This window comes from Lutra lutra, chromosome 2 (genome assembly GCF_902655055.1).
Source record: "Lutra lutra chromosome 2, mLutLut1.2, whole genome shotgun sequence".
NCBI classification, from domain to species: domain Eukaryota; kingdom Metazoa; phylum Chordata; class Mammalia; order Carnivora; family Mustelidae; genus Lutra; species Lutra lutra.
In genome coordinates this window covers 107,701,453-107,945,245 of record NC_062279.1, presented here as the reverse complement: position 1 = coordinate 107,945,245, position 243,793 = coordinate 107,701,453, and the positions used below count along the sequence as shown (strand labels likewise).

The 243,793-nt window shown below is 39.8% G+C and overlaps 1 protein-coding gene and 1 long non-coding RNA gene across 4 annotated transcripts; one reads left to right on the top strand and one right to left on the bottom strand.

Annotated features, from left to right (window-relative positions):
* Positions 1-5,349: 5,349 nt before the first annotated feature.
* On the bottom strand, positions 5,350-42,249 carry LOC125093260 (uncharacterized). The gene is made up of 3 exons (XR_007125188.1): positions 42,166-42,249; positions 37,136-37,265; positions 5,350-5,608 (listed from the first exon to the last, which is right to left on the bottom strand). It is a non-coding gene; the product is annotated as an uncharacterized LOC125093260 (long non-coding RNA).
* A 15-nt stretch (positions 42,250-42,264) lies between these two features.
* On the top strand, positions 42,265-147,582 carry PAPSS1 (3'-phosphoadenosine 5'-phosphosulfate synthase 1). Of its 3 annotated transcripts, XM_047718160.1 has the most exons (13): positions 47,203-47,321; positions 49,484-49,541; positions 56,009-56,123; positions 61,908-62,143; positions 68,529-68,667; positions 73,844-73,962; positions 90,357-90,470; positions 93,644-93,755; positions 101,756-101,961; positions 105,149-105,284; positions 118,740-119,008; positions 134,048-134,277; positions 146,853-147,582. In XM_047718160.1, exons 1-13 carry the CDS (start codon positions 47,218-47,220, stop codon positions 146,989-146,991), a joined length of 1,977 nt encoding a protein of 658 aa, XP_047574116.1. In that variant the 5' UTR covers positions 47,203-47,217; the 3' UTR covers positions 146,992-147,582. The 3 variants fall into 3 exon arrangements, with proteins under 3 accessions (XP_047574118.1, XP_047574119.1, XP_047574116.1); XM_047718162.1 differs by lacking the exons at positions 47,203-47,321; positions 49,484-49,541 and adding an exon at positions 42,265-42,417; XM_047718163.1 differs by lacking the exons at positions 47,203-47,321; positions 49,484-49,541 and adding an exon at positions 42,913-43,035.
* Positions 147,583-243,793: the final 96,211 nt, after the last annotated feature.

The following is a 243,793-nucleotide window of genomic DNA, read 5'->3' as shown; positions in this document are numbered from 1 at the left end:
ATCCCACACAAGAATATAAACAAGAAAATGTTTCTTTAGTGAATAAAAATACTCTATCAAGAGAGCACAAATTTTTAGAAAATATTTGAAAAATATCTTTAAAAGGTATTTGTTCTATAGGAAGTAACATTTTTGGAAAATCATGAAAAATAGGTCACTTCAAATTATAAACAAGTAACTTTGTACTAAGTTTATCAGCTAGAACGTGAAGAGAAAAATGGACTATTAAGGGAAAATTTAGGCCAAACTAGATCATTTAGATCCTCCAAATTCATTATAATTGCATTTACTTAAATTAGGATAATGACCAGTTTTTAACGTATTTTTACATTTCATCTTATTTTTCAAAGATTTTATTTATTTATTTGACATCGAGAGAGGGAGCATGAGCAGGGTGGGGAGGGGCAGAGTGAGAGAGAGAAGCAGGCTCCCTGCTGAGTAAGGAGCCCCATGGGACGTTTGATCCCAGGACCCCAAAATTATGACCTCAACTGAAGGCAGATGCTTAACTGACTATTTTTTGTTAAGATTATAAAACTTGTAAATGAACAAATCAAACTACCTAATCATTTGGTCAGTACCTACCCACCGAAATGCTCTGAGGTTAGCAAGTCTAAAAACTAAACTCTGAATTAGCCTGTGTACAAGAATTGATGCTTCATGCTATGTGTTCCCTCGTATTTTCCCATGCTTGTGTGTGAACTAAATGGGCTCCGTTTTAAAAGTTTTGGAAAGCTAACCAGAAAGCGTATCTATAAAGTAGTCAAACCATTGTGATTGTACATATATATCAAAAGTATTAAATAAGAAGATTTGGAAGAACAATCAAGTTACCTGTGAAATGAACAGGAGACTTCTACTCACAAACATGAAGTCACGGCATATTATGATCGGTTTTCTACTCCTTACTACATACGTTTTCAGCTTTACTCCCTTCGTTTCTCCTCTCTCCTCTCCTCTCATCAAGTCTTCCCTCCCCTCCCTTTCCCTCCCCTCTCCTCTTCTCTTTTCTCCATCCCTGCCCTCCTCTCACTTCTTCTCTTCTCTACTCCCTTCTCTTCATCTTACCTCCCTCCTTCCTCTCTCTTTTCTTTCCTTCCCACACTCTTTTCTTCTAAGAAAAATATAGTGAGTCCATGCTATGTGCCGAGTATTGTACTAGTGTCATGGACATATAATGGCAATTTTATATTCTAAGTTGGAAGACTTAGATGGACAATTGGGAAACTAAATGAGGAACTACAGTAGTGTCAAATAATTATAATAATCGGCAAGTATTTTCTGTGCCAATGCTGTTCTAATCACTTTACTTGTATTATCTAATTTATCCTGTAGTATATTGCCTGCCCTCTCCTACAGAAGGTGGAACTGAGGCCCTGAGGAAGTTAAATAACTTGGCCTGGGGTGCGGAGCTAGGAAGTGGTGGAAATGCCAGTCAAATGCGGGGAGTGTGACTGTAGAACCGTAGTCTTAATGGTTAAACTGTACCACACAGAAGAGAAATTCTTTAGTTGAAGAGAAGGGAGGGGCGCCTGGATGGCTCAGTTGGTTAAGCATCTGCCTTCGGTTCAGGTCATGATCCTGGAGTCCTGGATCCCCAACTGAGCCCTTTCATTGGGCTCCCTGATCAGCAGGGAGTCTGCTTCTCCTTCTCCCTCTGCCCCTCCCCCAGCTCTTTCTCTCTCTCTCTTAAATAAATAAGTAAATAAATAAATCTTTAAAAAAAATAAATAAAGGCAAGACCTATACTTTTAAAAAAAAGAGAAAAGGGAGAAAATTAAAGAGTTTGGTTGGTTTATTTTGACCATAAAAACAACAACAAAATATTTTTCTGTGTCTTTTACATAGATAGAATTTTAATCTGGCTTAGCAGTGAACCTTTCATCTTGATTATATGGTTACTATGGATTGTTTTACTAGGGTTTAGTTTGTAGTTATTTTTTTATGTATGGGATCCTGTTTGGCTTGAAATCATGCTCCAAATTTTGACTGCAGGACTAGGAGGTGTCTTGGCTGCAAACTAGAGTGATCAACTAAACCCTCCAAATGAATTGCTTTTCAAACAGGTTTGGCAAAGGATATGTGTTTAGTGAAGATAAATGTCATGTCTAAGCATTGGTAGAGTGTTCCCTTAGGAGAGATGGTTAATATTGCACAACTAGCATTTCCCATGGCAATTTCGAGATAAATAAGGGAATCTTTCAGTTTGGGAATTGATGTGCTATCTACAATTACAGCCCTATCCAAGAGCTCATATTTCAGATGCTAAAGATAGGTGCTTCAGTTATAGTGTGCATGTGTTTTAGGTGTATCAAATGGTTTCTAATTATTTTTCATATAGAAATGTGCCAAATAATTCTACAGGGGAAAAAAAGAGTTCTTTGTATAATTCGGATAACAGGTCTTTATCGGATATACCTTTTACAAATATTTTCTTCCACTATGTATGTGGCTGGTCTTGACATTGCCTTTCACAGAGCATAGGATTTTAATTCTAGTGAAGTCCGTTTATTGATTATTTCTCTCATAGATTGTTCTTTTGGTTTTGTATCTAAAAAGTCATCTCCAGGGGTACCTGGGAATTTTGGTCAGTTAAACGATGGGCTCTTGATTTCAGTTCAGGTCATGATCTCAGGGTCATGGGGCTGAGCTCCTCATCAAGCCCTGTGTCAAGCTCTGGAATGAGCCCCATATGGAGCCCTGCATGGGGCTCTGTGCTCAGTGGGAAGTCTGCTTCTCTCCCTCCCTCTCTCTCTCAGATAAATAAATAAATCTCAAAAAGAAAGTCTTCTCCATACTCAAAGTCAATTAGGTTTTCTCCTATATTACCCCTTAGGAGTTTTACTGTTTTGCATTTTAAATTCAGGTCTAGGATCTATTTTTGGTTAATTTTTGTGAAGGGTGTAAGGTCTGTATTAGATTCTTTTTTTTTTTTTTTCTTTTTTTACATGTGGATGACTAGTTGTACCATTTGTTGAAAAGACTACCTTGGCTCCATTGTCAAACATCAGTTGACTTTATTTATGTAGATCTATTTATAGGCTCTCTGTTCTGTTCCATTGAAATAGTTGTCTATTCTCTTCACCAATACCATGCTGTTTTGATTAATGTAGCTCTCTAGTAAGTGTTCAAGTCAAATAGTGCCAGTCTTCTGACTCTATTCTTCTCTTTCAAAATTGAGTTGGCTATTCTGGGTCCTTTGCTCTCCAGTACATTTTAGAATCAGTTAGTCGATACAACAAAATAACATGGGGCTTCTGATTGTGACTGCATTGACCCTATCGTTCAAATTGGGGAGAACTGACATCTTGACAATAGTGAGTCTTCTTACACATGAACATGGAATATCTCTCCATTTATTTAGTTCTTCTTTGGTATCTTTCATCAGAGTTTTGTATTTTCCTCACATAGATCTTGTACACATTTTGCTAGATTTATTTCACTTATTTTATTTTGGGGGGTGCTAATGTAAATGGTAATGTGTTTTAAATTCAAAATCCCACTTATTCATTGCTGGTATATAGGACAGCAGGTGACTTTTATATATAAACCTTATATCCTAAAATCTTGTTATAATCATTAACGGTTCCAGTAAGTTTTTTTTTGTTGTTGGTGGTGATTATTTCATATTTTTCCACAGACAATCATGTCATCCCAGTACTGGTTCCCATGGAGGTTTCTGCTCTGGTGAGTTGTAATTCTCTGTATCTAACTATCTGCCTCTCCAATTTTGGAGGGAGTGGCTTTGCTCTGTGACTTCATTTCTCTGAGGAATCTAAGAGGGGTTGTTAATTTTTCTGTTTGTTCAAGTTCTTATTGTTAGGACCAAGTGGCAACTTCTAAGTTCTTTATGTGCCAAACTAGAAATCTAGGTTTTCTCCTTACCATCTTTTCAACAGTTAATTCTTTCTCATATTTCACTGCAGTGGGTGTTTCTTTGTAAACCTTTGCAAATAGCTGCATTCCTGTCACTATTAAAACTACATGTTCTGGGGTGCCTGAGTGACTCAGTCAGTTGAGAATCTGACTCTTAATTTTGGCTCAGGTCATGATCTTGGGGTTGTGAGATCAAGCCCTGTGTCAGGCTTTGCACTCATCTCAGAGTCTGCTTGAGATTCCTTCCTTCTCCCTCTGCCAATGCCCTGCTTGATCTCTCAAGTAAATTAATTAATTAAAAAAAACCCTACATGTTCTAATAAATTGCTCCCTTTACTTATTAATTCACAATTCTAGTGCCTCTCCACTGTTAGAGTGACTTTTAGTATAGATATTTGTGCTGGTGAGACATACTTATATTCAAATATAAGTAAAAAATCACATTATAAAGCTACACAATATTTTGAACCATCTGCCACTTTGCCTTCCTATTTCTGTAAACATGGAACTTACTATAAAATGAGACATTTAATACGGCCAGATGAAATTGTTATTATTTTAAACTGGAAATGAATGAAGCCTCTCTATGTTTTTTTCTCCTACCCCAGGGTGGTGGGGGTGGGGGGTAGAGACAATTTTGATGTTAACTTGTTATTGCCAACAAGGAGATTTTGGTTATTTTAGCAGCAGAGATAAAATAGCTAGTTTCCCAGAAGTTTCAATCTATCTTTTTAAAAAATAAAAGGTAGGAGCTCAACATATGTTCATAAAACCTTTTCAAACTAAATTATCTTTTAAAAATGTTTGAATAAATAATAGTAGAAGAAATTTAAAATCCCCAAAGAGCATCCATTATAAATTATGTTTTTCCTAACCTCTTTGCCCAGAAGAAACCACTCTCACCAGTTTTCTTATAACTCTTTCCAGAGATAGTCTATCGATATTATATTTTCACAAATGATGCTGATGATAATGATCACAAATGACAACATTTATGCCAGACACTCTTCTAAGTATTTTACAGAAATTGATCTCTTTAATCCTCATACTAGTTGTATGAAACATGCTTAACCATATGATAGTATCTTTTAAAAATAAAGAAATGTTGGAACAGAGATGTTGGGTAACTTGTCCAAGGTCACACAGCTAGTTGAGAAGAGCTGGGATTCTACTCCAGGTAGCTGACTCCATACTATATTTTCTGCATCAGTATATTGTCTGCATACTCAGAACAGTTTTGGACCTTTCATCTTTCACTTAATATTTTACCTTGGAGATAATTTCTATCAATATATTTAGAATTAATCCATTCTTTCTAGTGGCTAAATACTATTGTATTATATCAGTTCCCAACCTGGAACACTCGGCAATGTCTAAAGATATTTTTTGGTTGTCACAACTGGAAGGGAAGCCCACTACTGACATCTAGTAGGTAGAGTTTAAGGACATCCCTGACAGCAAAGAATTACTTGGCTCAAAATGTCAACAGTAAAATGTTGGGAAACCCTGCAGTATACAAATTAAACAGTAATAAATCATACAGTAACAAATCAAAACACAAAGTTGATTTTCATTACCTAATGAATATACTGGTGATCCAAAATGAGTTCGACTCCAGAGAAGATTGAGATCTCCTCATTTTTAGGTAGAGAGGACTGACCAGGTTTAAAAGAGCAGTTAAAAAGAGCTGTTCCTTCTGGAGCAGTTAAAAAGAGCTGCTGGAGTGGACCATCTATGAAAATAAAGTAATAATTCCTCAATGAGTATTATTTAGATAATTTATATTTTATTTTTCAAAAATAAAAAAAGTAATAATATGTGTTTGTGGTAATTCAAATACTACTGAAGGATATAAAGAAAAAAGTAATTGTTACATAGTCTATATCAATTTCTTATGTATGTGCAAACATGTATGTACGTATTTATTATAGGCATACCCATATAGCATTTTCCCACAACAATGAGCTCCTCCTACTTATCTAAACTTCCTTTCCCACCCTCACACCGACATTCATCAGTTTATCAACCCAAGTCAACCCAAACAGATCTAACTCATTATTTTTAATCACCATTTAATGTTATATACAGGTATACCAAAATTTATTCAGCTATTATACTACTCTGGCTCATTTAGATCATCTCTAGTTTTTACCATTAGATAATGCAGCAAATAGCATATTTATGTTTGCAACTTCTATAATTATCTCTCAAGGATAGATTCAACAAGGTAGATCTATTAGGTTAGAGGATATGCACATTTTAAATTTGATAAGTACTGTCAGTGCATATGATTGCCTATTTGCTCACAGTCTGTTGAAAACAATTTTTTTACTGAATTACTGAAAAGAATTATAAATCACTAATGATAGAGACACAAATAATTATGGTACTGCAATAGATGAATTCTCATATGGATATTAAGAGATGGATTATTGTATAAATACTAACATGTGAAGTGCAGAGAAGGTCTTACAACATGAAAATGTTTACAATACCAAGGGTAAAAACTAGAATGCTTTCTATGTAAAATTACATATGCATAGGGTTGAGAAATGGAAGAGTACGTGAACAAGTGAAGACAGTTTGAGTGGTGGAAGTAGAGATAATTTTTTCTGTTTTTGTTCTTTGGTATTCTTATGTTGTTGTACAATAAATGCAATAAAAATGAGAACATTTAAATAATTAAGAGGCAAGATCAATATAAAAATTTTTAATCATATTTATTGGTTTTTCTCAATCTAGCCTTAATTTGCTATTTATCCCTTCCAACAGGCAATGACAAATTATATATGTGTTCATGTTGTTGGGACTAGGTGCTTTAAAAAGATGATCTTTCCTTCATAGAGAATGGCATCATGCTGAAAAAAATCACTGGCACATCACATTTTGAAAATTGATGGTAGGTGCCAACCCAATAGATTGAATATAGTCTCTTGAATTCGGACAAATGTTCATTTGTCTAAATTTCCTTTTTGCCCAAGTAGGTCATAAAAGGTGACTTTCATTCATTTTTTTTTCTTCTGTAAATTTTAATGATAAAAGCCAAAGTTTCAAAGATGATAAGATAGTAGAATTATGATAAGGAAAGTCTTTGTTCCTCTTGAAGCAGGTTTTGAAGGACAGGAAGACTTGGGTCAGGTCCAGAAGAGATGGACCCAAGTATTCAGGCAAGAGCTCGACCTAAAGGATGAAAGCAGGCATGGCCCAGGGTATGTATGCTTGGTTCTGAGAGAGCCATCCAACTTTACAGGAGTTGCCCGTTGTGATGTAATGGAAAATAAGGTTAGATAGGTAGAGGGCAGGGAAGGAGAAGAACAGGCATTGAAAGCCAGAGAGAAAAGAGTTTGTATTGGATGCATTAAATTGGATTGATTGAAATAAGGAGACACCGAGATCCTCAGCCAGGAAATGAGAAAAAGTGAACAGTTGTTATCTTTGCAAGGATAGAAAGGCATGTTCTTATTTAATTCTGGCGTAGGGGCAAGAGGGGCAAAACAGCATTTCGTCTCATTGCTTTAAATTGTTTTTAGTCACAAAGTTTGTTTTATTCTAATCTCCAAATAGCACTGAAAGAATATATGGATTTGGTGGTTGGTTTTGTTTGTTTTAGATTTTACTTATTTGTTTGACATAGAGAGAGAGATCACAAGTAGGCAGAGGGGCAGGCAGAGAGAGAGGGGGAAGCAGGCTCTCTGCTGAGCAGAGAGCCCAATGTGGGTCTCGATCCCAGGACCCCAAGATCATGACCTGAGCCAAAGGCAGAGGCTTAACCCACTGAGCCACCCAGGCGCCCCTGGTGGTTGTTTTTGTTTGTTTATCAGATGCAATCATGGGTTAAAATATGTTGAGAAACACAGAATGTAAGCCCATATATTACTACTTTTCACTAATTAATATAAGGGAATATAATACGAATAGTTTTCTTGATAGTTAAATTTCTCAAAAATGACCCACCTCTCCCTGTGCCCAGTCTCACCCATCAGTTTCTGATCCTTACCCTATGTCTTCTGGGATTTACCTTTCTACATAAGAGTTCTATATTTATGATGCTCTATCTTGATATAGTATTTTATATGTGACAACTGATCTTTTTACATTGGTAAATGAAGATAAAGCTTTTATACAACTACCCTGCTTCCCCTCCTTCCCAATATAATTGGACAGTAGGTACAGAAAGCTCCAGTTCAAATATACATAATATATAACATATTATATTATATATATATAATACAATCCTAATATAATTAAACCACAGACTTATCTGCATTTTATCCCATATTTACATTATTTTGGCTGTCTACATATTTTTCACTGCTGAATCTAGTAGTGTACCATGATTACTCTATCTTCTCTTTCCCTGGAGTTAATAACTGTCTCAATTATTCATTTTGAAGTCATCTAAATAAGTTTTCATATAACCCAATACTTGTAGGATAATCTGAATTCCATTTTTAATTTATTTCCAGAAACTTTTGCTCTCCTGCTTCAATCTTGGCTGATTGTTTTCTAGCCCCATTTTATGATTTGTCATCCTTCACTTTCGTTTGCTATTATACTGGGAAATTCCCTCACCCTCTTCTCTGTTGGATCCTTTGTTTTGGGAATTGTTTTCTTCTTTCAGGTTTTCTCTCTATTTGTTTGAGACTCTGAGTGCCTAAGAATGGCTTTGAGTCTGCACAGAATGGCCATTCAGTTTCTGCATAGAAAGAGACTGGAGTCTCGTACCTGGCTGCAGGTGTTTAGGGACCCGGATAGGGAATGAATGGTGATGGGTGAGGATGTGTTTCTTTGATAAATACATGGACTTCTATTTAATCTACCTATTTTTAGCCCCTCAGCTCCCCTGGAGCTTTTTGTACCTACTGTCCTTAACCTCAGAATCTTTTTGATTCATGCTCCGCGGGAATCACTCTTAAGTCTGAAATGGGAGGGGAAGTCACCAGGCTCTTTGAGATCTAAATGTCTCTTAGGCAGACTTTTGAACGATTCTCTTAATCCCAGATCTGCACCTCACATCCCCTTTATGCACATTCTCAAGTTTTGCAGGTTGGTTCTCTTTCTTCTTGCTGAAGATCTTCTAAGTCAACAGCTTTCCATCCTCCAAAGCATATTGATGTTTCCTATTCTCTGTGTCTTCTCTCCTGGTTTTTTTTTTATATATATATTTTAGGCCTATATATTTTAAATATGATTATTATCACTTTAATAGGCTTCCAGGAGAGAATGGAAGCGATGCATTCTATTCATCCTATTGCATCAGAAATCTCCATTTCTATTTAAAATCCTGTGATAGTACATTATTTTCTTTATCTTTCATTACAAAATTTGTCTTTCAAAGATAATTTTGGCAGAAATATTAAGTAATGAATTTTTTTAATCATGAGGATTGAAATAAGAATATTATCATTCTTTGTGGGGCGCCCGGGTTGGCTCAGTGGGTTAAAGCCTCTGCCTTTGGCTCAGGTCATGATCTCAGGGTCCTGGGATTGAGCCCTGAATTGGGCTCTCTGCTCAGCAGGGAGCCTGCTTTCCTCTCTCTCTCTCTGCCTATCTCTCTGCCTACTTGTGATCTCTGTCTGTCAAATAAATAAATAAAATCTTAAAAAAAAAAGAATATTATCATTCTTTGAGCTGCCTTTGAAAATGTGATTTTTAGTTGTTCATACATGACATTTTATCTTTCTCTTGAAAATCTTTTCCTTTCCCCAGTACCTCCCCATGATCACTTTATCAGTTGATTCAAATACAACATTCTTAAGTCTCTGCAAGGATCATCCCTCCCCATATTCTCCAATTCCTCTAAAACTGCATTTCTCAGTAAATTTACATTTGTTATTATAACTTCCCTCTTTAATTATATTTCCAGAGAATACAGTGGCTGATACAAAACTGTCAAAGTAAAAATAAGGCAATGGTTGGGTTACCAATTCTTGTACATATAACTCCAAGAATTTTATAATGAATTTCTTTTAAAATCCCCAACTTTAATAATATGTATGTCTGCCTTCATCTCTGGAATTATCTGTGTATTTATAGTATATGAAGAAAGAAAAGGAGAAGTCATGGATACAAGTGTGTTAACGAATATGTGTTGTATCAATATAAAAATAAGGTGATAATAGTTGATATATAATTTAAATAATTAACATTTAAGAAATTAAACACCAAAGCAAGTAACCAAAAGCACCTTCTAGGTACCAACAGCTAGAATAGTCATTCTTTGGCAATATTTCTAGTGACCTAGGATGACAGATTATCTCTGTATGCTATCTAAATGGAAAAATAGTTGAGGTTTGACATGGCCAACAATTGGTATTATTGATTTCTTCATTGAATTGACTGTTAGTAATGTATAAACATCATCAAATTTGCTATATTGTTTACACTTGATGAGTTTAGTTACATGTGTGAGGATCTTAAGCTAGCTGTGTGTATACACACACACACACACACACACACATTTTTATAAAGCCATTAATATTGAAAAATGAAATTTTAAATCCACTACAGACTTGCTTATACAAGCTCCTCTGTTATATCCCTTACAGCAGAGTCACCCTGAAATACAGTGGTTGCTCAATACATATCTGCTTGCCTTTTTGGTTGTTTTTTTGCAATCTGTTCAAGGCTTTTGGTATATAAAAAGTAGCTAAGCCATAAGGGAATTTGTCCAAACAGAGTGTACATATATCATGTAAGAATTATTTTTTATGCGCTGCAAAAAAAGTCAGGAGTGGATTCACTTATTCTGCACTGGGAAAAACATTTTTCTGCTAGGTATGCTCTCATACACAGCCTCTAATTAATCTACTAAATTATCTGCTCACTTTTTATCTTCCACCTCCTATAAATAGTCTCCTTTCTCAGAACTTCAAATAAAAGCAAGCTTACTGCTTAGGCAGGATGCCCTGACCAGTTAAACCAGCCTCACTCTTAGCAGACTTCTCTGCTTTGTTGACCTTCCTCTAGACCATCTAACATAAATATCTGTCTTTTTCCAAGTCTTACTTCCAGATAATGGAGCCTGGTTTGGAAAAAGGATACACAAATCTCCTTGGCTCTGTAATTATTTGGGGGATTTCCAATATGAACTCGATTTTGCTCCCTAGATACCCTCCTTCCCAACTGGCCATATAGACAATGCGAAACCTCTATCACTTTAACAAGCTTGTGACTTGACACACTTCCCTTATCTCTGCCCATCAGAGGAAACAAAAAAGCAGCTGCCACTTAATGAGCACTGACTTCCAAGTGCTTGCAACCCAACTGCACAGTGGGTCTCTTATTCCCCTTTTGTAGGTGAGAGAAGTGAACCTCAGGGTGGAAAAGCAGCATGCTCAAGGGCATGCAGGTCATACACCCACAGAGCTCATCAGATAGCTCTGATTCATGCCTTATTTTTTTTTTTAAGATTTTATTTATTTATTTGTCAGAGAGAGAGAGAGCGAGCGAGCACAGGCAGACAGAGTGGCAGGCAGAGGCAGAGGGAGAAGCAGGCTCCCCACAGAACAAGGAGCCCGATGTGGGACTCGATCCCAGGACGCTGGGATCATGACCTGAGCCGAAGGCAGCAGCTTAACCAACTGAGCCACCCAGGCGTCCCTGATTCATGCCTTATTATGTTTTGTTTTTGTTTTCCCTTTTATTTTCTTTTAAAAGATGCTATTTGGGGCGCCTGAGTGGCTCAGCGGGTTAAGCCTCTGCCATCGGCTCAGGTCATGGTCTCAGGGTCCTGGGATCCAGCCCCACGTCAGGCTCTCCACTCAGCAGGGAGCCTGCTTCCCCCCTCTCTCTCTCTGCGCCTGCCCCTCTGTCTACTTGTGATCTCTCTCTCTCTGTCAATAAATTAAAAAAATCTTAAAAAAATATGCTATTTGATCGGGACAAAGAAGATATACCATATATCATTGTTAAAACTAAATAATGAAATGAATGTCCACGATCTCATCGTTTAATTTAGGACCTGGAACATAATCCTGTTGCATCTACGTAGGTTCTTCTCTCCCCCACTCTCTGGCCTTTCCTCCCTCCCAGGGGTTTTGTATTTATCACCCCCTTGCTGTTCTTTAGCTTTTTAAAAAATTTTTTTATTATTTATTTTTTGTTCTTTAGCTTTTTATTTCAAGAAAATTCAAAGCACAGAAAAGTTTTAAAAAGCTTACAAAAATTCCTGTGTACCCTTCAACCGATTCAGCAATGATCTGATTCACTGTATTTGTTTTCTCATTCTCTTCTCTTATGCATATTGTTGTCTCTGAAGCATTTGAGAATAAATTGCAGATAGCATGCTCATTACCTCTAAGTACTTGAGTGTATGTTTTCTAAACATGAGGATTGAAAACAGTTATCAAAATCAGAAAATTTAACACTGCTTACATTACTCTATGATCTACAGTGTCCTTTCAAATTTCACGGTTACCCTGATAAAAATATGCTTTATAACCGTCCCGCTCCACCCCTCGCACAGCCCACACCCCCACCACGGGATCCAGTCCAGGGTCACATATTACGTTGTCTCCAATCTCACTTGATCTGGAACAGTTCCTCAGGGTTGGTGTTTTCTGACCTTCACATTTTTTAACAGTTAGGCAATTATTTTGTGACTGTCCCTCAGTGTGGCTTTCTTCATAGAATGTTTCTACATAATTAAATTTAGATTGTGTGTTTTTGGCAGGATCACTATGTCAGTGAGGTCATGTCCTTTTCAGTGCAACACTTAGGAAATCCATATGTCATTTTTCTCCATTTTTTGGTGATGGCAACTTGGATCAGTTGGTTAAGGTGATGTCTTCCAGGTTTATCTACTTTAAAAGCACTATTTTCCCCTTTGGAAGTAATATGTAAGTTGTGGAGACGTCTTTGAGACTATGTAACTATCCTGTTCATCATCAAATTTCAACCCAATAGTTTCGGTATCCATTGACAATTTTGTCTGAGTCAATGACTACGATGTTTGCCAAATGGAGATTTTCTACCTCCATAATTCCTGCATGAGATTCTGCTATAAGGGAAAACTTTTCCTTCTTCTTGGTTTATTTATTTATTATCAGTAGAAACTCATCTGTTTATTTAATCTAAGCTTGAACTTTCATCGTTGATCAGCATGGCCACATATGTCATAAATCAACTTTCCATGTGTTCTTGGATCTTTCTGGGCTCTCTTGTTCACCTGGTCATTGGTCTTCCCCTTTGCCAAAGCAACATTATCAATTATCATGACTTCACCATCAGTTTCAGTGTCTGGTTGGCCAAGTTCCCTCTTTTTATTAAGGAATGCCTTGGATATTTCCCTTGCCATATAAAAAATCAGTATCAGCTATCATGTTTCACAAAAACCTCTGTTGATATTTGGAATTATATTAGTTCTGCAGGCCAATCCAGAGAGAATTCATATTTATTGTATTATTTATATTTACATGAATATTAGTAATATTTATTATGATATATATAACCCAACCCAGTAAGTACATTTTTGTAACTTAAGTTTTGTTGTAAGCATCTTCTGTTGTCAACACTTATTTAATACATCTAATTTAATATGTTTAATCATGAAATAGAATATATTTATTTCTTTAACTGAATTAATTTAATATATTCCACCATATAAAATACACCACATTCCCCTCAATAAATCACCTTTTAGTGGACATTTCTGGCGGGGTTTTTGTTTTGTTGTTTCGTTTATTGCTGCTACTCTAAGCAATGTCTCAATGGTAATAACTGCTAAATTCTGTGGATCTCATTATGTCCAGGTGAAGACCCCGTAGCTCCTCAGATTTAAGTGACCTACAAACTGCTGGTGACTGGAAAAGCAGGAAGGAGCTGAATCAGGATCTATCCTGGGTCTGCGTTTGGCAGAGTAGGAGGCGCAGGGCCCCGGGGGCCTTCCACTCCCATCACCGCAGCTCAGTGATGTGGGGCTCAGGGAAAGTTACTTCACCTCGGGTTCCTCATCTTGCAGAACAGGGTAACCCCTATCTCAGAGGGATGTGCTGAAGACCATAGGAGCTAATGTTATAATGTATTTGGCCCTTACCCTAGCACATAATTAAAATATATATACATTTATTTATTTATTTGACAGAGATCACAAACGGACAGGGGGACAGGCAGAGAGAGAGGAGGGAAGCAGGCTCCCTGCTGAGTAGAGAGCCCGATGCGGGGCTTGATCCCTGGACCCTGGGATCATGACGTGAGCTGAAGGCAGAGGCTTAACCCACTGAACCACCCAGACGCCCCACATAATGTTTTTTTAATTTAAATTTTAGTTAGTGAACATACAGTGCAATATTGGTTTCTGGAGTAGCATTCAGTGATTCATCAGTGATTCATACAATACCCTATACCCATCACAAGTGCCCTCTTTAATACCCATCACCCATGAGCCCATCCCCAACCCACCTCCCTTCATCAACCCTTGGTTTATTCTCTATCATTAAAAGTCTCTTACAGTTTGTTTCCCTCTCTCCTTTTTTTCTTTTCCCCTTCCCATATGCTCATGTCTTCTTTATTAAATTCCACATATGAGTGATGTCATATGGTATTTGTCTTTCTCTGACTTCTTTCTTAGCATAATACATTCTAGCTCTATTCCTGTTGTTGCAAATGGCAAGATTTCCTTCTTTTGGATGGCTGAGTAATATTCCATTGTGTGTGTGTGTGTGTATACTGGACCTCTTTTTTTTTTTTAAGATTTTATTTATTTATTTGACAGACACAGCAAGAGAGGGAACAGAAGCAAAGGGGAATGGGAGAGGGAGAAGCAGACCCACCACTGAGCAGGAAGCCTGATCTAGGACTCAATCCTAGGACCCTGGGATCATGACCTGAGCTGAAGGCAGACACTTAACCGACTAAGCCACCCAGGTGCACCTACACCACCTCTTCTTTATCCATTCATCTGTTGATGGACATTTATACTCTTCTCCATAATTTGGTTATTGTTGATAATGCTAATGTAAACATTGTGGTGCATGTAAGCCTTCAAATCTGTAGCTTTGTATCCTTTGGGTAAATACCTAGCAGCGCAACTTCTGGGTCATAGTGTAGTTCTATTCTTAACTTTTTGAGGAACCTCCATACTGTTTTCCAGAGTGGCTGCACCAGCTTGCATTCCTACTAACAGTGTAAGAGTGTTCCCCTTTCTCCACATCCTCGCCAACATCTGTTGTTTCTTGCGTTTTTTTAATTTTAGTCATTCTGACAGGTGTGAGGTGGTATCTCATCATTGTTTTGATTTGTATTTCCCTGATGCTGAGTGATGTTGAGCATTTTTTCATGTGTCTGTTAGCCATCTGGATGTCTTCTTTGGAAAAGTATCTATTCATGTCTTCTGCCCATTTTTTAACTGGGTTATTTGTTTTTTTGGGTGTGGAGTTTGGAAGTTCTTCACAGACTTTAGATACTAACACTTCATCAGATATATCCTTTGCAAATATCTTCCCCATTCCACAGGCTGCCTTTTACTTTTGTTGACTGTTTCCTTCACTATGCGGAAGGTTTTCATCCCGATGAAATCCCAATAATTCATTTTTGCTTTTGTTTCCTTTGCCTTTGGAGATGTGTCTAGTAAGAAGTTGCTATGGCTGAGCTCAAAGAGGTTTCTGCTTGTGTTCGCCTCTAGGATTTTGATGGATTCCCGTCTCACATTTAGGTCTTTCATCCATTTTGAATTTATTTTTGTGTGTGGTGTTAGAAAGTGGCCTAATTTCATTCTTCTGCATGTTGCTGTCCAGTTTCCCCCACACCATTTGTTGAAGAGCTTGTCTTTTTTCCATTGGATACTCTTTCCTGCTTTGTTGAAGATTAGTTGGCCTTATAGTTGTGGGTCCATTCTGGGCTTTCTACTCTCTTCCATTGATCCATGTGTCTGTTTCTGTGGCAGTATTATACTGTCTTTGATGATTACAGCTTTGTAATAGAGCTCGAAGTCTGGAAATGTGATGCCTCCAACTTTGCTTTTGGTTTTCAGGACTGCTTTGGTTATTCAGAGTCTTTCATGGTTCCATAAAAATTTTAGGATTGTTTGTCTTAGCTCTGTGAAAAATTCTGTTGGTATTTTTTAAAGTTATTTATTTATTTTTATGATTTTATTTATTCATTTGTCAGAGAGAGAGAGCACGCACACAAGTAGGGGGAGTGGCAAGCAGAGGAAGCAGGTTTCCCAATGAACAAGGAGCCCCATGTGGACTCGATCCCAAGGCCCCAGTATCATGACCTGAGAGGAAGGGAGATGCTCAACCGACTGAGCCACCCAGGTGTCCCACTGTTGATAGGCATTGCATTAAATGTGTAGATTGATTTGGGTAGTATAGACATTTAAAAAATATTTGTTCTTCCAATCTGTGAGCATGGAATTTTCCCCCATTTCTTTGTGTCCTCTTTAATTGCTTTCATAGGTGTTCTATAGTTTTCAGAGTACAGATCTTTTACCTCTTGGTTAGGCTTACTTCTAGGTATCTTATTGCTTTTGGTGCAATTGCAAATGGAATGGATTCCTTGATTTCTTTTTCTGCTGCTGTTATTGGTGTATAGAAATGTAACAGATACTTGCTCATTGATGAGACCTTTAAAAAAAGTTGCACTTTCCTTTCCGCAAACACATTTCTCCATTTACTTAGGTCTTCCAAGCATTCTATTATAATATTTCATAGTTTTTTTTCTGTACAGGTCCTATATATCTCTTATTAGATTTAATTTTAAGCATCTTATATGTGAGCTATTTAAATAGGATATCTTTTAAAATTGTGTTTTTTCTGTGCTTGTTGTTATAGAATGTTTGCTGAGTACTTAACCAGGTTTTATAGAAATGCAACTGAGTTTTGCATATTGATCTCCTGCTAAACTTGTATTTTTGCTAATAGTTGTCCTTCAGATTTTTATGGAGACTGTCATATCATTTGTGAAGTAATGAAGTCCTTTGTCTTCTTTTCCAAACTTTTGTCTTTGATTTATTTTTTCCTGTCTTTCAGTATAAGATTAATAAAATGAGTAGGAGAACCTGCACAGTCCCTGGGCTTCTACTTCCCTACCCGCATCCATCCTGGTCCCCGCTGCAGTCTGGCACCATCTGGTGGTGATTATCCACTCCAGTGATTACACACTGATGGGAGTGACTTCAGGTCTGTAGCTGACTGAACTTCAGGAAAACATCGATGACTCCAGGAAATTGCTGGTTCCAACATGCCAGTTTTTGGGGTCCACTTTGGGAATAATGAGTTGGGAGATTACTGAGTAAGTAGGATTCAAACTCTGCCTCCCTCCTGGGTTTCAAGTTATTTTTCTGCTTGACTCCCCCCACTTTACCTGTCCCCTCTACTGTTTCCCAACCTCAGAAGATAAGAACTTTATCCTCCTTCCTCCCTTTGTTCTACCTGTGGGCTTGGGTGACAGACAAGAGCAAGTCTTCCATTTTATAATCTCAGAATTTATGAAATTTGGGGTATATTTTTACGAGGTTTTATCGTATTTATTTGTATATTTTGCTCTCCCCTTTCATTATAAAGTACGCTACAAAAGCTTGAGGATTATTTTGTTTTGTTTATAGCTATATCACAAATGAGTAGGACTTCTAGCATGTAGGCACTCGAACATATTTACTGAATAAAGTAAATGGGTGGATATTAAAATCTTGAATTTCACAGTAGATTTGTTAATCTCTTCCTCTAACTCTATTACCTATTGCTCTATATTTTAAAACCTATCTTATCAGATGCATACAAAATTAAAAGTATTATATCTTCTTGATCAGCTCAATCTTCCTTAAAATGCTTTGGGTTCTTTTATTTCCATTTGGTCGTAAAATCTATTTCAGCGCTAATGTGCCACCAAGCTTTCCTTTCGCTAGTACCTGCCAAGTGTGTCTTTCACTTACTTTTACTTTCAACTTTTATATGTCCTTATGTCTTATGTCCCTCTCTTCTAAACAGTTTTTGGCTGGATTTTTTAATATAATTGAACAACCCATCATTTAACTGGTGTGTTTAGTTCATCTATGTTTATGATGATTAGTGATACATCTGAATTTATTTCTATGTGTCTTAAACCTATTTAAATTGCTTATTGATTTTTTCTAATTTTAAGTTACATTTTTAGAAAACGCTTTACTTCTTTTTCAGATCAAATTATTCCTGTTAGTCTTGTTTTGCCTGCTTATCTTTAATTTCATTGTTTAGTTCCATTGTAATTTAAATAATTTCATTCTTTATTTCAGTATATGTATTTTTACTGAGAGAGAGAGCAGCAGACATAAAGAGAAGCAGGCTCCCTGAGCAGGGAGCCTGAGGCAGGGCTCCATCCCAGGATCATGACTCGGGCCAAAGGCAGAAGCTTAACCCACTGAGCCAACCAGTTGCCCTTAGTTCTGCTTTTTTAAATGCCTGTGATTTTCAGCTCTCTTCATGTGGTAGTTGACTTTTTGCATTTCTTCTTTAGTTTACTGCTCATGTCTTTTGTCCATTTTTTCCTGGAACCCTAAATGAACTTCATATTAAAAGCTCCTTGCCTTAACAACAATAAATATATTTTTATTTAATACATTTTACATTTTACAAGAGATGAAAGTCCAGTTAATGTTTTAATTTCCTAAAGAAAATTAGACAGAAGATTTATATAATAATTCTCTTTTCAAAGAAAATGCACCTCTGATCTCTCTCATCCTCACTATGAGGAAATTCACTGCTATTGTTTTCCTGTCCCTAAGCTCAAAGTTCCATAAGAAAAACATATTAAAAAAAAGGGAGAAAAATGTATTTATCCTTCTGTTATATTTATCATGTAAAATATCATTTCTGGATCCCTATGAGATTAAGTAAAAATTTATTAGTTATGTCAAATAACTAAATTTACCTAAAATTCCACAAACAGAATATGACATAATTTAAAAAATAGACACAACTTGTATTTCTGTTATTTTAAGGAAAAAGTAAGCAAGATTCAAATATTTTTTTAAAAGGTGGAAATTAGTGATCATAAAAGGTATAAATAGGAATAATTAATTTTCAAGAATGGCCACTAGAGTTCCTTTATGGAGATGTCCAAAGGCTTATTCTAGTTTTAAAACAGCCAAAATGTTCAACAAATTCAAGAATTGTACACTCCCAGTTTGAGGCTTCAGAAACCTAGCCTTAGGAAAACAGCACAATTTAAGAATGTTGCCATCTAGTGTTCAGTTTTTGAATTGGCCCCATAAAATTAGTGTAATCTGGACAGATTATTTGAAAATGTAGTATAATCTTGACTCTTTGACATTGGAACCAGAGATCAAGAGAGGGTTTCCTGGGGTAACTGAGCAGTTTTTAAAATTAAGAAAGGAGGAGGTTACTAAAGATGTGTGTGTGCATCCATGTGAGGACAGCAATGAATGAGGGTAGACAATAGGAGACAAGAGCGGCAATCACACAGGATAACCAGGGAGAATAAAAAAATGTGAGAAGATAATAATTATTTTATTTTATAAATTCTATAAATTCTAAATTTATACAAAGATTGAGGGTCCAATGTTTGAAGTGGTAGGAAAATAGTGCAATTGGCCATTGAAATATATTGGATGGGAAATTAAAAAAATAACATGTATTTTATTTCCTACAACTTTTAAGGGTTTTTTTTTTTTTAGATAATAAAAGCTCCTAATTCTTGAGTATTTAGTGAATGCCAGATATTCTAAGTGCTTTGCATATAATACATATTTGACTTCTATAATTACTGTTAGTAACCCCCACTTAAAGATGAAAAAATTAAGGTACAAATGGTGCTTTGTCTAAACCAAGGGGCTGGCTCCAGTGTCCATGTTCTTAATCCATGTGCTAGTCTTCCTTTTAAAATAGCTAAAGAACAGGCTGAAGTCACCATATAACATTAGATAGAAAGTTAAGTCAACTGCCTGAATAATTTTGACCAAATTTTATCATTTTTATTAGCTGGATCTGGTGTTAGCGCTGGTAAACTCATCCAACAGAAGTGCTTAGTTTTCCCTTTTACATCTGCTATACTCTCAACAAACTTTAGTGTATATATATATACATGCCTTTCATACAAAAACATTATAGTGGGGCGCCTGGATGGCTCAGTTGGTTGAGCATCTGCCTTCGGCTCAGGTTGTGATCCCAAGTCTGGGAATCCATTCCTGGGTTGGGCTCCTTGCTCAGCGGGGAGCCTGCTTTTCCCTCACCTTCTGCCTGCCGCTCCCCCTACTTGTGCTGTCTCTCTCCGACAAATAAATAAATAAAATCTTTAAAAAATAATGTTATAGGACTCTACTCTTATTGGTAAAGTATGTATATTGAATTCTTCTTTAGTAGTAGTGGTAAATTTCTTCTCTTCAACTCTTGATCCTCTTTCTGATCACCAGCCCAACTATGGTCACTATGATGAGTTGTGTCCCATCCCCAATTCACATATTGAAGTCCTAACCCTCAAGACCTCAGCATGTGATTATATTTGGAGATAAGGTCTTTAAAGAGACCTAATTAACCTAAAATGAGTTCATTTGGGTGGCCCTAATCCAGTATGACTCATGTCCTTTATTTATTTGTTTGTTTATTTGACAGAGAGAGATAGAGATCACAAGTAGGCAAAGAGCAGGCAGAGAGAGAGGGGGAAGCAGGCTCCCGCTGAGCAGAGGGCCCGATGCAGGGCTCAATTCCAGGACCCTGGGATCATGACCTGAGCTGAGGGTAGAGGCTTTAACCCACTGAGCCACCTAGGTGCCCTGACTCATGTCCTTTTAAGAGGAAACTTGGACACAGATGGTTACAAAGGGAAGACCGTGTGAAGGCACAGGGACAGCTATCTCTACTGCTATCTCTAAGAGGTCTCAGAAGGAACTGTCCCTGCCAACACCTGATCCCCAGATTTCTAGCTCCTAGAACTGTGAGAAAATAAACTTCTGTTGTTTAAAACTACCCAATCTGTGGATCTTTGGCGATTTATTACGGCAACCCTTGCCAACTAATACAGTCACTGTATTAATCAGGGTCTTAGTTAAAAAAAAAAAAAAATAGAAACACCCTTGCCAGTTTAAAAAGAAAAGAGACATTTTTTCAAGGAAAAGGAGATAGCTCACGAGAATCTTTAGAGGACTAGAGAGCCAGGTTTGGAGGCTAGGCACTTCTGAAAAATAATGCCTAAATCACATTCTGAGATTGTGCCAGTAACCACTCCAATGAAACCAGACGCTCTAATGCATGCCTCTCATTCTAGACATGAAATGGCAGAACACCTGTCTTCTGATCATGATGGAACCAGGGCCCAAGTGTGCAAGAGCACCTGGCTCCAGGTGTCCCAAACAGACCAGGTGAGACCAGTTGCAGCAGACAGAATAAAAAGGCATAGAGACCCAGTGGTGGTAAAGCAAGAAAGGGATTATTTCCAGGAGGCCAGCACCAGGAAGACAGGGGGCTAATGTCTCAAAGCCCATCTTCAAATACTTTAAATTTATATAAGGAAAATGTGGGTCAAATGTTGGAGGGTACCTGCAGGTGGCTGTGAAGTTCAAGTAGATCATTGTCTTGGGGGGAATTATGCAGAGTCTTACAGGCCAGTCATTATTGCTGGACAGCTAGTTTGGGGTAGTTTGGGTTCCCATCAGCGGATGCTTTGCCCATGAGGTCTTTAGACTGAGTTAAAACATAAGCTGGAAAGAACTTACTCGGTTAAAAAGGATAGCCTGAGGTCAAAATGAAAGGAGTTAAAGGTAGTTAAGGTCCTCTTTCTTTCTTCTTCTTCTTTTTTTTTAATGTTTTACAATTTTTTAATAGGGGCACCTAGGTGGCTCAGTCAGGTAAGTGTCCGCTTTCGGTTCAAGTCATGATCCCAGGGTCCTGGGATCAAGTCCTGCATCGGGCTCCCTGCTCAGTGAGGAACTTTCTTCTCCCTCTTCCTCTGTCTCCTGCTCCTCCTACTTGGGCTCTCTCTCCATCAAATAAACAAATAAAATCTCAAAAAAAAGATTTTAATTAATTAATTAATTTGACATGAGAGAGAGTGGGTGAGCGCACAAGCAGGAGTAGCTGCAGGCAGAGGCAAAGGGAAAAGCAGGCTCTCTGCTGAGCAAGGAGCCTGACGCAGGGCTCGAGCCCAGAACCCTGGGATCATGACCTGAGTCAAAGGCAGACCCTTAACTGACTGAGTCACCCAGGTGCCCCTGCATTCCTCTTTCAATGAAAGATGACATCTAAGCTGTCGCCTTGACAAAAACAAACAAACAAAAGGATTTTCTGCAGTGCTTGCCTTGCCACACAGCTCATTTCTGGTTTGATGTCCCACATGGGTGTGTGTGATTGGAGGAACCTAGGTTCCATGCCTGCAACCTCCCTGTGAGTTGAGTGTGGGAGAGTATTCTGGTTTCTGCCTTGGGGAAGTGGATCAAAAGACAAGAAATTGCCCAGACAGAGAAAGGGTTCTCAAAGGGTGGTGGTATGCCAGAAAAGGCATGCAAAGGAAATCAACTTCAAAACCTCGGTGGTATGATTCTTTGACCAGTTGCCCAGGTGGTAAATTTCTCTGAGACCTAGTTGTCATTTCCACAGTCCTTAACCTTTTCTTGAATTGATTTTTATTTTCACTGGATAAAACGCTCCCTGATCTAGAATTCAAATTACTATTAAGCACAAATAGCTGGGCCCCTCACCCTCCACCTGTTGTGTACCTTTGTAAGAAAAAAAAAATCAGGCAGGTTAATATGAAGATGTTGGTTGCCAAGTGTTCATTCATTCCTCCTTATGTTGGTAAAGGGACCCCCAACTTCCCTCAGGGGGTCACTCCTTCCCCCTGTCTTTCCCTGTGGTTTTTGTGGGGATAACATCCCTGCTCTGCCACTCCTGCCCAAGTTCCAGAAGACATATGACTGAGTTTGGCCACAGAATGTACCATATAGCATCCCTCCTCCCCAGCCCTGTGATTAATTTAGAATAGGTAGGCACATTGTCCAGGACAAGCAAATGCCAGTCCGTCCCAGGACACTTCTCTGGGTCTCTGGCATCTCTCTAGCTCTTCTCTTTCATCCGTGGTTGCTCAGCTAGGACAGAAATCTTGAGCTGCCGCTGACCAAACTGGTATTTCTTGATAGAAACTCTCCTGAGTGTAAAGCTGGCACACAGGCAAGTAGAGACAAGGGATAGAGAGAAACAGTCCACATATCCTTGAGCACCTAGAACCACCTGCACCAACAGTCATTTTCAGTTTAAATCCATTTAAATGATTTCAGTCGCTTTCAGCCAAAAGACTTGACCAGTTTGGTTGGTTAAAGAAAGTAGTTAATTGGTAAGCACAGATTTTTCCCGAAACATTCTGCTTTAACAAACATTTATAGTACCTCCAACTTGATGTCCAAATGAAAAAACTTGGCCTTGTTTTTATACGGTATGTATATATCAGCCCCTTCTTCCACCTCCACAACCCCCCTGGCTGCACACCGCCCCCCCCCCCCCACAGAGTAAGGGAAAATGTAAATATATCAAAGGTTTCATTCATCTTGGTTTCCTTCTCTTCAGATAAAATGACCTTTTTAGGATTTGATGTGAGATAAAACATACTTGCATATATTTCTCTGTATTTTTGGCTTTATCCAGGTTTACTCTTGAATGTAATGCAGAATTTTTTTTCCCTTTCCTGTAGCCAGTGTTTGGATGTCAGTATAGTGTTAACTGCACATATTTTGTTTCTTTTTAACATATGTGGCTTCATTCTCTTCAGGTTTGACCTTTCAGCCTCTTTCCTACATTTTACTATTCCAAGGTAAATGCTGGGGTATAAATACATATTTCATAGAGGAATATTACAATTTTCGGCAGACTTCATCTCTCTATCTCCTGTAAGAATTCGTCAGTTCTGTCAAGTAACGATTGTACCCTACTTTATTTCGCTTCATCTTTTAGCTTGCAGTACCTGGTTTTAACTGTCCTTTGTCTTCCTTCCTCTCTCCCTTCTTCCCTCCCTCCCTCCCTTCCTTCGTCTCCCTTTTTTTCTTTTCTTTTTCTTCTTTTCTCTTTTTTCTTTCTTTCTTCTTAATAGGCTCCACACCCAGCACGGAGTCCAATGTGGGGTTTGAACTCATGACCATGAGATGGAAATCTGAGCTGAGATCAAGAGTCGGATGTGTAACTGAGTGAGCCACCCAGGCACTCCATTGTCCTTGTCTTCTAATCATGAATCAGATCCTACTACACTAATATTAAGAGAAACTCTTAAAGGATTAAAGGAAACAGATCACTATCACCATTTATATCTTTGGAGGAAATATTTCATTAAAGGAACTATACCAGAATATTTATGGACTCTGGTTCTTGAGTTGTGTTTCTGCATAACTTACAAACTGAGACATAAATGTGCCCTGGAGAAACAATAGAAATCAGCACTGTCTCAGTCGGTTTGGGCTGCTATGACAAAATACCACATACTGGGTGACCTATAAACAACAGACATTTATTTCTCACAGTTCTGGAAGCCGCAAGTCTAAGATCAAGTCTCCAGCATGGTCGCCTTCTGGTGAGGGCCATTTGCCTGGCTCATAGCTGCTGCTTTCTTGCTGTGCACTTATGTGTTGGAAGGGGCTGGGGATCTCTGGGGGGTCTTTTTTATAAGGCAAAAATCCCATTCATGGGGGCTCTATCCTCATAACCTCAGCTCCAAGGGCCCCACCTCTTAACACCATCACCTTTGAGATTAGGATTCAATATATGAATTTTGGAAGGATGCATACATAGAAAACTATGATAAATTAGTTTGAAGATAACTGTCTCTGATGCTCCACAATGCCTTCCTTTCTTCCAGGTTTTACTTTAACAACATTAACTTTGCATTTTATTGAACATACTGTCATACTTAGTGTGTTTTTTCATATGATTTTGAAATGTGTTCCTATAATTCCAAAATAAAAACTTAACTCCTAAATATTTAAATTCTTATTCTACAACCCTGCTTTCACGAATTTCATATACTCACATTATCTATATGGAATAAGTTCCATGTGAATATCTGGGAGTTGTGTCCAATAAAGCTGGCTGAGAACACAACTTTTATGTAAGGAGTGAAGAGTTCTGATTTAGGATCCTATGCACTTTATGCTGCTACACTGCTCAACCCAGAAAGGGAAAAATCCTAAAGTGGGGGATGATTTCTTACTACAACATGGTAACACAAGGTCTGGCCTTCTGAGTAGCTTGTTTGAAATGAATGCCTGGGTTTCTCAGAATCTTACCTCACAAACACTCAGGCCAATGTGACCTACTCAGTATCCTGGATATAGGGAGAAAAGAATTAGGGATGAGGGGAAGGCAGAGCAGAAGGCAAGGGGAAAGGAGGAGGAGGAGAGAGGATGTGTTATCCTTTGTAAATAATTAGTAAGTAATTAGTATCCCCTAGTTTGTAAATAAAGGATAATGTTCCCTGACTGAAATTAGGATCTTGTTTCAATGTTGGGAATTTTTAATTTCCTAATTGCTATTGATATTTGCAGGCTAAACAGAGCAGATGTACTTTCAAATTAGGTTAGCCAATTATAAACAAATGGATGTCTTAAGTTCATCTCAATTTTTTCTTAGTTCCTTATTGTATGAAAGTATTTTAATTTTGTTTACTGCAAAAAGTATGCACAGTTAAATTGGCTTTTCTGTGATTAAATATTTCAAAACTTCCTTTATTTGATTTTTAATTTTTACTGTTAAAGTGGTTATTTCCAAAAAATAAAAGAAGGTAAGTGAGATAGGTCTCTATACAAATAAATAACTATATTTCCTCTAAAATGGGTCATTTCTGGAACAGACACATGTAATTATGAATATAACTCAGGTACAATATATTAAGTTTATGCAATGAGTTTTCAAATTATTTATATATATTTTTGTTTGCCCATTGCTGTCTAACAAACTACTTAAAAACAGTGGCACAAAACAGCCACCATTTACTATGCCTCACAATTCTGCAGACTGGGGTTTGGCCAAGACTTGCGTATTTCACTACTAGGACCAGAATGTCCAGGATGACTTCTTCATGCCCATGTCTGCCATTTTAGTTAGGATGGATTGAACGATGAGGTTTGGTTGGTATAGTTGTGCTGGAGTCAGATATCTGGGGCTTTGGTTCTACCTGTTGGTTGGATTCCTTGGTCTTTTCCATGTTGTATCAGAGCCTCTCTTTCTCCATGTGGCCTCTTCAGGTAGGACTTCGGGCGAGGTAGCCAGATTTCTTAAATTGTCAGGTTTAAGCCTGGAACTGGCACAGTCACTTCTGCTACGTTATGTTCGCTACAGAAAGTCATAGCAAACTGAGCCCAGGCTCAGTATGGGAGAGGACCACACAAGGGGATGAATACCAGGAGGGGTGGTTCATGGGGGAGAGGGGGTGCCTTGTGGAGACTAGCTGCTACAGCACATGTATCCCCTGACAATATCATTTCCCGGAACCCCAATCATAAAATCAAGAGTTTCTCAAGATGTATCTTTCATGTAGTCTGAGGCTTAAGAAATGCTTCTCAGAAAAAGAGAAACTGGTCTAAAAGATTTGGGAGATGGTGTAAACTATAGACCTTTTCTTGATATTATAATGACATGCTAACGACATGCCATTGTTTTATTTTGTTTAACCCATATTTCCCACACATTTAAGTGCACAGATTTTGTTTTTGTTTTGAAAATATTTCCTACACATGTCATTTTTTTAAAAAAGGATTTTATTTAGTTATTTGAGAGAGAGCACAAACAGAGGGAGAGGGAGAAGCAGACTCCCCACCTAGCAGGGAGCCCAATGTGGAGCTCTATCCCAGGACCCTGAGATCCTGACCTGAGCTGGAGGCAGTTGCTTAACCTACTGAGCCATCCAGGCACCCCTGTCATTGTTTTTCTTTTTTTGTTTTTTTTGTTTTTTTGTTTTTTGCTTAACCCATATTTCCCACACATTTAAGCACATAGAACTGTGCCTGGCACTTAGTAATCATTTATAAATATTTGTTGAGTCAGATTTTTCACAGGACCCTTTTCCACAAAACACACACTGACATTACAAAGAATTGGTATTTCCAACAGAAGGAACTTTGGGAAAATAGTTCTGTGAGAGGACAGTATAAGATTCTGAGTTTCTTCCAGACCGACAACCCCCATCTAGGTGCTTTCTAATAAATGAATTGCTGTACCTTAGACTACAGAACTCTATCTATTGGTTACAGGTGCTTATACTCCAGATGGACACTTGACCTGGAGGCACTGATTTGTAGGCTAGCCAGCAAGTTAAAAGATATGCTGGCATGAGAGCTTTTACTAAAAGGGGTAGCCTGAATTGTTTTATTTTTTATTTTATTTTTTTATTAACATATAATGTATTATTTGTTTCAGGGGTACATGTCTGTGATCCATCCGCCTTACACATTTCACAGCACTCACCATAGCACATACCCTCCCCAATGTCCATCACCCAGCTGCCCCATCCCTCACACCTTGCCAAGGGGTAGCCTAAATTGGATTGTGATAGATCAAATTAGATCCTGTCACTTGGGTAGTTTGTGAGAAAATCTGTCAGTTAGCAGAAGCAGAAGTGGAAAGTAAAGGAGTTTCCATTCTATGGAACAGTATGGTGCTATTTCTTTTTCTTTTTTTAAAGATTTTATTTCTTTGAGAGAGAGCGTGTATGCACAAGTGGGGTGGGGAGAGGCAGAGGGAGAGGGAGAAGCAGACTCCCTACTGAGCAGGGAGCCTGACACAGCACTGGATCCCAGGACCCTGAGATCATGACCTGAGCTGAAGGCAGACACTTAATTGACTGAGGCACCCAGGTGCCCTTAGTGCTATTTTTTTTATTACTGCATTTTGTGTGGCTGCAGAAAATCCTCCTTTCCCTTTCTTCTCCTATCTTGAGAATAAAACCCCATTAACTAAGGTGGCTGTCTATGTTTCTATTTCTTACTATCTGAAAGAGTCTAATTAGTACATGATGTCAGGGAGTGAGGCCTATGTTCTCTCACTCAGAATGAGAAAACACTTTATTCAACTGCACAGTCAGGGGAGTAGTGCACTATGACATGGCCCTTTGCCAGCATGCAGACACTGTAGGAGCTCCTCCTAGTGTGTCCTACAACAGGTAGGACAAGGTCAGCTGGCAATGAAAACTGCTCAGTGTTTTCAACCATCACAGGAAACTCTTTGATCAACAGCTGCAGAAGAAACTGGCTACAGGGGACGATGTTTCTTTAAAGGATCTGAGAAATATATGATGAAAATTCTAGTTCTGGACATGTTATTCCCTCCCCACCCACCAACTACCAGAAAGTAATATCAGAAAATTAATTACAGGAGGAAGGTATGGGTGAAAAGGAAAGGGCACATGGACACCAGGGAAGCTGAACTGTGCAAATTTCATGACTTACTAAGGCAGAGATCTCCTAGGGAACAGTGGGAAACCAGGAGAAAGGGTTTCTGACCTTTAGTCTAAGCCTATGGTGGAGTCAAAATGCAACCACTCTCTAGTGTATTGACTAGGGGAGAGTGGTGAGCGGTGGAGAACAGCACCAGAAAACTCAGGTTAGGTCCACAGCAATGCATGTCTAGGATGTCAGTGAGAAGAGACAGAATACTGACATTCGAACACCAAGTCAAACAGTAGGCACAGCTGCAATTTTTAGGAGGGAGAATTAAGTTGAGAAGCCAGAAGTGAACAAAACTTGCCTGCTGTTGTCCAGACAGGCTCAGTGAATTTGGGGATTTAGCATTTGGTGTCAGGATTCCTTTTTTAAAAATAGCCTTTATTTTTTTAAAAAACAGTTTTATATTTACAAATAAATTAAGCAGATGGTAGGGAGAGTTCCCATATACCTCTACATTGTTTTCCCTATTGTTAGCATTCACCTTTGTATGAGACATTGTTACACTTAATGAATCAATACTGATACATTGTTAACTAAAGTCCATGGTTTATTTGGATTTCCTCAGTTTTTGAATTTCTACTTAATTTCTTTTTCTGTCCTAGGACCCCATCCAGGACATCATATTACATTTAGTTGTCATGTCTTAGGCTCCTCTTGGCTGTGACAGTTTCTCAGACTTGCTTTGTTTTTGGTGACCTTGGCAGTTTTAAGGAATACTGGTGAGGTATTTTGTAGGTTGTCTGTCTAATGGAATTTGTCTGACATTTTCCTCATGATTCGACTGGGCTTATGGGTTTTTTAAGGAAGATCATGGGGTAAAGTGTCATTTTCATCACATTAGACCAAGACTACACATTATCAGCATGATTTATTACTGTTAATGTTGATCTTACTTACCTGGCTGAGGTAGTATTTGTCAGGTTTCTTCCCTGTGAAGTTCCTGTTTGCTTTCCATTTCCATAATGTAGAGGAAGTGAGCACAGTCCATATTTAAGGAGTAGAAATTTATGCTCCCTCTCCTTGAGATTTGACTATCTACATAAATTATTTGGAATCCTTCTGCATGGGATATTTGTCTCTTTTCTCCATTTATATATTATTCAGTCATTTATGTGTCAATATGGACTCAAAGATATTTATTTAATACTTGTGATAATCCTATACTACTTTATTTTTTTTTCCTCAAAATTTTTCCAGCTTAGGTTATTGGGAGCTCTTTCATTTGGCTGCTGTGCTCCTTTGACAGACCTACATGAATGCGGTGTTTTATTGTTTTCATTTTTTTATTTTTTGTACTTCAAAAACACCCTGTCAGTCCAAGATATTCCAGGCTCATCCTGTGTATTTCTTCACTAGTCCTAGAATCAGCTGTTTCTCCCAAAACCATGGTTCCTTTGATTGGAAATGGTATTAGAAAGCAAGATCTGGACTCACTCTACTGGGGTGTGGTTTCCTGTGAGCTCTCTCAGCGGACAGAGCCAAGAAACACATATATCACTTAGGCATATACACATATCTATAAATATTTCGTATATAATCATCCACATCTGTATTAAACTAAACATGAATTGTTCCTAATGTGTCCAATTCAAATCCAAAATCCATTACCTTCCATGCTTACCTCCTCCCACCTCTTCTCCCCTGAACTTGCTTATCTGACTCTCACTCCAATGGTGAAAAAATGGGCTCCTACTTTGTGATCCACTTACATAATTGTTTAATTCCATTACACATGCATAGTGGCACTGGAATTGGTAAGCTGTTCCCTTATGTGGAATGACTTTATCAACTAGCACAGTGCTTATCCTTTTGCCTTTAGGTTCAGATTCCACATACTTCCAAATTTACTTAGGTGTACCCTACTCCCCTTTAGAGGCACTATAAGGAAATGAAAAGGATGGAGGATTATGTTTAGAGATTAAGATCATTTTAAAGGGGCACTGGGGTGGCTCAGTTGGTTAAGTGCCTGCCTTTGGCTCAGGTCATGATCTCAGGGTCCTGGGATCAAGCTCCACATTGGGTTCCTGGTTCAGCAGGGAGTCTGCTTGTCTCTCTCCCTCTCCCTACTCTCTCCCTCCCTATTCATGCTCTCTCTCTTGCTCACTCTTTCTCAAATAAAATCTTTAAAAAAATAAAATCATTTTAAAGACATAGCACACCTTTTAAATTGTTGAGACCAAATTATACTGTCTAGGGATATATTTTAAATGGTGAAACTTAAAAAAAAAAGGCAAAGAAGTTATTACTATAAAAGTAGCCACATAAAAAAAGTAACTTCTACTTTTGGGAAGATAAAGTATCAGTGATTGGATATAATCTCCCACCAGAAACAATGAACAAAGCCCACTAAAATGATAAATGAAACAATGGCTTCCCAACATTGGTACCAGACAGTTCAGGCCAGTGACCCCTGAGAGATCAGCAAATAAATGAGGTAAGACTTATGACTGCCTCAACTTACTATCTGGAGACAGTTTCCTGGCCACGGTGCAGGGAGGGGAACCCAGGGAATCTGTGGTCCCACTGAGTTGAGAAGTTGAAGCTGGCACTCTGAGACAGAGGATGGAGTACTTGAGAGGACAGAGTTATCACAGAGAAAGCTCCAGAGATGGCAGAAAGTGCACTGGAGCAAAGGCAAGTGAGGAAACTAATGTAGGAAAGAGAAAAATACCATCCAAAAGGGGAAAATGCCCTGAGCTCACAACCAGCAGAGAATAGGTCACATTCCTTCTAGCCAAAGTGGAAAACCATGCCTTTGGGCAAAGGAGTCAAAATGGTATTTTGAGTGGTGGGGCACAATTAGTCATAGGCTAAGTAAGGCCTTGAAAGGGCCAAACCATTTCTGAGTAACTTAACTGTGACCAAGAATAAAGCTGAAAAATACTTACAGGATGACAAAAATACGCAGCATTCAACAAGGTAAAATTCACAATATCTGGGGTCTGGTAAAGAGAAGGAACGGGGCAGGGAAAGAGGAAGGTATGACCTAGACTGAGAAAAATGAATCAATACAAAGAGAAAAACACAGAAAATGATTCATAAGTAAGGACATTAAAATGGTTATTTTATATACACTCAAAAAAGTAGGAGAAAGACTGCTCATGTGAAATGGAAGCATGGAAGAGACATTTTTAAAAAGAGATCCACATTGGGGCATCTGAGAGGCTCAGCTTGTTAAGGGCCCGGCTCTTGATTTGTGCTCAGGTCATGATCTCCGGGTTGTGAGACTGAGCCCTGCGTGGGGCTTTTGTGCTGGACATGGGGCCTGCTTGGGATTCTTTCTCTCCTTCTGCCTCTCCCACTAGCCCCCCTCAAAAAAATAAATAAATAAAAATGAAATAAAAAGAGACCCATGTTGAACTTCTAGAGGTGAAAAATAAACTGTCTGACATGGAGTATTTATAGAATTTTCAAAACTCAGTAATAAGAAAGCAAACAATTCAATCAGAAAACGAACAGAAGATCCAATCAGACACTTAAAAAACCAAAGAAGGAGGGGGTTGGGAGAGGGCGTGGGGTTGTGGATATTGGGGAGGGTATGTGCTGTGGTTGTGGGGTGTGTAAACCTGGCGATTCGCATGCCTGTACCCCTGGGGATAAAAATATATGTTTATAAAGCTGTAAAAAAAAAAAAAAAAAAAGAAAGAAAGAAAGAAAGAAAGGATGAATCCCCAAGTTTTGTAGCAACATGGACGGGACTGGAAGAGATTATGCTGAGTGAAATAAGTCAAGCAGAGAGAGTCAATTATCATATGGTTTCACTTATTTGTGGAGCATAACAAATAGCATGGAGGACAAGGGGAGATGGAGAGGGGAGTTGAGGGAAATTGGAAGGGGAGGTGAACCATGAGAGACTATGGACTCTGAAAAACGATCTGGGAATTTTGAAGGGGTGGGGGGTGGGAGGTTGGGGCACCAAGTGGTGGGTATTGTGGAGGGCACAGACTGCATGGAGCACTGGGTGTGGTGCAAAAATAATGAATACTGTTATGCTGAAAAAATAAAAAAAAAAAAAAAAAATTAAAAAAAAAAAAAAAAAAAAAAAAAAAAAAAAAAAAAAAAAAAAAAACCAAAGAAGATACAGAGATAGCAAATAAGCACATGAAGAGATGTTTAACATCGTTAGTCATTAGGGAAGTGCAAATTAAAACTGTAATGAAATACCACCGCTAAATACACTATTACCACAACTAAAATTAAGAAGACCAAAATACCAACCTGCTGGCAAGAATGTGGAACAACTACAATTCTCATACACTGTCAGCAGCAATGTAAAATTGTACCCCCACTTTGGAAAATGGTTTGGGCTGTTTTTCAAAAAATTAAACAAATGCCTACCACATGGTCCAGTCATTCCCCTAATATTGATAAACCTAGGTTTATTCCCTGGGCGAGGGGTGGGGAAAGAAAACATTTGCTCACACAAAGACTTGCATATGAATGTTCACTGCAATTTTATCTGTAAGAGCCCCAAACTGAAATTACCCCAATATCCTTCAATAGATGAATAAACAAATCATGGCATGTGCACATGGTGTGAGTTTAACTAAGCCACTCACTGTATCGGTGCCTTGGCACCTATGTTGTTTGGCCAAGGGAACTGCAGGGACCTTACACAGACACTAGTCCCTCATGCAAGCACATACCCCAGATAACAGCCCACAGAGTCACATGCAAATGTTAAGTTCCTCATATGACTTCCCCAACTGCCCTTGTGATCAACAGTCTCCCCAGTCTTCCAGGACTTTCCCCTATGTGCCCCTTAGATGAGACCCCACAGGGGCGCCTGGGTGACTCAGTCAGTTAAGCGTCTGCCTTGGGCTCCTGTCCTGATCCCAGGGTCCCGGGATAGAGCCCCTCCTGGGGCTCCCTGATTAGGAAGGAGCCTGCTTCTCCCTCTCCCTCTGCCCCTCCCTGTTTGCACTCTTTCTCCCTCATGAATAAATAAAATCTTAAAAAAAAAAAAAAAAAAGATGAGACTTCTGCAGAGCTTACCAGAAACCCTGGTCTCTTTGATTTGAATTCATCAACCTGGCCTTAGTCTGGGAACCCCAGAGCATTCCACCATGGGATCCTAATAAAGGCATTTGCCGCAGGTCCTGCCTCTTTCTGACTCTTATCTCTGCCTGCACCCCTGCACCCCGCCTTGTGTGGTCCCTCAAGTGTGCTGTGTACTTCCTCAAGGACCTGGGAGTAATGAACTTTTTTAAAAAAAGATTTTATGTATATATTTGAGAGTGTGTGTGGGGAGGGTGGGGGGGGGAGACCAAAGGGGAGGGGCAGAGGGAGACACAGACTCCCCAGTGAGCAGGGAGCCAGACGTGGGGCTTGATCCTGGGACTCCAGGATTGATTGTGACCTGAGCTGAAGGCAGACACTTAACTGACTAAGCCACCCAGGTGCCCCTGAACTTCTTTATTTCTTTTGTGTTCTGTTGTTGAGCCACAATTTACCATCCAGCACTTGTGCTCAACTTAACAAATGTTAATTTAACAAAATCCTAACACCCTACAACAGAGTACAGGTCATCAGCAAAATGGAATAAACTACTGATACACACAACATGGATGAGTTTCACCATGATTATGCTGAAAGAATCTAGGAAAAAGAATATATGCTGTTTGGGGCGCCTGGGTGGCTCAGTGGGTTAAGCCTCTGCCTTAGGCTCAGGTCATGATCCCAGGGTCCTGGGATGGAGCTCCGGATCGGGCTCTCTGCTTGGCTGGGAGCCTGCTTCCCTTCCTCTCTCTCTGCCTCTCTCTCTGCCCACCTGTGATCTCTGTCTGTTAAATAAAAATTAAAAAAAAAAAAGAATATATGCTGTTTGGTGTTGCCTCCTATTACTTATTATTCAGCTACTTTAACATACAGAAATTACCAACACAATGTTTAACACAGTAAGGTGCTTAAAGATAATTTGTGGATCTGTTTTCAGGTACAAGTGACACCTAAATTAAGCACCTAGAATAATTTTAGAACTGGAAAAATTCCTTGAGTAAATTTATCCAACTGACCCCCACATAACCCAGAAGTTATATGATTTACCCTTTTAATTAGTAGAAATTAGTAGTCTTTTAATTAGTAGAAAACCTAGAATTCTAGCATGTTATTTCTACTCATTGTGAAAAAGAGCTCCTTTGAATTATCAACAAACCATAATTCTCAAATAGAATAATTTTTAGTAAGCTGTCTTACGAAAATCACTATTTGGGGACTTTTTTCTAAGATAAAAAATGGCAATAACCACCAGGGAAATGTTTCACATGAAATTGATAAGTGATGTTTTAAGGATTTTTTTTTTTAGTCCTATTTCTCTTGTTCAATCAAATCTCCCTGCTGGAGAAGATATGTCTTCATGTATTTTCTCCACATATGCAAAATGTGAAGAAATGGGACTGCCTTGACCAGGTGGGTGATTTTCCCTACAAACTGGCTTCTGGCAAGCCCAGAGACTTGATGTGAGTAGGAGGGAGGGAATGTTCCAGAATCTGCAGTAATTCCTTCCAGATGGAAATAAAATATCCTTGCTTGCCTCCAAATCATCTCACCAGTTTCTCAGTTGGTGGAGCTTTAACTAACAATACGGAGGGTGGAGGGCGAATGGGATCCTCAACGTGTATTACTTTGTGCAACAACTTTTAAATTCTGCCCATCCCAGACCATCTTCTCAGAGTGACATTTTGCTACTACTCAGGTGAGTGACTTAGGATATGATGTCACCAAGCTTTTAGGTAACTATTACTCTCTTCCTGAGAATACCTGTGTTCCTGAAAAGGTTAAGACACACTTCACTCTGGGTTTCCTAATTTTTATAGCTCCTTGGTTCAGCTTAAAATACGGAATTTTCTCTTTTCTGTTTTGATGACTGTTGGAATGTATATTACGTTATGAGGGTAAGTATCTCAGATAGCTAGGAATGCCCATTCATTATTTAGAGTGGTAGTTCTCAAAGTACGGTCTTCTCTCGCTAATAGCTTTGCCTCATACTCACACGAGAAAATAAAAACCCTCAGTGGAAAGTCCTTCATCTTCCCACCTCCCATATAAATGGGCTGGCATCTAGGCCTGTCTTCTCTTTTTACTTTATTTTGCAAGAATTACCTACTCCGTGTCAAAGGCCCACCTTCACTTTGTGCCCTGGACTCAAATCCTCAAGGATGTCCATCCATGAGTTAATTACCTTTGCTCTCTGTTGGGTCATTCTCATCAGCATATAATTTGCTCTAGTTTATCCTTTCTTTTTAAAACATCCTACCTTGATTCTGTATTGCTTCTCAGCTCTGTCTCATTTCTCTGCTCTTTTTTTAAAGCAAACGTCTTAGGGGTTGTTCCCACAGCTCACTTCATTTGACCTCTAATTCATCCTTTTAAAAAAGTTTTTTGTATGTCTGTGTCAAAATTATCTAAATAGTGTAGACTCAAATGACTATAAGGAATTTTAAGACAAAGAAGAAATCCCTGGTCATCTTCATCTCCTCCCCCAGTTTTCCTTCCCTAGAAGCAACCATTCTGAAGTCTTTCAGGTGAATCTCTTGGTCCATATCTCTGTATCTTGAAATAACAGTGTATTGCTACTCATGGTCTTTACGTTTTGAAATATCTCTACTGGTTTCTCACTTTGGAAAATGAAGATTTATCCCTCTTTCTTCTTCTGTCACCATCATACACACATGTGTACACATGCATTCATGTTTACGTTTCTATGACCAAGTATGTGTGATTTAGAGTTGAGCCATGTAGTAAAACTATTACCATCCTTCCTTTCCACCATGATAGTTTTACTCTGAAGACAGTTTCTTTTTTTTCTCTTTCTTTTCTTTCATTGTGTGTATGTGCGTGTGTGTGTGTGTGTGCGTTTTTCTTTGTAGGGTTCTTTATTGCTTTTTCTCTTCTTAAAAATAAGAAACCTCGCAGGCACCTGGGTGGCTCAGTCGGTTAAGCATCTGCCTTCCGCTCAGGTTATGGTCCTGGAATTCAGCCCTGCATCGGGCTCCCTGCTCAGCAGGGAGCCTGGTTCTTTCTCTCCCTCTCCCCCTGTTCATGCTTGCTCGTGCTCGCTCTTTCTCTCTCTCTCTCGCTGTCAAATAAAGTCTTTAAAAAAAAAAAAGAAACCTCTTATGTAAAAAAAGAGAGAGACATATGCCTTGCTTTTTTTTTTTTTTTTTTTTTTTTAAAGATTACTTCACTTGAGCTTAGCCAAAAGGCCAAATACTTCATAAGTGGTTACAGCAAACACTTCTGGAGCTGCATGCATATCCTCTCCGCCCTTACTACTGTGGAACATACCATTCTGACTTCCACTGGTGAATAAACCTCCATTCTTTGCATGAAGGCTCTCTGTGGGACCAGTGCTCTTTCTGCTTACGCGGATTGCATCCAAAATTACCAGGGAGAGAACACTCCACTTCCTATTAGTAGTCCTTGAATAATGACTGAAGGGAGTGGTATAAATATGCCAGCTCTCTCCTCTCAGGTAATCTATTTGGAAGCACATATTCAACAGTTTCTCAGAGTTACTTAATGGGGTTAAGCTCCAGTTACCTACAATGGCTGCTTTATTGACTTCTTTCATGTTCCTGTATCATGTTCCCACTCTACTAATGGTGTTTCCTAGGCTCACCTTCAAATAAATGACTTGTACTCAAATACTTCTTTCCATGCCCTGCTTCTTAAACAACACAGATTAAGACAATCAGTACTGAGTATTTCTTATTATATCATATTTTAATGTACCTGATATCTGGTGCCCCAGTTTCAGAAGATGCTAAAATTGGTAAGTAGGTGCAGGTGGTATCAGCCTGATCCCTCCATTATAAAATCACCTTTCCTACTTGTATTAGCCAGAGTTTTCCAGAGAAACAGAACCAATAGCATGGATAGACAGAGATTTAGTGTAAGGAATTGGCTCACGTGATCATGGAGGCTGAGATGTCTTATGATCTGTAGTCAGCAAGCTGAAGACCCAGGAGAGCAGTCGGTATGGTTCCACTCCAAGTTCCAAAGCCTGAGAATCAGAAGAGCTGATGGCCTAAGTTCCAGTCTGAAAGACAGGGGGCGTAAGCCCCAAGAGCCAATGTTTCTGTTTGAGTCCGAAGGCAGGAAAAGACCAACATCTTAGCTCAAAGAAGTGAGGGAGGAGTTCCCTCTAATGTGCAGAGGAGTCACCTTTTTGTTCCAATCACGCCTTCCACAGACTGGATGAGGCCCACCCACATTAGAGAGAGCAATCTACTTAGTCTACTGATTCAAATGTTAATCTCATTCAGCAACACTCTCACAAACTCACCCAGTATAATGTTTAACCAAATATCTTGCCCTCCCCGCCCCCCCCCCCCCCCCCCCCCCCCGTCACCCATTAAGGTTGATACATAAAATTAACCATCACACTATCTTTCATGGAATACTTTTAACAGACACTAAGGGTTATTGACTATATTAATTGCCTCATCAGGTGTTTCAAATGGCGATTTTTATTTCTCTTTTCTTTCTTTATTTAAATTTTAGGTAGTTAACATAATGCAACCAATATTGGTTTCTCGAGTAGAATTCAGTGATTCATCACTTATACATAACACCCAGTCCTCGTCCTAACAAGTGCCCTCGTCACTACCCATCAAAAATGGTGATTTTAAAATGTTAACATTCCAGGGGGCCTGGGTGGCTCAGTGGGTTAAGCCTCTGCCTTCGGCTCAGGTCATGGTTTCAGGGTTCTGGGATCAGAGCCCAGCATTGGGCTCTCTGCTCAGCAGGGAGCCTGCTTCCCCCTTTCTCTCTGCCTGCCACTCTGTCTACTTGTGATCTCTGTCAAATAAATAAATAAAATCTTAAAAAAAATGCTAACAATCCTTCTGCATTTATTAGTTAAAATTTTATCAGTATAAACTGTTCTTCATCAACTATTTGATTACCCTGAGATATAGCTTGTATGGAAAGGGTATGAGAGGGACATCTGGGTGGCTCAGTTGGTTGAACGTCTGCCTTCAGCTCAGGTCATGATCCCAGAGTCCCAGGATCAAGTCCCACATTGCATTGGGCTCCTCGCTCAGCGGGGAGCCTGCTTCTCCCTGTGCCTGCTATTCTCTTTGACAGATAAATAAATAAAATCTAAGGGGAAAAAAAGGAAGCATGCCATAAATGTGTACTTTTTGATGTCTTACTTTTCTAAATAGTTATCACTAATATAGCCCCAAACTCCTTTTCAGTTGTCTGAATCATTTTCAGTATGGTCATTTCCATCAGAAGCTCTATTAGTTTTGTCTTCTTAAACAAGGCTTTCCAAGGGCCTTCTGACTCCTTGGAGAGCCTTCTGACTGAGTATCCTCTAGACCCAGTACATGGCAGTCATCCCTGGATCTTCCTTTACCATCAACCTGGGAATTCTCTTTGGGCTGTCTCCTGTGTGGAAACTCCTGTTTTCTGAATGCCAAGTCTCCTTTTTTTCCCATTTAAGCAGAGCATATCTTCCATTATTTCCTTGACAAAGGATGTAAAACTCTAGGTTGGAAATTCTTTTCTTTTGGAACTCTGAAAGTATTGGTCTATTTGTCTTCTAGCTCTCAGTGTTTTTCTTGGTACCCTCAATTAATTTTTATTCCTGACTGTTTTTGAACTTTCCTTCTCCCTGGAAGCTTACAGGGTTTCCAAACAACAGTACTATGCTTTGTATGTTCAATTTTTATCCACTGAGCAGGCAGTAGGGAAAGACTCAAGTCCTTCACTTCTAGTATATTTTGTTGAATAATTTCCTTGGTTATTTCTTCTTGTGATTTTTCTCTTTCTGGAATTCCTAATATTTGGATGTTGGGTTTCCTGGACTGTTCTTTCTTTTAAAAATTCTATTTCTATTTTGGGGGATTTTTGCTCTGCATTCACGAGGTATCTTCACCTTCTCTTCCACTCCTGCTATCTTGTGTTTAATTTCCAAGGGCCCCATTTTGGTTTTGAATACTTACGGCATTTTCATTTCATTGATAAAGCCTTTAATATGTAGCTTTAAAATTACTCCTTAAAAAATGTAACAACAAAGCTATTATCACCAAAAATGTAAACCTTTAATATCAAGAATCCAGGGACTTCAAATTTTCTCTCTTGCTATATACATTAAAAATTCTTCTCTATATGAGCAGGTGGTCAAATATATTCCATACATTTAATTCGTTAATTAATTATTTTTTAAAGATTTTATTTATTTGAGAGAGAGAGTGTGAGTGACAGAGGTAGCAAGAGAGAGCACAAGCAAGGAGGAGAGGGAGAAGCAGAGTCCCCACTGAGCAGGGCCCAACACGGGGCTCAATCCCAGAACTCTGGGTTCATGATCTGAGCCAAAGGAAGATGCTTAACTGAGCCACCCAGGCACCCCAAATTCCATATACTTTAATTGCTTAATAGTTATCTTAAGTTTCCTTTTAATCTTTAGTTCTTCATTTATCCCCCTTTAATTGAATTATTTGAGAATCAGGTCATTATAATGTAGGGTTTTCCACAGTTTGGATTTGACTGCTTGCATTTATGGTGATTTTACATCTTCCTCTTTTCTCTGCATTAACTGTAAACTAGGTAATTAGGCCTGAAAGCTTGTTTAGAAGCAGGTTTGATTGTGAAGGGGCATTGATAATACAGGGGGCAAAAAATCATCAGGAGGCAAAAAAAAGTTCTAATGTTCTTTATTTTCATGATGTTAGCAGCCATGAGCATCATTGTCTTTATCCATTATTTCATTAGAAGGCAGAAATGGTGATATCATAATCCTCTCTTCCCTTCTTCATTTATTAGCTATATTTCTACAACGAGAACTTCCTCTCATCAATGTTTTAAAAAGGTTTATCTATTTTAGAGAGAGAGTGTGTGCATGATGGGCAGAGGGAGATGGGAGACAGACTTTCAAGTGAATCCATACTCAGCACAGAGCTTGACATGGGGCTTAATTTCAAGACCCTAAGATCATGACCCAAGCTGAAACCAAGAGTTAGGTGCTTAACCAACTGTGCCACCCAAGTGCCCCTCTCATCAATTTTTTCACTACCTGACTTACAGTTAATGCAGAGAAGGCAGGGTACATGTTTACTTCTTTCATTTATCAGTTTTCAAAATAATGAGTTGGTTCTCTAGCATCCTCCAAAGCTGACAATGAGTTTTCTTCTAATTATCATCATATCAACATCTACATTTAAACATATTTTATTTGAGTCAATACCTTATAGTTATTATCCCTTTATTGGTCTAATCTGATTTTGCCATCTTTGATGTGAAGGAAGCCAACTTCTTGAAGTTGGCTTCTGAGTTCTTTTGACATAATCCTGTGGTTTTTGTTGTTTGTTTAATTCTAGTGTTTCTTGATAATTTCCTTGTTTCCGGTTTGACAAAGTGTTACAGGCTCATTCGCACGACTGATGCCTGGACTCATGAATTTGAACTGAGACTATCAAAGTAAACACACAATATAATTTAACTCTAAAAATGTCTTTCACTGGAAAATCTCAGAATTACGGACTGAGAAGCAATAAGCACACCTAGAAGCCCAGATTGTGCTATCTTTATATCTTTTCCCTCTAAATATCATTTTGTAGAACTAGTTGGAAAAATGGCTGATTCCAAATGCGGTGCTGTGTTCTCATTTGAACTTCCAAGTTCATTACTGTTACTGGCAGAATTGAGAATTATATTAAAATTCAGTGCTATACGTAGACTTCAAATGGAACATCCCCTAGCAAAAGCTATAGGGAACCACTGATATTTTACATGGTTAAGTAAACAAAGTTAGATTTCCATTTTAGAAGTACTCTGACAGCAATTTAAGAACGGTGTGTGTGACGGGTGTGGGCAGCCGCTGCATAGGTGGGAGGATGCCTAGTAAAGGGTATTAGTTGTGATTCATCTTGGCAAGGCCTAATAAAACACAGCAACAGTGGGAGAAATAGAGAACTTATTTCCTAGCTTTTATAAAGTAACAGCTTCAGGTCTTTGTGATTGAAGATCGTGTGTGTGTGGAGGGGCATGAGAGGGTGGGAGGTGGAGAGTACGAGAAGCAGAGCTTCAAACAACTCTTTTCGTGCCGGGGAAAGCTGTGGAAAAGTCCTTAGAGTAATGAGATGGGGGCGAGAACCCGTGGAGGAAGCTCCCCCATATCCCAGCCCATTTTCCTATTAACTAGTCCTGTAATAATTAGGTGAACTTGAAGATGTCCTGTACAGGTGGGCATTCTACCCTGTGGTAACCAACAGACTTCCCTAAGCCTGGATTTCAGTCCTCTTAAGAATTTTGGGAAAAGCTAGTAAATAATAGCCCGTTGGCCCATCGGATGAGAATCACTGGACGGAAATCTCCCGCTATGAAGAGAGGTCTCCAAGTGGGAAGGAGGCAGCTTGCAGATAACCACGAATCCCAGTCAAGATATTAATTATTGATGACCAAGGATGGGGTATTGACTGTTTTTTGAAGTTGTGCGCCGCTGAGCAGAATTTTAAAGCCACTAGGCGGAACGTGTGACGAATGAGCTGTTCGGTGAATCATTTCTTCTCTTTGTGAGGCTGTAAAATCCCTTTTTAAATGTCACCAGGGTGACAAGGATACCGATTGGGCACACAGGAGACCGGCAGCCAAGCTAAAGGAGGAAAAGCTAGAGGGGCAAGAGACTACATCAGTGTCTTCTCCCAACCAGCATCAGCTGAAAGGGAGCCCAGCGCGCTAAAAGCTGAGAGCCAGGTATCTCCTTTGCCCTTCCGTGGGCGGCCCGCGCCTGCCACTCGCTTCCAGACTCAGCGCCTGCGCAGCACGAGGGGGGAAGCTGGGGAGAAGCCATGAAACTTCCACGACTACCTTACCAGGCCCCGCCCCTTCCTCAGAATCGAGAGGGAGGAGCGTCGCGCGTGCTCCGAGCTCTAAAGCCCCGCCCCCAACCCTGGCTAAGGTTCGCGCCCGCCGGTTCGCCCCTCCCTACATACCTCAGCTCCAGACCCATTTCGGAGGCGCGACGGACGCGCCACGCAGGAGGCACGAGCACGAGCGCGTGCGTACGTAAGCGCGCGCCGACCCCAGCGCGAAGAGGCCCCGCCTTCCCGTCCCGCCCCCTCCGGCCTCTCCTCCTGGTAAGCTCGGGGAGGTGAGGATCCCGGCACCCGCGCGCACTCGGCGGTATGGAGGTCCCTGGGAGCCTGTGCAAGAAAGTCAAGCTGAGCAATAATGCGCAGAACTGGGTGAGTCGGGGCAGTGGAGCGAAGAAGGCTCTGGGAGGCTGTGGCTGCAGCTCGTTCCGGAGCCGCTGCTTTCCTCCCGCCTCCTCTGCATCCTCTGTGGACTCGGGGATGGTACCCGAGGCCGCGGCGCTTCCCAGCTGGAGCGGTGGGGGTACCAGACGGGCTGGCGCGGCGGGGGTCTCCGGCTGGGCGCGGTGTGCGGTCCGACCCACCTTCTGGGGGCGAAGAATGCCCTCTTCCCCAGCACCTCGGCTCAGAAGAGACCTGGAAGATAATCTTTTGAGAGTGAGCTGTCGGCTGCTGAATCGTAAACCCCCGACGGGGGATGCTGCCCGCATCCCTTGAAGTGGCCTGAAGGTCTGCAGAGGAGGCGGAGGCGGGCGTGTTTGGTGCGTTCTGGTTTTTCTTGGCTCTGCCGGTGCACTTAGCTCAGGTTTGGATCTATCTCCACGTCTTTCCATTTCTGAGTTTCAGTGTGAAGGGAGAGTACCCAACAATGTGGCCATTCATGAGTTGAGACTGCTCTGAACTGAGGTTCTTTGTGGCTCGGTATTAAATTGGAATGTCTAACAAATAACATGATGGAGTTTTAAGGACTCGATTTCTGGAGACAGTAAGGTATGGGAAGACTAATGGTTTATAACGTTTAGCAAGAACTGCCGGTTGGATTTGATGGTCTAGTGCTGTGCCCTCAGAAGATTGCTTCCTTCCCTAATTCTCTGATGATCAACAGCCTTAAGATTTTGTAAGTATAGAGCAGATTGTAGTGGGGGAGGGGGAGGCAGTGTCCAACTTTGGAGTCAGGAAAGGAAATGGTTTTCAATTTAGATGGGTTTTTATTTCACAGTACAATACCATCACGAGGTTTAATTTTAAATGCAGCCTTGCAAATCATCATTACCCTTGATGAGTCAAAGAAAAAAAAAGCCATTTCAGGCAAATATTCGTTTGAAGTCGTGAATTTACCATATCTTTTCTTACCAAGGATTCTCATCGTATTCCTTTCTCCTTTTAACCTTAACATGATAAGCAGGGAAAGGAGATAAAGGTGAATTACAACACTGGAATGAGCATTGGGCTACTGGCGTGGTTTTTGGTCCCAGCTTTGTCATTTGATAGCTGAGTGCTCTAAGGGAAAACTGTCTATCTCTTTGAACCTCCGCTGACTTAACAAGGATGTAATAGTGTGCCTTTCACTGGGCTGTTTCGAGGAGTAAACAAAATAATGAATTTGAAGTTTCGATGAAATCACTACCATGTAATTTAGTATTGCTCCTGTCCCTTGAAGTATTTCCTAGTTAGGGAAATAAGGTTGGCTAAATTAAGGTATTTACAGATAATTTCAGTTACACCATCCATTATTTATCAACTTTTGCCGAATAGGTGTGTGTTCTTTGTAGAGTCCTGTGCTGCTCATGGAGAAGATGAAATATGAGGGACTCCATGCTTACCTTCCAGTTGCTCATGGCCTGGTTGGGCTTGTAAGTGGCATTTGCCAGGTGATGAATATATCAGACCACAGTGAGTGGTGAAAGACATGTTTTATCGAAATTTAGAGCAGAGATTAGTTTATCCTGGGTGTTTGGGGAAGGTTTATGGAGGTGAAATGTACTCAGATTTGTGAGTCAGAGGGGCACTGAATAAATAAGGGCTAGGAATAAGAATTAATATTATTTTTACTGCAGGAACAATGAAGAAACCTGTTTACTCTGGGGAATTTTTAAAAAAAATATTTTTATTTGGGGCGCCTGCGTGGCGTGGTGGGTTAAGGCCTCTGCCTTTGGCTCATGGTCCCAGGGTCCTGGAATTGAGCCCCGCATCAGACTCTCTGCTCAGCGGGGAGCCTGCTTCCCCCCTCTCTCTGCCTGCCTCTCTGCCTACTTGTGATCTCTATCAGATAATTAAATAAAATCCTTAAAAAAAATAAAAAATATATTTATTTATTTGAGAGAGGGGCAGAGGTCTAGGGAGAGTGAGTTGGGGGAGGGGCAGAGGGAGAGAATCTTTAAGCAGACTTCCTCCTGAGCATGCCACCCATCTTGGGGCTTCCTTTCCTGACCCTGAGATCATGACTTGGCCTAAACCAATAGTTGAACACTTAACTGACTGAGTCACCCAGTCGTCCCAACTCTGGAGAATTTTTGTTGAGGAGTGGAGTGACGTTTGAATGGGTAAGGTGGGGCTTTGCTGAGTTAAGACTTGATTCTGTGGGAAGTTTTTGAGGAGGCTAGAATTTTTAATTTTATGGGCCTTAGAAGTCTTTTTTTGCCCCAATAGAGAACATCCCTCATATTTCCCTTTCACATACTTAAGTCAGCTGATAGACACTAGTGTAAAGAACACATCCATACAGTTTTAAGTTTCCATCACATGATGAAATTGGATTTCTAGGAAGCCTGGGCTACTGAGGAAATTAAATACTGCTAGAGCCCAGATGTGGAAGTCCTGTAGAACAGACAGGGTTATAGTGAGGTTTTAATGAGTTAATAGATTTGAAGCATGCCTAGTGCATGAGCACTGTTTTAAGTTTTCCTTGGTATGAAATCGAGTGTGAGGGTACAAAGAGCTAGGCTAAGGTGGTGGTGGGAATAGTGGAATAGGTGCGTTAAAAACACTCAAAGAAGGTTAAGAAGGAGCTAACTAGAATTAGGGGATGAAAGAGGGAGGCTGGTTAAAAGTTGATCCTGAGGTTTTAGTCTGGGAAATGGGGAGAAGGGTGGTAACATGCTGGGAAATGGGGAAGTAAATTGGGGGCTGGGGTAATGGTGATAATAGTTAAACACTGAAGGAGAGTTTACTGTGTACCTGGTACTGCCTGAAATGTTTTACCTAAATTAACTTACTGAGTTTTTGCAGCATTTCTGAAGTGGGTGTCATGAGAGATAGTCCTTTAAAGCTGTCTGGGCTCAGATCTGGGCTCCACTATTTACTAATCATGTGATCTTTGGCTAGTCTCTTAATTTCTCTGTATCTGTATCTTTATCTCTATTACATGGAAATGCTAGTCTTACTGGGGTGTTATGAAGATTGAAAGGCGCTAATATAAGAAAAACGCTTAGAACAGTGTCTGGCATACAGTAGGTATTATGTCTGGTTCTTATTTATTTATTTATTTATTTACAGTTATCCTCTTCATTACAAGTAGTATTTCTACATTACAGATGAAGAAACTGAGGCACAGAGAGGTCATAGAGTTTGTTAGTGGTGGATCCAGTTTTCAGCTTGCTGAGTGTGAGGGACAGCTTTAGTAGATATGCTTTCCAGTAGAAATATAATGTGAGCCACATATATAGTTTAAAATTTTAGAGGGCCCATTACAGAAAGTAAAAAGAAACAGGTTGAAATAAATGTTAATAATGTATTTTATTTACCCCAACATATCTAAAACAGTCATTTCAATATAAATGTAACTTCAATACTACCATTATCAATATAAAATTACTAAGATATTTCACTTAAATGTATATTTTACATGTACACATCTCAGTTCTGACCAGCCTCTTTTCAGATACTCAGTAGCAACATGTGGACAACACAACGGTAGGGACTGAATTGGGTTAAGGTTGGAAATAAAGATTTAATGGTTAAATTTGAGTTAGAGAATACAGAGAAAAAAGAGAGTAAGTCCTAAGCTTTGCATAGTATCTCCTGTGAAAGAGCAGGTAAAAGAAGTGGATTCATGAGAGATAGGCAAAGACATGGGAAAATGTCATGTTACAGGATTGGGAATGTTTATTAGTATTACAGGAAGGTGTCTCCATACGTCTATAAGAATGGGAAAGAGAAATCAGGAGTGAACTTGCTCCATTACCTTCCTCTTAGCTCAGTCCAACAAAGCACTGGATGTAATGAATATCATTCTCCATCTGATAGAGCCTTTCTCCAATGGGATCAGCTTTTATCTGCCCTTGGGAGGAGTGTGTTAGCTGGCCTGAGGGAAATGTGGGGCACTCAGTTCAGGCCCAAGTTTATTTACCCATTTGGTAAAATCATGTTGGCTTGAATTACTTGCTTAAACCTGCCTCACAGTGGAGTTGGAGCCTACTGCTCACAGAGTGATCTGATATTCAGAAGCACATACAGTCTCACTGTGGTTTGGCTTTCCATTCCCCTCTCTCCCACCACTCCCAAATTTTCCATAGCTCCCTATCTCCAGCCTCAACATCCCTCCCATACCTTCCATCCTCATGGTTTTACACAAGCCCTTTCCTTCTGCCTGAGATGCCTGTTAGCCTTTATTACTTACTAAAATCTTCAGAGCTGTGGGCTGCTTTACCATATGTCATGGCTCTTCTGTGTGCACACACTCTTGCATGTTGCTGAATTGTTTGCACCCCTGTATTATGTTGCATGCTGCTATTACCATGGATTATGTAGTGAGATTTCATTACAGATGTGCTGTGTCTACACTTTGCTCATACAGCAGGATGGGGATAAGGAGTATTGTATAGAGTAAGCTTTGGTGCCTCAGATATGAAAAGCCTATACAACATTAATATCTCTGCATAGCTTAAGTTAGAGAATGAACTCCATAACATGGTAGGGCTCAAATTACAGTTCTGTCATTAACCACCTGTGTGATCATGGGCACGTTACCTAATGCCTCTGAGCCTCCTTCTCCTCAAAGGTAAAAATGTGGATAATAAAACAGAGCTTATAGTGGGGATAATAGTACATCCCTCCTAGCATTGCCATAAGGTTTAAATAAGTCAGTGTATTTGAAGCACGGTGGTGGTACCTGGCACATGAGCAGTATTTAAGGTGTTCTTGTTATTATTTATTTATCAAATATTTAATATCATGTTTGTGCAAGCCTTCGTTCTAGGTGCTGGGGACACAGTGGTAAAAAATCCTACCCACTCTCATGGATGTTGCATTTTCTGTAGCAGGGAGTTAATTAAAAGGTAAACAAATGAATAAGATAATTTTTCCTTTTACCGGTTCTACCTTTTCGAGCCATTTGTTCCTTATAGTGCTATATGCCTTTCCTAGAAGGGCAGTAGCCCGTTCTAGATTTTGGGGAAGACCGAGGTGGAACAAAAAGAAATGAGCCTGCAGATATGGAACACACAGCTGATGAAAAGCTGGGAAGAGGCCAGTATATTCATTCTTCAAAACATTGGTCTGACTGTGGTCAGGCATAGGTATTCATCTTCCTTCTGGAAGCCAGGGAGATGCTGCTGGAAAAATTGCATAAAGAAGAGGGAAACTCAACCTCTACTGAGAATGGACTCTTTATGTTGATTAACACCAATAACAAGAATGATAGCAAGGTCTGGATCTGTGTTGTCTGATCTGATAGTTGCTAGCCACATGTGGCAACTTAAATTTAGTTAAAATTAAGTGAAATAAAGAATTCTCCTCCTTCATTGCATTCGCCCCATTTCACATGCCACATTGCCATGTGGATCTAGTGACCAGTGTTTTGGGCAGTGCAGTGTAGGACATTTTCATGGTTTCAGAAGGTTGGACAGGGCAGGTCTAGATAATACCTTTGGGATGGCTGCCAACACTTTTTTCTACTCTCTATGTATTTATGTATTCATTTTTACTTTTAGGGGAAAGAAATATCAAGCTAGTGGCTTCTTTGGAATCCTGCTTCTGGGCGATTCTGCAGCCCTGACTTCTGGTAGGGTACCGCAGTGTTCGCCTTCCCTTAGCAGATCTGTGGCTCTCAGTGTGAATTATGAAATGAGCTTTGCCGGATAGAGGCCAGGGAAGCTGCTAGACATCCCATGGAACACAGAATAGTGCCCACAACAGATAATTACCTGGTTCTAAAAGTCATTAATGCTGAAATTGAGAAACACTATTTTATTCTTGGCTTTGAGTAAGAAGAAGAGAAAAAACTACCCAACTGAAATGCAAACTTAGTAATTTAAAGTAAAATCTAGTTGATAATACCATTTTCTCATCCACCAGCATTGAAGTGACCATCTTTTGTTCTGAGACAGATCAATTATTTATAGTATGCTAATGACACAATAGTCAAACTCCAACCCTGAATCGTTTTGAAAGCAAGTTCCTAAGTAATTTAAGTGAAGAGAATAACTTTTCCTTTTGGTATTTACCTGAGTGGTAGTTATTTCTGTGAAATATTGTTTAAAGATCCAGTTCTTTACCAAGTGAGTTTTAACTGAAAAAAAATGCCAGGAACTTCGTTTGATTCCAGAGGTCTAGGGTGGAGCCTGAGATTCACTTCCTGACCGGAAACATCCTTCCAGTGAATGTGAATATTAGACATTTATAGAAGTCCAGTTTTTAATTTTTAGGTGAATGTAGCCATTATTTTGTCTCTTCTCTCTAGTTTCTTTGATGCTTGCATCTCTTACCTCAGTCTCTCGTATGTTTGTACAGTTCATTGTTTTTTCACTATATTCATGGAGTTGTATCACCATCACCAATATCCAGTTTTAGAACATTTTCATTGCCCCCAGAAGAAATCCCGTACCCATGAGCATTCATTCCCCTTCCTACCCCTTCGTCCTCTGTAGCTCCTGACAACCAGTAATCTACTTTCTGTCTCTGGATTTCCCTATTCCAAACTTTCTTATAAATGGAATCATACAACCTATGGCCTACTGTGTCTGGCTTCTTTAACTTAGCATAATGTTTTCAAGGTTCATCCATGCTGTAGTGTGTTACCAAACTCCATTCCTTCCGATGTTTGGATAATATTCCATTTTATGGATATATACCATGTTGTTTAACTGTTCATCAGTTGATGGACATTTGAGTTGTTTCTCTTCTTTGGCTATTATGGGTAATGTTGCTGTGAACATTCATTTATACGTTTTTGTGTGTACTCTCCTATGGCTTTAGTAGTTAATTTCAACTTCTGAGGGAGATGTTCGTGTATTTTTGTCTGCCCAGCTTCTGAGCTCCTTCTTATGTGTAGTTACCCTGGTGGGAGGCTCAGGGGTCTGTCATGGTGTAATGATTTCTTTATGTGTTTATAGTTTGTCTCCTCCTCTGAAATGTTTTTATTTTATTTTATTTTATTTTATGCTCAGTATCTAGAAGGGATCAATCACCAAATAATCTTGGATGCATTTCTGTCTTGTAGGAATCTCTTACAGTTGGGCTTTCCACCTGGAGGTCATCCAGGGGCCCTTCCATTAAAGGTATTGACATTATAAAATCCCCATTAAATATTTAAATGTTACTTAATCTTTAAAACAGACCTGTTGGAGAGCTGTCATGTATATACAGAACACGTGCATGATAGTTGACGGCAATCAGGTAAGCCTACCAGGAACTTCGTTTGATTCCAAAGGTCTGGGGTGGAGCCTGAGATTCACTTCCTGACCGGAAACATTCTTCCAGTGTCTGCTGTGTGACCTGTTTTGCCATAGCAAGGTTTTAAGCGTAGCATTTTCAAATTTCCTCAGCCTCCAGTAATGTACAATCTTCTCTTTTGCTGTTTGTCTTTGGCTTGTTAATGTTCAGAAGATTAACTTCAGTTGTCAGTAACTGCACGATAAGATCGGTAACTCTGTGAAGTAAAGGCTTCTCCTGTGTGTACTCTACCATCTCTCCAGTTTATTCACGCCATACTCTGCCATCTCTCCATAGTACGTCTTGAGACATAAAAGAAACATGCCTGTTATAATTTCAGAGAATCTCTTTGGGGACCACACTGTTTAGCAGTCAGTTTAAGAGGGGTGGTGGGGTGGCTGATGGATGTGGAGTCCAGAATTACACTTGATATTTGGCATATGCTCTGTGCTTTTACAGATTTCACTTAAAAAGGCAGTTTTTCATCAGATCATAGTAAACTGACAAGGCATACAGTTCTTGAAATGACATCATAGGAGAAATTAATTTCTCCCATAGGGAAATGGATAAAATAATAAAACCGCCCATGTGGAAATTAAGGTGGGTCACAAAAGGTACCCAGGGCCACTTGTGTGCGTCATGGCAGACATTTGTAGAATGTGTAGAAAATGTGCTCCACAAATATCAGAGGCCTTGTGATGTTAGCCTAGAAACGGGACCAATGGTTGTTTAGCCCCAAGTGGAGAAAGTGAGTAAATTCTCTTGAAATGAATTATCCCACTTCTGCTAGACTAAAGATTTCTGAATGTCAGTCAGCATTTCATTTGTAAGTTATGCAGAGAAAACAAATCATGCTTTAAAATAAATGCCTCAGATCTAACTAGCACTGACTAGACACATGGAAATAGGTTGGGCACTGGGGAAAATAGAACTGTTAACTCATGTGCTTGACCTACCCTCCCAAGAAAGTCCAACTATATACACATAAAAAGGCAGCTGAAAGTATAAAACAGTCCCTAAAGAACAAATCATATGGGCAGTAAGTATTACAGGGACTGCTGAGTGTATGTACCAAGCCACATAAATGTTTCTACAAACCTCGCAGCCTCTTAAAGAAATTTGTAAGCCTGATTTCTCTGTCTTGTGGAGAGAAGCTAGGCCACTGAAGACAGAGAGTAGGAATATAGAATCACTCACTTGGCCTTAGTGACTTACTGATGTCTTTTCTTCTGGTGGAATTCTAGGAAGGATTTGGCTAGCCTGGGTGGAAAAGAAGGGAAGGGGGATTAAAAGAATTTTTCTGTTGGAAGTGGCCTTTAGATTCTCGGTAAAATTCAGGCATAATGCCACCACCTTGCCATTCCAGTAGTTTTTAAAAAAATGCACTTTGGTTTACTCAGAGAAACTGGGAGGTGGGAGATTGTGACAAATCTTTTTTACGAGTGTTTTTTAATATGAAAAATCTCAAGCACACATTAATATTAAGCCTCCTTAGACTGCCATATCTGCTGCCAGAAGTTTTTTAAAGGTTGGAGCAAGGAACCCTGAGGTAGCATTCTTTTCTCATGGTTAAAATAGACAGCGTCTGCTTATCTTGTATTTTCTCCAGATCACATCCTCCATTGTTTATAGCTTCTCAGGTAACTTTGACATTCTACTCAATTTAAAAAGAAAAACAAGAGATATTTTACAGGGCCAGAATGAATTAAAATTCATCCGGTACATGTTTCTTCTTGCCCTAAAGCAGAATAACTTGGAATAAACCCCAAAGCAAAATGACCTCAGTCAAACAGGTTCTGCCAGTGTAGGCAGCTAACTCACCAAGCACCCTCCTGAAACCACCCCCTCAACCCCCTCCCTCAGACTCTGCTCCCTTCTCCCCAGGCAACTGGGCTGGGAGCTGAACCTAGTGACTGATGGGAAGAGGTGTCACTGATTCCCAAGAGACGAAGACTTCGTGTGTGGAACCTTGTTTTTGTTTAAGATCTTGGAAATGTCGAGCTGGAAAATAATGTTTGCTTCATTAGTTCATTGAAAAGAAATAGGTAGGGAGATCCATATTATAATTTTTCAAAAGTGATTATTGAACATGTAGAGCATAATTTTATTGGAAATGTGTTTGTTCATGAGATGATTAGTGGGGGAGGGGTACAGTTTTTGTGGTGTGCCTGTTAAAAGAATTGTCAGATTGTCCCTTTGGCCATAAAAGGTTTTCTGCAATGAGTGATAGTAGGACTGAGAAAGGTAGAGATGCTTTGTCTTGTACACTGGAGGGTCGTGGAGGGGGAGGTGGGAAAAGAGATCTGGCACCTCAGGCAGAGACCATTTTTAGAAAGGACTACCATCCAAAAGTTGATCTGGACAGAAATATATTCCTTGACAAATTCATACTTTTAAAACAGCCCCTCCCTACCCCCCCCACCCACAAAAAACCACGGTTCCTGCTTCTATAGTTGCAAAGCTGTTTATTCCCCGTTTTGAAGACCCCCTCTCTCCCCTGCCTCCTGCCAAACTACAGCTCTGGTTGGATCTACCCGGGTTGTTTTTCCTTCCTTCTGTGTCCCTGAAGTTGCTGCGGAACACTGGACCTGGTGACTGGTGTTGCTTTGAATTGATGATTGTTGGCTTCACGTGAGTCATTCGGACTGCACGGCCACCATCCTAGACTTCCCTGGTCCCTTGTGCTCACTCTGTGCTCTGTCTGGAGGCGCTAACCCCAGAAGTCATCACAAGTCTTAAGTGTCCTCGTTTTGCTGAAGCCTTGGCTGGCCACCCTGTCTGAATGTCACTTCTCTGAAATTTCTTCACAATTTTGCTTTGTTTACTTTTTTCTTTTCAATATTTGTTCCTGCCTCACTTATATAATTTATTTATTTATCCTTGGCCCCTTCCATTAGTCCAAGGCTTTCAAACTCGAGCTTGCATCCTACTCGATTGGAGGTCTTTAAAATACAGATTGTTGGGCCCTACCCCAGAGTTTCGGCGGATTCCCTTGGCCTTGCGGCAGGACCTGACATTTTTTCTTTTTTTTTTTTTTAATTTTTTTTTTAAAATTTATTTGACAGAGATCACAAGTAGGCAGAGAGGCAGGCAGAGAGAGAGAGGAAGAAGCAGGCCCCCTGCTGAGCAGAGAGTCCGATGCCGGGCTCCATCCCAGGACCCTGGGATCATGACCTGAGCCAAAGGCAGAGGCTTTAACCCCCTGAGCCACCCAGGCATCCCAGGACCTGACATTTCTAATAGTTCACAGGAGAAGCTGCTCCCTCAGGGGCCGCATCTTGAGAATCACTGCACTAGAGACTAGATAAGTGAGGACTAGATAAGTCCCGTGAGGACAGTGATTTTTATTGGTACTGTTTACTTTTGTTTCATCAGCACCTAGAAGAATGTCAGGCATGTGGTATGCATTCAGTAAATAGCTGAATGAGTGTTGAATAAAACTGTCTGGAAAAGTAAGAGCTTTAAGCAGTATCAAATACAAACACCCTATCAAAAAATGCTGTCACATATCTATTTTATAAATACATGCTTCTAACTACTGGATATTTACCCTAAAGATACAAATGTAGTGATCAGAAGGGGCACATGTACCCGAATGTTTATAGCAGCAATGTCCACAATAGCCAAACTATGGAAAGAACCTAGATGTCCATCAACAGATGAATGGATGAAAAAGATGTGGCATATATATATGTATATATATATATATATACACACACACATATATATATGTATATATATATATATATACACACATATATATATATGTGTATATATATACACACATATATATATATATATATAAAATGGAATACTATGCAGCCATCAAAAGAAATGAAATCTTGCCATTTGCCATGATGTGGTTGGAACTAGAGGCTATTACACTGAGCAAAATAAGTCAATCAGAGAAAGAAAATTATCATATGATCTCCCTGATATGAGGAATTTGAGAGGAATTTGAGATTGTGGAGGGTAGGGAGGGTAAAAATGAAACAAGATGAGACCGGGAGGGAGACAAACAATAAGAGACTTTTAATCTCAGGAAACAAACTGAGGGTTGCTGGAGGGGAGATGGGTGGGAGGGATGGGGTAGCTGGGTGATGGACATTGGGGAGGGTATGTGCAATGGGGAGTGCTGTGACTTGTGTAAGACTGACGAATCACAGACCTGTACCTCTGAAACAAATAATGCATTTATGTTAATAATAATAAAATAAAAGACAAGCTGCTAAAAAGAACCTAAATTAGGGGCGCCTGGGTGTCTCAGTCAGGTGTTGGACTTGATTTCGGTTCAGGTCATAATCGGGGTTGTGGGATGGAGCCCTGCCTGGGGCTTGGTGCTCAGTTGGGAGTCTGCTTGAGATTCTCTCTCCCTCTGTCCCTCCCCGCCATGCGCATGTGCACACATTCTCTCAATAAATAAATAAATAAATAAATAAGAAAAATACAAAAGAAGAAGAAGAACCTAAATTATGTTTTTGCTCCATAGGAAGAGAAATAGAGACTCTGTAATTCTTTTTTTTTCTGTTTGTTTTGGGTAGAAGACAGCTTTATTGAGATATAATTTGCATATCATTCAATTCATCTGCTTAAAGTGTGCAGTTAAATGATTTTTAGTATATTTATAGAGTTGTGCAACTGTCATCACAGACGATTTTAGAGCATTTTTATCACCCCCAAAAAGATCCTGTACCCATTAGCAGCTACTCCCCTGGGCTTCCCCTCCCCGCACCCCCATCTCCCAGTCCCAGACAATCACTCAATCACTAATCTACTTTCTGTCTCTATAGATTTTCCTGTTTTGGACATTTCAGATAAATAGAATTATACCATATGTGATCTTTGTGACTGGCTCCTTTCAGTTAGCTTAATGTTTTTGAGGTTTACCCAAATTGTTACGTGTTTGAGTACTTTATTCCTTTTTACTGCCAGGTAACATTCCATTGAACGGATACATAAATTTTCAAATAGTTTATCTAATTTTCAGTCAGTGGACAATTGGGTTTTTCCACTTTCTGGCTTTTATGAATAATGCTACTATGAACTTAGGTATATATGTTTTGCATGGATATGTTTTCCTTTCTTGTGAGTATACATCTATGAGTTTAATTATTTGGTCATATAGGAACTATATTTTAACATTTTATAAAAGTGCTATTTTCCAAAGTGGCTATACTATTTTACATTTTCACCAGTAAATGTCTGAATATTCTAAATTCTCAGTAGAGTCTCACCAGCACTTGTTACTGTCTTTGATTATAGCCATTCTAGTGGGTTATAGAGGTGTCTGTCTCCTTGTGGTTTTGATTTGATGTGCATTTTTGTGATGGCTAATGATACTGATTTTTTTTTTTTTTGAGAAAGAGAGTGTGGGGCAGAGAATAGAGAATCTCAAGCAGGCTCCATGCCCAGTGTGGAGCCCGATAATGGAGCTCAGTCTCACAGCCCTGAGATCATGACCTGAGCTGAAATCAAGAGTCATATTCTCAACTGACTGAGCCACCCAAGCATCCCTGAACATCTTTTAAACTGCTTGTTTTGTCATTTGTATTTTTTCTTTGGAGAAATGGCTATTCAGATTCTTTGAGGCCTGTGTAAATTTATGCTGTTTTTGTTTAAGAAGAAAATATTGGAAGAAAAATTGCATTCCACTTTTTTTGTGGAATAATCACAAATAAGCAGTGTGTCTACTTTTTCCATCATGCATTTCATCTTACCCACAGACCTTCCACGCTTCGTTCAAGAGTCTCCTTAGATGCTTCCTTCTCAGCTGCGTTTGTTCGTCCTTCTGTGTAAAGAGGCACCCATCCCTGATCCCTCTTTCCAGGCTTACCCTGTTTTATTTTCTGAATGCACTTGTCACTCTGATATTACAATAAATTGCTCTGCTTTGTCTCCTGCAGTGGAATGCAAACTCAGTGAGGGTAGGGACCCTGTTGAGTTCACTTGGTATACTGATAGGGCCTCAGTAAATACTGGCTAAATGAATGACTGAGTGGAAGACTGGGCTCTGGAGTCCACACTCCCTTGTTCTGGGAACTTGGGCAACCCGTTTAACTTTTCTCAGGTTTAACATCTTCATTTGTAAAGCCACGGTAGTAAGAGTTTTTGTGTTCCTCCGTGGTTCTAGGGTTAATTTCACTGGTGTCTGTAACGTACCAAAGGCCATGCTAGGTACTATAAAGAAAAGAAAGCTGTTAGTTTTAATCTTTCTCCTTGCTTTTGGCATGTTATATAGAATAGTGACAGCAAGGAATATGTGTTTACTTTTTAAAGGACTCAGGTGAATCTGAATTTTGTTTCTTTTTTCCAGGGGATGCAGAGAGCAACTAATGTCACCTATCAAGCTCATCATGTCAGCAGGAACAAGAGAGGTCAGGTCGTGGGGACCAGAGGTGGTTTTCGTGGTTGCACAGTATGGCTAACAGGTACAGTCGAGAGACATAAACCAGCTAATTTCAAAAGCAGTGTTTATAGGGGCTCCCAGGTGGCATCAGTCAGTTAAGTGTCTGCTTTTGGCTTAGTTCAGGATCTCAGGGTCCTGGGATCGAGCCCCACATTGGGCTCCCTGCTCAGCAGGAGCTGCTTCTCCTTTACCCTGCTGCTCTCCCTGCTTGTACTCTCTTTCTTTGTCAAATAAATAAATAAATAAAATCTTTAAAAAAAAGTGGTGTTTATAGACAGCCTTGAACCGGGATGAAGCATATTTATTTTATTTTTTATTTTTTTTATTTAATTTTTTTAATTATTTTTATTTTTTTTATTTTATTATTTTTTTAAGATTTTTTATTTATTTATTTGACAGACAGAGATCACAAGTAAGCAGAGAGGCAGGCAGAGAGAGAGAGGAGGAAGCAGGCTCCCTGCTGAGCAGAGAGCCTGATTCGGGGCTCGATCCCAGGACCCTGGGACCATGACCTGAGCCGAAGGCAGAGGCCTCAACCCACTGAGCCACCCAGGCGCCCCTATTTAGATTTTGAGCTGTCCTTGTATCTGGAACATCAGCATATGTAACTAACAACATTGCTGGATTATAACATTTTAATAATTCCCTTTGTTCTTTATGGAATTGCTGTTGAAAAAAAGGGGAAAACCAGAATGCATTTTAAAATTACGTTCTAGGGGACACCTGGGTGGTGCAGTTGGTTAAGAGTCTAATTCTTGGTTTCTTCTCAGGTCATGATCGCAGTATCACAAGATTGAGCACTGCTTAGAGCTCCACGCTCAGTGTGGAGTCTGCTTCAGCCTCTCTTCCTCTCCCTCTGCACCTCCTCTTGCTTGTTTGCTCATGCATGTGCTCTCTCTCTCGCTCTAAAATAAATAAATATTTTTTTAATGCACACAGAATTACTTTCTAGTTGATAACTACATTACATTCTATAAGCTTTTTGTATGCAAACAAGACCTAGATTCTGCCTTCAAGAAGCTGATGATGTAAACCATATGAAGAGGAACAATGAGGGATAAAGAATTTCTCATCCGTTTCTGTCATTTACCTTTTGGTTTGCCTCTGATTGATTCTCGCATTGGTCTCAGATTGTTTCTCGCACTGGTTCTCCCAGAGTCTACCTTTAGGCCCACCTGCTGAGAGGGTTAATTGATCTAGATTTTGGCACTTCTAGAATCATATTTAAAATTTTGATGCATGTTGCCAAATAAACCACCAAAATTTTATATCTGTTTACTCTCCTACCAACAGTGTGGGAGGAGTTCCATTTCCTAGTGTCTTCATCAACGTGGATATTACCAATACTTAAAATATTTTCTGATTGGTGAAAAGCAACGTTCTTGTTTTGTGTGTGTGTGTGTGTTTAATTACATGCTTCAATTGTAGACAAGTCCGTTTCTATGTGAAGGAAGACACCATCCTCACATTCTTCTCATTCTGATATCTAGATTGTTGATAAATTGTTATTTTCCATTGTCCAGGTTCATAACACTTAGATTCTTACATTTTCCTAATTCTTCATCTTAAATTTTTGTAATTGTTTGTTTTTGAGTACTGTAAGTAAATTGATTCTGTATCCATCAACTTACCATCAGTTCTTTGATTATGGTATGTCCAGTCATGAGCTCTTTCTCTGGGTCCAGTTTTAAGTGTTCATATTTCATCATTAAGTGGTTTTTGAAAGATAGTGTTCACTGGATTCTGAATTTCCTGAGTTTTTATGTTTGAGAATGCCTTGTCTTTTACGACGATTTGACTGGGTCAAATAGATATTTGGTTCAACTTTTTTTTTTTTTTTTTTGTCTTGTAATTCTTAAAATATTATTCCATGTCTTCCAGTATTAAATGATGTCAAGAAGTGTGAGACTCATTTGATTTTTTTTTTGCTTTTTAGAAACTTTCCTATTTTCATCTGGATCCCTGAAAAATTATCTCTTTTCCTATATTTTAGTTTTGCCTTTCTCATTTAGGCCCCTTATCCATCTGTGGTTGATATTTGTGTGCAAGTGAGGGAGGGATCTATTTTCTTTTTTTTCCATGTGGATAATTGTTTGCCTCAAGGACATATATTGATAAGGGCATCCTTTTTTTCCTGCAATGCCAACTGTTATATGTCACATTTCCACTTATGTGTGGATTTGTTTCTGGGCTCTCTGATCTGTCCTGTTGGTCTGTTCCTCTATTATTACCACATTGCCTTTTTACTATATACTTAGAAGTCTTTAAATCCAGTAAAGTAAGTCCTCTTACCATATTCGTCGTCAGTAATATCTTGACTTTTTTTCTTTTTGCTCTTTGCTTTATTGTATAAATTTTGTAATTGGTTTAACCAGTTCCTCCAAAATCTGGTAGGGATTTAGTTTGAGATTACATTGTATCTAGAGGTCAGTTTGGGGGAACAATCAATCTTTAGAAAAATTGGGTAATCCTTTTCTTGAACATGGCTTTTTCCATTGATCTTATCATTTAGCAATGCTTATAAATACTGTTCATCAGATTTTTTTGGTGCTTGTTTTATGATCTCATAATCAGTTTTCATATATATTTGACAAGAACATCTATTCCCTGATGTGTATACTATTTTGTAATGTTCATTAGATCAAGCTTGTTAATTATGTTGTCAGATTTTCTTTAGCCTTTGTTTTTTTTGTTTTGTTTTTTGACAGTAGTGTTGGAAACGGAAGTAAAGATTTCTTTTTGTTGCAATTCAGTAGCTTAACCAGGACCTGTCAAGCTATTGAGTGGTTTGCCATTTTCCTGGAATGCAGTTTGTTTTTTCTCAGATTTTTATTTCAGATAAACTTTCTTTTATATTTTTAGATTGGTTGGTCTCCTAGTTTCCCAGGAGCACTGTAATAAGTTATTCCAAACAACGTGGTGGCTTCAAACAGCAGAGATTTATTCTCTTACAATTCTGGAGGCTGGGAGTCTGAAATGAAGGTTTTGGTGGGGTTAGTTCCTTCGATAAGCTCTGAGGGAGATTCTGCTCCAGGCCACTTTCTTGGCAATACTGAGTGCTCCTCGGTTTATAGTTGTAGTGCTCCAGTCTCTGCTTTCATCCTCATATGGCCTGGTAGTGACACCAGTCACTGGATTTAGTGCCTATCCTGGTACTGTATGACCTCATTTTAATTTAACTAATTACATCCACAAAGACTCTGTTTCCAAATAAGGCCACATTCTGAGGTTCCAGGTGTATATAAATTTGGGGGGAGGGGAATTAGTTATTCAGTCCAGTACATTTGGTTTCTTTTCTTCAGATACACTATTTTTCCTTATCTAGTTCTGGATTATCTCTCTTGTAATTTTGTGTTTTCTCTAATTGCTCTAAGTTCTTTGCCTTCTTGTCTGTGTTCGCTGTAATCATCTCAATAAAATTTTCTATGTCAGTAATTAAATTTTCAGCAGTCTTCTTACTGTGTTTCAAATACATACATAAGATGAATATATATACACATGTATGTATAAATAGGTACTTTTATTATCATTTAGGTTGTCTCATATAAAAAGTCTAAAAGTTCAGGTTTCAGGGATTTTTTCCCCCCTCATACTTAGTGCTCATTGCCAGTTAAAAACAATAGCAAACAGAACCCCCTGCCTCCATCTCTTTATTCAGTTACTGTTACTGTGTAACAAATTACCCCAAACCTAGTGGCATAAAACAACCATTTTAATTTGCTTACCATGTTGTGGGTAAGGAATTGAGGAGGGTTCAGTGGGACGGTTTTCCTGACGTCTGAAGGGTCACCTAACTCACTTGATGCTGCCTGTCAGCTGGGAGCTTAGCTGATGAAACCACTTGCTTGTGATCTTGCTAGCATGGTGGCCTCAGGGTGTTTAATAGCAGGCTTCTCTCAGATGCAGAGTCCAAAGAGAACTGTGTAATAGCTTTTTCTGACTCTGCTTTAGAAGTCACACATTGTCATTTTCACTACGTCCTTTTGGTGATAGGAGAATCCTAACACCAGCGCAGATTCAAGGAATTCAAGGAATTAGACTCTACGTTTTGTGACAGTGACGATGTCACATTGTTAAAGAGGTTTTAGGGTGGGAAATTCTGTCGCAGCCATCTTTGGAAAATACCATCTGCTATAACCTTTAGTACAAAGTGGTTTTTTTTGTTTTTTTTTTTTTTAAGATTTATTTGAGAGAGAGCACAAGCAGGAGGGGCAGAGGGAGGGAGAGAGAATCTCAAGCAGACTCCACACTGAGTGACCATGAGATCATGACCTGAGTGGAAACCGAGAGTCAGGTGCTTGACCTGCTGCACCCTCAAGGACCCCAATATACAAGTTTTTAATGTATAAAGCAAGTAATACTATTGATCCTCCTAACATATCATCCACTTTTTTTTTAGTCATCCTTCTAAACTATCATGACTTCTTTCAAGGGAATCAGTATGTGAGACTTCCTTTTTTTTTTTTTTTTTTTTTTTTTAAAGATTTTAGTTATTTATTTGAAAGAGAGAGATCACAAGTAAGCAGGCAGAGGGAGAAGGGGAAGTAGGTTCCCTGCTGAATAGAGAGCCTGATGCGGGGCTCAATCTGAGGACCCTGAGATCATGACCTGAGCTGAAGGTGGAGGCTTAACCCACTGGGCCATGTAGGTGCCCCTAGACTTCCATTTTTATGTCTTGCTTCATTAGTTGTGAATTCTGTACTTACATACTCATCAGGGTGGCAAGTGTTAGTGCATAAATATATGTTTTCCTTTTTCTTGTTATTTAGTGAGTAAACATTGGTAGAGGAAAGTGAGTTGAAGCAAGGATATTCTCTCAAGATTAATTATATTATAAATTGGACTCCCAGATACTTTTATCATGGTAGTCTATGGGATGTATTGATCCTGGGATATAAAGATAACTTTATAATATTATTTTCACTTTCTTTTGTCCTTTTTATTGCTTCCCCAGAAATAATTTGGGCATATCACTCTGTTTTTACTTTGGCACGTGGCATTGGAATAGTGGTAATGAGAACGAAGAGAATATCTACCCTTTGAAAATGAGTAATTTCTAGGATACCTTTGGGCATAGACAGGAGTTATTAAAAACATAAATACTTGAGTAGGAAACCCTGTAGTCTTGGATCAAAATGGCGAACGGCCTGCTATTGCAGCATTAAGCCGGGGGCTGGAGGGTGTTCAGAAATGGTATCACAGTGCTGCAGTTCAAGAAACTAGTGTTAGTGTGAGATGATACAGTATGTGAAAATGATGACGTGAAGGAGGCCATGAGGCTTCCTGAGAACCTATAACACCACAGAGTGTTTCACACTGAGAGGGCACGGGATCTGACCAGGAGGAAATAGATTTTGCCTAATGAGCAGTGGACGCAATACGAAGAGGGTAAATTCTACCTTGAACCCCATCCTAAAGAAGTTCTTTGGGAAACAGAACAGAGAGAAGAATGGGCAATGAGAAATCATGGAGTGGAAATCTGTGGTTGCAGCTGCCCTCAGATATTTTTAAGAAGTTAGTAAACCTGAAATGTGCTATTGAGAACTATTTGAGCTACAAATCTATTAATTTAAATAAACGTCTGTTGTAATTAAAAAAACCCCCAAAACATAAATGGTTATTTTATTAGAACTACAGATGCTTTTCTAGGTCAGATATATATCTTATGGAGAAATGCAGGAAAAGTGTTACTGAATGATGGCTATGAAAAATCAATGTAATTAAGCCTGTGATTTTAATTCCTTATAACTAAGTGGTTATCCTTCTAATGCTGCATTTGAACTGTGCTTGGACTGTTGGCTCCTAGGCTTATCTGGAGCAGGAAAGACCACAGTGAGCATGGCCTTAGAGGAGTACTTGGTGTGCCATGGCATCCCATGCTACACTTTGGATGGTGACAACATTCGTCAGGGTCTCAATAAGAATCTGGGCTTCAGTCCTGAAGACAGAGAGGAGAACGTTCGACGCATCGCAGAAGTTGCTAAGCTGTTTGCAGATGCTGGCTTAGTATGCATCACGAGTTTTATATCACCTTATACTCAGGTATGTGGTTTTTGTGCTGTTGCTGTTCTCATGTCGTTGATTGAGAATATGCTGTCACGGAGAACAAACTGTTTAAACATGGGCATGTGCTTTGAAGCTAAATTCAGATTAAAATAATTAACCTACAGCATTTCTGTGCTGTGACTTCTGAGTAAATTCAGTTTTGGTAAAACCTGCTATGAGCCCCCCCACTCCCCCAAGTGTAACCAAACTTGTTGACCTCAAGCCAGTGGCCAAATTATTTCAAGCTTGTCTTTTCAATTCAGTAAACATACAGTAAATACTCAGCATGTGTCAGATACCAGGGAGAGTTTTCAGGCTCTTCTTTCCTTATACTCTTCCTTTTATTTTAGCACCAATTCACTATTTTTTAATTTTTTTAAAATTTTTTGTATTTCTCTTAAAAAATTGTATTCTTACTGTGCGAGTTTTGTTTCCCTGCCTAGAAGGAGCTCTTCTGCTTCTGCCGATCTTTCTTTTCTCCATATCAGTCCACTCCTGTTTGTGCTTTGAGAGTCAAGTTAGGTGTCTCTTCCTCCTGAGTACCATCTCTTGGTCCTTTGGGCTTACCTGTCTTTGGTGCCCTTATTATTGTGTTGTAGTGCATTGTTCTGTTACAAATACCAGGTCACTGGTCGGTGGTGCTAATAGCAGCAGCTGTAATAGTAGTTGTAGTAATAAAAATCATAACAGTTAACATTTATTGAATACCAACTAGATACTATGAATTAATCGATTTAGTGCTCATCAGCCAATGGAGAAGGCAGATGTGGGGTGCTTGGGTGGCTCAATCAGTTAAGTATCTGACTCTTGGTTTTGTCTGAGGTCGGTCCTAAGATCGAGCCCCACGTCAGGCTCTGCACTCAGTGTGGAGTCTGCTTGAGAGTCTCTTCTCCCTCCGCATCTGCCCCTCCCCCTGTTCACTCACCCTGTCTCTCAAATAAATAAATAAATACAATCTTAAAAAAAAGAAAAAAGGCAGCAGTGAGGAGACAGGTGTAAATTACCCAGGGTCACATATTGTACATGGTAGAGCAAGGATTTGCACCCAGACAGTGTCGCTGGAATCCATGCTCTCTCCCACCATGCCTTGTTACCTCTAAAACCCACTGGCTGCTTGAAGTCTGAAACACATCTTATTTATCTTTGCAATCTTGATGTCAAGTCCGGCTCCTGGAACAGAGTAGATACTTAATGTTTATTAAATGACAGCATAGCTCAGATGTGAAAGAACAGGTGAATTCCTATGTGGCTAAAGGCTTTGGGGCCAGAAACAGTGGACTGGAATTCAGCTCTGCTGGTTACCGTTATGAACTTGGCCAGTTGACTTGACCTTCATAAGCTCAGATAATGCCTACTTCATAGGGTTGCTCTGAGGATTAGGTAAGTCATGCATCCAGAGCTCTCAGCACAGTGTGTGGTGCGTAGTAAGTATTCAGTAAATATAACAAATAATAGCACGGTTCTAGTGCTGTATTGTGAATTTGCATGGCTACTTGGACTTTTTTTTTTAAAAAGCAACACTAAAATATGAGCTATTAGAGTTATAGGGAAGTACCAGATGGAGTGTTAATTACAAGATTCACTTAATTGAACCATGGCAGGAATCCTAAAATGTCCTGTGAGGACTACTTTTCATTTTCCTGAAACATTGGAAACAATGTCAGTGTATCGTTTTTAAAGGATACCAGGTTATGAAGTATATAAAAGAATGATAATTGTTTGAGTTCTTGCTTCCTTGGATATGCACAGTTTTCAGAGTAATATAGTAACTGATACTCTTGTACTTTTGGGAATTTGTGCAGCTCTTGGAAGAGGAGAGGGTAACACAGGATTTGGAGAGCTGTCAGCTGGGTCTCTAAAAGTGTATGCTGATCTGCTTTTTGGTCTTCTTGTCTCCATAGTATGGAGCAGAATTTGTTGATCTCATCTCTAAAAGCACTAACAGTGAGGTTTGGACTCTGCTTAGGATGTGTCAAAATCTGTAGTATTTATTTCAGACCATATAATATAGCATATGTGTATTATTCCATGTCACCATTGAACTTGAGGATCTTGGTTCTAAAAATAAGCCTGGCGGTTCCTAACTAGTCTGGTGGGAGCCTAGAGATGGGAACAGTTGCAGTGTGTTGCAGCAGGAGATGAGGTCGATGTCTGTGGAAGGTCCTATGGAAGAATCACCGAGGAGGTGCCACTTGAAATGAATCCTGGAGGAATCAGAGCATACCAGTGAGATGGGAGGGAGAACGCTGCTCTGGCAGAAGAGACAGTGCAGTGTCTGCCGCAGGTTGGAAATGTCAGGGAGTTTGGTCTTTTGGGGAACTGTAGGTAGTTTGTTATGACTGCTGTGCAGGATGAATGTGAGGGGAGATGAAGCTAGAGTGGTTTGCAGAGGTCCAATGATGAACCTTCACTGCTCAGAACTTTGCCACCCAGGGGACTGAACAGTTTGAGATTGTTCTAGTGAATGCTGTCACTGGGCTTGCATTTTAGTAAAGTCCCCTTTGAAGCCTGGAATAAGCGTGGCCTGGAGATAGGAGACCAGTGAGGAGGCTTTTGGAGTGAATTCAAGCAGCAATAATGGGAATGGAAAAGATGGGGCATTTTGAGGGCTCTTGAGCCCATAGCATCAGGAGGACTTGGTGCCTGGCTGATTGCTGAGTTTGGGGTGAACATGAAGGCTGGTTCTTTCTGAATAGAAGGTGGAATAATTGTGGTGGAAAATACAGGATGGGGAGGGAGGAGACGATGATTTTATTCTAGGTGGGTTGGGTTTGAAATTCTAGTGGTGTATCTAAGTGGGCCATTGGAAAATTGGTCTTGGAGCTCAGGAAAGCTGTGTAGAATTGAGAAAGATTTAGGAATCAGTAACTTTGTTCATTGAAACCTAGTTGAAATTAAGTATAGTGTAGTTATATAGAATGAGAAGAGAGCCATGGCTAGAAACTTAGAAACACCTTCATTTAAAAGGACAGTTGGGGGGCACCTGGGTGGCTCAGTGGGTTAAAGCCTCTGCCTTCGGCTCGGGTCATGATTCCAGGGTCCTGGGATCGAGCCCCGCATCGGGCTCTCTGCTCGGCGGGGAGCCTGCTTCCTCCTCTCTCTCTGCCTGCCTCTCTGCCTGCTTGTGATCTCTGTCTGTCAAATAAATAAATAAAACCTTTAAAAAAAATAAAAGGACAGTTGGAATCAGTTAAGGTCACAACTTAATCATTCTGCTACATGCTGTGGTTGTAAATCTAATGAAGAGTTAACCAATATATCAGAATAAGATCTATGACGGGTATATAGTGGGTACTCCGAGAAGCCAGAGGAAGCAAGGGCCCTCGGTCATTCTGGGCATGTGGGGTGAGCTTCCTGGAGGAATTCACTACAGAGCGGCGCTGTGAGGAGCACATTGCTTTAGGCAGAAGAGAGCAGTGGAGGGTTTCTGGCAGGGCAGATGGCTAAGGCATAAGGCCCAAACAACCTGGTAGACCAGACAGGTATTAATTATTAATAGAACATTAAGTGCAAGACTGAGAATGGTGGGGCCACATATAGAAGGCCTGATGCCTGGGGTGCCTGTGTGACTCAGTTGTTAAGCATCTGCCTTTGGCTCAGGTTGTGATCCCAGGGTCCTGGGATCGAGCTCTGTGTTGGGTTCCCTGCTCCAGGGGAAGCCTGCTTCTCCCTCCTTTACTCCCCTTGCTTGTGTTCCTGCTTTTGCTCTCTCTCTCTCTCTGTGTCAAATGGATAAATAAAATCTTTAAAAAAAAAAAAAAAAAAGGCCTGATGCCTCCCACTAAGAAATTTGGGTTTTACCCTTATGGTCATGGGGAATCTCTGAAAAGTTAGTGACATGCTCGGGGACAGTGTTAAGAGTATGGCTTTGAGTAGAGCAAAGCTAGAAGCCAGCACGCTTTTTTTTTTTTTTAAAGTTTTTATTTATTTATTTGACAGAGAGAGAGTCATCACAAGTAGGCAGAGAGGCAGGCAGAGAGAGAGGGGGAGGCAGGCTCCCTGCTTAGCAGAGATCCCGATGTAGGGCTCGATCCCAGGACCCTGAGATCATGACCTGAGCTGAAGGCAGAGGCTTAACACACTGAGCCACCCACGTGCCCCAGCCGGCACGCTTTTAAAAGGGTGTAGCAGTTGACCAGTTGAGGAATGAGGTTGAGCTAGGGAGTAGGGAAGAAATGCAAACTGGGTTGGTCTAATAATTAGAGGCAAAATTTGAAGGACTTTGTGACAGAATGCACAGGGGGTGGGAGAGTGGGGGGCAAAGGAAGGAACCAGATCAACTCTTTTTTCTGGATGAATAGTGTTGCCTTCCTTGATTTGGGCAGTATAGACAGGATTCCAGCTTGGGGGAGAAAGAGAATGAGCTCTGTTATGGACATGCTAAGTTTGAGGTGGCTGTGGGATGTCCAGGTGGGTGTATTTAGGAGGAAGTTGGAAATGTGTGTTTAATTTCGGGAGAGAGGGCAGGGCTCAGACTTAAGAGTTGGTGTTTATGTTGTAGTTGACATTGTGAGGGCTGCTGAGAAAAGTGCTCAAGGACTTAATGTGAGCGGTGGGCTCCTGATGGACTGTGGGCAACAGCTGTGTTGAAGAGATGGGATAAGTAGGAAGAGCCCGGGGAGCCTGCATTAGGAATGATCAGGGGGTAGCATCATGGCCATACACAGGGTTAGTAATGTGGAATGCAGCAGAAAGTCCTGTCATTTAAAGGCTGAAGAGTACACATGATTAAGGGATTTTGTGTAATTTGTTAGTTCACTTGTTTTTCTTTCTTTTCTTTTTTTTAAGATTTTATTTATTTGAGTGTGTGTGCACACAAGAAGGGGGTGGGTCCGACGGGGAAGCAGGGTCCCTGCTGAGCAGGGAGCCCTATGCTGGGCTGGGTCCTGGGACACCTGGATCATGACCCGAGCCAAAGGCAGACGCTTAAGCAACTCACACAGGTGCCCAGTTCATTTGTTTTTTGTGGATGAGTGACATGTTTATTGCCACCAGGAAAAAGCTGGCAGAGAGGGCAGAGGCTGAAGATTTCAAATGGAGTAGGGATAACGGGTTGAGCAGGATCCGCTCGAGGGACGAGACTCTGGAATCTGAAGGGAGGAGTGGCAGGAGTGAGCGAGACAAAGGTAGCTGGGCAAATAGACACACTTATGTGGCGGAGAAGAGAGAGAGAGCATTTGTGCCTGTGGATTTTCTTGTTGAAATAAGGAAGAGAAGAGTGGAAGTAGGTACAGTTTGTCAGAGGGACCATAAGAACTAAATGCTAAAGTGAGCTGGGGGGCGTCAAATGATGGGAATGGTGGGAGCTGTCTTTGGAAACATTGGCCCTGCTTATGTACAGAGTATGAAGGTGAGAAAATCAGTGGATCTCTGGGGGGGGGGTACTTGGTTTTAGCTAAGACCAGAAAGAAGAGGTTGACTTAAAAAGGTCACTATACCAGAGGACAGGGCAGAACAATGAAGGTGATCACCAGAGAGTTAGGGGTTTAGGGGTAGGGCAGAAAAGTAAAGTTTTGGGAATGCTCAAGACAAGAAGTGGCCACAGGAGTTAACGTTTGGCAAGTGGATAAACCCCCCTCAGGGTTCTGAGTGGACTTCTTGGGAAGTGAAGTTGCTTTCAAGTCAGCTCAGGTTGAACTGAGGTTCAACTGAGGTTGAACGTGTTACGAGAGAGATGCCTGATGACCTCTGCATTTGAGCTGGGCTTTGGCTTTGGTTCCTCATAAAACTTGGTGAAGTTTTTTATGGGACATCTATTTTTTTCCCTTCTGAACTTCCCAATATCTTGGATTTTTAGGATAGTATACCCCTTAAAATTGTTATAAAGAAAGGGTATATTAACCTAAGAATTTCCTGGATTTTTATATATATATATATATATATAAAGATTTTATTTATTTACTTAGAGCACAGTGAGGGGGAAGGGCAGAAACAGAGAATGAGAAACAGACTCCACTGAGCAGGGAGCCTGATTCGGGGCTCCATCCCAGGACCCCAGGACCATGACCTGAGCGGAAGGCAGACACTTAACCGACTGAGCCACCTAGGTGCCCTACATATATATATATATATGTGTATATATATATATATATTTAGATTTTATTTATTTATTTGAGAGAGAGCACCTCTCTCTGTTTATTTGAGAGTGTGTGCCGAGTGGAGGAAGGGGCAGAGGGAGAGAGAGAATCCTTAAGCAGACTTCCTGCTGAGCATGGAGTGCGATGCGAGGCTAGATCCCAGGACCCTGAGATCATGACCAGAGTCAAAGTCGGAGGTTTAACTGACTGAACCCCCAGGGGCCCCTCAGTTTATACTTTAAAATATAAACTGTTCTGTTTAGTATTTGTTTTCCGCTGATTCAGCCATATGTCTTCTTTCTAAGGATCGCAACAATGCAAGGCAAATTCATGAGGGTGCAAGTTTACCTTTTTTTGAAGTATTTGTTGATGCCCCTCTGCACGTTTGTGAACAGAGGGATGTCAAAGGACTCTACAAAAAAGCACGGGCTGGAGAAATTAAAGGTAAGTACTATTTTTTTTTTCTAGCTTCTCTTTGCTTACTTTTTTTTTTTTTTAAGGTTTTATTTTTTAAGTAATCTCTGTACCCAGTGTGGGTCTTGAACTGATCCCAAAATCAAGGTGTGTGTGCTGTACTGACTGAGCCAGCCACGCGTCCCTTTGCTTGCATATTTTATCCCACCGTATCTGCGACTGATCATCTTTACTGAGAAAGAGACTGGGAGTATTCAAACAACTTGGAGCTCTTTGAGAAGAAAAAGTGGGTCTTGCTCCACTCTTGTGTCTCTGAGACCTACCAGTACTACCTGACACTGTGTGTACTCAGGGGTATTGTTGATTAGATTGGAATCTTGCTCACAAGACAGTTTTAGAAGGTTGGGACCTCAGGGACTTCTAGAAACCTGCTTGATATAATTTGGTGCCTAGCATTAGACTGGATATCAGTGGCTAGCTGCTGTCCATTCTGCTTTTTGTTCCAGTGAAAATGAAGGAAATTCCATAGCTAATGGGAAGGATGCTTGAATTATAAACATCTTGAGAGCAAAGACAGTGTCTTGTTCTTATTTATATCATGGTGCTTGGAATAGTCCCTTATTCATCCTGTGTACAATTGTTGAATTAGGGTGAATCAATATACTGCTGATTCCATCAAAATAGAGATACCTTGCTTTTTAGGTTTTATGATTTGCTTCTAGAGTTTCAACTGTGGTGAACATTTGTACATAAGAGACATTAAGAACCTATCTGCTCTGGCCTTTGATACCGATCATATTAATCTTCTAGACATTCTTGGACATTAGTTATGTTCTGCTGTTAACAGAAGACATGCCAGTATTAAAAAAAATCAAGCATCAATTCCTTAGTCAGCACTGTGCAGGGATCAGTGATTCATGCAGGTAACTTTGATGCCTTCCCAATCTGGGGTATGATAGCCTGGGGCAATCACAGGAGCTCCCTTGGGTTCTGTGAATTCAGTATTTTGTCACTCAGCTTCTGGCATTGCCTAGGAGAAGGTGGAACAGGAAGGACAATTCTTGTTATTCTGGGCTGTTCTGTATTTGGACCTGGGGACACGTTAGCAGCTGGTGCAAGTGCCACCTGTTGTGGTGAAATCTGGTTCCTTAGATGAGGCTGACATCTAATTGTGCCACCATGGAGACTCAGTTTCACCCACTAAGCCGCTCTTTCTTGGTTCAGCGGGTTGCCTAACCTGAATAATTGACATCATTGGGAGGGGAACCATTTCAGCTCTTTTTATCATCGGTACCAACCTCTTGTTTGTCAGTGGCCAGCTTTCACTTCAGTTTTTCCCCATAGAGATTTGGCAGAGAGAAGCAAAGTGGTGTGTCTGGGATCCTGAAGGCTAACTCCTATTTTAATTGGACTTGGTTTTGTTGTTTTGGCAAATGTGGATTGGTGAGGAGGGTAGATTTGTCTCTCTGACTCTGGAATAAGCTACTGGGAACAGGGTAACATCTTGAATATTTTTCTGTCATTAGAGTTTAGCACAGTGTGAGGCCCAAAGCTTAATACCTGACACACACCTAGTAAATGCTTGTTGGATACGTGAGAAGAGGAAGTGGAAATTGAATGTTCAACACACATTGATCAGTGCTTTCTATTTCTGAGGTATATATTTGGTGCTGGGATGTAAAGATGAATAAGGTCACATGCAAAATACCTTGAGTCATTTATAATTTGTGTTCTCTTTTTGGGAGTGTGTGTATTAGCTTAGTTTTCTCTGTGTTACTTGTTTATTTTCCTAAGTGTTTTTAAATTTTTCTGACTAGGGGCGCCTGGGTGGCTCGGTAGGCTAAGCATCCGGATTTTGGTTTTGTCTCCGGTCCTGATCTCAGGGTCCTGGGATCGAGCCAGCTGGCAGGCTCTACTCTCAGTGGGAGTCAGCTAGGGGAGTCTTTTCCTCTCCCACTGCCCCTACCTCTGCTTGTGTGCGTGCATGCACGAGTTCTCACTCTCAAATAAACGCTAAAAAAAAAAAAAAAAATCTGAGTAGACATTAGTAAAATGTTCTTTAGGTTAAAACATTATGTTTGCCATGGTGTTAGAGTTTCTGATTATAGAGTTGTTTGTTTTAGAAAATCGGTTACTCATTGTCGGATAGTGCTTGAAAGTTCCCTGTCAATGCTGTTTCAGAACTGTGGTAGTAAGTGTTTGAGGACAGGAGAGATGGCATACGTTCGCAGACCTCAGGCTTTTAAAAGTCTTTATGTGACATTTACTAAACTGTAAATGTATCCCTGGGTCAGCCATTCTTTTTTTTTTTTTTAAGATTTTATTTATTTAGTTGACAGAGAGAGATCACAAGTAGGCAGAGAGGCAGGCAGAGAGAGAGGGAAACAGGCTCCTCGCAGAGCAGAGAGCCCGATGCGGGGCTCGATCCCAGGACCCTGAGATCATGACCTGAGCCGAAGGCAGAGGCTTTAACCCACTGAGCCACCCAGGCGCCCCGGGTCAGCCATTCTAATGCTAGATTATTTTCATGATTACTACTTTAGTAGTTATTATCTACTTAAATATAAATGTTGTTCTTAAGTGTACATTTACTATAATCACTTACAGGATAAATTAGCTAGGCAGGGAATTCCTGGACTTTTAAAATGCTAAGCCAGGTCTTCTAACACAGTGGTTTTCAGGTTTTGCTGCACATTAGCATTACCTGGGGGAGCGTTTCAAAATCCATTCCCGGGGCTCCTGGGTGGCTCAGTAGTTAAGTGTCTGCCTTCAGGTCATGATCCCAGGGTCCTGGGATCCAGCCCCGCATCGGGCTCTCTTCTCAGTGGGAGGCTTGTTTCTCCCTCTCCCACTCCCCATGCTTGTGTCTCTCTCTCACTGTGTCTCTCTCTGTCGAATAAATAAAATCTTATTTATTTATTTATTATTAAAGATTTTATTTATTTATTTGATAGAGATCACAAGTAGGCAGAGAGGCAGGCAGAGAGAGAAAGGGGGAAGCAGGCACCCTGCTGAGCAGAGAGCCTGATGTGGGGCTTGATCCCAGGACCCTGGATCATGACCTGAACTGAAGGCAGAGGCTTTTTTTTTTTTTTTTTTAGATTTTATTTACTTATTTGACAGAGAGAAATCACAAGTAAGCAGAGAGGCAGGCAGAGAGAGAGGAGGAAGCAGGCTCCCTGCCGAGCAGAAAGCCCGATGCGGGGCTCGAACCCAGGACCTGGGATCATGACCTGAGCCGAAGGCAGCGGCTTAACCCACTGAGCCACCCAGGCGCCCCTGAAGGCAGAGGCTTTAACCCACTGAGCTATCCAGGCACCCCAATAAAATCTTAAAAAAAAGAAAAAATCTGTTGCCAAAGCTGTACAAGTGAAATCAGAATGTCACGAGGATGGGACCTGACAATTCCATTGTGTAGCTGCGTTTGAGAATTAGAGCTTAAGAGCTAGTGTTTTAGGTCTGCCTGGGTGGCTCATTCGATTAAGTGCCCAAGTCTTGATTTTGGCTCAGATCATGATCTCAGGGTGGTGAGATCAAGCCTTGCATTGAACTCCATGCTGGGCGCGGAGACTGCTTAAGACTCTATCTCTCCCTCTAACCCCCTCCCGCCGCAACACTCTTTCTACACAGAAAAAAAAAAAAACCACCCAAAAAACAAAATTAGTGTTTTGTTTTGACCAGAATTATTTTTCCCCAACTATTTTACTGTGACTCTCTTAGGAATATTGGTAATGCAGAAATCTCCTTCTTGGATTCAGGACTTCATGTGATACTTAGAAATATGAAATAGAAAAAAAATAATGTGGGCCATAGACTTGGAGTATATATTTTAGAACTCTCTTGGTGACTGTTTCTCTTAATAGTAATGATTTTAAATTCATGTTTACCATTGTGCTCCAGGGTTGACCTAAGCCCTCCAAGGCAGACGGGTCTTAAGTGACTTATGCATGAGGTGATATCAAGGGTGTAATATAGGAACAGCGTTATGTTCAGCTCAGCTGGCCCATTCCTGACAAGCATCATGCATTCTTTCTTGACAGTTCCTTGGTAACATGTATTTAAGGGGAAAACCTAAATAGGGGTTAGTATCTAAACTAATTATGCTTCATTATGGGATCTATTTTGTGATATATCAGGATTCCCGTGCTTATTTATGTTTTGCTAAAGCTGGTAGTAGTTCATTTGTCTTTCCTGAAAAGGTAATCCTGGTGGCAGAAGAAGCCTGTAGGGCTTCAGTTTGGCTGTAGGTAACCCCTGTGACTATAATGGGCAGATAGACTTTGGTGTGTCAGTTTTGTATTGAGAGGAAGAAAACCTTGTTGAGTTTGGCTTATGCTTAGGAGGTAAGTACTATATCCTGTATTTCCCTGGGGAAATTGAAAGGCTCTGGATCTCCTGGTACTCATTCCTATTTCTCCGTTGGCATTTCAGGCATTTATTTAGAAAATATGACAGAAGAAGCATAGTCCGTCCTCATCATTCGGAGAGTCCATATTTGCACGTTTTTCTACTCACTGAAGTTCTTTTTTTTTTCCCTTCTTCTTTTTCTTTTTTCTTTTCAAAGATTTTATTTATTTATTTGGCAGAGAGAGAGAGAGAGATCACAAGTAGAGAGAGAGGCAGGGGGGAGCAGAGAGCCCAATGCGGGGCTCAGTCCCAGGACCCTGAGATCATGACCTGAGCCAAAGGCAGAGGCTTAACCCACTGAGCCACCCAGTGCCCCTACTCGCTGAAGTTTTTTAGCCCCCACGTAGTACTCAACGGTACTTTGGCAGTCACTTGTGGACACATGCAGAGTGGGAAAAGTTGTAGCCACCCCAAGGATGGTGCCCAGCTGAGGCTGAGCAACGTGATGCTCGGCCTTCATGTTTCAGCTTTTGTACCACAAAGAAGGGTCAGCAAATTTTGTTATTACTGAGGCTTGCAGGAGCCTAACCCCATGTTTCCCCTAGGAGCCTGCGATTGCAGATTCACTAATTTAGTGTCTGTGCAACATTATTGAACTGCAAATGAGAATGGACTGTGTGTATTTAAAGGAGAAATGGAAGTTTAATCAGAAATCTTCCCAAGAAAGAAGTTTTAGTACCGTAACCCTAGGACTCCGAATGGATAGCATAAATACGAACTTTGACACAGCAAAGACTTGGACTGAAGAAATAAGCCTGTCTTAATTTCCACCTGCTTCTCTCATCTGGTCCTTTTGCAGGTTTCACTGGAATCGATTCTGAGTATGAGAAGCCAGAGGCTCCTGAATTGGTGTTGAAGACAGACTCCTGTGATGTGAACGACTGTGTCCAGCAAGTGGTGGAGCTTCTGCAGGAGCGGGTAGGAGAAGGTCAAAGAGGGAGTCCTCAGAAGAAGTGTATTTGTCTTGTGCTTTTCCCCTGCCGAAAGAACAGGTGGTGGTGATAAGGAGTACCATTTGTGTTTCAGGTTCTGGTGGTACTGACAGTTTTCTGAGTGTGTGTCCCTGTGTTAGGTGTCGTGGGGGCACCAGTGCATACAATGCATGAAATATCCTGGTCAGTGTGGAGCACAGGCGGCTTGAGAACCCAGAGGCTCTTTTATTTATTCTAGCAGTAACTGTACCACACAGATACCTGCACATTCAGCCGTGATATATTCAGCTCTACACCTTGACATTATTGTATTTAAGTTGAGGTACATAATGTAGCCAATTCTCCTCGTCTCTTAGAGAGTGCCTGGATTTTCCTGGTGCAACACGATGATAAGGATGGTTGAGTTTTAGGAAGGGAAATGTCCGAGAGCATAAAGATCTTTCTCTGGTTCCTGGACATATGGAAGCATAAAGATGCTGGCTGTTTTCCCAAGCACTTAGGCTCTCCAGGACGTCCATGATTCTCTCAGGGTTTAGTCCAGTTTCAGTTTTTAGAAACTCTTTCTTTTCTTTCCTGTTCGTATCTTCCCTGGTCCCAACAGAGGGTCACGCAGTTTACTTAGTTGGGGAGGGTCTGGCTTCTGTGTGTCTGTAGTGATCCCCTTCCGTGGTCAGGATGTCCTCACCTTTGCTGCCTAGTGTGGTGCAGGGGCTCCTGATGTAGTGGTACGCAGACAGTGATGCATCACTGTGCCCCATTTTGTCCTCTGTGGCCTACGGCATCTGAACCCCCTTGATTTTTACAGTCCCTTTACCATAAACCTCTTTTGTGTAGTATCTCTTACTGGGTATATCAGACATACAACTTAAAAAAATTACCTACGTCTGACTGTATTAAAATGTCTAGCCTTAGAATTTTTTTCATGTTGTAAAATTCTGCCAGATAATTAACCTGGGACTCACCTTCCTAATGTGAGTCCTCCCTTATCCAAACATTTTAGCTGAATAAGTGAAATGATGCGTCACAGCACTGCTTTGATGTGTTCCTTTGGATGTGCTGCTGTGCTGTCTGCAGGTTCATGAGGCCCCATCCTGGGAGGTTTTATGCTTGTCTTTTTGCCATCTGGGTTTCCTGTTACCCAGCTTCTGGGCTCTGGAGCTTCTCGATCTTGCTGCTGTGCCTGTGGCTTCCCTCTATTCATTATCCATTCTTACAGCATCAGCAGTCAGATGTCTGCTGTAGTTCGTCATAGTCCTAGGCACTGGTAGTACAAAGATTAACCAGGTGTGTCTCTGTTCTGTAGGGTTTACATTGTAGGTGATGGAAATAGGAATAAGAGCATACAGCTGCTAGAAGTTGTGTTAGAAACATGGTTTCAAGGGCTCCTGGGTGGCTCAGTCAGTTAAGTGTCTGCCTTTGGCTCAGGTCATGATCCTGGGATCGAGCCCCACATTGAGCTCTCTGCTCAGCGGGGAGCCTGCTTCTTCCTCTCCCTCTGCTGCTCCCCCTGCTTGTGCTCTCTCTCTCTCTCTGTGTCAAATAAATAAATAAAATCTTAAAAAAAGGAAACACGGTTTCAGCATGTACATAGCACTCTGGGATGCACAGAGGAGTGAATTAGAAAGGTTTTATATCCGATCTTTCTCATGTTTGCTCTTTTGTTTTTTTTAAAGATTTGATTTATTTGAGAGAGAGAGAGCGTGAGTTCAAGCACAGAGAGGAGCAGAGGGAGGGGCACAAGTAGACTCCAAACATGGAGCCCAATGCAAGGCCTGATCCCATGACCCTGAGATCATAACCTGAGCTTAAGTCAAGAGTTGGATTCCCAACTGACTGAGCCACCCAGGCACCCCTTGGTCATTTTAAAAAGATATTTTCACTGGCCATAGTATACTGGGTTGACAGGTTTTTTTTCTTTTGGTTCTTTAAAGATGGTGCTCCATGGTCCTCTGGTTTGCAATGTTTCTGATGAGAAGTCTGATGCAGTTCTTTTCTTGGCTCCTCTCCCTGTAATGTTTCTTTTTATTTGTGCCTCAATTCAAGATTTTTCTCTTATTCCTTAGTTTTTAGTGATTTTAGTACGTCGTGTCTAGGGTTTGCAGTATTTTTAGTTTATTTTCTTTCAGTTTAGGGTTCTTTGGCTTTTGGTTCTTTTATCAGTTTTTGAAAACTCTTGGCCATTACCTCTTCAGATATTATCTTTGCCCTATTCTTTCTCCTCCTGGGATTCCAGTTAGATGTTTGTTAGACAATCTAATATTATCCCATGCTTTTAAATGCTCTGTTCTTTCACTCTTTTTTTTCCTCCTAAAGATTTGTTTACCTTCGAGACATAAAGAGAGCGGGGTAGGGGGAAGATGGGGGCAGAAGGAGAGGGACAGAGAAACTCTGCACTGAGTCTGGAGCCCGGTGTGGGACTCGATCTCATGACCCTGAGATTAGACCTGAGCCAAAACCAAGAGTTGAATGCTCAACTAACTGTGCCACCCAGGTGCCCCTCTCACTCTTTTCATGTTAATTTTTTAGTTTTAATAATTTCTACTCATTTTCAAGCTTAGTCATTCCTCAGTTATATGTAATATATTGATTTGCACTTAAAATTGGTAAACTGATAATCATTATAAAAATTGCATTGTTTTTTTAAATAGAGTGTACATCTCTCTATTGAAATTTTCTATTCACACACTGTCTACTTTTGCACTAGATCCTTTAATATAGTAATTATAAAGTCCTACCTGGTAGTTCCAGCCACTGGGTCATTTCTGGATCCTGCTATATCTCTTATTGCTGGCTTTTCTTGTTCTTTTTGGCATATCGTAATTTTTTATTGAATGCTTGACATTGTGTGTGGAAGCATAGTAGAGATTGAGGGAAATAGTGTCTATGTTCTGGGCGTTTATGTTCTTTTTCTGTCACACTGCATAGTGTGTATATAGTATAGTATATTAAGTTAATTTAGTTAGTAGCTTAGATGGATTTGGGTTTCTTTATTCTGTAATTATTCATAATGCACTACCAGCTTTAAATTTCTCCAGCGGTAGACTATCCTACCTTGTGTCTAGTCTGGGATCTGGCCTCCTACAGGGTCTTTCTTAGTGTTTCTGCTCCACTTTGAGCTTTCAACATTCCCTGGATGCCTGCATCTCAGAAGGGGTCTCCCTACATGCTGTCACTCCTTTCTCAGTGGAAAGAGAGTTACGCTATTGCTCAGAACTCAGTGCTAGGCTCACGATGGGGGAGCAGTGGTGGTTCTCGAGTCTGCTGATCCAGCCCCACTCTTAAGCAGGATCTATACTCCGGGGTCTTAGATGGGTATTTGTCAGTGTCGTTTCCTCTTCCTGCATGGTAGCCAACCTCTGCTTTGAGCCTGGAAGGTCTTAGTCCCATGCATTAGCAGATTGCTGGTTTGTATCAACTCAGGATATTCTGGGCCAGGAGAGTTTCCTCCACATCCCTTTAGCTGGCCATTTTTACCTCTACTCCTCTTTCAGAAACAGTGGACCCTGAGAGGGTTTCCCTCCCTTCCCTATCAGCTACAGGCCTTTGTGTGGTATGAGACAGTGATCCATGGAGTGTGGGCAGAATTTTGTGCCTGCGTGACACCAAGGGGAGCTCTCTAGTTGGGAGACCTTCTAATCTTTCTTCCAGGCATGCTGGTAGACCTGCTTGTGAGTGTAGAACTCCTGGCGTCTGTGGTTCCCAGGTATGCAAACCTATCACTAGTCCTCACTCGGCCTTGAAGAATGCTAACAACAGTTAGCTGCTTTTTTCTTTCCTGCTGTTATTGCGGCCACCTCTTCCTCCCGTGTGCTCCTGAGGGGCATGTTTATGGGTCTTGTCTTTTTTTGCTGGGACTTGTCACTCTTTGGAGGCAGTTCTAGGCACTGTGTTAGGGCCTCAGCTCTGTGATGGGCTCAGGAATGTGTACAATTTCATATATTAGCTGGCCTTTCCTCTTGTTACGTGATGTTCTATTCTGGAATCTCTGTTTAATTTTCAGCAAACCGTCTGTTCTTGCTCTGCTTTTAGCCTTCTGGGGTTGTCTATGTTTCCAGTATTTTTCCTTTTTATTTGGATTGTAATTTGTTTGCATATTTTGTACCTTGAGCCTATCTTTTTTTTTTTTTTAAACTGGAGATTTATTAATGTTAGGAAGCTATACAGAGTTTTATTTTCTGTTAGTTTGAGTTATCTAGTTTTCATATCCAATTAGTGGTTTTTAAGTGTTCTATAAGAACCTCAGGAAAGTACACAGATACTCTTACAGTGTAGGGGCTCAGGAATCTCTGAAGCTAGATCATTTCAGGTAGCATAGGCACTTCTTTGGGATTATTAAACATAATGTGTGGTGGTTGCTACACTTATCTCCCTCCCTTATGTCTTCCCTTTCATTCCTAACCACTTTTTTTTAAAAAAGATTTTATTTATTTATTTATTTAATTTGAGAGAGAGTTCAAGCATCAGGGAGCAGCAATTAGAGGGAGAGGGAGAAGCGGGCTCCCCATGGAGCAGGTAGCCTGATGCAGGACTTGATCCCAGAACCCTGGGATCATGACCTGAGCTGAAGGCAGACACTTAACTGACTATGCCACCCAGGCACTCTGATTTCTAACCACTTCTTTGGGGTCTGGTGTAGAATAGCGTCCTTTGGCTTTGATATTTCACCTACATAGAGGGTTTTTTTTTTTTTTTTTTTTTGTAGTGAACAGACGATTCTGCTGTTTTTATTTTAAAAAAACTATATTTTGAGAAAATTTTGCAGTTGTCTGTAAGTCTAAAAATAGTACAGAGAGTTCCTGTCTATCCCTCAACTGGGTTCCCCATTCCTTAATATTATGACTGTAGAAGATTTCTCAAAACTAAGAAATGAATCCTGGTAAGATTCTATAAGCTAAAGTGCACATTTATGTGGCTTTCACAAGTTTTTCCACTAAGGTCCTGTCCTATACTGGGATTTAACCCAGGATCCCAGACTGTACTTAGTCAGAAATTGGGTTTTAACCATGATTCTGTGGAATGAAAATACAGACTTCATGTAGTGTCTGTCGTGCCTGGGACTTTGTAGTTTCCCCTACCCCCAGTGCTTAAAACTTGAGGGCAAACTGTCCCTGTACGATTTTAGGCTCATACTACCTGATATCCCTTTAACTGGTTACCCTGTTTCCAGTTCTTTATGCCTTTTATTCCATCCCGTATTGTTCAAAGAATCCCCTTTCTCGAGTTTGTCTAGTTGTTTTGTTTTGTTTTTTGTTTTTTTTTTTTTACTCTAAAGAATTTATTCATTTTTCTCATGGCTTATAGAATTAAGGTGATTTGTGTTCAAGGTTCTCCATAGTTTATTTTTACTTCATTTATTTTTTTTAAAGATTTTTATTTACTTCTTTGACAGAGATCATAAGTAGGCAGAGAGGCAGGCAGAGAGGAGGAAGCAGGCTCCCTGCTGAACAGAGAGCCTGATGCAGGGCTTGATCCCAGGACCCTGAGATCATGACCTGAGCCGAAGGCAGAGGCTTTAACCCGCTGAGCCACCCAGGCGCCCCCAGGCTTCTCCATAGTTTAGCTCCAAGCTGCATATTTTCATATTATTGTCCTTAATTTATTTTGCCACTTTTAAATGAAGGCTTCTAATGTTTGCTCCTAAGTAATGATTATACTAATTGCTCTTTTATATGGATGTTACTCTTTATTATGCCTGCTAGACAATTGGATAATTGGACAGTTTCCTTGAAGATTTGAAAAAGAGGGGTAGAATAAAAAACCAACATTTACTGAGGACTTACTATAATGGTCATATATATATGGGGCTTTGTGTGTTTTAACATATTTGGTTTTTTTTTTGGTTGTTTTGTTTTGTTTTTTGCTTTTGTTTTTTAAAGATTTTATTTTTTTGAGAGAGAGAGAGAGAGAGAGAGAGAGAGCATAAGCTAGGGGAGCAGCAGCAGGAGAGGGAGAAGCAGACTCCCTGCTGTGCAGGGAGCCTGATGTGGGGCTTGATCCCAGGACTGTGGAATCATGACCTGAGCTGAAGGCAGATGCTTAACCAGCTGAGCCACCCAGGTGCCCCAGCATATTTGTTTTGATTGTTAGAATCTGAGGGCAAGTGGCATTCCTCCTAGTTTAGCTTCTAACCACTTCTTGCTCTAATTACTGTGACAGCTTCCTAATGGTCTTTGTGCTGAGTACTTTATATATGTTTAATAATTTTATTCACAGAGTAAACCTCTGAAATATTTCAGAAATATTGAGTAACTTTCTCATGGACATACTGGATTCTATACCTAGGATTCCAGGCGTATGATTTCCTGGGATTCATTTCCATATGCCTCTGGCTTTTACTTTCAGCGGTGTTCTCATTATACCTAAAGTGCAGTGTAATTAAATCCACAACCAGAAAGGTGTTCTGGTTATATTAGTTTAAGATGGAGTTTAATTTTCTTGTAAGTTTAGTAAGTAAGTTTAATTTTCTTGTGAAAAGTTATTTTTGTCATAAATCTCGATGGTGACAGAAGAAATGCGAATGGCTTCTTAATGCAATTGCTTTTTTTTTTTTTTTTTTTTGAGAGAGAGACTGAGAAGAGGGGCAGAGGGAGAGGAAGAGAGAGAATCTCAAGCAGGCTGCATGCCCAGAGTGTAGCCTGACAAGGGGCTTGATCTCATGATCCTGAGATCATGACCTGATCTGAAATTAAGAGTCAGATGCTTAACTGACTGAGCTACCTAGGCACCCCTTTTTCTTTTCTTTTCTTTCTTTCTTTTTTTTTTTCTTTTTCTTTCAGACAGAGGAGGGGCATTTGCCTTCTCTTGGTACCACCCTCATTTGGGGAAAAGATATGACTTCATTTCCCATTGAAAGTATGTATTCCTGTGTTTTATTTGGTTGATTCTGTTAGTTAATTTAACAGATAGTGCTTTATGTGCTAGGTACTATTATAAAACACTGGGATGTGGCAGTGAATTAAAGAGTAAAAATTCCTGCCTCATGGACCTTAATTTTTGGTCCTTATCACCATTATCTATAGTTATAGACTAGAATGGCAGTATCAGTTCATTGAATTTTTTCAATATAGCATGATATTTATAGAATGATACGGAATTAAAGAACATAGTTGAAGGGAGGTATACATACACACATACACGACTACTTCTGTTCTGGCGTTTGTTCTCCTGTGACTGTTTTGCTCACAGAGTTGCAACTCCGTTGTGCATTACAGCATGCAGGTAAGCCGGCAAATACCTGACAGTCCGCTCGGAGTTGGTGGTGCAAGGAGTCTTTGCCTGCCGCACCCTGATGGCAGGGAGCTTAGTGCAGCACACACCTTCTGAAGCAGCCTGTCTTTGGTGACCCGGGGGTGGCACAAACCGTGCAACTTCATTGTCATCACAGAGGCATTTGTGAGGTTTTCCACAGGTGGGTTATTGGAGCTCACGGAGCGGAGCTGATTTTGAAAAGCTAGACGGGGAGGTGAGGGGACTGATGATGTTGGGTGCAGGGGTGACAGTGAGGAGCGAGGGTGTGAAGATGAGAGGTCCTGCACTAACCAGTATCACGTGTAAGACTGTCATTGTGTGCGCTAGAAGGCAGTGTTGTGGGCAGAGATGGAAACGACTAAGAAATCCCATGGAGGCAAGGCCTTCAGTAGCTGTTTCAGGAGCATTCCTACACTGAGTGTGTTAAAACTCTGAGAAGTGGGTTCAGTTATCCTCAATTTACAGATGGGAGGCGACTTAGAGCGGTGACGTTGTTTGTCCCTGGACAGCGCCACGGGGGGTAGCGTTGGATTTGAACACCGCATGAAGGATGCTGTAGCCCATTCTCTTCTACACTGCCTTTCCTTATACCTGGATTCCTTCCCTTTCCTGTTGGTTTCTGAAACCTCAGTTCTTTCTGTGGCTTTCTTGCGCATTCCTTGACCATCTTTTCCGAAGTGTAGTTGGGATTGAGAACTTGAGAGTATTGGGTCTTAGAAGGAGTTAATATTATTAGAATATTCTCCAAGGACTTCGGAGCCACTCAGAGGCAGCAGTGCCTGGAGAGGAAGGAATGTCGACCATGTAAAGAAGGAAACTGCCTGTGCCTGTCTCCGGTTCATGGGAAGTGTTTGTTCTCTGTAGTGTGAAGTAGGACGTAATTGTCGGTTACCTGAGTTCCTTTTGCAAAGCTGGGGCCCATCATGCCAGATGGATTAATGTACTTAGGTCCTGAAACCTAAATCTCAATGGTAAGTGAGCAGCTTGTGTTATTAAGCTGTATAAAACAAAATCTTATTTTAAGTACATTTTATTTCCTCTTCGGGCTCCATTTGTTAGACTTTTGAGGGTTTTTTTGTTTTTATTTTTTTCCCCTCTAACTAATTATCTGGTCCTCTGATACCAACTGGGTGTTCAGCAGTTGGATTCTGTGCTGACACCAAGTGTCCACAGTTAGCTTGGCTATTGCAGGCTGAGGGCTCAGTCCCACAGAGTGCTTCTACTTCAGATGCCAGCTGTAACTAGGGTGCCCGGATACCTACATTTCAGCTTGCTGACTGCCCATTTATGGGGGACCCAGACCCCCCACAGCCTGGGTCAGTCATTTGACTCACGGAACTCACGAAAGCACTTTACTTACCAATACCAGTTTATTGTAAAGGGTACAGCTCAGGAACAGGCAAATGGACAAGGCCTATAGGACAAGGTCTGGGGCAGAGAGAGCCGTGGTGCCTCTGTGCACTTTGGGCACTGTTACCAACTCAAAAGCTCTCTGAACTTGTCCTCTAGGGGTTTCTACAGAGGTTCTATCACAGAGGCATGATTGAGTCTTTGGCCATTGGTGACTGAACTCAGTTCCAGCTTCTACCCCAGCCCAGAGTTCCATGGATGGAGTTGAAAGTCCCAACCTTCTCATCTACATATGGCATGGTCTTTCTTGAGGAGCCTCTTGGCCTGGAGTCATCACATTATCATACCAAATACACCCTTAATCACTCAGGAGATCCCAAGGGTTTCAAGAGCTCTGTGCCAGGAACCAGGGACAGGGACTAAATATATACTTCCCATTGTAATATATGGGAAACTTTTTATTGGAGCAGAGAGGGTAGCCTGATTTGGGGCTTTCTGGAGAACGAAGTTCAGTATCCATGACAGTCAAGGCATTTTTCTTTCTGATGCTTGTGTTGCTTTGGAGAGATTCTCCTGAAATGAATTCTATCAGGTATTGCTTCTTTAATCTTCTTTCTATACAGTGAGTATTTTGGAATGGTAGGTGTTTTGGTTAGCATAATGTTAAGTATCCTCAGTCATCTCTGCATTGTCTTATTTCTCTTTCGATCTGGCCTGTGTAATATAATTGGGGTAAGGAAATGTGTTCGTTTATATTAATACTTAATTTCTCAATGTTTGGTCAGAGAGTCTTCAGTTTCTTAATACGCTTCAGTTGGCATATTTTCATATTTTTATTCAAGAAGATAGAAGACACTGAAAAATACAGAGGATTTTTGGATTTAAGTTTTTCCCTGAACCCTTGGATGGTCACTAGATGGCCTGCTGGTATCGCATTTTAACTTGGTGTGTTATGACATAAGGATGTAGGCTTCTTGCTGCTGGTTTTAATCTAAAGTGATATTTTAAATACTGTTTTTAAATCTACTAGGAACTTGAGATTTACTAGTGCTATAAATTATTTAAAGGTTTGTCTTTTTATGAAATGGTGGTTTAGTGCTCTAAATGGATTTTATACTGCACATAAAAACCTGACTTTGCAGCTCAGTTTTCAAGTCTTGCCAGAATGCTCTTTGGTGTTCATGCTTGGGATGCATGTAGTTTAGATAATAGAAATTTTATAGTTACATAAAATATGAATGAGTGCTAGCCTTCAAATCTGGTGAGCAGATTTGACTCAGGAAAAAAGTGCCGAAAATGCTTAAAGGCAAAACTTAGCATGTGGACTCATCATGTTCTTTAACATGTTCACAGTTATTTAGGAAAATTCGAAAGGGAAGACAAGGACATTACTATTTTCAGGTAGTGAGTGTTTGTTTTGTTTGCCGGTTTCCAGATAAAAACAAACAACTCTTCTTTTGAGCAAAGATTATAGATACAGTATATGTTAGCTCTTAGATTGTGTTTGGTCAGTCAAGCAAAAAAAAAGTTTTGAGTACCCACGTAACATTTTAGAATTAATATTTACACATTCATAATATTTAACTCTTTCTAGACCTACAAGATTAATGGTAGCATGTGAATTGTATACTGACTCCTGACTCAGGGGCCCCCCCTGTATTCCCTTCACCCATAAATGCTGGTGACTGTGGTGCTTTCAAGATTGGTTGTGAGGGGTTTAGGCATATAAACACTTGCTCTAGGCCTAGTTTGTGGTCTATTTTTATTTTAAAGGAAATTCTGTGAAATAAAAGATTTTATATATACAAGTTGAAGAAGAACACATTGTTTTCTAATAGCTAACTGTGTCTCTGGCAATCTTAATGAATCCCAAATAAAATGTACCGCTCATGTGGCCGGGACTTCACATTATGTTGTCCAAGATACCTTGTCTCACTTTGAGGTGGTTTTTGCTCCTTTTAGATGTTTAAGAGTAGTTTTGGGAACTGAAAAGATTTGTCAGTAGAATGTGCTAGAAACTGGCTGTGTGTACATTTAGAAGGTTCTTTTTGTATTCCTGATAGCGAGTTCTCTTCTCCCTACACATAGAATCTATATAGAACTCGCTTCCTTTGAGCAAATATTCCATGTGCCTCTTGATTCATGCTGTTATGTTTTTGCTAATTCAAAAAACATTCACTCGATGTATTTTTTTTTTAGAAGAGAAAAACAGCAGCCTCTTGAACTTTAGTTTTGACTTTTGTTAGGCATCGGAAGAATTTGTATTTAAGTTGTAAGGCTAAAATTCATTTGAAAATATTGCTTGATGTGAATTTTGAAAAGGGAATGATTGTAAATGCTTAGAATGAAAAAATTATCTTGACTCAAAATAAGAAAAAAATTCCTCCTTTCTTAAAAGGAAAGTGATTATAGCCTCTATGTTCATGCATATAAAGCAGCACATTAACTAAAAATGTATTCACCCCAAATGGGTTCATGGCTTATATGAATGCACAAAACATTAGAAAAATAGTTTGGTTGAGCTCCTAGTGTAGATACTATTCTTTCATGGTCAGACTGGTTCTCTTGGAGACACAGGTTTGCTCACAAATTATCTGTATATTTGTTTTCTTAATTTAGGATGTGGTCAGAAGAAAGAGATAATGTATAGAAACATTAGTTAGTTCTCCATTCTCACTTTGAACGCCCCTTCAGAGGGGGTAGATTGACATACCCGGGCGTACCCTGCAGTGTGGTTCTGGAGAAGGGTGGTTCCGGGATGGAGACAGCACAGCTCCAGCCTTGGCCTCGGGCCTGGGACATCACATGGGCCGTGGTTGCTGCTGCTGTTGGTCAGTATTTGTGTGCTGAATCTAGTGATTCCGGCTTAGGAAACCAGCTAAAAATGCCCTGTTGCATCCAACAGAGATTAAAATATTAGTCCCTTGGATGCTCTCCTTTGGCTCTCCAAAACTGTTGACGATCATTAGCGGTAACTGTAGTGGAAGAGGAGAGTGGTCAGCCTCTACAACGTAAAAAAGATCTTCTATCCTTACAATAATGGAGGCTCCAGGGGTGGCAAAGAAAACTTGATATAGAATTGTTCTTGTCAGTGAAATCCTTCCCGCTGTTATTTGTTGCCAGACTGTGGATTCTGGATTTTGAAGTTCTAAGCGGTCCAATGTGGTGGACATGGAGGTTTTCAACGTATTTACAATGAGGCAGTTTGGAAAAGTTGTTTGAAAATCGCTCACTTACCCTTCTTAGAAATGTTTAAAAAATCTTTAGGCCTAATTGAAGTATTCAGTATCTATTTTTTGTCTAGAATTTTATCAACACACGAAGATCACATACCAACAACCCTGGGAATTGTGAATGTTTAATAAAATCTTGAAGATAGACTAAGGACAATTTGTGTGACAAAATGTGTCATAGCTTGTTTCACGAGAGAAACAGTAATGGTTATTTTTATTTATTTATTTATTTTGGAGAATAGTAGTGGGACCTTAGTTGGAATCCCAGCTCTAACATTTGTCAATTAACTACATGACCTTCGAAAAAGTACCTAATTTCTCTGGCTTCAGTTGTCCTGAATAATGGTGCCTGTCCTAGAATTGTACTGAGGATTCTCTGAGTTAATGTGTGTAGGGTGCTTAGAACAGCTTCTGGAATGTGGCACGCTTGCTCGATTGAGTATTTATTGTGTGTTAAGTGTGTTGGAAGACAGAACAGTAGGGATTCAGGGCCAGTTATTAACCTCTTCTGAGCCTCAATTTCCAGATCTGTTCAAGGAAAATACTTCTATCTTCCTTGGTAGGATTGTATGAGGATTAAATGCATATGTTCCCAGGAAGCCCTTGGGACAATGTTGGTTTCGCAGGGAGCGTCCAGCTAATGTCATTCCCTGCAGTTCAGGTATTTTAATTTGCTGGATTTCACAGCAGACCTGTGACATATGTGTATATATATCTGTTTTAAACAGCTGGAAAGGAGACTGGTTCAGAGATGTGGTGGTGACCTGCTCAAGGTTGCACTGGTAGAGTTTGACTTCAGATCTCAGGTGTAAACATCAGGAATAACTAACCTATAGACCCCTTTTGCTTTCTCTTGCCTCTTTTCGGTTTTGAAGATATGTCCCTAATGTTTTGTGATTAATGTATTTAATTTTAAGTCTGTTTTATGGAACTTTATCACACTCTTCCTTGTGAAAGTCCTAATGAATGCTTTTTGTGTAAATTAATTTTAGCATTCATTTCAAGTGTGGAGGGTTTCAGTTCTTTATTTTGCAGCAGGAAAAGTGGGTATGTCTCAAGACATCTTTGAGAGCTTTACGTATCCAAGAAGCTAATTGAACAGAAAGAGTGCGTGCAGTTCTCCTAATGCATGTCATATTGTTCTTGTAGGAAAAGTGGATTCAGAATTTTTATTTTCTAGTTGATGAAATAATAGGTTTTGTACGGACTCCTGAAACCACCAATGCCCTGTAATGGGGAGGGAATATATAAAAATGACAATGATAACCATATGTGGGATGGTTTGTTTTTCTCAATTCCAAATTCTCTTAACTGCTATAATTTAAAATAAATGTATTAACAGTGATTTCTGAAATTATTCCTTGCTATTGCACAGAATAGACTACCTTAAGCTATTTCTTTTGCTAGATTATAGGGAGTCATTTTTTTTCTTTCCAGTTTTATTGAGATAAAATTGAAATTCAAAGAGAACAAGGGACTTTTCTATATGTGATTTCCTTTTCAGGTACACAGTGAAATCAAGTATTATATATAAATCGTGTATGTATTCTTAACTGCTTCTTTGACTATTGGCAAAATTAAGACATGCCTCTCTACCTTGGCATTACTAGAAACAATAGCCTTGGGGTGCCTGGGTGGTTTAGTTGGTTGAGAGTGCGACTCTTGGTTTCAGTTCAGTTCTTGATCTCAGGGTCCTGAGAGCAAGCCCTGCATTGGGCTCTGCATTCAGTGGGGAGTCGGCTTAAGGATTTTTCTCCCTCTCCCTCCACACCCCTTCCCATGCTCATGCTCTTGGAGGGGAAAAAAAAAAGAAAGGAAGAATTTGCCTCATTAATACAAAATTGTATAGTATTTTTATATATAGGAACCTGGTAGAAGGTGTCATTCTTCCTTCACCATTGTCTTGAATGCCCTCATGTAGTATTTGCCCCATAAACACAATGAATAGCCCTCAGTTCTGGGTGCCTGCTGGAAGCTTTACTGCAGAAGGCCTGGAAAGGTATATGAAGTGTCCTGTGTTGTGCCCGGCTTATGTTGTAGATATTCCCATTTCCACTTTCTTCCTCCTATGAACAGTGGGATGCTCGAGGGACAAAGGGATCCCCCAGAAAGTACCCATGTTTGCACACCACGAACAATTAGCTAAACTTGGTATTGTACCAAGCAGTGTTTCTTTCCTGTATTTAAATTGTATTCTTTTCTCTTTTCCTTCATGCTTATAGTCCTTATTCTTGGGTTTATCCTGAAACAATCAATTGAAAACAATTGAAAACAAACAATTGAAGAAAGATCAGAAGCCTTGAATTTGCCAGTGGGAGCAGACTGATTTTGACACTTGATTTAGCTAATGCTGAACTATGTCTATTTTGTTCCATTTTGGAGGAGAAATGTAGGAGCATCTGTCTTTCTAGATTTCAGAACCCATCGGGACTGCTTGAGTAGTGGCACCAGGCCTTTCATGAGATCATCCTACCTTTGATACACATATATGACTGCTTTTCTCCTCTGTTGAAGATATTAACATAAATCCATAAGTCCAAATACAGTTTGGAAGTTTCTTTCCACACTTAGTCAGGAAAATAGCAACCAGATTTTAAACTCTGGTTTGTCCGTTGATACTTGTTTTGAATTGCTTTTGTTGTTGTTTTGCATTTTTTTAATGGGCTATTTTTTAGAGCAGTTTTAGGTTTACAGCAAAAGTGAGAAAGTAGAGTGAGTTCCCGTATACCCCCTCCTCAACCAAGCACAACCTTTCGTATCAATACCCCTCACCAGAGTGGTACATTTGTTATAGTTGAAAGACCTACTATGACACATTGTCACCCAAAGTTCATAGTTTACAGTAGGGTTCTACTTCTGTGGGTTTTGACAGATGTATACTTACCCACTGTTATAGTATCATATCATTTCACTGCCCAAAAAGTCCCCTCTTGCCTTCATTTCCCCTCAGCCCACCCTCACCCATAACTCCTGGCAACACTGGTGTGTTTATCGTCTCCATAGTTTTTCCTTTTCCAGAACGTCATATAGTTGGAATCATGCAGTAAGTAGCATTTTCAGATTGGCTTCTTTTACTTCGTAATATGCATTTAAGTTTCTTCCATGTCTTTTCATGGCTTGGTGAGTTTATTCCGTTTTAGTGCATTCATTGTCTGGTTGTACCAATTTATCCATTCATCTACTGAAGGACATCTTAGTTGTTTCTGAGTCTTGGCAGTTAAGAATAAGGCTGCTTTAAATACCTGGGCGGGTTTTTGTTTGGACATAGGTTTCAGTTCGTTTGGGTAACTGCCAAGGAGCACAGTTCTGGATTGTGTGGTCAGTGTGTGTGTGGTTGTGCAAGAAGCTGCCAGACTGTCTTCCAGAATGTCTACACGTTTGCATTCCCATCAGCAGCAAACGAGAGTTCCTGTGTCTCCACATCCTCACCCGCAGCTGGCGGTGTCAGTGTTTTGGATTTTGGCCGTTTCCCTGATGACATGATGTGGAGTATCATTTTATGTGCTTGTTGTTCATTTGTATATCTTCTTTGGTGAGGTTTCTGTTCAGGTCTTTGACCCATTTTTTTTAAAAGATGGGGCTATTTGTTTTCTTACCGCTGAGTTTTAAGAGCTCTTCGTGTGTCTTAGATCTAATAGTCCTTTTTCAGATATGCCTTTTGCAAATATTTTCTTCTGGTCTGTGGCTTATCTGTTCATTCTCTTGAGAATTATTTTGTTTTGAATAACAAAGTATTGCTTGGATGAGATACATGTATAAAAGCCCTTAATCATTGCCACTTTTGTATGCTTATAAAGGTGACCTAATAGATTTGGCTTAAAAAAAAGTTGAAGCAATTAAACACATTTTGATAATTATTCCTTGGGGTCTGACAAGTGAGCAAGACTTGTAGAGATCCTCTAAGGACCTGTGTTGTGGTGATCACAGATACATTCTTCTATGTTCTTAGAGGCAAGCACTGTCCCAGTGTTGTGTAAATGTGTACTTGGAGTTCACATGAAACTTCTTGACTGCATTCCAGATGGGATCAAAAAACGCTGTTTCTCAAACCACAACAGTGGGAGTAAAGCTGATGTATTCAGGAGTACCTTGTGGCATGACTGAGAAGGTGGCATTGGTGACTCTAGGGATAAAGATGCATACGAAAGCTGAAATAAAAGGGTTTTTGACATGTTAAAGATGAGAGTGGTAGTATTTAGAGTGATTTTGTTTGTTCCCAAATTCTTCTTATTGTTACTTCTTAGTTGAGGTCACCTGTTTTTCGCAGTTGCTTGATTTTGACATCGGTGGCACATTCTCAGAATTTATTCTTTGTCACTAGGTAATGGGACGTGATGCTTAAAGACCTCTTGTACGTGGCATATTATGTGTTGAGAGTAGACCAGCAGACCTCAGGAAAGTTGACTGGGGAGGCACAGGATTCAGAGCCCACTTTTATACTTCATTTTGAAGTCTCCTTTTGGGGTGTTAAATTTTCTTCATTAAGATACCCTTTGGAGAACTTTAAATTGTTGAATCAAACATTTAATTGTACTTTTTTGTTGTATAGGATATTGTACCTGTGGATGCCTCTTACGAAGTAAAAGAATTATATGTGCCAGAAAATAAACTCCATCTGGCAAAATCAGATGCAGAGACATTACCAGCATTGAAAATTAATAAAGTAAGTGCTTTGTTGCTTTTCATGCCAAGTGATTTAGCCTTACATATAGTCATTATCTATAAATCTTGCTTAATAACTATGCTTAAGGGCATGGTGGTAGGGGGTATAGTTGTAATTTATATCACAATTTCCAGGGATGGGAAATGTATTTAATTTGTGAAGCCATATTCCCAAAATATCATGGCTTTGATTTGGTTTTAGTCATAATATGTACTTTTTTTTTTAAGTGGGGGGGGAGGGGCAGAGGGAGAGGGAGAGCAAAAATCCTTAGGCAGGCTCCATGTCCAGCACATAGCCTGATACTGGGCTCCATTTCATGACTCTGAGATCATGACCAGAGCCGAAATCAAGAGTAGGAGGCTTATCCGACTGAGCCACCCAGGTGCCCCACTATTTACCTATTTTGAAACAGCAGACCAAAGATTATATAAAAGTTTTCGGCTTAGGGGCACCTGGGTGGCTCAGTGGGTTAAGCCTCTGCCTTCGGCTCAGGTCATGATCTCAGGGTCCTGGGATCGAGCCCCGCATCGGGCTGTCTGCTTGGCGGGGAGCCTGCTTCCTCCTCTCTGTCTGCCTGCCTCTCTGCCTACTTGTGATCTCTGTCTGTCAAATTAATAAATAAAATCTTTAATAATAAAAGTTTTCAGTTTACCAGAAAGAATGCTTTCTTAATGCTTCAGAATAAGTACAATAATTAAATTTTTTAAATTAAATTTATTTATTTTAAATTATTTTTTAAATTTTAAAATAATTTATTTTACTATTTTTAAATTAAAATAAATAATAATTAAGAGTAATTCTGTATATGTCAGCTCTAATAACATTGAGTGTCCCCCTCCCCAACTCCTTCCCCCCACCAAAAAAACTACTCAGCTAAACTGGGTATGATGACAATGGAAACTATAATTTATCATTTTGAAATATTAGAGCATTTTAAACTGTATCATTTAGATGTACTTTAAAAATGGGGAGATTAGGGGCGCCTGGGTGGCTCAGTGGGTTAAAGCCTCTGTCTTCGGCTCAGGTCATGATCCGGGGGTCCTGGGATCGAGCCCCGCATCAGGCTCTCTGCTCAGCAGGGAGCCTGCTTCCCCACCCCCCTCTCTGCCTGCCTCTCTGCCTACTTGTGATCTTTATCTGTCAAATTAAAAAAAAAAATGGGGAGATTAAGGACTGAGAACCTGGTCAGAAGTTGACTTTCCTAGCCTTTCTTTTAGTTAGTAAAAATCAGGGAAGCCCCAAGTCTTAAATTAGGGGAGGAAAAGAAAACAAACAAACAAACAAACAAATAGAAAAAACACCTAGCAACAAACTTCTGGGCTTAGAGAAAGCCTCTTTAAGTAGTTATTCAAATCCCCGATTAGGAGTAGATTACTTGATGCACTCTGTGTGGTTGGGTCTGATCAGAAGCTAAGACATGCTGGGGGAGCAGAGGGGGAGAGTTGGAGACCAGAGGCCCTCAGAAAGGTGACTGTTGCAAGGGAACAGATGTTGTCACTGATACACTTTGCATCGAATGAACCCACACACACAGGGCTAGAGAGAGAATATGAGAATGAATGAATATGAATCCAGGTCAGTCAGACTCTACAACCCAGAAACACAGTAGCTTTTTTAATATTGTGGTTTGTTCTTTGCATGGCAGGATGAAAACTAATTAATTAAAAAAATTCATCTTAAGTCAGTAGTGTATTAGCGTGGGCTGCCATAATAAATACCGTAGACCAGAAGGCTTAAGCAAAAAAAATGACTCTGCTAACTGTTCTGGGGGTTGGAAAGTCTAAGATCAAGGTGCTGGCTGATGCGGTTGCTGGTGAGACTGTCTTTCTGGCTTGCTGACAGCCCTCACTCTCTGTGTCGTCATAAAGTGGAGAGAGGGAGCTCTGGTGGTGTCTTTCCTCTCCCTGTGAGGTCACCAGATCTGTTGGAGTAGGGCCCCACCCTTAATGACTTCATTTAACCATGTCTTGTCCTCATAGGCCAGGACTCCAAATAGAGTCACACTGGGGATTAGGCCTTCAATATAGGAATTCGAGGGGGGCACAGACATTCAGTTTCTAACATAATACCATCTAGAATTGGATTTCGGTGGGGACAGATAATGGCCATGTCTGAGGGTTAGGAATAATTGATGAGAGGAAAGCCTGAAAGTAGGTGACACTATTTGGTCTATGCAGATGATTGTTCCTGTGACTGGAAGGAAGGAGGGGGAATACCTGTTATTTGATTGTGAAATGAAACACATCAGCTGGCATACTTAGGGAATAAATAGTAAGCTACATTTTACTGCACACCCCTTGGCCAGTTGCTTTATCTTTTCTCGTTTGAGAAACACGTGCACAGTACGTGTGCACACACGCAGTTAAAAAATGAGCACATCTAGCTTGCCTTAATGATACATAGTCCACCAACTCCTTAACATTCTGGTGGGAGATGCTACAAGTCTTGAAGATCAAGAAGTCATACAGTCTTTGTAAAATGAGGGGTGCTCTGACATTGGCGAGGCACTTGTTCTGATAAATATATTTTTTTAAGATTTTATTTATTTATTTGACAGATCACAAGTAGGCAGAGAGTCAGGCAGAGAGAGAGAGGGGAAGCAGGCTCCCCACTGAGCAGAGAGCCCGATGTGGGACTCGATCCCAGGACCCTGAGATCATGACCTGAGCCGAAGGCAGAGGCTTAACCCACTGAGCCACCCAGGCACCCCATTGATAAATATTTTTATGTAAAGTTTGCTTTAGTTTGAGGCAGTAGTTATCAAAGTCTAATTTCCAGACCATCACTGTTAGGATTTTCTGGGAACCTATTAAAAATACAAATTCTTGGGCCCCACAGAAAAGTGATTGAAATAGAATCTCTGGAGGTGGAACAATCTTTATTTTAATAAAGGCCTTCCCGGGGTTTCTTATAACACATTAAAGCTCGAAAACCACTAGTGGAGGAGATGCTATTCCTATTAGAAATGATTTGAAGCCTAATGTTATTTACGTTCATTAGGAGAAATGCACATTTTCCTAGTGCCCTTAATCTTTATTAGATTTGTATAATCTATAATCATTCTTGAGGTGTTTGTTTCCATTGCTTTCAAAATTAAACTTCTAAAGGCTATTGCTGCTTTTGTTCCTAAGTGTATGAAGTAGAAAACTTTCCTTTCCTGTCTCATTTGCTAGGTGGATATGCAGTGGGTGCAGGTTTTGGCAGAAGGGTGGGCGACCCCACTGAACGGCTTTATGAGAGAGAGGGAGTATTTGCAGTGCCTTCACTTTGATTGTCTTCTGGACGGTAAGACCGTTTACTTCTCTAGTACATCGAGCCTGGAAGAGAAATGACGCAGATTCATCACCATTGATAAAAACAGTGGTGATGTCTTTAATGGAGGTAGCATTTTAAGACTAAGTTATATCAGTACTGAATAGCCTGAGCAAACCATGAAATCTTTTCTTTCCCCATTTTGTTTTCCTGCATGTCATTTATTGCAGAGAGGAGGAAAACCTGGGGATTGGGGCTGAGAGTGGATTAAAAAGTGAATATAGTTTCCCTGTGCTGTATCCACTGGAGCACCTTGCTAAGTCTGTCTCTGAAAAGTGTACATCTGTACTGAATTTTGCTCTACTGAAATCCATGCTTGAGTGTTCTAATAAGGGATCGGGGAGTCCAAGTTAAGGAGTCCTGAAACAGATGGTTAAAGGGATCATTCCTCTTTTAAAACACTGAAAAAGGAAAAGGTGCCAAAGAAATTGATGTTTAGTATATTGTAATGACAGTTCAGCTACCTGAACCTTTGTATACTATTGGTAAAATTAATTTATTACATTAAAGAAAATATTTTTAAATGTCACAGAGCCCTACTAAATTGCTACCATGTTCTTCTTTGTTATGATTTCTTTTAACTAAGGAGTGAAATTGATAATAGAAATTATAACTCCTAGTCATTTTTCTTAAATTTTATCATATAAAAGTGTTAAATACTGCTTTTTGGTTTTTTCTTCTTTAGAACCAATGATAAAGTCTTTGTGGACTGCCTTCTTAGTAGTCATTTAGTCTGGGTTTGGTACAAATCTACCTGTTAATTTTCCCTTTTAAACTGTACCTATTGGTAACTTTAAAGCAGCCAACCAGTTATCATTAATTTCATTGACATCTTTTGTCTAAAAAAGGCATGCCGTGATTTCCAAAAGAATATGCTTTTACTAGGTATGTAAATAAGATCCACATATGAATTTGAGAGTGCTTTTTTTTTTTTTTCCTAACCTGGGGACAACGATTAGAAAAAACATTTAGGAGAGAGGAGTCAAGATGGCGGAGAAGTAGCAGGCTGAGACTACTTCGAGTAGCGGGAGATCAGCTAAATAGCTTATCTAAAGATTGAAAACACCTACAAATCCAACGGGAGATTGAAGAGAAGAAGAACAGCAATTCTAGAAACAGAAAATCAACCACTATCTGAAAGGTAGGACTGGCGGAGAAGTGAATCCAAATCGACTGGAAGATAGACCGCGGGGGGAGGGGCCGGCTCCCGGCGAGCGGCGGAGCAAAGGAGCACAAAATCAGGACTTTTAAAAGCCTGTTCCGCTGAGGACATCGCTCCAGAGGCTTAACTGGGGTGAAGCCCAGGCGGGGTCAGCGCGGCCTCAGGTCCCGCAGGGTCGCAGAAGGATCGGGGGTGTCTGAGTGTCGCAGAGCTTACCGGTATTAGAATGGGGAAGCCGGCTGCAGAGACAGAGCCGAGGAGTGACTCTCAGCTCGGGGTTACCTTGAACGGGTCGCAGGCTCGGTCAGCTCAGAGCGCGGCCGGAGGCCAGGGTGACGGGAGTCATTGGGCGCTGTTCTCTGAGGGCGCACTGAGGAGTGGGGCCCCAGGCTCTCGGCTCCTCCGGGCCAGAGACCGGGAGGCCGCCATCTTCATTCCCGTCTTCCGGAACTCTATGGAAAGTGCTCAGGGAACAAAAGCTCCCGAAAGCAAACCCAGCAAACCCGAGCGGATTACTCAGCGCGGCCCCAGGTAAGGGCGGTGCAACTCCGCCTGGGGCAAAGACGCTTGAGAATCACTACAACAGGCCCCTCCCCCAGAAGATCAACGGGAAACCCAGCCAGGACCAAGTTCACCTACCAAGGAGTGCAGTTTCAATACCAAGGAGAGCGGCAGAATTCCAGAGGAGAAGAAAGCAAAGCACGGAACTCATGGCTTTCTCCCCATGATTTTTTAGCCTTGCAGTTAATTTAATTTTTTTTTTCTTTTTCAATTTTTTTTTCTTTTTCTCTTCTGCTAAATTTTTTTTAACTTTTACCGTTTTCTTTTTTAACGTTTTTTAAATAGTTTATCTAATATTATATCTTTTTTTCCTCTTTTTATATTTTTTCTTTATCGGCTTTCTTTTTTTAATAGTTTCTTTTTTTTTTTTCTTTTTTCTTTCTGAACCCCTTTTTATCCCCTTTCTCCCCCCTCACGATTTGGGATCTCTTCTGATTTGGCTAAAGCATATTTTCCTGGGGTTGTTGCCACCCTTTTAGTATTTTACTTGCTCCTTCATATACTCTTATCTGGACAAAATGACAAGGCGGAAAAATTCACAACAAAAAAAAAGAACAAGAAGCAGTACCAAAGGCTACGGACCTAATCAATACAGACATTGGTAATATGTCAGATATAGAGTTCAGAATGACGATTCTCAAGGTTCTAGTCGGGGTTGAAAAAGGCATGGAAGATATTAAAGCAACCCTCTCGGGAGATATAAAACCCCTTTCTGGAGAAATAAAAGAACTAAAATCTAACCAAGTTGAAATAAAAAAAGCTATTAATGAGGTGCAATCAAAAATGGAGGCTCTCACTGCTAGGATAAATGAGGCAGAAGAAAGAATTAGCGATATAGAAGACCAAATGACAGAGAATAAAGAAGCTGAGCAAAAGAGGGACAAACAGCTACTGGACCACGAGGGGAGAATTCGAGAGATAAGTGACACCATAAGACGAAACAACATTAGAATAATTGGGATTCCAGAAGAAGAGGAAACGGAGAGGGGAGCAGAAGGTATGTTGGAGAGAATTATTGGAGAGAATTTCCCCAATATGGCAAAGGGAACAAGCATCAAAATCCAGGAGGTTCAGAGAACCCCCCTCAAAATCAATAAGAATAGGTCCACACCCCGTCACCTAATAGTAAAATTTACAAGTCTTAGTGACAAAGAAAAGATCCTGAAAGCAGCCCGGGAAAAGAAGTCTGTAACGTACAATGGTAAAAATATTAGATTGGCAGCAGACTTATCCACAGAGACCTGGCAGGCCAGAAAGAGCTGGCATGATATATTCAGAGTACTAAATGAGAAAAACATGCAGCCAAGAATACTATATCCAGCTAGGCTATCATTGAAAATAGAAGGAGAGATTAAAAGCTTCCAGGACAAACAAAAACTGAAAGAATTTGCAAATAACAAACCAGCTCTACAGGAAATATTGAAAGGGGTCCTCTAAGCAAAGAGAGACCCTAAAAGTAGTAGATCAGAAAGAAACAGAGACAATATACAATAACAGTCACCTTCCAGGCAATACAATGGCACTAAATTCATATCTCTCAATACTTACCCTGAATGTTAATGGGCTAAATGCCCCAATCAAAAGACACAGGGTATCAGAATGGATCAAAAAACAAAACCCATCTATATGTTGCCTACAAGAAACTCATCTTAAACCCGAAGACACCTCCAGGTTTAAAATGAGGGGGTGGAAAAGAATTTACCATGCTAATGGACATCAGAAGAAAGCAGGAGTGGCAATCCTTATATCAGATCAATTAGATTTTAAGCCCAAGACTATAATAAGAGATGAGGAAGGACACTATATCATACTCAAAGGAACTGTCCAACAAGAAGATCTAACAATTTTAAATATCTATGCCCCTAACGTGGGAGCAGCCAACTATATAAACCAATTAATAACAAAATCAAAGAAACACATCGACAAGAATACAATAATAGTAGGGGATTTTAACACTCCCCTCACTGAAATGGACAGATCATCCAAGCAAAAGATCAACAAGGAAATCAAGGCCTTAAATGACACACTGGACCAGATGGACATCACAGATATATTCAGAACATTTCATCCCAAAGCAACAGAATACACATTCTTCTCTAGTGCACATGGAACATTCTCCAGAATAGATCACATTCTTGGTCCTAAATCAAGTCTCAACCGGTATCAAAAGATTGGGATCATTCCCTGCATATTTTCAGACCACAATGCTCTGAAGCTAGAACTCAATCACAAGAGGAAATTTGGAAAGAACCCAAATACATGGAGACTAAACAGCATCCTTCTAAAGAATGAATGGGTCAACCAGGAAATTAAAGAAGAATTGAAAAAATTCATGGAAACAAATGATAATGAAAACACAACGGTTCAGAATCTGTGGGACACAACAAAGGCAGTCCTGAGAGGAAAATATAGAGCGGTACAAGCCTTTCTCAAGAAACAAGAAAGGTCTCAGGTACACAAGCTAACCCTACACCTAAAGGAGCTGGAGAAAGAACAAGAAAGAAACCCTAAACCCAGCAGGAGAAGAGAAATCATAAAGATCAGAGCAGAAATCAATGAAATAGAAACCAAAAAAACAATAGAACAAATCAACGAAACTAGGAGCTGGTTCTTTGAAAGAATTAATAAGATTGATAAACCCCTGGCCAGACTTATCAAAAAGAAAAGAGAAAGGACCCAAATAAATAAAATCATGAATGAAAGAGGAGAGATCACAACGAACACCAAAGAAATACAGACAATTATAAGAACATACTATGAGCAACTCTACGCCAACAAATTTGACAATCTGGAAGAAATGGATGCATTCTTAGAGACCTATAAACTACCACAACTGAACCAGGAAGAAAGAGAAAGCCTGAACAGACCCATAACCAGTAAGGAGATTGAAACAGTCATCAAAAATCTCCAAACAAACAAAAGTCCAGGGCCAGACGGCTTCCCGGGGGAATTCTACCAAACATTTAAAGAAGAACTAATTCCTATTCTCCTGAAACTGTTCCAAAAAATAGAAATAGAAGGAAAACTTCCAAACTCATTTTATGAGGCCAGCATCACCTTGATCCCAAAACCAGACAAGGATCCCAGCAAAAAAGAGAACTACAGACCAATATCCTTGATGAACACAGATGCAAAAATTCTCGCCAAAATACTAGCCAATAGATTCAACAGTACATTAAAAAGATTATTAGCCACGACCATGTGGGATTTATTCCAGGGCTGCAAGGCTGGTTCAACATCCGCAAATCAATCAATGTGATACAACACATTAATAAAAGAAAGAACAAGAACCATATGATACTCTCCATAGATGCTGAAAAAGCATTTGACAAAGTACAGCATCCCTTCCTGATCAAAACTCTTCAAAGTGTAGGGATAGAGGGCACATACCTCAATATTATCAAAGCCATCTATGAAAAACCCACCGCAAATATCATTCTCAATGGAGAAAAACTGAAAGCTTTTCCGCTAATGTCAGGAACACGACAGGGATGTCTGTTATCACCACTGCTATTCAACATAGTACTAGAAGTCCTAGCCTCAGCAATCAGACAACAAAAGGAAATTAAAGGCATCCAAATCGGCAAAGAAGAAGTCAAACTCTCACTCTTCGCAGATGATATGATACTATATGTGGAAAACCCAAAAGACTCCACTCCAAAACTGCTAGAACTTGTACAGGAATTCAGTCAAGTGTCAGGATATAAAATCAATGCACAGAAATCAGTTGCATTTCTCTACACCAACAACAAGACAGAAGAAAGAGAAATTAAGGAGTCCATCCCATTTACAATTGCACCCAAAACTATAAGATACCTAGGAATAAACCTAACCAAAGAGACTAAGATCTATACACAGAAAACTATAAAGTACTCATGAAAGAAATTGAGGAAGACACAAAGAAATGGAAAAATGTTCCATGCTCCTGGATTGGAAGAATAAATATTGTGAACATGTCTATGCTACCTAAAGCAATCTATACATTTAATGCAATTGCTATCAAAGTACCATCCATTTTTTTTCAAAGAAATGGAACAAAGAATCCTAAAATTTATATGGAACCAGAAAAGACCTCGAATAGCCAGAGGAATATTGAAAAAGAAAGCCAAAGTTGGTGGTATCACAATTCCGGACTTCAAGCTCTATTACAAATCGTCATCATCAAGACAGCATGGTACTGGCACAAAAACAGACACATAGATCAATGGAACAGAATAGAGAGCCCAGAAATAGACCCTCGACTCTATGGTCAACTCATCTTCGACAAAGCAGGAAAGAATGTCCAATGGAAAAAAGACAGCCTCTTCAATAAATGGTGTTGGGAAAATTGGACAGCCACATGCAGAAAAATGAAATTGGATCATTTCCTTGCACCACACACGAAAATAGACTCATAATGGATGAAGGATCTCAATGTGAGAAAGGAATCCATCAAAATCCTTGAGGAGAACACAGGCAGCAACCTCTTCGACCTCAGCCGCAGCAACATCTTCCTAGGAACATCACCAAAGGCAAGGGAAGCAAGGGCAAAAATGAACTTTTGGGATTTTATCAAGATCAAAAGCTTTTGCACAGCAAAGGAAACAGTTAACAAAACCAAAAGACAACTGACAGAATGGGAGAAGATATTTGCAAATGACATATCAGATAAAGGGCTAGTGTCCAAAATCTATAAAGAACTTAGCAAACTCAACACCCAAAGAACAAATAATCCAATCAAGAAATGGGCAGAGGACATGAACAGACATTTCTGCAAAGAAGACATCCAGATGGCCAACAGACACATGAAAAAGTGCTTCATATCACTCGGCATCAGGGAAATACAAATGAAAACCACAATGAGATATCACCTCACACCAGTCAGAATGGCTAAAATTAACAAGTCAGGAAATGACAGATTCTGGCGAGGATGTGGAGAAAGGGGAACCCTCCTACACTGTTGGTGGGAATGCAAGCTGGTGCAACCACTCTGGAAAACAGCATGGAGGTTCCTCAAAATGTTGAAAATAGAACTACCCTATGACCCAGCAATTGCACTGCTGGGTATTTACCCTAAAGATACAAACGTAGTGATCCGAAGGGGCACGTGCACCCGAATGTTTATAGCAGCAATGTCTACAATAGCCAAACTATGGAAAGAACCTAGATGTCCATCAAGAGACGAATGGATAAAGAAGATGTGGTATATATGCACAATGGAATACTATGCAGCCATCAAAAGAAATGAAATCTTGCCATTTGCGACGACGTGGATGGAACTAGAGGGTATCATGCTTAGCGAAATAAGTCAATCGAAGAAAGACAACTATCATATGATATCCCTGATATGAGGGAGAGGAGATGCAACATGGGGGGTTGAGGGGGTAGGAGAAGAATAAATGAAACAAGATGGGATTGGGAGGGAGAGAAACCATAAGTGACTCTTAATCTCACAAAACAAACTGAGGGTTGATGGGGGGAGGGGGATTGGGAGAGGGGGGGTGGGGTTATGGATATTGGGGAGGGTATGTGCTATGGTGAGTGCTGTGAAGTGTGTAAACCTGGCGATTCGCAGACCTGTACCCCTGGGGATAAAAATATATGTTTATAAAAAAAAAAAACAAACATTTAGAGCTTGAAAGGTTAGAAACTGAGAATGTGCTTTTGTCTCACTGATCATACATTTTGGTTCAAATTGATTACTTCCTTTGTTTCTTAGCCAGTAATTGCTGACATTGGTTCAATTCTGATTAAAAACCAAGAAATAAAAATACCTTTTGGGTGTTTTTGTCTTCCTGTCTCAAGGAAACCCAAGTATACTCAAGTACACTTGCCTCTCACAATATATTTACTGGAAAGGTTTCCATGTTCCTGGAAAGGCCTGGAAACATACTTCTTTGTCTTTGATATATTGGAGGTACTCAGTATATTTTGGGTGACATTAGGTGTAATCAGCTGATTCTTCCTTGTTAAAGAGTTTCTTTTACTAATGTGGTTTTATGACCATTTTTTTCTTCCCAAAGACAGTTTCATGAATCGTTGTGAGAAGTATGTTGCTACACAGTGTTGCTGCTCTTAATGTTTGCTATTTTTTTATTTTTTATTTTTAACCTCTGTGGTTGTTTGTTCTCTCCTGATTTTCTTTGGCAGGTACTGTCACTGGACCCATAAATCTTGTATTATTTGAAGAGTGTCCTTTGGAATGAAAGGTGGCTGTGAGGCCTGTTGAGTAATGCAAACTGTGTGCTTTCTGTTCTTTTCTGCCCTGCAGGGGGTGTCATTAACTTGTCAGTGCCTATAGTTCTGCCAGCTACTCATGAAGATAAAGAGAGGCTGGACGGCTGTACGGCATTTGCTCTGATGTACGAGGGCCGCCGTGTGGCCATTCTTCGCAACCCAGAGTTTTTTGAGCACAGGAAGGAGGAACGCTGTGCCAGACAGTGGGGAACAACATGCAAGAACCACCCTTACATCAAGGTCCTTAGTACACCTTGCATTTTATCTCCATGTGCGGATACTGTGTGTGTTAAAGTGTGGGCATTACCTGTATATCTACGATTCCTTTAGGATTGTTGATATTTTGCAGAATGGACACTGGATCTTAGATTAGTGTGATGAACACATGATCTTGTCATTTTGGTCTCGATAATATTTGTTCAGTAAATCTTTTTTTTTCTTATGAGGTAAAAAGGGGATGACTGAGGGAGAGGGAAAAAATCCCAAGCAGGCTCCACGCCCAGCACAGAGCCCAATGTGGGGCTCGTTCTCACGACCCTGAGATCATGACCTGAGCTGAAATCAAGAGTCGGATGCTTAACTGACTGAGCCACCCAGGCGCCCCTAGTAAATCTTTTTTAAACATCTTCTATACATTAGCTCCTGAGTTAGGTACTGGTTCCGGGAATATAGGGCTGATGTAATGGTGGACACAGTCTCTGTATGGTTGGAGCTTACTGTCTGGTGGGGAGCAGACATCATGTTCTATAGGTAGGCTGTGAGGGCAGGGTGCTGTGGGAGCCTACGGCAGGGTGATTGGGGTTTTAATTGAACACTGTGTGTCTGGTGTGAAAGCAGTGAAATCCAGTTAGTCTTTCCAAAGGGCCTCATGTATTTTATGTGTTGTATATCAAATGTCATCACTGAAGTAAAATTTCTGTCATTTGTTTTAAAGTATACTTTGAGCTTTAAAAGAAATTAAGTGAAATTTTAGTAGGTTTGTCTAGACAATTTTTTTTTAAAGATTTTATTTATTTATTTGTCAGAGAGAGAGGAGCTAGAGCGAGCACAGGCAGACAGAGTGGCAGGCAGAGGCAGAGGGAGAGGGAGAAGCAGGCTCCCTGCCAAGCAAAGAGCCCGATGTGGGACTCGATCCCAGGACACCAGGATCATGACCTGAGCCGAAGGCAGCTGCTCAACCAACTAAGCCACCCAGGCGTCCCTGTCTAGACAATTTTTAAGACATCTGTTTAGGTCATATCAGTGTGCTAAATCTTGTCTCATGAAGAATAAAAAGTGATAAACTTTTTAAGATAGGGAGATATTGTTTTAGAAAATAAGGAGTTTGAATTAGTGATGGTATCAGACATTCCTTCGGTATTAAAATTCTAGTTATTAATAATAAATAGTAGTTTACAAAACATGCTTACTTACATAAATTCTTTGAACCACAAAGCAAACCTATAAGGACGGGTGGCATTTCTATCCTACATATAGAGAAATTAAGACTTACAGGGGATAAATATCATGACCAGAATTATACAGCTAACAGGTGGGATGAGGGTTTGATTTGAATTCAGGACTTTGGGCTTCAAAGCCCTCTTCCATAATCTGTAGCAGAGAGCAATTATTGGTGTTTTTTCCACTTTTACTTAGAGTAATCCATAAACTTCTTGGGATACTTAGTACTTGGTATGCAACCTTGAGGATCCAGCAGGGTTGTGATAGGAGGAACTGTGAAAAACAGAATTCCAGTTTTAGGAAGCAGGAGGAGCAGACTCCATGCATTTGAGAGATGACTGGTTGTTGAGCAGGAGAGAGGACCTTGGGAAGACAGAGGGGCTTAGCGTTCTACCCTGGGATGTTAAGATCTTATTGGGTCATGAGTGGTTTACATGTATTTATGCTTCGTGCTTTTCAAACCACATTTTTGTCATTTACACTGTCCTTCTAGTGATCCTTGCAGGTAGAATTCTGGAGAGTCTTAGGCTGGGTTCAAGTGGCCCAGAGAGACAGTGCTCTCTGTTTGTGCCTTGCTAGGAGTGGAGAGGTCACAGGCAGCCTTGGAGCATGAGTGAGGCCCAAGCAAAGTGGTGCTTTAAGAAGCTTACCTGGTGGTCTTGTGCAGGATGTTCCCAGCCCATCCCCCTTGCTCTGGTACTGGCCACGCTCTCCAGGTCTCCAGCCTAGAGTTGTGCCCTGCCTGCAGTCTGCTTCCTCATGTCCATCGCAGTCTGATCTCCTCGGAGCAGCCGGAGTGAGCCTTTAAACTATATCTGGGCCTGTCATTTCACCTTTTCAAACTCTCCAGGGGTTGCTTGATGCAATTAGAATAAAACCCAAGTGCCTGTGAGGCCCAGTGGGGCCTGGCCCTGGCCTTATTTGTGGTTTCTCTCACTCTACCTCTGCTCCTCCCCCTGGAAAGCTCTGACTTTCCTGGCCTTCGGCCACATTAGCCTTCTTTCCATTCCTCTAAAGCTCCAGGACTTTGTTTCTGCTTCAGGACTTTGTACTTGCTGCCCCTCTTCCTGAAATACTTGAACTCCATGGCTGGTTCCTTTTAGTCACCTTGGGTTCATTGCCACCCTCCTAAAGAGAGACCTTCACTGGCTCTTCACTGAAATGTCATTGAGTCTAATCCCCAGGAGCTCTGCTCCATTGCCCTGGTTGTTTTCTCTTCAACAGTTTTCACTAGCCGACACTTGCCTGGTTTCTGCTCAGTCTGTCCCACTAGAATGCAAGCTTTGTTAGAGTGAGGCCTTTCTCTGTCCTGTTTACTGCTGCATTCCCTAGTGCCTAGTGCAATCCCTAGCATGGGCCAGTTACTCGATAAATACTTACTGAGTGAATGGTTTGATGGGTGGGGAAGGACTTTTTGGCAAGCAAGACCAGGTAGGAAGGGACCGTAGCAATCTAGGTGCGTTATTGGCTAATACGCTGAAGCGAGGGTGGGCAGAGGGGTGAGGGAGGAATGGTGAGCTGGAGCTGTGCTGTGGAAATGGACAGGTACAGAGGTTATATCCCTCATTTCAGGGAAAGAGCAAGAGTAAAGCTGTGAGAAGTTTGAGGTGGTGTGGAGATGGGAAGGTATGAATTTGTGTCCAGCTCCATCATCACTTGAATTGCTCAAAAGTTTAGGATTGGAGAACACAGAGGCTGGGATGACCCAGGGTTACAAATGTTTCTGTTCATCAGCATACAACAACAGTGAAGAGAATGTTTTTACCTAACAAGTCATAATTACTCATTGTGTCCCAGAACCCTCTGAGAGGTTATAAAATACATTCTAATTTTAAAGCATCTCTAATCCCAATTCAGTTGATAAGCCAAACATTTACCGTTGGCCTTAAGATGAGGGTAGCTTACCAGCTACATGTAGCTCATGTGAGAAATGTTCTTGCTTATTTTGATCTTGGTTTCTGTTTAAAAATTTCCTTTCTTCCATTAGATGGTTATGGAACAAGGAGATTGGCTGATTGGAGGAGATCTTCAAGTCTTGGACCGAATTTACTGGAATGATGGTCTTGATCAGTATCGTTTCACTCCTACTGAGCTAAAGCAGAAGTTTAAAGATATGAATGCTGGTAAGACATGGATCTCATTATCTAACATGGGACTATATGGACTCTCTGCTTGATGGGAAAGTTCTAGAATTTTTCCATTGCTTACTAAAGTATAAAAGAACATCGAATAAAGATAAATGCAGGATGGAGTATGTTGAAGTGGTAGTTGATCTAAACCCACCTGGGTAGTTTGGTTATGTGGGTACAATTTGATCGAACACTTTGTATACTGTGTGGGGAGATGGTTGCCAATATAAATTGACCTCTTATTTGTGTATTATAAAACTCACATGCCAGAGCTGAGTAGAACTATGGAAGAGAAATTATTTGAGTAATTCACTCACATCAGTGTGCTTTATATTTCCGAATATCTTTTTTTTTTTTAAAGATTTATTTATTTATTTGACAGAGAGAGACAGAGAAAGAGGGAACACAAGCAGGGGGAGTGGGAGAGGGAGAAGCAGGCTTCCTGCTGAGCAGGGAGCCCAGTGTGGGCCTTGATCTCAGGACCCTGGGATCATGACCTGAGCCACCCAGGTGCTCTATTTCTGAATATCTTATGAGTCTAACATATCACTGCAGAAAATAATAGAACAACAATATCATGTTGGCTATTCATTCAACAAATGTTTGGTGTACATCTTTATACCAGAGTGCCAGGTGCTGGGGATCCATAAATAAATAAGACAGGAGCCTATTGTGTAGAAGACAAGGACAGTAAACAGATAACAGGGAAGGTTGTCAAAGAGTGGTTTAGTAGTGGTTTCAGATTTCTGGATTAACATGAAATGGAGTAGTATGAGTAGAGTCTGTAGATGCTGTTCTTTATACTGTAGGACAGGGATTTTTATGCCTGACAGCTTGCGATCTGCAGGTCTTCACACAGAGGTATGTGAGTAACGTGTTTATACTGGTACAACCACATACCCAAATCCAAGCTTCCATGTCAGGGACTGGCGTTCATTATAGAGCTTGGGATCTGAAGAATTTGAAAGATCCGTTACAGAAGTAGTTAAGCCCTAAGCCTTGGTGTCGCTTTTTAAAAACACTTTCTGTGTAGAAAGGGAGTGTGCAGGGCTGAGAAAAGTTAATGTGGTGGCTTTTTAAGGAGCTAGCTAACCCAGCCATATTGGTTAACTAGAAGCCTTCCGAGTGACTATGGAAGCTGGGCAAGAGCACTCATTTTAGGAGTTGTGTCTAGCTTCTGTGGACTCCAGAGTCTGGTGCACACACTGTCCCCTGCTTTAATACCAAGAAGTCATGTGGTTGTGGAGAAATTAATTTTTTCTCCAAGTCTCACTTCCTTCAGTTGTAGAAATAAGGGTAGTAATAGTACTTAATTCATAACATTTTATTTCAAAAAGCAAAATGAGGGGCTCCTGGGTGCTTCAGTCGGCTAAGCATCTGACTCTTGATTTTGGCTCAGGTCCCGATCTCAGGGTTGTGAGGTTGAGCCCCACGTAGGGCTTTGTGCTGAGCGCGGAGCCTGCTTAGGATTCTCTCTCTGCTCTCTCTCTGCTCCTCCCACAAAAAAAGGCAAAAAAGTGAAATGAGACCAGTTGCATAAGGCACTGTGGTCTCTGGCCCATAGTAAGAGGTTAATGTGTCATAATTTCTGAGTCCGAAGGGAGTCTCACCTGTATTTGTGTAAAGGTTAAAGAAAGAATATCTATTTATTCTTTAACTCTATTGTACTTTGCTGGTATTTGAAATAAGAGCTTAAAATAGATCAGGAACTGGAGACCACACACTGTTCAGAGTTGTGCAGCTCCCACCCAGCCCGCCTCATTGATTCACAGTTTCTGCTTGGCCCCTGTATGTCCTCTGAGCACAAGACCCCTACCCCACTCCTCTACACCTCCCCACCCCCTGGCCCTGGGGCCTCCTTAACTTCACTATCTCTGAATTTGAAGCTACTATGCAGGAGTTTCTCTGAATGGTACACTTGGTGCCCGCCTACACTATAGTGTTTTTTTCTTTTTTGCTAACGTGTTTTGGGCCCAGTCACAGGGGAATATATCGTGATTGCTTTAAGTCAGTGAGAGTACCTCATTCTCTTGTCAGTGATTTAAGGGTCCTTGTATAAGTTTGTTCTGGCCATTGAGATGTAAGAGAGAAGGGTTTCCAGAAAAGGGTTTTCTTCTTTTCTTTTTACGATTTGATGAGAGCGTGCGCATGTGCGTGAGTTGTGGGGAGGGGCAGAGGGAGAAGCTGGCTTCCCGCTGAGCCGGGAGCCGGATGCAGGGCTGGATCCCAGCACCCTGGGATCATGACCTAAGCCACCGAAGGCAGATGCTTAACCACTGAGCCACTCAGGTGCCCCAGGGGTTTTCTTTTTGACAAGAAAGTGGCTTAGGACAAAAAGTCGTCTTTTCCTAACCCTCTTCTTTCTGCTTCAGATGCTGTCGGGGAAGGGTACAGCGTTTGGAGCTTGGGTAACTATTTCCTGTCTGTGAGAATCCATGAGAATCTTAAACGGGTTGAGTTTCTGAGTCCTAGAGTCCTCTAGTTCCAGATTTCTTACTCAAATACTTAATGTATGTTTGAACTATTTAAGACACTTCTAGTTGGATCTTATTTCATTTGCAACCAGAATTATCTAATAGTTTATTACATACAGGCTTTTTCCTTTTTTTCTTTTTTTTCTGGTGAACAAGAACATGTTTAATGGAAGATGTGCTGAGACCACCTCATTTACTTTATTTTTTTGCCAAAATTTAAATTCATAACTAATTCATGTTCGTAAATTAATTGTTGGCACTGGTGAGGGGTCTTATCAAGGAGTTATTCATAATTGGAATCTTTAATATTACATCTGTTTTTCACTCTTCTTTGGGAGCCAAACATTTTAAGTCATTTAGAGAATTTGTTGCATAATGAGTGATTGCAACTTTGTTTAAAGTAGCTGAGAGCCAGTTATCCTTACATCAGACAACAAAGATTGTGCGGTATTATTTTGTTTACTTTTCCATTTAAGACTAAGGCAAATAAGCAACAGACCCAGGAGTTTCCTTTGTAGTTCTTGTTCTCTCTTTTAGGAAGGCCATTAACAAGTCCTCTCTTGGCGTGTGTCTCGTACATAGTGCAAGGAGAGAAAACAGAATCTTTATTTTCTCTTTTACCCAGGGTTTCTTTTCCTACCTCTTCCACTTTCTCCTCCTCTCATCTTTGAAGAAGAATTTTGATGATTGGACGTGGGCTGTTGTCTTGTGTTCATTACTGGTATGATGGCATTTGCTGTCCTGAGCCGGTTCTGTAGCTGGAAGGATGGAGTGGTCTTTAATAGCCCCATCAGTAATTGCAAGGTGACACTGTTCCAGAGAGCAGGTCTTTCAATCACTGGTGGTTTACCACTGTCTTAGAAAGAAGAATGGATTTCACTTAAGCCAAGTAAGAGCCAGTTAGTATTTATTACACACAGAATATTGCTTTCTTGCTGGACTACCAAGGTGAAGTTGACATAACTTCTTTCAGGCTAGTACCGGTATCATAGTGTTAAAGAAATCTGAGAAAGCTTTGTTCATCTTACAAACACATTTTTAAATTAAATTAAATTTATTTTTTAAAGATTTTATTTATTTGACAGAGCACAAACAAGGGGAATGGCAGGCAGAGGGAGAAGCAGGCTCCCTGCTGGGCAGGAAGCCCAACATGGGGCTTGATCCCAAGACCTTGGGTTCATGACCTGAGCCGAAGGCAGACACTTAACTGACTGAGCCACCCAGGCACCCCTAGACTGTTAGTCTTATTACCCAAGGTATCGCAGCAATAAATTGTTTTACATTCTTGAGCTTAGAAATGCTTTCAAATTGTAGTAAAAAAGTGTTGAATATAAAGCTTTTTGTCAGCTGGGCTCTGTCCTTGCTTATTCTTTCCCCTTCCTGTCTGTTCTGTCTTATGTCTGTGTGTTAGGGTTTAGGGGAGGTAATGGAGGGGAGCTGTATCCTGCTTCCACCATGTGGGAAACATTAGCAGGTAATCAAAGAATACAGAAAGTTGGGGGGAGCTCCTGCCCCATAGCATCCTGCTTCAGCACTGTGATCTGGCCATGCCTCCATCCCCTACAACCAGCTTCCAGTCACCGCCTCTCCTCACAGCTTTAGAAACACTGTCTCCTTCCAGTGCCCCTCAGGAGTGCTAACAGGATGCAGAGCTGCTAGTCTCTAGAGGTCTCATCAGTCCTTCCGGGTTCCCTTAACCTTGACCACCGTTCTTCAAATACTCGCTTTGTGGAATTATGTTGAGAGCCTCATCTGAATGTGCCTTGATCCGACTAATAGAGGCTCCCTACACTTTGGATTACAGTATCTCCAGCTCACTGCCATTATGGTCAAGAAAGTCTAATGCGGGGCACCTGGGTGGCTCAGTTGGTAGTGTCTGCCTTTGGCTCGGGTTATGATCCCAGGGTCCTGGGATTGAGCCCCATGTCGGGCTCCCGCCTCTGTGGGAAGTCTGCTTCTCCCTCTCTGACTCCCCCTGCTTGTGTTCCCTCTCCCGTTGTGTCTCTCTCTGTGAAATAAATAAAAATCCTTAAAAAAAAGAGTCTAATGCCTTCAGAGACTATCTGCTTCTGCCTTAGACTTCTCATGAATCATTCCCAGCTTTACCTAAAATATCCTTCTAATGTCTCCATCCATTCATTAAAGTGTAGTTTGTAGGGATGCTTGGGTGGCTCAGTTGGTTAAGTGTCTGACTCTTGATTTTGGCTCAGGTCATGATCTCAGGGTTGTGACAGTGAGCCCTGCGTTGGGCTCCATGCTCAGTGGGAAGTCTGCTTAAGAGCCTCTCTCCCTCTCCCTATGCCCTACCCCCTCTTTGCATGTGTGTATGTTCTCTCTCTCTAATAAATAAAATCTTGGGGAAAAAAAAGGAGTTCCAGTTCATGAAAAATGCTAATTAGTATTGTAAGTAGAAAGGCAAATATTTAAGTGACCTGTCTTATTTTTTCCTCCCCTCATAAGCAGTTTAAGTAAAAGAAAGCCAGTAATTTAGGACAGTCCAGAGGAAGGAGGGGAAATCAAGCTCTTTCTTACTTCCAGCTCTCTTCAAAAAAAAACTGCCACAAAAACAAACATTAAACACATAACCTTCCCTAACAACTCTAGAGCTGTTGTCAGTACCCTTGTTCAGCTACCACATTGACTGAGGGAAAATCAGAAATGCCTGTTACTAGAGCTTTGGGGTAGATAAAGTGGCAGATAATAAAGCTTGGGTGGGACTGGAAGAGGAGACTTATTAATTACTGCTGTGTGTAGGACAGTTTTACAGAAGAAGTTGAGAGCAGGGAAGCAGGAAGATGTTGTAATTCTGGGTTAGTGGTTGGGATGTTCTCAGGGCTCTGTGGGCGGGGCAGTGGAGCACAGTTCTGAGATATGTGGGGACAGCCCTCCTGTGAGAACTGAGGCTGTCTTTGGGCACTTGGCTACAAAGCTGCAGAGTAGGGTCACAGCCAGGTTCTTGGCATCTTGGGTCAGTAATGTTTGCTGGTGGTGATGCTGGCTTAGGCAGCCCATGTCCTCCACGAATCCAGGGGACTCCATGCTCATCCTCTCCCCACCAACAGGAAGAACTCATGGTTGCCATTTCCTTCCTCTGTCACAAATCAGCGCATGCTCAGGAGAACCATTTCCTGTTCTTCTTCCCCTCCCATTTTCTGGAAGGAAAGAGATCAGACAGTACTGGTTTCCTTAGTGTGTTGGCTGCTGGACTGGAGGGAAAGGGACAGAACCTGCATTACTGGACTATCCCTTTCTTTAAACATGAAATACTGAAGGACTAGGTTTTGGGGGTTAGACCTGTGTTTGGCTTGAGTAATAGAGAAGGTGGAAGGATCGAAGGAATGGGGATAGTAATGGGCAGTATATACTGAAATGCTTTCAGTCATAAATCACTCTAACTGATGAAGTGGACGGTCAGAATTAGAGATGCAGCTAACAGAAGCCATCTGTAGGTGATCAGTAATTGAATCCAGGGGAATGGGTAAGTTTCCAGAGTGAGAACATGAGGAACTTCATAGGACCCAGCAAATGAACCTGTTGCTCCAAGAGGGACCACAAGATGTCAGAGACAGGTGATCGACCCGAAAATGGCCAAGCAGAGTATAAAATGTCCTACATCTATGATTACAAGTGTGTAAAAATATATGTATAAGGAGAAAACTAGGAGATTGTGCAAAACAACCAAAACCAGCTCTATTAGGATAGTGCATTTGTGGGTGATCCCCACCCCCTCCCAAATGTCTTCAGTGTTTCATGGTTTTTACTTTAAAGGGTAGAGAAAGGGCTGGTGTCGTTGTTAGCAGGTTATGAGGACAGTGGGGGTGGGGCTTGATGTCAGAGGCAGTGGAAAGGACAGGATGGTGTCTTCTGGTTTTGGCAGGGGTCTCATACTCACAAAAGAACATTGGTTGAGTGAGTGGATCCAGCCCCGTTCTTCTATTGCTTGATCCTTCACACTGTCACCAGACTTATCTTCTGAAAACAAAGAGACAGTCATGGTCTGTTGGAGTTGAAGGACCTGTGTTCCTTTTATCACACATTTCTTCTCTAATTAGTGAATGCTTGCTTCTCCTCTCTGACCAGATTGTAAGCTCCTGGGCCCAGGACCAGTGCTGTTTTGGATCCCTACTGTAGGGTTCGCATAGCTGTAGCAGAAACCCCCATGGCCTGCAAAGTCTAAAATATTCATTCTGGCTCTTTATGGAAAAGGTTGGCTTTTATGGATGGCGTCAGCAGCTTCATAGTGTACCCTTCAGAACTCAAGATTATGGAATTCCTGGTCTTTCCCCAGGAACACGGTTACAGAGGGCTAAAAAGAGATGGAAATCGTAAATGTCAGTAGTAAATTCCAGTCATCCTTTAGATCATCTCCCATTTTCAAGCACAGTTGAAACCATGGACTTATTGTAAATAGAAAGGCAAATATTTGACACCAAGAGTGGTGTGACAGTGGGGAAATCACTGTTCTTTAGAAAAAGAGGATGAGGACGTGAGGCTATAAGTATTAGTGGCCCCAGGTCCATAGTGACTCATAATTTTTTTTCCATCCTCAATGGAAAATTGATGGAAGAAAATTTAATAGTGATGCATACTGGGTTGAGTTACTGGGACAGCACCCTGGGAATGTCAGCTTCCAGTGGATCAGGTGCTCTTATTACATCTTTCATCCACGTCAGTTCTCTAGTGGAGAAACCAGATGGGAGGGATGAAAATGCAGTCTGGATCTAACAGACAGTTAAAGCCATTTGTGCAGTATATTGATAATTAAAAGGGATTGGGTAGAAGGTTAGGAAAGACCTGGTAATACTGGCAAGAAAAAAATGGACAGACAGATCATTGGGTTTCTGAGTAGACTGATACGAAGGAAATAATTCTGCCTGGAAGAAATTTTGGCAGTCAGATCCTTTATATGCTGCTAATGTGAACTTTCACTAAGTCATCCATCTTCACTTTATCTGTTAAGTGACCAGTGTGAAGCTAGATTAATTCTTTTTGGAAAGAAAGCCTACATAGATAAATTATTAGGATCTGTGAAATATGTGTATTTGAGACCATTTATTTTATATGTTTCCTTTTGCACATCCTGTCATATAAATACTACTGCCAAATGGTGATTTTACAACATAAGATTTTACCTGATTGAAGTCTAAGCATGTAGTTATCATATACCTGAACTGTAACACCCAGGGGGGCCCTCTACAGAGACAGATGCCTGTTCCTGATTAAGGAGGACAAAAGCTAATGAGCACAGTGCTAACATGCCCTCGTCTTGGAGACATTAGCTGAGTATTACTTTGTACCCGAGTGGATCTTGAGCCACGGGTGGAACAGTGACTTCAGTTTCTTGCCAGGAATATTTAGATGTGTTTTTTCTCCTCCTCCTTCTCCCCCCTTTCCTCTCTCCTCTCCCTTCTCTCCTCTCTCATCTTGAATGAATTAAGGAATTTAGATGTACAAGGGACCGCAGTATGCATCTCACTGTGCTGGGTGCTTTATATTATTTTGTCTTCATAACAATAACCTTAGTATCATCCCTATTTCAAAAATGTACAAAGTGAAATTCAGTCCTTAAAGGCCACAGTCCATGGCTAGAAACTGGTGTACTTACAATATGAATCCATAATTAACCCTGTTCTAAAGTAATTCTTCTTTGGTACCCTGCATGTATCTTCTCTTTTAGATCTTGTTATTACAGAAAATTTCAAACTTAGACTACTTGTAAGTAGGTATCATAGTATACTGAATCCCTGTGTGCTTCTAGCCCAGCTTCAGTAGGTAATCAGCTCTTGACTAATCTTGTTTTATCTTTGCCCTCCTTCCTACCTCACCCCTGCATGTGATTCTGAAGCAGAGCTCATACCCCCTTTATTTCATGTTTCAGTACCTATCTCTTAAAGGCAAGGACTTAAAAAGGACAGCCATGATACCACTTTTGCAGCTTAATAATAATAATAATCACTTAATGTAATCAAATATCCACTCAGTGTTCAAATTTCTGAAAATTTCATAGTAATCACTTTTTAATTTAACTTGTTTATTTAAAATATTTTATTTAGGGGCGCCTGGGTGGCTCAGTGGGTTAAGCCGCTGCCTTCGGCTCAGGTCATGATCTCAGGGTCCTGGGATCGAGTCCCACATTGGGCTCTCTGCTCAGCGGGGAGCCTGCTTCCCTCTCTCTCTCTGCCTGCCTCTCTGTCTACCTGTGATCTCTGTCTGTCAAATAAATAAATAAAATCTTTAAAAAAATAAAATAAAATAAAATATTTTATTTATTTATTTGAGAGAGAGAGAGAGACAGAAATAGAACAGGAGCTGGGAGGAGAGGATTCAGAAGCAGGCTCCCTGATGAGGGGGGAGCCAGACGTGAGGCTTGAACCCAGGACCCTGGGATCATGACATGAGTTGAAGGCAGGCGTTTAACTGACTGAGCCACGCAGCCACCCCTGTAGTCACTTTTTAAAATAGTTTGTTTGAATCAGGATCTAAATAAGGATCCTGCATTGTATTTGCTTCATATGTCTCATGTCAAAAATTTTCACTTTGTTTTTTAACTTTTTATTTTGAAATAATTTTAAATTTACAGAAAAATTAGGATACAGAATAGGAACAAGAACTCCTGTATATTTATCTAGAGTCTATAGTTACTAACATTATACGTTATTGGCTTTCTCGTTCTCACTGTCTTTAAAAGTTGTAGACATGACGGGATGCCTCATTACCCCTTAGTAAGTCCGCACGCATTTCCTAAAAATAACGGTCTCTTACCTATCTATAGCATGCTCATCCACATCCAGAAAATAACATTGGTGTAGCACCGTCTAACCCTTATGCTCCATTCAAATCATGCCACTGTCCTAATAAGGTCCATTATTGCAAAACCAATAGCAATCAGGTTTTTTTCTTCCCTACCTTTCCTTTCTGGTTCAGGACTCAGTCATGTCTCTTTATAGTCTACTTCAATTTGGAAGGGTCATTTAGTCTTTATTTTGTCTTTTATGACCTTGACATTTTTTAAGAGTACATTTACTTTGTTGAATGTCGGTTAGTGTGGATTTATCTGCTGCTTCCTCATGTTTCGATTTGGGTTACACGTTTTTGTCAGAGATACTACGAAAGCAGTTGTGAGCTCTCAGTGCATTGTATCTGGTGGCTTACAATTTTGATTCATCTTGAACTTTTGGTTTAAGGTTAACTTCTTTAAAAAAATTTACTTTTGTCTCTTGTTTAAGATTGTGTTTGCCAGGATTTTCCGTTATAAAGTTAACAAGTTATTTTGTGCTTATTAACTAAAAAGTATTTTGGGCGAGAGATTTTGAAACTATAAAAATCCTGTTGTTATCAAACTTTTACCCACAGGTTTTTTTTTTTTTAGCACATTACAAATATGGCCAAATGGTGATTTTTCTAATTGTTATTCTTCCGATGTTTATTAGTTGACCTTCTACCCAGAGGTGGAGTTTCCCCTTCTCTCCATTAGTTTGTTGATTTATTTTATTCTTCATGGACTCAGATTCCTGTTTTACTCAAAAGGTTACAGTTAGTTACTATTATTGTTTATGTTGGTGTTTAACTTATCCTTGTTGGGATTAGTCATTGGGTCAAACTGGTTGCTCTGTCCTTTTGACATGCCCCACGCCCGGGGCGTCATTTTTCAAGCATTTCCTTTCTTTATGACACACAAGATGTTCCAGCTTATGTTGTGGGTTCCTTGCCCTAGCGCTAGAACCAGCCATTTTGCCAGCGGTATTTAGAATGTAAAATTGGTGCTTTTGTGTTACTCATCATCATTGGGTAGTGGTTGCTTATAGGACCTTTCAGTGGGTGAGCTGAGAAATGTGCATTATGTGTAGGCACACAGGCACTTAGATACCAGCACACACATGTTTATATTTGTTCCTGTCTCCTCTCTCTGGCTGAAAACCCTGAGCTCACACTGATACTTTCAGTCTTAATCCAGTAGCACATAGTCTATTCTAACCTTTCTCCTGTCTGTGTTTATGCCTTCCATCTCCTGCAGTTGAAAACCCTGGTTCCCCTTATCCTCACTATGTTTATGTGTTTGCTATATCTCACTGTGTGTAAGGAGTCTCCCAAACAGGCGGTCTGCTGGGGCCCTGGGGCTTGCAGGCTTGAGCTGGGCCAGAGTCCTCTCTCCCCAGTGGGAGTCTGGAGTCTGTCCCCCACCCACCATCCGTCCGTGCAGTGACTCACACTGGCCTAGGAGGAGGATGCACTGATGCTCAGTAAGTGGGTCTGTTGTGAGCAGGCTGTTTATTTCATGTATTTTTGTGAAAGAGAGAGAGGGAGAGCGAAAACGGGGGTGGGGGGGAGGATAAGGGGAGAAGCAGGCTCCCTGATGAGCAGGGAGCCTGACTTGGGGCTTGATCCCAGAACACTGGGATCACGACCTAAGCTGAAGGCAGCCGCTTAGCCAACTGAGCCACCGAGGTGCCTGTGAACAGGCTGTTTATAAAGAATGGGCAGCATTAAGTGAAGGGAAGAGAGGAGAGAGCTGAGTGAGTGACATGACTTAGGCCAGAATCAGAGTGGGTGAGTAAGGTCGGGCAGTAATCTCCTAAATGGTGAATTATACCCTCTTCATTTGTTCTTTCGTGAGGGACTGAAGTATATACAGTAGAGTCAGGAAGTAAAATTGCCTCTTGTTCCCAGGGATAGGGGAGCTCTGGAGCTTTACTTAAAGATCAAAAGGGATGTTTGGAGATTTTTTTTTTTTTTTTTTTTAAGTAGGAGCCCAGCATGGGGCTTGAACTCATGACCCTGAGATCAAGACCTGAGCTGAGATTAAGAGTGTGATGCCCAACCAGCTGAGCTACCCAGGCACCCCCTGTTTGGGGATCTTTTTATATCTATATATAAAACAAGATTTGAAGTGAATTCAGGGTAGAAAAACTTTCAGGTTTGTACTCCTCTTCCCATCTCCTTAAAGCAGAATAATTTTACTTTTTTATTTCATTTTTTTAAGTTTTTATTTATTTATTTGACAGAGAAAGAGACAGCAAGAAAGGGAACACAAGCAGGGGGAGTAGGAGAGGGAAAAGCAGGCTTCCTGCTGAGCATGGAGCCCAATGCTGGGCTTGATCCCAGGACCCCGGGATCATGACCTGAGCCGAAGACAGATGCTTAATGACTGAGCACCCAGGTGCCCTAAAGCAGAATAATTTTAAATGCTCATATATTTGTATCAGGACTTTCTTGTTCTTTGTACCTCATATCAGCTATTTCTTAGGTGAAAACTAGCCTTGTTCATGTATAAAAGGTAACTTGAGAACTTCAGAGCATAACAGTAATGCTGTAAATCTTGGAATATCACAGGATGTGTGTCGCGGCCGGCGCGACAAATCGACCAAGGTCGAGAGGGTAAGAGGATGCTGAAAAGAAATTAAGAGACAAAGAGATGGGGGCAGGAGGAGCACCAAGGAGGATGTCCAATAGTGCCAAGTTTATTCAAGGCAGCAAGGCATTATATAGCTAACAGAAACAATCATAAGAAAGTATCTATTTTTAGCTGATTACTAAAGAGCTTGCAACATGCACAGAAAATCCTTCAAGCTTTCCCATTATCTATTTCCTAGACATCAATAGCAGACCTTCTAGCGCCCGATGTACTGACTTCAAGGCCACTCAAGACATAGTTTGTGTAAGCACAGCACAGTCTTACAGTGGTGTAGTCTATAGCCCGTGCAAGGACAACAAGGACCAGCCAAGAATTTCTGACCGCGGCCAAATCGTCTCTGACTAGTGAACGTGTGGGATGTCACGTAGGCGAGCGCACAACACATAGCACAGACCCTTTCTCAGTGCTACTCGACTTTATCGACCTAAGCCTTTTGTTCGGCTGTTCAGCCTTTAAAGGAGGCACAAGTCAGGGCCTGGTTTGGTTCTCGTCTCAAGCCTTACCGTAGCCTCCCACAGATGTGGCTCTCCCCCAACCCCTCAACAAACACCCAAGCCCCTGGTCAAGTAAGGTACCACGGATTTCCTCCTGTGGCCTTCTGTCATCATGATAGAAGAGGGTCAGAATTGAGAACTTAAGGGGGAAGATGTTTGTACTCTTTGGTTTAAAATTGTTAGGAGAGGGGAGGATATTCTTCTCCCTGAGTCGGGCTGGGATCATCATGGCGTGATGCTATACCAGATGTTGGCAGGGCAATAAAATACAGAGCTCTTCTAACTGGGCTATCATTCTGTTCTGTGAAATTTCTCTATGACCCCAAAGAACCATGCTTACTGAGAATGTCTCTTGATGGCAGCCCCTTGCAGGAGTAGAGTCAGGGTTGTAAGCAGAAGATACAGAGTCAACCAGCTTAATTCATCTAGCAGTTTTCATTGTTTGGGTAATAGCAGTGACTCTTATAGGGCATAGTGTTGTTGCTAAACTGTAACCCATAATCTAGACCTGGCATCACAAAAAAAGTCGAGTTCCAGTCAGAGTAATCTGTGTAAATGAGCATATTTGGATAGTAAGTAAGTTTTTTAAACTGTAAATTTCTCTACCTTTCTGCCTTCCTTTAGTAAAGCAGCGTCTTAGGTCAATGGAGGGATTGACCTGGTGTGCAATTAAGGCACAGGCCAGGAAATTGCACCCACTGTAAGCACTTAAACCAGGAAGTTGGGACCAGAAAGTGTGGTGGTTATTCTTGCTTGCCAGGAAGGCAGAAAGCGCTTGTTGCAAATCCATGACCGTCCTCTTAACACATCCTCAGGCATTTGATTTGTAAAGTAAAAACCTGGTGGAAGGAGATAGGTCAAGTTGGCCTTGGAGTAAAAAGGTCAAAGCAGGACATGTTTGTTTGTTTGTTTGTTTGTTTGTTTTTTTTTTTTTTTTTTTTTTTTACCTGATCGGGGGCTCATATGTTTGCTTAATCCTAGGCATCAAACTTCAGGAAGAATTGCTTGTCCTTTGGAAGATAAGCCATGAGAAATGGACTCTTCCTGACTCTGGAAATTCTCTTTTCAGATGCTGTGTTTGCCTTTCAATTACGCAACCCAGTGCACAATGGACATGCTCTGTTAATGCAGGATACCCATAAGCAACTTCTAGAGAGAGGCTATCGGCGCCCTGTCCTTCTCCTTCACCCTCTTGGTGGCTGGACAAAGGATGATGACGTTCCTTTGATGTGGCGTATGAAGCAGCATGCCGCAGTGCTGGAGGAAGGAATCCTGAATCCTGAAACGACAGTGGTGGCCATCTTCCCATCTCCCATGATGTATGCTGGGCCAACTGAGGTAGACTGCTTTTAAGATTTTCAGTGCAGTGGAAAGCACTTACTAACACAGCTAGTGCTGGTTTCCCTCTAATCTGTCAGTCTGTTCCAGACATTCAGCATGCCCAGAGTACTCTCACGCTCCTGTTGGGAATGCTCTTTAGAGGTCACCCCCCAAAAGCTGTCTTCTTGGGAATGGGAAAACAGGGAGAGGCTTCTCTTGCTGTTATTGTTATTGTGGTTTTTGGTCACAGTTTTGTGAAGGAGAGAATGTTCCCTGCAGACAGAGGCCTGGGAGAACTTGGGAAGATGTGACAGGGGCTCCTCTTAAAACCGTTGCTCCAGTTACAGGCAGCGCCCTGATAATACCTATCTCAGCCCTTTAACAAAGTACTGTCATTCTTCCCCAGAGACAGATTTGGTCTGATTTTTGCTGCTTCTGAATTTTGGAAGGGCCAAAGGTATTTTAGTGGGAACGTAAACATGGTGCCCTTTAAAAATCATTCAGAAGCCACAGAAGTTCTTCTGTGAATGACTGGTACTTCGTAAAGTCAGGAAGTAAAATTACTTCTTGATACAGGGTGCGGAGAATGTTCTGGAGTTCTGTTTAGTGGTCAAAAAGAATGTTTTGAGATCTTTTTATGACCATACATACAGAAGAGGACTTAATCAGGTTTTTGCTTCAAGGCAGAATGGGCCTTCAAAAAATACTTGTTGTTGGGGCACCTGGGTGGCTCAGTGGGTTAAAGCCTCTGCTTTCAGCTCAGGTCATGGTCCCAGTGTCCTGGGATCAAGCCTCACATCGGGCTCTGTGCTCTGCAGGGAGCCTGCTTCCACCTCTCTCTCTATCTGTCTGCCTCTCTGCCTACTTGTGATCTCTTTCTGTCAAATAAATAAATAAAATCTTAAAAAAAAAAACTTGTTGAATGGATGAATAAGTCAATGAATGAACTAAAAAACAGTGTGTGGGAAATTCCTAGGCAACTTTTTGTTGAATTTTCAAGATGAAGAATAGAATGCACATTATTATTACATTCTTTTTCAGCCCTTGAAGGGAGATGGATATATTTAGATTTATTTGGGAGGCAAACCCTCTTAAAAAGAATCTGAATAATTCATATATATTCTGTGATGTCTTCCTCCAAAGAAGTTTAGGAAGTCTAGGCAAACTTAGGAAGTTTAGGAAGTTTAGGCTCAGGTGTAAAAATTTTTGTTAGAGCTTTGTTGTGGGTCTGTATGCTCTTAACGTCTCTTTTTCTATGAAAAACCAAGAAAAAATAATAAAAAAAAACAACCCTGAAAGATTAAAATGTATTCAACTCTTCTTTTAGAGCCAATCTAAATAATGCATTGGAACTTCAGTAGGTAGAACTCCTCATACGCTTTTTTCCCTCTTTGTGGTATCAGGGATTCATGAGAATTAGGCAGTGGGTCACCCTTTAAGTTTCCTAGAGATCAGCACAACTTCTGTCTCAAAGAGGAACTACACTATTTTGGAAATAAAGTGACAAATTTTGTTCCAGTAGTTTTTCATGCTTTCCTTTGGTGCTGTCTTCATCATCATCATTTTAAGGAATCCAGTTCTCCAGAATTCTAGAATTATAGGATGATTGATTTTTTTAAAATTTTTTTTAAACATTTTATTTATTTATTTGAGAGAGAGAGAGACAGTGAGAGAGAGCATGAGCGAGGAGAAGGTCAGAGGGGGAAGCAGACTCCCCGTGGAGCTGGGAGCCTGATGCGGGACTCGATTGGGGACTCCAGGATCATGACCTGAGCTGAAGGCAGTTGCTTAGCCAACTGAGCCACCCAGGCGCCCCTAGGATGATTGATTTTTAAAGTGGGAGTGACTCAAGCAAGTTTAGGGTCAGGAATAGGCCACCTAGGAAAGTAAAGGGATTTACCTTCCCAATTCAGGAGATATTTTGTCCTCTTTGTGTTTCATTTCTTATTCCTTGTCTAACAGGGGAAGACAAATGACATTTTAGCTAAACTAAAAATTGCTTTTAGAAAGGTGAGGATGAGAGGGTAGATAAATAATAAAAATAGCCAGCGATGCCAAAACAGATTATTCTTCCCGGAGAGAACACCACAAAGGATTAAAGCATGCTGTTTTGTCTACATTGGAAAGATTCTTAACGTCTTCTGATTTCAGAAGCAAGTGTGTTTCTTAAAGATTCAAAGGTGAAGGCACATAAAGGCACCTTTGGGGTGCTGCTAGCACTTTGGCTTCCTTGAGAGCTGTGTTTTTGCAAGCATAGCTGACTAGTCAGTGAGCTGGCTGCCGCAGGCCCTTCCTTGGCCTCAGAGCTGATGCCTGTTGCCTCCTACCAGGCATGGTCCGGTGAAGACCGTCCAGGCCTGCCATCGAGGAGTCCAGGCATGGTTCTGGTTGACCCCCAACTGGCTTGTAATCTCAGGCTAGGCTTCTGTAGGCTTCTGTGGGTAATGTTTAAATGCACAATAAATGGTTATTTAACTGGTACAAAAGGAGGTCGGACTAAATGTTCTTGAAACGTTTTTTCCAGGGCGTTCTCTAGTTTGTCTTACTCTTTTCACTTCATATTTAAGTATAGTATACACGGGAAGTAGTACACATTTCATAGATCTATGGTTAAGTGGATTTATTCCGTTTGAACATACAACCGGCATCCAGACTTTCAAAAAACACTCTTCTGTGCATCCTAGAAGCTGTCCTTCCTGTCCTTCTGTTCCCTCCCTGTTCTCCCCCAGGGGTCCCTGGTATCCTCACTTCTTACTTCAGGGATCCAATTTGCTTGTGCCAAAGCTTGGATACTCTGGGAAGCAGATTCTTAGGAGCAAGATTAGCATTCAGGAAATTTATTAGAGAGAGCCTTTGGGATCAACGCCTGTGGGAAGAGGAAAGAGAGGAAGGGAGTGGGATTGGGCAGAGGGAAGAGTGAAGCTGTGATTCAGTCTTAGTGGAAGCCTCAGTTGACCCTGTGTGGAGTTCTGGAAAGGCCCTCAGAGATGTTCCATGTTGCACAAGGGATAGGCATTTATGCCACCGTGTCGACCAGTGTTTGGCTGCCTAGGGAAGGGGTATGCCCTTGGGCACTACTGTTCTTTGCGGAGGCAATTTCTGAAGAGGGCTGACAGCTGCGGAGTCTGTCCTGGCTGCTCTCCCAGATGTTGGGGAATAGTCCTCTCTTCCTGGGGGTGACCTGAGTGTTGCATCAGTGTCCAGTCCAGCCTTTTTATAACCGAAATCCTACAGTATATGCTTTTTTGTGTCTGGCTTCTTTCACTTTACATTGTATTTCTGGAACTCAGCCTTCTTGTAGTGTAGAGTTGGTTGTAAGTCAGTCATTCTCAGTAGTCCTTGTGTGACTACACCCGATACTGTTGGTGGGTGTGTGGGCAGTTTCCAGTGCTTTGGTAGTAGGAATAGCGCTGGCGTGAAGATGTTAGTGCATGTCTTCCAGTGGACATTTGTGTTGTTGTATACTGAGGGGTGGCGATGCTTGGCTTAGTAAATACTGGCAATGAATTCTAATGTGGTTGTACCATTTTACTCTCCCAAATGAGAAAATAAGTATTTCCTCACTTATACTTGATTATCTTTTTTTTTTTTTAAGGGATTGATTTATTTATTTGAAAGAGGGAGAGAGTGGGCATTGCTCGTAAGTGGGGGAGGGGCCAGGAAGGAGAGTCACAAGCCAACTCCAAGCGTAGAGCCCAACCCAGGGCTATATCTCACCACCCTGAGATCACAACCTGAGCCGAAACCAAGAGTTTGACGTTGAAGCAGCTGCGTCACCCAGGCATCCCTTGATGATCTTTTTGATTTTACCCAGTTTGGTCCTTTAGCCTATTTAGCCACACATTTTCTAATAATTTACTATTTCTTAACCAACCTCAAAAATGTTTTCATTGAATTGTTTCACTAAAGAGGAAATGGAGGAGCAGTTAATGAGTCATATTTGTATATAGTGAGTGAGAAATAGAATATAAAAATAGCTCATTTTTAATGAGCTTTTACTATATCTGCCTGGCAATATGTCAAGGGTTTTACTTGTATTAGCTAACTTAATCCTCACAATAACACTAAGAGGGGTAGGTATGATTATTATTCTCAGCTTATAGATGAGGAAACTGAGGTAAGAGCTATAAAAAACTTGTTTGAGCCTGGGTGGCTCAGTTGGTTAGGCAACTGCCTTCAGCTCAGGTCATGATCCCAGAGTCCTAGGATCGAGTCCACATTGGGCTTCCTGCTCAGTGGGGAGCCTGCTTCTCCCTCTCCCTCTGCCTGCTGCTCCCCTTGCTTGTGTGCTCGCTTGCTCTCTCTCTCTGTGTCAGATAAGTAAGTAAATAAATAAAATCTAAAAAAAAACAAAAAACTTATTGCAGATCACAGGTCATCTACTGATAATCTGATTGCAGGACCGTGTACTGTAACTTCCACAGAATGTTTTTTTGTTTCTTGTGGTGTATTATTAAAATAGGTTTTAAAATAAGTGGCCACATAGGTTTTGAAAACAGACTGGAAACAAATTTTAAAATATCCTAGAGGAGTTCCACAGCGGTGAGGTAGGATGGCCCTGGCTGGCATTCGTTAGAGAAGGAACCTCGGTACAGTGGCTTTCAAGCGTGTGTTTTATGACAGCCTGGAATGGTGAGTTGTGATATTCTCGGTTCGTCTGTATTCCTGCTCTTTGTATTCTTGGGATACCTGCCTCATGGTCTTACTGACATCTGCCAGTGTTTTTGTTGTTGTTACGAGGGATGAGTAGGGTGATATAAATCATTTAATGGGTTGCCTAGTTGGTGACAGCACAAGGTGATGAATATCTACTGCTTTTACTAAAAAACTTTCCTTCAAGTTCTCAACACCCCTGGGGTTCTGTCCCTACTTCAGGGGAACTGCCCACACCTCAGGGCTCTTCTTGGTCTGTGTGAAGTCCCAGAATTCCAGCTTTGGAGAAGAGCCTGGGGTGGCCTCCTCTGGCACAGACTTCCCGCCCAAGCACGTGTCCTTTGATTTGGGATGTCCTTCCCTGTTTGAGAGAATATATAAAGAGCATGAAAATAAATAATAGAAAGACAATGAAAATAACCACAGACACATACATGGGTATGTGTCTGTCACACACTGAATAGATGTTCTGCCTTCATTGTATCACCTCATCCCTGCAACAGCCCTGTGAGACAGCTTTATTCCCATTTTGCAGAGGAGGTTGCTGAAGCTCCGAGAGGCCCAGTAGCAATGGTGGCCCATCAGAGAACATCAGAACTGGGCAGTAGTTACAGTAGTAAAAGCGGATTTTATTCAGGAACTATTGCAGTGAGGGAAAAAAGACCTCAGTGTAGAATTGGGCTCAATTCCAAATAAGATGTAGACGAGTGGGGATTGATAGCCAAGGGGCAGAGTGGGTGTTAGGGGGGCAGTATTCAGGGGATTGAAAAATCACCAAGAAAAAAACATCAGAAGTTACAGGCAAGAGCTGATTGTGCTTAAACAGACCTTGCAGGGTTCTTCTTGCTGAAAGCATGCCAGCTGATCGAGTATCACTTCCGGCGTGGTGGGTGGTGGGGAAGAAGGATTTGATCACATGTCAGGGATAGAGAGTTTCTGCTGACTTGACTCAACAAGAGTTTTGCTGAAATTGGGTAACACAGGCTCTACACGGATGGACACTAAAGGTGGAGGTTTGGAGGGCTTGGAGGGGTCTCATTAGAGTTAGGTCAAGCAGAGAGTCAGGCCCTCACTAGCAGGACTGCAGAGCTGGGACCGAAATTCAGGCCAGTCTGATTCCATGGCCTGCCATTCATTTCTCCAGAGCTGCTTGCCACCTGGAAGTCTCTGAGGGGCCTGTGGTCAGCAGTGGGTGGGAGGGCAAAGGAGTCAGGGGCCTGCACAGAGCTCTCAGGTTTTCTAGAAGGGTCTGAAAGCACCTTAAAGTTGCCTCTGCTTGTAGATCTCTATCTGGAGTATCCGTTAGGAGCGAAGAGGTATGGTTCTTGCCAGGAAGCTCTGGATCTGGTACCTGAGCAAAGGGCAGATTTTAACTCCTGAACTTCGAAAGAGCCAACTAGAAGTTCTAGTAAACCTCTCTGTATTTTAAACCCTTAAATGTTTTACTGATTTGTGGCCTGGCAGGATAGAAACGGTTATATGGAGTGGCTTGTGAAAACTATTCATTTCTCTTTCTCAAGTGCCCCCCTTGAGTGTTTCACTTATTTGGCTTATTCACAGCCTTAAGTGAAGAATTTTTTTGTAATTAAAAAAACATTCATTTTTGTAGCTTTTCCAGTGACATCAGGAAAACGTCTGCCAGTAATGCTTATTTGCCAACTAATAATAATAAAAACAGTGACTGTCCTTTAATCATTTTCTGTAGGTCATTTAGAAGGCATTGGTACCAGATTTGTTTCCCTAGCACAAATGCTTTTCAGAGCAGTGAGCAGCTGTGGAGCCTGTCTGGTTATCAACAGGATGTCCCTGATTTTCCAGTCTGTAAATTTAATAGCTTGATTCCTAAATTCCATTTTAGAAATTGGGTGGGTGGGGGACAGCATGTATAGGGAAAGTTATTTTTCTAATGCCAAAAATGTGTTCTCTGTGTACATTTTTGTTTTTGTGATGTATTCATTGATTGTGGGAGATTGTGGTGGTCCCGTCTCACAAAATAATAAGTCCATTTTTGTAGAGGATAAATAATGCGTGAGTGTGCTGAAAGTACAATGCATTCTGGAATGTGACTGTGTGCCACTAACAGCTATATCCTTTGGTTAAGACATTTGAGTAAGGATAACGAGTTGAACTTTGGAGGAAACACGGGGTTGGACGTAGGGATTCCTTTTTGCCATGAAAGTTATCCATGCTTTATTTCCTTAATAGAAACTGTTTCTGTGCAGATAAGCAGATGCCCAACACTGGGACAGTAGGAATATTCTGCCTTCTGGATGACAGTGTATTTATTTAATTAGTCTGTGCTTTATACCAGTGTCTGCGGCTTAAATAGGATGTGTGTTTGGATATAAATCTGTTCCTCCCCATAAGCACTTCTGAGTTCCAACAACCTAAAGAGACATTTCCTTCTGGAGATTTAAGCCTGATTATAAGAGCCATTAACTCCCTAGTTTTAATTGTAAACTTTGATTTCCTTTGGAGTGTTTGATAGTTTTGTCTTATTTATCGTATTCATGTTTCTAGAGTTGTGCAAAACAGGCTCTTACTAGGATCTCTGGGGTCACATATTACCTAGTTCTCCTAGGATATAAAGCACATTAATATTTCTGTCGCACAGTGAATGATTTTTCACACCAAATGGGATCAGTAAAGCCCACAGCTAACTTCATGTCAATTTTGATCAGTTTTGCTACGAAATTAGTTTTAAAAACTAGGTACATGGAGGTTTTTGAATTTTAGGTGCATGTGTTACCTAATCGTGGTAAGTTCACAAAATGTACATAGATCCTGCTGTATGCCTTAAACTTACACAATGTTATGTCAATTGTAGCTCAAGAAAGCTGGAAAAATAGGATTTCAGGTTTTTCAATAAACAGTTGTGGGTACGTGAGGATTTAGAGTCTGAGAAACATTTAGAGTCTGTTGGTGTATATTGAAAGTAACTTTGGGGATCTGTATAGTCTGATATTTTATATATTTTTAGCTTATATCCGGTTTCTTGATAACCGAAATTACTAATTTAATTCAGAGACATTAGATTTTACAGGTGTTTTAGAATGCTTTTCATGGGGGAGAATGCCCTTTTTTCCTCCTGATTTTCCTCTAGATTTTCTGCTCAGCATCTGTTCTTGTTTCTTAGTGAAGCAGCATCACATTCCAGTATCGTCTGTTAGTCTGTTTTTCTTGCAGTTAGGTAATCTGTACTGTTCCTTCCCTAAGGGTAGTGCTAACCAGGATTTGTCCTCCTGACGTCCTATCTGGCTCTAGGGCCTGGCACAGTGTAAGAGGCTCAGTAAGAATAGGTATGCCTGAGTTTGGGGGTTAGAGATACCCAGGAATAATACTCGTTCTCTCAGTTGTCATTTTGCACCTTAGACGTTACTGAAACGTGCCAAGTCTCACTTTTCCTATTTGCGAAATAGGAATAGGAACTTTTGATTAATTTGCTATAAACATTAAATGAGATGATATTTATAGAACACTTTGTACAGTGACTAGCATATTAGGAGCTCAGTAATTGGTACCTATGTTGATCTTCTCTCACCCTGGTAAAGAACTTCATGAAATGCTTTCCAATGCCTTACCACCTTTGGCTCCTTAAAATAGCAGTTGGTGAGACGGTGGAGAGGCAGAGCAAATCAAGCACTTCTGTGTTTTATCAAAAGCAAATTTTGGGGCCCCTGGGCTTGAGAGGCAGGAGTGAGATGGGGAGGCTGGACCATGGTGGATTTACTCTCCTTCCCCTCAATCCTCCCAATTTGCAAAGCTGGGCTCAGCCAGGGAAACATAATTTATGAGGAAAAAAAATCAGTTTGGTTGCTGATGGTTGTGGATAAATACATCTCTTACATTTGAGTGGTGTTATTTCAAAGACTCAGACAGTTGAGATTCCTTGCACATAAATGGAATCTTTGGGAGAACTTGTAATGAAGATCACATCTCAGTTTCTTGATTTGCAGAATGAAGGATTTGGATTCCAGTCTAAACTCCCTTTCAACTCCTAAGATTGTGTGATGAGGGTAATTGCAAATTGTAATTCTCTTCTGCAAGCTGGAGAATGAAATATCTAAGTAGAATTTGTAATTTTTGCATTGCATGTCATCTGTGTGACTCTCATGAGGGTTGAATACTGTTCAGTACCCGTACAGAGTAATAGAAATTGGTACTAGAACTAGTTGGCACAATTAAGATCGAAAGCCATAGGAACCCATAATCTAATGATGGGAAGGGTGAACCTCCTTTTTCATTTGCCTCTCTAGATTTTCCCAGTCACTTGAAGGGTTTAAAATGATTCCTACTGTGAGGAATCAGGAGACAGGCCATTATGATTTAGGAATTTCAGGAAAATAGATTAATATTAGAGAGATGTGATACTGTGCAAAGAAGAGAGAGGAGTATTTTAACATGGAATTTGTGAGGTGAATGAAGATATAGATTTTTTTTTTTAACCCAACAAAAATAGGTCATGGATTGACTTTGTAAAGAATTTTTGTACTATTGAAATAAGTACACTTTTGATAGTTTGGGAAGGAAAATTTGCACATTTATGTAAGAAAATAGTTTCTATGCCTAAATTCTTTTATAAACCAGCTGAGTATTTGATTTTTGCTGTATGGAATGTTGACTTTAATAAAATTTATTACATTTATATAAAAGTAAATTTCAGAGTGAATATATAAAGAAATAGGTCACCTAAGCTAGACTTAGAATTGTTCTATTTATTATCCTCAGTTCTTTCTTTCAGAGAGTGTGTAAAGGGTTAGGGGAGGAGGGAGAGGCAGAGGGAAAGAGAGAATCCCAAGCAGGCTCCATGCAGCCCAACATGGGATTTGATCTCTTGACCTTGAGATCATGAAAGAAAATGAGAGGTGCCAGTAAATTAGCTGCCAGCTAGAATGAAGCTATCGACACTCTAAAGGAAAATAATGCAATTCAGACTACTTAAAAGAAATCATGCACAGGTCCAGCATGTAGTAACGAATAATTACAAATATGAAGAAGCAGGAGGGTGCGATCTATAATCCAGAATAAAAACTGTCCCTAGACACATACCTCGAGATGATGCTGTTGTAGGAATTAGCAATTAATAGCATTAAAGCTTCTTAAAAGCAAATATGGTCTTATGGATGTAGAATCTCAAAAATATGGAAACTATATAAAAAAGAATCAAATGGAAAGTCAAGGACTAAAAAAAGTATATCTGAAATGAAAACATCTGTTGGATGGATGTAAATGCAGACTGGAGTTGGTAGAAGGAAAGGTCAGTGAAAGAGAAGTCAGATCAATCAAAGTTACTTGAAAAGAAAAGGAAAATAGATGGGAGAAATGAGCAGAGCCTCAGTGAGCTGTGGGCAGTATCAAGCTACCTAGCATATGTATAATTGGAGTAATGAAAGGAGGAGAGAGAAAAAGAAATGTGCCAAAAAAAGGTTTTTGAAACAATGATGGTTAAATTTTTCTTAAAATTGGTGGAAAATGTCAACCTACAAATTCAAGAAGCCTAATAAATCTTAGAATAAATCCAAAGATAACCACACTTAGGCACAAGCAGTCTGCTGAAATTTCATGATATAAAAAGGATCCTGAAAAGGAAGCTTCTGGGTGGCTCAGTGAGTTAAGTGGTTAAGCGTCCGACTCTTGGTTTCAGCTCTGGTCATGATCTCAGGGTCATGAGATTGAGCACCTTGTCTGGCTCCACGCTCATTGGGGAGTCTGCTACCCACCCCCTCTTGCACACTTTCTCTCTCTCTCTCAAATAAATAAACACAATCTTCCAAAAAAAAAAAAAAAAAAAGAAAAAGAAAAACCAAACGATGAGGGAGGGAGGAAGAGGGAACAGTAGGGAAATAGTAGGAACGATGGCTGACTTCTCAGGAGCAATATGAACAAGAAACTGTGGAGTGATATCGTTAACAAAAAGAATGCCTGTTAATCTAGAATTTATATTCAAGCAAAATAAAGGTGAAGTAAAGACATTTTCAGATAAATGAGAGTTGAGAATTCTATTAGGGAAAAGCTTTTCAGAAATCTTCTGGCAGATTTCCTCAGACGTCCTATTGTTTGCTCAGAGGCCCACAGTGTATGGCTGGCCGTATGGCTGTACAGCAGGGAAGGCTGCAAAAACAAGGACCTGGCACTTTCACCCTCTAGACTGAGGTTTCTGTCATCAAGAAAGAGATTGGGGCAAAGGAAAGTCAGTTGTATAGGCAACCAGCACTGTTCGCCACGTAGGAGTTAAATTACTTTTGTAATCAGAAAAAAAGCCAATCTGTTAATTGGCACACAGATGCAGGTAAAGGAGAAAATAAGTCACATGTTAGGTTGGCCATTTATGGTTCTTAGAAGACTTTACAGGAAAGCCGTAGACATCACTTGTATTCCTTCTTCCTGTGCATTCAGTATTCCAAACCTGCTTGCCACATAAAAAGATAATACATCTTGACGTCAGTTGTGCTAGAGGGATAAACAGGCAGCTCTCACAGGGTTTCAGTGACCACCTTCTAGGCAGGGTGTCATCTTTTTCATAGAGCAAGTGAATTTTCTTTGGAAACACTGGCTAGGAAGTAATTAAATGCAACTGAAATTGTCATGGACTATTTCACAGAGTAGTAGTAACAGTGGCAATGTTTGTGACTGTCCTTTGTTGAGGGCCAAAGAGTATCTTCAGTGTTTTCAAGCCTCCCACCAATCTGATATGTTAAACATTATCTTTTTCATTTTTATAATTTTGGAAACTGAGGGTTCAATTTCAAGTCCAAACTTTACTAAGGGCATTCTGTCATGAAGGGGCAAAAGCAGGCTTTAGGTCTGTCTTCCTGAACTAGATACAGGATGGCTATGGGCTAACTTGCATTCTTTCGATTAAAGCATATTACCTTTTCAGTGGGTTGTAAATTGATTCATACCAGGCATTCTTGGAAGAGTTACATGTGATTTGTTTATTCCTGGTTGTTAACAGTTTTAAAAGTATTCTCACAGGGAAATCAGTCCCTAAAATACAAATTGAAATTATCTGGTCACTTGCAAGAGAATGTTGACTCTGTCCGTGTTTGTTATGTTTACCTTTAATTCACTCATTTAACATCTAGGAGAAATTAAAGAGGCAATTAAATTTCTGGATATTTTATAAGCCAAAATCAGAACTGGCCACTGCCAGTTGCTTTGTGATCCTGTAAGGTACTAATTTTTCTGGCTTCGGTTTCCTCTTCTTGTAAAAGGGCAGAGAGGGTTGGATTAAATGTTCTGAGCTTCCTTACATGTTAAAATTAAGCCATACATCCTTGGTTCATTGACCATTTGGTACTTGAATGATTTACTTATCTAGATATAAATATTTAGTGAACAAAGTAAGTTTACCTGAAATCAGAGAACTTCAATTGCCTTTTTAATTTAATCTGTAAGCAGTGGCTAATTTGCATGAGGCTGAAATGATTTTCCACTTAAGTGAAATTGCCAAGTAGTTAATTGATTGATTTTGACCCTTTGATAAAAATTCTGAGTCGGAACTAGCAAAGGTCTTGTGTGTGTCTACAGTGAAGGGGCAGAGGGGAATGACCAGAATTTTCATGAAGTGCTGAATCTAAGAATGGTTGGAGGAAGATGGGTCATATATGAGGAACAAAAGTCTTTTATTATCGTGTTTTGCCATCTTGTTCATATAGGACTATTACAGCTCGTTGCAAACAGTAGTAATGCTGCATAGTGGAAAACACATAGTGATAGGACGTTGGGGTCCTCTTTATTTAGCTAGCATATGGGGGAAGAGAACTAGGATAGTGCTGAGGAGGTTTTTGAATGTTCCAAGTTTGGTACTGGCCACATACCATTTGGTCTCTCATTTTTTTCGGCCAAATCTCTGCCACATGACTACACTGCAAGGAATACTGGGATTATATTAAACTGTGTCCTCAGTAAGAAAGGTAGTATAAAGTCCTTAGAAATATGGGTATATGGAAAAATAGGTGAGTGAAAAAAAAAGTCAAGACAATTATTAACTCTAGGAAAAACAAACAGTTGTATAAGGAGGGGAATAAAATAAAGATGGTAATGGCTAACATTTATTGTGTACTTTATACCAAGTACTATTCTAAGTCTTTACGTTTCATATATTAATTTTCTTAAAAAGTTTATGAGATAAATACAATTGTACTTCCAATTTTACAGATGAACGTTGATTTCACCAACAGTGGTGATATCACTGTATTTATTGGATAAATAGGATAGGAAATGAGGAAGATGGAGTAAGAGTCAAGCATCATCATAGTAGGAAATATAAATAGTCAAATCAGCAGTATACAAATGCCATTTAGAAACACAGGCGTGCCTGACTGGCTCAGTCAGTGGAGCATAGAACCCTCGATCACAGCCCCATGCTGGGTGTAGAGACACTTCAAAATAAAATCTTAAAAAAAGAAAGAAACACAGGTAAAAATCAGTAGAAACAACTGAAAAAGCTGAAACTCCTCAGGGTGATCAGTTTGAGTGTTGGGTTTGGGATTGTCCTTATGTTATTGCACTTTCTAAACCACGTCAATAAAAATATATCTTGGTCTAAGATGAACTACCAAGAGAGAACAAATGACAACATTTGTGTGGGTGGTCATCCTTTATATCTTATTTTCACCTAGGCCAGAATGGTTGTGTAAGTCACTTGAGTGGCGGAGCTTACTGCTGAAAGGGAGCCGAGGCCAGACTTCTAGACCCGGGTTTCCTCTGCATTTTCTTGGCCAAGTCACTTAACCTTTGGGTGATCATTTTCTTCGTATGTTAAGGAGAATGATGCTCTCTTACAGCTACTTTAACTTCTAAAGTTCTACAGTTGCGGGTGTTAAATGAATTATTTTTTATTTTTCTACACTTGTGAGTGTGGCTGTCTCTGCTTCCGAGCTCGTTTTGGATGCTGTGTAGCCGTGGAGTCACAGCCAACACCTGGTTTTACTCTTACCTGGTATCAGGGGTATGAGTCACTTAGCTATCAGGTTTTCTCAGCGCCAGTGTGTGTATGTAAGGATTCATATAATTGAAATCCTTGTCATCCGGTAGCTTTTTTTTTTTTTTTTAAACCTGTTCTAATATAACAGAGAAGAGTGTATACCTTACAAGTTTTTGTATGGTTCAAGGACTTCTTACAGCGAAAGTACTCTAATGACCAGCAACCAGGATCCTGGGTCGTGAGACAGAACCTTACCAGGGACTCCGAGAGCTAACATCAAAATGGATTAGATATAAGCTCTTATTTCCAAAGTTGGTAATTTTTAATTACAAGATGAGTAAGTTCTGAGGATTGAAGGTTCTGCTTAGTGATTATAGTTAATAATACTATATTATGTACTTGAAATTTGCTGAGAGTAGATCTTAATTGTTCTCAGCTCACACATACACACAAAGGTAACTGTGAGGTGATAGATGTGTTAATTAACTTGATTGTGGTCAATATTTAACAATATGTATGACTATCACATCATGTATGCTTTAGATATATACTGTTTTATTGTCAGTTATTCTCAGTAAAGCTAGGGGGAAATAAAGAGCATTACCAGTAACCTAGAAGCCCCTTCCAGTTGCTTTCCTCAAAGGATAAACTGCTCGCCTGACTTCTAAGAGATTAGATTTTGAACTATATATAAAGGACATATTGTGGTTGTGTACAAGCATAAATATAGATACATGTACATTTACATATCTCTTAAGAGGCAAAAAATATGTATAAATACATATGCATAAACATCTATACACATTTATGATTTTAGATTTTAGTGGGAAGGGCTTGCCAGTTTTGTTCCTGGCTTTCCAAGATGACATATTTAAATTTGTTGAAATTTCCTACTGATATTCATTATATAAATACTCCAGGTCCTTCTCAATGTATGATGCTGTTATGTCGTGATAAACCCATCATAAGTTGAAAATACTGTTAAGTCAAAATGCAATTAATACACCTAACATACCACACATCACAGCTTAGCCTATCCTACCTTAAATGTGTTCAGAACACTCATGTTAGCACAGTTGGGAAAAATCACCTAACAAAGAGCCTGTTTTATAATGAAATGTCGAATACTTCATATAATTCATTGACTGCAATACTGAACATGAAAAACAGAATGGTCAGAAAGGTTGTCAGTGTGTGGGTTGTTTACCTTTGTGATCGTGTGGCTGATTGGGAGCTGTGGCTCACTGCCCCTGCCCAGCATCATGAGAGAGGATTCTACTGCATATTGCTAGCTAACTCCAGAATTCCAAGTTAGAGGTATGGTTTCTCCCGAATGTGTATATTACTTTCGCACCATCATAAAGCTGGGGACTATAAGTTTGGGGCCATCTGTATCCGTGTATTTATTATCCATTTACAACTTCTAAGTACTGGCCTAAAAGCAGAGTTACCAAATATGAAAACTTTTATTCCAGGTCCAGTGGCATTGCAGAGCACGGATGGTTGCAGGAGCCAATTTTTACATTGTTGGACGGGACCCTGCTGGCATGCCTCATCCAGAAACAGGGAAGGATCTGTATGAGCCAACTCATGGTGCCAAAGTGCTGACAATGGCCCCTGGCCTGATCACCTTGGAAATAGTTCCCTTTCGAGTCGCAGCTTACAACAAGAAAAAGAAGCGTATGGACTACTATGACTCTGAACAGTAAGTTTTATATTCACAGATCTAGGGAACGCCCTGTGTTCTAAGCTGCTCCTAGGGCATGTTGTCTCAGCTTTACAATAACTTGACTGATGGCAGACTTCGTTGTACGCATTTCAGAGAAAGCCCAAACCTAGGAAACTAACTTCTCAATATACTAGCAGTTAGAAGCAGAGAGAGAAGTGAGAGAGAATTTAATATTTGTACAATCCCTATGGGACAGGCACTGTCCTGATTGCTCTGTGAGTATTAAATTAATTATTCCCCACAATATCCTATGGTATTGTTATCCCTGCTTTATAGATCAGTAGTAAGCTGAGGAATACAGGGTTCATATAACTTGCCTACAGCCACAGAGTAGTAAATGGCACCCGGCAGTTGAACCGAAGCAGCGTGTCTCCCAAGCCTGTGCTCTTGACCGCCAAGAGTGCAACTTCTTTCTTCAAAAATCTTAGAGGAGGGGCAAAAAATGAACAAACTTTTAGTACAGATTATTGGTAGTGTTGAACATGTATTTATGGCCCTTCTGTATTGATCTTCATAGACAGTATCAGTCTAAATTTAGAGTGGTGGTAGAAGGCCCTAGAATAGGAAGTCGGGGGTTCTAGCCCTGTCCTTGCTTGGTGACTTGAGAGTCCTGGGCCTCTCTGGCCTGGGTTCTTCTCTAAAGTGATGGCAGTGGAGGAGCTGATTCCATCTTAGCCTAAAATCTTTACTTCTTTCCATGATCTGTAGCACCTAATTATTTTTACACTTTAGCAGATACATGTTTTATTGATTAATGCTTATTTCGTACACATTACATTTCCTTATATAGTATACATACTTTTTTAGCACAAATTACAATTCATGTTCAAGTAGAACGGGTATTTTTTATATATGTTTTCTTACATTTACTTCTACTGACAGGTGCGAACTGAAAGTTGGCTGTGGTCTAAAGCCCTTTAATCTGAGAACCCTCATCCTTTCTCTGTGATACTTCACAATTAATTCTGTATTCAGGGCTAATGCTGACCCTGACCTCGTGTCCTCATTTGGTGTGGCCCATTTTGTTGATGGGGACAAGAAAGAAAAAGAAACATTTCATAGATTAAAACATTTTCTTGTTTCTAAAAGCAATATAAAGTTCGGTGTCATTGAATTTCTTTGTGATATATGATAAATTGTCTGGGTAAAGAAATACTACCATTTACAGTGGCATTTAAGGGATTTATTGGCTTCCCATTTAATGGTCTAAATAATTCTGGAGAAAAACAAATGCACAATGCTAGATGATAGCAGGCTTTTCAGAGTGATGAACTATAGCTCAGATTAGGAGTCAGTGAACAGGAGAGGCTTATATAACTGATACAGGCAACTCCTAACTGTACCTGTGGCCTAGGTGGGGGCTTGAAGACAAACCTCTTATTTTCTGAAGATCAGCAATGTGGCCCACATTCCAGCATACTTCTGAACCACACCAAGAGAAGGCAATAATGCAGACCATTTTTACTTTTTTAAAAGACCAGCGTTCACCAACATGTAGAAATAGTTCTGAATCGTGGCATGTTGTGTTTTGTTTTGTTCTAAGAACATATATGTCTGGGTATGTCATTTGTGTATATGTATGTATGTGTGTGTATATACACTTAGTGCACACACATGGTGCAATTTCACTGTCTTAAAAACAATGCAACTATAAGAGGGGTGTACTGAGAGTTGCAAATGGGCCTTTTCTTCTAAAGGGATGCTTTGGAAGCTTTAACAAGAGAATTTTAAGAAAAATAAAAGCAATTTTAGTAAAACCTTGAACTATATTTCCACCATAGGTGATTGAAACTGAAACTATAAATTAAATATTAAGGAGAGTGAAAAAAAAATAAGTTTCTAAAACAGTCCTGCCCTTTTGTGATTAAAATTATGTAGGGCCACCATCAGGGATTCTAATTTACTGATTCTGAGGAGAGGCCTACACACCAGCAGTTCTTTAGAAAGCTCCCCAGCCGAGAACCCTTGATGGAGGGTAGCATTGCTTTCTACAAATTTGAAGATTTTTTAAAAAAATTAATTAATTAATTGGGTAGAGAGAGAGATAGAGAGCACAAGTAGGCAGAACAGCAGGTCGAGGCAGAGGGAGAAGCAGGCTCTCCGCTGAGCAGGGACCCTGATATGGGCTCAATCCCAGGACCCTGGGATCAGGACCTGAGCCCAAGGCACCTGCTTCACCAACTGAGCCACCCAGGTGCCCCGCTTTCTACGAATTTGTAACACATAGAGTGTCAGAGGTGGGCTGGGCTGGGAAACCTTTTACTTCTCATCCAGCTTGTAGCAGATTAGTTTGTGTACAAGATGTTAACATTCCCGAAAGTACTGATTAGTTACAGAGTGAGGAGAGAGAAATAGAATCATCCTGCCAGTGGCTAAGTAGTTAAAACTTAGGTGAGTTTCCATGCTGATGAGTTAAGGAAACAAAACTAACTAGAGCTGAGCTGTTCTTTTACCTTTCTCGTTCTGCCGTCTCATTACCGAGGTTTCTTCGCGCGCATGGTCAGGTGACTCTTGTCACCCAAGGGATCCACAACCCATCTGTGTGTAGTTGACTGATGGGGTGGGAAGCCCTTGATAACTTTCATGTTTTGTTAAATCTGTGTAGTATTGCTTTAAGTCTTTCTCTTAATCATTCAAAAGCTAAATAATTACATCAGTTCTCATAAGATTTTCCAGTGATGAATTAGTTGCATGAGTGGCTCATTTTCTTGGAATTTTTTTGAGTTACCAAATCTTAATAAATTGTAACTTGGGAAGCCTTAAAACTGCCTTAGTTTTCTAGTTTTTTATGTTTGTGTTCAAATATAATTAAGTTGATGGGACTATGTTGGAAAGTGATTAAAATTTTATGGAAAGGCGATAGTCTTTGATGTAGTGAGAAAACACAGTTATTAATTATGCACATATGAGGTTGTCTTATGTTTGATTAATGGACGTGTCTCAATGCCAGTTTTTATGTAATTAATGATTTTGTAGGTTTTGATTTAATTAAATACTAGTGTAAGACAAGGCTTAGGGAGGAAAAAAAAACAAACTTTATGAAGATTTCAAGCAAGATATTGATAGGAATTATGATAAAAATCATCTGTTTTTACTTAGGAAGTTAAGTAAGTTTATATTTGCTGTAATAGTGATTCAAGGAAATTTAGTTTTAGGACTACAAGATTCAACCCCATTCTTTCAGACATTACAAACAAACTTTTACAGAGAATTCAGTTATTTGTAAAGTTTTTCCTTTATGCAATAGATCTCTGTATTTGGGTAGAAAAATGCAAAATTATGGTTCAGATTATTGCAGTAGTGACTCAATAAAAAGCACTACATGAGTGAAAGTGGCCTTATGGAAGTGGGTGAATGAAGGGACAGGTGGATGAAAGTGTTTGTGATCTGGTTATTTTCACATTATCAATAGAGTATTTTCATAGTTTTAATGCTGGTGTAGATCTTAATTCATATATTATTGCTGTCATTTTAAGAAATACTCTAATTGTAGGCATCTCTCAAGGCTTTTTGATATAGCCTTCCCTTTTCTATACTTTCCACAGGAAAGCTCATCATCTGTAGTGGTTTCTATGTGATGACTCTTAAAGCTACACTTCGGTGTTTCCAAGTTGCTAATTGTGTTAGCTTTCTAATGCTGCATAGCACATGACCACAAAGTTACTGGCTTCCAACGGTACTACTTATTATCATACAGTTCTTTAGGTCAGAAGTCTGGGTGGACTACATTGGGTTTTCTAGCCGGGCTGGGCTCTTATCTGAAAGTTCTGGAAAGAATCCACTTCCAAGATGACCCTTGTTGGCAGAATTCAGTTCCTTGCAGCTATGGGGCTGAGATTCCCCATCGTCTTACTGGCTATTGGCTAAGGATTGCTCTCTGCTCCTAGAAGCCATTCTATGTTCTTTCCTGTGGATACCTCCATCCCAGCAATAGAACCTTCTTCATAGTGAATCCTTCTTATACTTCAGATCTCCCTGACTTTCCCTTCTGTTACCAGCTGAGAAAAGTCTTTGCTTTCAAAAGGTTCTAGTAATTAGGTTAGACCCACTCAGATAATTTCACGATTTTAGATCATTTGATTAGTGTAGCTCATTGCAAATGACTTATAGTGGTAGTAACATTATTTGTCTTCATTCTTTCATAGACCCCTCCTTGGAAAACATTCTAGAGAAGTAAGAAGCTTGTGTTTTCTAGAAGTAAAAGTAACTTTTTTCTCTCACAGTTAATATTAAAAATAATAGGTAGAATATCCTAAGGAAATGTGTGGTATTTTCATTATAAAACCCAGTAGTACTCATGTTCTGGCTTTTTAATCAGTTGTAACATCGGTAAGAAGAAGTGGGGACAAGGGAAGGGAGCTATGCATTGAAAGGTAACCAACAATATAAGGGTCCCAATTAGAACTCTTCTGTACTAGAATAAACTATATGTGAGGAAGATTTATTATTTTTAATGCTAGGGACACCAAAGTTACCTTGAACCAAAGGCCGAAGATCTGCTCCTTCTTTCTACCCCAAAGCCCTGACCAGCTTTGACTGCTCTTACGAGATAAAGGGACATAACTGTAAGTGCTAGAGAATAAGTAGAAAGAGCAAATGGGACAATTCTCAGGAAAATACTTCCCTTAGTGCTTAGGAAAGCAGCCTGGTGGAAGGAAAATGGGCCTCGGTCATGTGTGCTCACTCTTTCAAACCTTTGTTCCTGGAAGGTTGCTTCTTTCTGGGTGAGTGGGGTACTCTGCCTATGATGCATTTTTGGGTGTTAACAAATGAATAGGATGTGTCCCCTCAGTGGTCAGCCAACTAAGAAAACAAACACATGTTTAAAAAAAATTTTTAAAAGCATTTAAAAGGCAAAAAAAACAATATTAACAATTTAAAAATAACACTCATGCCTTTGTACTTTGATTTTTTTTTCTGTGCTTTGATTTTATTCTTTTTCTGTACATGCATTTAACATAGTTGAGTTTATAACACAGTTGAATTTTTTTATCCTGCTTTTAATTAGTTACTTTTCATGAGCATCTTTTCACACAATTCGAAGCTCTTTGCACACATTGCGGTGGCTCCTTGTTCATTCTGGTGCCAGACTGTGCCACGCATTGCAGTGGCTGTGTGCACAGGGCAGGGCTGAGTGGGGGGGCCTGGAGGCCACTTCATGCTGCAGAGCAAGACTGGCCCACAGGCTTCCTCACAGCTCACACGTGTCCTTAGGTAGAATCTGCCTGTCATACCTGGTCCCACCTCTTGTGCCTGTTGTCCAGCACACACGGGGTACAGTGTTTCTACAGCAGGATTTTCCAATGCTGCATGTTTGAGACCTGGCTGTGATCTCCCCTCAGAGTGTAGGGTGGTGCTGTGTCGTCCCTGAGCTCACTTACCTGCACACAGCTCCAGGAGGAGCCACCAGTGTTATGTTTGGTGTTGTGATTTTTTTTTTTCCCCAATCTGCTTTTCTTTTTCCTGTGACTTTGGGATCTTCTCACTTTTCTTATGTTTTCTGCCCCTTTCGAGGTAGGACTGGGATTTCCTTATTATAGCAATATCAAATCAGTTTCTTTCTTAACAACACACCCCCTAGCAAGCTTTCTTAATCTTGGCATTATTGACATTTGGGGCCAGATAATTTGTTGGTTGAGTGAGGGGTCCAGTGTGTTCTAGGATGCTTACCTTGGGGAGGGGGAGCTGAGGTTGCAGAATCACCTCTGTTGAGACTCAGATTTGTAACAATATTGGTGTATTTGGATACTTATGTTCTTTTTAATTATTTCATCATTAGTGACAAGTCCAAAATATGCTCTTTTTCCCCCCTTTTTTAAAAATCTCTCCAGACTTTGTACTTTCATATTTGGAGCTGATCTGCATGTTTTGAGAGTAATAGAAGTCCTGGCTTCTAAATAAATGGGGATAGTCACATGTGCTCAAAAGTAGAAAACAAATCACAAGACAAAGAGATCCTGGTGACAAATATGAAGGAAATTATTTGATATGGTCAAAGCAATGTCCTTGTTACCTAGCAGTGTCCTGGGTTTACCTAGTTTTCTGGTTAACTCATGCATGTATAAGATGTTTGGGTCATTAATTTTGAAAAACCCTTTGAAAATATATTCTCTGTCTATACCCTACAACTGAGTAGGCTGTATACTGGAAGGACCCAGGAACATCAGTGTGCTGTTCAGAAGAAGGGAGGGCATTGTGCTGAGAGGAAGTTTTCCTACTGCCAGAGTTCAGCCATGGACCTCACACCAGGCAGTTTGATGTGGATGATGGCCGTCTGAGGGTGTGTGAGTTTAGCTTTTTGAGAATTGGAATCCACTATTGAGTAATCAGAGACTTCTTTCAGAAGCAGTTGAAAATGGTGATGCTCTTATTCTTGGTTGAAAGCACAGAAGCCCCATTTTGTCCATTAAGGTATTTTTGGGTCCTTTTGAAACCTGTCCGTTGGCACTCAGTTAAAGACTTCCGTTCATCTACACTGTGGTAGATTAGAGGGTTCATGTCCCTCTTTGGTGACGAAAATTGAGTTGACTTCAATACGCTCTTTAGGACAGTCCTGGAAATTCGTTATTTGATTAAATGTCTAACAGGAGCTGTTCTCTAGCTTTTACTTATAAGATTGGGATGCTGGGAGGAAAGCATGATGAATTAAGGATTTTGGTAAGTAGGTTCCAGATAATTACATTTTTTGTGTGTATTTCAGTTGGTTTTTTGTTTGAAACTAAAAATTGTTAAATTTTTCATGTATTATGCTAGCTGGTGCTTTTCACTTCCTAGAAAGAAAGCCGTAAGTAACTTTTTATCTGGTTTTGAAGAGATGACTCTTGACCTCATGCCTAAGAATTCTTAGTGTTTTGATCTACACAGTATTATATATGAGCTGCTTTCAAGTTGGACGAAGAGTTAATTAGAACCAAAATAGTTCTTAGATTCACTTACAAGTTACTACTATAATTTTTCTATCAGAGAAGAAATTCACCTTTGTTTCTCTGATTGCTTATTGTCCAGTTAGCATTTTTTAATGAGCTGATCTAATTGAATATGAACCTTCAAAAGATACACTGATGGGCCATCTGCTGACCCCAGCTCTTGTCCATTTGAGCAGCTCGTGCTGGTGGCTCTGATGGCTGCAGATGTGGACTAAGAGACAGCAGATGCTTGTAAAGATTTAAGATCCTCAACAAGTGGCCAAGAGTCATTGTAGTTTGGAGTTAGTCAAGATGCTGGCCACATGTAGTCAGTACATCCCACATGGGACAAGATGCTGGTGCATCCCACAGGGTCCCTTGTAGCTTGCTCGATGGCGTGCTTTCCCCCCTCCCTGCCACTTGAGCCCCTTTCTTTCTTGAAGAGCTGTGGATTGTAAGAATCTGTGACCAAGTGGTTTTGAGAAGGAAAAAAAATCCAAAATATTTGTGTTTTCTTTTTTCAGGTGCCATGGGAGATTGGTTAACTAGTGTAATTAGATGGCTTATTAGAATTGCTTTGTAGTGAAAGCCCCGGGGTCATTTATTTAGTAGCCTTCTCTGCTTCTGGCAGATTGCTGATTACTCACAGGTAAAATGGAGAGCTAATTTTAGACTATTCCCCACATGTCTGAATTTTCACTTGTTTTAATTATTTCTGTAAGGTGATGCCCAATTAAAGATGAACTGTGCAAAATTCAATCATGGGTCATGTGACTCTTGCACCAGGCCCTGGCACCTGACTTCTGATAAAAAGTAAAACCCTTCTGTGACAGTACAAGTATGAGGCAGAGGAAAATAAATGTGTTTTCTGTAGCCAGGGTGGAGTGGAACCGCCACCATGTGGGAACAGAAACTCCCATTTCATGTGATGAAGAAATGTTTGTGGCATGCAGGGCAGATGGAGTGTGAAATAGCGACAGGAAAAGAGGTACCCAGGGACCTTGGTTTTAAAATGCAATTTCAGAAGGAATGCAAGCAAACTTCTGGATTCCAGACAGTTTGGCATCATGGGGAAGAGAAAGGGCTGTAATTGGTCTGGCTTTTTTCCTTTCATCAGATAGTCAGGACAGAGTCATCCCACAGCCGTGCTCTCACATCTTTCTCTTTGCCTTCAAGAACCAGCACTTGGTGCATGGGACTCAAGGTTTCCTTTCTTGAAATCAGACTTTAAAATTAATGTGGCCATAAAGCTCTAGGGTCCTAATTTTCCTGAGCGAAGATTATTTAGGGTGCCGATCAGTGAACCTCCGGAGTTAAATGAACTGATTTTACATTGGGTTGGAGTGAGGATGTTTAGATACAGTTGGATAGCTCTCTGGACCGCTCTACCTTCTTGGCTTCCCCTCTGGTTCTGCCCTCAGCAGTAACCTGGCTGGTTTGGAGACAAAATCAGCGGTGCTAATGGATTCTATTATGAATATCCATTCCCACATAGCTTCTTCTTACTCTCGAAGACAGGCTTCACATCTTTATTGAAAAGGTTGAGACCATCCTGCATTAACTTGCCTCGTCTTTTTCTAACCCCGTATCGTCACTGTTTCTTATTTCCCCGATGCTCCTCCTTGTCCAAGCCCCCCTTCCTATGTCCTTCATGCCAGACTTCCTTCTCCATCTTTCATTTCTCTCCTCCCTTTCATCCTCTCTTTCATCCTCCTCCCTTTTCTCAGTCTTGCCATTTATTTTTTTCCACCTATGGAGTTAGTGCTTGCTAAGACCTTCCTTTTCCTTTAAAAAAAATCTCATCTTTTTTCCACTCTGTCTCTCTGCCAGTTTACTACTCTGTCTCTTTTCTTCACCATCTACTAAAACTCCTCAGTTAAGAAAAAAATTCTGATTTGTTAATCCAGTGGGGTTTCTTTCCTCATGGTCATTTTTCTTAGCCTCTCTATGGCCTTAACACTTTAGAATTTCTCTTATTCTGTGACTTCCATATCGTCTTGGTTTTCCTTCTACTCCTTTGACAAATGCTTTTCCTTTTACTAAGTCGCCTTTCTTTGGAGAGCTTACCTGGTTTCTCCAACTCAGTTTTCATTTTAGTGTTGATAAATTTATAGATTGTTTCTAAGCCCATCCTTACTGAATGTTTTGAAATCTCCTCTCACAGTCTTGCTTCTTTTCTAGGCCCATCTCACATACAGTCAATTTCTTTTTCTTCCTTTAGGTTGTCATTTGTGTAAGAGAAAGATGTTGGCTTATTTCCTGTGTCAACTGTGGTAATCAGCCATCTGCATGGGCCCCTGTGTTCTAGAAGATCTGACTTGTCTTGCACCTTGAACAGATGAGAGAACAGATGAGAGATAGCCCCTAGATTGAAACTATTTGGATTCATCTTTTAAGGAATATCTGTTAACCTTTCACTTTTATTGATCATCACTGAGAATTTATAGACATTTAAAAGAGATGAGAGCAGATGAGAGCTGTTGAAATGTTGAGCTGAATACGTATGTATATCTTCCTGTCTTTTTGGTAGTTGAGGGAATAGGAAGCAGGCAGGGTGACGAGGGGAAGATGTTGCATGCCTGAATTTGAGTAGTACTTTTCTGCTTAACAGTAAGAAGTGATTGTCCTGTGACTGATGAAATGAGTCACACCATTTTGTATTGCTATCCTCCATTATCCTCCTTATTATTCCAGAATAAAATTTTTAGATATGTTTCAAAGTGGGTTGGGGCATTTACTAAAGTGTGGGTATCTCCCTGCGGAGTGGGGCCAACAGCTAATTGAAGAGGAAGAACTTGATTAAGGAAAGAGTCGTGTTGATCTTAGGAACTAACAGTTGAGGTCAGGCATAGGGCCAGACCGGGTGAAAGAGGTACACAGAGCCTGGTGGTCATACCACCAGTTGCAAGGTTTAGAAGCCACATGAGCAATGGGGTCATTAAGCACACAGACAAAATCAGAAAAGCAGAAAGAGAAACCAGAAACCGGTTCCTGGTTTGGATCATGAGGAGGTCACAAAACTTGATCTTTCTTGGTCTGGAGCCCACTGTCTGAGGGCTCCTAAATAGATTAAATGAACCAGGTTAGGAAGGTGGTATGTGGGTTCCCCTGCCTAAAGTAGAAGTAAGCAAGATCAGAAGACATCGGAAGATGATTATGGAAGAGATCGTTATGAAGGTCACGTAGAAATCTCTAGTGTGAGTAATCTATATTTAGATAAAAGGGAATGTACAAGTAGCTTGAATTCACCACAGCAATAAAAAACCCTGTATTCCCCCTTTATTGCCAGAAGATGAAGAGTAGTGACTCATTAAGACTATATGTGGTTCTACATTGAACTAGTAGAATTTGTACATACAAATACCTTTTCATTCTTTTATATTTTACCAAATATTTACTGAGTTCCTGATAGGAAAGTTAATAAAGTACCCGATCACTGGTTCATAAATATTTCTGTGTCTCTAGCACCATTCAGATATACTTTTTTTTTTTGAAGATTTTATTTATTTATTTGACAGAGATCACAAGTAGGCAGAGATGCAGGCAGAGAGAGAGGGGAGGAAGCAGGCTCCCTGCCAAGTAGAGAGCCCAATGTGGGGCTCGATCCCAGGACCTGAGATCATGACCTGAGCCAAAGGCAGAGGCTTTAACTCACTGAGCCACCCAGGTGCCCCCAGATATACTCTTGACTGTTAATTAATGCTGCTGTGTAAGTATGAATTAATAGCCATTATAACTACCTTGAGACCAGAATAGGAAGCGTAATACTGTAGCAGCATCTTATTTATTTGCTCCTCAGGGCAGTATGCCAAATAATTATTTGAGGTTTCAAGTTAAGGTTAAATTTCTTTTTTTTTTTTAAGATTTTATTCATCCACTTGACAGACAGAGATCACAAGTAGTCAGAGAGGCAGAGAGAGAGAGAGAGGAGGAAGCAGGCTCCCTGCTGAGCAGAGAGCCGGATGTGGGGCTCCATCCCAGGACCCTGGGATCATGACCTGAGCTGAAGGCAGAGGCTTTAACCCACTGAGCCACCCAGGTGCCCCTAAGGTTAAATTTCTGAAAATTATTTAAACTCACTTTGGGTAGATATTTTTTAAAATAAACTTTTACTTATAAAAATGATTGATATTTGATATTTTATTTGATTTTAATATTGATAATTGATAAAAATCATTGTAGAAAGGCACAGAAAACATGAGCAAAATTAAAAGCATTTGTGATAATTCTGTATAGAAATAACCATTATTAATATTTGGGTATATTTCTTTATAGTCTTCTTTCCACACACTCTGTATTTTAACAAAATCGCATTTGTATTACACATACAGCTTTGTGTCCTGATTATTTTACTCAGTGCTGTACCATAATTTATTTAGAACCTTCAGCCTTCAGGTCATTTATAATATTTTACCATCCCAAAACAATGTTCAGCTAGCTACCTTTATGCATAACATTTGTGTGCATGTGGTTAATTCCTTAGTGTAGATTCCTGGCAATGTGATTATTAGTTAAAAACACATACTTGGCGACCCACTAGAAGCATGGGGCAGTTTATGATCTATGATCCCCAGGTTAATGCCACAAATAATGAAGTGGCGAGGGAGCATACAGCTCCTAACTGGGAGTAAACACAGCCTGTGATCTGGTGCCCTAAGTGATCTGGTGCCCTAAGTGATCTAGAGCTCTTGATGGGTCCTGGTCTGCTATGTAGGTTGGTTCTCCTTGTTTGAGGGAAGAGGGTGAAATTCCTAGTAGACTACGTAGTAGACTGTAGCCATAGGTGCTCAGTTCTTAGGCCTTTGTGTGTTTTTGAATATAAGACGATGAAAAAACGAACATCATTTTTATGGTATCTTATCAGTGGAATAGTATCAATTACTCTGTTACTTAACTTGCTTTTGCTGTAAAATGATGACAGTTTTTCTCTTAATGCCTTGTTATGCATTTGACCTTTCAGATTCAGACTTCCTAAAAAGTTTTCAATCTGTGGTAGTTAAATTGGATTTAATACTTTCTTGTTTTTGTAAATTTCTACTTCTAAATTAGTAGTTGGCATGGGCTGGGGAGGAGGAAGTAAGGGGGACAGGTGGGTATGGCTGTAAAGGGGCAAGCCAAGGGATGGTCATGGTTTTGGAACTGTTAATGTGTCTTGACTATGTGGATACATGAACCTACATAGGTGATAAAATTGTATAGAACTAAATACACAGAGCACGGGTAGAACTAGGGAAATCTGAATCAGGTTGGTAGGTTGTGTCCATACTGATAATCTGATTGTGATACTAGGCTACAGTTTTGCAAGATGCTGCCATTGGGGAAATTGGGTAAAGGGTACATGAGCGCTCACTGTATTATTTCTTACGATTGCACATGAATATACAATGATCTTAGTAAAAATTTCAATTAAAATTTGTTTCCTAGTTCCAAAAATGGGTAATGTTTAATAGCATGGTGTTTTTTGTTCAATGGCAAATCTGAAATCAGATCAGTCATTCATTTTATAAGTACTATGTTTTATCCAGACTTTTTTCCCATTAAACTTACCTACCGTGAACAGAAGAACAAAAACTTTTTAAAGTTTCACTGTCACTAAGATTCTAAAAGTGGGAAATCATTTTCTTTTCTTTCTTTTTTTTCTTTCAGCCATGAAGACTATGAATTTATTTCAGGCACACGAATGCGCAAACTTGCTCGAGAAGGCCAGAAGCCTCCAGAAGGTTTCATGGCTCCCAAAGCCTGGACTGTGCTAATGGAATACTACAAATCCTTGGAGAAAGCTTAGGCTGTTGACCTAGTCACTCTACCTTTGACACTTCACTGAGTAACAAGAGGGGACCACATAATTACTGTTGGCATTTCTTTGTGGTGGTGTCTGTCTGGATACACTTCCTAAAAACAGACCACTTTCCTTAACTAGCATCAGTTTTGGTCTGCCTTATGAGTTTTGTTTTGAACTAGTGTAATACCCTGCTGGTTTTAATGTATCTCTTCCACTTATTATAGTTAATATTCCTACAGTACAATTTTAAAATCTTGTCTTTTTATATTATATTTATGCTTCTGTCTTATGATTTTTTCAAGCTGTTGTATTAGTTGTAACCAATAGTATACACATTGAATCTCATTTTTCATCCCTTGAAAAAAGAAAAAATCCACTAAACAATAAACTTGGCTAGACTTTGTTTTGGGAATTTTACAAAACATCTGTAGCAATTAGATTTTCTTTTTCTACATTGAAAAAATAAACTGCTTTCTCCTTTCCTTCTAATAAGCTATTGATCTCTCAGCTAGCTGTTATAATCTATTCTTATGATCTGTGTAAGCCCCGAATGAACTTTCGTTATTCAATAACATTAAACTTTTTGGCTTCTTATTTATGTGATGTTTTTTGTTTTGTTTACATGAAACCTTTCCTTCTTGAGAGACATTTCTGATGGAAGAGGGAAATTGCAGGCATCTTTCATTTCTGGAGTCTAATAATTAGTTCCTGCACTGTGTTTCATAGTGAATTTTTAAGTGGGAGAATAATGCATTCTCAGTCTATCCAAAAACTCCACCAGTTTCCCCAGATACCTCTCATATTCTTAAACACCTGAGGTGGTGGTACCAGTGATAGAGACCTGATAGAGGGAGTTGGGGGGATGACAGTTGGTCCATTCGGGGAGGGGGCAGTGTATCAAGTTTGCTTTTGTAGAATATCCTCAAGTCGACTATTCAAGTAGAGATGGTTAGTTAGAAGCTGAATATACAATTTTGGTTGGGATGCCAGCATTTTTTTTTTAAAGTAGTTTTGAGCCCAGTGCAGAGCTTGAACTCATGATCCTCAGATCAAGACCTGGGCTGAGATCAAGAGTTGGACATTTAACTGATTTGCCACGTAGGCACCTAACCACCTAGGCATCCTGGGGATGCCAGCATTTTTTATTTGTAATCATACTTTATATGAAATAATCACGATCTGGTTTTAAAAATTTAGCATTAAAAAGAGATGGCAGGGGCGCCTGGGTGTCTCAGTCATTAGGCAGCTACCTTGGGCTCAGGTCATGATCCCGGGGTCCTGGGATTGAGCCCCGCATAGGGCTCCCTGCTCAGCAGGGAGCTTGTTTCTCCCTTTCCCTGTGCCTACTGTTTCCCCTACTTGTGCTCTCTCTCGCTGTCAAATAAATAAATAAAATCTAAAAAGAAATGAAAAAGATGGCAGAGTATATGTGGAGATAGTATATTAAGGTGAATGAGAATAAAATGCCACTGGGCAGAGAAATAGAAGGAAAAATGCAAAAAAAAAAAAGTAAAAATGGATTACAGAAGGATTCAGTTAGTGAGAAAGTTGATAAATAGAATGGAGACTATGAGTAGATACTTTCTAGTGGCTAGGTTTATTCACTAGTGGATACTGAATAAAAATATTCACTAGTGGGTGATTTATAGTATATGGATAGATATGTTTATGGGAAAAATTAGAGGTGACAGTTGATGGGTTTTTGGTGCCACATTATCTAGGTCTCTTTATTTAGGGAGAACTCCTTTATGTAAGTCTACAAAGGTTGAAGGGCCCCATAGATATTCCCTCTCCAACCACAAACAGCTAAGGTATAATTTAGAAACTCGACCTAAAGTGTTGAATGTATAGGGAGTGATGACTAGATAATAAACACCATACGAGTCACAGTTTCATGGTGGCAGTGGTAGAGCTGAGATTCTGGGGGCTGCTAGTGTCAAGTGGAAGGGGAATCCCTAGGGATGGGGTCTCCTGTGCAGAAGTAGTATCCCATCTACAAATATTCTAGTGGTGTGACCTTGGATGAGTCCTCCATACCAGCCTCCTTTCAATTCCTGATCATTTCCTAAGCCTCATTCTTAGGCATTTTCCATCAATTCTATAGGATACCCAATAGCCTTCCTATAAATTCCTTTGCTACCAAAATTATCTGGAATTTCTATTTGCCACCCAAAACCCTGATTATAATATAAGCATGTGAGGAAAATGTGTATTTCATGTAAAAATCTTGATAGTTAAAATTTCAGCAGCATATTTTAAGAGTTAAAATATAGAAGAAAACATTTTAAAAAAATATTTGGCACTTGGGAAACTTGTCCTTTCAAAACTACGAAAATGTACTCGTAAAATCAAGATGAAAACATGAAGAGAAGTTAACAGCATTAGGGTGAAATGTGGTCTAAAGAAGAACTTTCTGTCCTATCATGTAATTGTCCTTTCTGAATCTCGTCCCCACTGTGCCCCCTGGCCTCCAGCCCACCAAAGAGGGATATGATGAAAATGTGATTCTAGGCCCCTGGGCTGTTGGGATTGGCCACACACTTGTGTGTTCCAGAGAGATGGGAAGAAAATAAGAGCACCCAGTGATGCTAGTCCACAGGTTGGTACGAGTGTCTTTACAACTCTGATACACACAGACATTTAATTTTTCCTCTTCCTGTTTCATAAAAAGTACAAACCAATTTTTAAAACATTCAACCCTTTTACCAAACTTCTCTTGCCAAGTGGTCTTGGAAATCTCAGTGCCATTTTTATCTATCTATCAGCTGGAAAAGGGAATGGAAAAAGATTCTTTTTTTAAAGAAAGGAGGAAAAGAAAGTGCAATCATCTTGGCAGAAATATAATGTTTTAAATCTGTCAATTCTCTGTTCTGCTCTGGTAATCAAGACCACATATTTGAGTTTCTTTTTCATCCAAGAGGAGAGCAATTATGTCTATCTCTTGGAAGTCAGCATTCAGATACTTTATCAAGAAAAATTCGGAAGTCATGCTCCCCACATATGGTCTATTTTTATTAGCACAGATGTAACCAGGGGTGAGTTGGCTCACAAAGTAAGGAAGTATTTGGCCACTGGGCCTCTTTTATGTGTGTGGTATATTTCTTAGAAATATACAAACCGCTTTGGTTATGTTTCGGCTGGATTCCATTCCCTGTTCCACACATTCTTGTCTTGAATATAATTATATTTAAATTGCACAAAGAACATCCTGCCCACTTAGCTCCCAGTCAGTCTTCTCTGGACTGAAGTAAAAGCCTCCCTAAAGATACATACCTGAGGGCTGATTAAGCAGGGTGTGTGGAGATCCAAGCCCCCTCCTTGTCCTGACTTCCTGCTTCCCCGGATTCCCAGGGAACTTAGGGCCTAGATTTGAGGAAGCAAAATAGGAAACATGAAAAATTTCACCAGGGATCTTCATGTCCCAGACTTGCACCAACACTGAAGCATCTAAAATGATCTGCCTTGGGACGCCTGGGTGGCTCAGTTGGTTAAGCAGCTGCCTTCGGCTCAGGTCATGATCCCAGCATCCTGGGATCGAGTCCATCAGGCTCCTTGCTTGGCAGGGAGCCTGCTTCTCCCTCTGCCTCTAGCCTGCCACTCTGTCTGCTTGTGCTTGCGCTCTGTCTCTCTCTCTAAGAAATAAATAAAAATTAAAAAAAAAATAAATAAAATGATCTGCCTTTGTCAAGAAAAGGAAGACATCTCCCTGAAAGGAGCTAGAACATGGGCTCCCTCTCTGCATTTCTCACAACAGCTCTGGCTTATCCTCTTTGAAAAGTGTTCTCCAAGAGCACAGCCACTCCAGTTGCCCGAAAGAACATAGGTATCTCTAAAAGTAAACACACTGGGGCCTTGCTGCCCTATCAGCTCCAAGGAAAAACAACTGAGTTCAGTAATTAAAAAAAAAAAAAAAGAAGAAGAAGAAGAGGTTTTGTCTGACATCTGGTTTCATGGCCTGGGTTCCCAAAACTTGTCCTAAAAGACTTTCAGCCTCAGAGTTGACTAGTGCTATTTTGTGTGATATTTATGTACTGCATCAACGCAGATGGAGGGATTTAACTGTTCATATGTTGTGAGCTAATTCCAATGGGCTACTCAAATGCACCCGTTAAAGAACTTTGAGAGAGAAAAAGTTAAAAGCTTAGATATCTAGATGTTTTGGCTGAAGCCAAAGAACAAGCTTAAGGGAGAGGACAGCATTGTGATTAAGAATTCAGGCTTGGCACTTGACCATTCTCTTACACTGTACACAAAGATAAACTCAAAATGGATAAAAGACCTCAACGTGAGACAGGAATCCATCAGAATCCTAGAGGAGAACATAGGCAGTAATCTCTTTGATATCAGCCACAGCAACTTCTTTCAAGATATGTCTCCAAAGGCAAAGGAAACAAAAGCCAAAATAAACTTTTGGGACTTCATCAAAATCAAAAGCTTCTGCACAGCAAAGGAAATAGTCAACAAAACAAAGAGGCAACCCACGGAATGGGAGAAGATATTTGCAAATGACAGTACAGACAAAAGGTTGATATCCAGGATCTATAAAGAACTCCTCAAACTCAACACACACAAAACAGACAATCATATTAAAAAATGGGCCGAAGATATGATCAGACACTTCTCCAATGAAGACATACAAATGGCTATCAGACACATGAAAAAATGTTCATCATCACTAGCCATCAGGGAGATTCAAATTAAAACCATTTTGAGATATCACCTTACACCAGTTAGAATGGCCAAAATTAGCAAGACAGGAAACAACATGTGTTGGAGAGGATGTGGAGAAAGGGGAACCCTCTTACACTGTTGGTGGGAATGTAAGTTGGTGCAGCCACTTTGGAGAACAGTGTGGAGATTCCTCAAGAAATTAAAAATAGAACTTCCCTATGACCCTGCAATTGCACTACTGGGTATTTACCCCAAAGATAGAGATGTAGTGAAAAGAAGGGCCATCTGTACCCCAATGTTTATAGCAGCAATGGCCACGGTCGCCAAACTGTGGAAAGAACCAAGATGCCCTTCAACAGATGAATGGTTAAGGAAGATGTGGTCCATATACACTATGGAGTATTATGCCTCCATCAGAAAGGATGAATACCCAACTTTTGTAGCAACATGGACGGGACTGGAAGAGATTATGCTGAGTGAAATAAGTCAAGCAGAGAGAGTCAATTATCATATGGTTTCACATATTTGTGGAGCCTAACAAATAGCATGGAGGACAAGGGGAGTTAGAGAGGAGAAGGGAGTTGAGGGAAATTGGAAGGGGAGGTGAACCATGAGAGACTGTGGACTCTGAAAAGCAATCTGAGGGTTTTGAAGGGGTGGGGGGTGGGAGGTTGGGGGAACCAGTTGGTGGGTATTGGAGAGGGCATGGATTGCATGGAGCACTGGGTGTGGTGCAAAAACAATGAATACTGTTAGGCTGAAAATAAAAAAAAATGTATAAAGGTGGGAGGTATAAAAAATAGTGTATATTTACTCTGCTGGGATTAAAGTTATATATATATATAAAAATTGATAATTAAAAAAAAAAAGAATTCAGGCTTGGGAATAAAGTTTGACCAATTGCTTGTTGGTTTTGTGACCTGCAGCTTCATAGGCCTCAATTTTCTTACGTATGGAGTGAAGGTTATAGTCAGGAATTCTATGAGGCAATGTGTGAAAAGCACTGCTCCTTTATTATTATTATTATCATATGTAAAGATGTAGTCTTTTGGCCAATAAACAGTGATACCAGTATCTGAGAGGAGACCTTGTAAACTTTGCTTCATAATACCATTCTCTAGCCTATTGAACAAAGTGACTACACATTAATGTCACAGACAAATCTAAGCCAGTCAGAACAGTGTACGTGGTTCAGTCATACTTTTTCCCCTTTCTCCTTGTGTCCAATTTCTCCTGTGTTTCCTAGATTAAGAAAACAAGTACATTTTTGCAAAGAGAAAAAAGAAAAATACACACATTTGTCTAAAACAAGCATCGACTAATTCAAATGCAAAAGAAAATCATTGAAAAAATAGCACTTTGGAAAACCATCAAAAGATGTCTTAATGAGAGGGAGATGCCTGGTGTCTCAGTTGGGTAAGCGTGGGCCTTCAGCTTAGGTCGTGATCCCAGGGTCCTGGAATCGAGCCCCTCATTAGGCTCCCTGCTCAGTCAGGAGCCTGCTTCTCCCTCTCCCTCTGCCTGCTGCTCTCCCTGCTTGTTCTCTGTCTCTCTCTGACAAATAAATAAATAAAATCTTGAAAAAAAATGTAATGAGTGGAAGTTGGGATTAGAAAGGAGTTTATTCTCAACATTAAGTTTAATGAGGAAGGTCTGCTTTAATTAATGTGCTCATTCGTTATATTAAAGCTGCATTTTATAAGCATTACACTTTTCATGTAAGAGCTGAGTTCAGTTTATTTGACACCTCAGATCAAACACAAAGTCTTAAATATATTTGACTTATAGAATTGCCATACAAATGGTGCATCATGGATTAGCTAATTATTTTCATCTTCTAGGGATATAATGTATTAGGAATATGAAGTTCAAAATTGTATACTGTTTCCCAGAGTTATGCATGTAGGGATTCTTTTCCAGTTCATATAGTCAAAAGATCTCAAGGGGCGCTTGGGTGGCTCAGTTAGTTAAGCAGCTGCCTTCAGCTTAGGTCATGATCTCATTCGGGGCCCTGGGATCAAGCCCCCAATCCAGGCTCTGCTCTTCTCAGTGGGCAGTCTGCTTCTCCCTGTCACTCTCCCCTCTGTGCTCTCTCTCTCAAATAAATAAATAAAATCTTTACAAAACAGATCTCATAGCTAAGAGTAAGATGATGAGTAAAGAATATAGCATAAAATTTAAATTTATCTTAAGAAACATCATCGAAATCTTAACAGCAAATGTTTCCTGAGTGCTTACTATTTTATTTGCTAGACACTGTGCTAAGTGCTTTACATGTATTATTTTGTTTAGGGCTTGTAACAATAAGTGGCATAGCAAGGAATATTAAGAAAGGAGAAGGGAAAAACCAAAGTTTAAAAAATGAGAATTGAAATGAAAATAGAGTATAACATCATTGTGCTAGAAGAGAGATGAAAAAATAACCTTAATAAAGAGGTTGGGTGTAGGATAAATGGTCTAAAACAAAAATCTCTGTGTTAATAATAATTGAGTACAAATGAAATTGTTGGAGGAGGTGGTAGGAAGACTGTGACTTCCTCACCCAGGAACTGACCCCGGGCACCTGGAGGCTCCTCACCTCTCCCCTCTGCTTTGAAAGGTACCTTTTGTGGCTTGCCCTTCCCAGAGTGGGAGCCAGTTTCAAGGATATGGACTTGAGAGAGGGTGTTTGGGGGACTATCTGGACAGTGTATATGAGTGAATCCTGTTTACGCCTCTGTATAATCTTTTAAGATTTCGGTGGGCTGAAGAGAGAGCTACTCTCCTTCAGTCTGCAAAGTCAAGCCTCCGAGGTTAAGTTCCCTGGCTCAGTAGACTTGCCGCTGCCCCTCTGGAGCAGGCTGCCTCTTTATTCCGTCTCTCCTTGCCCTCCCTTTATGGGGTCTGGGTTCTGAGTTCTCCGGAAGTTCCCATGTGCCTGAACCCAAATGTCCCGGTGATGATAGCCACACCACCTGTAAAGTACTTAGCAACAAATTAAGAAGAAAAGAACCGGGTCTAGTTGAATAAAACTGTAAAATGTTATGAAAAGATATAAAGCAAGATCTAAAAAACTGAAGCAGTTTGCTCTGGTACTAGGTGAAAAGGCTGAATACCACAGGAATGTCAATCTTCCTAAGATTAATAAGTGTTCGAGGCAATTAAAAACCTCAATGAATTTTTGAGTTTGATGAAATAATTTTATTAGTTCACTTGGAATAATAAATACCAAAAATAACAAGAAAATTAAAGTGAGGGGAGACTTAACTCATCAACAGACCCAAAGATTTATGAAAGATAGCAAGTGGTTGTTTTAAGCCACAGAGCTTTGGGGTGCTTTGTTATACAGCAATCACTAATTAATATGGGTATTATAGCTCATATAGGCTGACTCAGTTGTACTCCCCCATGGAACATGGCTGGGGAAATTGGGGTTGTGATTGAAGTTAAAGAGAAATAAAGGAATTTGAAGTAGGGACTAGAAGCTTACGATTAGAAGGATAAATTATAGAATCAGCTAGAATAGTGGTGACAAGGTAGAAAGTAGAATTAGGGGACAGTGTATATTGAAAAAAGAAAACAGTGTTGAGTTCCTGAGCTACAAAATGGATTATGTTCTCGATAAAATACAAAAAAGATAAATTGAGTTCCGCGGATCAGGGACTGGCCAAGGATGACCTGGCTCGCCTCCTGTCTTTGTAACCCAGTTGTGTCGGAACATGGCTCCGGGCATTTGTTTAAGTATTGTCTGTGGCTATGTCTGTGCCCCAAAGCAGAGCTGAGCAGTTGAGTCTGGGACTTTCAGCTTGAAAAGCTGAAAATATTTGCTGGCCCTTTAAGGAAGATTTGCCAATCCCTGCTCTAGACTGACCACTACTTCTCCAGCATGGGGTTCTGACAGCAGAGCTACTAGAGGAGGGGAAAGGCTCTGGGAATGGAGCAGTCCACACCATCCTTCATCTGTACCTCTCAGCCTCCCACTCCCTTCCCTTCTCTGACTTGGAGGGGAGTGGGATGGTAGGGGGACGTGGCTAAGGGAAGGAGACCCGAGACCCAGACCCTTCCCTTAGCCATGTCCCCCTACCATCCCACATCCCATATTTAACCCCACAAAGTCAAAGAAATCAGGGTGACGTATGCTCAGTTGCCTCCGATTATGGGAGTGAGATGGGTTGTTTACGACAACCCTTGTCCAAATAATTTAACTGTCAGACATTCAGTCAGATGCAATTCAGGGCTGGGTGGACTGAACCGTTCACTGAACAGACCTGATTTTTTAGTGTCATGTCGACTCAGCGACATTTCTTCTGGTCATAGCAACTAAAAATTTGCAAATACAAATATAAAGTAGATAAAATGCAGAGAATAAAAATAAATACAAATTAGAAAAGCAATAATTCCAATAGTAGTTTGTTTGCTTCTGCACGTAGAGTGACTATCCAGGCAATTACAGATTCACAAAGGTTGGTGGCCAGAGTGTCAGATTTATTGGCAGAAACACCAAGTGTGTCGTGCTAACCGATCACCATGCATGGGGTCAGTGTGATGAAGTTCTTGAACCTAGGTGAAGTTCGGTGGGATGAGGTTCGGAGCCGATGGCTAAGAAAGAATTCTTAAGATGTCTTTGGTGCAAAAATGTGGTTTATTAGAGCACGGGGACAGGACCCGTGGGCAGACGGAGATGCTGCGCCGGGCATGTGAGGAGTGGCTGGTTATATACACAGGAGTTGGGTAGGTGAGGACAAAGGGGTGTTCAGAAGGGCTATCAGGATAAAGAAGACTGTCAGGATATTGGAGGCCTGGTTACTATCAAACCAAGACCGCTTTCCTTCTAATGAGGCACTAACATAAAGACAATTGGGAGTCTCCTGGTGGAATGTTACATTCCTGCTATCAAGCGTCCTTGTTAGTGAGATTTAGGTTTAAAAGAAAGTTAACTTTATTTACCTTTCCTTCTACCTCAGCCTCCTTCAGTTTTTATGGAGGGGAGGGTGACATTAGGGCTTGAGGAACTGAGTTATGTGCCTCTGGAAATTGGGCTATTGATAAGGTAACTTCTTTGTTGTAAATCTCAAGGACGTTTGTAAACCAAGGGAGACTCTGTCTTGCGGGATTGTGATCTCTGCAAGTTAACTATTTGTTTCTCCTTTATGGCAGTCAGGGGTGCCTGAGGAATGTGACACATATTACTGAGGGGAGCGGGTGGAGAGGGGGTGCAAAGTGCCAGCTTTTGCTTTGTTTTCAGCCAGCCTCCTGCTCCCTCATCAAGTGTACCTGAGCTGAGTATCCTATGAGATCATTCACCTTTGCGTTTCCTGACTTCCATGTTTTAATTTGTAGCCTGCACATTGTATTAACATTTTTCTTTGCATTTAGTTTCCTTTTAAAAAATGAGAACAAAAGAAAAATTTTAATGCCGCATTCTCTCAAGGCAATCACCATATACTGAATAATAGCTGTGCTGGGAATCTTAAGTTCCTTATATATTTAAATCTTTAGAACAATAGGGAAAGGATTTGGTTCCTCTTATATCTCTAATGGATTAAAATTACTATGCTCAAGGTTTTCATAAAAAGTTTTCTGTTACTGCCAGAAATAAAAGAGAATGAAGAACCTCAATAAAGAAAAGACAATATAGCTTAGAGATGAACTTGTAAATTCAGTTTTGAGTGATTAAAATTACATTAAATGGAAACTTTCAAAAGGCAATCTTTTGGAAAAGGGGTCTAGAATAAGGACTTATCACTGTAATAACTCTGAAAGATGGCAGAGGTGATATGGTGAAAGTAAGTAGCTCTGTTTATAGGGGAGTTTGGGGTATGATGTTAAATGAAATTTCAAAAAATGTTTAAGTACTTGTTCCAGAACTTTCCATATAATAGGTATTCAACATATGTTTGCTTCCTTCCGTTTCGAGGTGGAACTAGGAGTTGTCCGGCCTTTATTCCACCTTCTTTACAGATGGGGTCCTGATTGTGTTGAGGGTGGCAATGGGCCAAGCCCCAGGGGACGGGTCATGAAGCACTTAGACTGATCATGACAGTCTTGTGGTCCGGTGTCCCAGCTTCCCCTGCAGCATTCACCAGCCATGAGGACCAATTTGGGCCAAGAAGACCTAAGAGGAGTTCTTTTGGGCTGGGGGCTTTGCTTTCCTCATGAGAGAGAAAGGACACAGCTAACCACACAAAATTTCCTTTCCTTCTGACCAGTAGGCAGACAAGAAGCTCTATAACAAGAAGGGATGGATGGCATTTAGCAATTTCTGTTCAGTTGTCTAAAGTCTAAAGAAATGTTTTTCAGCCTGGAGCCTTGACCCATCTGTATTAAAGTCACTTGGGTTGGTATCTCTGGGTTGAAGCCAGGGATATGCATTTTAAATATGTGCTTTGCGTCCTTCTTATGTACCCTCCAGTCTGATATCTGGTGCCATAAAAGTTGAGGTGGAAAGTTCTTTTGAATTGAATTTTTTTGAATTGAAAGGTTAAATGTTTTGATTTGGATATGCATTCCAATGAAAGACTTTAATAAGCTTTGGAATTGATTATAAGCTCCGGAAGTGTGGTTTATGGAGAAGTTATTGTTTAGCATCGCTGAATAAAGCCCTGATCCTTTAGACATTTTTGAGAAATATTTAAGTTGAAAGTAACTGCCGTATTTTCCATTACAGGCAGAGGTGGAGCAAGGATGATCCTCTCCTGAACCAGGGCTTTGATACGTTTCTCTCCTTTGCTAAAAGGTTCAAACATATTTGCTTTCCCATAAATAATTCTCAGGGATTCCTGAAATACTAAGGCCCATGTAATCTTTTTAAGGAACAGAACAAGACCACCACTAACAATAAGAATGTTTTTTTAAGCCCCCCCCCCCCTTTTTTTTCTTTTGGATCCTACATTGCCTCTTCAGGAGTTTGCAGTTTGCTTGGTGCAAGATTCCATCTGGGGAATTGACAAGACGCTCCAGGTGGCCTCGTCTGTCTTAGTTGAAAGCTTTGTAATCAATTAAATGAGATTAAAAAGGAAATGTTAACAGGCAGTATGAGGTATCTGTAGACATCTCCAGACGCCCCCAAAATTGGTCCTGCCATAGAGGACCCTGCAACGCTAGGGAAATAGGCCATGTGGCCCCACACAGTATCATGTTTCTGTTGCCCCTTCAGCTGAGGTGTCAGGGACACAACATAGGCATTTTTCTCCTCAGACCCAGGTCATTCTCCCATTCTCTCAGTATTTCTAGCTCTCTTTCTCCATGGCAGTTCTACTATAATGGAAATGTTATAAAATAAGAGAATAAGGAATACTTAAAGTCTCAAAAAATGCTCACACCAGAGGCAGGTAGGCCTCATTTTGTCTTTTGGGTTTCTTGTCGTTGCTGTTGTGTTGAGTTTTCCTCAGGCTCTGGGAAAATGCAAGGCAACTTTGCCATACTTCATGGAGTCTGGGCTCTCTTTACCATGAGAGACAGCTCACTGCCTCTTTGGCTGCCAGGAATCACTTGTGGAAGATTCCCACCCACCAATCCTGAAGTAAGACCTGGGATATGATTATGGAGAATCTCTCCCCAAGCAAGAGACTTTTGATGATAACCAAGGCTTCCGGTTTGGGGAACTTACTTAAGAAATGAAATCGATTTAAAAGTGTTAGAGAAAATCTTGTCACAAAAAGTCGCTGGTTACAAACTAGTGAAAAAAAAAAACCCCAAATAGTGGAAGATGATTGGCTACACCAGATTTATTATTAATGCATATTAAAACACCCTAAATATCTTGTTTTACTCTGGCTAGAATGCAGTGAGATTAGACATAAGATGTCGGGGTATGGGCACATTTTGCTGGACTCCAAACTGTCTAACTTGGGCTACCTGAATGCTCAGGAGAGTATCACCTTCGCCTGCCTCTGGCAGTTGGGGAATTGCTGCGGTTTTAAAATTTTTTAAAAGACTTTATTTACTTATTTGACAGAGAGAGACACATAGCAAGAGAGGGAACACAAACAGGAGGAGTGGGAGAGGGAGAAGCAGGCTTCCCGCGGAGCATGCAGCCTGATGCGGGGCTTGATCCCAGAACCCTGGGATCATGACCTGAGCTGAAGGCAGATTCTTAACCTACTGAGCCACCCAGGTGCCCCTGCTGACATTTAATACACACGGAGGGGCGAAGCCTACCGCAGTAAGAAGGAAACATTTACATCGGACCCAATAGGAGCAGCCAATATAGGTTTTTACCCACGAGTGTAAAAGGAGGCAAACAGGGTTTGGTAAATAACTCTGGCCATGAAGTGCTGAGTGGAGAGGAAGAACCGAAGAGCTAGGGATAGAAGGACCTGGTGAAGGGCTGTGCTTTTTCCCATAGCGGGCTTGGGGGTCCTGGCTTAGGTGTAGAGAGCAGTAATGGAAAAGGGAGGATGCCTTTACCATCGACCCAAACGACTCCCTGGGCCTTGCAGATGTGACCTGTTTTTGGTGGCCACACATGCTTTACCTTCATTGTTCTCACAGGTGAGCTTTGAACAATCAAAGTCCAGTAAGACCAAGTCTGTTCCTTTTGTTGTGGCTCCAAATACTAGATGTGTCTGCTTTTAGAGTTGGTGCCTCAGCAAAACCTCTGGGGGGGGGGTCCCTCTTTTTCCTCTTCCCTGGGGGGTCCTGCCTCTAGTTGGTCTACTAACACTGCCACATTCTAGGATACTCCCACCAGATTCTATGAACACCTGTGCTGCAGCCTTAGCGTTGAGTTTCTAGGAGAACTGCAGGTGTCCTTTCTTTCCATCCTTCTTTCCTCCCCCCTTCTTCCCTCCCTCCCTCCCTTCCTTCCTTTTTAGAAGATTTTATTTATTTATTTATTTGAGAGGAGAAAAAGAGCCCACGACAGGCGTTGAAAGGCAGAGGGAGAAGCATACTCCCCGCAGAGCAGGGAGCCCAATGTGGGATTTGATCCCAGGATCCTAGGATCCCAGGATCATGACCTGAGCTGAAGGCAAACAGTTAACTAACTGAACCACCCAAGTGCCCCAGCAGGTGTCTTTTCTTGATTGGAATTTCCGGGTGTATGAGGATGAGACCTGAGGAAATAACACTAACAGGCGGCATTTGCTGTGGGTTCCAATGTGCCCATTGTACAATGGGCATTGTACAATGTGTACATTAATTCTTCTAATCTTCACAGCCTGGTGGTTTGAGTTAACACCATTGTCCCTGTTTCGCAGATGCAAAAACTGACATTTGGGTTAACTCTTAAGGTCACATGCCAATAGGTGTGGGCTTTGGAACAGGAACCGGAGTGTGATTGATTCCAGAGCCTAGCTTTGTGTGAAACATGGTTTCTATTGAGGGGTTAGGAGGTGTCCAGAAACCCTTTGAGAGGTGTAGGTACTTAAAGGTAACAATATAAGACTGAGATAAGATTAATAAATAGTTGAACATCTATGGTGCACCAGGTTCTGTGTTGAGTGCTTATCTCATTGCATTCTTTTTTTTTTCTTAAAGATTTTATTTATTTATTTGATAGGCAGAGATTACAAGTATTTGGAGAGGGAGGCAGAGAGAGAGGAGGAAGCAGGCTTCCCGCTGAGCAGAGAGCCCAATGCAGGGCTTGATCCCAGGACCCTGAGACCATGACCTGAGCCAAAGGCAGAGGCTTTAACCCACTGAGCCACCCAGGTGCCCCTAGTTGCATTCTTGAAACAAACTGAAGAGCTAAATAAAATTCTCATTTTGTAAGTAGGAAAACTGAAGCTTAGAGAGGTTAGGGAAATTATTCAAGATCAGGGAGCTAGTAAAATGCAAAGTCAGTCCTAGATTCGAACTCAGGAATTTTGCAAAGATGGCACGCATTTGGGGCTATGAGAGAACGCTAGTTGATAGGTGTTTTCTGATTCTTATAGGATGCTTAGAGTTGAGGCTATTCCTTAATCTAGACTCCCAAGTTTTTCTGAAGCCCTCCCGATCAGAGTTGCTTCTGATGCTTGATAAAAGTGTGCATCCCTAGACCACTGAAGCAGAATCTCTAAGGAAGGGGCGGAGAGATTGGTGTTTCTGAGAAGCTGGCAGAGTTCCAGGAGCAAAAGCAGCAGCATTCCATGTCTAGGGGTCTAGACCGAAAACTTGCATGCTAGTGCTCCTGCCATGGTCTGTTGGCCGAAACAAGTCACGGGGCTGCCCAGATTCAAGGGGTGGGGAAGTAAAGTAGATCCTTGAATGACATGGTTTTAAACTGTGCAGGGCTTTTTGTTTTGTTTTGTTTTTGACAAATACAACACAGTACCATCAATGTATTTTCTCTTCCTTATGATTTTTAAATTAATTTTTATTTTTTTCTTATGATTTTTTAAAATAACGTTATCTTTTCTCTAGTTTACTTTGTTGTAAGAATACATTATATAATACATAGAACATAAAAATATGTTTTTTGAAAGGTTTATTTCTTTTGAGAAAAAGAGAAAGAGTGAGCATGCAAGTGGGGGGAGGGGCAAAGGAGAGGGAGAGAGAATCCTTAGGCAGACTCCCTGGGAACCCGGAGCCCGATGCGGGGGGGCTCGATCTCAGGACCCTGAGCTCATGACCTGAGCCGAAATCAACAGTTGGTTGTTTAACTAACTGAGCCACCCAGACTTTCCCCCAACATATGTTAACTATTTATGTTATTAGAAAGGCTTCCAGTCAACAGCAGTTCTGGGCAAGTCCAAAGTTGTAGGTGGATTTTTGGCTGTGCAGGGCTGGCCACCCCTAACCTCCAATGTTGTTCTAGGGTCCACTGTAGTCTCTATCTCTTGATGGAAGGAGCTGCAAAGTCAGATTGCGAGGTCACATTGCAAACACTAGTGGGGAGATATTCTGTGGTCATTTATTTTTTGCACTTTATTTTTTCAGGAATCCCACAAAGCAGTGGGCTTGACGTTGCCCACGCTCTCTTTCATTTCCTACAATCTTGTGCCAAAGTATTGCCTTTCCCATGATACAGAGAATACTGGGATGCTTAGTTTTACCGAAACAAAATAAAATGGTGGATTTTAAAATGAGATGGGAAGAGACTGCGGAAATCCTTTTGTTTTGTTTTTGTTTGTTTGCTTTTTTTTTTTTTAAAGATTTTACTTCTTTATTTGAAAGAGAGAAGTGAAAGAGAGCGTGAGAGAGGAGAAGGTCAGAGGGAGAAGCAGACTCCCTGTGGAGGTGGGAGCCCGATGCGGGACTCGATCCCAGGATGACCAGAGATGAAGGTAGTTGTGGGAGCCCGATGCGGGACTCGATCCCAGGATGACCAGAGATGAAGGTAGTTGCTTAACCAACTGAGCCATCCAGGAGCCCTGGAAATCCTTTTGTACCTTAACAATTACACTACATTTTTCATGGCAAAGTACTAAAGCATTGTTTAACTTCAAGATGTATTTTACATTTTTTTAAACACAAAGACAAGTGTTCTGAATTTGCTGACCTTTTCTGTGCAGACAAGGGGTTGTTAGTAGTATGCCACCCAACAGACATTTCTTGAAAACATAAACACACTTATTCTATCCTCCAAGTTTAAAGCGATGTTTTAACAACGAAAAAGAAAGTAATTGCTTTTCAAAAGAAACTCCTGCTATGAACAAAGCGTTTTTAAATTGGATGTTTGGAAATGTTCCAGCTGTTATGTGATTTTATTGTCAAAAACAATGTAAATGTGTCATGTACAAATTTCCCTCTCTCAAACTTAAAAAATTCGAATCTAAATTTTCTCTTTAAAAATACCCTTCAGATGGAGAGTGTAAATGAGTTTTGAAACAATTTGGTAATAGTAAGAAAATGCAATAGTTTCTGGTTCATTTACAAAGAAACAGACTGATATCAGAAAGATGAAAATTTACTAGTGGTATTTTAACAGAAAAACATTGAAAATTAAGCACCCAGAATTATAAGCAATTATATAGTTTCACCCTGTGGATCAAAATATCTACATAAGGAGCTTTTTTTTCAGATGATAGCAACATCATAAAATGTTCAGCTGCAGTTTAAAAACATAACAAGTTCCATTTAATCATGTGTGTTCACTAAAATAATTAATTTTGATTTTAAATTTTTTTAATTTTTATTTTTTATAAACATATAATATATTTTTATCCCCAGGGGTACAGGTCTGTGAATCGCCAGGTTTACACACTTCACAGCACTCACCTTAGCACATACACTCCCCAATGTCCATAACCCCACCCCCTTCACCCAAACCCCCTCCCCCTAGCAACCCTCAGTTTGTTTTGTGAGATTACGAGTCACTTATGATTTGTCTCCCTCCTGATCCCATCTTGTTTCATTTATTCTTCTCCTACCCCCTTAACCCCCAATGTTGCATCTCCAATTCCTCATATCAGGGAGATCATATGATAGTTGTCTTTCTCCAATTGACTTATTTCTCTAAGCATGATACCCTCTAGTTCCATCCACATCGTCACAAATGGCAAGATTTCATTTCTTTTGATGGCTGCATAGTATTCCATTGTGTATATATACCACTTCTTATTTATCCATTCATCTGTTGATGGACATCTAGGTTCTTTCCATAGTTTGGCTATTGTGGACATTGCTGCTATAAACATTCGGGTGTACGTGCCCCTTTGGATCACTACATTTGTATCTTTAGGGTAAATACCCAGCAGTGCAATTGCTGGGTCCTAGGGTAGCTCTATTTTCAACTTTTTGAGGAACCTCCATGCTGTTTTCCAGAGTGGTTGCACCAGCTTGCTTTCCCACCAACAGTGTAGGAGGGTTCCCCTCTCTCTGAATCCTCGCCAGCATCTGTCATTTCCTGACTTGTTAATTTTAGCCATTCTGACTGGTGTGAGGTGATATCTCATTGTGGTTTTGATTTGTATTTCCTGATGCCAAGAGATGGGGAGCACTTTTTCATGTGTCTGTTGGCTATCTGGATATCTTCCTTGCAGTAATGTCTGTTCATGTCCTCTGCCCATTTCTTGATTGGATTATTTGTTCTTTGGGTGTTGAGTTTGCTAAGTTCTTTATAGATTTTGGACACTAGCTCTTTATCTGATATGTCGTTTGCAAATATCTTCTCCCATTCTGTAATCTTTTGGTTTTGTTAACTGTTTCCTTTGCTGTGCAAAAGCTTTGGATCTTCATGAAATCCCAATAGTTCATTTTTGCCCTTGCTTCCCTTGCCTTTGGCAATGTTCCCAGGAAGATGTTGCTGCAGGTGAGGTCGAAGAGGTTGCTGCCTGTGTTCTCCTCAATGATTTTGATGGATTCCTTTCTCACATTGAGGTCCTTTATCCATTTGAGTCTATTTCCGAGTGTGGTGTAAGGAAATGGTCCAGTTTCATTTTTCTGCATGTGGCTGTCCAATTTTCCCAACACCATTTATTGAAGAGGCTTGAAGAGGCTGTCTTTTTTCCATTGGACATTCTTTCCTGCTTTGTCGAAGATTAGTTGACCATAGAGTCGAGGGTCTATTTCTGGGCTCTCTATTCTGTTCCATTGATCTATGTGTCTGTTTTTGTGCCAGTACCATGCTGTTTTGATGATGACAGCTTTGTAATAGACCTTGAAGTCCGGAATTGTGATGCCACCAGCTTTGGCTTTCTTTTTCAATATTCCTTTGGCTATTCGAGGTCTTTTCTGGTTCCATATAAGTTTTAGGGTTATTTGTTCCATTTCTTTGAAAAAAATGGATAGTATTTTGATAGGAATTGCATTAAATGTGTTGATTGCTTTAGGTAGCATAGACATTTTCACAATATTTATTCTTCCAATCCGTAAGCATGGAACATTTTTCCATTTCTTTGTGTCTTCCTCAATTTCTTTCATGAGTACTTTATAGTTTTCTGAGTATAGATTCTTAGCCTCTTTGGTTAGATTTATTCCTAGGTATCTTATAGTTTTGGGTGCAATTGTAAATGGGATTGACTCCTTAATTTCTCTTTCTTCTGTCTTGTTGTTGGTGTAGAGAAATGCAACTGATTTCTGTGCATTGATTTTATATCCTGACTCTTTACTGAATTCCTGTACAAGTTCTAGCAGATTTGGAGTGGAGTCTTTTGGGTTTTCCACATATAGTATCATATCATCTGCAAAGAGTGATAATTTGACTTCTTCTTTGCTGATTTGGATGCCTTTAATTTCCTTTTGTTGTCTGATTGCTGAAGCTGGGACTTCTAGTACTATGTTGAATAGCAGTGGTGATAATGGACATCCCTGCTGTGTTCCTGACCTTAGCAGAAAAGCTTTCAGTATTTCTCCATTGAGAATGATATTCGCTGTGGGTTTTTCACAGATGGCTTTGATAATATTGAGGTATGTGCCCTCTATCCCTACACTTTGAAGAGTTTTGATCAGGAAGGGATGCTGTACTTTGTCAAATGCTTTTCCAGCATCTATTGAGAGTATCATATGGTTCTTTTTCTTTCTTTTATTAATGTGTTGTATCACATTGATTGATTTGCGGATGTTGAACCAACCTTGCAGCCCTGGAATAAATTCCACTTGGTCGTGGTGAATAATCCTTTTAATGTACTATTGAATCCTATTGGCTAGTATTTTGGTGAGAATTTTTGCATCTGTGTTCATCAAGGATATTGGTCTGTAGTTCTCTTTTTTGCTGGGATCCTTGTCTGGTTTTGGGATCAAGGTGATGCTGGCCTCATAAAATGAGTTTGGAAGTTTTCCTTCCATTTCTATTTTTTGGAACAGTTTCAGGAGAATAGGAATTAGTTCTTCTTTAAATGTTTGGTAGAATTCCCCCAGGAAGCCATCTGGCCCTGGGCTTTTGTTTGTTTGGAGGTTCTTGATGACTGTTCCAATCTCCTTACTGGTTATGGGTCTGTTCAGGTTTTCTATTTCTTCCTGGTTCAGTTGTGGTAGTTTATATGTCTCTAGGAATGCATCTATTTCTTCCAGATTGTCAAATTTGTTGGTGTAGAGCTGCTCATAGTATGTTCTTATAATTGTCTGTATTTCTTTGGTGTTTGTTGTGATCTCTCCTCTTTCATTCATGATTTTATTTATTTGGGTCCTTTCTCTTTTCTTTTTGATAAGTCTGGCCAGGGGTTTATCAATCTTATTAATTCTTTCAAAGAACCAGCTCCTAGTTTCGTTGATTTGTTCTATTGTTTTTTTGGTTTCTATTTCATTGATTTCTGCTCTGATCTTTATGATTTCTCTTCTCCTACGGGGTTTAGGGTTTCTTTCTTGTTCTTTCTCCAGCTCCTTTAGGTGTAGGGTTAGGTTGTGTACTTGAGACCTTTCTTGTTTCTTGAGAAAGGCTTGTACCGCTATATATTTTCCTCTCAGGACTGCCTTTGCTGTGTCCCACAGATTTTGAACTGTTGTGTTTTCATTTTCATTTGTTTCCATTAATTTTTTCAATTCTTCTTTAATTTCCTGGTTGACCCATTCATTCTTTAGAAGGATGCTGTTTAGTCTCCATGTAGTTGGGTTCTTTCCCAATTTCCTGTTGTGATTGAGTTCTAGCTTCAGAGCACTGTGGTCTGAAAATATGCAGGGAATGATCCCAATCTTTTGATACCGGTTGAGACCTGATTTAGGACCGAGGATGTGATCTATTCTGGAGAATGTTCCATGTGCACTAGAGAAGAATGTGTATTCTATTGCTTTGGGATAAATGTTCTGAATAGATCTGTGATGTCCATCTGGTCCAGTGTGTCATTTAAGGCCTTGATTTCCTTGTTGATCTTTTGCTTGGATGATCTGTCCATTTCAGTGAGGGGAGTGTTAAAATCCCCTACTATTATTGTATTCTTGTCGATGTGTTTCTTTGATTTTGTTATTAATTGGTTTATATAGTTGGCTGCTCCCACGTTAGGGGCATAGATATTTAAAATTGTTAGATCTTCTTTTTGGACAGATCCTTTGAGTATGATATAGTGTCCTTCCTCATCTCTTATTATAGTCTTGGGCTAAATCTAATTGATCTGATATAAGGATTGCCACCCCTGCTTTCTTCTGATGTCCATTAACATGGTAAATTGTTTTCCACCCCCTCACTTTAAATCTGGAGGTGTCTTCAGGTCTGAAATGAGTTTCTTGTAGGCAACATATAGATGGGTTTTGTTTTTTTATCCATTCTGATACCCTGTGTCTTTTGATTGGGGCATTTAGCCCATTAACATTCAGGGTAACTATTGAGAGATATGAATTTAGTGCCATTGTATTGCCTGTAAGGTGACTGTTACTGTATATTGTCTCTGTTCCTTTCTGATCTACTACTTTTAGGCTCTCTCTTTGCTTAGAGGACCCCTTTCAATATTTCCTATAGAGTTGGTTTGGTGTTTGCAAATTCTTTCAGTTTTTGTTTGTCCTGGAAGCTTTTAATCTCTCCTTCTATTTTCTTTTTTCTTTTTTTTTTTTTTAAAGATTTTATTTATTTATTTGACAGAGAGATCACAAGCAGGCAGAGAGGCAGGCAGAGAGAGAGGAGGAAGCAGGCTCCCTGCCGAGCAGAGAGCCCGACACAGGGCTCGATCCCAGGACTCCGAGATCATGACCTGAGCCGAAGGCAGCGGCTTAACCCACTGAGCCACCCAGGCGCCCCTCTCCTTCTATTTTCAGTGATAGCCTAGCTGGATATAGTATTTTTGGCTGCAGTTTTTCTCATTTAGTGCTCTGAATATATCATGCCAGCTCTTTCTGGCCTGCCAGTTCTCTGTGGATAAGTCTGCTGCCAATCTAATACTTTTACCATTGTATGTTACAGACTTCTTTTCCCGGGCTGCTTTCAGGATTTTCTCTTTGTCACTAAGACTTGTAAATTTTACTATTAGGTGACAGGGTGTGGACCTATTCTTGTTGATTTTGAGGGGGGTTCTCTGTGCCTCCTGGATTTTGATGCTTGTTCCCTTTGTCATATTAGGGAAATTCTCTCAATAATTCTCTCCAATATACCTTCTGCTCCCCTCTCTCTTTCTTCTTCTTCTGGAATCCCAATTATTCTAATGTTGTTTCATCTTATGGTGTCACTTATCTCTCAAATTCTCCCCTCGTGGCCCATTAGCTATTTGTCCCTCTTTTGCTCAGCTTCTTTATTCTCTGTCATTTGGTCTTCTATATCACTAATTCTTTCTTCTGCCTCATTTATCCTAGCAGTGAGAGCCTCCATTTTTGATTGCAGCTCATTAATAGCTTTTTTGATTTCAACTTGTTTAGATTTTAGTTCTTTTATTTCTCCAGAAAGGGCTTTTATATCTCCGGAGAGGGTTTCTCTAATATCTTCCTTGCCTTTTTTGAGCCTGGCTAGAACCTTGAGAATCATCATTCTGAACTCAAAATCTGACATATTACCAATGTCTGTATTGATTAGGTCCCTAGCCTTCGGTGCTGCCTCTTGTTCTTTTTTTTGTGGTGAATTTTTCTGCCTTGTCATTTTGCCCAGACAAGAGTATATGAAGGAGCAAGTAAAATACTAAAAGGGTGGCAAAGACCCGAGGAAAATATACTTTAACCAAATCAGAAGAGATCCTTTTAGAAAGTCGTTGATTTTCTGTTTCTAGAATTGCTGTTCTTCTTCTCTTCGATCTCCTGTTGGATTTGTGGGTGTTTGCAATCTTTAGATAAGCTATCTAGCTTATCTCCTGCTACCTGAAGTAGTCTCAGCTTGCTACTTCTCTGCCATCTTGACTCCTCCCCCCTTGATGTTAAATTTTAAGTGTAAACATTCTGAAACATTCTGAGGATTAATAAATACAATTTAAATTTACTAAAAAATATAGATTGCATTTATCTTTTTCAAGTTTGAAGTTCAGATTTTCTATTTTTACATTGCATAATTAACAATAACTCACAGCACAGTGGATACATGTGTTAAAAATAAATGATCACACCTATTAAGTTGGCTCTTATCAAAAGACCACAAAGTGAGTGTGGGTAAGGATGAAGAGAAACTGCAAACCAAGAGTGTGGGGTGTGTTTGTGTTGCTGGTGGGAATGTAACATGGCACCAAAGCTGTAGAAAACAGCCTGGCACTTCCTCACAAAGTTACGTGTGGACTTACCATAGGACCTAGCCCTTAACTTCTCAGTATATCCCCCAAAGAACTGAAAATGCAGGTATCTGTGCCCCAATATTGATGGTAGCATCACAGTTAGACCAAGGCTGGAGACAGTCAAATGTCCATCAAGAAATGATGGACTTATTCTGCCTTAAAAAAGGAATGAAATTCTGATACAGGCTACACCATAGATGAACCTGGAAAACATGCTGAATGTAATAAATAAGACACCAAAGGACAAATATTGTATGACTCCACATTGATGGGGTACCTAGAGCAGACAAACGCAGAGGCAGAAGGTATCATGGAAATTACCAGAGGCTGGGTGGAATGGAGAATGGAGGTTACTGCTTAATGGTTATTGAATTTCTCTTTGGGCTGATGAAAAAGTTCTGGAAGTGTCTGCACCGTATTGTGAATGTACTTACTGCCACCCAGTTGTACACCTAAAGATAGTGAAAAGGGTAAAGTTTATGTTATGTATGTTTCATAAAAACAAAAATATAAAGAAATGAGCACATTTTGGGGGGAATGTGTGTTCAAAATACTACTGGTAAATACAAGCATATATAATAAGAAAAGTTTGGAGATCACTGAGGGAAGGGGTTGTTCGGTGAGCTTGACTCATAAATAAATGTAGAAAGTGGGGGTTCACCCAGGCTTCTGTGTGCCATCCAATCAGATGTCAGAGAGCACAGAGCTTTTTAAGGATTTCTTGTCATTTCTCCAAGTGTCTACTTTTGGTCGTCCCGGGCTTATTTCTAGTAGTAATCAACAGTAGAAACCATCAGGACAAAAAAAAAAAAAAAAAAAACAACCCATGAGATTTTCCTTAGAAAAAGGTCAGGGGCAACAGGGGATGCTGCAGGTCTGGTTACTCTGTGGGGAAGTTGAAATTTGTATTGGTCTTTTAAGGTTGCCATGACAAGTTACCACAAACTTGGTAGTTTAAAACAGCCAAATAGCAACCTTTCACAGTTTGGAGGCCAGATGTCTGAAATCAAGGTGTTGGCAGGACCATGCTCTCACTGAAGGTCTAGTGGAGAATCCTTCTCCAACTCCTCCAGCTTCTGGTGGCTCCCTGTGTTCCTTGGCTTACAGATGCCTGACTCCAATGTCTGCCTCCCTCTTCCCATGGGCTTCTCTGTACATCCGTGTCTTCTTTTACATCTCTTATAAGGATACTTGTCATCGGATTCAGTATCCACTTGGGTAATCCAGGAAGATCTTCTCTCAGGATCTTTAATTTAATGATATCCGCAAAGACCCCTTTTCCAAGTAAGGTCCCATTCACAGGTTCTGGGGATTGGGTTGTGAACATGCCTTTTTTGGGGGGTGCGGTGGGGAATAGGTACCATTCAACCAACTAAAACACTCAGGATATTAAAAGGATGTTGGCAGCTTCTCAAAAGAAAAAGCCAAATGTATGGAACCAGAAACGAGCAACAGAGAGTCTTATCAGGAATTCTGCCAGAACCTGAAATCTGCCCTGGCACTTCCCAAGCTATAAATTTGTATTAATTCTTTGTGATGGTTTCAAAATTGTTTTTTTCTACCTTTTGTTTTACCAGTATTAAAAGGCAGAACAATTAGAACTCTCTTAGCATGAAATCATGATAAGCGATACTAACTGCTCTAACAATCTCAAAATGTTGGTGGCTTAATACAAAAATGGTTTATTTCTTGCACTCATTACAGTCTGCATGCAGATCATTGTTTTTTAAAATTAACATAGAATGTATTTTTTGCTTCAGGGGTATAGGTCTGTGATTCATCAGTCTTACACAAGTCACAGCACTCACCCTCCCCAATGTCAATCTCCCAGCCACTGCAAACCAACCTCCCCTCCCCTCCAGCAACCCTCAGTTTGTTTCCTGAGATTAAGAGTCTCTTATGATTTGTCTTCCTCCATGTCCCATTCTGTTTCATTTTTCCCTCCCTTCACCTATGATCCTCCATCTTGTTTCTTATATTCCTCATATTAGTGAGATCATACGATAATTGTCTTTCTCTGATTGATTTATTTCACTTAGATAATGCCCTCTAGTTCCATCCATATCATTACAAATGGCAAGATTTCATTTTTTCATGGCTGCATAGTATTCCATTGTATATATATTTATACCACATCTTCTTTTTTTAATATAATTTTTAAAAATTTTTAATAAATATATAATGTATTATTAGCCCCAGGGGTACAGATCTGTGAATCGCCAGGTTTACACACTTCACAGCACTCACCGTAGCATGTACTCTCTCCAATGTCCATAATCCCATGACACTTTCCCTACCCTCCTTCCCCCCAGCCACCCCCAGTTTGTTTTGTGAGACTGAGAGTCTCTTATGGTTTGTCTCCCTCCTGATCCCATCTTGTTTCATTTATTCTTTTCCTACCCCCAAACCCCCCATGTTGCATCTCCACTTCCTCATATCAGGGAGATCATATGATAGTTGTCTTTCTCCGATTGATTTATTTCACTAAGCATAATACCCTCTAGTTCCATCCATGTCGTCACAAATGGCAAGATTTCATTTCTTTTGATGGCTGCATAGTATTCCATTGTATATATATACCACTTCTTATTTATCCATTCATCTGTTGATGGACATCTAGGTTCTTTCCATAGTTTGGCTATTGTGGACATTGCTGCTATAAACATTCGGGTGTACGTGCCCCTTCGGATCACTACATTTGTATCTTTAGGGTAAATACCCAGTAGTGCAATTGCTGGGTCCTAGGGTAGCTCTATTTTCAACTTTTTGAGGAATCTCCATGCTGTTTTCCAGAGTGGTTGCACCAGCTTGCATTCCCACCAACAGTGTGGGAGGGTCCCCCTTTCTCCACATCCTCGCCAGCATCTGTCATTTCCTGACTTGTTAATTTTAGCCATTCTGATTGGTGTGAGGTGGTATCTCATTGTGGTTTTGAATTGTATTTCCCTGATGCCAAGAGATGTGGAGCACTTTTTCATGTGTCTGTTGGCCATCTGGATATCTTCCTTGCAGTAATGTCTGTTCATGTCCTCTGCCCATTTCTTGATTGGATTATTTGTCCTTTGGGTGTTGAGTTTGATAAGCTTTTTATAGATTTTGGATACTAGCCCTTTATCTGATATGTCGTTTGCAAATATCTTCTCCCATTCTGTAAGTTGTCTTTTGGCTTTGTTAACTGTTTCCTTTGCTGTGCAAAAGTTTTGATCTTGATGAAGTCCCAATAGTTCATTTTTGCCCTTGCTTCCCTTGCCTTTGGTGATGTTCCTAGGAAGAAGTTGCTGCAACTGAGGTCAAAGAGGTTGCTGCCTGTGTTCTCCTCAAGGATTTTGATGGATTCCTGTCTCACATTGAGGTCCTTCATTCATTTTGAGTCTATTTTGGTGTGTGGTGTAAGGAAATGGTCCAGTTTCATTTTTTGCATGTGGCTGTCCAATTTTCCCAACACCACTTGTTGAAGAGGCTATCTTTTTTCCATTGGACATTCCTTCCTGCTTTGTTGAAGATTGGTTGACCATAGAGTTTAGGGTCTATTTCTGGGCTCTCTATTCTGATCCATTGATCTATGTGTCTGTTTTTGTGCCAGTAGCATACTGCCTTGATGATGACAGCTTTGTAATAGAGCTTGGAATTGTGATGCCACCAACTCTGGTTTTCTTTTTCAATACTCCTTTGGCTATTTGAGGTCTTTTCTGGTTCCATATAAATTTTAGGATTATTTGTTCCATTTCTTTGAAAAAAATGGATGGGATTTGATAGGGATTGCATTAAATGTGTCGATTGCTTTAGGTAGCATAGACATTGTCACAATATTTATTCTTCCAATCCATGAGCATGGAACATTTTTCTATTTCTTTGTGTCTTCCTCAATTTCTTTCATGAGTTCTTTATAGTTTTCTGGGTATAGATTCTTTGCCTCTTTGGTTAGGTTTATTCCTAAGTATCTTATGGTTTGGGTGCAATTGTAAATGGGATTGACTCCTTAATTTCTCTTTCTTCTGTCTTGTTATTGGTGTAGAGAAATGCAACTTATTTCTGTGCATTGATTTTATATCCGGACACTTTACTGAATTCCTGTACAAGTTCTAGCAGATTTGGAGTGGAGTCTTTTGGGTTTTCCACATATAGTATCATATCATCTGCAAAGACTGCTGTTTTGACTTCTTCTTTGCCAATTTGGATGCCTTTAATTTCTTTTTGTTGTCTGATTGCTGAGGCTAGGACTTCTAGTACTATGTTGAATAGCAGTGGGGACAGTGGACATCCCTTCCATGTTCCTGACCTTAGCGGAAAAGCTTTCAGTTTTTCTCCATTGAGAATGATATTTGCGGTGGGTTTTTCATAGATGGCTTTGATAATATTGAGGTATGTGCCCTCTATCCCTACACTTTGAAGAGTAACCTCATCTTCTTTATCCATTCATCTGTTCTGTTCCATTGATCTATGTGTCTGTTTTTGTCCCAATGTCACACTGGTTTTGATTACTACAGCTTTGTAGCATATCTTGAAATCTGGAATTGTGATACCTCTAGCTTTGTTCTTCTTTTTCAGGATTGCTTTGGCTATTTTGGGGTCTTTTGTGATCCCATACAAATTTTAGTATTATTTGTTCTAGTTCTGTGAAAAATGTTATTGGTATCTTGATAGGGATTGCACTGAATCTATAGGTTGCATTGGGTAGTATGGACTACCCAACTCTTGTTTTCCACTCAGATCATGATTTCAGAGTTTTGATATCAAGGCTCTGCACCCCCCTCCCCACCCAATTGGGCTCTGCACTCAGCAGAGAGCCTGTTTGGGATTCTCTCACCCTCTGCCAGTCCCTGAACTTCTGTGTTCTCTAAATAAATAAATAAATAAATAAATAAAAATATTTTAAAAATTTCTTGAAATTTTTTCTAAATGTAAGATATATCATGAGGATTTGTATGAGCAAACATGATAAAATAAAAACTGAATAATAACTGAAAGAGGAAATTAGGACAATGAGAACATGAAAGTGAGGGATATCTTATATAGGCATTTATGTTCTATGAGCTTGAATCCCTTTCCTTATTTTTCATATGACCAACGTTGCTGTTCCTTCCCTCATTGTACCTGCTCAGAGTTCGTACTTCAAATCTATGTCTCTGTGCCTGAATCAAATAATGCATCATAGTGGGAATTCTGTTTAATTAGTCTCACCCATAAAACTTACATTTGCTCTTGATATTTGCCTTGGAAGTAGGAGAGAGTCTATTGCATTTTATATAAAATGGAAGCATAGAAACCTTAGGTAAGGTTGTCATGCAAGCAATTGTCACAATGTTTAAGTTCCCAAGACAGATTGAAGGTAGCTCTGGGAGGGATCCCTTAGCAAAGTGTTGTTGAGGGATCTTGATTTTAAGCTCATAAACTGACAGTGTCCTTGATTTTCAGCCCATGGTTGGTTATGGTTAAATAGTTATTCAGTATGACTCTGAGCCAAATGTTCTATTTCTCTGACAAGAGTCAAAGCCAAGTATGTCTTTGGGGGAAGTGACTTCACTTCTCAGAGCCTTAGTTTTCTCACCTATAAAATGAGAATCTCACAGGGATTTGGGGGTTGGTAAGATCAAATACTTGAAAGGGGCTAATTCAAAGTTCCTGGGACATAGTAAGGGATTCATAAATTTTCATTTGGAATTTTATTTGGTCTACCAATATTTTCTAGTCAGAGCCTGGGTCCTGCTCCAATGTGGCACTTGGGTGGGCAGTGGGGGTACAGATCATAGCTGCAGAAGGAACAAAAGCCAGTGTAATACTACAGCCTGGTCTCCCAACTCTGCTATAGCGCATGCTAGTCAGCTTGTTCTAGAACATGTGGGATTCCAGATATGCATATTTATAACCTTAAACAGTATCAAGTTTTAAGTGAACTTTCAGTCTTAAAGGGAACAAACAGAGTGGTGGGTTAGAGGGCAGCATAAGTAGGCTTATTGTCTTAACCCAATGATATGTTTGGAGATAAGGAGCCAGGATGAGAGAATACGGCCACACATCAAGTGATGATCTGGCCCAGGGTGATGTGCTGGGGTCTTCTTGGCAAGCACAGCACTGAGCATGTCAGGGCTCTGAGGGTCTGCTTTGTTTTCTTTTTCTCCTTCAAGTATCTCAGATCCATTTGCCAGGGAAGATATGAGCAAGACAGGTTGGTCCTGTGCCTGGAGCTGTCTTATCGGCTTTGTTTTACTACATTTCTCTTTTCATCCATCTGGGTCCAGGACTATGCACAGGGAAGAAATAATTGCAAAGGAAGCCTTCAGCTTCTCTTCTATACAATATCGAGGGGAAATAGGGATTGGACATTGGTCTTGAAGAGTTCTTCATAAGACTACCATTTTTCTTGGTATGGGAAAGGCAGATTAAGAACTGCCATCTTTGAAAATGTCACAGAGGACAACAGATGTTACAATTTTCTCTGTCTTTGTTGTTGAGTTTTATTGAAGATTGAGGAGAAAAAACATCTGTTCTGGCTCCTTTCTGTATAATTAAGCTATCTCTTTCCCTGACCATTAGGTAGTCAATACAAGTCTATTTTCCTCTGAAATTCAGGTTCCTATAGGCAGGGGTCTAAAACCAGTTCACAGATTTCATAAACCCCCTAAAATTTACATGCATTGCTCCAGAGATGCCCTGACTACCCCCTTCCAGTTATTATTTCTCCTTTCTCCATGGAGGAAACCACACTCTTCTTTTGGGAGGTCACTTCCTTGCTTTTATTTATAGTTTTATCATTGAAGCATACATCCCTAAATACCAGAGTTTGGTCTTGCCTACTTTGACAATTTTATATATATGCTGTCATCCAGTATGCATTTTTAAAAAAGATTTTATTTATTTATTTATTTGACAGAGAGAAAGAGACAACAAGAGAGGCAACTCAAGCAGGGGGAGTAGGAGAGAGAGAAATAGGCTTCTTGCTGAGCAGGGACCCTGATGCAGGGCTCAATCCCAGGACCCTGGGGTCATGATCTGAGCAAAAGGCAGACACCCAGTGACTGAGCCACTCAGGTGCCTCTCAGTATGCATTTTTTTTTAAGATTTTATTTATTTATTTGACAGAGAGAGAGAGAGATCCCAAGTAGGCAGAGAGGCAGGTGGGGCTGGGGGGGGTTGTGGGTGGGGTGGGTGGTGGTGGGGTGGAGAAGTAGGCTCCCTGCTGAGCAGAGAGCCTGATGCAGCCAGATCCCAGGACCCTGAGATCTGAGCCGAAGGTAAAGTCTTAACCTACTGAGCCACCCAGGCGCCCCTCTCAGTATGCATTCTTTTGCCTGGATTGTAATTTTTGGTTTTATGTTTGTGAGGTTCATTTCTTGTTACCTGCGGCTGGTAAATTTGGGTAACAGTTATGAGCTGTGGTCTACCCTCATCATGTTTATGTTTTATTTTCATATTTCTTTATAAAGAAAGTAACAAAACAAAAATTTGAGTATCTCCTTTAGGTTAGACACTGTAAATCTGGATGTTTGTTGAAGAAGAAAGCGAATGTTATGTTGTGTGCTTTGGTTTTTATTTGTGGAGTGTTCAAGGAGGGAATTAACTAATACACCACATATAGAAGATAATCTTGGATCTAAATCCTTGCTTCTTGGTTTGAAAATACAAAGTCATACAGGTATGTATTTGTGCATTTTCTTGGATATCTATGAAAACCTCTATTTCACGCATGGAGAGAAAAAAAAAAGGTCTCTTTCACACAGTAGATGATCAGCCCCTTGTCTAAGAGTGATGAATTTTTCAGTATTTAGCTACTTTAACATGCTGATGCATTAAGAGGAATTTACTTTGGTTTGTTACAAACTTAGACCAACAGTTATATTCTTTCCTCCCCAAAAACAGAGATAATGGAAGATCAGAGTATTGATAAAATCCATCCAATTCTATATATTTGATTCAAAACCAAAGACACACAAAACTTTTACATTTATAAAGTACAGAGATTAGGAAGCACATACCTGCCTTATCTTCTACAGGCCTTCAGCAGATCCAACTTTATGTACTGATTCACCTAAAAATAGACCTTCAGCTCATGCTTTTGCAAATGAAGAAAGACCTGATGTATTTTCAGGAACAGCAGCACCTCTACTATCATTCTCTCTTTGCCTGTCAAGAATGATTTTTTTGTATGTTTGACAGCATCAGGGTCTAAATCAGAAGCATCATGAAATGGTGTGCCAGCAACTTGGAGCACATATCTATGCTCATAGTTCACCAAAGTGAACTTATTCACAGAGTGGTGCATATGCCTTTTTTGGTGAAACAAAGAAGGTCTTGCGGGCTCTGCACCACACACTTCATCCACTTGTGAAAAGCTGTCTTTGCGTGTCCATTTTGACTCCAAGAGAAGAGGAATCAGGACTTTCTGTGTATTACTGGTATTTAAACCATTAAACAAACAATGATTAATCTTAGTTTATGGCGAGCACTCAGTGGAAGTATTTGGAAGTTGTTACTCTAGGCTATGGCGTTCTGGCAGCTAGCATCTGTGCAAACAACATTTGCTCCAGCATCCACAACTTTTGATAGGTGTTTTGGCTACATTACAAAGGCCTTTCTGCCACCAAAAGGCCTCCTTGCCACCATGGTATTTGCTGACATGGAGGAAAAGCAAGAACTCTTCTGACCTTGTTTATCCAATGAACAAGGCCCTCAATGAGGCAGCAGTTTAAGCTTGCTCATTTCCAGAGTATAAGAATGGACATGGATACTTTATGTTCCCCTGAAGACAGAGGGATCAATAAATTCTCCTGGCCACCTAAGTTACTGAAAGAAATTACACAGAACTTTTTTTCCCCCTTTTTCTTTTAAATTAACATATAATGTATTATTTGCTTCAGGGGTACAGGTATGTGAATCATCAGTCTTACACAATTCACAACACTCACCATAGCACATACCCTCCCCAATGTCCATAACCCAGCCCCCCCATCTCTTCCTGCCCCCCTCCCCAGCAACACTCAGTTTGTTTCCTGAGATTAAGAGTCTCTTATGGTTTGTCTCCCTCCCGATCCCATCTTGTTTCATTTTCTCCCTCCCTACCTACCATGATCCCCCACCCTGCCTCCCAAATTCCTCATATCAAAGAGATCATATGATAATTGTCTTTCTCTGATTGACTTATTTTGCTTTGCATAATACCCTCTAGTTACATCCATGTCATTGCAAATGCAAGATTTTATTTTTTAATGGCCGCATAGTATTCCATTGTATATATATACCACTTCTTATTTATTCACTCATCTGTTGATGGACATCTAAGTTCTTTCCATAGTTTGGCTATTGCGGTCATTGCTGCTATAAACATTCGGGTGCATGTGCCCCTTTGGATCACTACATTTATACCTTTAGGGTAAATATCCAGTAGTGTGATTGCTGGGTCCTAGGGTAGCTCTATTTTCAACTTTTTGAGGAACCTCCATACTGTTTTCCAGAGTAGCTGCACCAGCTTGAATTCCCACCAACAGTGTGGGAGGGTTCTCCTTTCTCCACATCCTCACCAACACCTGTCCTTTCCTGATTGGTTAATTTTAGCCATTCTAACTGGTGTAAGGTGGTATCTCACTGTGGTTTTGATTTGTATTTCCCTGATGCCAAGTGATGTGGAGCACTTTTTCATGTGTCTGTTGGCCATGTGGATGTCTTTGCAGAAATGTCTCCTCATGTCTTCTGTCCATTTCTTTTTTTTTTTTTTAACTTCTGTCCATTTCTTGATTGGATTATTTGTCCTTTGGGTGTTGAGTTTGATAAGTTCTTTATAGATTTTGGTATCTAGCCCTTTATCCGATATGTCATTTGCAAATATCTTCTCCCATTCTGTCAGTTGTGTTTTGGTTTTGTTGACTGTTTCCTTTGCTGTGCAAAAGCTTTGGATCTTCATGAAGTCCCAATAGTTCATTTTTGCCCTTGCTTCCCTTGCCTTTGGCAATGTTCCCAGGAAGATGTTGCTGCAGCTGAGGTCGAAGAGGTTGCTGCCTGTGTTCTCCTCAAGGATTTTGATGGATTCCTGCCTCACTGAGGTCTTTCATTCATTTTGAGTCTATTTTTGTGTGTGGTGTAAGGAAATGGTCCATTTTCATTCTTCTGCATGTGGCTGTCCAGTTTTCCCAACACCATTTGTTGAAGAGATTGTCTTTTTTCCATTGGATGTTCTTTCCTGTTTTGTTGAAGATTAGTTGACCATAGAGTTGAGGGTCTATTTCTGGGCTCTTTATTCGGTTCCATTGATCTATGTGTCTGTTTTTGTGCCCATACCATACTATCTTGATGATTACAGCTTTGTTGTTTTTTAAAGATATTTTAAATTTATTATTTCACAGAGATAGAGCAGAAGTAGGCAGAGCAGCAGGCAGAAGGAGAGGGAGAAGCAGGCTCTCCACAGAGCAGGAAGCCCGATGTGGGGCTTGATCTCAGGACTCTGGGATCATGATCTGAGGCGAAGGCAGACACTTAACTGACTGAGCCATCCAGGCCTCCCAATGATAACAGCTTTGTAATAGAGCTTGAAGTCTGGAATTGTGATGCTGCCAGCTTTGGTTTTCTTTTCCAACATTCCTCTGGCCATTCGGGGTCTTTTGGTTCCATATAAATTTTAGGATTATTTGTTCCATTTCTTTGGGAAAAAATTGATAGTATTTTGATAGGGATTGCATTAAATGTGTAGATTGCTTTAGGTAGCATGGACATTTTCACAATATTTTTTCTTCCAATCCATGAGCATGGAATGTTTTTCCATTTCTTTGTGTCCTCTTCAATTTTTTTCATGAGTACCCTATAGTTTCCTGAGTACAGATTCTTTGCTCTTTAGTAAGGTTTATTCCTAGGTATCTTACGGTTTTGGGTGCAATTGTAAATGGAATAGACTTGTTAATTTCTTTTTCTTCTGTCTTGCTGTTGGTGTATAGAAATGCAACTGATTTCTGTGCATTGATTTTATATCCTGACACTTTGCTGTATGAGTTCTAACAGTTTTGGAGTGGAGTCTTTTGAGTTTTCCACATAAAGTATCATATCATCTGCAAAGAGTGAGAGTTTGACTTCTTTGCTGATTTGGATGCCTTTTATTTCTTTTTGTTGTCTGATTGCTGAGGCTAGGACTTCTAGTACTATGTTGAATAGCAGTGGTGATAGTGGACATTCCTGCCGTGTTCCTGACCTTAGGGGAAAAGTTCTCATTTTTTCCCCATCGAGAATGATATTTGGTACACAGAACTTTCTTAACATCAGAAATTCATTTTTTAAATTCTGATGTTCTGTACAACAAATTCTGACTTGGTGCTAATTCCTTACTATTTTAAATAGGAAATACATGTATGATACACCACTCCCTCCCCATCCCTCCAATTTCCTTGAATGGAATGAAACCAGTAATTATGTATATGACTTATGTATATAAATAACAGAGTGTAAAATGCTTATGATAGTGAGTTGCAATCAGTATAAACAATAAAAACAAACAATAAAAACAACCATTGATAAAGAGTTGCTTTACATGCAGTAGCAGGTTGAGTTTCCCCTGTGTTCGCACTCTTCAGCTTTCAAAAATTCTGTGTGTGTCTGACATTTTAACGATTGTACTTGGAATTGCAGAATTTTCTTATACATCATTTTGTTTAATATGTTGTAACAAATGTGATGGTTTATTTTATGTGTCAACTTGACTGGGCTAAGGACGCCAGAGAGCTAGTAAAACATTATTTCTGGGTGTGTCTGTGAGCTCATTTCTGGAAGAAATTAGCATTTGAGTTGGTTGCCTGAGTAAAAAAGTTGGTCTCACCACTGCAACTGGCATCTTCCACTCCCTTGAGGGCCTGAATAGAACAAAAAGGCAGAGGAAAGGCAAATTTGCTGTTTGAACTGAGACTTCCATTTTCTTTTGAGATCTGACTTCAGTGGTCTGTGTTCTCTGACCTTTGGACTTGACTAAGACTTAGCACCATGTGCTCTCTGATTCTTGAGTCTTTGGACTGGGACTTACCCATTGGTTCCCCCAGTACTTGGGCTGAACTCCACTAGCTTTCCTGGGTCTCCAGAAGGCACACAGCTGATTAGGGGATTTCTTGGCTGCCATGTGAGCCAATTCCTATAATAAATTTCCTCTTAAGTAATGTATCAGCATATATTCTATTAGTTTTCTTTCTATGGAGAACCCTGATAGAATGAATTTTAGAGATAGAACTCTAAATCTTTTTTTGTATAAACATCAGCCAAAATTAGTTGTGCTGAAAGTTATATATGAAGTTAGGTATTGAAAACCAAAAGACGTTCTGCCATAAAACATTAGCTAGGGAGATGTTCTGTGGTGTATGACTATACAAGACTCTTATTTTAAGTGCAGAGCCATTAACCTATTAAATTCTGGTACTTGAGGGTTTACTGTCATTGAGTGGTCTGTAGGAATAGCCATTTTACAGTGCAGATGTGCAGGTGGTGTTTCATAATGGTGTTAGGTCCATTTCTGTTTCTGTTTGCCCTAATCCCCAGAGGCCTCTAGCCTACCCCAGAAGAGGGGTAGTGCATCTTGAGATTTTGTTACTTTTACCCACCTATGGGCATATGGGGAGAACTGAGCATGTAACTCTAAGGAGGAGGGATGCAACGAGGAACTGGCCCTGACCAGCATTTCTTATGGGTTTACAGGAGCAATTCTCTATGTGACTGATGTTGGCATAGCAGACACCAACAAGGGACATTTACCAGTGTGAATAGATTAGAAAAAAGCATTGTCTTTGAGGGCAAAGAGGCCTGGTTTCAAATCCCGGTGTCCCCACTTACTAGTTGTGTGACCTTCAGCAAGTTTCTGAACCCCTAAGGTGTAATTTCTTCATCTACTAAAAGAGAATGGTTAGTATAACTACTTCAGAGGGTTATGTTAAGGACTAAATGACACAAAAATCTATAAAGACCCATCACATAATAGACTGTGATGGTTAACTTTGTAACAATTTGGAGGGAGTTTTGGATGAGATTAATGCTTAAATCAGTGAATTTGGGGGAAGCAGATTGTCCTCCATAATGTGGATGGGCCTTATCCAATCAGTTGAAGGACTGAAGAGAACAAAAAGACCAGCCTACCTATGCAAGAGAGAATTCTCCAAAAAAAAGCTTTGGACTTCATTTGTATGGTTAGCTTTCCTGGGTCTCTAGCCTGCTGGCTCATACTGAGGATTTAATTTGCCAGACTCCATAATTGGATGAGCCAATTCCTTACAATGAATTTCTTTCTTTCTTTTCTTTTTTTTTTTTAAAGATTTTATTTATTTATTTGACAGGGAGACAGAGACAGTGAGAGAGGGAACACAAGTACAGGGAGTGGGAGAGGGAGAAACAGGCTTCCTGCTAAACAGGGAGCCCCATGTGGGGTTTGATTCCAGGAGCCTGGGATCATGACCTGAATGGAAGGCAGATGCTTAATGACTGAGCCATCCAGGTGCCCCTGAATCTCTTTCTTTATATGCATCCTATTGATTCTGTTTTTCTAGGAAACCCTAACACAGAGATCCATAATAAACTAAGAACTTGAAGATGAGACTTATCTGAGCTTAGCATCTGCATGTCTAACATAAAACCACCAACCAAATCAACAAACATGCACTAGTTTGAGAGTATTCCTTAAACGGGAATAAATTCCAAAAATTCATACACCACTAAATTAACACCCAGGTGACTTAAAATACTTTCTCTCCTACTTATTGAAATTTTTCTTTAGGATACGATAGACAATGATGTTTTCTGCAAAGTCAGAAATCTGAGTGACTGCACTTTTTTAAAGAGTGGATACTTTTTTATGTTTAATGTCATTCTTTTATTTATTTTGTATATTATTTTTATTTTTTAAATTAACATATAATGTATTATTTGTTTCAGGGGTACGAGTCTGTAATTTGTTATAATATCCGGTGCTCATTACAACACATACCCTTCCCAGTGTCCATCACCCAATTACCTCATCCCTCCACCCCCCACCCCTCCAACAATCCTCAGTTTGTTTCCTAAGATTAAGAGTCTCTTATGGTTTGTCTCCCTCTCTGGTTACATCTTGTTTCATTTTTCCCTCTCTTCCCATACCATCCTCTGCCTTGTAAAGGTGAATAGTTCTGATGTATTGGGACTTAGCATTTCTTCTCCCTCCCCTCCCTCTCCTCCCCTCCTCTCCCTTCCCCTTCCCTTTTTCTTTCTTCCTACTCCTTCCTTCCTTCTTTCCTTTCTTCCTTCCTTCCTTTCCTCCTTTCTTCCTTTTCTTTTCTTCTTTCTTTTTCTTTCTACATTTCTTGATAAACTCTGCTGAACAACTTGGGGCTAAAGACTATCATATCATCTTTGCAACCTCAGAGGTTGATGACAATGTCTGATGCATAGAATCTATCTCCTAAATCTTTAAAATATTAAAATATTAAATTTAAAATATTAAAAATTAAAATATTAAAAAGAAGATCTAGGGAGTTCAGATTACTAGTCCAATGATATTTGATAGAGCTTGAAAATCATTTTGTCTACATTAGGTGGAATTACCTACCCAGTGAAAGTCTGGATCTCAGAGTAAAAAATGTGTTCTCTAGGAATAGGGTTGCTACAGTAAAATTATGCATATTTGGGAGCAGTGGGATGGGGGGTTCTGAGTTGCAAAAAGTTGGCAGTACAGAATTAAAAGAGAAATGACTTTCTTTACATTCATGAATAATCTGGGTTAGGAAACATTCCTAAACCTTGTTTATGTCTCATAGGAAGATTCCTTCTAATAAGTTGTGTTAGGAAGTATAACTCAGGAGATTTGATATAATTCTGTGGTGCCTTTGCTGCTGCTGGTCACCAGGGAAACTGCTTGGTAATTTGCACTGGGAAGGCAAAGCCCCTTTTCCCCCAACAGTGGTCCTTAATCTCCATCAGAGCCTTCCCAGAATGGCACCATTACCCTCCATTTCCCAATGGCATTCAACTTGCTAGTCTTCCCAATACTGAACAGCCAATGGACTATAAGGAAGACATAAAAATTGATTTTACTAAAGGGTTGGCTGTACCTCAAAAACAGGGGTTCAGTGAAGAGTGAACCATGTCTATAACTATTGAGCACACCTGTACCAAACAAGGCCTTACAAATTTAGACATTCAATAGAAGAGGAACCCTTTTGAGCACCCCTCCTCACCCAACTGCTCCCTCTTTTGCTCTCTCTGTCTCCCTGACTCCTGCTCTTTTTTTCTGCAGACTTCTAGTTTCAGCCCTCAAATCGTAACGTTTTCTTTGCTCTGGGAAACTTCTTGCATTTTTATAGAGTTTTAAAAACTCCAGTGGTTTTGGGTTTGGATTGTTGATACTCTCCCTTGCCAAACTTGGCTGATGTTGAAAGAGAAGAGGAAGATCTAGGGGATGGGAGCAGAAGGGACCCTGGACTAAGCTTTGTGCTCTGGAAGACCCTGTTTATCATAAATATATACACAAGAAGTAAATTGATTGATTGATTTAACATAAATATACACACACAAAACAGATTTATTTATTTATTTTTAAATTTATGAGTGGATGGGTACCTCTGCCCTTCGAGTTTTGGAGCTCAGTGCAATTATAGCACCACCCAGAGCCCAGGGCCCATGAAATGCTTTTTTCATCTCTTGCCCTCTATCCTTGAAAGAAAAGGTGACCATATCTCTATGCCACATGGATTGTGCTGCATGCAGGAAGGATTTGAATGGCAAAGATGCCTAGGTAAGAGAAAAGGCAAATGAGTTAACTCACCAAGCCCTTCCTTCTCAAAATTGGCTTTTCAACTAGCATAAATGCAATAGCTTCTTTGCATAGTGAAGTATCACTTCCCAGTAGTGCCTAGAGTTCATTTTCTTCTCTTTATGCTTCAATTTGTGGATCCAGAGATACTTATGAAATTAGCAATCTATTTTCAACAGTTCGTATGTGGTTGCTGTAGATCACTTTCCAACATCACAATTCCCTTCACTTACATTTTATACATGTAGGTGTAGATGTAATATTGGTGAAGAGTGATGGCAATTCTTTACACTGGCAATTGGATGGACATTGAGTGTTAGAATCACAAATGATTTGGTTTTTATAAATATATTTAATAAGATTTACTTGTATTTTTAAAGTGTTAAGATTTATATTGATTTATATAATTTTATTTGATATTTTAACATTCCACAATAATAATTTTTATTTTGCCTTTTGATTTCTGTATTAATTTTGAATATATTAGAACAAAATCATTGTTTTTGAAAAAATATGCAGGTAATTTTAATTTAAAATTTTAATTTTCTTATTTTTGATGATGGTATAGACAAATTTTTATATAGTTTAAATATCATTACTTTAAAAAATTTGTTAGATTTTTATTGCTGGTAGAACACATGTGAAAATCTTCATTATACCAACATAATTAATGATTTTCTGAAATGGAGGTAAGAACACTTAATGAAATACATAAAAATTTGTGAAAAATATGGATCTTTTATTAGTCATACAGACATCACTGCTTCATCAATGGAACATTCAGATATGTAGTATAGTGAGTAAATTTTGTCTTTCAAAATCTTTTGCCAACTTTAAGTCGTATGAAACCATAGCTTTACACTATCTTTTCAGTTTTGTTATGAATGTATTTGTCAAGGTAGGAGGATAAAACATACTTTACTCAACAGGTTGAGCTTTCACTTTTAAATACTTGGATAAATGATATATGGCCCATCTACATTTTCCTGAGAAAGAGAAAAGCAGCCCGGGACATCAGAGAGCTAGCTTCAGGTGTCTAGGAGCCTAACTTGTTAGGCTGTGGTGTTCTTAGTGGGAGAGACAATTTTTGAGAAAACCAACATCAGACCAGGTCTCTGCCTGTGATGGAGCAAGACAGAAACACGAATACTCTGGAATCATGTTCTGGGTACAAGAACATTTTCCAGTGTCAACTACACTTCAAATTAAAAAAAAATTTTTTTCCAAGCTGAAAAATGACCAAACATTCCCTTCTCCTAGTTATTAACGAGAGACTTCTACTTCTTTACCCATAGAACCCAGTTTCCACTCTCTTCTCATTTTCTAGATAAGAATAATAAGATCCTCAAACATTAAATTATACCCATTTCCTGCCAGCATCCAATCCTTAATAAAGTCTCACTGCCTTAAATCTCCTCAGAGTCACTTAATCCAATACCCTCCTCCTAAGAAGGCCCACATTTCCCCATGATGAACGTTCTCTCTTGTTGCAATGAGTCAGAATTCCCATCGTGCTGCAGAGGACTTCCTGGTGGTCTTTGGCTGGAGGGCTTTGACAATATTCTTGCTTCCAGACCTGAAAATATTTAAGGGAGGTCCTGCCTGGAATCTGGATTCCAATTCCTGTTCAGCTCCCACACCTGTTGGAGTTGTTGCTGCTTCCTCACCTAGTTATCAAGGACAAAACACACTTCAAAGGTCATGATTAATTCTACCCCAGACAGCACAGGAGGAATGGGAAGTCCTTCTCTTTGAAAGACCTTCAGCCTGTTTCTTGTGAAATGATAAAGCTGGTGTTGTTTAGTTATTCATGGAAGAATTCAATAAATATTTATCAAGCACCAGTTATGTTGTCACTATTATAGTTGATGAGGACACGGCAGTGAATAAATAGATAAAAGTCCCTATGTCCATGGCACTTACATACTGTGGAGCATTTTAACTTTTTCCTACATTTGGTTTATTTTACAAGGTCTCTATATCAGATGCAAATGGCTTTTTCTTAGTCATTCAGGATGGATAACACCATGGAACGGAGCATTTTGATGACCAGTCTTTCTCTTCTCTGTACCATCTTTCCTCCCTTCTGTGCCCCAACCCCTTACTGAATTGGGGGAGGAGGGTTTAAGTTTCAAATCACACAAAATTGAGGGCTAGATTCTCTGAAAATTGGTCTCTTTTGGTAGTTTAATGTTTTTCACTATCAGTAACATGTATTTGCACACATAACTTATTAAATTTAAACAACTGGTTTCAAATTAAATATGTCCACTTTCATCTCTAGCATCTGGCTGGCACTATTTAAGGAAATCAGAGCTTGACTTTGTAGTCACAAAAGATAACCTTAATTCTAGCACTGATGAAGTTATCATAAAATAAAAAATAATGAAATCCAAACTTAATTCAATGCCACAAATTTGTACTGAATACTTCTAATAAGGAAGGATAGTATCTTTCTTTTATGAAGGTCACAGTGCTTTGCAAACATTAGTGGACATTTCCAAGACAATGCCTAGATCTGATCTCAATAAATTTGTAGCATGCAGTATATATATATAACTTACTGTATATACAAAGCAACATTTTTAGTAATGACTCATATATAATAGTGTCTGCAATATGGTTTCCATTATAGCTTTAGTCCTCATCTGCTAGTAACTTTCTCCAAATTTAATCTTTTGGGTTGAAATTTTCCATGCCTGGTTTAAGCTCAAAGGTATTTAAAAAATCATTTTTTTTTAAAGCTGCAGGGCTATTCCTTTGGCTATCATATATACCTCTTCTAATTTCAATGTAGGCAAGAGGGGGAGAAAGGGAAAGATTTTAGCATATGAATATGGTATTTGTGTGTTCAGCTAGAACCATAAAATGGCCTTTATAGCCTAGACCTAAGATCATTTCTCTCAGCTCATTTCCTGAAGTAACTGGAGCAGGCTCCCTATTATCTGGTATGCTTTGCTGTTGCAGGAACTATTCCTCTCTATCAAAACGGGATAAAAAGACCCTTAGAGATACAGTTCCCATGGCATTTAAATATGTATGGTTAGCCAGTTACTGTGATGACTTGCACACTGTGCCTTGTCTCTGCGACTCTTGGGATGGGAGTTCTAGCCTCCAACATACCCTTTGCCCCCACTCCCTGCTCCATGTAGCAAATATGGAATGGAGGAAATAAAAAGTGCTTTCTCTTAGAAAATATGGGCAATTTGGTATTTGTATTGAAAAAGATGTCTCTAGTTTTAGTTTTGGTATTCACATTGGCAAACTTGGAACTCTTCTGCAGACATTATTTTTGTCCTAGAATATCTATAAATGAGCTATAAGTACACCCTTACTCTTCATCCTAAAATAAGAAATAAGCATGCGGCCCTCATGGAGAGGGTGGTGGGTTGACGCTTATTGGTGTATGCAGATAAACAGCGTTCTGGAGGACATAAAAAAGAGGAGCACAGGCAGGAATTCTTTCTGGGCCCACACAAGATAAAATGAAATACCCCATATCTTGCATTCTCATGTGTCTTGAATCTTCACCTCACACTGGATTTAAACTTTATTCTCATCTTAAATGTCATTAGAAAGTCATCACTTTTGAAACTGTGTAGCTTGATCTTTACCTAAAAAAAAAACCACATCAAATTGCCCTAAAGGCATTTAAAAAGATGACATCTTAAGTATCCTCTTTCTAGAGACTTAGCCATGCGCATATATATGCAGAACTGGTCTGCGTGCTTAACTGCCTATTCTCGCTGTAGCTCTCCCTTGTAGACATATACATACACATCCGTGTAGATTCAGAATTTTCCACAAGGAACAAAGGGAATCTCATAATGAAAAGCAACATTTTTTATGGATCCATGCCAAGGTACCGGATCCTTGTTCCTTTCCAGTTGATTTATCTTAATGATTCTCTGTCAGGCAAAAGCCTTTATGAATTCTGCATAATGTCCTATTCAATTATAGCAGCATGCTTGCCTCAGCTTTGCAAGGCTAAGCTTGAGATGATTTTTTCCTCTAAGAATCTCTCCCATATTCAGTGACAATATAGGACCAGTTACTGCTGGGAAACTGCCATCAATAAATAGTTTTTGTTTTGTTTTATTTTTTCAAAGCATGAACCATGCTTTTTAATTTTTTAAATTTTTAAATTTTCAAAAACTAAACCTGGTCAAGTTTTATCTACCTTACTCTATATTTGAATCTAGCTTTTCATTTATTTCCTCAAGTTAGTTAGATCTAGATCTTAGAACTATGCTTTGAATTAGTTTTATGTGTAAGTAGACAGAATATATTGTCAGAGTGTTCCTTCTCAGCCTCATCCTTCTACAGAGAAGCATGGGCATAGCTGGGGTTGTTCTGCAATAGTGCAGAAATGTTCTATAATCGAAATGTTCTATAATCAACTCTATGCAGTAAGATAACCACCAGTCACTTGCGACTATTGAATGTTGGCAACGTGGTAGTGTGACTGAGAAACTGAATTTTAACTGTTATCTAAATTTAATTAATTCAAATTTAAATAGCTTCCTATGCTAGAGGCTACTCTCACAACCTAAGTCTGTAGAATTTAACTCTGGAAAATTACACCAAGATTTTTAAGGTGGTTCCTGTAACGAACCCTGTCAAAATTAGTACCTTAAACAATGATTTAATGTTATTGCTCATGATTCAGTGGTTTGACAGCTCACCTCGGTAATTCTCATGTGGGGTTTCTCAGGTGCTTACTGTCAGAAGACACATGGGGCTGGAGTCCTCTGAAGGCTCAAATGCTAACGTCCAACATGGCTTCCCACTCTATGTCTGGGTGCCTGGACTGGTTTGTCTGGAATAGGTGGGGACTAGCCAGGCATCTGTCTCTCAGTGAAATCTCTCCAAATGACAAGCTTGGGTTTTCTCACAGCATGGCAGTCTCATGTAGTTAAATTTTTATATTGTATCTGGTTCTCCTGAGGTGAGCGTTTGAAGAGATAGAAATAGGAGCTGCCATGTTCTTCTGGCATGGAAACTGGCTCAACATCCCTTGTTCAATGATCTATTGGTCAGAGTAATCACAGAGATTGTTTAGATTTTAGTGAAGGTGTCTTAGATCCTACCTCTGGATGGGAAAGGGGTAAAAAAATTATGCCTATTTTTAGTTCTCTGTAGCTATTCTGTAGGGTGGCAAATTCTCTGAAGTTCAACTAGAAGAAATATGTGAAGGCAAATGCTTTCCCTTTCCTTCTTTACCTGATCAATAAAGTAATTTGGGGGGGGGCACCTGGGTGGTGCAGTCCTTAAGCATCTGCCTTCAGCTCAGGTCAAGATCTTGGGTCCTGGGATCAAGCCTCCCATCAGGCTCCTTGCTCAGCGGGAGTCTGCCTCTCTCTCCGCCCCTTCCCCTGCTCATGCCTGGTGTATGTGCACGCCCACGAGCGGGGTCTATCTAATAAGTAAATAAAATCTCTAAAAAAAAAAAAAAAAAATTCCAGTTGCTTATCCTAAGGCCCCCCAAATGACAAAAGCAAAGAATTTTGTACTTTTGTTGGGGTTTTTGGTGAGTCTACACTGAACTGGGGGCCTCAGATATGAGGAGAAACTTAGTGTTTTTATTTTAACTCAGGATTCAGCTTTATGCGAGGAGCAAACACCATTGGCTGGGGTCATTTTCATGGTGCTAAAATGATTGAGAACACCAGATTCTGGTTAAAAGTCCTCTCCACATTGCATGTGTAGAAGTGTGTGTGTGTGTGGTTTTTTTTTTTTTTTTAATTTGTGAATATGTAATGATTGTTTAAATTTTTTGTTTTGTTGATGCAGCTTCAGTGGTTGTATTGTCTTTTTATTAAAATTTTTTTTCTGCCACATTCAGCATCAAGTTGATTTTTTTTTTAATATTAATATTTGAGGTTAGCAAAACTCAGTTTCTGTAAGTACATAAGCTTAGTGTATCTTTAGATATCTCATGTTGCTTTACAGACACATTTGCTCATTTGATTTGTATTTCATTATACATTCAAGACATTTCTTCAGTTCAGCATCAGCTTCTTCCACTTTGAAACATCTGCCTGGATATCCTGTTGTCAGCCAGCTTCCACCTGTCTCGTCCAAGAAAATTATGTTCAGGTGAACATCGCTTCTCTCCTTGAAGGCTGACTGATTCCCAAGATTGGTGTTAATCATATCATCTTGCCAATAAGCATTAACCAGTAATGTTCACATGACACCATGAGATGGCCTGGATGTAGGTCTCTTAGTCATACCGGAGGGTAAGCCTTTCCACCAAATGGAAGGCCTTCAGTTCAGTCTTAGGATCTCACCCACATCCAGCTGCCACCGTGTGAAACGGCCTCCGAACACATCTGCTGATAATTGCTTTTATTTGGTTTTCTGCTCTTTGTTTCTTAGATCTTCATGGCAGAGAGTGTTTTTAGGTAATCAAATTCAGTGAAGCTTTAAGATCTGTCTTGCAAAAGGAAACCTGGTTGGGTAAGACTTCCTTGGTGCACACCCCACACTTCTTAAAGAGGTGCTTTTTTTTTTTTTTTAAAGATTTTATTTATTTATTTGACAGAGAAAGAGATCACAAGTAGGCAGAAAGGCAGGCAGAGAGAGAGAGAGGAGGAAGCAGGCTCCCTGCAGAGCAGGGAGCCTGATGTGGGGCTTGATCCCAGGACCCTGGGATCATGACCTGAGCTGAAGGCAGAGGCTTAACCCACTGAGCCACCCAGGTGTCCCAAGGGGTGCTTTTCTCATTACTGGAGGACAGATGAAGGAGTAACTGGTGATTCCTTTTTCCATCCACTCCTTTTTCTCTTTCCTGCTGTCACCCCCATTCTGATGCCACAGTCATTCTCACAACCCTGTCCCTGTAGGCCCTGCATTGGTGTGCTTTAGTTCCATTTGTCTGGAAGCTCTAGCTGATGTTTTGGTCCTATTTATTATCAACAGCTATGGCTTTTGATACCTGGCAGGGCCTTCTTTGCACAGAGAGTGGGTAAACAGCGTGTATGGTTTTGGGATTGGAGATGTTCGACAAAATGAGAAAACCAGTGCCTGGAGCCTGAAACAGAGTTTGTCCCTCCCATACCTCAGGGGTTTGCAGCTTCTTTCCATCCTTACAACTACCATCTAGTCCAGACCATCAACTCCTCCTCCAGTTCCTCCCCCTCCAACAACTGCCTGAGTGATCGCTTGAAAATGTGTGTCTGATCCTGTCTCTCCCCTGCTCTTATTACTTCCTGTGGCCCTTGGCATAAAGTCAAATATCCTTACCCTGATCAGAACAGTGTCCATGTGTCCTGATTTACCTCTCACCATGTCTCACGATCTCATTTAGCTTGGACCATACCAAACATTTACGAGTAACGCAAATATACATCCTCCTTGCTACTCAGGGCTTTTGCCCACATACCTGAGCCCTCTTCCAGTAAGATCCTTCTCTTGACTGTTTAGCTAACTCCAGCACTTCTGTGCCCAGTAAGTCTTAGTCAAAATATCACTTTCCCCAGGACACCATCTTCTCTGGTTCCACAGACTAGCCCTATCCCACCTGTTATATACACCCTCTTCTTGGCCTCGTCACACTCATTGTACTCACATCACTTGTGCTGCTTTTGTTTTCTCCTACAGAGTTTGTTTTGTGCAGGTAGGGCCCATGTCTAGTTTACTCACAATGTGTCCTCAGCCCATACAATGCCTGGACCAGAACAGGCACTTAGTTACTGGAAAGCTGAATAAGTTCCACATAATAGAAACATCTCCAATAAAACATTATTGTTGAGCATGACTCTCATATAAGAAATAATAATGCACGTAACGGTCAACCCAAAACAGCTCTGTGACAGGAGATTTCCTTACTATCAAAAGAGTGATCAGACCGCCTGCCTTTCAGTTTAATGCTTGCAGTAAGGAGTACTTTTTGGAACACAGTTGATACATTCACAGTGGTGACACTGCCTGAGATATTTTTAGACAATCTCAGTACCTGGGTACCAAGAGGGCCATAAGTCAAAAGCGATAAAGAGAAAAGAGCTCTTCTTCTGTAGGGAGCCGTGGTCCTTATTTCATTTTTTTGGATGTTGCTGTGTGCACATCGTGCCCGGCCAACCCCTGCTTTACATGAAAGGGCTTCATCGGCTTTGAAAAAACCATATGGTAAAAACATCGACACATATTTCTTCTGATACCTTCAGGCACTGCTAAGCAGCTGGTATTAATGAATAAGTGAAATCATGGTATGTTGTTGCTAGGAAGGACTAGTTTATAGCCAGGAGAATTATAGATTACTAGGCAAGAACACACAGGAATAGAAGGGATGTGTGATTTCTGCATTTCATCTAGATTTGGCCACCTGTCCTGCTGGAGGCAAAACAATGCTGGGCTGATTAGCAAGTATTAATTCTATTCCTACTGATGGTGGTCCTGGGAGATGGGAACAATAGTTTCAGTACTTACCAAAAGTATTTCGGAGCCAATGTCCCTAACTGAAGCCATGGTGTGGAACTATGAAAAGAGACCCTGGTTTTAAACAACAACATTTTGTAATGTTGTTTCTCTAGATTTTCCATCTTTCCATACAGAAAGCATATTTATATCCTCCCACTATATACATTAAAATTTTTATTACATTGAGACTTAATTCCTACTATAACTTTTTAAGAGACTCAATTCATACCATAACCCAGATGTAGGAATTTCCCCGTCTGTCTGCCTGGGATCCTTTCCAGCTTCATACAATCTTTGATGCAAAACTCGGCCTTTTTACCAGTTTCACAACAAAAAAATCCAAGCACACTTTTTGGTAGTTTTTGGAGGTTGCATGTTATTTTGCATTTCATGTTGCAACTACCTGATTAATATAGCTACATGTTTCCTTCAGAGCCCTGGGCTGTCAGCTTTGCCTTCTAGGTTGCCCTTTGCCTGGTCTGTGTTCAGTCCCTCTGAGTCCTTTTTCTCTTCTAAGATTATTCACAGGTATATTTTTAACAGAAAACCAGGCTGGATTTAACCCATATGCTTAAACAAGAATTTTTACAGAAAAGGTTGTTGACCAACAATAGATATGATAAAACATTCTCTAAGACTTACCCGAGAATGTGTTGGAGTTGGTGTCTCCTCTTCCTTTCCCTACTCTGTTTTCCCCCTCTTATCTCCTGTTTGCTGCCAATTAAAAAAAAAATTATTTGTCTTGGAGGCTTTGTTTTTAGGTTTTGGCAGTATAGAATAAATTCCCGAGGGAACTGGGCTGTGAAAGTTTTCCTTCTTAATACATTTGTTTTTGTATAGTTGGCAAAAATTATAGTGTAGAGCAAATATAAAAGTACTTGAGCTGTTTCTCTACAGATATGGGTGTGGGAGTGTTCTTCCATTCCTCTCATGCAGCTGTCAAGAGCTTTACCTTCTTCTTTGGAACATAAACTGTTCTAGCTCATTGCAACAAGATTAATCCAAAATGGAAGACAGGAACCAAGCACATTCTTAGCGTTTGGATAGGGTATAAATTCCAACAGGTGGCTTTCAATCTAAGTCCTCCACGTTGCAGGGAATTTTTTATCAGACGTGGATGGAAAGGAGAGTTCTTTTGGCTTTTGAATGGAAGCTATGAAGAGTCTATAAATGTTTTACTTTTTAAAAAAAATGTTATTATAAAATATAATAAGGGAACTTTGGACATAAAACCAAGCCAGAATCCAAAAGAAGTTTCAGAAAGTTAGAGTGGTGTGTAGAAGCTGAAATCATATTGGGTAATGGAGTTATGGATGGTAGATAAAGTAGATAAAGGTCTAAATAGCTGGTGCATGGAATTTTGATGTCTGCAGAAGAAGAGAAGTCTAGGTTGAAGGCCCTACTGGGAATGAGATCTAGTGTTCAGTATTCTTATTTTTTTAAATTATTTCTTTGAAATTTTATTTATTTGAAAATTTTATTTATTGACAGAGAAAGAGAGAGCAGGGTGAGGGGCAGAGGGAGAGAGAGAAGGGCAGAGGGAGCCCCCTGCTGAGTGTGGAGCTCCATCCCAGGACCTGGAGATCATGACCTGAGCGAAAGACAGACATTTAACCGACTGAACCACCCAGGTACCCCTTTACAGTTCAGCATTCTAAATATATAATAATAGCTGACATTTAATGTGTACCTACTATGTACTGGGAACTGTTGAAGCACTATGTATAACCTTTTTAGAACTCTTAATACTTCCACGCAAATGGAGAAAAAGGATTTAGCCTGAAGAAATAACAGAGAAGGGGAAAAAAGGAAGTAAGAGGGAAGAAATAAGAATCATCCAGATATGAAAAAAGAAAAGAAAAGAAAAGAAAAGAAAATGCATCCGTGCTTCCTTTTCACCCCTTACGAACTATGTCATCCTTTTAAAGAAGCTGCACTTCATTCTAATGACAAAAGAGGGTGCTCTTGAACTAGAAATCCTAATGCATAACAGGTAAAATCAGACTAAACTGGGAAGGTACTGGAAGAAAATAAAAATGAAAATAAAAATATTTTGACTGGTGAAAACTACCCCCAGAGAATCAAACAAAGAGTAGAAGAAAGGTATAACACAACAACCCACGCTGAACTGAATATCAGGCAAGTATTTGGAGCTATTAAAAATTCAACTTAGAATAAAAAGTCAAGCAGTAGTAACAGAAATAGTGAAAAGTGTGAGAAATGTACTGAAGGCTGATTGAAATTGGGAAAGAAATTGAAGGAAAAATTAATCTCAGAACGAAGATTAAGTTATAAGGTGCATAGTAGGGAATAGACTTATGTGACAATTTAATAAAGGCATTTTAATTTTATTTAAATTTATTTTTAGTTTAAAAAAAAAAGATTTTATTTATTAATTTGAGAGAGAGCGAGAGTGAGCACAAGCAGCGGGTAGGGACAGAGGCAGAGGGAGAGGCAGACTCCCTGAAGAGCAAGGAACCTGATGTGGGACTCGATCTCAGGACTCTGGGATTATGGACTGAGCTGAAGGCTGACATTTAAATGATTGAGCCACCCAGGTACTCTAAAAGGCATTTTTAAAAGAGAGGAGCCTAGCCAAGAGAAAATAATATAAAGAATGAAGTAGAAGGACAAGCAAAGATGGTAAAGAGACAATGAAAATCCAAATCAAGTATAATTGGAGTCACGGTGGGGGGGATAAAATAAAACATAACAATGAAACAGAACTAATATTTAAAACTATAGTCCAAGAAGACTTTATGGAAATGAGAGAAAACCTAAATCTAACTATTGAAAGAGCCCATGGTAAGTGTGGGAATATTGATTGGAAACAATGAACTCTGTGACTTATTCTAATAAAATTATAAAACTGTGAGGAAAATTAAAAATCTTTGGGTTTAAATTATTTATAAGCATAAGAAAATGAAATTAGCATTAGATTTATCAAGACAAATCAGGATATAATTGGGCAGCATTTTCACAAAACTCAAGAAAAGAAAACAAAAGACAAGTATTTTCTATCCATCCAAGTTTTATCTTAAGTGATATATTGGTTTCATATGGATGTGTTAATAAATCACTGCAACTTGTTGGTTGCACAGAAGTTTATTCTCACAGTTCTGGAGGACTGAAATTAATGTGTTGGGAGACCATGCTCTCTTTGAAGTTTCTAGAGAGGGGTCCTTCTTGCTTCTTCCTAGCTTCTGGTGGCTCTTGGTAATTCTTGGCATTCATTGATTTATAGCAGTGACATTTCAATCTCTGCCTCTGTCTTCACCTGGCCTTCTTCCTTCTGTCTCTGTTCATCTTTATCCAAATGTCCTTCTTCTTTCTCTTATAAAGACACTAGTTATTGGATTTAGAGCCCATCCTAAATCTAGGATGACTCACCTGGAAATTTTTGGCTAATTACATCTACAAAGACCCTGTTTCCAAATTGGGTTATACTGACAGGTATAGGACTTATCTTTTGGGGGGACACAGTTCAATCTGCTACAAGCCTTAAGGCAAAAAAATAATCAGACACTTCAACACATTACTCACAATACAAGACAGATCAAAATGGACAAAAATGGTAAGAATATAGGAGACCAAAGAACATAACCAATGAAGCAGATTTATTGGATGTTTATTAAACATTAAGCAGTGATAATATAGAATAATCAGATTTACTAAAATTGGTCCCAGTAGAAAAAAAAATCTTTTCTTAAGATTTTATATTTAAATTCAGTTAACATATAGTGTATTATTAGTTTCAGGGGTAGAACTTAGTGATTCATTAATTGCATATAACACCCAGCACTCATTACATCAAACACCTTCCTTAGTGCCCAGCACCCAATACACCACACACCTCCCCTCCAGCAACCCTTATTTTATTTCCTATAGTTAAGAGTCTCTTATGGTTTTTCTCTTTCCCTGTTTTAATTTTTTCTTCCCTTCCCCATGTCCATCTGTCTTGTTTCTTAAATTCCACATATGAGTGATATCATATGGTATTTGTCTTTCTCTGAGTGACTTATTTCACTAAGCATAATACCCTTTAGTTCCATCCACGTCATTGCAAATGGCAAGATATCATTTCTTTTGCTGGCTACATAGTATTCCATTGTATATAAACACCACATCTTCTTTCTCCATTCATCTGTTGATGGATATCTAGGTTCTTTCCATAGTTTGGCTATTGTGGACAATGCTGCTATAAACATTCAGATGCACATGCCCCTTTGGATCACTACATTCGTATCTTTAAGGTAAATACCCAGTGGTGTAATTGCTGGGTTGTAGGTAGCTCTATTTTCAACTTTTTGAGGAACCTCCATGCTGTTTTCCACAGTGGCTGCACCAGCTTGCATTCCCACCAACAGTGTGGGAGGGTTCCCCTTTCTCCACACCCTTGCCAACACCTGTCATTTCCTGACTGGTTAATTTTAGCCATTCTGATGGTGTGAGGTGGTATCTCACTCTGGTTTTGATTTGCATTTCCTTGATATTGAGTGTGTGGAGCACTTTTTCATGTGTCTGTTGGTCATCTGGATATTTTTGCAGAAATGTCTGTTCATGTCTTCTGTCCATTTCTTGATTGGATTATTTGCTCTTTGGGTGTTGAGTTTGATAAGTGCTTTATAGATTTTGGACACTAGCCCTTTATCTGATATGTCATTTGCAAATATCTTCTCCCATTCTGTCAGTTGTCTTTTGGTTTTGTTAACTGTTTCCTTTGGTGCAAAAGGTTTTGAACTTGACGCAGTCCCAATAGTTCATTTTTGCCCTTGCTTCCCTTGCCTTTGGTGATATTTCTAGGAAGAAGTTGCTGTGGCTGAGGTCAAGAGGTTGCTGCCTGTGTTCTCCTCAAGGATTTTGATAGATTCCTGTCTCACATTGAGGTCTTTCATCCATTTTGAGACTACTTTTGTGTGTGGTGTAAGGAAATGGTCCATTTTCATTTTTTGCATGTGGCTGTCCAATTTTCCCAACACCATTTGTTGAAGAGACTGTCTTTTTTCCATTGGACATTCTTTCCTGCTTTGTCCAAGATTAGTTGACCATAGAGTTGAGGGTCTATTTCTGGGCTCTCTATTCTGTTCCATTGATCTATGTGTCTGTTTTTGTGTGAGTAGCATACTGTCTTGATGATGACAACTTTGTAATAGAGCTTGAAGTCTGGAATTGTGATGCCAACTTTGGCTTTCTTTTTCAACATTCTTCTGGCTATTTGAGTCTTTTCTGGTTCCATATAAATTGTAGGATTATTTGTTCCATTTCTTTGAAAAAAATGGATGGGATTTTGATAGGGATTGCATTAGATGTGTAGATTGCTTTAGGTAGCATAGACATTTTTACAATATTTGTTCAATCCATGAGCATGGAACATTTTTCCATTTCATGTGTCTTCCTCAATTTCTTTCATGAGTACAAATTCTTTGCCTCTTTGGTTAGGTTTATTCCTAAGTATCTTATGGTTTGGGTGCAATTGTAAATGGGATTGACTCCTTAATTTCTCTTTCTTCTGTCTTGCTGTTGGTGTATAGAAATGCAACTGATTTCTGTGCATTGATTTTATATCCCGACACTTTACTGAATTCCTATACAAGTTCTAGCAGATTTGGAGTGAGGTCTTTGGGTTTTCCACATAAAGTATATCATCTGCAAAGAGTGATAGTTTCACTTCTTCTTTGCCAATTTGGATGCCTTTAATTTCTTTTTGTTGTCTGATTGCTGAGGCTAGGACTTCTAGAACTACGTTGAATAGCAGTGGTGATAGTGGCCATCCCTGCCATGTTCCTGACTTTAAGGGGAAAGCTCTCGGCTTCTCCCCTTTGAGAATGATATTCGCTGTGGGTTTTTCATAGATGGCTTTGATGATATTGAGGTATGTGCCCTCTATCCCTACACTGTGAAGAGGTTTGATCAAGAAAGGATGCTGCACTTTGTCAAATGCTTTTTCAGTATCGAGAGTATCATATGGTTCTTGTTCTTTCTTTTATTAATGTATTGCATCACATTGATTGATTTGCGAATGTTGAACCAAACTTGCAGCCCAGGAATAAATCCCACTTGGTTGTGGTGAATAATCCTTTTAATGTACTCTTGGATCCTATTGGCTAGTATTTGGTGAGAATTTTTGCATCTGTGTTCATCAAGGATATTGGTTTGTAATTCTCTTTTTTGATGTGATCTTTGTCTGGTTTTGGGATCAAGGTAATGCTGGCCTCATAAAAAATGAGTTTGGAAGTTTTCCTTCTATTACTGTTTTTGGAACAGTTTCAGTTGAATAGGAATTAATTCTTCTTTAAATGCTTGGTAGAGGGGCACCTGGGTGGCTCAGAGGGTTAAGCCTCTAACTTCGGCTCAGGTCATGGTCTCGGGGTCCTGGGATCGAGCCCCACATCGGGCTCTCTGCTTGGGGGGGAGCCTGCTCCCCCCCTTCCTGCCTTTCTGCCTACTTATGATCTCTCTCTCTGTGTCAAATAAATAAATAAAATCTTAAAAAAAAAACAAATGCTTGGTAGAATTCCCCTGGGAAGCCGTCTGGTCCTGAGCTCTTGTTTGTTGGGAGATTTTTGATGACTGCTTCAATCTCCTTGCTGGTTATGTGTCTGTTTTCTATTTCTTCCTGGTTCAGTTTTGGTACTTTATAGGTTTCTAGGAATGCATCCACTTCTTCCAGAATGTCAAATTTGCTGGTGTAGAGTTGCTCCTAATATGTTCTTATATTGTTTGTATTTCTTTGGTGTTGGTTTTGATCTCTCCTCTTTCATTCATGATTTTATTTATTTGGGTCCTTTCTCTTTTGTTTTTGATAAGTCTGGCCAGGGGTTTATCAATCTTGTTAATTCTGTCAAAGAACCAGCACCTAGTTTCGTTGATTTCTTCTTTTGTTCTTTTGGTTTCTCTTTCATTGATTTCTTCTCTCATCTTTATTATTTCTCTTCTCCTGCTGGGTTTAGGCTTTCTTTGCTGTTTTTTCTCCACCTCCTTAAGGTATAGGGGTAGGTTGTATATTTGAGACCTTTCTTGTTTCTTAAGTGTTAGGGTCCATGATCAAAGGAATGAGACTGATGCAAAGCAAAGGTCAAGCAAAGCTTTATTTCGCGCCAAGCATCAAGAATCAAACTGACCAGTCGGGGCCGTCTCTTATGAAGAAGTGACGATGATGATGACAACCCTGAAGACGCAGACTCTGCTCCCCATGACGCTGCTCCAATGAGGCCGCTCCCCAGCCAAGGCTGTTCCCCGGACTAGGCCACTCCCCAATGACTACACTTCTCGAGGGCGCTGCTCCCAATGACTACCCCAATGACTACGACCCTGACTACACTGCTCCTGGCAGCGAGGCCACTCGCGGGGGCGCCACTCCCAGTGACTATTACTCCGACTATTACTCCTCCCACCCAGCCTCACACACTAACCTTTGTAGAGGTGGTTGAGCCTGCCCACACACAGGTGGCCAATGAGATTGTAACAGACAGGGAAAACTGCACAGTCATGCTCGGTTGGCAATACAGGTGACCAATTGAATTTCAATTCACCACAGTAAATTAATGCGCGCCCCACTGATTGGACGTCTCCATCCTGCCTGGCCCGCCCCTATATCCAGGGTTTGCAAGTAAGTTCCTCTGGGAGGGGCGGGGTCAATCTAAGTTTACAACCAAACGGCTCCCTCTGGCTAACCAGGCCCCTACATTGAGAAAGGCTTTTATCACTATATATTTTCCTCTCAGGACTGCATTTGCTGTGTCCCACCGATTTTGAACAGTTGTGTTTTCATTATCATTTGTTTCCATGATTTTTTTCAATTCTTCTTTAAGTTTCTGGTTGACTCATTCATTCTTTAGTAGGATGCTTTTTAGCCTCCATGTATTGGAGTTCTTCCCAACTTTCTTCTTGTGGCTGAGTTCTAGCTTCATAGCATCATGGTCTGAAAATATGTGGGAATCATCCCAATCTTTTGGTACCGGTTAAGACCTGATTTGTGACTCAGGATGTGATCTATTCTGAGAATGTTCCATGTGCACTAGAGAAGAATGTTAATTCTGTTGCTATGGGATGGAATGTTCTGAATATATCTGTGATGTCCTTCTGGTCCAGTGTGTCATTTAAGGCCTTTATTTCCTTGTTGATCTTTTATTTGGATGATCTGTCCATTTTAGTAAGGGGATGTTGTTAAAGTCCCCTACTATTATTGTATTATTGTCAATGTATCTCTTTGATTTTGTTTTGAATAGGCTTATATAATTGGCTGCTCCCATGTTAGGGGCATAGATATTTAAAATAGATCTTCCTGTTGGACAGACCCTTTAGGTATGATATAGTGTCCATCCTCATCTCTTATTATAGTCTTTGGCTTAAAATCTAATTGATCTGATATAAAGATTGCCACCCCAGCTTTCTTTTAATGTCCATTAGCATGGTAAATTGTTTTCCATTCCCTCATTTTCAATCTGGAGATGTCTTTGGGTCTAAAATGAGTTTCTTGTAGACAGCATATTGGTGGGTCTTTTTTTTTTTTTTTTAAATCCATTCTGGTACCCTTTGTCTTTTGATTGGGGCATTTAGCCCATGTACATTCAGGGTAACTATTGAATGATGAATTTAGTGCCATTGTATTGCCTGTAAGGTGAGTGTTACTGTATATTGTCTCTGTTCCTTTCTGATCTACTACCTTTAGGCTCTCTCTTTGCTTAGTGGACCCCTTTCAATATTTCCTGTAGAGCTGGTTTGGGTTTGCAAATTCTTTTAGTTTTCATTTGTCCTGGAAGTTTTTATCTCTCTTTCTATTTTCAATGATAGCCTAGCTGGATGTAGTATTCTTGGTTGCATGTTTTTCTCGTTTAGTGCTCTGAATATATCATGCCAGTTCTTTCTGATCTCCAGATCTCTGTGGATAAGTCTGCTGCCAATCTAATATTTTTACCACTGTATGTTACAGACTTCTTGTCCCGGGCTGCTCTCAGGATTTTCTCTTTGTCACTAAGACCTGTAAATTTTACTATTAGATGATGGGGTGTGGACCTATTCTTATTGATTTTGAGGGGGATTCTCTGTGACTCCTGGATTTTGATGCTTGTTCCCTTTGTCATATTAGGGAAATTCTCCACAAGAATTCTCTCCAATATACTTTCTGCTCCCCTCTCTCTTTCTTCTTCTTCTGGAATCCCAATTATTCTAATGTTGTTTCATCTTATGGTGTCGCTTATCTCTCGAATTCTCCCCTTGTGGTCCAGTAGTTGTTTGTCTCTCTTTTGCTCAGCTTCTTTATTATCTGTAATTTGGTCTTCTGTATCACTAATTCTCTCTTCTGCCTCACTTATCCTAGCAGTAAGAACCTCCATTTTTGATTGCACCTCATTAATAGCTTTTTTGATTTCACCTGGTTAGATTTTATTTCTTTTATTTCTCCAAAAAAGGATTTTATTTCTCCAGAAAGGGATTCTCTAATATCTTCTATGCCTTTTTTAGCCCAGATAGCACCTTGATAAATGTCATTCTGAACTCTAGTTCTGACATATTACCAATGTCTGTATTGATTAGGTCCCTAGCCATTGGTAATGCCTCTTGTTCTTCTTCTTCTTCTTTTTTTTTGTGGTGAGTTTTTTCGCCTTGTCATTTTATGCAGATGAGAATATACGAATGAGGGAATAAAATACTAAAAGGGTGACAATGACCCCAGGAAAATATACGCTAGCCATATCAGAAGAGACTTGAAACTGGGGAGAGAAGGAGGGGATAAATAAGTAAATACATAAATATGTATGTATTAGACTGGTGAATAAAACAGAGCCACCCACTTGATTTTGGGTGTATTCTGGCCTTTTAGAAGAAACTACCTCCCAAAATTTTAAGGAACGAAAAACATATATATACAAAAATAAGGTTAAACACGATGAAAGGATGCAGTATGACTGTAAAGATAAAAATTAAAAAAGATTCTAAAGAATGAATTGATAAGTTTGTTGGAAAAAGAAAAAAAAAAGAGGAGAGAATGTGATCAGGCTGTAGACTCTGAAAAAACCATGTGTTAGATTTAGGGTATATTTTGATCTATTAGAAGAAATTGTTTCCCAAAACTTTAAAGAAAAATAAACCTATATGTACAAAAAGTTAGGTTAAATACAATTAAGGGATAAAATATGAGTATAACAATGAAATTTAAAAAGATTTTTAAAAAAATTGTTAAGGTAAAATAGTTAAAAAACTTTAAAAGAAGAAAGAGGAAAAGTTAAAAATAGAACTATAACAAAAGTAAAATGAAAAATCTTAACTTTTCAAGACTAAAGGATCATGGGAAGAAAGCCATTAATTGTATGCATTGCTTTCCCCTAGCTTTGGAGTCCCACAGTTCTTGTTGATCGGAGAACTTGATCTTGGCTGGATGTTCTTGCTGATCTTCTGGGGGAGGGGCCTGTTGCAGTGATTCTCAGGGGTCTTTGCCTGAGGCAGAATTGCACCACTGTTGCCAGGGGCTGGGCTAACTAATCTGCTCGGGTTTGCTCTGTGGAGCTTTTGTTTTCTGACCGCTTTCCGTACAGCTTTGGAGGATGGGAGTGAAAATGGCAGCCTCCCAATCTCTGGCCTGGGAGAGCCAAGAGCTCTTGGCCCCACTCCTCAGCGTGCCTCAGAGAAAAGCAGTCAATCCCTCCTGTCCCCCTGGTCTCCGGCTGCACTCTGAGCTCACCAGGCCTGTGACTGAATGTTTCTATCTCTGATTCATGACCACGTTTGGAATCTCCAAACCCAACAGATTCCTGGAGCATACTCCTGCACCTCTCCTCCTGGAGGAAGAAGGAGGCAGTCTCTCTGGATCTGCCACTTGTGGGGTCCTTGCTTGAAGAGTAGTGGTCTGACTGTGCCTTGGATCATGGTTTAAGTTAGCCTCAAGCTGAGAGCTCACTCCTTGGCTCTGTCTCTGTAGCCAGCTTCCCCTCTCTGATAACTGGCAGCTCTGCCACACTCAGACACCCATGGTCTTCCTTTGACCCTGCGGGTCCTGAGACCACACTGTCCCCACAACGGCTTCACCTCTGCTTAGCCTCTGGATCAAAGTCCCTCAGTGGAGCAGACTTCTAAATGTTCTGATTTTGTGCTCTGCTGCTCCACCACTTGCTGGCCCTTCCCCCTACGGTCTATCTTCCTGTTGCTTTGGATTCACTTCTCCACATGTCCTACTTCCCTAAAAGTGGTCAATTTTATGTTCCCAGAATTGCTGCTCTTCTCTTCTGTCTCTTGTTGAGTTTGTAGGTGTTTGTAATGGTTTGATAACTATCTACCTGAACTCCTAGGACCTAATGATATTTCAGTCTGCTACTCTTCTTCCATCTTGCTTCCTCCTCTCAGATAATTGTGCAAAAACTTTTTATCCCGATGAAGTCCCAATAGTTCATTTTTGCTTTTGTTTCCCTTGCCTTTGGAGATGTGTCTAGCAGGAATTTGCTGTGACTGAGCTCAGAGAGTTTGATGCCTCTGTTCTCCTCTAGGATTTTGGTGGATTCCTATCTCACATTAAGGTCTTTCATCCATTTTGAGTTTATTTTTGTGTATGGTGTATGAAAGTAGTCCAGTTTCATTCTTCTGCATGTGGCTCTCCAATTTTCCCAACACTATTTGTTGAAGAGATTGTGTTTTTCCATTGGATAGTCTTTTCTGCTTTATTGAAGATTATTTGACCATAGAGTTGAGGGTCCATTTCTGGGTTCTTTATTCTGTTCCACTGATCTGTGTGTCTGCTTCTGTGCCAGTACCATACTGTCTTGATGATTACAACTTTATAATACAACTTTAAGTCCAGATTTGTGATGCTGCCAGCTTTGGTTTTCTTTTTCAACATTACTTTGGCAATTCAGGCTCTTTTCCGGTTATGTACAACCATATTGTTTGTTCCAGGTCTGTGAAAAATGCTGATGGTATTTTGATAGAGATTGCATTGGATATGTAGATTGTATTGGGTAGCATAGACATTTTCACAATATTTGCTCTTCCAATCCATGAGCATGGAATGTTTTTTCATTTTTTTTTGTCTTCCTCAATTTCTTTTATAAAGGTTCTATAGTTTTCAGAGTACAGATCTTTTACCCCTTTGGTTAGGTTTGTTCTTGGTATTTTATTGTTTTTGGTGCAATTGTAAATGGGATCGACTCCTTGATTTCTCTTTCTGCTGCTTCATTTTTAGTGTACAGAAATGCAACTGATTTCTGTGTGTTGATTTTATGACCAGCAACTTTGCTGTATTCCTGTATTAGTTCTAGCAATTTTTTGGTGGAGTCTTCTGGGTTTTCTACATAGAATATCAAGTCATCTGAAAAGAATTAAAGTTTGACTTCTCTGCCAATTTAGATGCCTTTCATTTCTTTTTGTTGTCTGCTGAGGCTAGGACTTCCAATACTATGTTGAACAGCATGGTGAGAGTGGAACTTCCTGTCATGTTTCTGACCTTAGGGGAATAGCTCTCAGTTTTTCCCTGTTGATGATGATATTTGCTGTGGGTCTCTCATGAATGTGGCTTTAAGATGTTGAGGTATGTTCCCTCTATCCCTACATGGCAGAGGGTTTTTATCAAAAAAGGATGCTGTATCTTGTCAAATGCTTTTTCTGCCTCTATTGAGAGGCTCATATGGTTTTGTCCTTTCATTTAATAATATGGTGTATCACTTTACTTGATTTGTGGATGTTGAACCACCCTTGTAGCCTGGGAATAAATCCCACTTGGTCATGGTGAATTATCCTTTTAATGTACTGTTGGATCCTATTAACAAGTATCTTGATGAGAATTTTAGCATCTGTGTTCATCAGGGATATTGATCTGTAATTATTTTTGGTGGGGTCTTTGATTGCTATTGGTAGGGAGGGACTGCAATGGCTCTGTGTAAAAATGGTTGTCAATAATTAAGGTAATCAGCAATTAAAACAATGATGTTTTGGTGCATGTATGTCCAAATCAATGAAATAGGATAGAAAGTTCAAAACAGGTCCAAATACATACAGAAATTTATCATAGGATAAAGGTAGTGCCTAAAAATGCTGGAACAGGGGTTCCTGGGTTGCTCAGTCAGTTAAGCGACTGCCTTCAGCTCCAGTTATGATATCAGGTTCTGGGATTGAGCCCCATGTCAGTCTCCCTGCTCAGTGGGGAGTTTGCTTCTCCTTCTGCCTACTGCTCCCCTTGCTTGTGCTCTCTCCCTCTTTCTCAAATAAATAAATAAAATATTTAAAAAAATAAAATTGCTGGGACAGAGATGGGATTTTAAATAAATGGTATTGGGACTACTGGATAGTTATTTGGAAAAAAAATTTAGTTAGATCTCTTTCTCATACTATACACAAGAATAAGCATCAAACAGATCAGGATCTAAATGTAAAAAATGAAACTAGAAGAAAACATTGGTGAATTCCTTTATAACCTATGTTTGGGGAAAGTCTTCTAAATATGACTTAAATCTTGATGCAATAAAAGAAAGATTGATCCATTTTACAAAATTAAAAAAAAAACAAACTTCTTTTCATGGGAAAAAAGCACCAAGTGACAAGTTATGAAAAATATCTACAATATGTACTATAAAGTGCTTAGATCTTACATATATTAGAAAAAATTAACATTTGAGGAGAAAAGACCAAATATTACATTGAAAAATGAGCAAGACACATGAACTGAAAATTCACAAAAAAGATATAAAATGGCTCTTAAGCATGAAAACACATTCAGCTTTACTCATAATAAGGGAGATGCAAATCAAAAGTATACTGAGATAATATTTCTTACCTATTAGGTAAGATAGATAGATTTCTTACCTATTAGGTAAGATAATATTTCTTACCTATTAGGTTTACAAGCATGTAAAAGCTTAATAACATACTCTGCTGGCCAGACTGTGAGGACGTGTCATGCTGCACTGTCATTCATTGCAGATGGGAATGCCAAGATGTTACATCCCCTGTGGAGGGGGATTTGGCAATATCTAATAAAACTCCATATGCATTTTTCCTTTTGCCCCCCAACCCCACTTTAGGAATTTATCCTAAAGATGTTCCTCCCCAAATATGAAGATATATGTACAAAATTATTCACTGAAGCATTAGCTGTAACTGCAAGATACCATAATCAATCTAAATGTTCATACATGATAGATTGGTACATCATGACTAAATTATGGTATGTTTACACAATGGAGTACTATGGAGCTGTAGAAAAGGATAACGATCAAACCTATTAACTCTTATGAGGTGCTTTTTAAAAATTGATGAATAATTGACATAAATATTTTATTAATTATATTTATTATAAATTTATAATATAATTTATTATATTACATAATACAGTATATATTATATAATGTGTGTATTGTATAATATATAATATATAATAATATAATATAATTATTATATAACTAAATCTATTTATTTATTTATTATATATTTATTTATTATAAATAATAAAATGTTTTATTAATTCCAGGTATACAACATAATGATTTGATATTTATATACATTACAAAATGGTCACCATAATAAGTCTAGTTATCATCTGTCACCATACAGAGTTGTTACAGTATTATTTTCCCTATGCTGTGCATTACATACCCATGTCTTATTTGTTTACTTAGTAACCAGAAGATTGTATCTCTTAATCCCCTTTACCTATTTCACCTATTCCCCTACCTCTCTCACTTCTGACAAGCATCAGTTTGTTCTCTGTATCTGAGTTTGTTTCTATTTTGTTTTGTTTTGTTTTTTAGATTCTACATGTAAGTGATATCATATGGTATTTGTTTCTCTGTCTTGTTTCATCTCTATTAATACCCTCTAGGTCCATCCATGTTGCTGCAAATGGCAAGATTTCATTCCTTCTTACAGCTGAGTAACATTCCACTGTGTGTGTGTGTGTATTCAAATATATGTATACATGTATACATATATATATGTATATATCTATTCAGATACATGTATATCTATGTGTATGTATCCCTTTATATACATACATATCTCATTATATACATACATATATATTCCATTATACACACACACACACACACACACACACACACACATAATCTTCTTTATCCTTTTATCTTTTGATGGACATTTAGATTGCTTCCAAATCTTGACTATTGTAATCAATGCTGCAGTGAACATAAGGATGCAAATGTCTTTTTGAATTAGTGTTTTTGTTTCCTTTGGATAAATGCCTAGAAGTGGAATTGATGGATCATATTGTAGTTCTATTTTTAATTTTTGAAGAAACTCTGCTGCACTAATTTACATTCCCACCAACAGTGCACAAGGGTTGCCTTTTCTCCACATCCTTGCCAACACTTGTTATTTCTTGTCTTTTTGATGTTAGCCATTCTGATTGGTATGAGGTGATATCTCATTGTGGTTTTGCTTAGCTTTTCTCTAATGATTAGTGATATTGAGTGTCTTTTCCTGTTGACCATCTGTATATCTTCTTTGGAAAAATATCTATTCAGGTCCTCTGCCCATATTTAAATCAGATTTTTTTTTTGTTTTGCTATTGAATTATTGGAGTTCTTTATATATTTTGGAGGTTAACCCCTTACTGTTATATCATTTGTGAATATCTTCTTCCAGTTTTAGTAGATGTGCTGCCGAAGCAAGCACATGAATATCTTCTTCCCTTGAGTACAGTTCTCTTTGGTTTTGTTGATAGTTTCTTTTCCTGTGCAAAGCTTTTTGGTTTGATGTGGTCTTTTTTGTTTATTTTTGCTTTTGTGTTCCTTGCTTGAGGAGACAGTTCCATGAAGAAATCACTAGGACTGATGTTAAAGAGCTTACTGTGTGTGTTTTCTTCTAAGGGTTTATGGTTTCAGGTCTTATATTTCAGTCTTTAAGCCATTTAGAGTTTCTAATTATGTATGACATAAGAAAATGGTACAGTTTCATTCTTTTGCATGTTGCTGTCCAGTTTTCACCACATCATTTATTGAGAAGACTGTCTCTTTTCCATCATATATTCTTGCCTCCTTTGTTGCAGGTTAATTGACCATAAATGTGAGTTTAATTCTGGGCTATCTGTTTTGTTCCATGGGTTCTATGTGTACCAGTACCTTACAATTTTGATTACTCTAGCTTTGTGGAATAGTTTGAAATCTGGGAGTGTGACACTTTCATCCTTGTTTTTTCTGAAGATAATTTGGATATTCAGGGTATTTTTAGGGTATATTTTTAACTTATAAAAATTAAAGCACAAAATATATAAATATATCATATGCTATCTCTTGTATAAGAGAAAGGGGAAATAAAACATATATAATCTTCCTGTGTATGCAAAAACGAAATATAGGAGAGATGAGGCAGAAATTAACAAGATTGCTTATATATAGGATGTATGGGGTGTCACAAATAATACATCAGTAAAACAAAATTTAATAACTATAAGGAAAATTTTAATGACATGATCCACAAGCTTGATTTAGATACCACTAAGCTAAAAAATTAGAGAACATACATTTTTCTTTCAGAAACATCATGGAAAATATAGAAATTGTTCAATTAATTGATTTCATAAAGACCGTATTTCCTGTCCAAAATACTCTTAGATTATAAATTGACAATAAAGAATTTTTAAACAATTCTTATACATTTGGAATTTAGCAAACATAATTCTAAGTAAATGAACGGTTAAAAGGGAAATATAAATTGAAATGTTGAAATAAATAAAAGACAAAGAGCTAGTGCATATAAAAATTAGTGAGATGCAGCTATAACTGCACTCAGAGGGTGATTTATAGCTTACTATGTATTTCTTTAAAAAATTGACATAAAAATAGTAAGAATTCAAGTCACAAAAATAGGAAAAGAATATAGAAGAAACACAAATATAGTAGAAGAAAAGTAATAATAAAAATGATATTAAAAAGCAAGCAAGCAAACAAACAACAGAGATGATCATCAAAACTGAAATATGGTTCTTTGAAAACTTTAATAGCATGATAACTTTAATAACATAGACAAATTTCTGGAAAGACTGACCATGGAAAATAAGCAGAAGGAATAAATCAGCAATTTAAGCCCCAAGAAAAGGGCTTGGATTGCTATCCAGGAAGGGATGATGATGTGGTAACAGAGCAGAAGTCATGTTTAACATTCCATCAAATGCAGCCCAGATGCTGATTTTGCTTTCATAATAGGTGCTACACTTTTGTCTCTGGGTCTTTTAAGTCCAGCCTCTTTGTCTGACCATTCTCCTCACTAATTACATAGCTCCTGATTCTTTCCCCACAGTCATAGAAACCACTGTTCAAATCCCTAACCTCAAACCCTATTTCTTTTCTCTCAGTTGTCTTAAATTCATTTGTTTTGAAATACATATGTGATTAGATGCTCCCAATCTCTTATGTTGTGACTTATCCCTTCACTCTGCAATAAGCACAGGAAAATATTATACTAGAGTGCAGTCTGGGAGGAGGAAAAGCAAATCTCTAAGAGAAAAAATATTAAGGGGTGCCTGGGTGGCTCAGGGGGTTGAGCCTCTGCCTTTGGCTCAGGTCATGATCCCAGGGTCCTGGGATCAAGTCCCGCATCGGGCTCTCTGCTTGGCATGGAGCCTGCTTCCTCCTCTCTCTCTGTCTGCCTCTCTGCCTACTTGTGATTTCTGTCTGTCAAATAAATAAATAATCTTTTTTTTAAAAGATTTTATTTATTTATTTGACAGAGAGAGAGATCACAAGTAGGCAGAGAGGCAGGCAGAGAGAGAGAGAAGAGGAAGCAGGCTCCCTGCGGAGCAGACAGCCCGATGTGGGGCTCGATCCCAGGACCCTGGGATCATGACCTGAGCCGAAGGCAGAGGCTTTAACCCACTGAGCCACCCAGGCGCCCCTAAATAAATAATCTTTAAAAAATATTAAAGATTTAAAAATATTCTTTACCATATATGTTATATATGTATGTAATTCCCTCAAGGTAATAATAATAGCTATCTTAGGTGCTGAATCTCAGGCATGCTCAGAAGGCAAAATATTATTTATCTCATCTGAAATTCCTATTTTAGAATAGAATTTCTTTATTATATTTGGGCATGGGGTGGTTGCCTTAAACTGGAATATTCTAAGAGAATATATTAGACCCTTTGCAGAAATGATAAATGCAGATATATAATGGTCATGATCAAATTCTTAATATATAGATATTTATATAAAAGTGTGTTAATTTTTCAATTAGAGTAAAATCAGCTTGCTTTCCTCTATCCTGTGACTTTTTCTTTCAAGCATTTGAATTTGGTAAACTCTGTGTGTCTCATTAGACACTTTTGTAACTCTTTAAAACCATGTGTGACTTAATCCATATGTTTTTCATTCATTTACAATCAAATCATCAAAATACAGCCTTTAAAGGGCTATTTGATTTCAAAGAAAATTTTTTAATAAGCATTTAAAGCCCTTTGAGAATCAAGAGGGGATGCCACATTTTTCTTAAACACAGCACAACCAAAAACACACTCATGCCCAGAGAAATATGAGCTTCTGCATTTTAATTCTTTTCTGTTCTTGACTTAATGAACCATCCCTTATCTCCCTTTCATTCCTGGCAAAGGGCAGTGTGAAGTGTTTTGAAATGGGGAAGTAGTATTTTTCAAATTACTCCTTGAAAAATCTATTTAGCTATGATTTGAGCAGCTTCCGTCGACACCTTCTGCTTCAGTTTGTCTTTGTTCTACAGCAGCAATTCTTAAAGGGTAATCTGGAGACCAAAAATATCAGCAACATTTAGGAACTTCTCTAGTCCCATGGCAGATGTACTGAATCAGTGATGGAGGGCAGAGCCCATGTCTGTTTACACCCTCTCTGGCTGATTCTGATAGACAGCCCAAGTTTGAGAACTACTGTCCTAGAGCCCTGCTTCACTCTTCCACTTCAAACGTGATTTTAGCAATGGTTGTGAGCTCTGTCGTTCACATCTTAGTTTGAATTGTATGTAAATGTTACCTGTTTGGCAGTTACATTAAGAATGAAAGAAATCTCAAGTATCATGAAGTTTTTGCTTTTTAAAAAATTTTTTTGAAAAGTCTTTATTTATTTGTCAGAGAGAGAGAGAGAGAGAGGGAGGGAGAGAAGACAGAGCACAGGCAGGGGAAGCAGCAAGAAAACGGAGAAGCAAGCAGAGGGAGAAGCAGGCTCTCCACTGAGTAGGGAACCCTATGTGGGTCTCGATCCCAGGAATTTAGGATCATGACCTGAGCCGAAGGCAGACGCTTAACTGATCGAGCCACCCCATTTGCTTGTTATTAAAAAAGGAAATAGATGACCTTTCTGCTGCCTCTGAAACTCAGCTACTTGAAATGGCATCTGTTGCCTTAAAATCAGAAACATCCTTAAAGATTTTTTGGTCAAGAAATCAGGAGTTACAAATTGCAGCACATTAGGACCCATAGCTCATGGTTTGTGGATGATAATTCACATTGTTGTACTTATAGCATTTTAAACAATGCTATTTTCTGGCTCACACCTTTTTTGGTGATGGAGTATTAATATAAGAAATGATAAAAATTGAAGTATAATGCTGTAGGGTTTCACTAGATGTTTGTTTCTTATATTAGACCTAATGGTAGTTAGAGGTAGCTGTGGAACCAGAAATACCTGGGCCCAAATCTCACTTTTACAATTTACTACCTGTAAACTTGGACGAGTTGTTTAACCTCTCTGAAACCAGGTTTCTGTGTGCCTAGTCTATACAGGAAGGGAAACATAGTTACCTTTTGGGTGTCATGAGATTTAAATGAGATAACATATGGGAAGCATTTAGCCTGGCGCTCACTATGTGATAGTGATGGTCCTTTGGTTGAATAAGATAGCTGGTGACTTGAGAAAATGTCAAGGGGTGAGGTGGGGTGGGTAGGAATGGGGCTGATTATTTGGTACTTGAAAAAGAGAAACAGGTATGGCTTAGATAGGGATTTGCCAGGAAGATATTTTGCTCATCACCACTAGCTTCCTTGAGTGCCATGGCACTTGGTTCTGTTTCCTTCTAACTGAGCCATGCCTGACACAGCTCCTGAAATAAATTCTCAGTATTCATACTCTATTTCCTTATCCTTTAAGAAAGATTATCAATGAGATGGGCAGGCCAGCTGGTTGACCGAAAGTGTGTTTACAGAGTGAGATGCCTGGAAACACGATGCTTCCAAGATTACAAGGAAGTTTTTCCCCTGGGCTTTTTGACAGATGCCCCTGAAAGTCTTCTTGGCTCTTTGGGCTCCAGCTGGATGGAGGTGACGTCTAAACTCCTGTGATTCTTATTATGCAATCAATAATAGTGATTGACTTGATCAGCAACCATCTGGTTGCATTAGTGGCTAAATTTAGTCAAGTACATAAAGCAGAAAGTTCAGAGAGTTTATCAGAGAGTTAAAATTAAAAAGTAATACACCTGTTTTGCGTTTGTTTTGGGAGAAGAAAACAGCTTTGGCTGGCTGTCTTCCAGATTGAGCCTTATTGCTGCCTCCTAGCCCATTTTTTTGGGTTGTTAGAGCCTGGGAGTTTCTTGGGAAGAGAGCCCTAAATTGGACTAACCTGTCTTCCTCCTCCTGAAGGGAAAGCACCCTGCTGAGAATCCCTTCAAGTTTTCAGCTTGCCTTTGCAATACTGCGGAGTGCCACAATGTAAGGGGAGTTAATCAAAGGAAAGTTCTTAGGACATGAAAGGCAAAAGTAATGCAACAGAATTAGGATTTTGGGACTATTTTGGCAAGGAACTGGCTGACTGAGTACCCTGGGTTACAGGCTTCACATTTTAGCTTATTTTGTCTTTCAACTTGTTTCAAGGGGGGGTGCCAAACGTTTTTTTAACCAACTGAGCCACCCAGGCGTCCCCCAAGCGTTTTTTTAAATAGTTAAAAAAAAAACCCCAGTGTTCATAATGACCTTTCAAAAACTTGGAAATTCACTTTGTACTAGTTTTGTCCTTTTCAATTTGGCAAAGAAGGCTTTGCATGCTTCTAATGGAGATTTTAATTATAATATTTTAAAAGGCTCTATTAATAATCTCCATAGTAATGGAGAGCTTGTTTTCAGTACAGTGTTTATCTGCTTTTGCTGAGGGCATGTCAATCCACTGTGCCTGTACTTGAGTGACAATTTTGTCTAATGAAGGCACATAATGGAGAAGTTGTGGTACTGATCAGAAAGCACGTCTATTAAAATACTGATCAGAAAATATGGCTCTTAAAATATTGCTCAGAAATGAGGGCTCTTTGGGAGTATGTGTAAACTTGAAACCAACCCCCAAATTTGAATCTTTGAATAATTTTGAGAAGGAATGTCTCAAAAAAAAAATTCTTAGGGGTATGCAGAGAGAAACAGAAAGCAGACTGTGGAGGGCTTTGAGGTCATGTGACCCACGTTCAGACTTTGCATCATATAGATGTACAAAATTGGTATTGAGAACTTCATTAAGCTTCCTGTCCTTTGAAGTTTTTCAGATACTTCTGATTCAAGTTCAAATAGAAAGTCCTACATAGTATTGATGAGAAGTAGATGCCATTGAATAGATGGAGAGGAGATATTGTACCAAGGCTACTCGGGGGACTGGGCTATATTAAAATTGAAGTGTAATTTAAGGTTTATAAGCCACACTTGCATGTGGTAGAAGGTCTTACAAAAGACATGGAGGCTGAATTCTTAATTTTGGTTTCATGTTGAATTAATAATACCAAAGTATGTAGCGCTGGGGATTTTGAGTGGAAATATCTTTAGGAATGAGATAGATCTGGCCAGTGAGAGGTAGAGGAAGGGTTCTGCACTATTTCTGAATTCTTGCTCCCCAGGAGTGTGGAGAGGGGATATTTGGGGTTCAACCAGGTTGAGTCCAGATTTCTGCAAAGACTGAACTGTGCGTGCATCACTCAGAATTGGCTTGGTACGAGGGCATTTTCCTTTGGTAAATTATATTATGAAGAGATTATTCTTACATAAATAAGTGCATTAATATTCAGGAAAGATATGAAAAGCTGATTAGGTTAACTCCAAGTTTGAGGGCAACTTGGCAAAGGCATTCTTAGGTTTACGTCGCTCAGGAAGATGAGAAATCATTGAGCATAGACGTGGGTTGTGTGTTCAAGGATTTATTGGGTCTGTGTGCTAAAGTGCTTCTGGGAACTGTGTCTGCCACTTGTCTCACCCACTGCTGGGTTTCCAAGTCTCTGTTGCCTCACTTGTTCCCTGGAAGGGGCTTCAAATGGGAAAACAAGAGTTTACCCTCCCAGTGGTCTGTGTAAATTGGCACTTGACGGAAGCCACTACAGCTGCTAGCTGTTTAGATTGAGTTGTCTGTCCCTTGCAATTAGCCACGAGAGGTGAACCTTGGTTAAGACTGGTGGGAGGAGGAGCAAGTATCTGTTTGAAAGAAGCCAACACCTATAAAATGTGTATTAGAGAGCATAATCTTTTTTTTTTTAAACATTTATTTATTTTTAGAGAGAGAGAGAAAGATGTTGTGTGTGCACATGTGCAAGTGGGGCAAGGGGCAGTGGGAAAAGGAGAGAATCTTCAAGCGGGCTGTTCAAGCACAGCCTGTTGCTGGCCTCCATTCCATGACCCATGAGATCACCTGAGCTGAAATCAAGAGTTGGACGCTTAACCAACTAGCCATTAGGGTGCTCCAGGGAGATAAATCTTATGAGTCCCAGTTCTGCCTTTTAGTATCTATGTGACTTTGGGTAAGTAAGTTTACCAAATCTAATTGCCTCACCTATAAAATGATAATGATAATACTATCTAATACTACTCTTACTATGTTAAGTACTTGCCTAATATTACTGCTGTAAAGTAAGGACTATCTTATCTCCTTTTACAAATGAGGAAGAAAATATTGGGAAAGTTAAATAACTTGCTCATGCTGCTGGTAGATTTTAGATACCTGGAACCTGAATTTGAACCCAGATACTTAGATTCTGATGTGGGTTCTCTTGACTGCAACCATCTTCAGGATTGTTGTCTACAAGTTTATGTCTTAAAATATACAAATTGTGTAAGCCCAGTGTGTCATGCAGAGTAAACAGGCAACAAATATTAACCATTATTACTATTGCACATTAAGTGCTACATATATTTTAATGTACACAGTCATTACTCTGAAATTAAAATGATCAGATAAGGAAGCTGGCAATCAGATAGGATAAATGCATGTAGCTATGAAGAGGCACACCTGTGATTTAAACCAGGATTTTCTGACTCCAGGGACCATGTACTTTCTCCTCTACGAGTAGTTTGAACATGTCGCTTGAGGATTTCTGGACGGCCTAGAGTTAGTATGAAGGCTTTACAAATCCATGGTTGTGCTAAGCTTGTCAGTAGATTGAATGTATGATATATTTCATACATATGTAATATTTTCAGATGTATGTTGTGATTAACATACATAAACCTACTCTATAATTAAGAAATCATAGGTTTATTAATAAGACTTTATAATCCAGAACATCTTCTTGCCATGGTGTGTTTTCTCAAAGTTTGGATACCAGAAGTGCAATTACTCTTAGGAGGGAATCCATGAATATGTTTACAGTTAAAAGAGGTTTCACGTTTGAAAGGTTTTGGACATAACAGATTACATGAGTTCATAGCCTCTGTGATAAGTGGGACTATGTGTATTATACCTGGATCGACTAGCACATAATTCTTGTACCAAGGTGAAGATTATTGGGGTGAACAAACTATGGTGGTGTGGACAGACACAGTGGGAGGAGGAGAGGAAGGCTCTACGGCATATCTTGTGCATGGATACGCATCATAAATACCAAACAACAGTTTTAATGGAGGAAAAGAACACCCAGAGGAAATTAAAAGCAACGGCTTTGGCCATGAAAATGTGAATACCTAATTGCTAAAGTCTTTGGTAGGGTTTGAGAAGTGTGATTTCCATTAAGATGATGGGAATCACATGGCCCTCACCCTGAGAAAGTGGTGTGAGAATTTCTCCCTCAAGGGTTAGCTGAATTATAAGCATTTGAAAAGAGGAAATTTAGAGTTAATTTTCCAACTCACCATTACACTGGGGACTCTTGAAGAGGAGAAAATCCTATTACTGACTGTAGGGGACAGTGTACAAGACATAAAGCTAAGCAAGTTTTTGCTGGTGTCTTCAATGATGTGGTGTTCATAAATAAACAATTTGAGATATCTAGCAACTCTCTCTTTAATGTCACTCATTTAATTTTAAGCCTTCCTTCTAACCTGAATTATGCACTGTGTTTGTAATTGAATTTTATGTCTGGTTTTAGTGATTACTTAAATTGCATTTGTTGACTCACAGAATTAGTGCGAAAGGACTCGAGTGAATAGTGAATCACTGTGGCCTCTTAGGCCAAGGATTTCAAATGCTCTTTTAGCTCAAGAGTGTTTCTTCAAATGAAATCTAATGGAGAGTTCAAAGTCTATATAGATGGCACTGGAACTTCTCTCATCAAAACAGAGCAAACCTCTATCCCCTGCTGAACATCCCCTCTCCAGTCCTACCCCCATCTGAGATACCTTGACAAACACATAGGTCTGGGGACCAGTTTAAAAACTACTGCTATAGAATCTTTTAATTCTTTCATAAGGATAAATTTTTTATATAATGATTTCCCAAACAAATTTCATTCTAGCAGAAAGTTTAATGTGCCTTTTCCTTTCCTGCCTTTTTTTTTTTTAAGATTTTATTTATTTATTATGTCAGAGAGTGAGAGAGAGAGCACAGGCAGGGAGAACAGGCTCCCCGCTGAGCAAGGAGCCCTGTGTGGGACTTGATCCCAGAATTCTGGGATCAAGACCCAGGTGGAAGGCAGACGCTTAACTGACTGAGCCACCCAGGTGTCCCTCTTTTTTTTTTTTAAAGGAATTATCACTCAAGAGATAACAGCTTTCTAATGGTCTATCAGCTCCAACTGATTGTGGGAAACTAATTCCTAAGGATTTAATGCTTGACTATACATCATTGTGCTTTTATGTAATGAAAGAATATTGAGGAAGGATGGATATTGTAGTCGTATAAATAAAACATACCTAATTGAATTGATAATAAAAATCAATGCTATGATTTATTGAGCACACCAGGCAGGCACTCCACCTACTTTTTTTTTTTTCCATTTATTTCCGATAGCATGGCTATGAGCTGGATGTTATTATATCCTCTTTACAAATGAGGGAATTGAGGCTCAGGCAGGCCAAGGTAACAGGCAAGTACCTGGCAGAACTGGCCTGCCATCTTGCTTCTCTGTGGTTTCTTACCTGTACTCTTCCCATAAATCCACTTGTCTTTATATATGTGCTGATTATACATCCTGCCAGTATCCTTCAGATCTGTTCATATGTGTTTGGAGGGCACAGTTATCTCATCCAAAATAGTGCTCAGAATAAAAAGGTAATATTTTCATGATCATCATGGATCTCAAAAGTGAAAAATCATAGGCAGTGTGTGACTGATGGATAATTTTTAACTTATTTTGTGCACTCCTTAAGGTGGCATTTTTGAGAATTTTTCTAGGGATTTATATTGTTAATTATATATTATATTCACTATCCCTGGGAAGCAAATTAACTCCATAGTTTCAGGTACAGGATGAAGAGAAATACAGACAGAAAGTGAAAGATCTGGCAGCATTACTAAACAAGTCAGTGTCTGGGAATTTGAGTGTGTGTGTGTGTGTGTGTGTGTGTGTGTGTGATATTTGCACACTAATGCAGTGCGAGAAATAGTGCAAAATTTGAATTTGTTACTGTTCTTGAACTTACATTTGCCATTTATCATATAATGTCTCTTATCTTCAAAAAAAACACCTCTTGATCCCATGTTCCATGGGATCCAAAACACGATTTGCCTGTTCACAAAACTTGGAAAGGATCTCTTACTTCTCCACTGACAACTGAATCTTAACGGTTAATTTTCAGTCCTCATTCTCCTAGGTGTCTTGGCACCATTTGACACAGTGTATCACTTTTTCCTTCCAGAAACCTTTTTTTTCTCTTGGCTTCCATCATGCCACATACTCCTACTTCTCCTTTGCTGTCATGTCCTCCTCTTTTCTTCCAGTTCTTGCCTAACTCTCCCATCTGTTTACCTCTCTCTCTTTTCCCTCTCTCCTACATCCAAACTGGCCTTGCTGATACTTGAACACACCATTTTTTTTTTTTTTTGCCTTAAGTCTTTGATATTCGCTTTCCCCTTTGTCTGACACTTTTCCCTCCTACATACATATGCATTCAGGTCTCTGCTCAAATATCATTACCCTGGCTGTCACCTCAGTGTCATTCTGAAGTTCCCCACTTTGCTTTATTGTTCTTTAAAGAAATTACTGTGATCTGAAATTAGGTAATTATTTGTCTGCCTAGCCTGCTAGATTGTAAGCTTCTTTATTTTATTTTAATTAACATATAATATATTATTTGTTTCAGGGGTACAGGTCTGTATAGACTGTAAGCTTCTTGAGAGCAGGGACTTGGTCCATCTTGTGTATCACTCTATCCCTAATGACCAAATAGTGCCTGGCATTTAGGAAGGGCTCAAGATATTTAATAAACTCATGTATGTATGTGTTAAGCAGCCCCATATGAAATGACAGTGCTTTAATATTAATTTTATACAAATTAGTTGCACTCGATGTTCTAATTTTCACTCTCTTAGTTTTACAGCAGTGTTTTAGACCTGATAGATGGAATTTGTTAACTCAGTCCTGATTTTATAACTTTATACATTGTGTCTTAAGGTTTCAATTTCCTCGCTTTCCTGTGTGTATGTACTGTAGTATACCAGTTTTACTTTGAAACAATGTGGATGTATATGGAGACATATATGAATCCACAGTGATGTGTTTGGGTTACTTGGGTATGGGTTTTACCCAAGCACATATACACACACTCACTGGGGCATAAAGCCCATGAAGATATTGAAACCAGATGATATACAAAGAATTCCCCAAAGGTAAAGCACCAAATCCTTCTTTCAGGAGAAGTAGTTTCCATATTGAACAATGGATACATATATTGGCTTCCACAGGAGCCCAAAGATAGATTTTACTGTTCTAAATTATAGCTAAGCAATCACTCACCCACTAACAGTGTTTTCAATTAGACAAATAACCAAATCAGGACTATCTGTTTCATTAGGAATACTGCACAACGTAGTCCTAACTAATTTAGTGGCTGGTTCCTTTTGTAATGGGGGGCGGGGCAACTTGTATATGATTTTTGTAAGAAAGCCAAAGTCAAGTAATGTTTCTCTTAGAATGCTCAATCACTTGTTACTTTGTAGTAAGTGCCATGGATACCCTGGCCACCCTTGATCCCTTCTCCTTGCTTTTTATTTTATCTAAATTGGGAAATTTTTGTTTTTTGGAAATTCTTTAAGTCCGCATTACTTTGTAAATTAAAAAATATTGAGAATTGAGAGAACTTCTAGAAAATAGGTCAAACATTTTCTGTGTGAGAATCACGGTAATTCCAAGATCCTCTCCTATCTCTGTGCAGTTTACCTCCGATCAAATCCAATGTGCATAATTAGGAAATCTCCAAACTTAGAGGTATCCACAATCAATTTCTCTCAGTGTTCCAATGTAAAACAGCTGAAGTAACATTTTTACACACTGTTTATTCACAAATGTAAAGGAATATAGCCATTGTAAATTTAGCACACTGGTTTAGATATAAGCAAATTCTCAGAGAATGAGCAAGCGCTTTAAGAATGATGGATGGCCTTCTCTGAGATGAGTAAGTGTGGTAAACATATAACTTCTGGTCACATATAATTTGTCTGCCATACAATGCCTAACTTCACCCCATCCCTCATCCTCAACCCATCCCTGACCCCACCTCATTCCAGATCCCCACTTAATCCTCCTGTTCTACCCCAGGGGGCGGGGGATCTACAACAGGCTGAGGTGCAAGACTGTGCAGAGACTTTAGAATGGGAAGAGTATGTCTGTTTCACACATTACTTGTGAACAGAAACAGCTGAAGGTTTAATGGTTTGTTTTCTGGGCTGTATTTAAAAATCCCCTGCATGGAAACAGCTGCATCAGTGCACAGCTGTGTGAAAACAACCTTGTCAGAAATGACATGTATGCACATATTTTTTTTTTCTATGCAATTTTGGACAAATCATACTTTTCTATGTATTTCTTTTCTCCACAGGAATATATCTAGGTATATTTTATAACCTATGCATGGTAGACAAGTTTATAAAGTATAAAGATAAAAATTTGATGCACACTTGATATATTACTATTCAAAATAGATCATATCATCACTTTTGGGACTCCATCCACCTGGGATATCCAGGCCATAGTCTGTGTTTCTGGGCTTCCTGGCTTTAATATTTAAAATGTATGATGGAAATCTGAAAAATTATCTTTGCCTTGAAAAAATCCCTTTGATGAACTTAGGGGATGAGAGAGCAGATGCCTGTACAAGATAAAAAAAAAAAAGTGTTTTGTTTTGGGTTTAACCAGAAATTCAATAACCAGTAACCACTCCCCCCCATGTACAATATGATGAATTTTAAAATCTGTTCCTTTTTTTACATTATAAAATAGAAATGAGTGCAGTTCATTTTAATCTTATATTTTAAAGTTGGAGTGACAGCGGTCAGATGAAACTTAGTTGTTATGTACCAATTTTTTGAAAACTGGTCTTGGCCATGATTTAGACACTTAGGATGGAATTTGGATATTTATGTTTAATGTTACTTCTATAGTTCTGAATGTATACAAAGCTGTGTAGGTACTTAATAACTGTGTGACCTTGGGTGAGTCACTTAACCTTTTGAGGCTCAATCTCCTCATCTTTAAAATGAGAATAATAATATTTGTTATCCAGCACTGTAGGGAGAATTAAGCTTATAAACAGGTAAAGCATTGAGTCCAGGGTAAGTCCTCAGCCTTATATGCCTTTTAACTCATCGAGCTTGAAGGTTCCTGAAGCTCTGCCTCTCTCATTCATGGCTTTGAGTTGAGACTTCCTGTCTATTTTTCTCCACATTTAGTAGCTTTCTGTCTTGATCCTTGGTTTGTCTTGGAGTGATCTAATTGCCACAGGGGAGTATTTGTGGGGAGATTAAAGATTGATTTATTTATTTTGAAAGAGAGAGTACACAAGCAAGCAGGGAGAGGAGCAGAGGGAAAGGGAGAGAGAGAATCTCCAGAAGACTCCCAGCTGAGCATGGAGCCTGATGTGGGGCTCCATCTCACAATCCTGAGATCATAACCTAAGCTGAAACCAAGAGTTGGTTGCTCATCTGACTGAGCCACCCAGGTGTCCCTCTTGGGGAGGGTAAAAGAGAGGTCCTGGGTCTTCCACACTCCTTGTTCTCAGCTGCTGTAGGACATTTGGGAAGCAACAACCATCTCATTAACTCTGGGAAATCTCAAAACCTCACTTCAGCCCTCTTCTCCACGCATTTCTCTAAACCCACTAGAACAGGCTTGAGATCTTGATGGAGGCACAAAGTGAGCCCCACCACCACTCCCCCCATGCATCTGGATGCCAACCCACATTCCATTTGTTAACATGTTGGGTGACAGCCTGCAGTTACACAATTAAACATAGAGGTAGGTAACACTTTGGTGTGAATGACATACAGGAAGAAAAGAAACAAAATTCAGAATTCTGCCTGTTCCCTTACAGAGGGTCGTCTTAGGCAATGGGGCTGGGGTAGAGTGAGGTGGGAAGGTGGCATCGATTTGATTTGAAGAAAGGCAAGAAACAGGAAAGACTGGAAGTCCTTTGCAAATTTTACAACTTTGCCATCACCAGCCCTATTTATCTTCAACTAAAATACAGCCCATGGAAAGAAACTATTTCATATCGTGTACAGAAAAATGGAAAATTTGCTTGCATACCCTTTACACTTGGAGCTCTTTATAGCACATTCAGGTCATACTAAATATTCTAAAAATTTTGCCTACCACCTAAATCAGTGAAAAGTCTCACTGAGACATTAATAGTTATTCCATTTGATATATAAAATTGATGCATGCCCTTCAGTTGAATAAACTTTCTCATTTCTGATGGCTTATGCATCAGATGGACCCATATCAGAGTTCTCAAGTTTGATTGTCCACTGTGGGGCTTAAGAAAAAAAACAAAAACAAAAACAAAAGCAAAAACACTGACACCTGGTCTCAACCCCAGAGGTGCTCATTTAATTGGTCTGAGTCCTGAGTTTTACAGTTCTACCAGGTGATTCTAACATTTAGGCAAGGTTTAGAACTTGCCTAGATTAAGGTCTAGAATAAGGATTAAATGCTTGGGCAAAGACTGTAATTTACATAACCTGGCAAAACTCAAGCTTCCACCCATTTCAGTACAGACTTCGTGAGAAGCCTCTCTTCAAGTCCCTTTTAGCCCCAGGTTCACTGTTTTATGAAAAGTTAACATTAGAAGGAAAATGGCCAGAATCTTACAGTTTCATCATTTGAATTGTGGTCATAAGCAATCTACTCCAAATCTTTTCTACAGAGAAGCACCAGTTGGTGAGAACATTCAGAAATGGTAGTACAAACCCACCTTCACACTGTCCTTCACAAAAAAGGACAGTGACACACACAAAGATATAGAAAATTGGGGACCTTTCTGTAGAATGTCATGAGATAGTGTTAGAGTTTTTTTTTTTTTAATTTTAGTCTAGTTGACACACAACATCTCATTAGTTTCAGTTGTACAACATAGTGATTCAGTTTCTCTAAACATTATGCTATGTTCACCACAAGTGTAGCCACCATTTGTCACCACACAGTGTTGTTACAATACCCTACACTATATTTCCTACCCTGTGCCTTTTATTCCTGTAAATTATTCATTCAATCACTGGAAACCTGTGTCTCCCGCTCCCACTCATCCATTTTGCCTACTCCCCATCCCCTTCTCCTCTGACACCCATCGATTTATTATCTGTATTTGTAAGTCTGATTCTAGTTTTTGTGTATACTTATTCATTTGTTTTGTTTTTTAGATTCCACATATGAGTGGAGTCATTTATCTCAGTAGATAGCATTTTTATTTATTTATTTAACACAGAGAGAGAGATCACAAGTAGGCAGAGAGGCAGGCAGAGAGAGAGAGGGAAGCAGGCTCCCCGCTGAGCAGAGAGCCCGATGCGGGGCTCGATCCCAGGACCCTGGAATCATGACCTGAGCCGAAGACAGAGACCTAACCCACTGAGCCAGCCAGGCACCCCGATAGCATTTTTTTTAATGTGGCAAAAAACAAATTTACCATCTTAACTATTTTTTTTTCTTATTATTTGTTTATTTATTTATTTTTAATCATTTTTAAAAATTTATTTTCAGCATAACAGTATTCATTGTTCTTGTACCACACCCAGTGCTCCATGCAATCCGTGCCCTCTCTAATACCCACCACCTGGTTCCCCCAACCTCCCACCCCTCCACCTCTTCAAACCCTTCAGATTGTTTTTCAGAGTCCATAGTCTCTCATTGTTCACCTCCCCTTCCAATTTCCCCAACTCTCTTCTCCTAACTCCCCATGTCCTCCATGCTATTTGTTATGTTCCACAAATCAGTGAAATCATATGATAATTGATTCTCTCTGCTTGACTTATTTCACTCAGCATAATCTCTTCCAGTCCCGTCCATGTTGCTACAAAAGTTGGGTATTCATCCTTTCTGATGGAGGCATAATACTCCATAGTGTATATGGACCACATCTTCCTTATCCATTCGTCCATTGAAGGGCATCTTGGTTCTTTCCACAGTTTGGCGACCGTGGCCATTGCTGCTATAAACATTGGGGTACAGATGGCCTTTCTTTTCACTACATCTGTATCTTTGGGGTAAATACCCAGTAGTGCAATTGCAGGGTCATAGGGAAGTTCTATTTTTAATTTCTTGAGGAATCTCCACACTGTTCTCCAAAGTGGCTGCACCAACTTGCATTCCCACCAACAGTGTAAGAGGGTTCCCCTTTCTCCACATCCCCTCCAACACATGTTGTTTCCTGTCTTGCTAATTTTGGCCATTCTAACTGGTATAAGGTGATATCTCAATGTGGTTTTAATTTGAATCTCCCTGATAGATAGTGACGATGAACATTTTTTCATGTGTCTGATAGCCACTTGAATGTCTGCTTTGGAGAAGTGTCTGTTCATATCTTCTGCCCATTTTTAGATATGATTATCTGTTTTGTGTGTGTTGAGTTTGAGGAGTTCTTTATAGATCCTGGATATCAACCTTTTGTCTGTACTGTCATTTGCAAATATCTTCTCCCATTCCGTGGGTTGCCTCTTTGTTTTGTTGACTGTTTCCTTTGCTGTGCAGAAGCTTTTGATTTTGACGAAGTCCCAAAAGTTTATTTTGGCTTTTGTTTCCTTTGCCTTTGGAGACATATCTTGAAAGAAGTTGCTGTGGCTGATATCGAAGAGATTACTGCCTATGTTCTCCTCTAGGATTCTGATGGATTCCTGTCTCACCTTGAGGTCTTTTATCCATTTTGAGTTTATCTTTGTGTACGGTGTAAGAGAATGGTCGAGTTTCATTCTTCTACATATAGCTACCCAGTTTTCCCAGCACCATTTATTGAAGAGACTGTCTTTTTTCCACTGTATATTTTTTCCTGTTTTGTCGAAGATTAACTGACCATAGAGTTGAGGGTCCATATCTGGGCTCTCTACTCTGTTCCACTGGTCTATGTGTCTGTTTTTATGCCAGTACCATGCTGTCTTGGTGATCACAGCTTTGTAGTAAAGCTTGAAATCAGGTAACATGATGCCCCCAGTTTTATTTTTGTTTTTCAACATTTCCTTAGCGATTCAGGATCTCTTCTGATTCCATACAAATTTTTGGATTATTTGCTCCAGCTCTTTGAAGAATACTGGTGGAATTTTGATTGGAATGGCATTAAAAGTATAGATTGCTCTAGGCAGTATAGACATTTTAACAATGTTTATTCTTCCGATCCAAGAGCATGGAATGGTCTTCCATCTTTTTGTCTTCTTCAATTTCTTTCATGAGTGTTCTGTAGTTCCTCGAGTACAGTTCCTTTACCTCTTTGGTTAGGTTTATTCCCAGGTATCTTATGGTTCTTGGTGCTATAGTAAATGGAATCGATTCTCTAATTTCCCTTTCTGTATTTTCATTGTTAGTGTATAAGAAAGCCACTGATTTCTGTACATTGACTTTGTATCCTGCCACGTTACTGAATTGCTATATGAGTTCTAGTAGTTTGGGGGTGGAGTCTTTTGGGTTTTCCATATAATCATGTCATCTGCGAAGAGAGAGAGTTTGACTTCTTCATTGCCAATTTGGATACCTCATATTTCTCTTTGTTGTCTGATTGTTGTTGCTAGGACTTCTAATACTATGTTGAACAAGAGTGGTGAGAGTGGGCATCCTTGTCATGTTCCTGATCTCAATGGGAAGGCTGAAAGCTTTTTTCCCATTGAGTATGATATTTGTTGTGGGTTTTTCATAGATAGATTTGATGAAGTTCAGGAATGTTCCCTCTATCCCTATACTTTGAAGCATTTTAATCAGGAACGGATGCTGGATTTTGTCAAATGCTTTTTCTGCATCAATTGAGAGGACCATGTGGTTCTTCTCTCTTTTCTTATTAATTTGTTGTATCATATTGATTGATTTGTGAATGTTGAACCATCCTTGTAGCCCAGGAATGAATCCCACCTGGTCATGGTAGATAATCTTTTTAATGTGCTGTTGGGTCCTGTTTGCTAGGATCTTGTTGAGAATCTTAGCATCCATATTCATCAGTGATATTTGTCTGAAATTCTCCTTTTTGATAGGGTCTTTGCCTGGTTTGGGGATCAGGGTAATGCTGGCTTCATAGAAAGAGTCTGGAAGTTTTCCTTCTGCTTCAATTTTTTGAAACAGCTTCAGGAGAATAGGTGTTATTTCTCTTTGAAAGTTTGGTAGAATTCCCCAGGGAACCCATCAGGTCCTGGGCTCTTGTTTTTTGGGAGGTTTGTGATCACTGCTTCAATCTCGTTACTAAATATCGGTCTATTTAGGTTGTCGATTTCTTCCTGGTTCAATTTTGGGAGTTTATAGTTTTCCAGGAATGCATCCATTTCATCTAGGTTGTTTAGCTTATTGGCATATAACTGTTGATAATAACTTCTGATGATTGTTTCCTTGGTGTTAGTTGTGATCTCTCCCTTTTCATTCATATTTTTATGAATTTGGGCTTTCTCTCTTTTCTTTTGGATTAGTGTGGCCAATGGTTTATCGATCTTATTGATTCTTTCAAAAAAATGCTTCTAGTTTCATTGATACATTCTACTGTATCTCTGGTTTCTACCTCATTGATCTCAGCTCTAATCTTGATTATTTCCCTTCTTATGTGTGGAGTTGGTTTGATTTGTTGTTGATTCTCCAGTTCTTTAAGGTGTAGAGACAGCTGCTGCGTTCTGGATTTTTCAATTTTTTTGAGGGAGGCTTGGATGGCTATGTATTTCTCCCTTAGGACCGCCTTTGCTGTATCCCATAGGTTTTGGACCGAAGTGTCTTCATTCTCATTGATTTCCATGAATTGTTTCAGTTCTTCTCTGATCTCCTGGTTGATCCAAGCATTCTTAAGGAAGGTGGTCTTTAGCTTCCAGGTGTTTGAGTTCCTTCTGAACTTTTCCTTGTGATTGAGCTCCAGTTTCAAAGCACTGTGGTCTGAGAATATGCAGGGAATAATCTCAGTCTTTTGGTATCAGTTTAGTCCTGATTTGTGACCCAGTATGTGGTCTATTCTTGAGAAGGTTCCATGTGCATTTGAGAAGAATGAGTATTCTGTTGTTTTAGGGTGGAATGTTCTGTATATATCTATGAGGCCCATCTGGTCCAATGTGTCATTCAATGCTCTTGTTTCTTTATTGATTTTCTGCTTCGATGATCTGTCTATTTCTGAGAGAGATGTGTTAAGATCTCCTACTATTAATGTATTCATATCAATATGACTCTTAATCTTGATTAACAGTTTTCTTATGTAATTGGCTGCTCCAATATTGGGGGCATAGATATTTACATTTGTTAGATCATCTTGGTGGATAGTCCCTTAAGAATTATGTAGTGTCCTTCTGTATCTCTGACTACAGTCTTTAGTTTAAAATCTAATTTATCTGATATGAGAATCACTACCCCAGCCTTCTTTTGAGGCCCATTGGCATGAAAGATGTTTCTCTATCCCTTCACTTTCAGTCTGAGTGTATCTTTAGGTTCAAAATGGGTCTCTTGTAGACAACATATGGATGGGTCCTGTCGTTTTATCCAATCTGCAACCCTGTGCCATTTTATGGGCGCATTTAGGCCATTCACATTGAGAGTGATTATTGAGAGATACGTTTTTATTGACATCGTGTTACCTTTGAAGTCTTTCTTTCTGTAGATTGTCTCTATATTTCTGTTCAATGCTATTCTTAGGATTTTTCCTCTTTTATAGAACCCCCCTTAATATTTCATGCAGTGTCGGCTTGGTGGTTGCACAGTCTTTTAAGCCTTGTCGGTCTTGGAAACTCTTTATCTCTCCATCCATTTTGAATGTCAGTCTTGCTGGATAAAGTATTCTTGGCTGCATGTTCTTCTCATTTAGTGCCCTGAACATATCTTGCCAGCCCTTTATGGCTTGCCAGGTTTCTGTGGACGGGTCTGACGTTATTCTGATGGGCTTTCCTCTGTAAGTAAGGAGCCTCTTTGTCCTAGCGGCTTTCAAGAGATTATACCTACAATTATGATTCCTCAATTTGACTATCAGGTGCCTTGATGTTTTTCTGGAATCTATAATCTTGGGTGGAGACCGTTTGGCCTCTAGTACATGAACGCTGGTTCCATTTTGCGAATTTGGGAAAATTTTCATGAAGAACTTGTTCCACTATATCTTCTAGACTTCTTTCTTTCTCTGCCCCTTCAGGGATTCCAATAATTCCGATGTTGGAACGTTTCGTGGTGTCATTTATTTCCCTGATTCTGTTTTCATGGTTTCTAAGCTGTTTGTTCCAGGCTTCCTCTTGATCCTTTCTCTCTATCTGTTTGTCCTCCAGATCACTAATTCTATCTTCTGTCTCAGTTATCCTAGCTTTGAGAGAATTTAGATTAGATTGGAACTCATTGAGAGCATTGTGAACCTCAGCCCTGGTAGCTTTTAGCTCTGCTCTAACATTGTGAACATCCTGTCTGGTCACTTTCAGCTCGGCCCTAATCAATTCCGTTTGGTCATCCATGGCTTTCTCCAACCTAGCTATTGCCTGGATAATTGTTAGCCTGAATTCTCTTTCCGACATATTGTCTATATTGATAGCCATTAGCTCTGTTGCAGAAGGTCCATCCTCTGTATTTTTCTTCTGTTGGGCATTCCTCCTCCTAGTCATTGTGGTGAGAGATGACTGAACAGATGTAGCTGGTTGTATTGACCGTGGTGCAGTATGGGTACACCCTGGAACACTTCTGAGCAATCAGGATTCCCCACCCAAATGAGAGAAAAAAGAAAAGAAAAAGAAAAAAGAAAAAAAAAGAGAGAGAGAGAGACAGGAAAGAAAGGGAAGATGAAAGAGAAGGTTCAGCCCAAATGGGCCTCAAGGTAAGATTTATGAGGTATACAAACAAAAACAGACAAACAAAAAGACTGATAAAAGTATATAACAAGAGAAAAATATGTATATATGCAAATAAAGGAAGAACCTTATCGAAAAGAACCCCAAGTGTAAGATTTATATAGTATCAGGACAAACACAAAAACACAGAAACACTGGTGGAAGAAAAAGATGGGAGAGTGGTTATAAATTTTCAGTGTGGGCGAGGAAGGTTGTTTTGATTCTTCCTGGATGTATCTTGATATCTTTGTTAAAGGACTCAACTTTCCTAGGCAAAAGGGGGATTAAAAATTGGTTTACCTATAGGGGTAGTATTGATTGGGGAAAGGGGATTACTTTGAAGTTTAACTCTATATGAATATTAGAAAATAAAAATAAAAAAGGAATAAACTAGACTAAACTAAACTAAAATTAAAAAAAAATTCAAAAAATAGAAATGCAAAAGAAAAACACAGGTGCATGTATCAAAAAGTTCAGGTTAGAAGGTTATTATGTAATTTAATGTACTAGACAGCTTGCTGTGAAGGTAAATAGGTTAAAAATTATCTATATAAAAAAATGAGGCAGAATAGTGGGAACAAATTAAAAATAAAAGTTGTCCTATGAAGTAGTGGTGGTGGTTCTCTTGTAGTCTTTTTTTTTTTTTTCCTGGTTGGTTTTCTGGGGGAGGGGCCTGCCACGTGGGTTTTCTGTCAATGATGTTCTCTGAGTTAAGTCCTCCCGCCCCCCTCAAGGGGGTGGGCTCTGAGGAAACTGTTTTTTTCAGGCTTTTGTTCTCTGGAGGTTTTTATGTTTGTTCACCTCCCCCCCCCCCCCCCCCCCCCCCCCCCCCCCCCCCGGCCTTGACCGCTTTTGATGGTTTTTGTAAGTTTAGAGGAAAGCAAACTGCACCCTGACCTCCCTCTCAGAGAGAAGCCTCAGTCTGTTCTTCTGTGGGTGTTGCAGAGCCCATATAAATCCCCCCTTGGCTGCTGGCAGAGCAGGTTCTGGGTCGCGGTCCCTGGGGACGCAGGATCTTCTGCTTGTACCCAAAGCCAAAGCAGCGGCAGCTGTCTGGGAAGCTCCAGACCACCAGAGAGGTTCCAAGCAGCGAACGCACACTGAGATTTTCCCACTGGCCCGGGCTGGGAGTGCCTGGTCTTTCTGGGTCTAAAAGTGCCGGGCTTGCACGCACCTCTCTCAGGGGAGGCTGTGGGTCGCGTGCGCGCCTCAAGCTCTGAGAACGGGGCGCAGGTCCAAAAGCACCAGGCTGGGCCTTCGCGCACCTCTCTTAGGGGAGAGTTTGGGGCGCGCATCTTAGGCTCTGAAACAATGGCGCGTGTCAAAGAGCGCCGGCTGGGCCTTTGTACCTCTCTCAGGGGAGGATAAGGGGCACGCACATCTCAGGCTCTGTAGCAGGGCTCCCGCATTCTGCCGTTTGGCGTGGCTCCCATCTCCTCACAGGGGCCAGAACCCACACAATCTCGGGCGTGCTGGCGGCTCAGGGACCAAGACCTGGTTTCTCCACCACACTCTCTCTGGCTCAGTGCCAGGGGAGGCTGTCCTGGGACTGGGGACTTAAGCCCCTGTCCTTAGCCGCCCCGATTTCCACAATTTCCCCCGTGATCTTTTGCTCTTTTGGAGTGCTTTCAACCAGTCTCCAAGTTAATGCTGGTCCCCAGACACAGGGCACTCTCGCTTGTATTAGGGGTATTACTTTCCAACCGGTCACCTCTGGTGGCTCCCTCCCCCTTTTGTTTATCTTCAGATACCAGTCCGCCTTTCCCACTCTGCTTTACCTGCCCACTGGCATCTTCTGCCCCTGTAGAGATCCAGACGTGTATAATTCTGATCTCAGGCTGATTTCATGGGTGATTGGAGTTCTTTGGTAGGTAATCAGCTCACTTTAGGGTACAGGTTGAAAATGCGCCTCCTCCTACTTCCCTGCCATCTTGTCCCCCCCCATCTTAACTATTTTTACATGCACAGTGCAGCAATGTTATTATATGCACATGCACAATAGATCTCTAGAAATTTTTCATCTTTTATGACTGAAACTCTATACCCATTGAACAACACCCACCATTCTCTAAACCTCATCCCTTGTCAACCACCATTCTACTTTCTGTTTCTATGAGTTTGATTACTTCAGGTACCTCATAAAAATAGAATCATGGAGTATTTTTCTTTTTGTGATTGGCTTATTTCAATTATCATAATGCCCTCAAAGTCCATCCACATTGCATATGAAAGGACTTCATTCTTTTTACAGGTTTACTAATATTCCATTATTTGTGTATACCACATTTTCTTTATCCATTCATCTGCCGATAAACATTTAGGTTGCTTCCACATCTTGGCCATCACAGATAATGGTGCCGTGAATGTGAGTGTGCAAATATATCTTCCAGACTAGATACCATTTTACACTTAGTAAACAGTGAATCATTCTAAGCACATAAATGACTAAATCTTTCTTAGGCAGGACTCAGAACAACTTAAATTCAAACGGATGTGCAAAAGAAAATCAGTATGGTGTCATTTGTCAATTTGGAAGGCATTCGAGGAAGTTGAGACTTTGATTCTTCTCTCTACTTTTCCCTAAGACCTGATTGTGAATTTTCTTTTTTTTAAAAAATCTGTACATTGTCCTAATATGATTTATCATTTTTCCTTTATTTAAAAACAATGTTTTGTACAAACTCACATTAGAAATAAGAGGGGAATGACTAAAGATAAAGAGGAAATCAAAATAATTTTAAGATAATAACTGATTTGAACCTCTCCAGATATATTTGAAAATCTGAAAGAAAAAAGTTTCTAGGAAAATAAAAATTACCAACATTACTCAGAAAGAGAACAACTGAATATATCATTTATTATGGAATATATTGATAAATTTTGAAATATCAACTTCTCCTAGCTCAGATGAGCTTGCAGGTTTACTTTAGCATACTTTCAAGGAATTTATAGTTCTAATTCTATTTAAATTTGAGTCCAAAGAGCGTAGGTATGCTTCTAAATTCTTTTTTTAAAAGCTATTGTAACAACACTACCTAAACTATACAAAGATGGCACATAAGAGGAAACTGTAGATGAGACTCCCTTATGATTATCTATAACAGTTTATTAAATAAAATATTAGTGTGACAGGAGACTTTTTCAAGTATTCTATTTATTAATTTTTAAAAACATTTTTATTTTTATTATTATTTTTTATTTTTAAAAAAGATTTTATTTATTTGATGCAGAGAGACAGAGAGAGAGAACAGAAGCAGAGGGCTTGGGAGAGGAAGAAGCAGGCTTCCCACTGAGCAGAGAGCACGATGCTGGGCTTGATGCCAGGACACCAGGATCATGACCTGAGCCAAAGGCAGATGCTTAACAACTGAGTCATCCAGGTGCCCTTTAAAGCATTTTAAAAAAGGTTTTATTTACTTGACAGAGAAAGAGATCACAAGTAGGCAGAGTAAAGGGAGAGGGAGAAAAAGGCTCTCCACTGAGAAGTGAGCCAAATATGGGGCCCCATCCCTGAATCCTGGGATCATGACCTGAACTGAAATATTCAAATTATTTAATTAAAACATTTCAATGTGGGGTGCCTCAGTGGCTCAGTTAAGTGTCTGCCTTCAGCTCAGTCAGGATCCCAGGGTCCTGGCATTGAGCTCCATGTTGGTCTCCTTGGTGAGTGTGGAGCCTGCTTCTCCCTCTGCCTGCTGCTCTCCCTGCTTGTGTTTTCTCTCTGACAAATAAATAAGTAAAATCTAAAAAAACAAAACAAAGCAAACAACAACAAAAAACCAACAAAAAACCAAAACCCACAAAACCATTTTAATGTGTATGTTTTTTTCTCATCCAATTTTTCCCTTTGCAATACAGCAGGTGGCCAGCTCTGTACTTCTTTGCCTTGGAGAAGGTTTATGGCAATCTGGAAAGCCACAGTTGCCTGGAAGGCACTTCCTTCCCAGGTTTGGCTTCTAAAAGGGGGCTTAGTGAGGTGATATGTTAGGGATCTTGGAGGGAGAGATGGAAGGGAGGGCTTCTGAGAGGAACTCAGAAATGGGAAGACTTTCCCTAGGACGACCATTAAAGGAATGCTTGGGCTTGGGAGGGGGAATGAAAGCATGAAGGTTTCATGAGCAGCACAGGTCTGCACCTATTCCTGGTCCTGGGGAGCACCTGCTCACAGGCTGGCCTTCCCTTGTTCTATTCATTCAATGTGGCAGAGGAGCCTCAGATCCACTGCTGGATCTGCAGGGAGTCGTGGAACAGACCACGGAGGGCTGGGGAAACAGTTGAGGAGGATCCTTGAAGCTTAACCAGCCCTTCTCAAAGCTTTGGTCCTCAGTAAGACTCGAGACCTTTCCGCTGCTTAGGTGAGACTGGTGGAGCTGTGGATGAGGACAGGGTATAAAAATCAAGCACATCTGAAGAAAATAAATATTTATGACTCACCTGAGTAGAACACCATTATGCTAGCAAGTAAATCCGTCTTCACAATAAAATAACAAACCTTAACAAAATGAAGTTTATTGCAATAATGTAGCAGTTTTCAAGTTTTTAAAAATTTACTGATAGAATTCTCTATACAAACTAAAGTTGAACAAATCATATGATTATTCCCATGAATGATAAGAAGGTATATGACAAAAATCCATATCCGTAACTACTTAACAAATGCATGTCTTTTGATGTTAAAAACACTGATGCAAGGAATGATCTTGAGCATACAATTTTCCAAATTTTCTTCCCAAAGTGCTGACCTTACAGTTGGCCTTAAGAGCCCTTTCTGCATCAGACACATCTTTCAGCTTACTAGTTTGGGATTAGAATTTTATTTTATATAAACAGATTAAAGTAGATGGCTTAAAGCAACTCGGCCTGCACACACATGAGACTGGTCCTTATCAGTTCTATTGCTTCTTTTATTATCTCTCCAACATGCAGGAAGACTGTGCAAAACTTGTGTACTTTAGTTTTCCTATAAAAAATCCCCAAACTGAGGTGCCTGGGTGCCTCAATTGTTAGGCGTCTGCCTTCGGCTCAGGTCATGATCCTAGGGTCCTGGGAGTGAGTCCCACATCGGGCTTACTGCTTGGCGGGAAGCCTGCTTCTCCCTCTCCCACTGCCCCTGCTTGTGTTCCCTCTCTCTCTGTCTCTCTCTCCGTGTCAAATCAATCAATCAATCAATCAATCAATCAATCTTTAAAGAAAAAAAATCTCTAAACCATGAGGATAAGACACACTTTGCTATTAATTCTCTTTGTAGGGAACTGGAAATCTCTAGGTTTTTCTATGCCAAGTAAGACCAACTAGGTCAACAAATACCAGTGTTATTTGTTGGCTGTCATTTTCAAAAAGTACCAACTTCACATTTTATCTTTCTACTCATGGGTTCAAGTTCTTCTGCAGAGGTTGAGTAAAGTTTGTCACTGCCAGGTAAAATAAGTAGGTACTGATTTTAGGGTTTTCAATTAAGAAGAATAAGTTATATGTTAAAAAATATAATGTATAACATTCTGACATTCCAGGATTCTGAGTAGGTTGGAATGTGTTCGCTGATTTGCTGTTAGAATAATGTTAGATGATTGAACTGCCTGTTTGTGAGTGTGGAGGTACTGAGCTGCACTATATGGATGCAGGGAAGTTGTTTTTTTCTTGTAAATAGTGTAGAGATTACTAGCTATTAAAAAAGACTTTCAAATGTGTTTTTCTGGGATAAGAGAAAGGGAAAGAAAACATCTTTGGTACGAGCCAGCAGAATTTCACGTTTGAGGCACATAATGTCATAATTTTCTTAAGAGCATAGGTTACATGTAATTAATATTCCACAAAAAAAAGGTCATTAAGCAGCATCTAATGTTAAATTTAATAGATAATGAGGGCTTTACATTTTGGGCAATTTAATCAGATCTCTAATGGTTTGCTTTTCTGAAGTATTTGTTCATAATTTCTTCTTGGCTTTTAGTGAGTTAGAAAGTTAGTGAGTCTCTGGGTTAACATAAATACAGAATAGATAAAATTTTAAAACCTTTTAAATAGTTTGGTCTTGACCTGCACATATATCAGTAAATCGAGTAACTATATTTTCCTGTATTTTATTACTAATATTGAATCAATTTATTTTATAGAATTCAGAGTAATTAAGCTGAAGGTCTTGTATCACACTCTAAATAAAATGTACCCGATTTGTGTAGTACCCAGGGTTTCTATAGGAGAGTGCCTTTGCAAAATGGACATCAGTAGTCAAATAACTAACTCTATTATATGATTAAAATAGTGTGATAAAAAAAACAAAAGTTAAAATCCTCTAAGTGTTATTTGTAATCTAGAAAGTGATGTTGAAGGTAATATGAGCCAGCAATCATTTTTGTGTCTTTTCAACAATAGCAATTTAAGAATTCTTCACTCTGTGTTTTTATATATCTAGGTCATTCTCCTGAGACCAACCTTATAACCAGTAGACTACTTAGCAGTCCAGCTGGTAACAGCATTTTTGAAGGCTGTAGAATATAATCTCTTCAGCTCATAATGACAGAACAGATTTAGTAGTGGAATTTCCTCTGGATATTAATACATGGATGACACATTATTTTCCGTACTTTTTATTTATCCCCTATGTCTTTAAGGAGTTGTTTTCCAGGGTCCAGATTTAAATTTCTTGGATGTTCATTATTGCGTCTGTGTGCGTGGATGCGTGAATATGTATGTGTATTTGGGAAGGAAGTATGGTGTAGGTAAATGACTATATAGCTAGAAATCAAGCTGAAGATCCCCCCTGCTCTCTGAGTAGCACTTTGAAGTCATTTTGTCTTCTCAGAGGGAAGGGAATCATTACATTGTACTTCATGTTGAACATGGCCTTGTGTGTCTGCAAATTAGACTATTGGGAAGTACTAGGATCAAGAAAATATGGGTTGATTTTACCTTGTATGTACTTAACAACTTTCACATGGGAAGGGAGAACCCCCCATTAGACAAAGTATGATTAAAGGCAAGAGTTGAGTAGGGAGGATTATGCTAATGCCGTCCAGAGTGTGGCATAGAGAGTCTTATTTGTTGGGTTTGAGGCTTGCCGTTTTTTCTTAAATTCTTTTTTTTTTTTTTTGGCTTAACGTGAATTTTCCTTTCATTTTAATTCTTTTAATTGAGACATACTCAGTGAATTTTGTCTGGTGGAAAGACACTCATTTGTGTATGGTGGTGTAATGGAAAGAAACTTGAACCGAATGTCTGTTTTCTTAATTAACCTTAAAGGATTTTCCACTTTCTTGGACCAATAAAATAGTAAACAAAGATAATACATATATAGAAGAAAATAGAAAAGTTTGCTAATAGTAAGGTAAGAAATGCCTTAAGTGAGACATGAACTCATTTACTGGGATGGAAATGTGGAGAAAAGGAACTTAAGGGTCCTCATACATGGACATCTCCCCAGGGACGATGTATGTGAAGGGAAGAAGAACCACAGTAGGCTCGCTGACTCAAAACTGACTTTACAATAAGATGGGCTTCAAAGCCCTGCCTTGTCTTCCTTCTTGGCCCAGGCAGGTAAATTCCTGAAATGTCCTATTACATTTTAACCTTTATTCCTCTGGATAATGTAAGTGGCTTTGCCTGCTTGTTTATTTATTATTATTTTTTAAAGATTTTATTTATTTGTATGAGAGAGAGAGAGAGAGCGAGCATGTGCATGAGAGGAGGGAGGCTTAGAGGGAGAAGCAGACTCCCTGCTGAGCAGGGAGACTGATCCTGGGACTCTAGGATCATGGCCTGAGCCGAAGGCAGTCACTTAACCACTGAGTCACCCAGGCACCCTGACTGCTTATTTAAAAAAAAAAAAAAAAAAAAAAGGGAACTGAAGCCTTTGTATAGAATGTTTGCAATAAGAACAAACAAGGAAGCAGCGTATCGTATCATAAAAAAAGAATAATGTTTATTGTATATAATAGAAAACTCAACTCTAACTGGGTTAATAAATAAAATTTCTGGGCTCATGCTAATGAAAAAATCCAGAGATGGAACAGTTACAGTGGAAGTTTGGTCTAGGTTCTTGCTGTGTTGGGTTGTGATTTGCTCTGTCCTCAGGTCGTGAAACTTGTTCTTGTCTTCTTCCTTTCTTCATGGCCACAAGATGGCCTCAGCTTCTAGATGTCATATCCTCACAGCACATTTTTCTAGAGCATGAGAGAACATCTCTCAGGGCCACTGTGTTCCTACTCCAGGGGGCACAAACTCACATGAAATATAATGAAGCTCTCAGACGGGTGCCATGGGCAGCCCTGGAAACTGTGCCCAGAATTCCTGACAAAAATCTTGATTGTCACTGTGTTTGGACCACTGTAGGCCCTGTATCTGCCCATGAACCAGTCACTTTGTCAGGGGAATAGAATGCCTTGATTGGGTTAGTTGAAGGCCATGGGAGTCACTCCTGTAGAAACATAGTGTAGAAACATAGTGTCATGGATTTCCAGAAGATACTGGGGATGATTTTTATTTTTTTTATTATTTTATTTTATTTTTTTTTTGGGGGGGGATAATTTTTAAAGGCAAGAGAAGAATTGTAAGGAAATCAACAGTATATTGCTTTAGATGTTTTAGATGAGAACTCTCCCCTTTGCCCCATGACAGCTACCTTGAGAACTCAACCTCTGATATTTTTCAGGGCCCCTACTTTTCTTCCTTCCTTTCACTCTTGAGACCATTCCATCTGATTTCTGCATCTACCACTCTACTGACACAGCTCTTGCCTTGTCAAATCTGATAGGGACCTCTAAGTCTTGGTATACTTGTCCTTTGTAGCGTCTGATAATCTGATTATGTCTTCTCTCTTGACTTCCTTGACATCATTACTAGTCATCATCCACATTGATAACACCCACCAATCTTGTCCCCCCAGAGACAGCTACAGTTGTCACTTGTGCGTTTCCTTACTGTTATGTGACAACATGAAGAGGTGCTTGGCAAGTTAACATCTGCAGCAAGAGTTCTATTAATCTTTTGTAAAGAAAAAAAATCCCAGCTGGCCAGTATGAGTTTTAATGTTACAGAAAATCATCACTCAAGTTTCTTTCCAATGGAAATAATCATTATGTTAGCTTATGTAGTTCTTGGTTGGAGGGTAAGTAAAAAGAATTTATTTACCCTCTTATCACCATGTCTAATCATTGAAATCTTTCCTTCATTATTTGCAAGGAGGTAGGACAATAGGATCAGCTATTATCTTATGAGCTATCAATGATGGCAGTAGGTTCTGTGTGATCCAAGGGATAAAGGATGGCACAAGGTTAACTCCCTGATCTGGAGAAAGAGAGGAAGTAGGAGGTAGAAGCTGGGGGAAGCAGAATCGAGTGTTTCCTTTCCAGGCAGTGGGATCCGCTTGACCATGCGTTGTCCAACTATATTTCTGAGTCAGAACATAGTAATCCTCCTAAACAGTGATTATCTCTAATTTTGATTATATTTGCTAGAAGAAGTTTCTAAGATATTCCGAGAAGATCATTGAATAGTGTGTTTTCTAAGCTCAGTGAGAATATATTCAGTTGCCTTTACATGTTTGGCTAGACATAAAAGTTTTGGTCTACAGACTCTCTCTTTTTGACATTTAGTGTTTAATTTGGTAAATTCTAATGACCAACTGAGTTTTATTCTTTTGAAAAAAAATCCTCCCTGTCATTGTAGACTTTTTGTATTTTTGCCATTCAAATATTTGGCCAAGTGATGTTAGCTATATCCTTTTTATTGAGTTTACCAGAGCATGGGATCTCTTCATATGAGAAATCAGGTGTTTTATTTTCAAGTCAACAAAGTTTTCTTCAATTATATTTTAATTATTGTGTGGGATCCAGTTATGTTAATCTCTTTGTTTAGGATGCTAAAATTCTTACATTAAATCTTCATTTTCTTTTCCTTGAGTATGTTGTTCTCTCTTTTATCACTATCTCTTTGTCTTTTAAAAAAGCTAATCTCTGGTAGAGGTATTCAGGTTTTTCCTTTAAACACTGATTTGATTTTTCATAATTTCAATAATATATTACTGCCTTCTATAAAGCTATAATTATGTTATTAGATTTTCATCCTTCCTTTTTCACATATATTTTATCTTATTTTGTTGCCTTTCAGTCTCCTCTTGTCTGTTAGAGACAATGACTCTCTATATTCTGCTAAGGATACCAAACTTATCTAAAATGTTTCCAGTCTCCTGCAGTATGGTTCCTCTGAGTCTTCATTAAAGACTTCATTAGTCTTCATTTCCTATAGACTAAAGAATTTTCCCTTATAAAGCTCTCTATTTTCTTTTGCTTTCTCAAAAGATAAATCTATCTATACCTGGTGTTTCACAAAACACAATGTGTGGCCAAGTTGAGCTTGGCTCTATTCTCTGCCCAGGGGTTTTAGAGGGGTCTCCTCCAATGTGTTAAGGCAAGTGAATGTGCACAGGTAGCCCATTTCCCACAGCTTCATAGCCTTTGGTTGATTCCGGTTGGTTTTGCTGAAATAGACTTTTTATTATACCTCTTAAATTCAACTATTAGTAAAGTAATTAAGACAGGGAGAAACAAACCCACAATTTCATACATGCACTGCAACTAAGATGTTTCTTGACTCCCAGAAGGCATTGTACCATTCACTCCATTCTTTCCTTCTTTTTTTTTTTTTTTTAAGATTTTTATTTATTTATTTATTTGACAGACAGAGATCATAAGCAGGCAGAGAGGCAGGCAGAGAGAGAGGAGGAAGCAGGCTCCCTGCTGAGCAGAGAGCCCGATGCGGGGCTCGATCCCAGGACCCTGAGATCATGACCTGAGCCGAAGGCAGCGGCTTAACCCACTGAGCCACCATTCTTTCCTTCTTAACTGCCCCCACTGCCTTCCATATTCACTCACTCTCAGTGGATTCCTACAAGTTACTTTCTTCATGAGATTGTAGAAGAGTGAGGAATTGACAGAGGTAGTAAGAGACCAGTAGTCTGGTGGTTTTTGAAAAGCAACAGTCGAAGTTGGTTTTCCAATTTTTTTTTCTTTTCTTTTTTTTTTCTTTAGTACAGTGGTGGAAAAAGATGAAAGGTCTTCCTGACAACTTTTGGGCAAGCAAGCAAAAGGATATCTAGCACTGGTGGTCTGTTTTATGTGTTTGACTTAGTTTTAAGTAGAAATACTTCTGGACTCTGGAATTAGGTGGCTAATTTGGCCTGCTTTAGGGTTTTGTCTCTTTTTTGTCTTTATGGATATTTTGGTAAGAAGTTGTCAGGTCTCTTTCCCAGAAACAAAACTAGCTACTCACTTTGGCTTCCTGGGTGACATCATCTATTTCCATCATTGCTGCCACCAATGCATCTTTCACTCTCTTTGAGGTTATATGTCTAATCCTTACTTTTAGGTGCCAGTAAGATACCTAGAGGTGGTTATTTAACTGCTACTGCTTGCTTGTACCCAACTGCCCCATACATAACTCAGATCCAACTTTCTGTCTCACCCCTTGCCTCAGCTTGTTCTTTCTCCTGTTTCTCTCTCTTGGCATGTGACAACAACATTCATCACATCACTTAGGCCAGAAAAATGAGAGTTCACCTAAAATTTTATTTCCTCTCATTAACCCTTCAAACCTAATCAATAATAGTGTCAACTAATGATCTAGCACTTACTGTTTGCTCTTAAACATATAAGCACTTAAATACTTTGTGTATGTTAATTTACTCAATCTCTATGATTACTTTATGAAGTAGGTATTCTTTATCGGGGCTGGAGCTAGGGTAAGTCAAGTGAGGTGCCTAGGGAGTAAAATTGAAGGGAGGCTCCCCTCTCAGGCTTATGTAAGTACAAGCTTCACTTGTTCTGTCCTAGCTCTGGTCTGCTTTATCTTATACCTCTTTTCTAGATGGGGGAACTAAGGAACAGAAAAGTAAAATAATTTTTCCAAGCTCATTCAGCTGGTATGCGACAGGGTTGAGATTTGGAATTGTTCAGTCTGATTCCAAAGTGCACAAGCCCAACCGTTAGCCCACACTGCTTCGCATGCAGCAGCCGCCCTCCTTCCCTCAGATGACTCTTAAGTCTGCTTGTCTCACTTCCATTGTGCAACCCCTCATGATGTCTTGCCTGGGCTATTGTGATAATTTGTTAACTGGTCTTCTTGCCTTCTATAAATCTGTCAAAGCTGTAAGACTTAATAATATCAGAGTTGTTCCTGAGTGACGTGAGTAATTGAGCAATAACTGATTTCACTTCTCTAAGCTCACATGCATGATTTGACAAGTTTAGTGCTCTTTACTCCATTTGTTGGATTCAGAAACCCATGCATGGAGAGACATTAAACTGGTAGTAATCATCACCTCCTTCTATACTCTCATTCTTTCTCTTGTGATCCCAGGTTAAGAGTCTCTTTGGGGATATGAATTCTTCCTGATAGAATAGTTTCTGGTAGGGATGGCCTTAAAGTTCCCTTCCAGTTCATGGCTTCATTGTATAGGTTCCCATATTTACTGGCAAGGGAAAACAAGATGAGTAGGTTTGGGTACTGGGCCATGACCTCAGCAGGTTATCAGAATATCCTTCATAGGGGTCCCATTCTCACAGGACCCGGTTCTCCGAGATGGCTCCCCAACCTTAGCTCCATTATAGCATCTAAGACTAGCTTCTTACTGAACCATCTCTTCTACAGCTGGATATTACAAGAGAATATCTTCATTTTCATTGGTTTATTTACCACAGATCCCACATAGATGAGGTAGGAGATAGTTGTTTTCATTTCCAGTGATTAGTCTGACTTAGGGAGATAACTTTAGTGATGAATGACATAATAAAAAAAACATTTCTCCGGTTGGGTCATGTTGGCCAGTATAAATAATTTCTAATCATTGTATATTTTCAATCCCAAACATATTTCCTTTCTGAGTCTCAACAGGTCATTGTGACTTTGCTTTATTCATTTGGAGATAGAAAAGGTATGCTATTCTTTATAGAAAATTCTCAAACTTAGTCCAACACCTGCTTCATACTTTCATCTCAATCCTCCACATTAATTACGCATAGGACTTTGAGAAATATCCCACAAAGTAACGTTGATAAATGGAAAATCTGATTGTATGAGTCACAATCCTTATCTATTGAGTGATTTCTTCGTGCCAGGCTCTGCTTTAAGCACTTTGTGGGCCTCCCCTCACACAGATACAACCACCTATGAGATGGGGGCTATTATTATCCCCACTCTACGAATGAGGAAACTGAGGCATGGAATGGTCAAGTATTTTCCCCAAATGACCCAGATGGCAAGTGACAGAGCCAGGATTTGGCCTGAGCAGTCTGACTGCAGAGGCCATGCTCTTAACCACTGGTGCTAACCTGCGTAAAACCCTCTGGTAAGTCCTATTGACGACAGGATAAAGTCAGTGTTCCTTTGCACAGAACACCTTCCTCTCTAGCTCCCCACATGTCAGATTTATCAGTACCGAAGAGCATACTGTTAACGTCCATATGTCATGGCAATCTATGTCTTTAGGTCTCAAAGCCTTCCCTTTTTCT

Excerpts from the sequence above, each read along its gene's own strand:
- PAPSS1 (XM_047718160.1), top strand. The coding sequence starts at position 47,218 with ATGTTTGTGCAAGCCTTCGTTCTAGGTGCTGGGGACACAGTGGTAAAA. Across the intron at positions 73,963-90,356 it reads TGGAGCTTCTGCAGGAGCGG|GATATTGTACCTGTGGATGC; the intron begins GTAGGAGAAGGT and ends TTTGTTGTATAG. Across the intron at positions 134,278-146,852 it reads GACTACTATGACTCTGAACA|CCATGAAGACTATGAATTTA; the intron begins GTAAGTTTTATA and ends TTTTTCTTTCAG.